The sequence below is a fragment of the Eretmochelys imbricata genome, chromosome 9 (genome assembly GCF_965152235.1).
Source record: "Eretmochelys imbricata isolate rEreImb1 chromosome 9, rEreImb1.hap1, whole genome shotgun sequence".
NCBI lineage: Eukaryota > Metazoa > Chordata > Testudines > Cheloniidae > Eretmochelys > Eretmochelys imbricata.
In genome coordinates this window covers 7593774-7880317 of record NC_135580.1, presented here as the reverse complement: position 1 = coordinate 7880317, position 286544 = coordinate 7593774, and the positions used below count along the sequence as shown (strand labels likewise).

Genomic DNA, 286544 nt, shown 5'->3' with positions numbered 1-286544 from the left:
ACCAGCTCCCTGCACCTCCAAATACACACAGAGCTCCATCCAGCTCCAGCTTCCCTACAGTCCCCTTCTATAACCCCAGGGCTCCAGGACAGCCTCCCCCAAGACACACACATACCCACCCCCCTCAGCCCTGGCTTCCATACAGCCCCCTCCCTTACACCCATCAGCTGCCCCACAGAGGGCTCCAGGACAGCCCCCACTCCTGAACACACATACTTCCCTCCAGTCCCGTCTTCCTGACACCCACCAGCTGCCCCCACTCCTAACAGAGCTCCAGGACAGCCTGAACACACACATACCATTCATCTAACCTGCTCTCAGGCTCCCCTGTAGGCTCCAACCCCTCTCTCCACCCCAGAGCTCTCTCCCCCACCCCAGCTTCCCTCCAACCCCAGCCCCTGCCAAGGGACACCTAATTGCGACTCCAGGTTCTCCTACAAACAAAGCCCCACATGTGTGCACGGACCCTGGGGTCTCCCAAGCTGTCCTTTGACCCCCCTCACCCCCTTTCTTTCTCACCCCCACCCCTTTACGATCTCAACCCCTCGCAATCATGTGCCCCCCCCCCAGTTCTAACACTCCCCATCTCAGACTCCCTCTGCGTCTCTGACACCTCCCTTCTTTGCTTCCCCACACTCCTTGCGATCTCCTTGGATTTCCCCATTAGTGCCCCTGAGGGCTGCAGGGAAAACAGTCCCCTCCCAGCAGTAGATTCCTCATCAAACACGTGCAAGTTGGTGGCTGGTTAGGAAAGCTTCTTCCTACCTGAGACCCGGAAACTCCTTTCACCTATGTGACTAATGTTATCCCTTTGAGAAACGGTCTCATTGACGAGCAAAGTTGTACGGGAGCTGCTGGGAGCGTTAGCCAGTTCTACTGGAGAGGGATTCTGTTGCACTGTCTAGTACCCGCACATGAGGGTGCTGTAGGCAAAACAGTGAAGCCAGGAGAAAGCGTCCTACTGCCAAGGGCTCAGCACAGACGAGACTCTGAAAAATCACCCACCATCAGGGCTAGAATCCCATGTGTCGGGAGGATAAGCTGTTCCCCTTGGAGGGAACAGGCCAGTTTCCTTGGGTTCCCAGACATCCAGGGTGGAATCCCCACTTGATCATTTCCAGGCAACACTGACAAGTCTTGTGACTGTTGCCGATGGGCCTGGGTCACTCAGGCAGTGCTGCTGGCAGGGAGCTGCACTCGCTTGGCTGGGAATCTATTAGCCTGACATTAAGTTTAGCCCCGCACCCCCTGCCAAAAACAAACAAACAAAAAGCCTTCAAGAATAGCTCCTGAGGGTACGAAGCCTACAGCAGCATAGCTCTGGCGGTGCACCTGTGCCGATGTAGTATAGATGTCTACTACGTTGACGGAAGGGGGTTTTCGGTCCATCCACCTCTCTGAGAGTCAGGAACTAGGCTGACAAAAGAATTCTTCCGTCGACCTAGCTATGGCTCCAATTTTTCACAGCCCGGCGTGAGGGAGATCAATCTAATATTTAACTGGAGCCCTAAGCACAGAGCAGGAAAAGTTGGCAAATAAGCAGCAGCTATAGGAGGCAGGAAGAGGGGAATGGGTGGTTTTTCCACTTCAGCCCTGGGGAAATTGCCACATGCCTTGGTCTGGAGTTCTTTCTGTAGACAATGGCCCTTCACGCAGAATAGTGACTGGCAGAGGAATGGTCCAACTCCACAGGGATCTTGGCAACAGTCCCAGCCGTGCAATGGTCTAGTTTAATGTGCCCCTTCTCATCGGAGAGTGTCATCAAGGCATGAGGGATCCACTGTAACTGCCCTCCTAATGCAGTGTTAACGCCTCAAAGATATTCAAGGATGTAGCATAACTCTCTCTTCTTGTGTTGTAATGCTCTTGGACATGTGGAGGTCTGCTGTAACAGCTCCCCTCTCAGTGTGTTTGTATCCCCCTATGGTGCAACTTCAGCTCCTGCCTGTCCAGCAGGCGATGCCCTGGGACCATACAGGGAGCTAATGTTAAAGATTTTCCTGGGTGCCCACAGGTGGGGGTGGCTGGCACTGGGAGGGTCATCCTTCTGCACTCCCAACTCCTGGCAGACTCTTTTCTGCTAGTAAGGCTGCAGCACAACACGAGGGAGTTTTCAAAGTATTCTCTAGTGGCAGGCTCCTCAATGATAAGGTAGGTGCTGACAGGCCATGTAAGGTTGAATGGAGAAATTAGGCTGTACGCACTCTGTAGTTGTAATGTTGCTCCAGCTCCATAGTTCAAATCCTGCAGCTCATATCATTAAGACTCATTACCGCAGCTGCTTTTTAAAAATGGGATAAGTGATTAAATACTCCCAGATGATAAACACTGACTTAATTGCTTGCAAAAGTCTTGTTATGTGTGATTCACTCAATGCATGGGAGTAAAGACCCCAGAGCCAAGGAAATTAGGAGTAAGGGACTAGGCTAAGCAAGCCAGTTCCAAAAGGAATCCTTTCTGAACAGACTGTAGGCTTAAATCTACACGAACTGCGGGTCCAGGGGTGCTGAGAGCCATTGAACCAAACTGAAACCCTGGATATGATGGAAACCCCTTCAAGTCAGGTGTGGCACCTAGTTCCAGCACCTATGCTGAACCGGCACAGCTGCACCACTGTAGTGCATCATAAGAACATCAGAGCAGCCACACTGGGTCAGACCAAAGGTCCGTCTAGGCCAGTATCCTGCCTGCCGACAGCGACCAGTGCCAGGTGCCCCAGAAGGAAAGAACAGAGCATGTAATCATTGAGTGATCCATCCCATCGCCCATTCCCAGCTTCTGGCAAAGAGGCTAGGGACACCATCCCTGCCCATCCTGGCTAATAGCCATTGATGGACCGATCCTCCATGAATTTATCTAGTTTTTTTTTTAACTCTGTTACGCTCTTGGCCTTCACAACATCCTCTAGCAAGGAGTTCCATAGGTTGACTGTGCGTTGTGTGAAAAAATACTTCCTTTTGTTTGTTTTAAACCTGGTGCCTATTAATTTAATTGGGTGGCCCCTAGTTCTTGTGTTAATCATAGAATATCAGGGTTGTTTATAAGGAGTAAATAACACTTCCTTATTTACTTTCCCCACACCAGTCATGGTTTTATAGACCTCAATCATATCCCCCCTTAGTCGTCTCTTTTCCAAGCTGAAAAGTCCCAGTCTTATTAATTTCTCCTCATACGACAGCCGTTCCATACTCCTAATAATTTTTGTTGCCCTTTTCTGAACCTTTTCCAAGTCCAATATATCTTTTTTGAGATGGGGCGACCACATCTGCATGCATTATTCAAGATGTGGGCATACCATGGATTTATATAGAGGAAATATATTTTCTGTCTTATTATCTATCCCTTTCTTAATGATTCCCAACATTCTGTTCACTTTTTTGACTGCAGCTGCATATTGAGTGGATATTTTCAGAGAACTATCCACAATGACTCCAAGATCTCTTTCTAGAGTGGTAACAGCTAATTTAAACCTCATCATTTTATATGTATAGTTGGGATTATGTTTTCCAATGTGCACTACTTTGCATTTATCAACATTTAATTTCATCTGCCATTTTGTTCCCCACTCAGTTCTGAGAGATCCTTTTGTAGCTTTTCAGTCTCCGACTAACTATCTATCTTGAGTAGCTTTGTGTCATCTGTAAGTTTTGCCACCTCACTGTTTATCCCTTTTTTGAGATCATTTATGATCCTATGTTGAATAGGACTGGGCCCAGTACAGACCCCTGGGGGACACCACTATTTACCGCTCTCCATTCTGAAAACTGACCATTTATTCCTACCCTTTGTTTCATATCTTTTACCCAGTTACCAATCCACGAGAGAACCTTCCCTCTTATCCCATGACGGCTTACTTTGCTTAAAAGCGTTTGGTGACGGACCTTGTCAAAGACCTTCTGAAAATCTAAGTACACTATATCCACTGGATCCCCCTTGTCCCACATGCTTGTTGACCCCCTCAAAGAATTCTAGTAGACTCGTGAGGCATGATTTCCCTTTACAAAAACCATGCTGATTCTTCTCCAACAAATTATGTTCATCTATGTATCTGACAATTTTGTTCTTTACTATAGTTTCAACCAGTTTTCCCAGTACTGAAGTCAGGCTTACTGGCCTGTAATTGATAACCTCTGGAGCCCTTTTTAAAAAATGGCATCACATTAGCTATCCTCCAGTCATTTGGTACAGAAGCTGATTTAAATGATAGGTTACAGACAACAGTTAGTAGTCCTGAAGATGCTACCACGCTGATGGGAGAGCTTCTCCTGTTGGCATAGTTAATCCACCTCCACGAGAGGCGGTAGCTAAGTCAATGGGAGAAGCCGGGATCTTGACATAGCACTGTCTACACCAGGGCTTAGGTCAGTATAATTGTGTCGCTCACAGGTGTGGATTTTTCACCCCCTCTGAGTGATGTAAGTTTATACTGTAGACCTGGTCTAAAATTTTGTAGCAGCTAGCGAGCACCACTGCTTCCCATGGTGTAAACACCTCCATAGTCTGGCTACAGGTATTTTTAGCACATCATGAAAACCTGTTCAGACCAGTCTGTGATGACATAGTGGTAAAAATGGTTGGTCTTGAAGTCTTTAAATCAAGACTGGATGCATCTCTGAAGATATACCCTTGTTCACACAGAAGTTACAGGCTTGCTTCAGGAACCAGTAGGTGAAATTCTCTGACCTGTTTTATGCAGGATGTCAGGTTAGATTATCATAATGGCCCCTCCTGGCCTTAAAAATACATGAATCTACCACTTCCATCACTCCTAAAAATGGGTAGCTAATTTTACAGCACAGTCAAGACCTCTAAGAAAATTTTTTGCATTCCACCTGACTAACTTCTGATACTAGACCAGAGAAAGCATTAAACCTCGTCCGCTCTTCAGCATTGTAATTAACTCTCTTTCATAAAATATATAATTATCTGCCCTTTAGAAGTAAGAGTGTCTGTACTGCACTATGGCTGTCCCTTGGAGGAGGAGATCAAGTATGTTATTTTGAGAAGCCTCCTTTTTGTAAAGCACAGACCTGGAGACAGGAGTACAAAAAAAATCCACTCAGAAGAGCCCTGAAGGATTAGGATAAAGTCTGGCAACATAGGAACATTCTACCTAAATCTCTATTGTATGTGCCTATAACCCCTGGGTGAGAGAGAGGCTCACAACAGTAAGAAATGGGCCACTTTAGCACAGAGAATTCAGGCTGTGAAATGCAGAACACAGAAAGCAGAATTGTTTGTTCCTTGGCACAAAGAATCCAGATCCTCTGCTCAAAACAAGTTAGTTATGCAATTACAAGCAAAACCCATTTGTTTTAAACCATCTTTATACTATTAAAAAAATACTCAAGACATCCAGGGAAATTTTAAGCTGCCTGGATCTTGCAGCTGGCTTGCAAACACACTTGAAAAAGGGCTTTGTTGCCACCCTCTGCCCCTCAAAATCACATAATATCAGGAGGGCGTAGTGTTATATACACTTTGTAACTCTCAGCATTGGTTCATTGAGATTTAAGATGCATCTTTGTAACTTAATTCTGAATAAAAGGGAGCCTCTCCCGGCTAGTAGTGCAGGAGTTCTAATCAGGTAAACTGTTCTCCAGCTCCTATCTTAGATGGTGGTATTGCTGGACATGGTTGAACAATTATCCCAATTCCATATTGGGCTGATTTCACATCTGCATATTATAGGCATACTTGGATCCTGTTGAGAAATAAAGCTATTACATAAGTCTCTTCATTAGACTACGTATGAGCCCTGCTCAGGCTTGTGCCTTGATCAGAGACATCTGTTCAAAGTCAAACAGAGGAGAGAGGTCATTGTTTACACCAGGATGTTTTTAATCACTCCCTGAATTAAATATTGGCAGATATAGAAAGTTCATATATCAGCTATTTTCCCCAACATTTACAAGACTGGGTTCCGTGATGCCAGAAGCCGAGGGCCTTCATGCACAGTCCTGGCAACTGACCCTGTGAGTTCTCAAGTTTGCCCCCTTCCCAACATCCATCTTTAAGAGGCAGCATTTTCTGACCCGCCCTCCCGCACAGATCAATGTCCCCTCATTTAGAATATGTGGCATCATCCAAAAAAACCTTGAGTGGGCAGCTTCAATGTATTCCCCTCACAGAATTTATTCCAGATCCCTCCTAAAAGGACAGTGGCATGGTCAGCATGCTTAACATATGACCTACCTATTAAGGGTCAGCTGATCTGCTCCATTCTTGGGGGAGAACAGGGGCGGGAAGTGGCACAATGACATTTACAAGAATGCTGCTCCCGACGGCTCTATTACCTGCATGGAGAAGGATGCAGTAGAGGGATGGATGGAAAGGACACATTCACTCCTGCTGCATACCCATGCATTACCCTGCAGTTGCTGACCCATAGATTTTTCCCCCAAAGGAGAAAAGCAAAGCTAGCTTTTAAAAAATAAATAAATAAATAAAACACCTGGTTTGAGCTAGTGTGTCTGTCGCTAGCATGGGAAGCGGGATGAGAGAACATCTGGTGTCACAGCTTGCATGCTCAGAACCATGCAAATCCCTGAACCAGGGGCCTTAACAAGAGTCAGGCATCTTGTTCCCTTTTACAAGTTAAAATAAAACCTCACCCAAAGAGCCAGCAACTAGGGTGACAGAGAAGGTAGGTCATATCTGGGGCATAATCCTCTATACAGTACTTTATTCACTAAGTGTGTTTCTGTTATTAGCTAGCCCTCCGTGAGGTAGGAGAGTGAGTATTAGCCCCACTTTACAGAAAGGGAAAGACGCAGAAAGGTTACATGGTTTTGCTATGATCACAGTGCAAGTCCATGTCAGACCCAAGATTTTAACTAGCCAGGTGTGCCTGATGGTAAGAGGTTCTCCCTCCTCGAAAGACAGCACAAGTGCCTCTTTTCATTCCAGGCTGCCAAATGCCTTGGGCTTCCTCTGACAACTGTGCCTTCCCCTGCCAAAGGAGTTCCTGAGGCCCAACCCTGTGCTTAGATCACTAAGCCATGTCTGTCCACCTGCCCTGCCAGTGTCCCTTCAGAAGGGGCTCTCCACAAGTGAGTGGGAATGAATTGTCCATTGGCCTCTTTACAGCTCCAGGAACGTCAGTAACTCCCAATAACCAGGCCATATGACCACATTTACACAAACCAGAAATGGTTCAAACCCCAAGAGTTAGATTTACATGGAATTCGTACGTATTTGCCTGTCACCTCTACATTAGGAGTGAGTGGCTCCCTCCCAACGGATAGCTTATAATACATCACAGACAGGCCACAGAAGGATCTTGGACATTAGTGTCCTGCTTTTCCCTTGTGGGTCTCATGCTGTGCTGTGACTATCCCACGTAAGATGCCATTTCCGGGGCTGGGAATACACAACAATTAACGCTGGGATTGTCAGTCACTTGGATTTCAGGTCCCACACCTACGCCCCCTGCACTGACATTGCTCTTGCTCTGCCCCCCTTGCCAGGCAAAGCCTGGCCAGTAAGAGATCCCTCCCTCCTCCTTTAAGGGCGGCAGGAGTGCCTCTTCTCATGGCAGGGGGCCAGGTCAGTCTTGGTCGCCCTCGGACGACTCTTCTTCCGCCTCCTTCAGCCACTGGATGAACTTTTGAAGCTGCAGGGACAATGAAATGTAGTGAGGAAAAATAAACCCCTGAAAACACCTACTTTAATGAGACAACTGCAGTTTCTTGGCATTTGACCACCTCCACATTAGATTGGGGGGCCGAGGAACAAGGAAAACAGACATAAAAATGGACACTTAAATCCAGGTGGTGTGGGCAGTACAGACTCTTTGGAACCCCCAAAGGAGGCCTCATGGCCAAGGTACCCCCAAAACCCTAATAAAAAGAGGCAAAGTCTGCTTGGAAGAAGGGAAGTTTGGACCCAGAGTTGTTCCATCAAGGGCTCATGAGAAGGAGGCATGACAGCTCCACCTAATTTTCAAGCCCGTAAGAGGGGCAGTGCAAGGAAAGCTGCTGCTAGGAGAAACCTACTCCCTGACGGGCTGCTGAGGGTATGTACTTTGCTCATTTTGCCGTCTGAACCCTGTTTAAATAAGCAGCTCCAGGCACGGACAGGTTTTTGTAAAGGGAGTTGACTTCATGTGGGCTCTAAACTAAGCAGATCTGGTCTTTTCCTCAAAGAGGGTTTTCCTTCTGTACTGTTTGTGGGAAAGGCTTTGGAACTGGGCTTGGCCACATCCAGGTACAGAGTTCCTACTGATGGAGAGGAGCTTTATGCTTGTTGCAGCACAAGCCAGTTATAGAAGAGCTATTCTGATATCAAGCTGCTCAGCAGAGCCAGTGCTCAGCGAACCACGCAAATGGATGAGGAGAGAGAGCCAGGTACAGCAGCTTCAAAGGAAACATGTAAGGAGTGATAGTTCATTTCCGTGAAGCCCATTTCAAGTAGTTGCCTAGCTTAGAGAGGCTTCTTCATTACTCAGAGCATAGGGTGCTCCCAGCAGGTTCTCGAACACCTGTCAGTAAACATCTCCCTCTCCCACTACCTCATCCTTCACCCCAACCAGAACACTCTGGTTATCGCAGAAGAACATGGCAGAAAGCCAGGCTGAGCTGCCGTAAGCCAATGCATTGTGTGTTTCATTACCTGCCCTGCTGAGAACCCAGCTTTACCAGAACCACCCCTGCCCCAAGGCTGACTGCAGCTGCTAGTGAATCCCTCCAGGACTCGAACTTACCTGCTGGTTTTTACGAAGCTGCCTGCCCTTATCAGATGCATCCCGCTGAGAAAACCAGAAGAGAATCATCTCCTCTGCCAGGATTTCCAGCTGGTAAAAGGTCATCAGCACCTGGACCAATCAGAAAACCATAAATGGGGCAACAGAACAGGCAGTTCTTCTGGGACTGGTTCACTTAATAGCCAAAGGCTGTGTATGACAATCTGGGACGCCCACCGCAAGCCTCAGTGGGCGAGAACAGGGTGTATATCATTGCGCTTTTATTGTCCCCAATACCAACACTTTCCCTGCTGACACTGACGTGAGGTAGCTCTGATGCACCCAAGGTCCAAATCACAGCTCCCCTCACGGCTTTCAACTCCAAGGATGCAGGGAGGGGTATTTAGGAATTGAAAGCAACGAAGGACCCCAAGGGGGCTCCACAAAGTCATCTTCCGCTCCTTGGTAAAGTACACTAACAACAAGCACCGAAAGGGATCTTTCAGGAACCCCTTGTGTCCGCAGATCCAGATGCACATAATTCTGGCAGCTGCAGTAGGGAAGAGCACTAACTCTGGTTGTCCTAACCAGCCAGTCCTAACTCTGGTCGTCACATCTGCAACTCAACCCCACATGGCCTTTGCTAAACAGTGCCTTATAGTGGGCGTCAAATGCAATTGAACATTTGTAGAATCAAGCTCTTGCTGGACACCATGATGAGAGGAGGATGCTAATGCACTCTCGCTTGGGGGGACCTCATCACCCCTCTGTGCGCGGCCTGATGAGACACTTTGCAGTCAGTCTCCTCACAGCAGAGGACTGATAAAAGCTGGGCTACATGTGCCAGGTCCAGTAATGAAGTGTCATTTCAACTCCTGGCCACCAGGGAAAGCCAGGCTAGAACAATGGATACATGCCAAACAATCTCTGTCATTCAAGGACACGTTGGCTTACTGAGCTGAAGGCTTTTGGCATCAGTCCAGGCTAAGTGCTCATGCCATGAGGCAGAGGCACTGGTACCATGAGATAAGATTCCTCCTTATTGGGGAACCAAGGTGTAGGCGGGTTTTCAGGACAGCTCTCTTCTTGAAGTGACGGGTGTAATGCTGTGCAGGCACTTGCAGAGGAACTATTCACGGAAAGATTTCTAATTGGGGAGTTTAGCTGCAATTTTAGATGGCAGAAATAATCCATTAACACAGAGGGAGCGCGTGTGTGTGTGAGACGTGGGTTTAACACTTTCCAAGACTGACACCTACAATGGAAAAGCAGATCAGCCACACGCCACCTTCATTTTGTTCATTGATTTCCACCCAGTTCGGCCTGAATAGGAAATCCCACCCTCTTTCCAGCCTTGCCTATCTCCCATCTTTAAGTGTGACAAAAGCCATTTTATACCTCCTCGCTTTTGGGTCCAAGGTGGTGGGTTTGGGTGCCTTCAGAGTGTGAAACTGGCTTCTCATAGATTCATAGATTCATAGATATTTAGGTCAGAAGGGACCATTATGATCATCTAGTCTGACCTCCTGCACAACGCAGGCCACAGAATTTCACCCACCACTCCTACAAAAAAAACCTCACACCTATATCTGTGCTATTGAAGTCCTCAAATTGTAGTTTAAAGACCTCAAGGAGCAGAGAATCCTCCAGCAAGTGACCCGTGCCCCATGCTACAGAGGAAGGCGAAAAACCTCCAGGGCCTCTTCCAATCTGCCCTGGAGGAAAATTCCTTCCCGACCCCAAATATGGCGATCAGCTAAACCCTGAGCATATGGGCAAGATTCATCAGCCAGATACTACAGAAAATTCTTTCCCAGGTAACTTGGATCTTACCCCATCTAAAACCCATCACAGGCCATTGGGCCTATTTACCATGAATATTTAATTACCAAAACCATGTTATCCCATCATACCATCTCCTCCATAAACTTATCGAGTTTAATCTTAAAGCAAGATAGATCTTTTGCCCCCACTACTTCCCTCGGAAGGCTATTCCAAAACTTCACTCCTCTGATGGTTAGAAACCTTCGTCTAATTTCTAATCTAAATTTCCTAGTGGCCAGTTTATATCCATTTGTTCTTGTGTCCACATTGGTACTGAGTTTAAATAATTCCTCTCCCTCTCTGGTATTTATCCCTCTGATATATTTATAGAGAGCAATCATATCTCCCCTCAGCCTTCTTTTAGTTAGGCTAAACAAGCCAAGCTCCCTGAGTCTCCTTTCATAAGACAAGTTTTCCATTCCTCGGATCATCCTAGTAGCCCTTCTCTGTACCTGTTCCAGTTTGAATTCATCCTTCTTAAACATGGGAGACCAGAACTGCACACAGTACTCCAGGTGAGGTCTCACCAGTGCCTTATATAACGGTACTAAAACCTCCTTATCCCTACTGGAAATACCTCTCCTGATGCATCCCAAGACGACATTAGCTTTTTTCACAGCCATATCACATTGGCAGCTCATAGTCATCCTATGATCAACAAATACTCCAAGGTCCTTTTCCTCCTCCGTTACTTCTAGTTGATGCGTCCCTAGCTTATAACTAAAATTCTTGTTATTAATCCCTAAATGCATGACCTTACACTTCTCACTATTAAATTTCATCCTATTCCTATTACTCCAGTTTACAAGGTCATCCAGATCCTCCTGTAGGGTATCCCTGTCCTTCTCTAAATTAGCAATACCTCCCAGCTTTGTATCATCTGCAAACTTTAGTAGCACACTCCCACTTTTTGTGCCCAGGTCAGTAATAAAAAGATTAAATAAGATTGGTCCCAAAACCGATCCCTGAGGAACTCCACTGGTAACCTCCCTCCAACTTGACAGTTCACCTTTCAGTAGGACCCGTTGTAGTCTCCCCTTTAACCAATTCCCTATCCACCTTTCAATATTTCTATTGATGCCCATCTTATCCAATTTAACTAATAATTCCCCATGTGGCACTGTATCAAACGCCTTACTAAAATCTAAGTAAATTAGATCCACTGCGTTTCCTTTATCTAAAAAATCTGTTACTTTCTCAAAGAAGGAGATCAGGTTGGTTTGGCACGATCTACCTTTTGTAAAACCATGTTGTATTTTGTCCCATTTACCATTGACTTCAATGTCCTTAACTACCTTCTCCTTCAAAATTTTTTCCAAGACCTTGCATACTACAGATGTCAAACTAACAGGCCTATAATTACTTGGATCACTTTTTTTCCCTTTCTTAAAAATAGGAACTATGTTAGCAATCCTCCAATCATACGGTACAACCCCTGAGTTTACAGATTCATTAAAGATTCTCCTCCACTACAGCACCATGGAAGGGGTCCCTCTGGGTTAGATACTGCTAGATAGCAGCTCCAGATTTCATGTCAACCAGTATTCCTCCATAGCAGGGCTCAGAGGCCTGGACAGATGCAGAGGAGAGATTTTAATCATGTTCATAGATGTTCTTTCACCCACCCTTCCCAACAGACACACTAGCTTTCCTTTCCTGATAGATGACAAGCTGATGGCACCAACAAACCACAATTCACCACTGAGCTAGTGGAAGAAGTCCTTGCTGCTGTGAGGAACTTACTTTGGCTATGGATGTGTGGAGGCCATCATGTTCCAGGAAGAACTCCTCAATGGCAGATAAGGCGTCCAAGTGATCTGATGCCCGCTTTATGTAGTTCTTAAACACCGGGGACCAATTCTTCAACAGCTGCAGGAGGAATTAGGGTAAAGAACAAATGCTCTTGGATTATGAGACCTTTAAAAACAGATAATGTGCATGTTCAATGCAGTTCCTCAGTGGGAACAGACTGGTCTGGGGAAGCAAAGCACTGTAGAAAGCCACTCGCTCATCATTCAGACCACCTAATTACATACACAACACCTTCCCCAAGAGCTGAGTGATGTTAAGAGGGCAGCTGGGGTTATAGCACAGGACTACGAGGTGACAAGGCCACTTGTGTTTCTGTGTTTTCCTGTCTGTAGCATGAAGATGACGTGTAACTATCTTGCTGAAGTGCTTTAGGAGCTATGGATAGAGTGCTAGGTATCACAAATGAGTTCATGGGAGCAGGGAACTCAAAGGATGTCACTTCACAGCAGACAATGGCGAACAGAGGTACATCACTGAGACTGGGACATGATCACTCCGCAGAGCAGCTAGAGAAGGTCTAACTGAAAAGGAGTAACTCTTAAAAACAGAGCAAAGACTTAAGTTATGTCTACACTAGAGACCTTACAGCAGCGCCGCTGTACGGTCTCCTGGGTAGCTGCTCTGTGCTGACAGGAGAGAGCTCCCTCGTCGGCATCATTCAATCAATGAGCGGCAGTGCTGTGTCAGCAGGAGACCCAGCCCTGTCCACACTGACACATCTGTCGGTGTAACTTATGTCGGTCAGGGTGGTGTTTTTTCACACTCTTGAGTGACAAAAGTTTTACCAATGAAAGTGCTACTGTAGACATAGCCTTAGTAACTGTACCCTGCACTGTCCGTCCCCTTTAGCTGAGCCCAGACAGACACAGCAAAATGGTCTGCCTCCAGAACAAATGCACCATAAGAGATGTTCCCAAAAGCTCAGTCTCCATTTGCTTGTGTTTGTCTGGAAGCTTCGTAGGACACTGCAGCAGCTACTAGAATCTGTTACAGGTAAAGGGGAGGAGAGATGAGAAGCAGGAAGCTGTCACATTACTGGCTGATCCCCCCCCAAGGTTTATTTTTCATTAAACCTTTCGCGTAGTGATTTTGTGCTGCATTTCTAGCTGAGAAACGGGAAAGTGGATGCTGCCTAATGGGGGTCTGGGCTTGGGGAGGAAAACTCAAGGGCAATGCAGGAGGTGCGCATCCTGATCCCAAACCACAAGATCTTTTACAGCAGGGGTTCTCAAGCTTTTTCCTTCCGAGGCCCCCCACAACATGCTATAAAAACTCCAGGGCTCAGTGGCAGGCAGGGGAGCTCCAGACTTCCGCCACCAGGCGGGTGGAGTGGGCCCTTGGGGCTTCAGTCCCATAGTTGTGCCACAGCTTCGGGCTCCAACCCCCCAGCTCTGGCTTCAGCCCCAAAGGGGGAGCTGGGGCTCTCCGTGGCTCCACTCCCAGTTTCAGCTGCACGGGGGTGCCAGGGCGCAGGCTTCTGCTGCGGGGCCCTGCAGCCCCCAGAAACCAGCTCACAGACCCCTCGTTGAGAACCAATGATTTATAGCACTAGAATAAGAGAACAACTGAACATGAAGTTGCCTGATTGATAGTGTGATGAGCCAGGGTGTGCAGCTCCCATTAACATGCTGTGGGAAGCAGGATGTTTATGTCAGTGAAAAGAAAAGGAGGACTTGGGGCACCTTAGAGAGACTAACCAATTTATTTGAGCATAAGCTTTCGTGAGCTACAGCTCACTTCATCGGATGCATACGGTGGAAAGTGTAGAAGATCTTTTTATACACACAAAGCATGAAAAAAATACCTCCCCCCACCCCACTCTCCTGCTGGTAATAGCTTATCTAAAGTGATCACTCTCCTTACAATGTGTATGTGCCAGCAAGGCCCCTCTGCCATGTACATTGGCCAAACTGGACAGTCTCTACGTAAAAGAATAAATGGACACAAATCAGATGTCAAGAATTATAACATTCATGAACCAGTCAGACAACACTTCAATCTCTCTGGTCACGCGATTACAGACATGAAAGTTGCGATATTACAACAAAAAAACTTCAAATCCAGACTCCAGCGAGCGACTGTTGAATTGGAATTCATTTGCAAATTGGATACAACTAACTTAGGCTTGAATAGAGACTGGGAGTGGCTAAGTCATTATGCAAGGTAACCTATTTCCCCTTGTTTTTTCCTACCCACCCCCTCAGACGTTCTTGTTAAACCCTGGATTTGTGCTTGATTATCATACACATTGTAAGGAGAGTGATCACTTTAGATAAGCTATTACCAACAGGAGAGCGGGTTTGGTGGGGGGGAGGGAGAGAAAACCTGGATTTGTGCTGGAAATGGCCCAACTTGATTATCATACACATTGTAAGGAGAGTGATCACTTTAGATAAGCTATTACCAGCAGGAGAGTGGGGTGGGGGGAGGTATTTTTTTCATGCTTTGTGTGTATAAAAAGATCTTCTACACTTTCCACAGTATGCCTCCGATGAAGTGAGCTGTAGCTCACGAAAGCTCATGCTCAAATAAATGGGTTAGTCTCTAAGGTGCCACAAGTCCTCCTGTTCTTTTTGCGACTACAGACTAACACGGCTGCTCCTCTGAAATAAGTCAGTGAGTTCAGTTTCTTTTTACAAGGGTTAATTTAAAAAGAGAGAAACCAATGGCTAAGTTCCCCTGCATGCCCATGATGCTACACGCACACTTTTACCATGCTCCAGGGATAGCAGCTCCCTCAGAGAATGAATGGGTCCTGCCCACTGAGTGGAGATGACACAGCAGCAATAGGGATTTCTCAGGAGCTTTGGGCAAAGACCTCCCACAGCCATATTCCTGGCTAATCAATACTCACTTCTCCCATCAACTCCTGGGAGGAAGCACCTTTGCCAGCTGGAAAGCTCAGACCTCTTCACTGTCACTGTGACACTGGCAGACCAGGTGCCAGTTCATGCCAAGGCCCTTTAGGCCTCACTGAACACTGACAAATGCAGAGCAGGAAATCAGTCTGGCTCACCTGTGTGTAGGATTGTTAAGACAGGTATTGGACTTATTTCAATGCGTAGAGCGTTTAGACTTTATGAAATGCTTGTATGTTGCCACATACATTAATCTCACTTATAATCTCTATATCCCATGCTACAAGGTAATACTTAAGTGTTTGTTTTATAACTGTAAAATGTTTGTTCTGAAACTACATAACTTACCAAACAGGAAAAAAAACTTCACCTAATGCAAAATGCTGGATTCCTACAGAAGGCGTTGTCTCCTGCCTATCAGGAAGGACTACTGAATTCAAATGGGCCATTGTGGAACAAAGACTTTCCCCCACAGCCCTGAAGAGGGTAAGTGCCCAATCCCTCATCCCATCACAGCCTGAATGCTGGGGGAAGGGAATAAAAATACCTGTTGAGCCAAATGTATTATTCCTTTGCTGCTTGAACTTTGAGGGGCAAGGATTTCTAAGCATATGCAAGGAATCCCCAGCTGTTTTGCCTGGATTAGCCCTAAAGCAGTGGTTCTCAACCAGGGGTCCAGAGCAGGTTTCAAGGGGTCTGCCAAGCATGGCCTGCATTAGACTTGCTAGAGCCCAGGGCAGAAAGCCGAAGCCCCATCACACAGGACTGCGGCCTGGGCACCGAGCCCCACCACCCAGGACTGAAGCCCAAGCCAGAGTAACTTAGTTTTGCGGTGCTCCCTTTGGCGTGGGGCCCTAGGCAACTGCCCTGCTTGCTACCCCCTGACACTGGCCATGGCTTTTACATACAGAAAACCAGTTGCCGTGGTATAGCCGAGCCATGGAGTTTTTATAGCATGGTTTGGCAGCGGGGGGGAGGGGGGGAGACGGGACGTGGGACGACGACTCAAAAAGAGAAAGGTTGAGAACCCCTGCCCTAAAGGATACAGAGAGTCTGCTTACTATAGAAGTTGCTGTTACCTTTTGAAAACCGACTAACTCGTGTGTGGATGATTACTTGCTTTAACTTTGTAAATAAGAGTCATTTATTTTTCCTAGTTAATAAACCTTTAGTTAGTTTATTACAGGATTGGCTACAAGTCTTTGGTCAGAGATCTAAAAATGCAAATTGACCTGTGGTAGTGACTGGTCCTTTAGGATTGGGAGTAACCTGAATATTTTGTAATTTTTGGTGTAAAGTGACCATCCATCACAGAGTCCATCTTGCCTGGGTGGCAAGATAGAGTGGAATGCCCAAGGTGACTGTCTGAGACTCCATGTTAAGGCCGTATAGTGCCTGAGGAGTTTACACTTGTTACTTGGTTGGTGAAATAGAAGTATTTTGAACTCACAACCAGTTTGGGGTTTGTGCCCTGCTTCTTAGCAGTCTGCCCTGAGCTTTGTATTCTCACTCCTGAGCCCCTCCAGGCAGCATGACAGCCACACAGGGGACCCTGGGCAAGTTTCCAAGCCTGCAAAGGCTGTGAATACAGAGCACCCAGAGCAATTCCCAAGGCATAAGGCAACACTGAATGGCTCCGGAGTGCCACATTCCATCTCCTCTGCTGGTGGCAAAGTTTACTACAAAAAGAAAAGGAGTACTTGTGGCACCTCAATTTATTTGAGCATAAGCTTTCGTGAGCTACAGCTCACTTCATCGGATGCATCTGATCAAGTGAGCTGTAGCTCACGAAAGCTTATGCTCAAATAAATTGGTTAGTTTCTAAGGTGCCACAAGTACTCCTTTTCTTTTTGCAAATACAGACTAACACGGCTGTTACTCTGAAACCAAAGTTTACTACGACGGAACATGTTCGGGTCTTTGTGACTTCAAGCATCCAGCAGGGGGGAGGAGAGGAGATAGCGTGGGAAATACAAGTAGGATGATTTGTATATTATATCAATGATGATTGGCTCACAGGACAATATCTGTAATAGTGCACAAGGGTAGAGTGGTCCTGATGTTGCAGCTTCACAACTTAAGGCGCTACTGTACTACAAACAATCGTCATCGTGGTTTTCTGATCATTTTCCCTCATTGCAAAGCTAATGGAAAAACCATGGGCTCAGCCCCATCCTCGTCCACCAGCTCCTCTGACAGGATGCTGCCGTGACGCTTCCATGTCTCTCACTTGCTGGACCAGCAGCTCACTGCAGGATCCAGCAAGGAGCGGCGCTGTATCTTATTCAAACTAGGATCCCAAACAGCAGCAGACTTCAGGCATCCAACTCTCCAGTTGTGTTGCTTTCCACATACAAGGAGAGTCTAGCATCTGCTCCAGTGTGCGCCCCAGTACTCCTCTTTCGTTAGGGTACCTTCTGGCCACGAGGAATGGTACATTTTCAATTAAACCTTATAAGGAGAACTGAATTAGTATGAACTGAATTGTTCAACTGCTGCACATTTCCAACAGAAGGCATCTCCCAAAACTGAACTAAGTCACATGTCTGGATCCATCTGGGGAAATGTCTTTTCCCCCACCCTCCCCACCCCACACAATCACACTGCTCCACAGAAAACATAGGAGCTGCCCATTGTTGCTGCCCATATCCCACAAGAGGCAGAACAATCCAAATCAACCCTTTGCAACTAGGAGCCAGACTTGCTTCTTCTAAAACATGCATCATTGCAAGCACTAAAGGGTCACTCAGTCCAACACACACACGCATGAGAGGCCACAGCAGAAAAAGCGGGAACCTGTCCACCTCCTCCAAACTGAGACCAGAGGTCCTGGGACAAGCTCTCACTGAGGGTCAGCAGGTAACATGGCAGCCCCTTTTACACAGCCACATACACCCAGGGCCTTTCTAGGGGTGAAGCAGTGCCCTGCATCTTACTCAGAGGCAGCTAGGTCCTGCCTCTGTCTCTGCAGTGGACACTGGAAAAGTTACCAGTATTAGATCTGTACTGCAGGCAAGTAGTACTCCTGGTGACTGACCAATAGGACTGTGCCTCTTTTGGATCTATTCTCTAAGGAAGGGATATTATTTCCAGTCCTCACGCACAGGAGACAGAAAGCAGCATATGCTACTTAAACAAAAAAGTCTCTTCCAAGCCAGACACCCAGCTGAGCTTTGTCAAGTGGAGTTAACATTGTTGATAATTTTACTGCTTTAGGAGAATCAAGGGAGGCTCATGAGCCAGCAAGTTCCTTGAATTCCCGACAGGCCAGTCCCTAGGCTCAATGATCCTACAGCCAGCAGGTGGCTGGAGGACCCAGACCCACTCCTATGCACCAGGAGAGAAGTCCCAAGAAAGAACAGATAAGAAGTAGTCTTAATTTTCCATTCCCCTATCTTTTAGCTGCTGCTGAAGCCTCCTGCTCTCTGGCTTTCTTGACTCTCATGTCCCTCCAGCCTCATCAAAATGTACTTTCTCAGGCTCTTTATTTCTTTGTCTTCACTTTCAAGACTGTACCATTCTGAACCGACCTGTATCTTGCCTGCTGGCACAAACTGAAGCCCTGTGCGCTATTGAGTCCTTCTCCCACAAGTGCCTGCCCCACTTACTGCCATGCTGTTGTGTACACTGGGAATGTTCTCCCTGCTTCCGCAGGCCATGCAGCCTCCCAGCTCCTTCAGATCCCACTTCCGAACCCCACACTCCAATGCCACTTTACTAGAAGGGTGTGTCCAGTGCAAAAACCAAGAGACTGCCAAGTGCATAACTCTCCATCCCATCCCCAGCCCTCTTCTAAGGTTCATGTTCAAGTATGGTGCTCAGCACAAAGGGGAACATCCATCTGTTGTTCCTGTAATAGTGCCTGAGATTAGTCTGATTTAACTCAGGGGCAGGGACCAGGGCTCCTCTCTCTAAAACACCATGTCACAGTCAATAACAGAAAATATATGCAAACTGAAAGGAGTGGGGAGGTATACTCACAGGTATCAGCATTACACAGTAGTGTTGGGGGTCTAACTCTGTGCCCAGCTGCTGCAATGGGAACTCCATGACCACCTTACTGAGCACCTGCATCACCTCCTTCAGGCCAATGTTATAAGCATATCTGTAAGGGAAAGGGGAGGGGTTGTCAGACTGACACACCTTCTACAACCATAAATCTGTGCAATCTGGCATCCTGCCTCCAGCCATGGCAAACCACTGAAGTCTTTTCTTCTATTGCAGGACAGGAACTTCTAAGAATTCAATTCAATTTTAACTTCCCAGCCCTGGGCCCAAGTCTTTTTTTTAAAAAAACAACATGTTTAGCGTACACATGCAGTCAGAAACACACCTGCATTGCCATGAGTCTCATGAAAGATCACATTCCTGAAGACCAAGTTTCAGAATGTAACATGCTGCCTGGACAGGGACAGCACACTCACATTTACTGGTATGATGCAGGAATATGATGGGGAAAACAAGAGAAACAGACTTGTACTTGAGAAGTGGTAGGTAGAACACACCCAGTTAGACCCTGCGCTCCAACCCTCACCAATTTGATAGCTTTCAATGTGAGATAAGCATTACTTTCATCACCCCTACACAGACCCGGGAGACAAACCAGGTCCACTGCCATCTGTGCTCAGGAAAAAGTCAATTGGTTTGTCTGTGTCTCTAGTTTATAGTCTGCTCCCAGTAGAGAGAAGACTTTAATGAGGCCCAGCGGGTTTGTTCTGCCTAATTATTCTCAGTGACAGCAGACAGTGGAAGGTGAATTCTAAAGCATGGACAAGCTGAGGTTACCTAAGCATGTTAGCAGTGGAGATGCTAACAAGAGCAGACCAGAATATCACGAAGGCTAAAACCCACGAGCTGTTGTGTAAATAAGGTGGAAATGCCACACCACACACAGATTCTTGGCTCTGGACTTGCTGGTTGAATGTTGCAACGTATGGAAAGCAGCAACACCCTGGGTAAACTAACGTGTGGCTTAGCTCTAAAAGGACTGGTGTTTTCCCATTCCCTTCATAGGCACCCAATGGATATTCAGTCCCTAGACCAAGAGCTCATGGAACAACAGCTAATGCTAGCTGGGAAGGTTATGGAGCGAGAGCACTCTCTTCATCGCCTCATGTCACTATCTTCAGTTATCACTATCTCTTAAGCCCGACTGCTGAAGAAACTAACTGGATACTGATCGCCACATGGGCTAGTCACATGGTTCCCTTTCAAACCTCTTAGCATCATGCTCATTAGACAAAAGACACTTCAGAGTCAGGCACTGCAGCCCCAGGTGGAGCACTTACTTGAGAGAGTTGATTTCCAAGACCAGATTATCACAGGAGATGTTCTCCTCTTCACCCCTCTGCAAGGTACCCAGAACCTCATTCTGGAAAACTGTCACCAATGAAAGAATAGGGCATTAGATAGGAGAGGGAGAAGTCCAGCACACAGCACCTCTCACTTCAGAGAAACCAGCCCCATGACAGGAGCAGGGACAAGCCTACTAAACAGCTCCTCATTTCCCCTCCATAACCCAACACATGCCCACAGTTATTCCACCTGTAAGTAACTGCAGAGTACGAGTAAAAGTAAAGACCTGCCAGATCCCTCCAATTTCATCCTTAGGCACCAGTACAGGACTGTCTCCTACTGCACCATGTGTTCTCCAGGGTTGTATGCAGACCTGTTTTAAACGATTCAGGCAACAGGGCTTCTACAACTCCCTTGACAGGCTATTCCATGACCTAAGGGCTCATCTACGTGGAAAGTTATACTGGTGTAAGCTAGGGGGACTTTAAACTCATATGGCAAGACTGGCATAACTCCCTAAGTGGATGCACTTAAACTGAAAAATAGCCACTCATACCAGAACAACAAACTCTTTCCAAGTCACATAGGCTAAACTGAAAGAGCACTCATACCAAACTGAGAGTGCCACATGGGGCATAATTCCAGTGTAACTACACTGTCTTAACTATACCAGTAAAACTTTCCCATGTTGACAAGTACTAACACATCTTGTGGCTTCTTGGATGTGCAGCAGGGGGAGAATTACCACAATAAGCTGCTATGGAAAGGGAACAGTCTCTGACAAAGACAGCCTCAAACAACCTTTGGTCAGGAAGAGCGAAAGTCCTTCTCAACCTTCCCACCTGGGCCCCTGTGCATGTACTAACCAGCCAACGGCACGGAAGAGAATATCAAATAACTATAACAGGAACAAGAGAAATGCTGGCCAGGAAGATTGGGGGCCTCTCTGAAGAGGGAGGCGTAAGATGGAGCAAGGCAGGAACTTTCAGTACACACAGTTACAACAGCATAGGGCTCACCCCACTACCCACAAGGTCAGGGCCCTTCCCTGCCCCTCACAGAATTCCCTCTAGGCCCAGGCCTCTCACCTTTCACGTCATCCAGCTGAGGAGAAACAGTCCGACTGTCTGGCTGCTCAGAGCCCAGGCTCAGGTCACTCTCTGTCTCACTCTCTTCCTCTAGATTCAAGGTGGGGCCTGATAAACACAGGAAAATGTAACCTTTTAAGTGGCAACCCCGAAAGCAGAGGAGCTGCAGTAATTCCCCAACTGACAAAGCTGGAATCCAGGCAGGTTTGAACAAGCTATCCTTGTATGGGATTTGCTACTTACAGATCCAGACATCCACAACCATTGAGTGGGTCCTGCTACTAACTTGACTGGGCTTTGCTAGATCCCTAGAATCAGGCAGCACAGGTCAGTGATTAAAGCAAAAGCATTCCTCCCAGCCAAACTGCTCACTCGTTGCAAGGCAAGCAATGCCAGCAGCATGGGACTCTCACTTGAGCTGGAACCTTGCAGAAAAACAGATGCAGCCTCTGAGCTGAGCAGTTCTGGTGGAAAATGATGATAACATACATGCCCCCCCATCCCGAGGGGTGACAGCAGCAGCTTGGTGCCTGGAATGTAATGGGCTCCCTTCACCATTTAGACACAGGTTTGAAGTTTGTTATTGTGAGACAAAAGGCTGGAGCAGAAGAGGCAAGATCCGCGACCATCAAAGAGCAAAGAGGAGCGTTTGGTCAACGCAGTGCATCCATATACACCGTACTCTACATGGAGCTCAATGGGAGACTTCATGCCACCCAGTCCCACACCTATAACTGAGACGCCACGGACTTCGCTGTTTGGCAGCGATGGAATTTGCCACAAGATCCATCCCTGTTGTGGAATTGTGCTCCAGAATCTCAGCTGCCCTCCCTTTTTTTTTTTCCTCTCTTCAATAAAATGTATCCAGCCTTTATGGCAGGGAAGGAAGTTTTCCAAACATGTCCTTAGCAGAACTGGGGGAGTGACATCTGCCTGCGTCTGGAGGCAGTCTGAAACAAGGGCTCCAAGAGGGATGGGATTTCCCCATTCAGCTGGAATGTCAGATTTCTAACCCAAGGTTGTTCCCCCCACTCCCTCTTCTCCAGGGTTTTGTCTAATCTGAGTTTTGACATCTCAATAATGGACTTCACACCACTTTATTTGGGGAGACTTCCTCAGCCTGGTTCAACACATCACCTTCGATGACCTTAGATACTAATTATTATTGGTATTACTACAGCATCTTGGATCCCCTGTGATGGACCAGGACCCGCCTGTGCTAGGTGCCGCACCAACACAGAACAAAAAGATGATCCCTGCCCGTTATTAATGTCCCACTCAGCAACTCGCTGAAATCGTGTACATGCGTTTCCACTCCCAGCAGTCTACATCAAACCTTTCCTCACCCCAAAGACTCTGTCTCTGCTCTTCCTCATCCGCTTCATTCTCATCATCTGCTTTCCAGAGGTAACCTCTGCCCTCTGACCCCACCTCTGCTTTATTATAACCTGAAAGAAGAAGATGGCGTTTAGAAGGAAGGAAGCAAGCACACTGGGACAGCCAACCAACCTGAAATGGATTGGCCTCTAGTGGGGGACTGAGGGTAGGGTCAGAATGACCTGCACCAAGCTGCGTCCCAAATACTTAACCCACGGGGGGAGGGCTGGGTCTCCCATCCATGAATACAGGGTGCTGCTCTCATTAACCTAGCCCAGTAGAAGATGACCATACTGTTCTTTCATCTCGCCCTACAGCAGCATGGCCTGGCTGGCTCGACACACTGACTCTCACACTGAATCCTACACAAGTGGGGACTGACAGAACCAATATCCCATGGGGGAGGAGGATTAAGATCCAGGTACTCCCTGGGGTGCAGTGGAAGAGAATTGAGGGCCAGATGTCTTGGCATCTGTCCTGAATTGAGTAACTGTTCAAGCTGTAGCCTGTCATCTATAGACAGCTCCTACCCCAAGACAAGCGTCCACAGATCTTTATGATGAAACAGGAGGTTGGATGCTAGAGAGGGCAGGTAGTCACCTGTTATTTGACTTGACTATTAGCTTGGTATACTGGATATCCCTCTTTCCCCACTAAAGGGGCACAGATGCCAAGTTTAACATAAGACTTTTGCTACCAGCTTTGCATTTCAGCAAATTGGGACCACAGGCTGGTCCCAGAGGATGAAGCCCCACAAAAGACAGGACCCAAGTGCTCAACAAAAGCTCATGCACCTTTCAGCTTCACTTTGTTCTCCTCCTTGTTCACTCCAGAATCATCACTGAACTCATCGTCGTCCTCCTCCTCCTCATCTGGTGAGTGCAGCGAGATCACTGTGCCGGCAGGGAGGCTGATTTTAGGACCCACCACCACCTAAAAATAAAGGACGTACACATTTCTATAAGGAACAGAAGCACAGCTCCCTCCACTGCCACCTCTCATTCCCCTCCTGTCCCCCCCCCCCCTGCCCCCAGGAGCCGAGGGATGCCTCAAAGAGTCTCTCCTGGAACTGCTTAACATTGAAACATATTTGGAAATATTAGCGGTGCCTGGGCATGTAGCCTGCTAAATAAAACAAACTCCTTGCAGAAGGGACAAGGTGAGGGCAGTAGCCTATGCCCCAACCAGAAAAAAAGGCCTGGAGCACCCCTCAATCTAGCTGCTGGCCAGGTCCTCTCAGTTTCATACATTCAATGAGCAAGTCTAATAGCTCTCCAAGGGCATGTGGAGAACCTTGCAACTCACCTGGGAAGTCAGGACGCAGTGAGGATTTAATTTGACCTTCTCCTTCACTTCAGCCTCATCGCAGACAATAGACTGCCAGATCTCCACGCTGTCTGCTATGTGGACACCATTCCAGAGGAATGCTCCATCCAGGATAACTTCATCCCCTATTAAACGCCACCACAAAGATGCTGAGCAGGGCAGATCACAGCTCTCACCCCGGGCTAGCACTTTCCCAATGCTGAATGCACCAGAGAGTATCCAACCCATTAGCTTCAGAACTAGAGGGTACCCTTGTGGCTCAGTGAAGGTTAGACGTCATGGCAGAGCCAGCCTCAGATTTCAGCAGCCACTCCTTAGGCTAAGCCAGGGAAAATAAACTGAGTTAAGGTTTCTGTAGAGATTCAGCAAATGCTGCAGTAGCAACAGGCCTCCCACCTACAGTAATTCAGCAAACCGGGGAAAAATGAGACCAGCGGAGCTGTATTCAAGGCCATGAAGCTGGGACACTAGGAGGTTCATGGGGATGAGCATGGGATACAGAGATTTTCATCTCTAGAATACTGGTCTGAGACAAGCCCAGTAAGTTATTGTCTTAACATACGTACACGACCCCTCTTTCTTTTTCCTGCGTGCCAAGTGCCCTCCCTCTCACTTAGCTTGCACTCCTCACTATACTCCCTGCTGTGGCATTAGCTCCCACCACACAGGCCTGGACCTCTTTAAAAATTAAACACTCAAAAACTGTACAATATATACTAGCTTAACTATTTGTAACTCCCCTCCTTCCACTTTGGTTTCCCTAATAATCCCATTTCACCCACTGCCTCCACTCCTCTCCTCCCACAAAAAGTACCTTCGATCAGAACTGAATTCACTATAATTCCAAACAACATCAGGCTTCTCCTCCCCACACCTCCCATTTATGGCACTCACCTATTTTGCAGTTTTGACCGACGACACTGTTGGTAATGGAGCAGTTGCTGCCAATGACCGTCCCCTGCCCAATGAGGACGTTCTCGTCCAGCACGCTGCCGTGGCCCAGGCTCACCTCTGCCCCTCGGTAGATGTTGTGCTTGGAATGGGTATAGCTCTGTGTCTCATCATCAGTGAAGTTCATCTCTGGAGTCATAGGATAAACCCAGCGCCGGATGATATCGGAACACACAGCCTCGTACATCAGCAGGTTGGACACACGGGCACCATACTCCTCTGCTGTCACATGCATATGGATCTGGTTCCCCAGGACCTGGGAAACAGACAGAAGTGTGTCAAGGGATTCTTTGCAGAGGAAGGCAAAGAAGGGTTAGCAGGGTTCTATGCCATGTTAAATGTCACCCACACACTTTCCCTCCACAACCCACCCCTCTTCTTTGCACTCTTGCTTCCATAAAGACGCCTCTGCTACCATATTCACTAACCAGCCTTTTCAGACACGAAGGGCATTGCTTCCATGACACACTCAGACCCCAGTGACCTAAATCACATCCCAAGTACTCCCAAACTCCAGCCTCCCAAATGCATTACAAGCCACAGTCACTATCACCCCAGTGGCTTTAGGAAGGCATCTCATTTGCACAAGCCTGCTCATTTGTTTCCAAAGACACCCACTACAGAACCAATATGATTAGCCAGGACTGGTATACAAGGAGATGCTTCAGGTCGGGGTGAGGGACATTGGCAGAGCTATATGGGAGGTGGTGGAATGGGAAAACAAGGGTGGTCTTCAAGTCAAGACCCAGGGGCATCAGCAGAGATCCGTGGAGACAGCTAGCACACATCTGCTGACATGACGCCTATCTCTAGCCAGGACTTTCAGATCCCCTATAATTGCTGAAATTCAACCAAACAGTAAGTCTGGAAAGAAGAAAGGTCAAGAGCAATAAAGTTATTTTTTGTTATCGTTATTTGTATTATGGCAGTGTCCAAAGGCCCCAAACAGGATCACAGCCCCACTGTGATGGGTGGTGCCAAACTCAGGAGACAGTCCTTGCTCTGAAGAGCATAATGTAAAACATGGCACCATGTTGGTGAAGCAGTAAAGGCTGTGTCAGTTTCTAATTTAACAAGACCAAGCCTTCATATTTCCTTCCGCATACAAGCTAAACCAGGAGCTGAGAGCAGGTGCTGTTGTGAATCGCAGGAGATCTAGTTCCTAGTTTAACAGAGAACTGTTCCCAGCTCCCCAAGAACTTCCAGTGCCTATCACAACTTAGAACATGTTACAGCCCAGCACGCACAACTAGCTGCACTGACATGGAAACACCTCATCCCAGACAGCACACAAAAAGGTCCCAGCCACCCACTGAAAAGATAAGGGATAAGCCAAAGGCCCCTCTCGGGTCAGACAGAAGTGGGTCTCCCGCAATACCCCTCCTTACCTCCTCATTCACCAGCAGGCCACGCACAAAGTCATCCCGAGTCTGATAATCAAAGTTATCTGTGAACAACTCAGCCACCTGGAGACAATGTGAGGGCAAAACTCAGAGGACATTGCCAGGACAGCCCAGTTATTAACCCCGACCAGCCACTCCCAGGGAGCTCAGGAAAGTACAACACAAGAAGACACTGCTCTTGTCCTTCTCCTACTGGCATGAGAAAGGCTCAATCTCTTCCATGGGTGGTGCTGGGGCTTCCCATATACCCTTCCATAGTGAACATTAGTAGAGTCTGGCTTTCAGAAGGGGTGGGATATTAATTCCAGCTGGTTGGCCCAGTCTAACTTTGTAATTTTGCTTAGCATGAAAGACTGAAGATCAGTTCTCCTCCTGACAGTGGAAGAACAGTTACTGAATCTAGGACATAGCAGGGAACACCCTGAACATTATTACCAACAAGGTACCAGCCAGCAAGAACTGACACTTCACTTGGTCCCCTGCCCCCAGAGATGCCATCTCTGCTATTGCAGCCTGTAACAAGCTCAGCAAGATCAGTTACTTTTCACCTTGTTTAATCTTGGACTAGTTCCTCCATTCATCTCAGACATGGACACACACAGAGGCGCTTCCTTTTGGACCTGTTTCCTCAGCAACAGACATCAGACGCTGAGAGTGCTGGAGCAGCCCAAGAAAGTATCATACTTCCTGTGTCCATGACATGCTCCATGCATGCAAAGTAGCAAAGAATGGGACCGGGGCTCTGGAATCCACTCTATGCCGTAACAATGCAGTGTGCTTCTACCATGTGAGCAGCACTAAACCAGCTACTCAGAACACTTCAGCCCTCCAGAACTACAGCAACTCACCTGTGGGGAGCAGATGCTGATATGGCAGTCCAGCAAGTCATGGCGCACCTCAACCGTCTCAATATTGCTCTGGAACAAGCTCTGGAAAGAGAAGAGAACACAGTACAGCTTGAGTGCTTCTCATGTGGGAGTCAATCCAGAACACCTCTGCACCAGCTGAGGACAACATACTAAGAATGCACTTCAATTGGTTGGAAATCTGGAGAACACTCCACAAGTCACGGCCAGCCACACACACTGCATGTACCATGGGAAAGCGAAAGCGCTTCAGCTCCTGGGTTCTTTGGTAGTGCAGGACACGGTTCGTAGTGCTGTCCATAGCAAGGATGATGTCATCCTCCTGGCACCTAGCACGGTGACCTGGTGAGGACTCTTTGAAAATCATCGTCATCACAGACACGTTCTTGTCCAGCTTACGGCGCATCCTAAACAGGAAAGGAAGAGTTTAAACAATGCCTCTGAAAAAGTGACACCAACGAGCTTGAACAAGCCAGGCCGGTGCGCCTTCTCCCCAGTCACCCACCTGTGCTCCTCCAGAGCTGTGGAAACATTGATGTTGGACACCACATCTCCAGAGACGAGGAGGAAGTCAGAGCGGACTAGGGACTTGGCATCGACGTCCCTTAGCACATCACCAAGAGAGCGGTACAGGTCTGAGGTCACAATGCGCACCTTGTTGGGAGAGGTGCAGCGGCACCATTTGGACTTACTGGAGGGGAAGAAAACAGGCCAGAAGGAATGAAAAGGACGATCTTCTACCTTAGGCTAGAATATGGTGCTCCAGTGTGAGGGGTTGTCTGTCCACACATATAAGAAGCAACCATGTTATGATGGCTGGCCCACTGTCACATTTAACCATAGTTATTTCTGTAGCACAGACAAAAGAGGGTAATGCTCTGAGACGATAGCTTAGAGGACAATGACTTTCTTGTGGGCAAGATCTTGTGTAGAGATTCGTAAAAGAAGGGGAAAGACACAAAGCATTTATGCAAAATCAAAGAGAAGAATTTTAACCTGTAGGCAACAGCTGAAACAGGGAAGAGATGAAGCTGTATACTCCTCTTTAGCACACAAGCCTACAGATTATGGAAGCTAAGAACATTGTGTAGCAGAGAGTTGACCCCAGCCTGCTAAGTGCACTTAAAAGTGTTACAGAGCAAGGCCATGACTCCTCAGTGAAAGCCAGTAGTTTAAGGACCATCAGGTATACAGTGTTATTAAATATCTAACCAGGAAAGTTCTGCCTTTAAATACGAAAAAAGAAGACAGTCAAGACCTTCATGTATGCAGTCCTCAAAGAGATATAGCCCACTTATACTGCTACCCACATCCTGCTCTCCAATGGAAGAAATGTTCTCTCTTCACGTGTTATTTACCCTGCTGTATTCTCAGCTATTAGCAACAGCTGGTGAATAAGGACATGCAGCAAGTATGCTCCCAGGACCAGCAGAAGCTGCTAAAGAGACATTGCTCAAATTATCTCCTCGAGACAATAATGGGAGTAGCATCCAGCTTTCATTAGCCAAAGGGGTCACTGTGATATAAGACCTTGGAAAACATTCCTTTACAGTGAGCCTCAAAGGAAGATGAGGTGTTCCTTACTGTAAATGCTCCTTTATCTCAGCAGACTTCCAGCAGCAGAAGACAAAGGTTTCTTCCACTCCAGTTGCAGTTAGGAACTCCAGGGTGTAGTCAATCATGGCCACGTTTGCCAGAGGAAGGAGAACCTAGGGAAACAGGACAGAGTTAGCTGAACCAACACTGTACACCAAACAAGGTCAGCGACAAGCCAGCTGCAGGAAAGACGACTCAGCCGTGTTGGAGTAATACGGTCACGACTCCTTGTCTCATGCTCTAACCATTAGAAAAAAAAATGCCAGACATGAGAGATGAAGCCACAGGAACAATGGTCTTCAGAACAAAATTTAAAAAAACAAATTTTTTTTTTTTTTAAAAAACCACAGAACACTTATGCAGGTAATGTCAATACATTCCATCAACTGGAGAGTCAAGTGTTTTCTTGAAGGTAATTTACAATTGAAGGATCACTTATCAATTGTTTTGTATCCATCATTTTCAAAAATCATCTTTTTCTGACAGTGAGATTAAAATGAAAGAGGATAACTGTTCAACCCCAACTGAGGTATTGCTGTCTCCTATAGCACCAGAGCCTTAAGATTTGGGCAATTAAAGTACTCTCTTCTTTCATTTGCTGATGATTTCATGGGAAACATTGGTGCTGCTCTGGGCAGTGGCTTAGTCTCTTCCCCATTTACCACAAAGGCATTTGTCCCTCCCGTGAGAAAGGCAGCTGCAGTTCCTATATCATCACTAGCAAATGCAAAGCAAACAACCATAATGCTCTCTAGTCCTCAGTGTTATAACTGTTGTAGTTTGGATTTCTGGTTTATTTTTCCTCATTGTGGGGGTGAAAAAAACCCAAAACGTTCCCACAGAAATAGCTGGTATGTATACACTATGTAGAGTCAAAATCTTTTCATACACTCCCCCTATTTATGACTTACTATAATTCCCCAGGGTCTAGACTGCAAGAGGGCTACAGGAACATTTTATTGGCAATGTAGTTCCCTCAAATGAAGCACTATCTTTCATTCACACCCAGGAGAGGCAGCACAAGATAAGAAAACAAACAGCTGCTGTTATTGCATTTGAAAATATTCCCTCCAAATTGTGCACTTCGAACATGTTGTATGTATTAGCTATTACTGTCACCCTTGTCTTCTCCCTCTCCACATTGTGTTCTACCAACCTGTCATGTCTTGTCTGTAGTTAAGACTGTAAGAGCTTTGGGGCAGGGAATATTTTGTTTTAAATTTGTACAGTACTCAGCACAATGGGAATTGTGCTATAACTGAGGCCTCAGCATGCTACTGTAATACAAATAAGACTATTCAAAATAGTTTCAGAGCTGAGTTTGTCATTCTTCACCTTTCAACAGTTCAGAAATTAATGCAGTGAAATCCTTCACCCCCATCACTCTCCTTTCTCTTTCAGAGTTGAAAGGTGTGCTTTTTGATCTGGAAAAAGGGGGCACAACATGACATCAGTCACATTAACCACTGGACTCCCGTTAGATTGCCTCATTTGAAAGCCTCCTCCATTCATCATAAACTGATCTTACAAGATATTATACATCAGTGTGTGCTCTACAGGTCTCTTTCCTCTCAAGCAGTTTCTTGCTGTATTTGGGTACTTTGCTTCTTAATATACTAAAATCCCTAAGTAAGGATTTAAAAAGAAATTCACAGATTCACCAAATATAAAGCAAGATAAATTTAATCCAGTCACTCCTGTATTGAGCCCAATGACTTGTGTATGGCTAAAGCATGTCTTCTAAAAAGGGATCCAGTCTTGATTTTAAGACATCAAGAGATGGAGAAGCCACCAGCTCCCTTGGCAGTTTGTTCAAATAGTTTATCACCCTCACTGTTAATGTGTGCCTTATTTCTCATTTTTATTTCTCTAGCTTCAACTTCCAGACATTGGTTCTTGTTCTGCTTCTCTCCTCTAGATGAAAGAGCCCTGTGAATGTGCTTATATGCTGTAATCAAGACACCTCTCAGTCTTCTTTTTGATAAACTAAACTTCAATCAACTAAAATTGTCTCCCATAGGTTCCAAAGGGACTCTAACAAATATTTTCTTGTTGGAAGATGTCATGGCAGCTTTCACCTCCAAGACCTGTCACTCCACCAGGAAGATCAAATGGGAGATGGTAATAGCATGCTTTGCATAGCAGGGCCTCTCCAGAACTCTGTATGAGCCTGGACACTTTCAGCACATGATGCAACATCTCTTTATTTAGCTATTTTATTAACTCACAGTGGCAATTAGTCCTTCGCTGGTAAACTACCAATTTCTTGTTCTTCTAGCAAAGCCAGGGAGATTGCTATCAGAGATGCAGAATGAGTGTTCCGGAAACATATTCTATTGAACTAAGGTACGTAAGGCCTAATCTACAATGGCAGCGCTTTAATGTGGCTTGTGTGGCCGCAGCGCTGGGAGAAAGTGTTCTAAAAAACCCACCCTCATGAGGGGCATAGCTACCAGAGCTAGGAGCGCAGCTCCAGGTGCTGGTCCACTGTCTACACTGGCGCTGTACAGCGCTGAAACTTGCTGCGCTGGGGGGGGGAGGGGTGTTCACCCCCCAAGCAAGAAAGTTGCAGCGCTGTAAATTGCCAGCATAGAGAAGGCCTAAGAAACAACCAGATTGGAGAATAGTGGGCGCTTTATACTTGCATATAACAAATCAGTATCTCCCCCCCATCACATGCTGTTCCCAGAGAATACCACAAACAGGTATCTCTCAAATTGTTGTCAAAGACCTTTAGGAATACTCCCTATCCTTCCCCCTGGGTATATCAGTACAATTACCCCCCATTTTACAGACAGGGCAGTTGAGGCTTGGATTGCAGAAGGCTTGGGTTGGCCCAGGTTCCACAACAAAGCAAGGAAAGCGCCAGGAACAGAACCCACGAGTCCTGCCCTCTGATCCCCTGCAGTTCCCTGGGGCTCTCCGGGGCGGGGGGGGGGTCGCCTTCCTCTGCAGCTTTTGGGGGGTTCGGGAGGATTTTTCCCACAGGATCAAGCTGGCTGAGGCAGCAGAGTTGGAAGAGAAATCAGAGCTGAAATGTGGGCTAGATCCCGGGAGGGTATGGGGAATCCTGCCTTCCCTCTGGTCTTAGGAGGGGCAGCAGCCGATTTGCCCTTCCACTGCGGCGGGACAGGGGAGGGCCGGTCTCTCCAGCTGGGGGGAGGTCCCAGTCGGTCTCCCGGGCGGGGCGGGGGAAGGGTCCCGGATTCTCCGGCGGGAGGTAGGTCTGGAGTCTCCGGCTGCGGCGGGAAGGGGTCCCGGCCGGCCCCGGTCTCTCCGGCTGCGGCGGGAAGGGGTCCCGGCCGGTCTCTCTCACCCGGGGCCGGTCCTTAGAGACGGGGAAGAAGCGGCGATTGAAGCTGTCCGCGACCAGCACGGCCTGCAGCGGGGGTGGCGGCTCCTCCTGCGGGTCCGGCCCCCGGGCCCCTCCAGACCCGGCTCCCCGTCTCCCAGAGCCCCGGGCCGCCATCATCCGTCTCCTCAGGCACGCACGCGGCCCCCTCAGCCGCGTCCGCTTCCGGGCTGCTCTGGGTTCGGATTCCGGAAAGAGACGGCGCCTCGGCGAGGACACACCGCCCCGCGCAGAATGCGAAGGGGAACTCCTAACACGCATGCGCGTGTTCTGGCTGGGTGCCCCTCAGGCAGGCTGCGCACGTGCACTAGGGGCACCACGTGGGCAGGCCTCCTGGGCCCTGGAGGTGTGCGGGCAGCGCCTGGAGTGAGTGGGCGCTGCTGTTCGCATGGCTGCTCCTCCTGGCTGTGTGGAAGCCTCCAGCCCAGCCCAGCTGGGGCTGCCTTGGCCATGGCCGTGCTGGCTGCTTGCAGGGCATGTCCCCCAGGGCAAGGCCAGGCTGCCTTGGTGCAGCCTCCAGCTCAGCAGGTCCCTGCCAAAGGGGTGTTGTGATTTTCCTCAGTTTCCTCTCAGGGCCTCTCTTGGGAACCTCTCTATTTAACCACAGTGGTCCCAACTCTGGTGATTTTGTCGTGAGTCTCCTGATCACTGTTGTTTTCCTTAGAGCTCCAGCTCTCAGAGTTTAGTGGGTCTGTGTGGATTTCAGCCTTCATTCTTCAAGACAAAGTAAGTTTCTAGCCCTGGTGGCTGTGGAGGAAGCTTCAAAATGTGACGCCAGTGCACGTTAAAAAGCAAAAGGCAAATAAAAAGAATGCTACAGCCATTACTCTTGCATAACTTCCTGATTTGAGAGCCAATCTCATGCTTTTTGGTGAGCCTGACTCATGACTTTTGAACATAAGGAGTTAGCAGTACTGTGACCACCATATAGGAGGAAGTTGCGCTGTATGTGCTGGGCTATGAAATGCAAACCGTATTGTCGGTGTGTGATGGAAAAGGGAGCACCCCAAAATAAAGGTGTGTGTTTATACACACGCACGTGGACACAGATACACGTGTACATACTGGTGTACAGTCAGTGCTACCTCAAGGCTCATTCATAAAACTGAAGGCTTGTGTATGCCGTGGAGGGCTTTGTTCTGGATTTCTTTCAAATGGTCTATCTATGTTTATGTTGGAGAAGGCAGGTCAAAGAAGTGCACCTTGCACTTGGAGCAGAAGATGGTGAGATTTGTGATGGTCCTTAGTTCCTCGGGGAGTTCATTCCACTGTCTTGGCCAGCCCCAAGAAAGTTCTGTACCCTGCACAGACAGGCTTTACCCTTGTGGTAGAAAGGTTCATTGTGCCAGAAGAATGAGGTTGTGGGAGCCAGGAGCATGGATACTGCCTCAAATACTGTGTTCATTGCTAATCACTCTATCTCAGAAATGATATTGCAGAATAAAGGGGGAGTCAGAGACCTTTGGCAAGAAGGTTAGGGACTGGAACAACTCATAATGAAGAGTGACTGAGAAGACTGGGCGTGTTTACCTTAGACAGGAGACTTGATACAAAAGGGGGCAAGATATGTAAAATAATCCTAAATGGTTTAGAGAGGGTAGATCAGGAACTTACACCCACCTTGACTCATAAAACAAGAACTAAGTGACATTCAATGGAATGAAGTGGTGGAAAATTCAAAACTGATAAAAGAAAATACTTTTAAAGATAATGGGCGACAAGGAATGGATCACTTGATGACTACCTGTTCTGTTCATTCCCTCTGGGGCACCTGGCATTGGCCACTGTCGGAAGACAGGATACTGGGCTAGATGGACTGTTGGTCTGACCCAGTATTGCCATTCTTATGTTCTCATAATCATCCTATGGAACTCGCTGCCACCAAATATAATTGTGGCCAAGAGTTTAGCAGGATTAAAACAGGGACTGGACACATAGCTAAAAGAGAAATCCAGGTTAAAACAGCAAACTCTAAACAAACAAGAGTTTGAGAAGGGGCATAAACCGTCCTGCTTCGGGACATGAGCTAGCCTCTGACTTGGGGATCTGGAGGAAATTTCTCCTGGGGACAGGTTATCCCATGCCATCAGCAGGGTTTCTTATACCTTCCTCTGAAGCACCTGCTACAGACCACTGTCACTGACCACTAGATGGACCATCATTCTGATCTAGTCTGGCAATTCCTGCATTGCTATGTGGAGGCCTCGCATTGTTTCCCAGTGATTCTGACTGATCACAAGGGGCAATGATGGGTACTGAAGGAAGTTGTGATCTCCTTTGTCAAACTGCTGTGTCTGGGACATGGGCCTGGGGGATCCTCAAGCTCCACCAGAGACATGAAAGTCTTAATCCCACTACTCCTCATTCTGCTCTTTACCATCCCGTCACCTGAGAAAACTGAGGGGACCATGGAATCTCTCCATGGAGCAGCAGGTCTGGGATAAGGAGCAGCCACAGCAGGTGGCAAAGGGGTCTCCTAAGCGCTCTCATATATGTACACCGGTGCTGGTGTGACCTAGTGAAGAACCCACACTCATCCTGTGCTCGTCACCAGAGCTGGTTTGGCAGCCAGTCTGATGCGAGCCCCAGGTAGGAAGTGGTCCTAACCTCGAAAGGAGACAGGGAGATGCCCAGCAAGTGGGCTCTGACAGCTGGGAAATCCTTTGCTTTGTTGGATGCCATTGTCTCTTTGGTCACTCTGGATATCCTACAGCCTTCCAGGCCTTTATCAGGCAGGAGGTGTTGGCAAAGACCAGTGTGAGGACTCCTGGGTCCTGTGCCAGCAGGTGGTTCAGGGCCTTGGGGGATATCACTGGGTCAGAACATTGCTGGGCATGTTCTCAATGGAATTAGCAGCATACTTGTACAGCTATGAAGCAAGTAGCAGCATTCAGTCAGGTTTTGCTTTGCTGGTGAGAGAAGCTTCATACAACAACAAGGTGCTGGAGCGTATGAGTAGCACATCAGGCTCAGAGCTCTGGTGCCAGTAGCCCACGGCTGCTGATGGCCTTACCTCACCTGCATTAGCTGAAACTTCTGTGGGTTCAGATCAATAGCGTCTCGCAGGCATTGGGAGTGAGGGCTTTGTGATGAAACCAAAGTGCTGAAGCACCCACTCTTGAAGAATAGAGACCCAAAGTATACACTTCAGCCACCACTATGGAACAGCCATTTCTGGGGTGAAACACAACAGCTGTTTAATAGCTCACAGTAACACTACACAACAGTTTAGGGCAAGAAGTAAAGAAGAGTATTATATCAAATTGCATTTGCAGGAGGATGTAGGGAAGCAGAATACAATAATCAGAGTTGGAATTTGGCTGTGACCCTGTAGTTAACATCACAACTGTTATGAAAGTGTTATGGGAACTTTTGACGGCTACGGATGGGCCAGAGAATTGGGTTTATTTCCTATCTGCCAAACTGCATGGCATCATGGTGTCCCCAGGCACCATTCTGGAGGGAGCTAGTGAGTCCTCCCTTCTGAGTCCTCAGCAGTACTTCCTGCAGCACTGGGTGTTCCTTGGATTTTCAGTGCTGGTTAAAATTTACAACTAGAGCAATAATTAGAAAGATCATTTATTTGTTGCCATCCATCTTTGTTAACGCTGCCAGGTTTGCAGCCCAATGCTCCACTGTACATGCTTGGGAAGTTGCTTGATCTCTTAGGGTCTGTCTGCACTGTAATTGAAAACCTATGGCCGGCCCATGCCAGAAGACTCTGGTTTGCAGGACTTGGGCGAAGGGGCTGTTTAATTGTGGTGTAGCTATTTGGGCTTGGGCTGTAGCCCAAGCTTTGGGATCCTCCCACCTTGCAGGGTCCTAGAGCCCGGGCTCCAGCCTGAGCCCGAATGTTGACACGGCAGTTAAACAACCCCTTAGCAGGAGCCCTGTGAGCCCAAGTCAGCTGTTGTGGGCCAGCTGTAAGTTTTTAATTGCAGCGTAGACATTCTCTTCATGCTTCAAGTAAGGATGCTGGCAGGTAGAAATAAAGCAGCGAGGAAAGATGTAGCTGAGAAATGAAGTGCTCTGGAGAAATAAATCACCACCCCTCCTACTAAAAATAGAAGGGAGGCAACACAACATCAGCATATGAGCATCGGCGTGGAGTGAGGCTGCCTCAGCAAACAAACTGCGGATGGAACAAAGGGTCCAGGCTAATGTTAGTGCCAAGGTTACAGCCTTGGGGAGTGATCTAGAAAGGAAAAGGCAGATTTATTGTGACAGCCTTAGGGCAAGGACATTGTCTTCCTTTTTGTGTGTACACCACCCAGTATACAGACAGCTGAAGAAATCTGGTCTATCCCAGCTTCCATCGATATGAGGATTGGGCCCATACAGATTCACATCCAAATTATGGCCCAATTTATGTATTTATCTATTTATCTGTCTATCCTAGAACCCCAGCCATGGGCTAGTGCACCATGGTGTTAGGCGCTGCACAAACCTGGAACAGAGAGTCTCTACCTGCCCCAAAGATAATTCCATCCTATTTTCCTCAAATGCAGCCAACACCTGAGTCTCCAGGTTGGCACCCTGGAAAACTGGCAGGGGCAGGAACAAGCCACTTCTGAACTAGGGGAAGTTACAAGTAAAAATTTCCACTTGGGGCAATTAGCTGTAACGCCAAAATGGCTTGACAAATCCTCCTCAGACTTGGCCAACCTGTTTTCCTGAGGCGCCAGAGTAAATTTGTAGGCCAAGCATATTTTCCCAAACAAAATGGTAAGGGGGGGAGGGGACAGTATTGAGAGAGCTTTTTAATGGAAGCTGGCTGCAGCCTTAACTATGGAGCTCCCAAAAGCTCTTCAGAATAGCAAAGGGTTAAACTGCTGTCATGGTACAAAGTGTCAGCTGCCAGCCAGTTCTGCCCCATGTATCCACTGAGTCACTTCTGCTCTTGGGTTGCCGCCCAGTGGAGGGATAACCTCTGTTCCCGCTCCTTTGTGCTGCTATGGTGGAGTACAGTGGCCATGAAAGCTTCTGGGAGAGAATCCCCTAGCACAGGGATCTTGGTGGACAGCTGTAGGCTGTCCCATGCAGGCTCCTTCCCACTCCCTGGCTAAGGGGGTGCGCCACAGACAGGCTGGGGTGTGTTAGAGTGAGAGGGGATGGGGCTGAAGTCCATGCTGCTGTGGGGATTCTGGGGAGCTCTAGGTTGTGGAGCTGCCCATAGGTAGCCCTCGGGAGGCTGGTGTAACTTAGAGCTGCTCCCTGGAACTATCTGAGTCATACCACGGGCTATTTCGGTCCCCAGCCATCCTAGACTCCACCTTTGCACCCCACCCCTGGACTGCAGTTGTGTGTGCTGTGCTTCACCCCAGGGTTTCACTTCATTTGGCCCCACAAACTCCCGAGAGCCACACAAAGGTGGGCTGGGGTCTATCCACCTTAGGCATCAGCTACAGAACTGGCAGCTTCATGCGAAGTCTAGGATCGTGGTGGCTGGGGCTGAGGAGCATGAATCTAGCTGGATTGTCAGGTCCCAGGCTGAACCTGCCATCCTGTGCCTTAGAGAAGTGCCACTCTCCTGCCTGGAAATGGAGGAGTAACATACCTTTGGGAATAATTGCCACTGCAGAGGGGTCAGGGACCAGTGTGAAATGGACTCCCCCAAGCAGGACTAGCAAGGCACGACGTTCCCTGACCAGGAATTCTGTTCTGCTCGTCGCGAGCCAGCAGAGTTTAGCTGTGCGACTTCCAATGAGGTCGGTGGGGATCACATAGTTTAAAACCCTGCTGGGCACTTGGAAATAGGGTCAAACTTTTTGAAAGCCCCTGGGTTCCATGTTTGCCATTGGAGGGCCAGGGCTAGGTGGTTGGGGGTTTCTGGGATAGCTGCTAGGCATGGGTGTAGTTTGTGGGAGCATGGGGGGCATTGCCCCCCAAATTACAAGCCTCGGGCAGGCACGGAATTTGCCCCCCACGCACAGCCCCATTGGCCTGGCTGGAGGTGCCCCAAACATAGAAGTCAAACTACAGCTATGGTGCTAGGGGGATCTGTACCAGGCTGTCCACAGGGTGCTGAGTAGATCCAGAAGAGCAGCATGTCCAGCATGATCTCAGTCCATTCAGTCTCGGCCTTCGCTTGCTGCTCTGGATGATTCCCGGTGGCTCACAGACCTCGCAGAGCCCCCTCACGTGCATCTCCACAGGGCTGGTTCCTGCACCTCCGGCACAGCTGTCTGCTTTGTGCTGTCTCTTACCCCCATGTTTCCTGCACAAGAAATGGGATGAGGCAGTCACCTGTAGCTCTCCAGATCAGGAACCAGCTGAACTGCCAGCATACACCACTGCAGAGGCATGGTGACTCCTGGGACAAAGCTATCCCCTCCATCCTCTGCTTAGAAATGGAGTGTTATAATTAACAAGCTTTCCCCAGATCTGCATGGAACAATCTCTCCTCCACCAAGGCCTCTCCCCTTCCTTCCTCACCCCTCCCCTTCCTGGGCTGCTCGCTCTCCTCACCCCTGTTGTCTCCACACGCTGGGTGGCTGAACTCCTGTCCTGTCAGGTCTGTGTTCCTTTATGAGCTCTGCAGGGAAAGGACCTTGGGTTGGATTCTCTGGTCTGCTAAGTCCACTCCCATAAGCAGCCCAATATGGGTTTAAAGTGGACAGAGATGGCCTGTGGCGACTTTGTGCAGGGGAACTCTGCCAGCATAGCCACTTCCTGGACCAGACGCCCCCCAGAACCTCTGGCATAGAGGTGCAAAGCATGTTGGGGAATTCCAGGTGGGTGGCAAGGGTGCGGTGAAGCAGAAATCTGCTATGCCCAATCCTCTACTGGCATAAGGTCCCTGATTCTTCACCTGCTTAGCTGACAGTGTAATCACTCAGTTCTCTATTCACTTAGGCCTTGCTCCACTCAGAGTAGCTTCCTGGCAGGTCTAACTTCCTGATCCCCACCTGTCTTGGTCCCAGTGGAAGTTGCAGGCTGCTTTCTGATAACCCCTGTCTCCATTGTACCAGAGCAGAGCTCGGGCAGCAGGGCGGATCATTTGCCCTGTAAATCACCACGTGCACTTACCGTGGTCTGGCTGGCATGGAAAGAGGCACACAGAGAAGAGGTGACTTGCCCAGGGTCACACAGCCAGTCAATAGCAGAGCCAGGACTAGAACCTAAGACACTTGACTCCTAGCCCAGCGTCCTCGCTAACTAGCCCATACTGCCTAGCCACAAAGAACCCTGAAATCCCCCCACCCCAACTTTACCTTGTCCAGAAGGCCAACCTGGAGGCAAAGGAAAAGCTCACAGGTTTGGAGTCCCCCTCTCCCCATTCTCTATTAATCCAGCTGTTCTTCATCTTCATCCTCTCCCTTCCTTGCTGCCCTCCCTTTTGCACCCTGGCAATCCTGGGCTAATGGTTTGCCAGCTCCTGCCAACCCCAGTGTCCTGGCTTTGATATTGCAGGTGTCAGCTGCCCTGATCTGCCTCCCTCTAGTGCAGGGAAAGTGAGAGTGCTGCAGGAGAAAATCACACATCCTGCTTGGAGCCGGATCTTCTTTTGAGTCTGGTTGACAGGCAGGAAGAGGTACCCTGCAAATCTGCCCCAGGCTCCAGCCAGGATCTGCCTGCAGACAATGGTCTCCACACCAGTGAAAGCAGCTTGGTGTAGTGGAAAGGGTGATTTCACTCTTACTCCCTATAGACTTTATTTCACAGCTCTGCTGATTCTTCACCTGCTTAACTGAGTTTATTGCTGAAGCATCATTTACTGAGGCCATGTCTCCACTCAGAATGCCCTGCATCAGCAATCAACGTAGCTGCTTCTGCGTGCTGACCCACACGGGCAAGTGTGGGCAAGGACAAGCCAAAGTTTGCACTAATTCAGCTGCTGGGGTTTACCCTGACTACACAAGCATGGGGAAAATTCCACCACAAGGTATCTCGGCAGCTCTCACATCCCTCTTCCATTGACCCACTTGCTGATCCTCTCCACTACTCGGCTCACATGAATTCAGCTACCCATCAACTTGCCTCTCTGCTCCTGACCTATGTCTCCAGACCTGCATCTCAACACAGAGCTAGCTGCCCCTGCAGCTTTCCCAGGAAAAGGGAACCCAGAACGGTGTGAAGGGCCGCCTGCCCCAGAGTCCTCTCATGCTTGTGTCTGGCCTTCACAGCCTATGCACTTGGCTCTGCACTAAACCTTGGCAAACCAGGCTTCAGCCTGAGAGCCGATTTGTTTGCTTTGTTAGAACAATGCTGAATTAGCTGAAAGCCTCTGTCTGTCTCTGACCCCTGAGAATTAGAGATCCTGGATGTGTCTCCCAGTCCAATGAAATGGAGGGGGAAAGAAGGAGGCAATGTCCCACTATAACACCAGCTCAGCCCCCTGTTTCTTAACTGGATAGGCTCCGGGAGCATGGGCGGCGGGTATTATAGGCCAGGGCGGGCTAAGCCTCCCCTGACCCGGGCTGTGGTCCCACCCATGTTGCATTCCGAGGCCCCAACCTCTCTCTCTGGTTGAAGCCAGCGTCACTGGGGTGGAGGGAGTTGGGCCAGCAGCACAGCCCGGCTCTGGAGCTGGCCTGGCACTCGGTGGGGTGGGGTTGGCTGGGACTCCTCCAGCCACGGGGGGTTGTTTGGGGCTCATGTCTGGGATAGATTGTGCCAGCGGGGATTCTCAGAGTGGGCAAAAGGCCTCACTGGTGTGCTTGGAAGAGCGCTCTCTAAGCAGGTGTGAAGAAAGCACTGGGGAAGTTTGGATTTCAGGAATACACAATGGCCAAGGAGAGGGGATCTTGAGGTCTGGGCCAGGGGGAGAGGAGACATCATTAGGAGAGCCTGAAAAGACACAAGAGTCTGAGCTTCCAGAGGTTGGAGCAGCGGAAGATGGTGCTGGCACCCACAGTCGCTACATCCTGAGAGAGGACAGGGGTGTCCAATGCTAGATACGCTGCATGTGTTCAGCTGCCACAGGTCTGCAGAGGATTAGAGCAGTGGTTCTCAAACTTTTGTACTGGTGACCCTTTTCACATAGCAAGTCTCAGTGTGACCCCCCCCCCCCTTATCCATTAAAAACACTTTTAAATATATTTAACACCATTAGAAATGCTGGATGCAAAGCGGGGCTTGGGGTGGAGGCTGACAGCTCGCGACCCCTCATGTAATAACCTTGCGACCCCCTGTGGGGTCATGACCCCAGTTTGAGAACCCCGGGGTTAGAGAAACAGGAAGGGCAAGTCTGGGCTGTCTTTCCCATTCAGCATCATCAGAGCCAGCCAAGCGGGGAGCCAGAGGAGTTGTCTGAAGACAGGCTTGTCTGGGACAATGACAGAATTGTTCCCTAGAGTCTGGGAACCAGCGGCAGCTCTCTCCCAGGAGAGCCCGAGGGAGCCAGGCTGTGCCCCTGTAGCAGACCCCGCTCGGTGCAGCTGCTCTCCGGCCCTAGCGCCCCTTGTAATCAGCTGGGACCTGGGGACTTGCCTCTTACTGCCTTTTGTCAACCCCTGGCTATCCCCATGGCACATCTTTATCTCACCGGACCGCAGCACTCACCCTTTGCCTGCCAGCCGCTTGTTGGGGCTATTGCTCTGCCTCTGCTGGCCTGTCTCAAAGGCAGGGCTGTTTCACTTCCCCTGTGGGAGGAAGCAGCCCTAGTAGTTTTCTTGTCTGGGGGAGCAGAGGATCCTCCCTGGCTCTGCCTGCCCTTTAGCCCAAGGAGCGAGGCCCCAGATCTCTGAGCGGTCAGTGATGGGGAGGACAAGAGCAATACTTCCCCATTTACTCTGTTCTAGCAGCTGCTGGCACCTGATTTGTCAGTTCAGGATGCAGGCAGCACTGCGCCCTGTCCTTCCTGCTTTTGTCACCTGCGTAGCAGACACCAGGTGGCAGGGCTTGGTCAAGCCAAAGCTGTCTGGGCATTTCTGAGCCCTGCAAAGTCCTGGATGCTGCCTCCGCTGCAGGGCACCTTGTTCAAAGGAGAGGGTGACTTGGCACCAATATCAACCCCCCCCCCCACCTCCAGTAATCCCCAGCATTGTGCTTACAGGGCTCAGAGATCTCATTCCAAGGGGCCCAGAACTTAACTGCAGAAGAAGGCCTGAAATCATGATTTTTCAGTAGCCAGGTTGAGCAGATGTTGTTTATTGTCTTGGGACCCACTGAGCTGTGCCCATTATTCGCCTGTGTAACCACTGACCCAGTCACCGTTACCGTTGGCCTCTCCGCCACACCCCGTCTATTATTCATCACACTCATTCATGCCTCATTTCAAAAGAGATTGTTGCCCCATGGGGCAGGGACTGTGTGTTCCTGTGGGTTTGTGCAGCACCCAGCACACGGGGAGCCTTGTCCTGTCCAGGGCCTCTAGGTGCTATGGTAATACAAGTACAATAAATAATAATAGCAGTAAACTTTGATCCTTCGGGCTTGCAAATAGCCATGGCTGGAAACCTTCCGAGCCTGTGTCTCCCTGCAGCAGGTATCGACACCCGCACCTGTGCACCGTGGGTGTAATGACACCCCCATCCACAGGAGAGAGTGGGGAATTCTGAGTCGGTGGCATCTGACACCTACTTTGCACAGGTGTCAGTGATAACATGAGGTGCAAGGAAGGGCAGAATCTGGCCCACAGACACCAATAAGCATATTAGGTGACATCCAGAATAGAACTCAGGGCCTGCAGCTGTAAAAATGCAGGCAGCTCCAGTAGCCTGCTTAGTAAAGAGAACGGCATCCCACACAGGCAGGGGCTAAATCTCCTCCATCCTGTAGGCAGGCAGAAGTGGTGCACACACAGAGAGGCCCAGCTAAGAGGATGGTCTAATTTTGTCACCCATGAAACAGGCTGTAGGGGTAGAACAGCCTGTGGCTGCAGTGACATAAAGATCACTTGACAGGCAACAGCCCGGATGGAGAACTGGATTCAAACTACTTTTTGCTGCTTCCCTAGCTCAGGTGCGGATGCCTAGCCTGTGCAATGCTGAGTTGGTCCTTTGTCTACATGAGGAAGCCTGAGGTGCTGAGGCCCATACTGCCTGCTGGGGGAGGGGCAGATTTCTCTGAACAGGGCCTGCAGAGATTTGGGACCCCAAGACACTTTTTGTAGAATAAGACTAGATGTCTTGAACCCTCCCATCCAAGACTTCTCCAAGCATGAATGAATTGGGCTTCCCAACCTCCTTGCACAGCAAATCAGCATCACTAGCTTTACTTTGCAGATGGGGAAACTGAGTCTTAGAGAGGAGCTGTGACTTGTTCATGATCAGAAAACAAGCCAGAGGCAGAGCCAGGAACTGAACTAATCTCCTGGCTCCCGGTCCTGTGCTTTAACCACACAAGATTAGCCTTGTCGTGCCTTTATGGCCTTGGTTTTAATGTCCTCCCTGTCCCCAGTCCATAGGGCTATGGGTCCTGGCTACTCCCTGTGCAGTGCCATGCGGCTGGGTATAGCTGTCCTAGTAACCCTTGGGGAGGAGGGGATGCAGAAAGACACACTCAAATGGTTTGATTTTTTTAACACTATAAACACTGCAGGGGCTATTGCTTATTTTAATCTGTCTGGATGCTTCTAGGATTCTCCCCCCTTGCTAAGGATGGGTAGCAGGCCTCATCTTCGCTGCTCCCAGTGCAGTGTCTCCTAGCATGTTATAAGTGAGTTGAGAGGGAGCTGGCGATGAGAACCGGTAACCAGAGAACTTTGCTACTAGCTGACCTGGCTAATCCCAGATTACACAGGGGGCTTTTTGTGTTAGTGGCTGAAAAATGCCCAGAGGGCTTTTTTCCCAGCGGTAGAGCATGTGACAGGACTGCACAGCTCAGCAACATACAGATCCTACAGACCTATGTTTTCCCCATTGAGCTGTTCCTGTAGACTTAACAAATGGTCTCAAGGGCTTGGCCTAATTGGTAATTTCTCTTTGGGGTCTCTGTTCACTGGAGAGTTAGCTGGGGCTCTTATCCAGGTGTTATTCCTATGTCCCCTCCTGTCCACACACAAGATTCTGTCAGGTGAATAGGGTGGTACCTTCACTCTGAGCTAGCTGGTGTGGCTAGGGGGTGGATTAGAGCAGGGGGTCTGCTTGCATGCTGATAATGCACGCACGTTGCAGCAAGTACACAAGCTAAGCACCTGAATGCTCTCGTCCTCTCATGCCTTGTGCCCAGATGTGCCTCCCCTACAAGGCACTGGACGCCCGCCCTTCCCCAGCTCCTCACTAGGTACACGTCACTGGGAAAGCACCATGAAGCAGCTCAGCTCACCGCAGAGTTAAGGACAATGGGTTGTGCCCTCGGAAATCCTAGCGACACACACTAGCGAGTGCAGCGACAGTCAGGGCCCAGTAGCTCAGGTGTAGCTTTGCAAGGGCAGCCACTCACACCTGGCCAACCCTGGTCCCACCCTGGGCTATCACTGCAGTGACTCTATAACCTTATTCTCCCCCCCCCCCCCCCGCATCAGCTCCTTGTGAGAGCAGAGAGCTGGGGGACTAAAGAGCTCCCCTATCTCTGACTCAGACAAGACTTTGGTCTGGTGTGGAGCTGAGCACAGGTGCTGACAATTGGCCCTGCTTCAGCACCCAGCCACACATGCTTTAAAAGGGCAGTGCACAGAGCCCCTTAGGGCTTAAGGAGTCTATAGATAGGGGCTGCTGTTACAAACCTTTACAGACCATTCTACTTGTTCTCTGGAGCCCAGCAGTTCAGAGGCCTGTAGTGGGGAAGGCAGATGCTTCCCTTTGGCAGCCAAACAAAGTAAGTTTTCTATTGACAGTCCTGTGATTCATTGCCACTCCCTTAAGCAGCTACCTTGTAACTTGTTCAAGTAGCAGGACAGCCCTGGCCATGCAGCCATATGTGGGGAGAGTTGCATCCCTTAAAGGTCTTGCTGTGACCCCAGAGACCCAAGTGTACTTGGGTTGTACCTGTAGTTACAGAACCAGACATACCGTTGCTTCTTTGTTTCTCCCGCCCAGCTACGTGGGGCACTGTTTCCCCCAGGATTATCTTGCTGCCCTTCTGCTTTTTGTCCTGTTTCTCTTCTCCCCTTCCTCCCCCCCCCGCCATCTTAAATTCAAACTGAAGCTATGCCCTGGCCTGAGAGAGACCAGCTGGGACTTAATTGGGTTCTTCCATCTCTTGTTCTCCTGGTTTTGTGAGTCACAGGATGTATTCACCTTATTCTATAGCACCTTGGCTACCTGGCATTCTGGTCCGTTAGTCTGTGCTAGTCTTACAAGAGGCCCCCATCTGGATTGGGGCTCCATTGTGGTAGGTGCTGTATGAACACATAGCAAGGTCTGGTCCCAGCCCCAAAGAGCTTTAAATGTAACTAGATGGAAAAAGGATGGCATCATTCCCACTGAAGGACCTTCTAATGAGAGACTAAAGATGCTTCAACTGTTAAATTTATCCCAGAGATAGACTTGATCAGTCAACAAGTACCTAGGTGTGGAGAAGATTTCTGATCACAGACTGCTCTTTAACCTAGCAAAAAAAGGCATTCTGAGGTACAGTGGCTGGAAGCTGAGGCTAGGCAAAGGCTAGCACTAAGGTATGCATTTTTAACAGTGAGGGTAATTCAAGGTTGGAGCCACTTGCCTAGGGAGGTGTTGGATTCTCCAGCATTTGCAGTCCTTAAATCAAGACTGGCTCTTTCTGAAAGCTCAGCCAGAAGCTATGGGCTGGATGGAGGAGTTACTGATGAAACTGTCTGGCCTGTGTTATGCAGGAGGTCAAACTAGATGATAGTAAAAGTTCTGTAAAATCTCTGAATCTCTTTCCATCCCCCATGCCTCAGAGGTGGCATGCTAAGCCAGCCCTTTTGCTGGGGCTGGACACTGGGAGTGGGCTTGAGCTCTGGGCCATCCTAAGGGTTTGGGGGGGTTGGAAAAGGGAAGAGTTCCTGGCTCTAGTTCAAGAGTGGGGCAGAGCATCTTTTGCTCATGGTGGAATGGCCATGCCTGCTGTCCATCTTACCTCAGCAGCTTTGTCCTTGTTCTCTGTCTTTAGCCACTCCCATTCCAGCTGGGTTCCAGGATAATGGTACCTGCTGGTCTCCCAGGACCACTTCTCCTGTAAAATATTTTGCTTCATGTAAAATCAATGTTGCTAATGCAGACCTGGTTTCTGCCTGTCCCTGCCCTGAGCGGAGCTACTGTAATGCTGCTGTGGGTTAGCAATGGAGGTAGCGCTCTGGGAGCTGCTACTGTGGTGAACAAAGAAACCCACCTGCTCTCTCTGGAGGTACCTTCCAGTTGTCCAGAAGCTTCCTCTAGGGGGGTCCAACAGCGCCATGCTGAAACATCATCCCTGTGTCACGGGGGGGGACAGTGAGTTGCCCAAGGTCACGTAATCTTGGCCAAGTTGGGAATAGAACCCAGATCTCCTGAGTCGTAGCTCTGTGCGCTAGCCACTAGACCATGCAGTAGCAGGATTAGATATGTGTGCTGCCTGCCAGTTTGGGGGTAGGGGGAGACTGTTCCGTGTGCCATGCTGGGACTATTCCATTCCAAGTCCTTGTGGCCCACCATCTGACCTACTCCCCTTCTCAGAGAGTGGATGGACAGGTCCTCCAGCTGCTACATCTATTTTCCAATTTATTGCATCCTGTAGCCGTGGTTCTATGTATATTTTAAGGTCACGGTTTCTGACCATCTCTGCTTTTTTGCTGCACAGGGAGGATGAGCCAATCCAGACACCCCACCCCCCAGAGCCACATTGCTGCTTGAACCATCACAGCTGTTAACTTCACTGCTGTCCAGTGTGCTTGCATGGAGAGGGGGTGACCCGTGGCTGGCTGCAGCACAGAGGAATGCGGCTGTCAAGTGGTTAACCAATTGCAATGGGGGGCACATTAATTTCTGCTCTACTGTGAGGAGGAACCCTGTTTATTAAATGGAATGTCACCAGGCCAGAGCGGAAATGTCCTTGTCCAGTCTCAAAGAGGGTGTGCTGGTGAGTAACAAACACATGCTGACTTGCAAGTGTCCTCTGAATCCCAGATGAGTGGCTTGTCTAAAGCCTTCTGGCTGCTCTGGGTAACTGCACGGGCCAGAGCTTTTAACACTATCCTGATCAAACACAAAGCAACTGCCTAGCTGCAGAAACCTCTGCTGAGATGAGTCTTGTCTGAGTGATTACACCAGTGGTTTTCAGTCAGGGGTACGCCTAGGTCTTCCAGGGGGTACGTCAGCTCATCTAAATATTTGGGTAGTTTTACAACAGGCTCCATAAAAAGCACTAGCAAAGTCAGAACAAACTAAAGTTTCATACAGACTATGACTTGTTTATATTGCTCTGTATACTCTACACTGAAATGTAAGTACAATATTTATATTCCAACTGTTTTATAATTATATGGTAAAAATTAGAAAGTAAGCAGTTTTTTTCAGTAATAGCATGCTGTGACACTTGTATTTTTATGTCTGATTTTGTAAGTAAGTAGTTTTTGAAGTGAGGTGAAACTTGGGATACGCAAGACCAATCAGACTCCTGAAAGGGGCACCGGTAGCCTGGATAGGTTGAGAGCTGCTGACTTACACAGCTGCTGGCTGAAGCAGTGAATTCCAGACTGTGCAGCGATTCAAACACCCCTCCAATAGCCCTGGATGTTGCAGAACAAATCCACATTCACCCAATCTGAGCTCAGGGTTACACCTCCCAAGCAGCCATTATTGGGGGCGGGGGAGTGAAGGCGCAAAGTGCGGGGAGCCCTAGCTGGCACATGTGATCTTTCTGTGTAACCGTCTATGACTTCATGTATTTCCTCTTAGCTGATGCCACCGACTGACTCTCCTGACAATGTTTGTGATCCTCCTATACAACCCCATCAGGTTCTCCTCCCAGTTACTGGGATTGCTCCATGGCGCGCTGCTGTTACGCTGCATGCTATGATGGGGCTCCTAAGTCTGGCTGTCATGCCAAGCAGGACTACCTGGAAGAACCTGCTCCTGCAGCTGAGTTACCAGACTGGGAAAATGGAAGCCCCTGGATCCCTAGATGATACAAGAGCACAGTTAAGCTGCTGGGCCTGCCTGGCTAGCTGTCCTAACTTTCCTCCTCCAGGGCAGAGGCATCTCTTTCAGGGCTGGCTCTAGGATTTTGAGGCGTCTCTGCAAGCACCCACCCCATTCCATTCTGTGATGTTTGTAGGGAGGCAGTGGTGCAAGGAGAACCCAGACGTGCTCGGGACTCCAGTGAGTGGGTCAGCACAAGAGACCGGCAGAAGGGGCTCTCTGGTTTTGCTGCTGTCCCTGTGAACTGGCAGCCTTGGTAAATTATGAGTAGAGCCCCACTAAATTCACGGTCCATTTTGGCCAATTTCACGGTCATAGGATTTTAAAAATTGTAAATTTCATGGTTTCAGCATTTAAATCTGGAATTTCATGGTGTTGTCGTCATAGGGGCTCTGTCCCAAAAAGGAGTTGGGGGGTGCAAGGTTATTGTGGTGAGGGTTGCGGTACCGCTACTCTTACTTCAAAGCAGCTGCTGGCAGAGCTCTGCCTTCAGAGCTGGGCATCCAGCCAACAGCTGCTGCTCTCTGGCTGTCCATCTCTGAAGGCAGTGCAGAAGTAAGGGTGGCAATACCGGGACACACACCACTCCTGCCTAATATAACTGTGCTATCCCCCATTTTGGGTCAGGACCCCTAATTTGAGAAATGCTGGTCTCCCCTGTGGAATCTGTGTAGTATAGGGTAAAAGCACACACAAGACCAGATTTCACGCGGGAGACCAGATTTCATGGTCCGTGACGCATTCTTTATGGCTGTGAATTTGGTAGGGCCCTAATTATGAGAATCAGGCTTGTGCTATTTGAGCCTATGCATTAAATAAAAGAATCTGCAAAAGATCCTGTAGCATCTTGGTCTGACCCAGCCAGTAGCTTCTGAATTAGTGTGGAATTTATTTAAAGGGTGCTGGTCTATTTTACACTAATGTGTGTTCTCCTTACCCCCAGAACACGTACAGGACTGGTAACAGCAACGCAAACTCCCCTTCCTTCCTCTGCCCTGCCAACGTGGTCCAGCTCTGACTTGCATCTCTAGGGGGATGAATTCAGTATCCAAGGTCATTCAGTTCTTGGCTTCTGTCTTGAAATATCCAGCCAACGTGTCAGTTCATGCCGTTTGGGATGATGGGACATATTTCCACTGCCCAATGAATGGAGACCCACCAAACTGATCTAATGTAGGCTGCCAACAGATGGTCACTGCCAGTGGCACCTGAATTAATTTTGAACAAGGAGCCTGGAGCTGAAAGGCTCTGTATCCTCCAATCACCCAGCAGGTACCAGGACATCTCTGGCTCCTCCTGGGCTTCCCCAGGTACAAAATGCCTGCATCAGCATCTGTCCATATTTGACTGGAGTCTGGCACTTTCCCTTGCAGCCCTGGGGCCTGAGTCACTAAAGATATTGACTCAAATGGCTTTGTATGTGAAGTCTGACTGGCTGCACGGCTACCAGTATCGGCGCCTTGTCTGACGTGGATCAGACACTGATGATGCATTCCTGAGCTCCTGTTTCTCTTGTGGAGCTGAGGTTTCCCAAGGGATCCAGAAAGCTGATTTCGTCCCGCTCCGATCCTCTCAAAGCCGAGATCGCTTTCCAAAACCCAGGCCGGGGTCCCTTCTTTGGAGCCTGAGCCCAGGAGTCTGGTATTTCCCCTTCGTGCCTGGGGTCCTGTATGACAGCCCTTAGTTACAAGGTGAGCAGGTGGGGTGAGGGGTGTGACATCCATCCAGGGGTGTGACAGCCATCAGTTTCTGTAAGATGCCCTCAGGAGTCTGACAAAGGTATTAACTAAACAAGCCCCTGATGGATCCCTCCTAGTGCTGAGAGCGCTGTCTGATCAGAGCAGCAGAGTCTCTCTCAGTGGCTCACCACCCAGCCTCATAAACAGAAGCAAAAGGCCCCCTGAGCCTGGGAACCTCCGCTCGATCTGTGGGAAAGGGGCAGGCTGGGGCTGTGCTCAGAGGAATCTGGAGGCACGTTGGAGTTGGTAGGCAGCACTGACCAGGCCAAGCACTAGCTACTGGGCAGTCTGCACCCCCGTGGAGGGTTCTAGCCAGGCTGTGGGCTGAGTGAGCAGGGAGAAGCCCCTGTGACCTACTGGCTGCAGCTCTGGATGACCCTGAGTGGGACAAGTCCTGGTACTCTCATAAGTCTTGAGAGGTTAATCCTTTGGGGCCTGTACCCCATCCTGCTGAATGCTGTCTTAACGGTGCTGCACATCAACTGCCGGGAGTGCTGGTTCGTGACAGGTGAGGCTTCCTTCTGTGCCTTTAGGGTATGTCTACATTGCAAGTAAAACCCCACTGCTGGCCTGTGCCAGCTGACTTGAGCTCCCAGGGCTCGGGCTAAGGGGCTGTTTAATGGCAGTGTAGATGCTCTGGCTGGAGCCTCCGCTTGAGGACTCTGTGTGGTGGGAGAGTCCCAGAGCTCAGGCTGCAGCCTGAGACTGAACATTTACACTGCAATTAAACAGACCCTTAGCCTGCATCAGCTGGCATGGACCAACTGCAGGCTTTTAATTGCAGTGTAGACATACCAGCTGAACCAGCCACTAAGGGTAACACCAGTGCTATCTAATAGGAGTTTTTGGGCTCTGCCACTCTACTCAGAACCCAGGTGCTGGTTAGGAGGAGGTCCAGAAAAACGTTCTCGTGGTCTCCAAAGTGAACCAGGCCAGCCAAGAAAGCATGCTGCACTTCAGATGTAGCCAGTGAAGAGTGCAAGGCAGGTGTAGGGCCGTCCTGGCTGTTCAGCCTGGGAAGGAGGCAGCAGCAGCTGCCTCCTGCATGACCTAGAAGTTTTTGCTGGTGGCTGCTGTAAAAACAGGCCTGAATTTCCAAGAGGGCTCAGCACCCACAATTGGGATTTGAGTTTCAAAAGAGCCTGTTTTTTTCTCTACCTAAAGAAGTGGCTGGATTTTTCCAAATACTCGGCATATTGGGTATAGGTGAGGTGCCGAGCTCTCTTGGAAAAACCTGGCCTTAAGTGTCACAGTGGGAGCTGCCAGGTGCTGAGCACTTGGCCATGAAGCTCAGGTAGGGCTTAATTTGTGCTGGGGCTGAGCCCCCGGGGGGCACCTCTAGGCTTGCCACATCAGTCATGGTTTGGTTAAATCTGTATTTTATTAGTGTTTTTCCATAACTTCTATCACAGCAATTCTCAAACTGGGGGTCAGGACCCCATTTTAACGGGGTCACCAGGGTTGGCATTAGACGTGCTGTGGCCCGGGGCAGAGGTCGAAGCCCGAGCTTCACTACCTGGGGCTGATGTCGAAGCCCGAGCCCCATTGCCCGGGGCAGAAGCCCCCTGGCGGTGGGGCTCAAGCTTCGACTTCCGCCCTAGGTGGTGGGGCACAGGTTACAAGACTGGGGGGGCTTTGGCTTTGCCCCACCCATCCACCTGGGGTGGCAGGGCATGGGTGGGCTCAGGCTTCGTTTCCTCCCTCTTGAGGTGGTGTAATGAACTTTGAGAACCCCTGGTCTATCACATTGATGGGGCCTGGTGAAGTGATTCTCCTGATTTGAGGAAAGCAGCTGTCAGTTACAAAATCACATGCTGACATGACCTAGCTAAGTAAACTAGCTGCTGTTTTGATTGTCCCTGTGCACCTCCAGAAGCATGAACACCCCTGGCTTGTCTAACCATGGACTCTTGTCTTCTGGCCCTGCTGGAACAAGAGTATGCTGGTACAGGCAGCTGGACTGATTGTAGGAGTCAATGGAAAGGAATAGTCTCTTGTACCATTGTCTCTGGCCAAGGATTCCAACTGCTCCTCAGTCTAGAGACTGGTTCTCAACTGATAGCAGCCAGGGCTTGTATTTAGCAATAGTGAGGGAGTTGCTTAGGCCTGAATTGTTTTTTGGGCCCTGGCTGGTTCCAGTGCAAATACAACCTGCCAGAATACAGAGCTGAAAACAAATCCAGGAACATGGCCTCTGGGGACCTGTCCCTTGACATGACCTTTGTCCTCACAATGTAAATTTGCCAAGTGAAAAAACATAGGCAGATCTGGGAGGAAGGGGGGAGGTGCGCCCTATGGTTTGAGTGCTAGATATAGGTCCCAAACCAAAACTTCTACTCCACATCCCAGAACCACGGGGAGTGGGGGGAAGGGAGGAGGTAGGGTTTGAATCAGAAGCATCCAATCCAATTTCAAGACCAGCATCTCTGTCCCTTTTTGCTTCAGCCTTGTTAGACTGTAATTCTGTTCATTTACTAACCAACAGCTAGAGGTGGCTAAGCCTTAACTCTTGTCCATTCTTTGCCTGTAAGAACGTGCAGACATCAAACTCTAGCTGTGGAACAGACTTCTAATTTAGCCGTCACTCTGGATCTGGCATGAGCAGTATTAAATACAGGGTCAGCTATTGTTAAGAGGCTGATCCACTGCTGTTGTTTAACATATGTTTTGTCCTTGAAGATATCAGGTTTCCTAAAGAGATCAAACAGTCCCACACTCAGTACAGATTAACTGCTCTGGGCTTGTTCCATATATTTAATTTTACTCTTGACTTTGCAATAGTTGACCTTCTGATTCCATTAAATCTGATCCCAGTCAAAAATAGTTTCAAACTCGTGGCTGCTGGATTTAACCAGTGCATTATCTCTTTCACAATAAGGAAAGGGCTCTTGAGGCAAGGTAAAGTTAGATGGAATGCTCTGTCATGTTCCTTACTGCCTGACCTAAACAATAGAACAGGGTGAGCTGTAATAGTGAGGTTCCCCTTTACATATTCACTTTAAACTGGAAATCTCACGAAACCAAAGCTTTCTAACACAGACCTGATTGATACAGTGAGAATAGCCTCTTGCAAGACTTCTGAGCTTGGCTAAAACCAAAGGCACAGAGAAATATCCCAGTAATATGAGGTAAGCAGAGTCTTGTGCATAATGTGATTGTGACTTACATTGCTGCAAAATTGTGGATTATTTTAAATTGCCACATAAACTTTGCTTCAGAAGCTTAACTTTCATTTAAGCAAAAGTAGTAATCCTTGGCCTTTATGGTTGGGAAGATACTAAACTAATGCTGTGATGTTTGCCTGAATCTGCAGCTCTGAAAAAGTGTGAGCTGCCCAGTTCATTCCAGTGGGGGTTAATTCTGAAACACAATGACAGTTTGAGTGCTAGCATGAACTATTTCACATGGCTGATCACTTTTGCAGAAACATCCAGCTAATGTATGTGTGTGTCAATTTTGCATGTAGGGGCAGATGTCAGGGGAGGTACGCAGTGAAGCAGCAAGTTGCGAGAGTGGGGAACAAGGAATTAAAACTTCCTCCAAGTTTTAGTTCCTCTGCTGCTGCTCGAAAGAGAGGGAAAGACGGGGTAGATCCCCTCCCCAGCTCCAAAAGCATCACATCCCTCTTGGACACCAAAACCAGCTTCCATATCTTCATGAGTGTCAAAAACCCCAACTGCTCCATGTCCAAACAGATCCTGCTTTCCCGCCTCCCTTCCCCACCTTACACAGCATAGCTACACTGATCTGCAGCATAAGGAACGTTGGGAGCAGCATAAAATAAACTGAATATTGGAATACACCAGTCTCACACACACACAGAGCCCTGATTGGTTTGGGGGGGGCAGTGTAGGAGAGAGAGCTTGGAGGAAGTAGTGATGCACTATTTGGGGTCCCTGGTGCATAATTTAGATCTCAGGTGTCCTCATAGGACCTAGGGCCTTGGAAATCCGTTGAATTAACCCACCTTCTATTTGTTTAGAGAGCTCTGGGTTGGTTTTCAGTTGCGAGCTGAGGTGCAGATTGCTTCGATCTGATCCCATCCCCTTGCCTCCACACGACACTTGGTTTAACAAGGGCTTGGGGCAAATCCCAGTTACCGTAGCCCACCAGCTTGCAAGGCGGCTAGCATAGTAGGTAATACTTCCCATCTAAGGGGTGCAAGTTGCAGGGACCATCAGGTCCCTCATGAAAAAGCTGAGCTCCTGAAAGATCTTAACCCTGGCATGAAACTGGAAACTAGCTTGCTGGGAAAATTCCACTGTTGGGTGGGTGGGTGTGTAACTGTTTTTCTGCCTGCCCCACTGGGACTTCGTATCTGTCCTGCACTTATCCCCTTAGTACTGGAGTGGCTTACATGAAAGTTGATTGTTGTCTCTGCTGGGGAGAGTGATGCATAATCCTCTTTTGTGTTTATATATTCTTACTGTGAGAAAGTTATGGGGAAGGGCAATCTCTTGCACTCTGTTCTGAAAGCAATGAGATCCATGGTCATTCTAATCTCTTACAGAAGATGTTCTGCATCTAATGGGGCCCTCTGCAGAGAGAGCTCAGATCCCAGTTTTGAGCTCCTGAGACGGCCAGTGTAGCAGAATCTGGCTTTGCAAGGATTTGAAATGGTTAATTTATTGTGAATAGCATAAAACACTTGTGAAGTGTGTTGGTAACTCTCATTTCCCATTGCAAATAGTCCATTAGTACAGTATGTGCCACAGTTTTTCTTAAATTGAAATTGTGACTGTCCCGTTTCCTACCATGACAAAACTGCCACCTTTGTAATGACTTCTTATCACAAGGTTATCCCTAGCTGTTAAACTCGCCGGCTTGTAGGAAAGCAGAAGTGACCTCTGTCACTTGACAATTCCAATCCAGCCTACACCGCACACACACATCCTTTCCAGTGCTGCACTTCAATTACAGGACCTGTTGATATCTGGGTAAATCAGACTGGTGTTCTGGCATTGGCAGATCTGACATGGGTGAGAGTTGAAAAGAACATAAAGTCCCTAGCGTGCTGTTACAACTTACTGAGTGGTGTTCCTGAAACAAGCTCGATAATAGCCAGGACTGGTTCTTGGGGGCTGAGAGATTGATCGGGCACCCCTCTATCAGTGAGCAGAATCTAACTAATAGCAGAAGCTCTGAGAAATCTTCTGTGGAATCAGAAGGGTCAGAAACTGAATGTATGTTCAGTTCTAATAAAAGATCAGCCACCATAAAGTGGATTTAAAAAACCAGGGAACAAGCTGATTGCAATCCCTTCAGCTCTCCCCAGGGCTTGTGCTTTTTATTGGAGCTGGTGTGAACTAGGGTGCCTCAGGCTAGACAGATGGTCATAGGACTCCTGGTTGACGCAAGGAAAAGGAAGTTAATTTCTCAATCCTGTTGTTTGTTTTGTGGCTGAACGCACCACTCGGTGAGAAAGCAAAAGCACAAACTGTTACCGGAATCGAACCTGGGGTCTCCAGAACTGTACACATGAGCCTCTGCAACTTGAACTGAATTCCCTACCTGGGAGCTGCTGTGGCAGAGTAATAGCCACTGTGGACTGTGCACACGGGGGCCGAGTAACTCACTGAACAATGAGTTGCAAAAGAACAAAACTAAGCAGAGTGCAGGTGGCATCTAGCTTTTAAAGTTGTCAAGCAAGATGCACTCTCATGCATCGTCCTACCTGAATGAAATACAGGGATTGAGCATCCTATTGGCTACTCTTGCAGGATGGGGAGAGGCTGAGACTGGTGGTAACTGTTAGACTAGGTATGCACTAGAAGTGCTTCATTATGCATCTCTACTATTCTGCAGCATCTCCCGCTATTCCAAAACTAGGTCTCTTGATAGACACTGTCAATCAGCCCAGACTTAGTTAAATTACATTGTTTCTCCTTTGTGGACAAACTTCCTTGGACTAGGAGCACAGCCTCCAACTCATGTCCACTTAGGGCCTTAAGCAGAATTTGTAGCTAGTTGTGCAGCAGAGAGAAATTATTGAACTAACCCACTGTCACATCTCCTCCTCTTTTTGTAGCTGATGTTGCCTGGTTTTGTCCAGGGTCTGGACAACATTAAAACTGCAGTCCAATTTTATTTTTGTGCAATTGTGCATGTTACTAGGCTTTCCACTGGTGGGCTGTGGTGTGCTTCTAAAGGGAGATACCATATTGGTGATCCAAACCACATTTGCAGTAATGCTTAAACTAGCATAGGAGTTTTAATTGGGAAGAACTCCTGAAGCACTCAGCAATGTCTGCTTGTTTCTACCCAAGAGACTGAAGTAAGTCTGGTAAGTTCAGGTAAGGTAACTAAGTAATTCTCTGCAACATGTGCTCTGAGTGCTTCAGTGGGTGGATGCAAGTGCTCAGATACAATAGTGATGGATGTGGTGTAAACAGCTGGATAAAGGCCATCACTTCCATACACTGAATGTGGATTTTCTGGGTAACTTGGTGACACTCCACTTATCAAATCCAAATGGCTTAGATCCGACAGTAACTTGGTTTGATTTAAGCTTCATCACCCTCCCTTCTGCGGCTCTGGCACACTTCTACTCCTGATTCTTTCTGCATCTTTGGAGGCCAGCTGTTCTGAGCTGACTTTGCTCCTTCTCTGCACAAAGTTCTCAGCTTTCGGCTTGCTTACAGGGTTGGTTTCTTGTTAGTGGGTCTCAAGACATTAAAATAGTGTTTACATTCAAGTGGCAAACAAACAGGTTGGTAATCAGAATGAGGTGATCGTTAAGGTTCCGTATCCTCTAATTGCCAGGGCTAGAAGCAGATACTTTATATACTCTGAATCCCAGCTCTGATGGTATCCCACTTGTCAGATGATAGCAAACATTTTCTAGAGTTGGTGATTCCTCAGACACAAGTCTCAAAAGCTGTCACTGGTCCCTTGGTTTTGCTATGTCACTTTTTAAAATTCCTGTTCTGGGACTGAATATAGAATCAGTGACATTTTTTAATTCCCTACGTAAAGTCTATCGTTGGTCATTATGAGGGAATGAACCTAGCACTAAAAGTATGAATTTCTGCCACTGGAGTTAAATAAAATAACTCCTCTAACTGGTACATGCATATCCTCTGGACAGGCCACTAGCAGAGACTCATAATGCAGACCTACCAGTGGGTTATGTCTACACCAGTATTTTTCTTCAAATTTCCTATCATTGCACCAGCATGGGGCGTCTATAGTTGTAGGAATGCAAGTGTGAATAGGCTGCTGGTGGTTCAACCACTGTTGCCTTGACCTGAGCTGAGCAAAGATAGGTGATTCTGGTTAAAATGTCAGCACCTGTTCTTCTAGTTTTCCTACTATTCCTCCCACCAGTGGAGCCGCCCCTGTGCTAGTGGAAAGGTGGCGGACGTAAAGGAAAATGCCAGATAGTCACAGCCAAGCGCGCTCTACTTCTGCTTCATTTATTGGGATGACCTCCTCTCCTCCACTTGTCTTGTCACCATCTCATTTTCAATGGTTTTGGTGTTTTTGCTGAATGTTCAGTCTTTCTGCATGTCTCCAACCAGATGCCACAGAATTGTTGAGCGCTCTTATTTCTTCAACTTAAAAAAAATAAAATTTAATTCTTTTCCTGTTTCTTCCACAATTCAGGCTCCAAAGACTCACTTGAAAGCTACTCTGTGCCCTTCTGGGGTCAGGAAGGCTGAGAATTACATGCTGGATCCCACTGGTAACAAGACTGCAGCATGCAGGTTTGTTTAAAAAAGCACAATGCAAGCATTTCGGGATCAAGGGCTACTTCCCCATTTTTGTGCTGGAGGACGAAGTACACTTGTTCCTGGCCTTCTTAGAATTACGACCTTGGAATGAGACTCAAGGCAAACTCCTCATTGGGAAGCCTGTGTAAGGCCCACACTTGGTACAGGATGCCCAGAACTCACAGCTGTGTTAAAATATTTGGCAGGTATTTTATTCTGGTCAAGATGACTCATGTCAACACACTATAAAATAAATTATTTATATTTAATTTAAACCATGCTGGGTTCTTGGATTATTTCTCACCATCAGGGGACTAGAGTAGATGACCTCTCGAAGTCCCTTCCAGTTGATTCCTCACACCCTGTACTACTTTGGTTGTGCTGTTTAATTGCAGCTGTGTGTATTTTTATACCAGAACTTGTGTGTTGTTAATAGGAGTCCAGTTTTATAATTCCATTCAAAAGCGTTTTAGGTTCCCTTTATCCTTCTGGCTCCTGTCCAAATATCTGCCCTTGTTTATAAAACATGGAGTGCACCCTGTCACTTGGTATGAAATAATCCCCAAACACAATAAAATTCCAACCAAACCAGTTTGAAATTGCACAGCTGAGTTCTCAGTGGAATATTTTAAGGGAAGACACATGATTACCCAACATATTAGCCCTGTGCTTTCATGGCTGCCCTGCTGTGGTCATTGCTATTCTTCTGCCTTTGGTCAGTAATTGGCTTGTGGTTCTGCTGTTCCAATATATTAGTGTGTCCTCCATGGAGATGATTCTCAATTTTGCCAGAAATAGTACAGGCTCAGAGTGATGTCAGTGTGCTCATGAATGCTCCTGGGGTTATGTATAGGATGACCCTGAAACATCTGTCAGTGGTGCCATTATTAGATAGAGGCTTGGAAGGATTGACTGATAAAGATCTAATGTTGGTAAATGTCAACTTCATAGGCACAACCAGTGAAAAAATATTGCTATTGATAGACTGAAATGTACGAAAAGGCAAAGAGGAATGGCAATTGAGAACTTAGTCTGATTTAAGGATATTTTTTTTTTGACATGTGACGTTGACTATATGTATTTAACCTTTTCCATTTCAACATCTTCATTAGATTCTGGTCTCTCACATATTCTCACACAACTGAACATTTAAACAGAGACCCATTTATTAAGCATTTTATCTAAAGAATTTATTAAGTAAGGTTGGCAGAATTCAATATTTTTTATCTGTGCTCTTATATCCTGGACCCAAAACAAACATTTAGGGTCCAGTTTACTTGTTGGTTCCCACATGCCAGTTTTACAGTGAGTCTGTTTCAGCATCCTGAAAAACACCAGCTTTGATGTAGAAAGTTTACTGACAGGAGAACAATTGCTATACAGATGGGCACCTGTTTTATATAAATTGCTTACCTGCGACATCAGCCAAGATTAACTTCTGAAAGTAACATAGAATTGCTGGGCTGGGGTAAGGCTTTTTAAAAACAGAGGAGAAACTAGAGTCCCCTTGTTTTTTAAGGGTCTTTGCTAGTGAAAAGCTGCCATCTGTTTCTTAGTGGATGAAGTGTGTTTAGGGATACAGCTGTATTCTTATCTCTCAATCTGTTAATATCCATGAAGGATGTGAGGGGAGAGAAGGGGGTCTAGTTGTTAGTCAGGATGTGGGAGCCCGAAGGTCTGGCTGTGGTAACTCTACCTGTCCCTTATTCATAGGGTCTGTTTCTGCTGCATGTGGCTATGTATTTTGCTATCCTAGGTTGCACTCAGCCCTGGCTGAAGGATACTCCCAATGAACACGATGAGAATGCAGATCCTCCTAATGCTTTGTCTCGATGGCCTGCAGCAGGGTCTTTCCCCATGAGACACAACCTCCAGTGGAATCTGTCTTTCAATTTATGGGGGGGTGGTGGTGATGGTTTTTTTTTGTGGGTCTCTCTAAGCTGCCCCCCTGCAGCCAGGCCTAATGCAATGTAAATGACCTGGCCTGGGTGAAAGAACAAGGGCCGTAGAAGCCAGGGGCCTCGCTCCAGCTGTGCCTGCCGGCAGAGAGACACATTCCCCCCCCGCTATGGGCCTGGCCCTAGTCCCGTTCGGTAGGGGCGCGCGCCGCCCCGCGGCGAAGGGGGGGGCGGCTCCCGTTTGCAGAGCGTCCTGCCCCCACCCTTGCATGCTGCCTGCCCCCACCCCCGGTCCCGCAGCGGGGTCGGACCCTCCCCCAGGTTCACCCCTCCCCCTTCAGCTCGTGGGGGGGCCCCAGGGCCGCGGAGAACGTTCCAGGCCCGGCGGGCGCTGCGGCACCGGCCGGGAGAGTGTGGGAGCCGGCCGGCGCGGGGGCTGCCGGGAATTGTCGTTCCTGCCCCCGAGGCTCGGCTCCGCAGCCTTACTTGGGGGGACTACGCTTCCCGTCGTTCCCCGCGCGAGACTCGGCACCGCGCCGGCGCAGTGGGGCCGCCGGCGCCGCTATAAGGTTGTGGTTTGGCTGCGGGGGCCGCTGAGTGGCGAAGCCGCAGCAGCGGGGCAGAAGCCGGGCGAGGTAACGGCCCGCGGCGGCGGGGGGCGCGCGCGCGCGCGCTTTCCCCTCACACCCTCTCCCCCGACCGTGCGCCGGGGACTGGTGCGGCCGGGCCGCCCGGAGGGCGGGAGGGGGAGGCCGGTGCCCCGGGCACCCAGGCGGCGACCGGGCTGGGAGGGGGCATTACCCCTGTACCGGGGGGGAGACCCCCCCCGGGATCCATGGGACGGGCCGCGGGGGCGCGCGCGCCACCTCCCCCCCCGGTCCCATGTGGGGGCGGGATTGGGGTGCAGAGGCAGTCAGGGCCGCGGACCCCTCCCTTGTTTATGTGGCGGGCAGGTGCAGCGGCGCGGGGGGGGCTACACCCGCCCTGTGTTAGGGAGCGGGGGGGGGGTGCACGGCGGCTTTGGGGCGCGGGGGGGGGCGGACAGGTGGCCGCTCCTGTCTGCAGATCTGCAGGCGGGGTTGCCGGTGCCTGTGGGTTCGTGGCGCTGGCCCCGTAGCCCTTGGGTGCCGGGTGCGGCTGGCCCCGCAGCGGGGGCTGCGGCGGAGGTGGTGGGGCCTCCCGCGAGGTACACGACCCCCCTGGAGGCCAGCGGAGGCCCGGCGGCAGCGCGATGAAGAACCGCTCTCGCCCGGCGCAGACAAATAAACCCCAAGGCAGGCAAGGGTGGGGGCAAGGCGGCCCATGTGTGTTCAGTGGATTCCTGCTCCAGTGGCTGGATCTCTCTGGAGGGGCATAGTGGGAAACCGTCTGGTTCTCTGTGAGTAAATAGGTTGCGTGGTGGCCGGGGAGGGGTCCCGGGATATTAGAGAGGCAAGGTGGGTGAGGTGATACCTTGTACTGGACCCGTTTCTGTCTGTCTCTCACCATCAAAAATTGGTCCAATGAAAGATCTTACTTCACCCACCTTGTAAGTCAATAGGGCCAGTTGTAAATATGAGGCAAAGGGCATGTTACAGAAATAGCCTGGATGATGATCTTTATGCAATTAATATGAGAGGCTTCTGGTCCATTGCACCAGACCAGACCTGCTGCTACATTTTTCTGGCTGCAGTATGATTTAAGCTGACCTTTTCACAGTGACTTGTTTTTTTAAATCAACTATGGAGATATAAAATGTAATGCCGTGGGACAAAGTGACTTTAAGGCCAGCAGGTTTATGGATAAATTTGCTGTTCTAACCTGAAAGACTTAACAGTCTGAAAAGAACAGCAACCCAAAGCGTTTCTTTATAAATAAATGTACAGGCAGGCATGTAATCTAATGCAAATACATTTTAATGCTTGTACAAATTTGTAATGAAGATGAATAGTACTTGTGTGGGAGAAAAAATTATCTTTTTAAGAATAGGCTTTTTTCATAGTGTCTGTGGGCGCTGTAGAGAAGACTGACAATATCTTGTGCTAGATTTGCAGAGATGCATGCTGTATGTCCTATGGGTGTTAAAACTAGCATACTATTTTGAAATGCTAATATGTAAAATTACACAATCAAGAAAATAGAGCTCTAGGTGTTTGATATTAAAACATTTTTGAAAAAAATTATAATTTGCTAGAATCAAATGACTGATCTCTAGCAATTAAGATTACATAAGGATACAAATACTTGAAAATTATAAGTAGGCTAGATATTATAGTGGCGCTTCCGCACTGAGTCACTTTAGTCTCATGGTTACTTATGGATACCCTTTAACTAGCTTAGCAAGGGGTTCATGTGCTCTTGAATCAGTTCTCCACAAGGCACTGTGGAGTAGTTTGGTCACATGTTATAATAGGATTTCAAAATTGCTGCCCAAGACCTTTGGTTAAAAAGCTTCCTATTAATCATATAGGGTTGTTTAGGGCGTAGGACATATGTTTTAAAGTGGGATTTTAATTCTCTTTAGATTTTTCTGAGGTGAAAATACAACTGTAAACCCTGGCGTTTACGGAAGGAGAAGATGAAAGACATCGACCTAGGAAAAGAGTATGTTATACCCAGTCCTGGGTATAGAAATGTGAGGGAGAGAGCCGGCTCGGAGCAGTTCCAAGAGCAGGAAGGGTTGAAATTCCAGCAAGCTAAATATAAGGTCAGTTTCTCTTTTCCACTCTCCATGTCTCTGTGTGGCTGCTTAATAAATTACATATAGCAACCCCTATTTTGCCATGCCAGCTTTGTTACCTTGAAGGTCAATGATGGACATTCTGCGTCTTGCATAGGAGAGGTCATTTGAAGGAATGCTGTACATATATTAACCTCTAGTGCAAAATTGCACTAGTGAGGGAGACTAGTGCTTAACAGATGCTCAAAACTGAAATACATTTTCTCAAGAAGTACTAAATAAACTAAACTTAATTATGCCAAATATTCTTACAGACAACATTTTCTGATGCACATTTATCAGGCCATCTGTATAATTGTGGTGATATAAAGCCAAGAGAAATCTGTAAGCACAAGTCAGGTTTAACCATTGGAATGATGCTTCTGAACACAGAGGCAACAGAAATGGCATGAAAACATAAAGAGCTCTTGCTAATCAAGCCCCAGTCAGAGCTAGCAGCTTAAAGATATTCTTAATCATGCACTGCGTTTGTTCTGGATTATTTTCCTGAAGCAGATGTTTAACTTGCCTTAGTAGGAATTGTTTGTACTTAGAGGGATGAATTCGAATCTTTATTATATCCCATATACCACTACATATCTCTAGTTCTTTACTATTTAGTGCTGATTGTGTTTCCTGTGCTGTACACTGAAGTAGTTAACTGTCCCTGCCAGTTAAGAACCAAACTCTGGCATTGGCACTGCCATTCAGCTGCTGTGCTAGTGTTCTCCAATGTTATCTGGACTGGTGAGTTTGTGATGGGTTAATAAGAATGGAGTTATGCAGATGTATAGCTAGCGGTAACCTTAACAGGAACATAAACACTGCAAGACAAATTGGTGTGCAGAAAAACCCAACTACTCAATAAATCTTGACCATCATGATCCACTTTTGTGAAAGGTGTAGCTCAGAACCAGTTATTTATGCCAATTGAAGTTAGATTAGGGATGTTTACTATAACTACTGACGCTTTTGAAATCTATTGGGGCATATCTTTTTCTCAAGAATTTTTGTATCTAAGTGCTAAGGAAGTAAATACTAGTTTAAACAGCAAATAAAGTAAGTGATTAATACTGCAAATGTGTCTTGCTTAGGTTTGGATTCTCTATTATTTGTATATGCACACAATATGAAACTCTAGTAAACATGCTAATTTGTCAGGATTCATAGTAAACACCTTAGAAAGATCAGCTGTCTGAAATCCCCAGTATGAAAAATAGTTACCAGTTACTTTTTTTTTCACGAGAAGTCTATGAATGTTTTAAAGCAAGTATTGAGAATGTTGTTGTAAAGGCTAATATTAAATGTCAGGTAATCTGAACTTGTGTTTTTACATGTAAAGTACCAATAAAGTAAGATAAATGGCAATAAAGTTGTGTTTTGGCAGTTGGTTGTAACCCTGGCCAAAGCATTGCAGTACTAGAGGCTGAATTGTTATAGAATGGTCTGTTCTGCAGTGGGGCAGAATGCCGAGTGTACTTGCATTCTCTGCAGTTCTCTTAGTTTCTGCACAGTCTCTGTGACTCAGCATAATATTGATAACAGACATTGTTCAGGGCAAGTCAGAACATCTGACTTCTGCTTTAATGCGGGCAACGGTACTGAAGCAGGGCCCCTCTGAAGTCATGGTGCAGCGTCTGAGCAGCATTGATTACATTATTATGATTGGCTTACAACCCAATATACATTATCCAGTAGCATCTCTTCACTGTTGAATTGGTGGTGACAACAGTGTTACCATTGGTGGGGAGCCTTGTTTCTTTTCTAGCCAATGGGTTTTAGTCCAGCTGAAGCCATATTAGGATGGTTCTTCTGATTGGCCTGCATCCTAAGAACATGCTCCTGCATAGGGTAATTCCTGCAGTGAGCCTATTAAAGCTGCTGGGAATGAGCTGCTGTTTACCTCCTTGTAAACTGCAGTTAGTACAGTACCCCTTGTACTGATTGGGGTGTTGTGCTTCAAATTATTCTCTTGGAACAACTGAGAAGAAATAAACTTCATGGTCATTTGCTTTGAAATTCACTTTTGAGCTACGTTCAGGATAGTCTTTGGAGATGCACCTCTACACCTGGCCCCACTGAGGAGTTCCCTGCTGTGGATGGTCAGGAAAGGCCATGCACCCTCTGAGTGTTTGGAACTTGAGGGGTGCCTGCTGTGTGGAACACTCTCTACTTTTGTCAGCCACAAGTGCGGAATTCTGAGTGGAAGGCTGAGAACAAAGGTGGGATGAATCGTCCAGGGCTCCAGGCTGGACAGGGAGCAGTAGGGCTGGGTTTATGTATTTATATATGTTTAAAAACACAAAAAACCCCACGGTCGAAGGGTTAACCGAGAAGGACAAAACAGGAAGCTATGGTAAAAAATCAGAAAACAGGTAAGTCTCAAAGAAGGGACAATAAGATTTAGAAAGTTCTGGTGTAGAACAACAGTGTAAAAAACAAAAAAAACCCCACAAAAAACCCCTCAAGTCAGTTCTTGTTTAAAAAAAAAAAAAATCTGCTGGTTGCTTATCTATCATTGTTACTCTTTTTTAGCGTGTGAGAGCGTGCGTGTGTGCATGCAGATTGCCTAGCACAGTGGAGCCTGGGCAGTAGTGCCCAGAAGACCCAATCGGATAGTACAAATAAATAACGTGAGGGTCCTGGCAGAGGGCGCTCAAACAATTTTGGTCAGTATTTATTAAATGTAGAACAAACAACCTGTACAGAACACTTTGACTTTTTTTTTTTTAAACTAAGCAATTTATTTTACTAAACTGCTAAATGTTGCTAATGCTAGCTGGATTGCTCAATATTTGTAGTTTTGTTGTTCCTAATTACAACACAGCTGAAAACGTGAGTTGTGTGAAACTAGAGTTTCTGTTCAACAAAGTTGCCGCTACAAAGAGCTGAAATGAAAATGCTGAAATGTGGACATTCAGAGCTGTACTGCATTGAAACCGAGCCTCAAATGTACCACAGTACACTTGTTGTGAAGTGTGATGCCAGAGAAGTGTTTGCACAGCTTTTTTTTATTCTGAGAGGAAGATGGGGTGTTAATTTCCTCTTGTCCATGCATAGGAGCATGAAGGCATGTGCCTCCTCTCGTCCTGGGGAGCGGGGGGTGTCCTCTTCAGTGGCTCTCATAAGTAGTGGGAGCTGCAAAGTAAGTGGAGTGCTGAGTAATGACACTTGGCCTCCTTTTGTAAAGTGCTCTGAGATCTATGGATGGAAAAATGCTATGTAAGAAGTAGGTGGTGGTATGTATGTATGTACGTATGTATGTATGTATTTTTTTATTAGTCACCAGGTTCTCATGCTTCCAGGCAGGGCTGCAGCTGCATCAGACCAGACTTGCCTCTGAGTGTGTCTTCCAAGTTCTGGTTTCTGCATTTCTCTGTGTGCTAAAAACTGCTTTTAAGAAGCAGTAGTTGTGCACATCCTACTTAGTAAATTGAGATCAGCAAAATGTTCACTTGTCTCCTAAATTAGATCTTTCATGGGTAAAAGGATGGCGTATGAGCCATTGCATAGCCAAGACCCCAGAGGCTACTGGTGGATGTCATGTCAATCCTGGGTCGCTCTCCAATCCTGAGCATGTGAAGATTCTGTGTTGTTTTGTCCTAGGGAGTTCCCACTCATATGCTACTTATTCCATCCGCTCCCAGGGCGTGGCATTGTGGCCTCGAGTCTTCTGTCAAAAGAAGGCTGAAAGGGCTATTCCTAAATCTCTAGGGATGGCTGATACGGGGTAGGTATAGTATTTGCTGAGTGAGTCGCTCCTTTCATGAAAGCTAAGGGTATCATGCTCACAGCACTATCAGATCTTGGCTGTGTGGACAAAAAGAGATGGTATTTATCTCAGGCAGGATTCCTGAAATATTAACTCTCAGTGCCCTGTCATACAGGTAAGAATAATCCCCAAGGAAACCTGATGCTACCTGATAGAGGCATTGTCATAGAAACTTGGACCTGTGAAAAGTGTTTTGGGAAGCTAAAAATTAAAAGCAGTATAATTCCAGTGAAAATCTTATTGACCCAAGATGGACATAATAGCAATAACAAATAAAAATTATACATGTGCTTTTGCCACACTGGATTTTTAAAAGCCATGTTGTAGAAGAGACCTTAATATTCTATTTTGTAAGATGCATTAAACACTTAACTTTGCTCCTGTATAAGGAGATGCTGTGCTAATTAGCACCGTTGTGTTTTATAGTGTTTAATTTCCTGATGAAAGATGCTGCTCTCTGGTGCTAACAAATCTAAAGGTAGTTGCAGGGTTCCACAAACAATCATTTTACTGATGCTAAAAAGCCAGTGTGTTTTACCAGATTAAATATATACTGCATGTTTCAAAACATCCCATTAATATCTCACTAGAATTTTAATACATGCGTTAATATCCTTTGTTCTCAAACTTCTTAACCATGTACTTTAAAGAAGTATATCAGAAAGATTGCATTGCTTATATTTCCTTACCTGGGACCCTATTGGAAGTTGTGTCCATGAAGTCCACTGCAGAAAGAGAGACATTACAAGGAATGGAAAGAATTTGACATTCCAGAAAAGCTTTAAGGGCTATGGTAGGAAGTAATTTATCAGAAAGGCCTAAAAACCAAAAGCATTTTGAAACAGTGATATGTAATACACCAGACCCTCGCTAGAACGCGCGTCTATATAGTGCAAATTCGCATATAACGCAGTTGCAGCCATGGATCCCAAATTTAATTACTTCAATTGCAATTCATTTTAATGTGGTCCCTACTATAATGCGGTTAACGCGGTACCACGCATGGATCCCAAATCCCGCGTTCTAGCTAGGGTCTGGTGTACTCCTGGAAATTCCTGAATTTGAGGTGTCAGTTTTTAACTTGAAGCAGTAATTAGGGGGTGTGTGTGTGTAAGTAATATAGGTTAAAACACCGTAATTTATCTCCACCCTGCCCCAACACACTCTGCTCAGGCTTAGGGTACACAGCAGCTGGGAGTGTGCTTCCCAGTGTGGGTAGACAGACACTAGCTCCACTTCAGTTAGTGTGTTAAAAATAGCGTGACCAGACATCCTGATATTAGGGACTTTGTCTTAAATGGGCAACCTGTTTATCCCCCTGTCCCATTCCGATTGGTCACCCTAGTTAAAAATAGCAGCGTGGTAGTGGCTCAGGCCACTGGTATATACCCAGAGGGTGGGTTGGGTTTGTGTTCTGGTGGCTAGCTTGAGCCACTGCTGCCATAGTCATTCGGCTGCCTGTAGTATGCTAACTCGAGAAGAGCTAATGTGTGTCTGTCTACCTGTGCTTGGAGGCATGCTCCCAGCTGCCACACAGACATACCCTTAGGGTCTTTGCCACGGGACCTGGATGTGACCGCCTCTCAAACGTGGTGCAAACACTGGTGATTGGTGCTGCACCCACATTGATTTCTTTCTGATCACAGTGACTCATCAATTGAATCAGATAAAATCCATGTTGCCAAGTTGGAGTTGCAGTCTTTCCCATTCTCCCCATTCCTACTCAGGATTACTTCCTGAATGCTCTATTGGGTGAAGACCGTTCGCCTAGGTAGGCGTGTTTGCAGGCCTTGCAGGGATAGCACTGAACATCCATAAGGCTTAAAGGTCTCAAGAGGGCTGGGATTCAGCACCACATTTTTAGGTCCTGAAACAGACAAAGGTCCTGCCTACACTAGGAAAACTCCTAAAATTTCTCACTGTTGTTGGCACCCATTCACCTCCACCATTGGGCTGGTCTATAGTACTGGGAGCCTGAGTGTAGACTGGCTGATCAGCAATCCACACAATTGCTATTGGACATTAGTAAGACTCCTATTACATATGCTAGGAGCTCTACAAATGAATCTCGCTGAGATTCAGGTGCTGGGGGGAAAAATGACCAAAATCTGTGGAAAATACTGATACACACGTTTTCCAGATAATCTTTTAAATAGTCAAGCGCTCTATAAAACAGTCTCTGTTCCCATGTAGTCAGTGGACTTAAATGGGCTTTAGAATTTGTTCTGAGCTGGCATTTTTTTATATCTGAAGACCTTTCTATGTGTCTTTAGTTGTAGGTGATGTTTGAAGCTAATCCTGGTGGATTAGCTGTAGAAATAGGGTGAAGCACCATTGGCGCCATTTATCAAGATGACATACTTGGCACAAAGTTCTGAATTTGTTTGCTTAATTGCTGCCCAAGTGAGCAGATCCATCAACATTTGGCTGTGTTGGAGGCGATATACAGGGGCAAAGTAAACATGGCTGTGTTTACATGTATGCTTTTTGAAAACTTGATGATAGCAGTCTGTTCTGCTACTTTTACAACTGTGCTCACCAGCTTGAGGCATTTGTTTGCACATGTAAAATCTCTTATCACATTGGAAGGTATCTTTGTGCATTAATTTGATCCATTTAGCAAGTTCAGATAGAAACTGTTCTAGGATTTGGTAGTTTTACCTTCTCTTCATCTGCTACAACTTAAGTAAAGTAGAAGTCGAATTCTGGTCACTGTCTCATAGTTCAGTTTACTACGGCTAATGTGACCCTTCTGCCCGTCAGAGTTGGCAGCAACAAGGGCCGGGTTCAATATCTAGGGGATCCATTCCAATAACACAATGCAAAACCGGCTCGAGCCCCCACCCAGGGACCTGGGACAAATATATACCACCCCCGCTGGGTGCCTCCAAGAGGCAATACTTCCCCTCTCGCAAGCACAGAGTCTGAGTGTGGCAAAAAGCCTTTTAATAACAGAGAGAAACAATGTGGCATTATGTTGGGGAAACGCCACCAACAGAATTCATAACACAACCCATGAGCAATTTCCCCCCCCCCCCCCAGCAAATTGGGTTGTGTCCTTTCGCTTTGGTTCTTGAGTGCAGCAACCCAAAATCACCCAAAGTCCCATGACGCAAAGGTCTCTGTCCCTGGTCAGGGCAGCCGTAGAGTTCGAAAGTTTATCTGCAGAGCTTTACCTCCCAACCTGGGTGGAAGAGAAGTAAGGGGCACCTTACATGATCTGAAGCTGACTGCCCCGCAGCTCCATAGGGCTCCGCTCCGCCAGCAAACTGCTCCATGTCCCACAAGCAGCTCCCGCCGTCCTATGAACTGCTCTGCCAGCCTGTCCACAAGGCACTCCAGCCATCCCGCAAACTGCTCCACAATATATCTTCAGGCTCCCCCACTACTTAACACAATGCTCAGTGATTTCAGCTCTTAGTCAGTTCAGCTCTTTGGTGAATTCAGCTTGTAGTAGGGGAGCCTCAGTGCTGGCACCATTAGCCCAAAGTGAGCTTAGCAGCCTGTAACTAGACTCCTAATTTAATCAAAATTAGCTCTGATAATCCACAGTGGAGAGAGGAGGAAGTGCAATTAGCATGTAAGGCCCTCACCAAGAGGCCCATACCACCAAGCATTAATACTTGTCCCCAGTTTCTCAATTCACAGTTTTGGAACCCATGACTCTTGCCTAGCGAGTGCTACTTAGTTGATGGTGAGTCCCTCCATCATAACAAAAGGCCAAGTACAGTTCCAAGCACAGTTCCCATAATCAGGGTAATAGCAATTTATTCTTCCTGCCCCAATAACAGAGACACTGGGGATCCCACAGCAGCCAAAGTGACCATTTGGGCAGCTATGGCCTCATTCTAGGCGGGGTGGGTGTGCCTATGCAAATGAGATCGGCCCCTGAAGTTCTTTTCCACAACTTGCCACACCTCACCACCGGATGACAGGGTGGAGCTCATCCTGACTCTGCTTACACTAACATAGAAGAAAAACTGCATACAAGGTACACAATTCCCAAAACCTGCCACCAGAAATCTTAGACGTCACATCCCATACTGTAATAATTAAATTTCTGGGTGTTGGAAATTAATGATTGCATTTTTTTCATTCTGCACTTGGAGATTCCGGGACTGCAAGGAACCATTCATTTTATCTAATCATGCAGTAGGATACTGGGGGATCTAAAGGTATGTCTACACTGCAGTTAAACACCCAAGGCTGGCCAATGTCAGCTGGCTCAGGCTGTGGGGCTGTAAAATTGCCGCATTGACCTTTTGGGCTTGGACTAGAGGGTCGCAGCTTCCCAGGGCTCGGGCTCCAGACTGAGCCCCAATATCTACACAGCAGTTTTACAGCCCAAGACCTGCAAGCCCCAGTCAGCTGACAGTAGTCAGCTGCAGGCGTTTAATTGCAGTGTATACATACCCTAAGAGCTTATCAGAGTGTTGTTAATTTTCGTCCATGAGTGGAAAAACACTCATTCTTAAAAACCCATCTTTGCTTCTGCCAGGCAATTAGCCTACACCTCATGTATTGGAGGAGAAATTCCACTTTTGTGCTGTTTCTGCTCTGCTAATGCTGTGAGTAAATTGCTGCAGTAGAGGAGTGCTGGTCCAGCAATTCTTTCTGCTGGACTCCCATTGCTCCATTCCTCCATGTCCTGTAGACAGAGGTAGCAGCATACTGACAGGAGGGAGTGGATTGGCTCTGCCATGATGGTAGTTGCATATGTCCTCTTGCTATAGGAGGCAGAGGAGAAGAGCAGAGAAGGAACAGTTAGTCAGTGAAAGTGAGATACAGAGACAAGGCAAGAGGTAAGATGACAGACAATGGGAAGTATTTTGGGATGTATCCTACAGTGGGAGACCAAGGAGATGAACTCTAAAGGAATAACTTTGAGGGGATAGTGGTTCTAAAAATTCAGTTTTTGTCCACTCTTCTCAGTAGTTTGACTGCCCTGTAGTGGAGCTTCTGCACTACTGTCAGGAACTGGATTACAGTTCATTTATTAGAACTTCAGTTCTTACTAAAACAAACATACACAGGGAATCCTGTCACTGACAGTGTGTGTATGGGGAGGAGAGAAAGTGGTTTCTATGGTCAAGAGGAGGGAAATAAGAGATAATAATACCATCTTCAGAATTTTTTCTTCAGAATTTTTATTCTTAAAGCTGTGAGCGTTCCTCTCCCCTCTGATAGAACTATCCCACCAGCCTCTGAGCAGACACAGTAACCTAGGAGGACCTACAGTGTGGATCTCTGAGGCATAGGCAAGTGGGGAATGAGCGCAAGATTATTCAGTTTAGATGTTTGTATTGGCTCAACAAAAACAAGCAACAGACTAAGACACAATCCCCCCCACCCCATTCTGGATGCACTCTTGTCCACTCACCTGCCATATGATATATGGACACAACAGGCTTTGTAAATTCTGTTGAGCCTGATTCGGGACAAGGACCTTACTGTCTTCTGATCAAACAGATTGTTGAGCCTACAACCCATATTATCCAAATTATTATTAACCTCCTAAATCAGGCAACAGTTAGATTACTCCCAATCCCAAAGGATCAGCCACTTACCCCAGGTCAATGGATACTCTCCACCTTGTGCCAAAAACTGACAGCCAGTTTCTCTAATAAACTAACATAAAGGTTCATTAGTTAAGAAAACAAAATGAGTTAGTGAGAGGTTAAAGCAGGTAAAATACATTAACAGGTGAGTCCAAGGTTGTAAATCAAAAGTGATAGCAGAGATGTAGTGCTCTGCTAGTTTTCCCTAAGAGTCTCAGAGTTACCCAAAATAACCCTTTGGAGATCTCTGTCTTGCATCTGGAATGTTCTCTGAAAGTGTCCAAACAGCTCAGAGAGACAAGATCATTCCCTGGATTCATTCGTACAGCTGTTTTCCCTGGAAAGCAATCTGGCAAGTGTTTTCATCACAGCATGGGCTTTTCCTTTGACTAAACGCATACTGGGTCTGTGTGGATTTTGCACTGTCAAATCCAATGACCCATGCTTTGAAGTTAGCATGCATTTACAATTACAAAGTTCCAATCTCATGTGATGAGCAATCCAATTACAGAGATGTACACAATGTGTTTAGTTACAAACAGTCTTTCATTAGTTTTCATAAAGCTTACACATAAAGTAAATTTTTATCTTTACTCTAACATATACTTTTGATCTAGGTTTAATAAAGTATGGGATAGATGTAATGTGGTGATAAACAGATTATAGGCAAGTGAAGACAAGAACATTAACATTTCTTTGATATTCACATACAAGTGAATTGGCCTATGGATTTGATTTGAGCTGGCCTGTCGGTGTCACAAATAGGGCTGTCAGATTGCGTGGTGAAGCACTCCGTTTTGAAAATGCAGGTTGTTTTATGTACAAACTTAACTCTTCCTCTTTTCACATATGTATTTTTGCCACATTCTTTAGTTACACAATCACACATTACTACTAAATGCAATGCGTCATCCATTTTTTCCCTGCAACTTCAGCCCTTACACAACCGCTAAGGTTTTTGCTGGTTTGCAGCTAAATATTCACAAACAACACAGCATTCCTGAGCTGCATCTCTCAAGTTTAGCAAAATATCTAATCTGTATGTCCAGCTTGACTCCGTGCATCTAAAGGAGTGGTTTTTTACCCACGAAAGCTTATGCCCAAATAAATCTGTTAGTCTTTAAGGTGCCACTGGACTCCTTGTTGTTTTTGTGGATACAGACTAACACGGCTACCCTCTGATACTATGTCCAGGTTGGTGACTTCCTTTTCTCCTGGAGGCTAATAACTTAGTCAAATCAAACCACTTTCCTACAGAATAGGCAGGAGTACTGCTGCTCAGTGAGAGATGTTACCATACCAAATCGAAATGTTCAACCCACAGCGATTTTGACAATATGGGGGAGGGATAGGTCAGTGATTTGAGCATTGGCTTGCTAAACCCAGGGTTGTGAGTTCAATCCTTGAGGGGGCCATTTAGGGATCTGGGGCAAAAATTGGAGATTGGCCCTGCTTTAAGCAGGGGGTTGAACTAGATGACCTCCTGAGATCCCTTCCAGCCCTGCCATTTTATGATACAAAAGAGTTGCTAGCATTCTTGTATAACAGGATAAACTTTCTTACTCTCTGTGCCAAAGAATGGCTGAACTGATTTTGCTCAAACTTGCGAGGGTAGTGAATCTAGTCAGATACGCCATGAAATTTCAGCCTGGAAACTGAGCTGGCCTGTCGGTGTCACAAATAGGGCTGTCAGATTGCGTGGTGAAGCACTCCATTAATGCAGGTTGTTCTATGTACAAACTTAACTTAACTCTTAACTCTTCTTCTTCTTGATGGAAAATGGGTTACAATGGAAACTGTTATGAAGTCTTAACTATAATTGCTGCTCTCGTACTATGATATGCCCAAGTGGTTAAGTTTAAATATTAAAACTTGATCCATGCAAATTGTTGGAGACCTAGAATGGAAATATAAATGTTTGGTTTCAGAGCTAAGATGTAGCTTCAAATGTTGTTTTGAGGGGTGGTTCCATAAAATATAATGCTTCCCACCAGTAATCTGTAATTGGGAATGGAGCTGGTCTACATCTTCCTCTCTTCCCCATCTATTTTTTTAAGACCTGGAATTTTAAAAATATATTCATCTGTGAGGCCTGTGTATTTTCTTTGTATCCGTGTTACATAAATTAGTGATATAGTGAATGTTATGGATAAGTCTGGTGTCAAAATGTTTATTAAAAAAAATCGACCTGTCTCTGATTATGTATGTAGTGGCCAGGGCCTAGGTATATATTTATACTTTTGGTTTAAAGACCCCGTAGAAAGCAGTTAATATTTAAAGGCCATTTCTAAACACACTCAACTCACAAAAAAACTGGTCAAACATATTACAGCTTTAACTTACTCCCTGATTCTTAGCTAGTATGATGTGAAAAATCATTTGTTTGTAGACTCCTGCAGTACCTATGTATAGAGTGGGTGTGTTAACCTAAACCTGCATTTACATGTCCGTAGTTTAACACCGGGTGTGTATGGTTTTGTAGTGTAAGCTTCCACTTAGCCAGGCTCAGAAAATGAGCAACCACATGTAGGAAGAGACTTTGTGTAGTGATGGTGATCCCCAAATCGCATGTACTGGCAGTGTGTGGGATTATAGAGGGTGATTGGATTTTCAGTAGCTGTGTTTCGGGGGAGCTTCTAGGCAAATCAGAGTTAATCAGTTCTAAAGTCACTCGCTTGGGTAGAAAAGTCACATTTGTCTCTGAATTGAGATGGGTGGTGGAGCAGGGAGGAGCTGTTTTTCATGTCTTCTGCAATGGAGCAGCTCATACTAGGAGGGACCCTGAAATTTTCATGCATTCTTCCATTACATGTCACTGGCAAAGAAGTGAAGTGAAAACCTGTTTCAGAGTAGCAGCAGTGTTAGTCTGTATTCGCAAAAAGAAAAGGAGTGCTTGTGGCACCTTAGAGACTAACAGGTTTATTTGAGCATAAGCTTTCGTGAGCTACAGCTCACTTCATCGGATGCACATCACGAAAGCTTATGCTCAAATAAATTTGAAAACTTGTGTAACCAAAGCTGCATCTGTCAGAGGAATTGCAGGTTATGTGACTGCTATGATGCCGAGGACAAACCAAATCAAGGAATGAAAGTCTGTCTCCTCCCCTTTCATACATACCATTAGGTGAATGAGGTGTTCCTGTGAACTACCAAAAACATGCAAACATTAAACTCACACCCACTGTGTCGCAGCACCTTGCTGTGAACATATTGTGGCTTGATGGGGGAGTATATGTGCTTGAGTGGCTAAATCGCATGGGGGAGGGAGGAAGAAGAGGGAGGAAACTGGAAACAAATTATTTTTAAAGTGCCTCCCCTTTCTCCCACTGAGGCACTTGGAAGTGGGCTATTCAGCAGGTTGATCTTTTTACAAATATATAATTAAATACAAAGTATGCAATGAGCCTGTTGAAACCATCCTGTTCTTATAGCTACAGCATATATATACTCAAAGAAAATTGGCAGGGAGGTGAGGACAGACTGATGCAGATGTAAGCTTGCACAGTCTGGACAAAGAAGGAAATCCAGGCAGGGGAAAAAGTGCAGCATTAATCTTAGAAAAATTTAATTGAAACACTTCTCTGCCCTCAGGCAAAACAAACTAATGTTGGTTTTAAACCGTAGCCAAGTAAGGCAGTGGGCAGTAGGAGCTTCTGTTAGTATCCTACACTTGAAGCACTGTTCGTCTCTGAGTTCTGCTAGTACACAGGGTACATTTAGAGTGCAGTCAGGGCTTATGAGTCTGATGTCGTACGGGCAGATGAACCATCTCATTCTGTTCCTTGCAGTATATGCTGCTCTGCCTGTGCACTTAATCCTGAGCCATAGTCTTGCTGCTCTGTTAGTCCTTGTTTGACCCCTTTTACGTGGACTCCTGGTGCAAGAGTGAGCACACAGATGTCTCTCCTTTTGTGTGAGAACTGATTCAGGGGAATGCTACTCATATCCATTCTCGTTTCTTGTTAAAAACGCTGCTTGATATACCCTTGGTTCTGAAAAAATAAGGGAATTGCATTCAGCAAAATATCTGCTTCTTCCTGTTACCCTGGAGCTGTCCTGGGGACAAATTAATTTAAGTAACTGACTATACCTGTAAACTATTCAGGTAAAAGCTCACACATTCCAATCTCTTAACTGCAGAAAAGATCCCAGAAAAATTCTGTACACAGACTAGTTCTCCATTTTGGCCAGGCAACTCCCCCAACTTCTTTCTAACTTTTTGGGTCGCATGTATATTTGGGTTTTTATATACATTTAAGCACATCAAACTTTCTTTTCAAGCAATTTATATATCGGGGTTCTGAAACTTAGGTGACCCACCAACTAAATTTTTTTTTGGGTGACCCGCCACTACATCTATGCACTGTCCACCCTGGCACTGCAACCCCAATCCAAGACTGGTGTGCAGGGAAGGCCCAGGATGGGCAGGGGGAGACGTTTTGGAGAGCAAGCCTTCCCTACACTCACTCTCCAGTGGTGGCTCATGTTCCAGCCCCTTCTGAGGGTTGTGACTTGGTGCCCGGCTGTCCCAAACCAGAGTGATACTGTGATTCCAAGCACTAGGTCAGGAATGGGGAGAAGATTCCTGGGCTGGGCTTCCCCAGCCCATAGGGGGAATGGGCCAATGGGGCTATCTTGGGGAACCACATGGGGCAGGAGCTCTCTCAAATCTAGAGGTGAAGAAGAGATCAGGCTGGGTTTCCCAAACCCACCACCTGGACCCAGTAGTTCATCACGCTCTGAATCCCTCACCCCCTTTCTGGGAAAACAGCCTTCTCCTGCTGCCAACTTAATGTAATTAGTCCTGTAGTTCACGTGGTAGTAGTCTGTGCTGCAGTGTTGAAGGTTCAGGTTTCCAAACTTGGTGTTTAATTTTGAGGGGTGCTGTTTTATTACAGTTGCGTGTAGTATAATTAAAAAACAAAGCATCCCCCTTGCTGGGAAACTACATAAGTTATCTTAAATATATTTTTGGCTGCAGAGTCAAATACCTGAAAGTTGGGAAATGCTAGTAGAAAGGGTGTCTGTGCAATCTTAATTTGTCTCCCTTGTGCATATAGATTATGATACTTTCCTTAATTATTTGAGAACATATTATCACAGGTCCCACCTTACTCAAGTCACAGGATGGATGTGCAAAGGGCAACTATAAACCTGTCGTTTCCTAATCTTTGAGTGCTTGACTTTGCAATCTAGATGTGCTTTTATTGTATTTGTATTTTAATATTAAATAACCCCCAATGCTGCATTAGCAAGATAGTGAATTAGAAAAAGTGTGGTAGGAATTGCCCCATTTATTGGCATGCATGCGTGTAGAGAGTGTTTGTTGGGGCTCGTCCCTCTCCGGGGCAGCAGGGAACCACACCACCTCCCTTAGTCCCTGCACTGGCCCCTGGGGAATCAGTCATGCCACAGGAGTCCTGGCTCAAGCCAGCCGACAGGGGATGAGCAAACACAGGTAACAGCAGTTAACAGGCCCAAGCCCTAGGTCAGGGCAGTAAAGAGTCACAGCTCAGGCCCTTGGGCAGGGACTGAGAAAACACAGGTAGCAGTTAACAGGGCCAGGCTGTAATGAGCTCCAGGCTCAGGCCCCCAGGCAGGGGCTGAGCAGCGCGCATGCACGCAATGAGTCTATGGGCTTGGCTACGCTTCCAGATGTAGAGCGCCAGGAGTTAAACCAGTCTTCGGAGACTGTAGCAGGGAAAACGCTGCTGTGTGTTTACACTGTCAGCTGCAAGTGCACTGACGTGGCCACATTAGCAGCTCTTGCAACACCACAAAGAGCAGTGCATTGTGGTAGCTATCCCAGTGTGCAAGTGGCTGCAGTGTACTTTTCAAATGGGGGTGTGTGTGGAGTATGAAGGAGAGTGTGTTGTGTGTATGTGCGGGGAGAGACTGTTTTGGGGGGCAGAGTGTGTGTCAGCATGCTGTCTTGTAAGTTTAGACATTAGCAGACCCGCCTCTCTCTCTCACACACTCGCAAAAGCAGCATTTTCACACTAATGGTTGCTTTGTCCCAGAGCAGATAAGCATGCCGGTTGTCAGAAATGGAGCTTTGAAAGGGAATATCCGCATGCCTGCAGCCAAGTTCAAAACAATGACAAGAATGGCCAGCTGACTTCAGGGGATTATGGGACGTTTCTAGAGGCCAGTCACAGCGCAGTAATGCAACACGTTGTCCACACTGATACCCGGGTGTTTCAGCCAGGGTGCAGCAAGCTTTATGCTTCTCGTAGAGGAGGATTACCAGGAGCGCTCCAGGTGCAGAGTCCATGCGCTCTAGGTGCCTTGCCAATGTGGACACCTCAGGAGTTAGGGCACCCGGGCTGATTTAATGCACTCTAACTTACAAGTGTAGCTAAGCTCTAAGGCTCAGACCCTCAAGCAGGGGCTGAGCAAACACAGGTAAAGAGCACACCCAGGCTTCAGGCTCTAAGCTGCCTGGGAGAGGGGGAGACTGCCACCCAGTGCGTGGGTGGCTGGGGGAGATTCAGGCCCTCCACTCCACTGCGTCCCTAGCAGCAGCCAAAGGCCCGCTGCTGCGTCTGGGAATCCTAGCTGCAACACACTGACGTGGGTTCTGGCAGTGTTGCAGCTAGACTCAGGTCGGCTGCCTCTGGGCTACTTCCCAACTTCCCCTCTGGAGATATCTGGGTCAAGGTGGTGTCCTCAGGGAGGTCGATCACCATTGGATCCTCGGGGTAACTGGAGAGGGGCAAGCTCAGCGACTCTTCCGGGTAGCTGGTGAGGGGTAGGCTTGGCAACTCTCCTGCACACTGGTCCGCGTCAAGGATCAGCTGGTCAGGCCAGTCTCCAGATCTGCCACTGGTTGCTGGAGTGTCCGCAGTGGGAGCTGGGCCAGAGACGTTTGTTCCTCTTGAGTGAGTGCTGGGGTTGGGCTCTTATACTTCCTATCTGGCATCTGACCCTCTCGGGAGTGAGCTTGGAGTGCTCTGGTTCCACCCACTCTGGTGTCCGGCGGAACTCGTCCCTCTCCGGGGCGTTGGGAACCACACTGCCTCCCTACAATGCTTACAACTTGGATGTCATTGAATCCAGTGGATATGAGTTGAAGCCTGTTATTTTATGTGTTTTCTGATGTACATGCTAGTTTACTTACCAAGTGAAATAAAAGAAACCTATGCAACAAGGCGAGATCCGCACACTGTCAGTGCTGGACAAATGATAATATAAACTGAGAGCTCAGAAGCCTTGGACATCTGAATTTGATATTAACTAAAAACACTGCTAAGTCTGTTGCTGTGCATTGATGATATAATCAATGTGTGTGTGTTGTAGAAGTCTCATTTCACTGTGGCCTTGTCTACACTGGCAGAGTGAAGCTGTTGTGTGTTCACACTGTCAGCTGCCTGCGCAATAGCATGTTCACACTTGTAGTGGCATTCAGAGTAGTGCAATCTAGGCAGTTATCCCACTGAGCATCTCTTCCTCTTCTGCCGCTAAGAGTTGTGGGAAGGTGGAGGGGGTCGCGGGGCATCCTGGGTCCTGCCCAGTGCCCAATGATGCATTGCTTCGCATCCCAGCAATCTCTGTGCTACCGTCTGCATTTGGCACCATCTTTCAACGTTTGTGTACTGCACGCTCTGCATCTTCGGTCTGCAGGAATGGATCCTGCACTGTTGACCAGTATGCTGCTCGCTCTGACTAACATTTTGTGAGTGGCAGTGGAGTTATTCCTTAAACTACAAAGGCAAGAGGTGTCCGACATTGGTCTCACCACGCATAGTAGCAACAACATGAGATTGCTTGTGGCATTCACGGAGGTGCTGAGCCCAGTGGAATGCTGCTTTTGGGCTCAGGAAAGAAGCACTGGGTGGTGGGATCACATCGTCATGCACGTCTGGGATGATGAGCAGTGGCTCCAGAACTTTCAGATGAGGAAAACCACGTTCATGGGACTGTGAGCTTGCCCCAGCCCTTTGGCTCAAGGACACGAGAATCAGAGCTGCCTTGCTAATGGAGAAGTGTGTGGCAATTGTACTGTGGAAGCTGGCTACTCCGAACTACTACCAATCGGTCACTAACCAGTTCAGAGTGGGAAAGTTGACTGTTGCAGAGCCATTAATCTAATGCTGCTCCAAAAAATCATGACTCTGGGCAACGTGCATTACACTGTGGATGGTTTTGCACAAATGGGTTTCCCTATCTGCGGAGGAGTGATAGATGGCACGCATATTCCAATTCTGGCACCAGACCACCTAGCCACAGAGTACATTAATTGGAAGGGGTATTTCTCTATGGTTCTCCAGGCACTTGTGGATCACAGTGGGCATTTCACAGACATTAACACAGGCTGGTCCAGAAAAGTGCATGACTCTCACATCTTTCGGGACACTGGCCTGTCCAGGAAGCTGCAAGCAGGGACTTTCTTCCCAGACCAGAAGATCACCATAGGGGAAGTCGAAATGCCCATTGTGATTCTGGGAGACCCTGCCTACCTCTTAATGCCGTGGCTTATGAAACCATACATGGGGCACCTTGACAGCAGCAAGGAGCTGTTCAACAACAGACTGAGCAACTGCAGAATGACTGTTGAGGGTGCTTTTGGCTGTTTAAAGGCCCGCTGACGCTGCCTATATGGGAAGCTGGACCTGGCCGATGACAATATTCCTATGCTTATGTGTTGTACGCTCTATAATACTTCTGAAGGAAAGGGTGAAAGCTTCACTCAGGGCTGGACTGCTGAGGCTCAGCACCTGGAGGCTGAATTTGAACAGCCAGAGACCAGGGCTATTAGAGGGGCACAGTACAGGGCCATAAGGATCAGGGATGCCTTGAGGCAGCAATTTGAAGCTGAAATCCACTAATATTTGTTGCTGTGCTCAGGAGTGCAGTGCTTATAATGCTAGGAGGTGATTGTGATTGGTGCAGATGATGCATTATGAAGGTTTAAGAAAATTGCCTTTTGCTTTGCAGGGCTCTGTTTGCTTTCAATTAATGGAATAAAAATTGCTTTCAAACCAAAATAATGCTTTTATTAAAAAATAACAGGAGGAGGAGAGAGACGAAAAAAACACATCAGCACTGTGGGGGATGGGGGAAGGGAGGAGTTGGAGTCCCGGGACAGTTAAAGATCTGTGTATGTCCAGGTATCGTATCCAGCCTTGTCCTTTGGAATACAGCGCAGCAGGTACTGTACTTCAGCAGGGCCAAACTGCAGAGGGATGGGTCTTGAGTGCAGTGGGTACTGGGAGTCTGCAGGGCTGGACTGTGATGGGGCAGGAGTAGAATGCATCAGGTACTGACCAGAGCAAGGTTGTTAAGGGTGTGTTGGCTGTGTCTGGGGGGCGTATGGGAAAGAGTTTTGTGATAGCAGCTGCAGGGGAGGGAGCTTCTCGGTTTGTAGTGTTAGGAACGCCTGGAGCGTGTCTGCTTGGCGCTCCATAACTTTTAAGAGCCACTCTGTGGCTTCGTTTTGGCGCTGTGTTCTCGTTTTGGTCCCTCTTCTCGCTGTCCCGCCACTCCTTTAATTCTTGTTTTTTGGCCACGCAGTGCATCATGACATCACGCAAAAAGTCCTCTTCAGTTCTTCGTGGCCGCTTTCTAATTCTGCGCAGCCGTTCAGCCGGCGATAACAAAGCAGGAGGCTGGGCTCCCAAGGTCATATCTGTGAAGCCAAAATGCAACATTTTACAGAAGCAGTATTTGCAACACACAGACCACTGATTCTATTCACATACGTGTCACTAATTGGCTGACTTCAGACAAGCACACACGGGCCACAAGACCCCCAAAATGCTGAGTAACTGCAGGGGCAGGGGAAATGAATGTTCCAGAACCGTACTGTACACTGGCACATGGCTCCTCTGCCTCTGGGATGGTGTTGCCACCGAGTATTGCGTCCAACTCTTCGTAGAACCGGCAGCTTGTGGGCACAGCACCGGAGCGGCGGGTTGCCTCCTGCGTCTTGTGGTAGGCGTTCCGTAGCTCCTTCACTGTGACCCTGCACTGCATTGTGTCCCGATCATGGCCCCTTTGTCATGCATCGTTAAATCTGTCCGTAAGTATCATCATTTCTATGGCTGGAGTGCAGCTGAGACTGCACAGCCTCCTCTCCCCAAATGCTGATGAGGTCCAGCAGCTCAGCATTGCTCCAAGCGGGGGATCGCCTGGTGCGTGAAGCAGGCATGGCCGCCTGGAAAGATACGCTGAAACCACTGCATGCATCACCGAGCAAACAGGAAGGGGACTTTCAATTTTCCAAAGGAATTTAAGGGGTGGGGCTGACGGTTGGTCACCTGAGGGCAGGGCAGTAGAGTTCAAACCGATGACCAGAGAGGTGAGAACAGGCATTGTGGGACACCTCCCAGAGGCCAGTCGCAGCGCTGTAATCGACCAGGGTGTCTACACTGGCACTGCGGCGCTGTACCCCAGCGGAGAAATCTCTACACCTCTCATCGGGCTGTTGGTTTCTTTGTTAGTTTTGTTTGTTTTAACAGTGCTGCAACTGGGCAGTTTCTGCACACTAAGTGGCGTGGCAGTGTGTACATCTCCGGAGTCGCACCATAGAAAGCTGCTTTCCTGTGCAGAAACTTGCCTGTGTAGATAAGACCTAAGGCTTTATCTACATTTCACCTGCTATAGGGGCACAGCCGCAACACTGAAGCTCTTCAGTGTAGCCACTGAGTACGGTGACTGGAGGGGTTCTCCCGTTGCTGCAGTTAATCCGCTTCCCTGAGAGGTGGCGGCTAGGTCAGTGCAAGAAGTCTTCTGTCAACCTAGTGCGGTCTACACCAGGGACTAGGTCGGCTTAACTATATCGTCCAGTCCACACCCCCTGAGCAGTGTAGCTGGATCATCTTAACATTTTAGTGTGGGTTTGGCTTAAAACTGCATGCTTTTAATGGCTTTTTTTAATATGACACAGAGAGCTGCAGACCTCATTATTATACAGCAGTGTGGTGCACTGCCTTCTGGTGACTTAAATCTGGCATTTACAGCAACTCATCAAGCTTCTGTCTGCTGTGCCAACACCATGAGATGCATTCTCCTCTTGCTGCCCAGGGGTTTACACACACCTTTCCCCTTGTGTATTGAGAAGAATATAGACTCCTTTCAAAACCAGTTTCCTATTCATGTACCATTCAGTCACTTCTAGGCATGTGAGAGAAATTCTGTTGAATGGCAGCTCAGGATAACCAAATTATTTACATAGGGTGTGCTTTAAAAAGAAATCTTTGGATTGTCTAAAAGTTGAGAGACTGGGGTGGGTGGGGCGAGTTAATTTGGACCAATTTCTCTTGGTGAAAGAGACAAGCTATTCAGCTTACATAGGCTCTTCTTCAGGTCTGGGAAAGTGTCACAGCTAACTACAACGTGGACCAGAGTGTTAACTCCTTCTGTTTAACACATGTTGCAAGAAGCCGTTGGAGGCAGTTATGACACGGGCAGCCACAGGACAAAGGAGGGTTAGTGAGTTAGATTGTTGTAATGGGCCGTATATACAGTGTCTTTACTGAGTCTGTGATTTTTAGTGTCTAGCTAAGTTCTGAATTTAAGCTCCCAGACTCCTCTTTTGAAGGTGGTGTGCAGGTTTCCTTTGATAGAAAAACTGAGAGATCAAATAGGCAGTGATTGTTTTGCGAAAAGTGTTTACCCATGATTGATATGGTGTGTTTCGTCATTTGTGATTTATCTGTGTGAGTTCATTCGGAAGCATGAGCTTTATCTGCCAAATACAGCTTCTTTGGTTTTATTTAGATTGGTTATTAATATTTGCTCGTTACAAGACTATCCAGCTTCCAGGTGTATATTGCAACTGTGGCCAGTACATTCTAAACTCTCCTCTCCTTGCCAGACCTGCTATTGGGGCAGTATACGGTGCATTCTCTGCAGCACTGGCTTTACCTTGGGGCTAGTCTACACTGGGAATGCTCCACCTCCACGAGAGGCATAGCTACCAGCCCGCTCCCAGCGCTGGTGCACTGTTTACACTGGCGCTTTACAGCGCTGAAACTTGCTGCGCTTGGGGGTGTTTTTTCACCACCTGAGTGAGAATGTTGCAGCGCTGTAAATTGCCAGTGTAGATAAGCCCTTGGAGACAGCAGCTAACTCTACAGTGAGAAGTGCTGGTCCCGAGAATTTGATCAGTGTTGAGGTGCTCAGACAGCTGTGTCTGTGTCTTGGCAAACAGAGGCAGCAGGGCATCATTGGCTAGGGATTGCACTGCTGGATCCAGTTGGGGAAACTGTGCCAAGATGGTTTCTATTGGGATCTAGGAGCTGCCAACTCAAGTCAAATCTTCTTCAGTGTTCCATGAGATGTTTGCTCCTGTAGAAAAGCTTCTGTGCCCAGTGCATTACACCGGCTAGGCTTGTGTCCTCTTCATGTCACGTGGGCCACAGAGAGGGGCCCAACTGTCAGGTCTGTGCTGATAAACTTGAGGAAAATAACTGGAGGATGCAGCGGTAAGGTGGGTCCAACAGACCTACTTGCTTGGCTGTCACTTTTTAAGTGAATGGTAAATGTTGATTTGGGTAGGCTTAGTAGGAAGGCATTGCCCATAAGAAGTGAGTCAGTTACATTATATTAAATAAAATCTTAATTCAGTCTTCAGTTTGTACATATGCCTGAGTCAACACACATTTGTTTAGATTTAGATGGTAAGCTCTTTGGTGGTGGGACCGTGTATTTTTGGTTTTCTGCAGGGTGCCTGGCCTACTTTGGGGTGCTATTTAAATAAATGAAGGGTGAATTTATGCCCCTCTGAATTTGTCCTTGTCTCTTGTACACATTGGGGTATATGGAGGCCTAATAATACCATAATGCTTTGCATGTTAATGGACTGTGAGCCTGAATCCCAGACAAATATCAATACTTCTAACACAGTCATATAACCAGAGAGAAAGGGAATCAAATACTTGGTATTGATGGCCTTTTAGGACCTTTAACCCAGAGGGCATCATGCTTCAGGAGACTACTAGCTAGCTACAGCTGATATTTTCAGAGAAGTAGAATAATCTCACCATTGATAGGGCAGTTAACGGGGAAATGTGCATGTTGTATCCGTGTGAAAAGTGGCAAAGATTTTAAAGTCAGGATGCTGTACAAAGCATACTGGTCTCTCTAAGACCTAGAATATTCAGTATCACTTTTTTCATGTAAACGGGCCTAATCCTGCTCCCATTTAAGTTATTGGGGTCAGTACTGAGCACTGGGCTTGTGTACACTTTGGTACTATGTCGCCTGGTACCCTTGCTATGTCTGGCCCCTCAATAAAGGAAGTTTCATGAGACTCTCTGACATGTTGTATGTCCAGAGTGCTACTTTCTCCTCCCTTCTTTGGAACTCAATTCCATCTTTTCAGACAGCTGTGAAAATATCTCTTGGTCAAGATGAGGGTAGCGTATTTGCTTCCTCGGGAGGTGCCATGAAGCAATGGGAAAGAGATTTTCTGCTCTCAGGAAGCTCCTCTATGAACAAGTGTAATTGCCTTTTATTGGATATCCCTGTTCTGTATTATGAGAAAGTAAATGGCAACGGTTGTGAATATCAATGGAAATACTTTTTCACACAATGCATATTTAACTTGTTGAACTATTGTAGGGTATTTTTGAAGCTTAGAGCTTAATAGGATTCTGAAAATGATTATACCTTCCTATGGATACAGATATCTTGAATTACACTAAATAGGATACAGGTTAATAAGGTATGTTAGCCTTCATGTTTCAGAACATAAGCCAATAACCAACTGCCTAAACTTTGGAATAGTCCTCTCCATTGGGCATGGTGTTACCTAATTGTCCATCATGAGCATTCTACATCTTTCTCTGAGCATTTGGTACTGAGCCAGAGACCAGTCACAGGGCAGGATGGACCATTGTTCTGATCTAGTCTGGCAAGTCTATGTACTTAATCCTCTGTAACCCAAAACATATGGATACCATGCTACTATTTGAGCTCCACCATTCTAGAAATCCAGAGAGCTAAAGTGGATCTAGACTATATGGGACCCCCGCGTTGATTTGCTGCCCCCAAGCTATCAATTTGTCCCCAGAGATCTTTAGTTACAGTGATTGCTCTACATTATCACAGTGATCGACAGCAGTAACAGGTATGAAGTTGCTGGAGACAGAAATGATTGATTTTAAGACTATCGTGGGACTCTTGAATTTCTGACTCCATTGTCTTGTTTGTAAAAGCAGGTGGAATGTCAAGATGCCTTGGAAACAGCAGCACGGGCAGAAGGCCTTGCGCTGGACATCTCCGTGCATTCCCAGCTGAGAATGTTGGATGAGCAGCATCACAAGGGCAAATATCACCATGGCTTGAACTTGCTAAAACCCATACGGACTACTTCCAAGTAAGACTTTGTGCTAAAAAAGAACTGATCTGGCAACCTCAGCCTTCTTGAAAATAGACTGTCAGAGTGTGATTGCAGCTCTTAAATTTGTTGGTTGATGCTGAAATGTCATCTTTGAAAATGTATTTAGCAAGTATTTATTTGTGTAGACCATGCAGAATTCTCAGATGATGATTGTATTTGGAGGGGATTTTGTTTTTCTTAAAGGTTACTGCAATAGTTTCTCTTTTTTATTTCATTGTAATTTCTCCCTCGTCTTTTAGACACCAGCACCCAGTAGACAATGCTGGACTTTTCTCCTGCATGACCTTTTCATGGCTCACTCCTCTGGCCCGCACAGCGTACAAGAAAGGGGAGCTGTTTATGGACGATGTGTGGCCTTTGTCAAAGCATGAGTCTTCAGATGTTAACTGTAGAAGGTAGGGATATGCTGGTCCATATTATTTCCCTTGTACTCTAGCCCTTTGCAGCCTGGTATATACTGTAGTCTGGTATTTTTGAAGATATTTGCATGTGCTAATATTGAAAAAGCAGCTCTTAAATCCTTTCTATCAGAGGAGGGGATCTTAAACTTATTTATCCTTGGGCCAGTTCCTTCTGAGATACACTGGTGTCTCAACCTCACTGACTTCAGTGGGGTTGCACTGCTGTAACTGAGCAGGTTTTATCCCCATGGGTGTTTCATAACTGCTTTTCCGCTTTTGCTCCTTATCAGAACTATTTTTATGTTTTTAAACAAGTTCTGGGTCTCTCAGCCCAGATTCTGAACATGCAATGCTGAGTTAATGACCAGATAACAATGATAGTAACTGAATATGGTCTGATTACAGGCCAGATCCTGCAGTCAGGCTAAACTGTTGTGGTCAGTGAGATATTTGCTCAGGGCTATAAGATTTAGCCCCAGGGTTTTATTGCAGGATAGAACAGAAAAGGGGAGGAGGTGGTGAGATTCGTGTTCCTAATAGGACTCTGGATAAAGTAAAAAGCATTCTAACTTTTTCAGTTCTGCTCAGTGTAGAAGCCTCTTTGCACAGAAATTCAGGATAGAACTATTTCCCCTGGCTGTGTAGAAGATGCTATCCATGTTATGAAGCTTGATGGTTTGTGTTGCTCACAGTCGTGTGTCTAATGAGACGTTTATCAGAGAATAACCTTTGAGATATAGCATCTGTTGTCCAGTAGAAAGATTTGTAACTCCTGGTTTGTGCTTCTTTTAGGTTAGAGAGACTATGGCAGGAAGAACTGAAAGAAACAGGACCTGAGGATGCTTCTCTCCGGAGGGTTGTATGGATCTTCTGCCGCACCAGGCTCATAATTTCCATAGTGTGTCTGATGATCACGCAGCTTGCAGGCTTCAGTGGACCAGTAAGTAATATCCATCCTTTTTTTAACAACCATAGAGGGCTCCATCCCATGGCCAGCTCTAACATGTTAAGGTTTCATTGCAGGGTCACTGACACAGTATGATTAGTTAGAAATATTGGTCCTTACAGTTTGCTGAGAGAAGATGATGTTTCCAGAACGACACAGCAATGCAAGATAGCTTTCATACGGCTGGTGGATCATTTACTGATGGGGCCAGGTTTCTGGAGAGGTAGTGGGTTTAGGTGTCCTGAAAGAAAAACACACTTGGCTTTTCTCTCTGGTTTTGAGTGTAGCTTAAAGTTCCTCCTTAACCGGTGTGATCATATTGCACTAAATTCTTGCCTAAAGTTTTTTGCTTTTAGATAGGTAATTATTTTGGAAGTAAAATTCAAACTGGCAAGACATCACTTTGTAGAGCATTCGCATTAATAGTGCAGTCTGCAAGAAATGAAACTGAGTGGTGGTGTTAGATCATTATTTAAAAACCAAAGGAAATGGGGCTCAGGAGAAGTCTGCAAACGTGGGTATCGATGCTACAAGGATTGATCAGGCGGGTTACGTTTAGAAGCATTAGAATATGGAATTGCCATTAGGAACTGCTGCTGCTTGCACTAGTTAGTAATGAAGATTCAAAGTATGGGCCTTGACATTCACACCATTTTCTTGTCACCTGTTTGTTGCACATGTTGTGCAGATTTACAGTTGCGATCTTGACTAAATTTATTCTCTACAAATTTCCCTTGAGGAGTAGGAGCAGTATTACTGCTTGTAGTACATGTTTCAGTGTGCTGTTAAGATGGAGGTTCATTACTTGGGTAAGTACAACGGGGGTGTGTTGTTAGGTTTAAAAGTCTTCTAAAAATGTTTTTCTTGCTTTTTGAACCTTTTAAAAGTTTGCCTTGTTTCTTGTAATAGGAATAACAATAATTGTTCTCTTGGTATTGTTTCACAGTAATAACTAATGATAATAGCTTGTGGTAATTATGAAACACTTGGACAACCTGTTGAGTGCACTGTTGATTATCAAAATGTTGAAGTATTAAGGTTTTAACAGAACCAGGTTCCCCCAAGAAGAGCTTCTGTCATTGTTTCACTACAGGGCCCAATAGCTGCTCTTATCTTTAGCAGAGAACTTACAGCAGGGTTGTCCCTAATTTCTTTAGAATAATTGTATCTATTTGTCAGAGCCAAACTGCTGAGTGGGAAGAAACTTCAATAGGTTGGGTTTTTAGGTTCCAATTCATGCTCAGTTTGGATGCTTTAAAGTTATCCTTCAAACATTTGCCTATATCTAGTCAAGATTGGACTGCTCTCTGAATAAGGAAAGTGCCCTTTTGGGTTCCATCACTTGGAATGAAAGATGAGTCTTTACCACCCTCCCCATAGTGATACACCTATGCTGTCTCCTCTGAAGTATCAGTGCTTTCTTGTACTGATGCACCTTTTCAGTCACATTGAAATGAGAAGGGAGATCTGGAAAAGCACTTAGCTTGTCCACATGTATTGGTGAAAATTACCAAAATGGAGTTAAACACTTTCCCAAACTTGAAAATTCTGAATTGAACTTCCATGACATTGGAATGCTAGTGGAAATGGCGTAGTGGTGGTCTCACTAATAAGCATTGTGATGGTTATAACTGAGGGGGTGCTTATTGGATTTCATATTTGGGCTTTTTGGTATCCTTCAGGAGTCTTGCACATCTGGCACAATTTCTAACCTTGTAGCCTGTTCAGAGACTGCTTATTTTCCTGTGTCAGAATACCTTCTAATAACCATCAGAATGCACGAGTGCAGGTGAGATACTTCTCATCTCCAGTTGATACAGTTGCTGCCATTTAACCAGCTGCTAAACCTTTTATGTTCAGATGGAGGGGAGGGGCAAAGAATATTTCTAATTTACTAAACAAAATCAGTTTAACTCCAGGCCTGAACAATTTGTATGTTTGCTCAGAACTAGCCTTCCTGTTTGGGAGATGGGGAAACTTGCTATCTTAGTGGAGTACAGCTTGACCGTTCAGACAGTTATTGGAGGGGGGAGTGGTAAGCTGTTTGAGGTAAGTTTCCCACTCTTCTAGTTCCGCTCCAGTCGCAGCTTGCTTTGTGCTGTCAGATACTGGATGTGGGTGGGGAATCTTTCTCTGTAGTGGAACCAATGACAGAAGCTGTTCTTTAGAATTTTCAGGATGGCTGTATTCTGCGATCAGAATGAGACAGTCAAGCTGGTCAGAATCCAACGCCAAGAGTAAAGGTAAGGTAATGTTTATTCAATGGGAATGCTTAAGACAGCCGAGCAGCTAATACCAATTACTATGGTAACAATCGCAGGAGTCCCTTTCCCCACTTAGTTTAAATTAAAATTTTTAAAGCTTTAACTCCAATTTTGTAAAGAACTTTGCTGGATTTTTTTTGTTCATTAAACTTCTTCAAATGGAATGTTTTGAAATGTAAATGCTAAATATTGTGACTTCTTTTTCCTCTTTCAAATTCTTTAATCTGCTGTTTCCTCTTTTTTTTTTTCCGTTTGAAATGTTTTTTTTTGTTTTTGTTTGGTATAATGTAAGCATTGTCTTTTATCTCACCACGGGAGATGCTGATTCTATAGAACAGTGCTGAAAAATTGCACTTAAAAGGTTTTGGGAGGAAAGAGACCCCAGGAAACATCTGCTATCTTTACACACCTTCCCTTGGAGACTTTCAGCAGTGCTGTGGGGTGCGAGAAAATGCTTGCTGTGCTGCGATCATGCTGAGTTACAGCTCGTGAGGAAAAGGGGGGCTTTTGACTCCCACTACTCAGTGACTCAGTTGTGTATGTTGGATTGAAAACAGGAAAAGAAGCCAATCTTCTCATTAGTAACTGCAAACCAACTGTATACAGTTGTGGCCAAAACAGTTGATGTAAAGCTAAATGTAAGTGAGGAAAAAGCTGGAATACAGTAGTTCTGTGAATGTGAGCTTCTCACATTTGATCAGGGACTAGTGTGTAAATTTCTCGATGGGCCATTCCAGAACCTGATGGACATCTGGCTTTAATTCACACTTCGAAAGTGAATAAGCAAAACTATATACAGCATGTTTCCTTGGTTCTGGGATACAGAATCAGCCACTTCAGGACAAACGCATTCAGCCTCCATTTTTATCTGTTGTTCGGTGCTGGGCTATAGCTGCTGTTACCTTTGCTGAAGTAGTGCCTTTTTGTTTTTCCTCCCTGCTCACGCTATGCAGAACTCTTATTTGCAAAACCTGTTTTAGCCAAGAGGACTTCAACAGACTGTGAAAGGCTTTCCAAATCATTTCTTTGATCTCACATTTTTGGCATTTTGTTGTGTTGTGGGCAAAGGTAATTCTCAGCTCTGTATTAAAGTACCAACGTCTAACCGTATAAACACCAGCGTCTTTAAGCATCTTTGTCGAAAAGCCTTCTTTAGGGAACCTCCATTTGTTAGCTGTGAGGCCTTACTGTAGCATACCTCTTAAACCAAATTTAAGAATCCGTGCACCCTCAGGAGCCTGCCTGACTAGCACTGCAAGTTTCACTTCTTCTCGGACTTTGTGAACATATATCGGTTCTGTTTTTGTATCTTTAATTTTGTGTGTGTAGTTTTAACTTAGTTCGCGTCAGAGGCTAGACTGTTTGTTAGATTCTAGCCTTTTATAATTCTCTTGTATGTTCAGATTGTATGTTTATGCGATGCTCTTCCTGTTGTACAGTGTTTGTGAGATGTTACCCATTTTAACATGGCACTTGATTGTTTTTAAATAAAAGACTGTTATTTCTCAGTTGATAGTATTTAATGCTGCTGATGAATGTGATTTACATGATGATATACTATGCTGTTGGCTAACACACAACTGGAGGTGGGAATCGGTGGTTCTTGGGGCTGTCCTGTCTTTCGGCAGGTGATGTTTGAAATGTGATTCCTGAGGTAAAATATTTTTGTTTTTGGAGGGGGGAGGTGGGTGGTGGGGCAAAGCATTTTTTTTTTTTTTAATAGTCTGGTATCACTTACCTGTGTTTTCTGCATGTTCTTTTATTTACTATTAAACTGCTGATGTTTATTTTCAGGAATGTTTTGCAAATGCCCTTCTCACTCTTCCCCAGTACAACTGTAGGTACATTGTTCCTTTTTATCAAATAAGCACGTTTGACGCAAACAAAAAAGGTCTTAATGTCACATAAAGGAATGTCTCTTAATATGTTCAAATGTATAAATACAGACTATTTTTAAAAACTTTTTTGTATGATAAAGCATTGCTTTCAACTAACTGACAGATTTATGTTAAGTTAGAAGACCTAAAGAATAAGAAGTTTTTATTGCAAGGAATAAGATTCCAAATTTAAATTCCCCATACCTGCTAAATTTGACTCTCTGCTCTCAGCAGGGCTTTGTGTAACAGTACTGTGTGTTTTGACCATTTTTATTTCTAGAAAGAAGATTCCATGTAATACAAATCGCTCATTGACAAACAAAGCAGCCCACTCATTTCTAACTTAACATAAGTTGTTGCATGGTGCCTCTGGTACATTGGGGTGTTCATGCGAGTTTGCATTTCTTCCTGTAGGCTTTCGTTGTGAAACACCTTTTGGAATACACGCAGCAAAGTGAGTCCAACCTGCAGTACAGCTTGTTGTTAGTTTTTGGCATCCTAATGACGGAAATAGTGCGCTCTTGGTCTCTGGCCCTAACCTGGGCTTTAAATTACCGCACTGGGGTCAGACTGAGGGGAGCTATCCTGACAATGGCGTTCAAGAAAATTCTCAAGCTGAAGAATATCAAGGACAAGTCTCTGGGGGAGGTGAGCTACAGTACCCTGTTGGAAATTACCGTACAAAAAAGGATACTTGTTGATTACCTCCTTCTGAGGATAACACTTATGTTGTTTGTATTTTTCAGCTCATAAACGTATGTTCCAGTGATGGGCAGAGAATGTTTGAGGCTGCAGCAGTTGGCAGTTTGTTGGCTGGGGGCCCAATTGTTGCCATTCTAGGCATGGTTTATAATGTAATTATTCTAGGCCCAACAGGCTTCTTGGGATCTGCTGTCTTTATCCTCTTCTACCCGGCGATGGTGAGTAAGCGGCATTCAAACTCTTATACAAAATAGTTTGGAAATATTCTTGAAATGTGCTTCACACCTCACTCCAAGAATATCCGTGTCTGTGTACTGAACAGAAGGTGTTGATAGATACTGGGCTAAGTCCCTTTAGTGTCCTGCATGTAATTTAAAAGACATTGAAAAGTAAAAGTTCAGAGGCAAGAAATTCAGATAATAAAGGGAATTAGAAATAATAATAGAAGTGACTGATGGAAATAAATTTTGGTGAGATGGAAAATTGGCAACTAAATCATGGAGTGATACACTTCCAGGCTGGATTATTGTAATTCACTGGATTTGGTACTGAAGGTGAAAAATGCAGGGCGTCCAGCTTGTTCAGAACATGGTGACTTACCTCAGCAGCAGGCTGGGAAGCCAAGAGCACACCACTTCTGTGCTCCACATCCTCTGTTGGCTTCCAGATCACTTCTGATTGATCTTCAAGCCTATGGTTCTGATCTTTAAATACATGAACCGATCAAGACCCAGTTACATCAGAGACAGTCTCTCCATCCATGAACCACGAATGCAGTTCCATTCCTCTGTGACAAGAGAGCTGACATAATTAGGACAAAGTGTGCTGCACCTGGAGAAAGAAGTGTTATTGGCCAAGGCGGGCGGCTGGGGAAAGAGCCACCAGGAAAATAGACAGAGCCAAAATCTGTTTGCCTGTAGACCACACTGCAAGACTGCTGTAATTTTTCCCATTATAATAAAAATGTATTTTTTTGAAAAAGTTACTCATGAGTGAAGAGCAGAATCCTGCGAGATCTCCTATGGTCTAATTTATCTGCTCAATAGTAAGGGAATAGTGATGAGTACAACAGGTAAATAATTGGATTGTGACGGAAGGGGTGGAATTTAATAGCCTTGACCAACTATTTTCACTATTCACCTCTCTCCTCCTTACTGCTTTCTGTATCTGAGAGGGATTAAAAAAGGAGTAAGGATGCTTAAGATGGGCAAACAGTTGAAAACTGTTTAGTGAGGTGGGTTTTCTTCTGGGTTTTAGGAAAGAGAAGGGGTAAATGTCACTGACTGTTGACAGAGTGAGAAATGTCTATGAGGACATGGCTACCATCTTGTCTTAGACCTGATTAGTAAAGGTGCAAATATATTGTTTTACCACCCTTATACAGTAGTGTTGCTCTAAGATTTGGTATACTAAAGAAATTGCTCGGCATGTGCAAGGCCCATCTCTTTCTTGGGCCTTAGGGGGGGAATGAGTTGCAGGATATGGGATGTGGATATGTTGGGTACCTTGTATTCTTCTGGTGTGAGGGTTCGTTTTATTTGAGGCTAGTCTGTATTTTTACTTGAGGGATTTTAAAGAAATCTAGTTTGGTTAAATATTAGTAAAAGCACTGAGAGCCTTTTGGAAATCTGAATAAAACTAACCCAGTTGAGAATAGAACTAGAGAAAGAGCCCAGTGTTCAGTTCATTTATGCTTGCTAAATGAAGTGTGATGCTCTGAAGGGGCATTTCCAGCTCATCACTTTGGCCAGGGAGGGTATCCGGTTGTCCTGTCGTTGATGTCCCTTTATCAGACTACTTGCTTTCTTCTATAGTTAGTGGAATTGGATGCATTTGCCATTTCTGAGTTGCTGCTAAGATATATGGTGCCTCTTCTTGTTTCAGATGTTTGTATCACGGCTCACAGCTTATTTCAGAAGAAAATGTGTGTCAGCGACCGATGAGCGTGTGCAGAAGATGAATGAAGTTCTTAACTACATTAAATTCATTAAAATGTATGCCTGGGTCAAAGCATTCTCTCAGAATGTTCAAAGTGAGTACAGACACTCTGTAAACGCATCTCCCTTTGAAAAACACGCCACCCAGCCACATCCTGCTGGATCCTCCTAGTTCACTTCGGTAGATGCTCTTGCATGTGTGGTGTGCTAGATCATCCATCCCTCGGACGTCCTGCTATTCTTCTTTACAATGGGCTGGCATGGCAATCTCTGTTCCAAAGTCTCACCTTTTAGCACAATGCTTCCCTCTAACTTTTGGGCTTAAAGACCTTTATTAACATTGGAGTGGCTTCTACTATGAGTACTAATCTTGACTGACCTAGTACAAATTGGTCAGTTTTTAAATGTAATAAGAGTGATCAGGATGCCAGCCTCAGTGAGTTACACGTACGCTTATTTTTCTACCCTCCTGTAAAGGTAGCTCTTTCTAGAACATGAGAAATGCTAAAGCAGAAGAGGGTAATTCTCTTACTCCTAGTGTTCCCAATGCATTAGTTGTGCCTGCTGCATTTGTATCTGTCTGAATTGCACCTCAGATGTGGTGGTGGTTTTTGTATTTCTAGAAATCCGAGAGGAAGAACGTAAAATCTTAGAGCGTGCAGGTTACTTCCAGAGCATCACTGTGGGAGTGGCTCCAATTGTTGTGGTTATTGCCAGTGTCGTGACGTTCTCTGTCCATATGATCCTTGGCTATGATCTCACAGCAGCTCAGGTAATTGACTGGCTCATCACAGAATGTTGCTTTATAATATCACTCCTGCAGTAGCCTTTCTTGGTTAAACTGTTGTAATCTTAAGTGGGTGCAGTTCAAAATACTCCAGATCTGTGAGAGTCTTCTTTATTTTGTGGCTTGGCTCACAGAAGTGAGTATTTGATGGCACAAAGTAGAGGCAGGAGTTACGCAATCTTCCTGTGCACAGGTTGGCCAATGCTATTAAGTCCTGGCCTCCCAAGAGCAGGGGCTCAGGGCCAAATTTTCATCTGGGAAGAAGACCCAGTATCCTCGTTTGTGGGCATGATCTGCACCTGTGTTCTCTTGGCAGAAACAGGCTTCTGCAAAAAAGAGACTGGGACAGTAGAGGTTTTTGCTGAAGTTGTGCAGCTGGATGTAGGAGACCAGTTTATCTTCCCTTGTGACCTAAGGTAGAATTTGAACCCAGGTCTCTAGAAGTGAGAGGCTAAAGCCATAACCTGCAGCACCCTGTAGGTCTTCTGTTTGTGTCATTTCCAATGGAACTACAAACACTTGGGCTATATCTCCCCGTTTAGTTTATTCTAAAACTCTGTGATGGGGAGGACCCTGCCTTTTCCTGTATCAGGTTAGAGTATGTTATATTTAAATGGCTCGTCTGGAATTGCAGACCTTTCCTTCTCAAGTGGAATGGTCTTGAGTTGCTGCTGTTGATGGAACTTAATCCTTGGTGGTTTGGAATTGTTAATGGATACTGCCGCCAAAAGCTTTTTGTTTTGTTTGTCTGTCCTGTGTTTAGGCTTTCACAGTGGTCACAGTCTTCAATTCCATGACGTTTGCTCTGAAAGTAACCCCTTTCTCCGTGAAGTCTCTATCTGAGGCATCTGTGTCTGTTGACAGATACAAGGTGAGTGGTCTTTTGGCCATATAATTTTATCCTTACGTGTGGAGCATCTCTTACAATACATGAATGCAGTTGACTATGCTAAGGAATCATTTTAATGCCAAGGATATTTTGGAGCAGGCTGGAGGTTGTTCTTTGGTTATATGTGCAGCTCTTACTCCCTGCAGAAAGGGTATAAAACCTCATACTCGGGGCTTAAGCCAATCGCAAACTATTAGGGGTTAAGATGACACCTTCCTGAGGAGCAGGCTGTCTCACATCTGATGACTGCAGGATTTCTTGCACCTTCCTGTGAAGCACCGGTGCTAGACGCTATTGGAGACAGGATGCTGGACTAGGTGGGGACCACACATCTTATCTAGTACAGCAGTTCCTATACTGTCTTTTAAGAGCAGTCTCATAGAGGAGAATTCACTGTAGCTAGAACTCAATGGTATATTTCCTCAGTGAAAAACCCAGCATGTGTTACATTTGTACTTCTGCAGACTAACTTTCCAAGAACTGGGAATACATTTTTTTTATTTGTAACCAAAAAAGGTTTGTGGTATTGGAATTCTGTTCCATTAAAAGAAAAGGAGGACTTGTGGCACCTTAGAGACTAACCAGTTTATTTGAGCATAAGCTTTCGTGAGCTAGAGCTCACTTCATGGATGCATCCTTATCCTCAAATAAATTTGTTAGTCTCTAAGGTGCCACAAGTACTCCTTTACTTTTTGCAAATACAGACTAACATGGATGCTACTCTGAAACCTGTTCCATTAAAGCATCTGAAGAGTAATCTGTGTCCAAGGTGTAAGTCTTTAGTGAGCATATGAGTCTTTGTCACTATGATCATTTTTGAATTTTAATTTCTTGATTTTTAAATTATTTAAGGTCCTTTTGATCACTTCTTTCTCTGCTCCTTGACCACCAGAGATTGGGCCCAAGCTAGAATATCTGGACCTGTATACCTGAAGTTCAGGTGTCCTGATCTGGAATGCTGATTTTGATCCATCTGTACATTAACATAAATTTAGATGGCAGAGAAATGGGAGGATTCCTAACCTATGTGTATATAATAGACCTTCTCTAATATCCAGTATTAATCAGGCCAATGGTCTGTCCTATCAGCTATCCTGTCACCAACAATAGCCAGTATAGCAAGTGCTTCAGAGAAAAGTGCAAGAAAGTCCATAATGGAGAATAAAGGAATGTTTCATCCTAACCTCTGGCAGTTATTGGTGGCCCTATCGCCCTCCTGTCCCATGATATATGTAGCCCAAAATTGCACTGTTTTTTCAGCCATATGGTACCACCAATACATGTCCAATTTGCTTAGGTGGTTGTTCTAAACCTATGTTAGTGGAGGTTTGCAGCTGCAGAGCAGAAAATGTAATGGATGCTAGAAATGTGTGTGGAGGGGAACAGAACAGGAGAGAGCAGTGACTTTCAATTTCCTCACATACGAAGTACATGTAGTTGTCAGTGACAAAGCCTCAGACTCTCTACTCTTGCTTTAACTCTAACTGCCAGAAAGAAAATGCCTAACCCAAGGTGGTTGTTGCTTAGATAGATGTATATTCATTTGGCATGAAGAATTTTGGGAATAAAATGTAACATTGCAGTCTGTCTAAACTAAATCTAAGGCAGTAAACTTGCAGTTCAGATCACAGAAACACTCTTCTCTCACCTCTCAATCCCTGAGAGCACACTTGTGTTCGTGCTCTCCCAGTGCAAACTCCCTGGACAAGCCAGTGATCTGTTTTATCTCTTAGATAGTTCTAGGCTTTTAACATCTCACTGATGTTTCCAAACATGACTGTGTATCCTGAAGTCTGCATTCAGGTAATGTCAGTTAGATGGACTTCATGTAATCAATGGCATGAAAGAAGCCTGTGCCTAAGTACAATCAGACAGCGCAGTCTACAGTGGAATACCTGGGAAATCCAAAGGCTCATGAGGCACCTTCTTCATTTGATCCTAATTTTGAATCGCCCTAAAATCAGATTTCTTTTAAATTCAAAAACACTGAAGGCAGTGTCTTTGTGACGAGGGGAAGGTGTGAGGTAATATCCCTCAAGTTCTTTGAGGCTCCTACTGTCACCTGTGCAGAGGGTAATGGGCTGGCTGTGGTGGTCGGTAATACTACAAATAGAAACGTAGCTGACTGCTTGGCTCTCTCCTGTGTCTGACGCTTTCTTGCAGGTGCATGATTTAGAGGGATGATTCACGAGTACTAGAGTGATTCTTGTTGGCAGTTTAAAATGCTCCTAGTTGAAAAGTGCCTGTTAGTTCAAAATGCAGGTTGTCTAATTGAAAGCTGTTTTATCATGTGGATTTGGTAACTGAACTGTAGGAAAACCTCTACAGAATCTGTAACTGTGGTCTTCAGGAGAGATGGATGTGGTGGAAAACTATACAGTGGACTTACTGTGTTAGTTGTTACTGCTGCACACTCCCAAGACTTCACAAATGAGCTACCTTTGTCTCAGGTGGCTTTTTCCAGCAGAAATTATACCTCTTCTGCACGTGGGTGCAACAAGCCATCCCATCCCTTCTAGTTATGGGAAAAGTCTGTAAGGAGTTGTTGTGCTAGGCATGTGAGCACCTTTCCTTCGTTCTCATGCCCTCTGCTATTATGCCTTATATTTGGAAATATAAGGCAAGCAACTGCAAACATCTTTAAAAGCGCTAACCTCCCCTCCCACTCAACCCTACAGCATACATATCCGTGTCCAAAATATAATAATTCTGTGAAAGTCTTTCAGTATCTAAGAGCTTCCACCTCATTCAGGAATGCTCAGGCCCCTTAGCAGGCCTGGAGTTAATTTACACTAATAAGCTACCTTTTGCTCTTCAGCTTCCTCCTACTGTACAGCCTGATGTGTTTTGCTGCATGAGTGTGCCATAGGCTTGTCCCCCAGTCTTGACCAGGTGTCTCATCTTTACACCTCTCTCACAACTTCTATCAGAGTTTGTTTCTAATGGAAGAGGTTCATATGATAAAGAAAAAACCAGCCAGTCCTCACATCGCGATAGAGGTGAAAAATGCTACCTTGGCTTGGGAGTTCTCCCACGCCAGTGTCCAGAGCTCACCAAAGGTGACCCCTAAAATGAAAAGAGACAAGAAGGTCACCAAGGGCAAGAAGGAGAAAATGAAGCTACAGCATGAGGGACCGCAAGCGGTGCTGGCTGAGCAGAAGGGCCATCTTCTAGTGGACAGTGATGACCATCCAAGCCCTGAGGAAGAAAACAAAAACATCCATCTAGTTAACTTTCGGCTTCAGAGGACTCTCTACAATATCGACCTGGAGATTGAAAAGGTGAGGAGAAAAAACTATAGCATATCCCAAGAACCCTCCTGACCTGGCATTCCTGTGGAAAGGGCTGTCTTAATTCGTATTAAATGGAGCAGATCACTGCTGCCATCTCTCTCTAATATGCATGTGCAGCCCATGACAACTGTAAATACCAGTATGTAATGTCCCATCTTGATCCAAGCAGCTGTGCCACTTTTATCCACCTGGATCATTGCAAACTGGTACCATTAGTTGCAGAACTCTGGGCTCTATCACCCCTGCCATGGGCTCAGTGAAGGTTTTGTTTGTTTTCAGTATGGTATCTATCATGAGCAAGCTATTAAGTATGCAGAGATCTTAACATTGCAGCAAGGGTTTTCAGCACAGAACTTATTTCTGCAGCTGTTTGTAACTTTGCAGATATTCAGTTAAACTGAGGACCTTGTGCAGGTGCATTTGGAATGATCGACATTGCTGTGGTTTAGCATAGCAGAGGTGTTTCACTGAAGAATGTTTAGTCCTCAGTACTTCTTTAGAAGGATCCAGAGGGACTTATAGATGCTACAAGCACCTGGAGTTTAGGTGGATAAAAATACGATAAAATGTTGAACAAAAACATCAAGCTTAATCCAGAGCATATTTAATAAAAATGTTTTTGTACATCCGACTACCAAGTTACTTGTTGGAAAAACTCAGAAAATCTTTTGTATAGTCAGATGGTGGTGTATTTTAAACCCTGTGACTTAAACAATGTGACCACATAGTCATAGGAGTTTTCAGGAACCTTGAAAGAAGACTAAATTCGTGTTTGATAGTATAAAGCTACATTGTTGTAAAAGCAGGAAAAACTTATGTACAAGAACCCAGCAGTGTTCTTATCCAGTACCAGCAGCTGACAACTTTTTTTTTAACAGATGCTTAATTTTTTTGGTTCTTTCGTAATCAGAGTAATTCTGATAAATTCATTGGGCATTTAATGTGGTGTCAGTAGGACTTTCTCTGTTAAGTACCATTCAACACTATTGTTAAACTGTTGACTAGGACTCATAGACTACTAGAAGCTTAGAGATTGTGATTAGAGATGGAAAAGACTTCTCGGATCCCATCCCTTCTGTCTAATTGGGAGCCAAGGCAAGATTGCTCCCTATTGCCTATTTCCAAATGTGTTGTCCAGTCTGTTGGTAAAAGTTCCAAGTGATATGCTTCTAGCTCTTCCCAGAGAGGCTGTTCCTAAACCAGATCCATCTCACAATCAGGAAGGTATCTATCTGATAGCTGTTCGGTGCAATACGTAAGGATATAATCAGGAATAATGGAAATGAGAGAGATTTAGGCTATCTTCACTCTTTAGTGTTAAACCCTTAACATGTCTTGGGCTGTTACCTTTCCTCTCCTCCCCCTTAGCTGTCTCCTAGACAAATTGTGCAAAGTTAATCTTTCCTCATAAGTCAGTCCCTTTCCTCCTTTGGTCATTTTGGGACTGATCCAAAGCCAATTGAAGTTAATGGAAAGACTCCCTTTGGTTCAGGTAGCTCTTCAGTGCTCTGTCCAGTCAGGCAATATCTTTCTGGTATTGTAGTGCCCAGAGCTGAATTCAGCATTTAAAGTTTGGTTGCATCAGAGCTGTATGGAAAGGAATTGGTCACCTGTCTTTACACAGAGGAAAGCTTAGTGGCTCAGCGGGTTAGTGAATCTGCCTTTCACCTATCCTGTTCACTCTCAGTTTTGGTTGCTGATGGAAAGCATTCACCAATTGTTTTCTTAGGCTAGACTTGGTCAATGTCTCATTCTTTCTCCCATTTGATATACCCCATTTCCATTAGCTTTAGTGTTAAATCCCCTTTCTCTGTTTGAGATACTGCAGATAGTCTAGGGGGATTGATTAATGTGTTACCATAACTTACATTTTTTTCTGTTTTAGGGAAAACTTGTTGGGATTTGTGGCAGTGTGGGGAGTGGAAAAACTTCACTTATTTCAGCCATTTTAGGACAGGTGAGAATTTATATTTTTATGGTTTCTCCCTTTTTCTCTTCTCTGCCAGCAGCTGCATTTGTTTAATTGGTCTCACTCCATATGATGATTAATCTGACCTATAATTTAGATCATACACTGATCAAATAGATCACATTTAGGTTACAAACAGTCTTAAAATTGCTATAATCCATTAGATGAATGCTTTCTGGACTGTGGAACAGATTTTCATAAGGGCTCTGTATCCAGCAGCTTCTTCTGCTTTCCTTGGGAATTGTTCGTGTTGAGCAGTTCTGAAGATCTAGCTACTTCATTTAGGTGCCTATCTAGGGCTTGAGCTCTTGTGACAATCTGTCCATGTATGCCCAGTATTTGAAATTCAAGCTTTTGAGAATTCAGAATAAACACACGGTATTTGTGTGGGACCTTCAAAAAGACAAACACATACACACACTGGATCTTTGAGTTACATTGTATGCTGGTTCTGCTTCCTATGGAGATTTCCAGTGGGGTCTGTCTTGTTTTATATAGGGGGATTACACACAAACCCTTGAAATAGCATAATTTCAAGACCTTCTGTCTTGTCTTCTAGATGACCCTGCTGGAGGGTAGCATTGCAGTGAATGGAAATTTTGCCTATGTAGCCCAGCAGGCCTGGATTCTCAATGCTACGCTTAGAGACAACATCCTTTTTGGAAAGGAGTTTGATGAAGAAAGGTTTGTCAAATAGAAACTTTCATGAGCCTGAAAGCTTAGGGATTCTTGGGCCAGCATCAGGAAAGCTGATGCCAGATAGACTTACCCCTCCCTGCCTAAGTCACCTGCACCAGAAGGGAAGTTCCATCTGGCAGATGGTAGTTGGTGTTTCTGCACCCATCCTCTCTAGGATGGCAGCTTTAACTCTCCTGAGAACACTGAGGTCTGATGGTAGCTGCTGCTGTGGTGAGGCACTGGCTTGGTGCACTTTGTGGCTTCCTTCGCCATGCCCTCCTCCTATCCAGTGCAACATCTGTTCCTGCTGCACGGGTCTCTTATGTGACCCTCCCGACATACAAATTTTCCACCCCAGGGATCTCTACCAGAGTCTGCGCTGGCATAGCCTCTCAAGTGAATTTGGCTTCTCTTCACTGTGCTTCTCGTAGTGGTTCTGAAATTGGTCCCAAAGTTCTATCTGCAGTTTACTGATGAGGCAGATCAGTAGTTAATTGCTCAAAGCGAGAAGATTGTCTGGTGTTTGTGTGGGAATAAAAATAATGCTCCATTAGCAGGGTACCCTCATAAGTGCTAGTGCTCACTGCTTGTCTTATCCATATTCTTTAGGTACAACACTGTGCTGAATGGCTGCTGTCTGAGACCTGACCTAGCCATCCTACCTAATGGGGACCTGACGGAGGTAAAAATCCTGGCTGTGATAACACAGAGAGTAGGATGGGTGGATTGAAGTGTTAGCCTGACGTGCTGTGGTGGGGTAGGGAGGGCATCAGTCTGGTGTGCTTATAAACTGATGGGAAAAATCCTCTTCATGTAGATTCTGGACTGTATGGAGACTGATTACTCCAGGCTTTTTAACTCTGTAATGTGGGAATTTTTCATTGCACTGGGAATTAGTTTCCTTAGAGAGACCTTTTAAAACTTAGATTAAAAATAATTAATAAAAATCATAGTATCTGCTGGCTGTTTAATAGGAATGTTTCCAGCATGTTAGCATTAGGGGTATTCACTATAAGTTTCCTTTTACAATAAATAAGTCGCCTAAATTTTAATGTGGCCTATTCTAATTCTCGCTGTTACTCCATTAACTGTATTAGTTACACCAGGGATCTCAGGCTTTGTGTTAAGTGTTGCAGAAAGAAACTCAATAACTTTGCGTATATTATACAGATTGGTGAACGAGGGGCTAACCTGAGTGGAGGCCAACGTCAGAGGATCAGTCTTGCCCGAGCCCTGTACAGTGACAAGAGTATTTACATCCTTGATGATCCTCTTAGTGCCTTAGATGCACATGTAGGAAACCATATTTTTAACAGTGCAATAAGGAAGCATCTGAAGTCAAAAACTGTCCTGTTCATCACCCATCAGCTTCAGGTACAGTATCCCTTACGCTTCCTTGCTTGGATCTTTTCTAAGTGTTCAGATAGAATGCTTTTTGGTTAGTCACTTTTGCCTCTTACTGTAGATTCCCATGCTCTGGTCTGTTACAACATGGCACCCTCAGGCTGTGTAGTTTAAGGGCTTGCCTACACTGGCACTTTACAGCGGTGCAACTTTCTTGCTCAGGGGTGTGAAAAAACACCTGCCTGAGCACAGCAAATTTCAGTGCTGTAAAGTGCCGGTGTAGACAGTACAGCCCTGGGAGCTGCTCCCCTCGTGGAGGTGGTTTTTTCCTCCCAGTGCTGTGCCGTGACTACACAAGCCACGTTAAAACGCTGCCAGTGAAGACGTGCCCTAAGTTTTATTCATTTGTGTGTTGTACACAGAGCATTGGCAGTGATGTAAATAGCCTATGCCAGGGCTGTCTGGTAGGTGGCTAACAGGAGCTGGGAATGCTTGGCTGAAGATGGGTCTGGTAGAGGGATGACCCAGTCAAAAGCAGTTTTTCTACTAACCTGAATACTGAAGTGCATAAAGCCTGTTTATCATTTTAGAATATGTGGGATTTGAAGTCGGTGAATCCAGCCTAGTGTTGTAAATAAATGTACTCTGAGACTGGGGTCTTGTCACCTGTTCTGCTGATAAAACTCATTGTAACTGGTATGTCTTAATTTTTAGTGTTCAAAGCCGCCTGAATGCATCTCCCCAACATTCTGCAGAAAGTCATTGTTAAATCACGCAAGCTGTGTTTTATATGTACTGTAGAATTAATCACAGTGCTCTAATCAGTACAGGGTTCTTAACCAATCAGGTGTGCGCGGAGGAGTACTGACTTTCATGTCCAGAAGGCTATTTTACTGAGAAAATTCAAGTGTTTTTTTTCTGACAATCTGAGATAATGAAGCCATGTTCTCACTCTCATTGTCTCCAGTATCTTGTTGACTGTGATGAAGTAATCGTTATGAAAGAGGGCTGTATCACAGAAAGAGGAAGCCATGAGGGACTGATGAACTTAAATGGCGACTATGCTGTGATTTTTAATAGCCTGCAGCTGGGAGAGGCACCACATATTGAGGTACTCCACTCCATTTTTTAAAATATTCTGACCAATGCCTGTACTTAGAATTCAGATGAACCACGTTCTTAGTCACTTGAAAGAAGTTTGGAAAATGACTTGCTATGATGATTTGGCAGTTTGAATCTGCTGCAGGCTGTTTTCTATTGGAGTGCCCCTCTCATGCAGTACTGCCCCTGAACTAGTTGATCTAATATGGAGGAAAGGTATTGGTTTATGCTGTCGTGCTCACAGGAGGATACATATCCCCTTCTTCAATGAGCATCTCATTTTTAGATGGTATCTTCCCAAGTTAGCTCAGCTCAGTCCAGCTCTTGGTTTTATATTTCTTCCTGGCTTCTTACCCATTTTTCTAACGTGAGATGACTGAGACACAACAGAAGTAACATTACTTGTCCAAAAGTCCTACTCAGCAAAATGCTGGAATTTAACTCCAGACGAGTCGTCATCTTCTGATTGAAACAGGCCAAAAAAAATTTTTTACTGGGGCCTGCTGAGGAGAAATTGCCATAAATGCAACTGGGATTTGTGTGCTGCACTTCAGTCAGCTGGCCACCCTTTAATGCAATTACCGAAATGGCTTCAAGCAGGAACCATTCAGTGGGAGATTGAGTTTGTCTCCACAGTGTTAAAAGTTTCAGCCATTTCACTTTCTCATCCTCTCCCCACAGTATTTTCCTCAACAGCCATGCCTGGGAGGTAGCAGTGTTCTTGCTTTTTATTGGAGAGAGTTTTCAGAATTTTGTTCTGAATGTTTAACAGAAATCAGTGCCCTTATCTTAATTGAATTAGATTAGGAAAATAACCTGGTGTGTTTATCAAGAGACAAGAGGCCGGTCATTCATGGATTGAATACATGCCTCTTACAGACATCAGACCCAAGACATGCTGGTGAGATGGAATTGTGATGTGGCTGGAGATGGGTTTAGTGGTAGGAGGTGCTTGATTGGATTTTCTTCTTGGTAGTGCTGATGGAAGAGGCAGAGGAATGAATATAATCAGTTACCTCGCATGGTCTTTCTCAGTGCTGTGACGAGTGTGGTGCTGTCATTTTTAAATTAAAGCAATCCTGGTTAATATGAGATTCTCCAACCTGCTTACTTGGCTGGCCTCCATTACCTCTCCATAAGCACGAGCGCATGGAATGGGCAGTGGATTTGTAGTCCGTATGGAATTGGAAGAAAGGGCTCAATGGAGATAGATATTCTCTCTGGTTTGACAAGTGTGAATGATCTCTTTTTAGCATAAAGCCTGGGAAGATGGTCCTGAAGACGTATAAGGGTTTCAGTGGGGTTAGCCTGAAAATTGAAATATACATTCTGTTCACAGATTGTAACTTCCTTATTTGGGAGAATGACCCAGGTTTAGAACAGTAACTCTGTGTGTGCTTCTCAGAGGTTGTGCGTTCAGTGTCTGGGGATGTAAGGCTCTCACTTTGCTCTGTAATGACTGCTTAGGCTGTCTTGGGAGCAACACTGTATCTGGAAGAGACTATCAGCTCCTATGTACCTTCTTGGAAGGGAGCTTGGGGAGGTTTCTGAGAAAGATGTCTTGAATAGACTGTAGACTCTCTTTGAAAGAGGGATTGTATCCTCCCATGTGCATGGGCAGCACCTAGCACAGTGGGACTCTCATCCTGATTGGGGGGCCTTTGGACATTACCACAGTACAAACAGATAATAGCACAGGACAATAGGAGGGGAGAACTTACTCTGTCTGTGGTTGTCAGTCAGTCTTAGTGAAATCATGTATAGTGGACAAGCATTCTTTCCAGTGAGTGTCCTGTCTGGGTATATACACTAAGCTACTGGAACTCAATATCTGTCTGAAAAAATAGATGACTCTCGTACTGTAGTTCTCAACCTGTGGCCCAGTCAGGACACAGCTGTGGCCCATGTGACATCCTCAGGGCCATATAGGTAATATATGTACTGTGTGGATGCACCCTACTTAACCCAGAGAGAGCTGCAGACACAGCCCACAGTGGTAAATAGGTTAAGAACAAGTGCTTTAGTATGTTTCAGTGTAGCTTGTTTTCTACAGATAAATGTAAAGAAGAGCACAAGCAGTTCGTTAAAAAAAAACCAGGATAAAAGCGCCAAAGCCGGGTCTGTGAAGAAGGAGAAAGTAGTGAAGAAGGAGGAAGGTAACCGTGGAATCAGATTTCTGACTTTTTTTATCATAGCATACATTGGTGACCCTGAAATGTTCACTTTTTGAAGCTCAAAAGTTCTGAAAGCTGCCCTACATCTTGGTCACTTGTCTTGCTGATAGCACATCATACACGTGTATTGGACGACCAGTGACCATCCATTAGAAATATGAGATGGTCTGTTCAGCACTATTCCAGTTTAAATAAGTTGGCACAGTCAGCTGTAATCAGCAAGTGACATGTTGCTGGCTTTAGCTATCAGCATCCCTACCTCCCACACTTCTCTTCCCTGCTGTTGCAAGAGGGGCATTTGTGTTTACCTACTGGCATGCTTAATTCTGGGGAGGAAGCAGCATCTGGGCATAAAGAATGGAAAGCTCTGATCTTCCCCATCAGCGTCTTTTTTGTTAACAATAAACTGGTGAGGATCAAAAGATGCTGATTTTGGCACCAGTCTCATGTTGTTTGAGCCCTCACATACTTTCCGGGCTGTTCATGACTCTGCCATTGAAATGTCTTCTGTGGCTTTCTTCTATTGCTTGAATCTTTGAGTTCTGTGTGCAAAGTAACAACTAGGCTCTCAGAACTACTCTGTACAGCAGTGGTCCCCAAACTTTTTCTGTTGTGCCCCTCTTACCCATAATGGAATCTGTCCATGCCCCTCCAGAAGCTGGGGCCGGGAGCTGAGGCTGAGTCCATGGCCGGAAGCGGAGCTGTGGCTGGGGGGGCAGGGCTGGAGCAGAGTCGCAGCTGGGGGCAGAGTGGAACATTCCTTTGCACCCCCTAGGAGGGCACACCCCAGAGTTTGGGGACCACTGCTGTACAGTGAGTGTTCCTCCTATGGGTCTATGGTGATACAATCCCTTATATGTGAAGTAAACAACTTTTTAAAGTCTTAAGAAGCAACTCTTCTCCCCTCACCCTTTTTTTGTCCCATTGTATTTCGTAGGCCAGTTGATGCAGTTGGAAGAGAAGGGCAAAGGCTCTGTCCCCTGGTCTGTTTATGGCACCTATATCCAGGCAGCTGGAGGCCCCGTTGCATTCCTGATCATCATGGCACTCTTTGTGCTGAATGTGGGCAGCATGGCGTTCAGCAACTGGTGGCTGAGTTACTGGATCAAGCAAGGCAGCGGGGTAAGAGAAATCGGAACTTCTAACTCTCTCTAATAGGCGGGGGGGATTACCTTCCTAGGATTGCTTGGGGTAGTCTAGGACAAATCTAACTCTACTTCATAAAGGAAGATAGTTAGGAGGGCTCTTCGGGAGATGATCTCATCTGAAAGAAGCTAGCCCCCGAGCCTGACAGAAATCTACGGGGGGGAAAAGAAAATAGTCAGCAGCTCATGCAGTCTGGTGTTGGCCCCTTCTTCCTCGGCTCTGTCAGCGTAAGGAATGGGAGCAGAGCAGTGCAGTGGGGGGGTGGCTACTTTACAGTATTCAAGCAACAAGTGCGATAGCTAATTTTGTCCATCACTTTGCTGTCACTGTGACCTGGACATCTGGTGGGATAACACTTTTATATTGTCAAAGGAGATGACTGTTAAGTAAAATGAGTATTGGGAATAGTTTGGGAGATGGGGATGACAACCTAGGATGGTGCAGCATTTTCTCCATTGGCGGGGCTTAGGTTGAGAGTGGATACATTTAAAGATCTGAAGGTCATTTATGACAAGAGAAGAACCTTATTAAGTGAAATAACCTGGTGTGTGTGCGTGTGTGTGTGTTAGCAAAAAGCCTGGTTGGTGAAACTTGACTGGCATTTAAAGAGGTGGTGGAGAGGCAGCTTGTGTGAATTATATAAAATTCATCCCTGGTATACTGGTAATCCTCAGTGGAGTTCCAGCCTGGATGTCCAAACCAGTGGGAATAAATGACCAGTTGTTCTAAACTAGCTGCAAGAAAAAAAAAACCCTGCACTTTTCTTTTTTTAATAAGAAGCAACTGAGGGAAGGTAAAGTATGTATTCACATGACCAGGCGCAGTGGAGCACAACGAGCGAGGGTTGTTAAAGTAAACAATGGGGTGCTTAACTACGATGGAGGACAGGAAAATGAGAGGATCAGAAATAAACAGAAAAAAGCCTATGTCACTCAATCAATAAATAAATAATATTAACAATAAACAAATGCAAACTTCTGGGGGGGAAAATGACTGGCTAAATAATACTAATAGCTAATTACGTTAAATTGGACAATTTACTGCATTCTATTTTAAAATTAGCCATTTGCACATACCAAAAAGACCCCGAAACAACAACAACATGCACACTCCCTACTGTTTAAAACAAAATAAACAACCGACCAAAACTGAAGTACACCTTTATTCCCTAGCCGATAGAGCCCATATTTCCATTCCATCAGACCAAAAGCCAATCAAATGCATACACTCTGAAAATTCAAAACATAGGTAAAGCTGTTTTGTTGGCAGAGGGGATCACTCTTCATGTTACTGTTGTTCACCTCCATGAACCAAAGTCTTTGTTCAAGTAACAAAAGCAGTTTGGCTTTTAGCTAAATGAACTGGCAATTAACACAAAAAAAAGCACAAAATAAATAAAGCACTGCCAAATGGAGGTTGGGGGAGGGGGAGACGGGACAACTGTGTGTGCGTATGTGAGAGGGTGTGTGTTGCATGCTGTCCCTTTAGCCTGAGCACTTAAGAGCCTGAGTGCTTGTTCAGTATAGCAACAGCTGCAGCTCCCACTCCTGAGCCAGAGCCACCAGCACAGATAGGCTCCCAGTCCCCCCTCTCCAGCTCAGCAGAGACCCCCTTGGGCATGGCCACCTTGGGCATGGCAGTGGGTGAGCTCCCCAAGCACCCCACCAGTCATGGATCAGGTTCCCAAAGAAGGGGCGACTGTCACAGTGGGAGCTGCATGCCCAGTTCTGGGGAGGGGTGGCTCAGGCAAATTTTGGGGTGCCTATGACCCCCACAGGCTCCCCCCACCCTCCCTGCAGCACTGCCCCTTATACAGTGACAGGAATGCTTTGCTACTAAGGGACAATAACTTTGTATTTGAGGAGAGTATTAACAGCCCGCTCCTGATGCATGTGTCTGTGTAGTAATGACTAAAAATAGGAGCCTGAAATTATTGAGCAAGTATCTGGCAAAGATGAAGGTCAGTAAAACATCAAGTACCATATGTGAACAAGACTAGATTAGGGCTCATATAGTCAAATCGTTAACCATTATTTTTAGGGCGACTTTGATACTGCAGAAGTACCCGGGAGCTGGAAAACAGCAACTGTTGTCCCAATGTGATTAGTTTGCAAAATGAAATGTGGGTCTAAAGTAAAATTCATGGTGGTTGGGGGTTTATATGTGTAACAGGACTGTTCAGCATTATAACAGTTAATACAAACAAGGAGTTTTGGAGGAATAAAAACCTCATGCTTCAGGGTTTAAGAAAGTCCCTTAACTACTAGGGATTAGGGTGAGTCCTTCAAGGGGTGAGTGTGGGGCATAGATTATTTCACATTTCCCTACTGTAGGGTTCTTGCTCCTTTTTGGGAAGAATCTGTTTGCTGTTCAGTGTTGAAGACAGGATACTGGACTATATGAACTAAGTATCTCTGGACTTTTCAGAAAGTTCCTAGACAAAATTTCAAATGAAACCTTAAATACCCCAAATACAGCTAGAGAGATTATTTCAGGAGACTAAAGAACTAATGCAAAAGAGGGTTGGAGTTAGTGTGTGTATTTCATGGACGTTTGAAGAGTGGTTTTTATTTTAATCAGTATGCTCTAGTATCGTATTAATGACTGAAATAAGGCTAGAACGTGTAAAGTTGTTTCATTTACTGACGATAATAAAATGGGGGGATGGAGCTACAAATTGAAATGCCATGTGCCTGAACATACACTGGTCCACTTGGGTGGAAATAACACCCAAGAAACCTATCGTTAAATGCCACGGAACTAGTTAAGAGTAGAGAGAGAGATCTGGGTATATTGATAGACCTAATTTATAGATTAAATACTCAGTCCAGAGTGCAGCTGCAGTAAAGATTAAAGGGACATTGGCTTAAATCAAAAGGGGTGGATCATCTTGTGTTCATACAGTGCCTTGCATAAAGGAGCACTGATCCTGACTGGGGCACAGCTGGAATGGGTTTGTAGGTGGGTACATAGGCAGACGGTGGCTATGTAACTGAGTCAGTTAAAAAGATCTTCGCTTTCTACTCGAGCTTCCCTTTTAGGGTGGGTGTGAGAGGATTTGGATTTCTCTGCTACTCCAGATTGGCCAGGTTCTTTTTTCCATGGAAATTTTTTTTTAAAAAAAGAAGCCTATTTAAAAAAAAAAAAAAGAAAGTTTTAAAATACTTAAGAAAGAGAGAGTCATCAAATTGCCCCAGCCACAGTGAGCCTCTGGCCTGCTCTTGTCTTCTACAACCATGTAACTGGGATCTTGGATTTCACACAGAACACCACCGTGATGTTGGGAAATGAAACTGTTGTGAGCAACAGTATGAAAGATAACCCTCACATGCGCTACTATGCCGGCATCTATGCGCTCTCTATGGGAGTCATGTTGATTCTGAAAGCTGTTCGTGGGGTTGTCTTTGTCAAGGTACGCACCAAGGCCAATTGTGTTTCCCTCCCTCTCTTTCTGCATGGCTGGGGCCTCTGGCATTCTGATTCTCTCCTCTTGGTATTATTGTGAGGAGGCTGCCTTCAGCTCCCAAGAAAGACTTCCTGAATTTGGGCCAGCCCAAGCATGAGTTGGGTTGACTGCAACCTTCCATCACCTGGGGCTACTACCTTCTTCACTGTTAAAACCTCTTTTGGATTATTATCTTCCTTCCAACGCATAGCAGCACAGACTCTGTAGCTGCCTTCAAGACTGCAAGAGCAGAGATTTGCTTTTGGGTCGTGGCTGATGCGAGGTTCGGCCCCTTGGTCACAGTAAGCCAGTTCAGTTGTTTGGCGGTGGGCGTGATGTGAATGACAGCATAGCCAGACATCCCTACACAACCCCAGTAACCTTTGCTGTGTTACCAGGGAACACTTAGAGCTTCCTCCAGGCTCCATGATGAGCTCTTCCGACGAATTCTTCGCAGCCCCATGAAGTTCTTTGACACTACACCCACTGGGCGGATTCTCAACAGATTCTCCAAAGATATGGATGAAGGTGTGTCCCTCTCTGTCCTCTGTAACACATCACAGTCTGCATTCAGACCTTCCAATTGTGCATGCCAGTCACTGGCTGCAGAGATGAAGATAACCTGAAAGTGTGTCTGTAGACATTAGAAGCCTTTGGTGCACGTGGCATATTTGAAATAGACAAATCAGTAAATTGGGCCATGCTAGGGTTAGGCTATAGGCTGTCTCCTGTGAATGGAAAAGCCCCAAATCAGACCAACCCAAAAAGAAATATACCAAACCAATTTCATATCTAAATCCAATGCATATGGACGCCCACCAGTCAGTGCTGGGGTACTGCTAGTAACTAGCCCACAGGATTACTAGGATAAAATTGATTTTATTGCATGTTTTTTTGGGTAATATTCATTTCTCTGTGCACTAGAAGCTCTTAAATTGTTTTGGAAGGAAGGAGGCTGGCAGGCTTTGAAGGCTCAGCCATGCCCTGTGTAGTAAGGTTGGTCCTGGGGACTCCAGTCCAGTCCTGATGCTCGTGGTTGCTACCAGACCTGCCACTTTATTGTTCCCATCCAAACCACCTTGATGCCTTTTTTTATGGCAAGTTAAGAGCAAAGAGTTTAATGGCCAATGCTGCAGCAGTGACCTTACCGGTGGGGTGGGAACGGGAGGAGCAATTACAAAGATCACTAGCATTGTAGAAGACAAAAACACTCATTAAAGAGCAAGGCTTTATACCTAAATTAGTCTTGGAAACCAGTATCCTGGACTTTGTAGAAGCTGGACTGAATTGCTTTATTTAGGTTATTTGGCTCCCTGTTTCCAAGACCTCCCTCTTTCTCTCCCATCTTTTCCAGTTGATGTCCGTTTGCCATTTCAAGCTGAAATGTTCATTCAGAATGTCATCCTGGTGTTCTTCTGTGCCGGGGTGATCGCTGGGGTCTTCCCATGGTTTATGGTGGCAGTGGTGCCCCTCACCGTCCTCTTCACAATCCTGCATGTTGTATCTAGGTAAGCTCACCAGTCGCTTTAATGGGTCAGAGCCTCTCTATCTTAAATTAATTGGGCAATGTATTCTTCAGGCTGGTGTAGTGCAGTATGGATGGTTGTGTGCGTCCATCAGAGTTGCTCCTTCCTCTTTTCCAGAGTCTTTATTCGTGAGCTGAAGCGCCAGGACAACATCACGCAGTCTCCGTTTCTGTCTCATATTACGTCTAGTATACAGGGTCTCTCCACAATCCACGCCTACAACAAAAGGCAGGAATTCCTGCACAGGTCAGTACAGCACTCAGCCTGGAGTTCGTTAGCATGGGATAGGACTTGCATGAACCACTGTTTCAGGACCTGAAAAACTGGCAGCTGATCTTGTGAGCCCTTCAAAACCATCTTCCATTAATTGCATTTCCTTGGCTGCGCAGAGCTGGAACTACAAATCCGATGCTAATGTCTGTTTTAATCATCTAGTCTCATTAGATCCTATCAATGTGCTGTAATATCTCTTGAAATAGTACTTGTATGCTCAGTGTTCTGTGGCACGGTAGCTTGTAGCTATTGGGTTTCTCCTGGAAGATGCTGCTCGGTTTATGTGGGGAAAGGAGTTGCTATAATGTTAGTGAATGCTGAGGCATCCCTTGTGATTTGCTGTTGTTTATGTTGGCTTGTTCTTGGCTTGAGAACCACAAAGATCAGCAGATCCCTTATGTGATTTAGGGGCCAGAGGATAAAAGGTGTGTATTTGCGAATCCCCTACCCCTAGGCCTGGTTTGGAGTGTGTTCTGCATGACAGGCAACAACCAGGATTAGTCCATCCAGATGAGTTCTGATATTAGTCTCGTGCAGCAGTATTAGAAGTGTCATAGTTAAATACAAAGCTTCAAAGTGGTGCAACTGCCCCTCTAGAAATCTCTCCCTTACCTGCTTCCAGGTACCAAGAGCTGCTGGATGACAATCAAGCACCATTTTACTTGTTCAGCTGTGCAATGCGCTGGCTGGCCATACGACTAGATGTTATCAGCATCGCCCTCATCACAACCACCGGCCTGATGATTGTCTTAATGCATGGCCAGATTCCTCCTGCATACTCTGGGCTCGCCATCTCTTATGCTGTGCAGGTGAGGTGCTGTCCACATCTGTCTTCTAGAATCTGTCTGAATCTCTAACCATGGTGCATCTTGGTGTAGGTAACAATAATGTCTTACTGAAAAGTTTTTGCTTAATGCAGTGTTGTGGGAGAGGGCAGAGAGACTGATGCTTCTGTTGATAATGGAGCAATAGTGATCAAGGATTAGGGCCTTTCCAAGTGATTAGGGACAGGCTGGGAGGGGAGTCATGCTTGAGATTGTTGCTGTTGGTGGCTGAATTTCTCTCTTTTAATGTTAGAGTGGAAGCTGTTTTGGGCACTTGATAGAATATTTGCACATTTTTCTTTCCTGGATATTTCTAGAGAAGTAACACGCACGTTAGCCAATCTGATGGCTTGATGAGGTGTGTTACTGTGATCTTTAGCAAAAAGAAAAGGAGTACTTGTGGCACCTTAGAGACTAACCAATTTATTTGAGCATGAGCTTTCGTGAGCTACAGCTCACTTCATCGGATGCATGCCGTGGAAACTGCAGCAGACTTTAGTTTATGCTAGTAGTGCTTAGAATACATAGAGGTTAGTTCCATTGTTGGGCTTTTTATGCCCCCTTCTTGTAATAAGGTGAAACTACAAAATGAAGAGCTTAATATTATGCAATGTTGTAGCCATGTTAGTGCCAGGATATTAGAGAGATAAGGTAGGTGAGGTAATAAAGAACTACTGATGGGGACTGTAAGCCTTCTAAAATTAACGATTAAGCTACCACAAGTGAGATTATTTTGCATCAAGGCATCCAAGTTCTGTGGGGTATTGATTATGAAAAGCTCTTACACATGTTAAGAATGAACAAATCCAGTAGAATTCTGCGAAATGAATGGTTCAGTTCCTGTCTCTTCCCCCTCCCAGTTAACAGGGTTATTCCAGTTCACAGTCAGACTGGCCTCAGAAACAGAGGCTCGCTTCACCTCAGTGGAGAGGATTGATCACTACATCAAGGTAAGGCATCAGTTCACCTTCTCACTCTCTTGTGCAATTCTTTGTTGCTGTTCATGCTCTTGACATGAGCGGAAGGAGAGCTGGCCTCTATCTGCATTGGAACCTGCTTTAGAATAGGAAATAAGGCACTGCTCCTGCAAACATGCATGTGCTTAAAATTGACTTCACTGGGGCTAGTGGTGCACTTAGTTAAACACATGCTTAGTGTTTTCAGGACTGGGGCCTAAGAATTCATTTGCTTGGTGAATAAATTTACAGGACTTCTGCCCGGTTGCAGTGAAGCGTAATTACACTCTGAATGTTTGCAAGGAGTCCTGCAGCAAGAAGGAAGGAAATGTGGGGGTGAGAAGGGCTCACTGTAGGAAATCCATCCAATATTTTAGGGCAGCTGCATAATACCCACTCTCTGGCATGTTTGCGTCACTTCAGGGTCTGAAAGGTTTACTTTATTAGTGGCTCTTTTAAGACTTGACTCTACTTGCTCGGCGTTTAAAGTCACTGTGTCCCCATTGAGTCACTCTTGTTTTCCACACAGCTGTCTGCTGTAAAATATATTTTGAAAATTGTGGAATCCTTTCCAGAATTGAAGTTGGCAGCTGAGAACCTTAAGACGGCTGAGAGGGGGAGATGGACGGGGATGAGTCAGGACAGCCACTAAACAACATGCTGTCCTTGTACAGATGTGCAACTTGCCATGCTAAATGTATAGCAAGTTACTGTTGCTTAAGGTAGCAGTAAATCCTGCTCCACACCTTTTCCTACACTACAGTGGGCTCTCTGTGTTGGTACTGTGGGAAGAGAGGGGTCCCGGAGAAGCTTGTACAGTGGGTCTGATATGTTGGTTTGCAGACTAGCCTCTTTTTCAGGTCCACAGACACAGGAGTTGCAGAGTGCGGCTCCCCTTGTGCCGTTTGAGGAGTTGGTCAGCAATCTCAAACAATCGCCATAGACGTGTATCCCTCTGGAAACTCCAGGCCTTTAAGCAGTCCATATGTGGGATAGTTTATCCTGTTCTATTCTAGAGACTGCATGTGCAGGGGAAAGAAACATTAGTTTAATTTTGTAGCTACATAAAGAAACAAAAAGAAACTAGCAATCTTGTGCAGCCATCCGAGGTGACGCTTTCTACCTGCAGAAGCTGAGGGAACCATCCCAGGTATTTCTGTACCTTCCCCCTGTGAATGGCCAAGTGTAGCTCTCACTGAGCGGTGCTGTGTTTGTCATGGCCATGTCTTCAGGGACAAAACCCAGGCCTTTCATAGGGTTTTGTAAAGTCATTGTCTGTGTCACCCTGGACGGCTTGCTACTGAGCAAGACAACTCTATGATTTCCTACCCTGTTGGCTGTCTGAATGGTCATTGTATTATGAACTTGTTTAAAACTGTTTTGATTGCAATATAAAGCATATTTGACTTTTGTTGTCATTTCCCATCACAGTTTTTGCTGTGTTCCAGCCGTGGCTTTCTGTATCTTTGACCATAGCAAACAAAGAGCCTCAGTTCTCCATCTTGGGGATGGCATGGGTATCTGTGTGCTAGAAAATAAGCTAAAAGAAAAAGAGTACTTGTGGCACCTTAGAGACTAACCAATTTATTTGAGCATAAGCTTTCGTGAGCTACAGCTCACTTCATCAGATGCAAACTGTGGAAACTGCAGAAGACGTTATATACACAGAGACCATGAAACAATACCTCCTCCCACCCCACTCTCCTGCTGGTAATAGCTTATTTAAAGTGATCACTCTCCTTACAATGTGTATGATAATCAAGTTGGGCCATTTCCAGCACAAATCCAGGTTTTCTCACCCCCCCCCCCCCACAAGCTCACTCTCCTGCTGGTAATAGCCCATCCAAAGTGACCACTCTCTTTACAACTACAGTACCCACCTGCGGAAGTGAAGAAACAGATTGATAGAGCCAGAAGAGTTCCCAGAAGTCACCTACTACAGGACAGGCCTAACAAAGAAAATAACAGAACACCACTAGCCGTCACCTTCAGCCCCCAACTAAAACCCCTCCAACGCGTTATTAAGGATCTACAACCTATCCTGAAGGATGACCCAACACTCACAAATCTTGGGAGACAGGCCAGTCCTTGCCTACAGACAGCCCCCCAACCTGAAGCAAATACTCACCAACAACCACATACCACACAACAGAACCACTAACCCAGGAACCTATCCTTGCAACAAAGCCCGTTGCCAACTGTGCCCACATATCTATTCAGGGGACACCATCACAGGGCCTAATAACATCAGCCACACTATCAGAGGCTTGTTCACCTGCACATCCACCAATGTGATATATGTCATCATGTGCCAGCAGTGCCCCTCTGCCATGTACATTGGTCAAACTGGATAGTCTCTACGTAAAAGAATAAATGGACGCAAATCAGATGGCAAGAATTATAACATTCATAAACCAGTCGGAGAACACTTCAAATCCAGACTCCAGCAAGAAACTGCTGAATTGGAATTCATTTGCAAATTGGATACTATTAATTTAGGCTTAAATAGAGACTGGGAGTGGCTAAGTCATTATGCAAGGTAGCCTATTTCCCCTTGTTTTTTCCTACCCCCTCCCCCCGCCCAGACTTTCTGGTTAAACTTGGATTTATGCTGGAAATGGCCCACCTTGATTATCATACACATTGTAAGGAGAGTGGTCAGTTTGGATGAGCTATTACCAGCAGGAGAGTGGGGTGGGAGGAGGTATTGTTTCATGGTCTCTGTGTATATAATGTCTTCTGCAGTTTCCACAGTATGCATCCAATGAAGTGAGCTGTAGCTCACGAAAGCTTATGCTCAAATAAATTGGTTAGTCTCTAAGGTGCCACAAGTACTCCTTTTCTTTTTGCGAATACAGACTAACACGGCTGTTACTCTGAAACCTGTCGGAAGACAGGATACTGGACTAGATGGACCTTTGGCCTGACCGAGTGTCGCCATTCTTATGTTCTAACCAGGAATTGAACTCAGGTCTCTTGACTCCTAATCTGGTGCCTTTGCCACTAGGCAACATTGCCTTCCTCAAATGCTCATTAAGGTGGCGTTTAAAGCAGCATGTGGGGCTGACCCTGTAGTGGGGAAATGCAGAGCACCATTCAAGGGACCTGGGATCAGTTTTGGGGGCACAGCTTCCCTCCCCAGCTTAGCAGTGAGAAAAGAAGGGGAAAAATCTACAATATAAAGAAACCAACTCCTGTAAAGAACTGCAGTAAACGATTTGCCATGTTGATGCATTTTGCTGACTGGAAACTAGACTTTTTGGTCTTGTTTTTGTTTTTAAAGACCCTTTCTCTGGAGGCTCCAGCTCGAATTAAGAATAAAGCTCCCCCTCTGGACTGGCCCCAAGAAGGCGAAGTTGTCTTTGAAAACGCAGAGATGCGGTACCGAGAGAATCTCCCACTGGTGCTTAAGAAAGTGTCCTTTACCATTAAACCCAAGGAAAAGATTGGCATCGTGGGGCGGACGGGGTCAGGTGAGAAGGAGCTTTGGGTGGAATTAAATAACTTTGCTGGCAGGCTTGACGATATAACTGGTTAGCTCTTATTGATGTGAAAGCCTCTGCACCACTGTGAAGATGCTTCCTTCAGGATCTGAGCTGAAGGCATTTGAATGGGATGCAAGATGTCCAGCTGGACAAGAACGGTTTACTTACCTTATGTAACTGGTTCTTCAGAATTGTTCGTGCAGATCCCACTCAAGGTGTGCCATGTGCCTTCTGTGTGGATCCCACTTGCACACCTTGAGTGGGATCCACACGGACGAAGACTTGAACAAAAAATAATCCCTCTTGAAGAGGGAAAACCCAGCTACGCTCTGGCCAACACAGTACTAATTAACCCCTCTTCTGTCATCTACGGCTGTTGCCCAGCATCGAGTAGCAACTATGTTTGTCTACTCAGCCAACATATAGCTATCCAACTCTTCCTTTCAATGGCCAAATTCTTCCCCTAAAATCTGCTTGTTGTGGTTTTGCTGGGAGTTGTTTGCATAGATGTGGCAGCCACATTTGGCCCTAAATCTTCTTAAGAGGCCTGTAATGTGAAAGATGCTGTTCGTTTAAAACGGCAGTTGAGTAGGAAGATATCAAATGAATAGCTAAGTTTCAGTATTCTTGTTTCTAAATGAGGAATTGGTGTTTAGGATTTTAAAGATGATGAAGCCCAGCCTGGATTAGACCCACCCAGAACTGTTTGGAGGCCACTTTGTATCAATATTTTGAAACACTTCTATTCTTTTAAACTGTCTCTGTCCCTACAGTACCAGCTATACGGAGCTGTTGCTCCCAAAAACCACTGGCTGACTTTTTTTTTTTTTTTTTTTCTTCCCCCCGTCCATCCATGCAGGGAAGTCCTCACTTGGAATGGCACTCTTTCGTCTCGTTGAACTGTCTGGAGGCTGCATTAAAATCGATGGAGTGAAAATCAATGACATTGGTTTAGCAGATCTCCGCAGCAAACTCTCAATAATCCCTCAGGAGCCTGTGTTATTCAGTGGAACTGTGAGGTTAGTAAAACCATAGACAATGGAGATCGAAAAGTGCCATTAGATTGACATGAACCTTGAAAGATTATTTCTGTGGTGTATTGTTCAGTCTAATTTTAAATGTCCCAAGCAGTGGATCTCCCCCCAGGGCACTAACTAGAGTGACTCAATAGTGTAGCATCCAGCAGTTCATCTTGGCTGATTCTTTTGTGGCATACACATCCCTTCTCCTATGTTCATTTTCTCATTACATTTTGCACCATGTGTGGATAGCAGGAAAGTGAAACTGACTAAAATCCTGATCCTAGGAAACAGCAGAAGCTTCAGAAATCTGGGTGCCACGGAATTGCCATTTGCTGTTGTGTGTGGTACCTGGTGCGATATGCTGGTTTGGGAGCAGAAGCTGGGCCTTCTGGCACTGGCCTGCTCCTGCCATCGGTGTGTGTAGTGCAAGAGCCTAGGAGTGGTGGTCTAGTTAGAACGCTTCCAACCTTTCATTTTAGTATAACCGTTCTAACAGGCTTTTAAAACTATAACAAGCTTGTGACACAGAAGCAAGTGAAATCTGAGTTCAAGCTGGGTATTGGTCGAGACTCTGAGTTGGGCATGATCATTGCTTTGTGTTGTCTTACAGGTAGCCTCCCACTTTAAATCTCCCTTAGATTCTTGCTTTTTTGTGGGTTTTTTCCACCTTTTTGGTTTTTTTGGCCATTTTAACCATGGTGTGCCAGGAGTGCCTGACTTCTGTGGTGTGAATTCTGTTGCTGCATTGGGTGGATACGAGCTGTCCATGCTGAGGGGTTAGAACTCCACAGTTTTGCCATTCAGTGTTGAACTGGTGAGAGATTCTTGTTATATTTTCTCCCTCCTCTTCTAGATCAAACCTGGATCCTTTCAACCAGTACAGTGAGGAGCAAATCTGGGATGCCTTGGAAAGGACTCACATGAAGGAGTGTGTAAGTATGATGCACAGTGGGAGGAGAGGAGAAAGGGTATGGTTATGTTAGAGAGAGAGAGAGACAAAGATCTTACCTGCGTATCCCACTAGTAGCCACTGCTGCTTTAAAGACTTGCAGGTAAAGTTCAGTCTGTCCTTGCAGTCTCTTCTGCTTATGGGAAAGGCTTGTGTCACTTTTCTGGTGATGTGGTGAGGGTGTGTACACATATAGTGAACTCTAAATCTGCTGTGTGTGCTTGTTATCTGCCGCAAGTCTCATTGCCACTTCACCTTCAGCTCTTTCCTTTTCCCACAGTGGATCGGTCACATGGCATTAGGCTGCCTATTTGGCTCTAGCATGTAGGAACTTGCACAGCACAGGGCTAGGTTCACGGTTTGCTCTTGATGGGGGAGGATGTCAGGAGACAGGGTATTCATACTGATGTGACTTCTGAATACGCTGTAGGCTTTTATGAATGAGACTTGTTCACTTATTTTAAGCTAATGTCACTGCAAGGTTACCTCTTGAAATCATTTGGGTATTCTAGTCTAGCCCTACATGTCCAGAATTCTAGTGTAAATTCACAGTAGCATTATCAAATACATGAGGCATTTCAGACAGACTGACTAGATGTTCAAGCTATCAGACCTGCTTAGTTTAAACAGGTTCTAGTTCTGTAGGTTCTTTAGTACGACCTGTTTCTTCGGGAAGATGGAGGGAGTGGGAAGCACTTGGACGCCAGGGTGAGGGGCACGGGATGGATGGAACTTTTCTTAGCCCCGTGGTGGGATTGAATTTCCAGAGAAGCAGCAGTGCGACTTGTCCTGTTCACGTGGTGGTGGTGGTGCAACATCTCAGTACAGTGGCTTCAATCTTCCCCCTGCTTTCCCTGCAGGTTGCTCAGCTGCCCATGAAACTGGAATCGGAAGTGATGGAAAATGGGGAAAACTTCTCTGTGGGGGAGAGACAGTTACTGTGCATAGCCAGAGCCTTGCTGCGTCGCTGTAAGGTGAGTGTCTGCGGGAGGGGAAATAGCTGGAGAGGTCACAGTCACTGCAGCATGAGAAGACGGCTCTGTGGGCCAAATTCAAGTTCTAATTCCATTGATGTCAAGGGAGTTACACCAACAAGTAATGTGACCCACAGAGTATATGGGGTCAGGAGAGTGGGGAAGGCGTTCCTTAGGCAAATATTAGTTCTTCAGGACACCCTACGATTCATAGGTCTCGCAAATACTGTATCCAGAGATTTGTTGTTTAACAGCTAGAGTCTTAGGCTGTGCTTGTGGCTTTGCCCTGTTGCATGACAGCACTAGGTGCCGTCTCCCGCCCCCCGCCTTTGCTAGTGCTCGCCAAGATTGTTGCAGAGCTGATATTTTACATTGCTCCATTCATCCTGACAGTATCGAAGTATTTTCTTTTGGTGTAAGGATCACTTCCTCTTCCACTTAAATGTAACCCCTAGAAGTGGAACATGGGACCTGTGCTGCCAAAATTATCAAGGTTTTTGTTCCTTTAGGAGGGGAAACTGAATAATAATTTCAGTGAAGAAAGGATTTTAGGTAGCTCAGAACGGATGGACCCAAGTGGAACTTGACCAGGACTCAGGGTTAAACTGCCTTTTTCTTTTTAAAAAGTGGCTCTCATTGAGTTTTCACATCCTCAGTTTTTATATCTCATCAAAAAATGGTACCTCCATCAGCACAGTGCCTCCCCACCCCCCCCTTCCCACCTTCACCCCATCACTCAGACCATCAGATTCATTGCAAGCTTGGAAGGACCTGTGGTCTCATCTAAGATCCCCACACGTCTCTCTGCAGTACCCTGGGTTTCTCTTGTATCACATGAAATACCAGCGAGGCCCACCTAGCTTAGCCAATGAGATTTGATGAGCTGCCATTCCAGTAGTGTGGTTGTCTGGATCTGGAGAGAAAGAGGGTGTCCTTGTTTAACAGCGATCCCCTCCAGGTTACTAAGGAGCAATATGGACTAACTCTAGATGGGAGTGGCAACATGGAAACTTGAGAGAGGGGGGTATTCTCAGAAGTCTGTAGAGGGGAATAGTGTCTCTGAATTGTAGTTCTGTGTATGAAAACTTCAAAGCAGAGACTAAAGAGAACAATAAATACTATGTGAGTTGCAGTGTTCAAGCTATTGTCACCTATCTATGGTAATGCGGGCATGGTCTTGAGCTAAGCAAGGGCTGGATGGTGGGAATCTCTTCCTTTCTCAGGCTAGCTGTATGATATAAGCTAGTGAGAGCTGCTACAAGGTAGACACCAGCATTAATGTTGTTAAAGGAGCCAGCAGTCCACAGCACAGTGCTTTTAGTCCTAGACAGCTGATTGATGATACAGACTTCCTAGCCTCCATTCATCTCCTCCTCTCTCCAAAAGCCTTCTCCTGAGAGTGCTGAAGGTGCTTGTTCCATCAGGAATAGTTCACTGGTTAAAGCTCAAATCTGAGATTCAGGTGCGGAATATAAAACTGAATGAGGTTGCTGTCTGAGCCCTACGCGACGGCCCCATGTTATAGGGCCATGGGACAGGCGCTCGTAAAACGCTCCCAGCAAACAAGGCCCAGGGAGTGACTGCGTCCAAGGCAGTTGCACAAGATGCCCTTCTCAAGTGCAAGAGGCATTATTAGGATTATCAGTCACCCTTGTTGTCATGGCAGTCAGCAGAATTGTCTTCAGACCACGCTGTGTGCCTGTGTACTTGGGGGAAGTGGGTTAGCTAGAATGTAACAGCCTGCATTATGTGCCGTTTGCAGGTTTTGATACTAGATGAAGCAACAGCTGCGATGGACACGGAGACAGATGTACTGATTCAGGAGACTGTTCGGGAGGCATTTGCAGATTGCACTATGCTAACAATTGCTCACCGCCTGCACACTGTGCTGGGCTCTGATCGGATCATGGTGCTAACACAAGGGCAGGTAATTAGTAGCACTTTGCCTTTGTGGCTGGCATTCTTGTAGATTGCTTTGGCTCTAGGTATAGCCTGCTTGCTGGTGCTGCTTACATAGCCAGGCTGAGCTTGTCTCTCCATAGCATGGAAAGCCATGGTACTTGTGGCTGTATGTTCTTTCACCCCTGTGACGGTAGTTCTCTGTGTTGGAATAAGGGACCGCTCCATCATGATGAGATCAAAGGGGATGAATGTTCCTTCTCCCGCTTTTCCTTAAAAAACACCAAACCCATCTAGAAGCAGGTATGTAGGAGCAAGCTCATCACTTGGAAACTCCACAGACAGATTAATTCTAACCGGTATAAGAGCCGCCTGCATCTCGGTAGGGTTCAGTGCCATTTGCCCTGGCGCTGTTGTGCAGCCCTATGGTAATAATTGGTTGTGAGAGACATGCTTCAGATTTTCATATAGGGGCTCTATACAGTAAACTCCAAATGTGAAGAATATGGTGTGGTCCCAGAAGTCAGAGAAGGAAAGACCTGTTGGGTCCCACCAAGTCTGTCTGTCTCTGAGCCAGTGCAGGGTTGCTCACTATTGTACATTCCTAATGTTTTGTCCAGTCTCATTTGAAATGTTCCCAGAGACGGGACATATGCACCCCCGGCCACCAAGAGAGTATTCCACAGCTGGATCAGTCTCATCTTAGGAAACTTTTTTTTCTTCCTAAAGTTTAGCCTACATTTTCTTAATTTTTCCCCATTCCTCCAAGTTACACCCCTGTCTAAGTAATTCCTATCCCTGCTTGACGTTTACACCCTTCAAATAGGCATAGACTGTTACCATGCCACCTATCATTGTCCTGCTGCTGGGCGTCAGAGTTTGCTCTTGCACTCTGGGCTGGTAGGGAGCTGGGAGAACTAATTCTCATTAAAACTCTAGCTGGCACGTGGAGCAGGAGCCATGTCTAGGTTTTTAAGACTAATTTGGTGAAGGCACCAAGAGGCATCTGTGCCCTCTGAATAATTATGCGCTCTTATTGTTGCCTTCATCCATTACTGGGTGCTCTTCATTCCTCTCTCTTTATCCTGTGCCACTCATTTATGTCAGAACAATGCTCTTTGGGGAGGGACTCTGTCTTCCTGTGGGGTTGGATGCTTGGAAAAAAATAATAATGGAAACTCTTGACGGTGGTAAGAAAATGAAAGGGGGAAGGTAAAAGAGGTTTCAGTCCTAACAGAATACAATCTAAAATCTTAAAGCAGATGCCATTAGTAGGCTAAAGCCAGATCTGCAAAGGGAGGCCTGGATAATGAACCAGGAGGCTGTCAGCTGTTGAAGTCTTTCTAGCATGTGGGCATCCATGGAATGATTTGAAAAAAGATGCTAAGCAAATAAGGGGTGCTCCAAACTTGGCATTATGCAGTCTGTCTGTGTGGCCTCAGGAGATGATGTGGGCAGGGAGTCAGATTGGGACCTGGAATATAGCTGCCCTGGGCATAGTCCCTTGCATTGAGTCCCCTGGTGCATCACTATGATGTTAGCATACCCTCTGTTGTGGCAACCTGTTTTATGCTGAATTTCATTAATGAAAACTCCCCACCTTGTTTGTTTTAGGTAGTGGAATTCGACACTCCGCCTGCCCTTCTGTCCAATGAGAACTCGCGCTTCTATGCCATGTTTGCTGCTGCAGACAACAAGGTTGCGGTCAAGGGCTAAAATTCAGGATACAGTCACTTTAATTTGGAGGTTTCCAATCCCTGCCTGTGGCAGGCTGCTCCTCATTGTCAAAGCAGATTATTGCCTTTTCATCTTTTTAATTTTTAGCACAATGTGTCAAACCGGAGACTTTTTAAAACCCTGTAAGATTTCTTCCTGTTTTTATTGTATTTATTCCATATTCATATTACTAAATTTTTTTGTTACTAAATGCACTCTACAAGTGGCTCAGGGAGCCATAGTTATAAATGTATCAGAGGCCTATAATGAAGCTTTATACATGTAGCTATATCTATACATAATTCTGTACATAGCCTATATTTACAGTGGAAATGTAAGCTGTTTATTTTATATTAAAATGAGCACTGTATTAATAACAGTGCATATTCTTTTCTATAATTTTTGTACAGGTTACGGTACTAGAGAGCTGGCTTTATCAGACTGTATCAGACACCATTTAGTCTCTTACAGCTGGTCTTTTCATAGTGCCGGATTTTCTGCGTGTCTGAATGGAAGTGAAGCTTTGCAGTAGTGTCCTTCAATGTCCCATCGTTGTCGTCCTGCACAAGGGGGAAGGGCTCTGTGGTGTAACTCTATTGCATCGTAACTATTGTTAAAGCTGTTTGGAGCATCACTAATGTTCATGGTGGCAGCTGCTTCCAATGATGCTTTCCCAGGGTAGCTTTTTTTGATTTCCTGAGTGGTTCAGGGAGAAGACCACTTCTGGGTCACAGGAAAGTTCCACGATCACTGTGTCCTGGTGCAGTGATGGGAATGCAGCAGCTCTTCCTCGTGCAGTGTCCTGGGGCAATTCCCTAATGTATCAATGGAGTTTGGGTTTTGTTTCTATTAAAATAACCAAACTCCTGCTTTGCTGATCTAACTGGTGACTAGAATCTAAATGTTTATAGAACAACCTATAGTAAAACAATTGCTCTCTGAAGTTCAAATCCAAACCCTGGGTTGCTGGCACTAAAGTCTTTTCTTTCCTGAGCTGCTCCAGCTGAATCATTTATCCTGAAGCTGCTAATGCTCCTTACAGGTTGAGGTTGGTTCTTATAGGCATACATAACACTCACCCTTCGAGCTGTTCACTTACACTAAGCTTATAATACATCAGCATTTCTCGTTTTGGTCTTGCACACATATTACCTTAACACTTAACACCCCAAAGTCTTCTGCAACTTTGAACAGGTTCCTGCTGATCAGGGTGTGACACTGGAAGGAAGTTATTTTCTTACTGTAAAGAGACCTACCTCAGGTTGCTGAGTCCTGTGTGGTACGTTACCATGATTACTGTACACCATCCCTGTTCTGTGGGCCCCGGGGCCCAGGTGGGTGCGGTCACTCCAGTTATAGCCGTGACTTATTGAATGCTCAGCATTGCATGTCTTTGTCAACTTGGACATTTTGTAGCCTTAGCATGTTTGCAAAATGTTTCGTCGAGGCAAAAATCTGAAAAAGTGAATAAAACTATTTTGGGTTTTGTAAACTCTTGTTGTGTGAAGCAGTTTCTTTGAGGCACACAAATCGCTGGCTGAGCAGCAAGGCCGTTGCGGCCGTTGGCAGAGCTCCACTGCTGAATAGTTCTCACAGTCGGTGCCGTTTTCGTGATGCATCAATCTGGAGCTGACTTTCCCTTTAAGACAGATCAGTTTCTTTAAGAGTACAGCAGATTATTTCCACGTTGCCCGGTACAGGATGCTACAAGTTTAAGTGCTGAGCAGGACAGGGAGCATAGGGGACCCCAGTCTTGCATTAATGAGATTCTGCCCTGTAGTAGGAGGGAGGCCTGAGAGGGGAGTGTAGAGCTTACTTAACCCCCCTATTAGCGTAGACTGGATCATGTTTATGCCCATGTCTCCTTAAACACCCATCCTCTACCCACACCAACTCTTGTATTTCTGGTCATGTCACATACAGATTTGCAAGATCTAGGCCTGGATATAATAGCAAAGAACCTGGTGCTCACAGCCCAGCCATCACTGCCACAGGGAAACCACAAAAGTAGAAAAGCTTTCTGGGTGTTGGAATGCAGATGAGTAGCACAGAAAGCATTGTTCGCTTCATGTTTCTTTGTATTTAATGATCTACTTCGACCACAAGTCGCAGATTCGTTAATGAAGAGTGGGTTGGAGCCTTTCACCCAAATCCATATTTTGGACAGTTCTTGAAAATCTGCTGTTTTGTCCCACCCTCAGCCGCAATGCAATTGCCAAGTTCAGGTCACATCAATGAGCTAACACCAGGGCTCCTGCCTTCGGTTCCTAAGCAGAAAGAAAAATATGGAGATCCAGGGAGAACTTGGCCAGAAGGTGCAGCTGGGCCCACCACAGGGCTGTGGAGGTTTCTCCAAGCTGCTGTCACCAACCCTGCTGCCCCTTGCTGAATAGATGTCTTCAACAAAAGGGGGAGTGGAATTTGGAGTCAGCATGGGTCAGAGTCAGGTTTCCTGTACACCATCCCTAGACAGGTAGGCCTCAGGCTTTGAGGGATTTACTTACGTTTGGATCCAGCAAACCTCCCTCTTTCACCTACTTCTTTCCCCCACCACTGCCTGCAAAAAAGAAGTTTCATAGAGACAGAAAGAAGTTAGTGTATAATGTGGGAGAAGCTTGTTACTTGGTTCAAAGTGGTTCCTGCCCCTTTCCCATCCTGTGGCAGTAGCATCCATGTTTCCTTGTAATTAGAAAGCAAGTTATGGGGGACATGAAGGCTTCAGAATTGGGGTCTGGGACATTCGTTATGCATAAGGTGCTGTTGGTGCTAACCGAAGCTGACTGTCCATCCCGTCTCCACTCTGCAACATTGCTGCAGGGGATAAGTGACTAGAAAGAAGTGTAACTTCCCCCCATCCCCTCTGCCCCACACACATACATACATCAAAGGTGACAAGTTCCCATCATAGCCACAGCACAGAGGGTGATCAGATTTTGAAAATTAAACAGAGCCTGTTTTCTTAATCCAGGGCGGTCTGCAGGCTAGAGCAAGTGATGGACACTTATCACTGTGATTGGGAGGAGAGGGTAGCTACATTTCTATCTGCGCTGCAAGCACCCTGGCAAAACTCTGTCCCTTACTTAACTTCAAGGAAGCCATGGGGGTGGAGGGGCTAGGAAGAGAGCAGTGGAGATCAGCAATTTTATTGTACCCTGGCAAGACAAAGGCTCTGAATTTGCAACTGGATGGCTTGGGGCGATGAGATCAAAGGTTCCAGGGGGGCCTGTAACAATTCCAAGTGGGCAGTGGCTGGATGTCCGAGAAGCTGCACACAGGTGCACCCTTTATGGAGTTCAGTGAGTGCTGCTCGAGGCACCATTCTTGAGAAGGCTCCATCTCCTCCTCCTGCTGCTGCAGAACCTAGGGCCAGGCCCTATGCATCCCCTACCAGAGAAAGTACCCAAGGTCGAGCACTGCATCGGCTCCCAGTATTCTGCCCTGGCGCTACCATGCCAGCCTCCCACCTCCTTGCCAATGCTGCTGCGACCATAGGGTTTGAACTGGAGCGCTGTCATACTACACACACAAACAGACCAGAAGGAGCGCTGGTAGGGACAAGTGGAACTGGGCCTGGTAGTGGTGGCAGTTTGGAGTAGGATGGGGTGGGGTGTTTGAACTGGGACAGTTGGAACTAGGCAGGTGTGAACAGCTAGTCAGGAAGTAGCAGTTTAAATGGACCTGTGGATCTGCATTAGTTTGGAGTGACAGGTCACGGGAGAGTGATGGCTTGTCTACACTTGGAAGGCTACAGCTGTGCTGCTGTTGTCTACCTACACCAATGAGAGGGGTTCTCCCAGCGGCATAGGAAATCCACCACCCCAAGAGGCGGTAGCTAGGTCTACAGAAGAATTCTTCCATCAGCCTAGCATGTCCACAGCAGGGGTTAGGTGGGTATAGATACATTGCTCAGGGCTGTGGATTTTTCACCCTCCTGAGTGACACAGCTGGGCCGACTTAACTTTTTAGTGCAGACCAGGCCTAAGAGTTTGAATTTGCCGTGTGGAGTGAACTTGAGAGAGGGAGCTGAGCCATGGGGGGTTGGGGCACCTGGGAGGGAGAATGAGAAATGGCTGGTAAGAAAGGGTCTTTTGGAAGGGAATTTGAAAAGGGGACGATGGCTGGGAGCAACAGATGGGATTTTAGGGCTGATATAGGGCAGCTGGGACCATGACAGTTGGGGTTTGGTTGTGGGGAGTGATGGTCTGACTGGCAGTTGTTGCAGAGGACATTTGAATGGGGTTTTGGGGAGGTGCCAGTTGGGAACGGGGATGTTTGAATGTGGGCAATTGGGAAGGGCAGTTTGAACTGGGGACTGGGAGAGCTGGGACGGGGCGCAGCGTGTTTGTCTGTGCAATAGTTAACAGACCGCAGGGCAGAGCGGGTGTGAAGAAGGACAGAATCAGAGAGGCCTTGTCGTCATCCTCAGGGGACCGTGGGCAGGGGCCAGGGTAGCATTGCTGTCACTTGGGTTTGTGTCCTGCTGATCCCAGCAGCGTAAATTCCTCTCTGGGAGACAGTAGGCTCTGGGCAGATTAAGGGGTCTGGGCAGCCCTCCTGGAGGAGGGAGGGATATCTGTGTAGCTGGTGGAGGCAATGTCTGTGCTGGCTCCTGTAGGAGGGGGTGTCTGTGTCACGGGGGGACACTGGGTCAGGGCTGTTCCCTGCAGGGAGGGAGCATCTGTGTGGCAGGTGGACATCAGATCACGGCAGTCCCCCTGGAGGAGGGGGGCGTCTGTGTCACGGGTGGACACTGGGTCCAGGATGCCCATCTAGAGGAGGGGGACAATTGTGTTGTGGATGGACACTGGCTCAGGGCCATTCCCTGCAGGAGGGGGTGTCTGTGTCACGGGTGGGGGACATCAGTGTGGCGGATGGACACAGGGTCCGGGCCGTTCCCAGGTGGAGTGGGGCATCTGTGCTATGGGTGGATGCCGGGCGTGGGCTGTGCCCCTGGAGGAGGGGGGTCTGGGTGGCAGGTGGACGGCGGGCTGCCCCTGAGGGAGACGGTGTCTGTGCCATGGGGGTGGACGCCGGGCGTGGGCTGTGCCCCTGGAGGAGGGGGGTCTCGGTGGCAGGTGGACGGCGGGCTGCCCCTGAGGGAGACGGTGTCTGTGCCATGGGGGTGGATGCCGGGCGTGGGCTGTGCCCCTGGAGGAGGGGGGTCTGGGTGGCAGGTGGACGGCGGGCTGCCCCTGAGGGAGACGGTGTCTGTGCCATGGGGGTGGATGCCGGGCGTGGGCTGTGCCCCTGGAGGAGGGGGGTCTGGGTGGCAGGTGGACGGCGGGCTGCCCCTGAGGGAGGCGGTGTCTGTGCCATGGGGGTGGACGCCGGGTGTGGGCTGTGCCCCTGGAGGAGGGGGGTCTGGGTGGCAGGTGGACGGCGGGCTGCCCCTGAGGGAGGCGGTGTCTGTGCCATGGGGGTGGACGCCGGGCGTGGGCTGTGCCCCTGGAGGAGGGGGGGTCTGGGTGGCAGGTGGACGGCGGGCTGCCCCTGAGGGAGATGGTGTCTGTGCCATGGGGGTGGACGCCGGGCGTGGGCTCTGCCCCTGGAGGAGGGGGGTCTGGGTGGCAGGTGGACGGCGGGCTGCCCCTGAGGGAGGCGGTGTCTGTGCCATGGGGGTGGATGCCGGGCGTGGGCTGTGCCCCTGGAGGAGGGGGGTCTGGGTGGCAGGTGGACGCCGGGCGTGGGCCGCCCCCAGTAGCCCAGCAGCAGACTCCAACCCTCCCAGCCATGCCAGGGGTTGGTGGTGCCCCCTGCAGCGGGGTCCTTGCGGAGCCAAGCATCGGCCTAGCGCCTCCCGCGGGGCTCCAGCAGGGGGCGTAGCCGCGCTACGATCCCCTGGCTCCCGGCACGGTCCCTTCCCGGGCGCCCCCTGGCGGCCGCGCCCCGCCGATCGCTCGCGCCCTCCGGCGCCCCCTGGCGGCCGCGGCCGGGATGTCCGTCCCCGGCGCCCCCTGGCGGCCGCCGTCCCGCCCCTTCTCCGTGCTGCCGGCCGGGTCCGGCGCTCCCGCGGGCCGGTGCCGAGCGGGGCCTGCGCGGCTCTCCTCCCCCCGGTGCCCTCGGCCGCGGGGCCGCCCGCCCATGGATTTCACATAGCGGCCGCCGCCGCCGCCTCCGCCTCCGCCGCTCCATGGCGGCTCCGGCTCCGGCTCCGCCCGGCCTGTGCTGCTGCCGCAAGGGGCCCCCGCCCGGGCCCGAGGCGCCGCCGGCCCCGCCGCCGCCGCCCCCGCCCGAGCCCCCGCCGGACGTGGCCTCGGCCTCGAGCTCGCAGCTCTTCCGCCTCCGCCACCTGCACCTGGGGCTGGAGCTGCGGCCCGCGGCCCGCGCGCTGGCGGGCTGCCTGGTGCTGGAGCTCTGCGGCCTGCGGGCCCGGCCCCGGGCCCTGGTGCTGGACACGCACCCGGCCCTGCGCGTCCTCTCGGCCGGCTACCGCCGCGCCCCGGCCGGGGAGGGGCCCTGCGCCTTCGCCTTCCCCGCGGGCCCCCCGCCGCCCGACCCGCTCCCGCCCTGCGGCCCCGCCTGTGCCCTCACCCCGCTCCTGCCCGACCCCTCCTCGGGCTCCTCGCCCTCCCTGTCCGCCCCTTCCACCGCCTCCACCCCCCTCTCCGCGCCTGCCACCCCCGGGCCGGCCCCTGGCCCCGGGGCCCGGGCCCAGCCCGCTGACCTCCCGCCCAGCCCCCTGCCGTGCCCCTCGCCTGACTTGCCCCCTGCCCCCGACCCGCCGCCCCCGCCCTTCCCCAGCTTCCCCGACCCCTCCGCCGCCCCCTGCCCTCTGGTCTTCAGGGTAGACCCCTTCACCGACTACGGCTCCTCCCTCACCATCTCCCTGCCCGCTGCCCTGCAGCCTCACCAGCCCTTCCAGATCATCATCCGCTACACCACCGCCGACGGCCCGGCCGTAAGTAGCCTTTCCGAGCCCCTGCCAGCTTCGCTCGACTGTTTGTTCCCCCGTCGAGGGGGTGTCTGGGTACCCGGACAGGCAGCAAAAATACCAGCGGCCAGGTGGGAGCCTGGTGGGAGGTCGAGTCTGTGCCCTCTGCTATCTTCCCAGACGTACAGAGACCTAGGCCGCGATTTCTCTCTCCTTTTGCCAGGGTAGAGCAGAAGGTGTGGCTTGAAATAGTCTTCACTGCCAGGCTGTGCTTTGGGGTTTTGTGGGCTTTCTCCTGGGCTTTTGTCTGGGCCCAGCCAAAAGGACTGTGCCCGTCATTTCGAAGCATTTGTTTTTGTGGATGGTAGCGGTAGGTGGTTTGATTACATGGGAGTGGCAGTGGATCTGGTTTCCCATATTGGCAGTTCACCGTCTTGTTATCCATATATCGTCCTCCGAGTGGGTAGCTCTTCAGACACCTACGAAGACACAGTGCTCGTCTGAGGCACTTACAGTCTAGGTTAGATGAGCCACAGCTTGACCCGGGGAGAGATGACAGCAGACAAAGTGGAGTTGTAGGAACGAGGGGGTGACTACCGTATGTAATATCATGAGGTTACTTATTTTCATATTATTATTTTTTCGTTTTTGACCTATAATTCACTATCTGTTAAGTTGGTGTGTGCGTGTGGGCTGGCATTAGAGAAAATCAGAATTTCACTGCTACGTTATCCTGCCATTTTTTCTGATTACCAGATGGTCTGTGTGTAAACAGCAGCTTTCCCCTTCCTACTCAGCTTGCTCCTTCTGATTCAGTGTTTGACATCTCTCTTCGCTCAACAGGGGCATACCTCAGGACGTGACACTGAATAAACAAGTTTCAGAGCCTTCTTCTGAAGCACCAACCTGTGATGGGTGCCAAGGCTTTTTACAACACGTGCACTAACTGAGCCACTTGCTCTTTCTATGGCTCTCAAAAGTTGATACCCCTGTTCATTGCCACTATGGGCATAAGCAGCTGAGTTACGCCTTTAAACTGAACATAATTGTTGGCAAGTGGTGTACGCTCAGACAGGTCTACACTAGAAGTGCTTTGCCCACATAGCCGTATTGGTATCTGTACTGCCAAAGCACTCCTTGCTTGTTGTGGGTATATCTTATTTTAAGCCCCAGCTGCAGTTTTGCAAGTATAACTGCGTCTGCACTAAGGGCTTTTGCTGGCACATGTGTTTGGTCACAAATCACACCTCATAGCACCCTTGTCTATGCCAGCTATGTCTGTAATGTGGACCCGGCCTCGGTTCCTTTCCTTTTCTGCCTCATTGAGAATGCTTCTGAGCAGGTTGGGTATCTGCTAGTAAGCCAGAATACAGTGGACTTTTGCCAGATATTTGCAAAAATTAGGCTTTATGTAGCCAGTTACATTTTGGTAAATGATCACAGGGAGCTGGAATTGTTATGCTTGCATTTAATACACAATTCAGGCATGAATAACAGTGTACCAGTATTTTGGGAAGACATTCTATTGGATGTGTATGGCTGTGGCAGTGTTTAATTGGATTATAACACAGTATGCTCAACAGGCCCGCCTAGTGGTGGCCCCTGACTGGCTAATCTGCGTGGGACTTTTTCCTGCAGTAAAGAGAGATCTTTACAAATTTTGCTGCTCATTTTGATTCCCACAGTTCTCTGTAACCACTTGGACCCTGAGCTTTCAGTCAATACCCAACTGATATTGAAATTCCAAGGGATGATGGAAACAAACATATCTAAGCAACCACTGGACTTCATTAAATTAAGTTAAATTCAGCGCTCTCTAGCTGAAAAGTACAATATCCATTTTCTTTGTATTTGGCTGTAATACGAAGGTACTATGCTCACTTGGCCTGCCTACGTTCCTTTGCAAAATGTAATAAGGTCTCAAGAGGCTTTTGGGAGACTCGCAAAACTTTTATAGTCTAATGCGATGGACGCGCTCATTTTATCTGATGTGACTTACCCTTACCTATCTCAGCTTGTTTGTTTAGTATCATGTGCTGCATCTAGTGTAATTGTTTTAATTGCTGAACATGATTCAAACAGAAAACCTAAGGGGGGAAAAAACCAGAAAAAATCAGTTTGTGGCAAAATAATCTAGTAGACAACAAAGAGTAGGTGTCACACGCTTGTGAAAAGAACAGATTTCCAGGTAGAAGTGATTTACCAGATTTCTCTCTCTCTCTCTATTTTAGGTACTTATTGGGTCCCCATTCATTTCTATAGTACTTGTGCACCTCACAACCTGCACTGAGGTAGAGCAGTGCTATTATCCCTTTTGGACAGAAGGGGAATGGAGGCACAGAGAGACTAGGTGACTTGCTCAAGTTCACGCAGGAAGCCTATGTCAGAGCTGGGTATTGAACCTGGGTCTCAGATTAGCACACTGACCACTGGACCTTCCTCTCTGTATTCCTCTTTCTGTAGTGCTTCACATGCAGTTTCTGTAATCTTGACTTTAGAGTCTTTAGCTGGGGTGCTCTACAGACTTTTCTCATTAAGTCCCCAGCTACCGGGTCAGGAATGATGATCATCCTGGAAATGTCCCATGAAGAGCCATCTCTCTGCCTGATTTAGAGCATGCCAGAAAATAAACAGCCATGTTGCCACTTGAGAAAGTGGTTAAAATTCAGAACACAAAGAAATTATTTTCTAGTGGCTGTGATCGCTGTCTCTGTCAAGCCCAGATTGTCTGGTAGGCTTGTATCAGATTACCACTGCTCACCATGTCATGAAATTGGCAGTCCCTAAGATAAGGGTTCCCATGAGATTTGCCATGTTGATACGATCAGATCAGTTTCATTGTCCTGCCACTGATGTTGCTTGATGCCTGATGGTATGGAAGAAAAACCTCCAGAATGCACTTGGCCAATTGCACATTTGCTGCATGTGGTAGCAGGCGGTGAGAATGGGGATTCTCTCATGACAATGACAGGCAATAGGGCATAAAATTACCTAATCACAAAGCATTTCTAAAGCACTGTGAACACTGGTATCTAGGTCTTATTATAGATTATAAAACTGCAAAACCCCTCGGTGGTCTAAAATTATCCAGCCACTTAAAAATTTGACTCAGCCGTGGCAGTGAATTGTATATGCTATTTGCTACTTAAAATGATGATTCCTTTTGGTCTAAATGTGTTGACATTTCAGGTGCAGTTCTGTCCTGAGAAGTGGCAGTAAAAATTGGCCCCACAACTCCAGATCAAATTTGCTCAGCTTACAAGTAAGAAAAGAGTATCTCTGGCTGTCACCCCAGGAACTCTACAACAGTATATATATTCTGTCTTGGTTGTTCTTGTAGAGCTCCTCACGGTAGCTTCGAAGTACTGAAAAGGTAAATTAGATCTACGTGCTGGTTCTGGGAGCTGATTCCACAGTCTAGTCATCTGGACTGAGAATGTTTTATCTTGCTGCTGGATTTTGCCAGCTGCCTTATGCCACAGGCAGAATTGTCTTGGGTCATGGATGGTCTCAGACGTAGTTGCATCCTGAGCCAAGACTGTTGGCATTAGAAGTGCACTGAGACCTTGGGTGATGTTCTCTTATTGTCTCATCCTGCTTATGTGGGCTGCCTTGTTCTGCATGAGCTTCTGCTTTTACACTTGGATACAATGTATTGCAATAATCTAGTCTGGAGATGACAAATGCATAGATGCTGTGTCCAGACCCTCATCTGGATTCTCCAGTCCCATCATCATTGGTTTGGCCTTTCCTGGATTGAGTCCTATTGAGATCCAGGAAGTACTGCTAAAGGACCTTCTCCCAGCCTAAGGGGAGGATCCACAGGTCCGGGATTCCAAATAATTGTGGGAGACAACTAAGGAGATAACAGGAACAGGAGAGAAGTTAAAGGGTTAAACGAAGGGAACCTGACAGGCACACCGAGCAGAGAACCCCAGAGAGTGCTCACTGCTCCTTAAAGGTGTCAAGGGAGCCAGAGGATGCCGCTCAGAGGAACTCTGCCCGGATGTGTGAACGGGCTGAGGAACGGAAATAGGTCCCACAGTCGCAAGAAACCCCGTCGGCCAACCTCCTCTCCCTGGTTTTGTAGATGGCCGTTTTGGCCAGGGCTAGGAGGAGGTTGACAAGGAGGTCCCATGACTTTGTGGGGCCATGGATAGGGAGTGCGTAGATGAACAGGTGCGGGGAAAAGTGCAACCAAAACCGTAATAATATATCCAAGAGGAGCTGGAATAGGGGCTGCAACCTGGTGCACTCCAGATATACATGCGCCAGGGTCACCCTCACGCCGCAAAAGGGGCGGGTGTCTGGGAGGGGAGTGAACTGTGCCAAGTACACACCCGTGCTCACGGCTCCATGAAGGAGCTGCCAGCTGATGCCCCCAGCGGGCCTCGGGATCAGGGTGGAATATAGGCTGGCTCACGGGGGTTCCTCACTCTCCAGAGGTGGCAGGATGTCCCGCCACCTCGTGTCAGGGCGGGACGTGAGGGTGAGGACGTGAAGGGTGTGGAACATGAGCATGTACAGATGTTTCTTTGGCGTGGTCTGGAACCGAACTGGCTGCAACTTGTGTAGCCGACTCACGGTAAAAGGGCGGGGGCCCGATGAAAAGGTCCGGAGGGCCTGGGGTGGAGGGTGGGTGGGGTGTGCCCTCTCACAGGACCTGGTCGAGGAAAACCCAAGCAGTGGGCAGCAAAGCGGCCCTCATTTCCTGAAGTATGCGCCGGGGAGTATGAGGCCTGGAGAGCCCCATGCGCTGAGCGAGTGTCAGGGGATCCAGCCAGTCTCCCTGGTCATAGTCCAGGAGGTCTCTGACTCTGGTGTGTGAGGCAGCTATTCTTTCTCCTCGGGCTTTTCTCTTGCAGCCTTTTTGCTCTCTTTCTGATTGCATTGACTGATTCTGTTGAAATAGAGTTATACAAAGCCTGTTGTCCTAAGGATATTGTTGGCAGCAGGGAGTGGTCTCGCTTTTGCTTCACAATCTCAAAGCCACATTGTGTTTTCTGACTTGCACATTGTCATAAATACTCTGCAAGCCAAATTATGCCTTCAGTTAACATCTGCTCCTCAGCCCCATCATGTCTGAGCATATGCTGTCACTTACACTTTTTCCGTCTTATTGGCACCAGAGCAATTGAGTGGTGGGAATGTGGTGCCATTGTTTATTATTGTTTTTAGTGTAGCTCTACACTATGAGTACAGGTGAGGCTGTGTTCAGAGTGATTTGTTTTCACTCTTTATAATTGTCAATACATTAGTAAACTCCTCACAAACTCTCTTCTCTTTGCAGGCTAAATAACTGTAGATTTTGAGACTTCTCTCTCATAGAAGTCCTACCTAGACTTAAAACTATCTTCATTGCCCTTCCCTGGATCTTTTCAGTCTTTGCAAGATCTTTCTAAGATGATTTTTTGCGGGGCAGGGACTGTTTCCTCTGAGGCCCCTAGTACATTTGTGGGTGGGGTTATTAAATAATGTTTCAATCCAGCATAGAGGTATCAGCAGTAAGGTAGCATGAGAGGCTAGAAATATCTGATTGAAACATGGAATATTCTATGATTCTATGGAATTGTGTTGCATTTATTTATTTGGCTTTAGCTGTCTGTGTTCAGCTGTCCATTATTCCTCATGCGGATCTGGCAGGAGCCAATATAGTTTTATGGTGGATGGCTCTTAGGGGACAGCTGGGAGATTAAATCTGCCTTTCACAGAGCATTCCAGTTCCTTTCTGGGGCTGTGTTCTGTTAGGGAACTATGATCTGTATGCCACCTTCACGCTCCAGGAGCAAGCGTGTGTTAAGCTCAGCACTACCCTAGTGGTGTGTGGACTGCATACAGTAGTGAAGTGTGTTGAAGTGAGGGGAATTCAGCCCCAACCTTTCAGGACTAGAGATGTTCTGCAAAAAAAATTTTCTTTGTGCCATTCTGGGGAAAGCAAATTCTACTTCACCTCTCCAGCTGTGACATGTCTCTGACTTGTCATTTACTATGTTGTCATCCACTGTTGTTTTCTTTCCATGACAATGGGACAAGCCAAGGTTTGCATTTCAGGTTATAAAACTTGTTAGTATTTCCTCCTCCCTGTGATACAGCACACAAGTCAACCTGTGTTCAGACAGCTGACCTCTGTACCATTTCAGTTTCCTAGTTCTTCCTACATCCCTGAGTGACACTTCACTCCCTGGTCCCCAGGTGTGGCTCTCTTTTACCCAAGTCCTCTGTATTTCAGATGGGCAGTTCAATTGCTTCCTATAGATCTGAGATTCGTGTTTCAGATGGAGCAGCCCATTCCTCACCACGGTCTGAATGCCGACCCTGCCGAGAAACTGGCACACTGGTGGTTTTTCGGTGGCTTGACCACTAATAAATACAGTATCAGCTGTAGGTTTCAAAGCTGCAGAAAGCTCAGCTATCTGCCTTTGGGGCGCACGACCAATAAATATAAACTCTTATTTGGTTCAGTAAACTATGAAGCTTTGTGCTGCTTGCTTGAGATGCAGTTCCGTACCCCACTTCTCTTCCGTCCATGTGGAGAGAGAGAGCCAGACTGTGGGAAACCCCCTTTCTTTCAGTGGAGGGTACGGTGACCAGGCCGCAAGTGTGAAAAATCGGGCTGGGGGTGGAGGGTAGTAGGAGCCTATATAAGAAAAAGACCCAAAAATTGGGACTCTCCCTATAAAATCGGGACATCTGGTCACTCCAGTGAAGGGAATTGGGCAAAGCAGCCATCCCCCTGTTTCTCTAAGGTAGGGGTGGCTGGGTATTTCACACACCTGGAAATGTCTCTCGGGGAAGCCACGACTGGGTGGTAAGGGAAGGAGCATGTGTGAAGTGGCTATGGGGAAGAGTGAGGTTTTTTCCAATCTCAGGGGCAGGCGGCAACACAAGCCGGGACATGGCTGTTTGTGGGGTTAGTTGAGCCACCCCTCAGTAACACCGTGCAGCATAGGGGGATGTGATGGTGGGGTAGACGGGATATTCTTCTGAACAGGATTGGAATGGTCTGTTGTTGTAGGATATGTGTTGATTGTAAGATGATGTTGGTTTATGTAACCGTATGAGATATTGCAAGTTTATACTTTTTTATTGTTAACTATGTTGCAGCTAATATGTTGTGCTGAGTAATGTTGTAGTGTGTTCATGTTACAGAATATTGGAGATGGATCCTTGAAAAGGAAATAGGATTTTATAATTTATTAATTGGTTGGTTTTACCTTTGCGTATATTTGTGCAAATCTAAAGTTGAGAGAGGGCTACAAGTTGGAAGGGGGTATTTAATGAATGATGAAGAGTTATGTGGCAGTGAAGAATGGACTAGATCCTTTCACAATTTTTATTTTTTTAAAGAAAATGTAATATGAATTCTTGGGCATTAAGTGGAGGCCACTGAAACACGCATCCAGCTATAGTTCTTTTTTAAGTGTATTTTTTATTTGGGACTTTCCTTGGTGGTGGTGTGTTTGTGTTTTTTTTACTGAGCTGTTAGTATAAATCATGTTGGTGTGTACGGCCTATAGGAGGGGAGCTCCGCTTCAACAGAGCTTATGAGGTGCACCAGAGTCAGGCATCTTTTTTGCAGACCTTAGAAGTCCATCAGAGGCATGTGTGTTTCCCCTGGTTCGGGGATGTGGATAATGGAGACGGGGAGGATTTCATCTGTGTTGTAAGTTCTTTCTTTTAGAACATTTAGAAAATGCTAAGAATTTAAACCAATTTAAAAAAATATATAAAAGGTCCTGCTTGCTCCCCCTAATTCCCTGTACTCCCCTCTATACCTTCCCCAGCCTGTGCCTCCCAGGCTACGTTAGCTCAGGTTCTATCCAGCACCTGTAGCAGCATAGCCTGGAATTAGTAGGAATTAGCCTGTTTACAGTGGCCCAAAGAGACAGGACTATCCCTTTATATTCTGGTTGGAACTGAGTTTCCCGATGTGACTCAGTAGTAATAATCCTGAGGCTAATGTGAAGCAACAGAAGAGCTTCTCTCTTTCCATGCGGTTCTTAGCCTGCCTGCATGCAATGGGGGTATTCCAGGTGAGACAGAAGAAACCGGTGCTGATTGCTTTGCTGGATACTAAAGATCCTGTTGCCCATTCTGTTTAAAACAAAAAGAAAGGGCATTGCGTCCGTGCCATTGGCCAAAATTTTCTACTCTTTGAATGTGATGTGTATGTTGTGTACCCCTCTGTTTGGCTGCTGCCCATGTTTCCCCGGAGATGGCTGCATTTCAATGGTGCTGGTTTTGCGGACCAGTGGTCATAGAATCATAGAAATGTAGGATTGGAAGGGACCTTGAAAGAGTGTCTAGTCCATCCCTCTGTGCAGGACCAAGTATACCTAGACCATCGCTGACAAGTGTTTGTTCAAGCTGCTCTTAAAAACCTGTATTGACAGGGATTCCACAACCTCCCTTGGTAACCTATTCCAGTGTTTAACTGTCCTTCTAGTTAGAAAGTTTTTTCTAATATCTAGTCTAAATTTCTCTTGCTGCAGATTAAGCCCATTACTACTTGTCCTACGTTCAGTGGATGTGAAGAAGAATTGACCACCTTTCTCTTTATGACAGCCCTTAACAGATTTGAAAACTATTAACAGGTCCTTTTCCATTGTCTTTTCTCCAGATTAAACATGCCCAGATTTTTTAACCTTTCCTCTTAGGTCAGATTTTCTAAATCTTTTAAAATGTTGGTTGCTCTCCTCTGGTCTCTCTCCCATTTGTGTATATTTTTCTTTAAGTGCAGTGCCCAAAACTGGACACAGTATTCCAACTGAGGCCTCACCAGTGCCGAGTAGAGTGGAGCAGTTGCTTCCCATGTCATATATGTGATATTCCTGTTAATACATCCCAGAATATTAGGTTTTTTTGCAACTGCATCACATTGTTGACTTGTATTCAGTTTGTGATCCACTGTGAAGCCTTCTCTACACTAAAGGGAAAAGTCGATCAAAGCTACGCAATTTGAGTTACATGAATAGCGTAACTCAAATCGACATAGCTTAGATCTAATTACTGTGCGGTCCACACCACGCAATGTCGACGGGAGACGCTTACCTGTCAACTCCCCTTACTCATCTCGATCAGGTGGAGTACAGGAGTCAATGGGAGAGCGATCGGCAGTCAATTTAGCAGGTCTAGACCTGCTAAATCGACTGCCGATGCATCAGCCACTGCAGCATTGATCCTCTCCGGTAAGTGTAGACCAACCCTAACCATCAGATCCTTTTCTGAAGTACTGCTGCCTAGCCAGTTATTCTCCGTTTGTGGTTGTGCATTTGCTTTTTCCTACCTAAGTGTAGTACTGCACTTGTCTTTGTTGAATTTCATCGTGTTGATTTCAGATTTTCAGTTCTTCAGTCTACGAAGGTCATTTTGAATTCTAATACTGTCCTTCAAAGCACTTGCAATCCTTCCCAACTTGGTGTCATCCACAAATTTTATAAGCGTACCCGCCACACCATTATCCTAATCATTGATGAAAATATTCAATAGTACCAGACTTAGGACAGACCCCTGCTGCATCACACTAGATATATCCCCCAATTTGACAGCAAACTATTGATAACTATTCTTTGAGTATGTTTTTTCAACCAGTTATGCACAATTTGTTCTTGACAAATCCATATTGGCTATTACTTATCACCCTGTAATTATATTTACACTGTTTTAACCTGCTTTTGGAGGCTTGCACTACTGACCCCATATGTTCTTATTTTTTAACATCGGTACTACATTTTACTCAAGGAGAGAGTTTTTTTCAGGTTTGGCAGGTGATTACTCCACAAGAAAATCCATATTTCCGGTTATTGCAGGGCTTGAGCTGAGTGGGGTTATGGTTTGCTGTGCACTGCGCTACGTAGCCAGATAGTGAAAGAAAATTACTCTGTTTGGATAGCCATGGCAAATGTATGGCGGCTGAAATTATTGGAAGTGGAAATATGCATTACTCCAGGAGTATGAATGGAGAATCACTAACTCCCTTTGATTCTTTCAGCATACCTGTTAATTTCAGCTCCTCTGCCCCCTGTATCAATTTTGTTGCTTTTTCTCACCTCTGCTCCATCTGACATTCCAACAGATCTGGTGGCTGGACCCAGAGCTAACGTGTGGCAAAGCCAAGCCGTTTGTCTTCACCCAGGGTCATTCAGTGTGTAATCGGTCCTTCTTTCCCTGCTTTGACACACCAGCAGTGAAATGCACCTATTCAGCTACAGTCAAGGTGGGTAACTCCAGTGGCTATCTTGGGTAGGAACAACACAGTGCTACAGTGACAGCTAATGAGAGAGAAGAAATGGTGATCTGGTAGCAGACATGAGACTTTGGGTCCTCCCTGAATGGAACCAGCATAGCCATTTTGAAGCAACTCCCAGGCCTTGCATTCCAATAGCCAGGGTCCTCTGGGACCATTTGTTCTGCAGTGCATATTATGAAAGAGGAATTAGATTGGGTGGTAACTTCCAGCAATGGTTTTTGAGGGGTAACCCTCCCCAGTGATGACTAGGCAGTGCACAGTTCTGAAAAAGCTGTACCAGGTAATGTGATCTCTTGTGTGGATGGAGCCCCTTGGTATGTGAGCGCTCCTGGAACACCAATTGCCACATGTACATTCTGTAATAGGGTTAGTCGTGGTCACTTCAGACAGCTTATCCAGATTAAAAACAAAAACAAAGATCTGACCTTACTCTGTCTCTTTCTCTCTATATAAAATGTTTTCCCATCGATTAAATTACATCCTTCCAGGAAAAGTAAGACCTGCGAGTCTGGCCCCTTGGCCCCAATCATCTCAGCCTGTTGAGCCAGCTTAAGTAGATGTGTGTTGATGTTTCAGGCCCCTGCGGGTATCCAGGTGTTGATGAGTGCCACCCAAAGTACCTACTTGGAGCAGGAGGGCATATACCAGTTTTATATGGAATATCCAGTTCCTGCCTACCTCGTGGCTCTGGTGGCAGGGGACCTTGTATCTGCAGACATTGGCCGCAGGTGAGATTGGCAGCGAGCTGCTTCTACTTTATTCCTTGTGTCCATATAAAGCTGTGTTGGGGGGTAGGGCAATAGTGTGGGTAAGGGTTAATGCTGCATATCGTGCTACCATCTGGGAGTGAGAGCTGTGACCCTTCAGAGAGCAGGAGGTCTATTTGGGTATAAGAAACTCCACAGAATTGGATTGTGTGAGCTCTTCGGACGGTCTTTTTGTCCTGGGTTTGTACAGTGCCTACACACTGGGGTCCTGTCCAAGACTGGGGCTCCTAGGCACTGTGATCATATAATAACACATTATTGCTGTTATTTATTTGTATTAGGGCTGTCGATTAATTGCCGTTAACTCACGCGATTAACTCAAAACAATTAAATCCTAATTAAAAAAATTAATCACAATTAATCACAGTTTTAATCTCCCTGTTAAGCAATAGAATACCAATTGAAATGTATTAAATATTTTGGATGTTTTTATACATTTTCAAATGTATTGATTCAGTTACAACACAGAATATATAAAGTGTACAGTGCTCACTTTATATTATTTTTTATTACAAATATTTGCACTCTAAAAATGGTAAAAGAAATAGCATTTTACAGTTCACCTCATACAAGTACTGAAGTGCAATCTCTTTATTATGAAAGTGCAAGTTACAAATGTAGATTTTTTTGTTACATTGTTTTGTTTTTGAGTGCAATTATGTAACATTTTAGAGCCTTCAAGTCCACTCAGTCCTACTTCTTGTTCAGCCAATTGCGAAGACAGACAAGTTTGTTCACATTTATGAGACATAATGCTGCCCGCTTCTTATTTACGATGTCACCTGAAAGTGAGAACAGGCGTTCGCATGGCAATTTTTCTAGCTGACATTGCAAGATATTTACATGCCAGATATGCTAAACATTCGTATGCACCTTCATGCTTTGGCTACCATTCCAGAGGACATGCTTCCATGCTGATGATGCTCATTTAAAAAAATAATGTGTTAATTAAATTTATGACTGAACTCCTTGGGGGAGAATTGTATGTCTCCTGCTCTGTTTTACCTGCATTCTGCCATATATTTCCTGTTACAGCAGTCTCAGGTGATGACCCAGCACATGTTGTTTGTTTTAAGAACACTTTCACTGCAGATCTGACAAAACGCAAAGAAAGTACCAATGTGAGATTTCTAAAGATAGTTACAGCACTTGACCCAAGGTTTAAGAATCTGAAGTGCTTTCCAAAATCTGAGAGGGATGAGGTGTGGAGCTTGCATTCAGATTTATTGCTCGGGCATGTAGGAATGAAATCAGGAGGGCCAAATCGCACCTGGAGCTGCAGCTAGCGAGAGATGTCAAGAGTAACAAGAAGGGTTTCTTCAGGTATGTTGGCAACAAGAAGAAAGCCAAGGAAAGTGTGGGCCCCTTACTGAATGAGGGAGGCAACCTAGTGACAGAGGATGTGGAAAAAGCTAATGTACTCAATGCTTTTTTTGCCTCTGTTTTCACTAACAAGGTCAGCTCCCAGACTGCTACGCTGGGCATCACAAAATGGGGAAGAGATGGCCAGCCCTCTGTGGAGATAGAGGTGGTTAGGGACTATTTAGAAAAGCTGGACGTGCACAAGTCCATGGGGCCGGACGAGTTGCATCCGAGAGTGCTGAAGGAATTGGCGGCTGTGATTGCAGAGCCATTGGCCATTATCTTTGAAAACTCGTGGCGAACCGGGGAAGTCCCGGATGACTGGAAAAAGGCTAATGTAGTGCCAATCTTTAAAAAAGGGAAGAAGGAGGATCCTGGGAACTACAGGCCAGTCAGCCTCACCTCAGTCCCTGGAAAAATCATGGAGCAGGTCCTCAAAGAATCAATCTTGAAGTACTTGCATGAGAGGAAAGTGATCAGGAACAGCCAGCATGGATTCACCAAGGGAAGGTCATGCCTGACTAATCTAATCGCCTTTTATCATGAGATTACTGGTTCTGTGGATGAAGGGAAAGCAGTGGATGTATTGTTTCTTGACTTTAGCAAAGCTTTTGACACAGTCTCCCACAGTATTCTTGTCAGCAAGTTAAGGAAGTATGGGCTGGATGAATGCACTATAGGGTGGGTAGAAAGCTGGCTAGATTGTCGGGCTCAACGGGTAGTGATCAATGGCTCCATGTCTAGTTGGCAGCCGGTGTCAAGTGGAGTGCCCCAGGGGTCGGTCCTGGGGCCGGTTTTGTTCAATATCTTCATAAATGATCTGGAGGATGGTGTGGATTGCACTCTCAGCAAATTTGCGGACGATACTAAACTGGGAGGAGTGGTAGATACGCTGGAGGGGAGGGATAGGATACAGAAGGACCTAGACAAATTGGAGGATTGGGCCAAAAGAAATCTGATGAGGTTCAATAAGGATAAGTGCAGGGTCCTGCACTTAGGACGGAAGAATCCAATGCATCGCTACAGACTAGGGACCGAATGGCTAGGCAGCAGTTCTGCGGAAAAGGACCTAGGGGTGACAGTGGACGAGAAGCTGGATATGAGTCAGCAGTGTGCCCTTGTTGCCAAGAAGGCCAATGGCATTTTGGGATGTATACGTAGGGGCATAGCGAGCAGATCGAGGGACGTGATCGTCCCCCTCTATTCGACATTGGTGAGGCCTCATCTGGAGTACTGTGTCCAGTTTTGGGCCCCACACTACAAGAAGGATGTGGATAAATTGGAGAGAGTCCAGCGAAGGGCAACAAAAATGATTAGGGGTCTAGAACACATGACTTATGAGGAGAGGCTGAGGGAGCTGGGATTGTTTAGCCTGCAGAAGAGAAGAATGAGGGGGGATTTGATAGCTGCTTTCAACTACCTGAAAGGGGGTTCCAAAGGGGATGGCTCTAGACTGTTCTCAATGGTAGCAGATGACAGAACGAGGAGTAATGGCCTCAAGTTGCAGTGGGGGAGGTTTAGATTGGATATTAGGAAAAACTTTTTCACTAAGAGGGTGGTGAAACACTGGAATGTGTTGCCTAGGGAGGTGGTGGTATCTCCTTCCTTGGAAGTTTTTAAGGTCAGGCTTGACAAAGCCCTGGCTGGGATGATTTAACTGGGAATTGGTCCTGCTTCGAGCAGGGGGTTGGACTAGATGACCTTCAGGGGTCCCTTCCAACCCTGATATTCTATGATTCTATAAGTCTTAAAAGAGCAACACTCTGCTGTGGAAGCTACAGAACCCAAACCACCAAAAAAGAAAATCAACCTTCTGCTGGTGGCATCTGACTCAGATGAAGAAAATGAGCATGCGTCGGTCCGCACTACTTTGGATCGTTATTGAGCAGAACCCGTCATCAGCATGGATCCATGTCCTCTGGAATGGTGGTTGAAGCATGAAGGGACATATGAATCTTCAGGGCATTTGGCACGTAAATATTTTGTGATGCTGGCTACAACAGTGCCATGTGAACACCTGTTCTCACTTTCATGTGACATTGTAAACAAGAAGCGGGCAGAATTATCTCCTGCAAATGTGAACAAACTTGTTTGTCTTCGCGATTGGCTGAACTGGGGACTGAGTGGACTTGTAGGCTCTAAAGTTTTACATTGTTTTGTTTTTGAATGCAGGTTGTTTTTTTTAACATAATTCTACATTTGTAAATTCAACTTTCATGATAAAGAGAGAGCACTCCAGTACTTGTAATGCGGGAACTGAAAAATACATTTTCTTTTGTTTTTTACAGTACAAATATTTGTAATCAAAAATAAATATAAAGTGAGCACTGTACACTTTGTATTCTGTAATTGAAATCAATATATTTGAAAATGTAGAAAACATCCAAAAATATTTAAATAAATGGTATTCTATTACTGTTTAACAGCGTGATTAATTTTTTTAATTGTGTGACAGCCCTAATTTGTATGTGTTTATTACTTGCCGTCATCTAAGCTTCCGTGTTCCTTGTGATGGGTACATCTACTTGAGTCTTAATAAATTGTAAGATCTTTGGGGCAGCGACCATCTTTCCCTGTGAGTCCATGCAGTGCTTAGCACAGAAGGGCCCTGATCCTGACCTGAGACCTCTCTATTCACTACTGGAATACAGATATGAAATAAAAGTGTGGTGGAAAGATAAGGTTTTATTCTTTTGGAGAGGGAATTAATTCTGTTTGAATTATTGGCTCCAATTTTCTGCTTTGTTGCAGGAGTAGGGTGTGGGCAGAACCTTGTCTGTTGCCAACAGCCATCAGCAAGCTGTCTGGCATGGTGGAGAGTTGGCTGAGTGCTGCAGAGAGCCTTTATGGCCCCTACATATGGGGAAGGTGAGTTCAGTAGAATTCTTCTGGATACTCATGACAGGAATATAGTAAAGCAATGTAGAAAATGGATGTACATGATGGAGTTCTATCTGGCAGGCCTGATAAGCATCTCAGGAGTGTATGGTGTGGAGTTAATAATTGACTGCAGAGTCTCGGTTCAGCCGTGGACCTGCTTTTGATGGAGGTCAATGCAGAGGATCAAACACACAAACTTGTTTTTCAGTTTAGTTTTTCAAAAGAAAATTACAAGAAAATCTATAAACACAGCATACATATAAAATAAAGTCTTTAATAACACACGTTATTTATTCAGTACACTTATAGAACATGTATTGAGCAGTATATAAGTTCTGCACAATAAAATACTACAAGACATTAAAATAAAAAGTGAAGCTCAGCTGGCTAGAATTGACCTTCAGCAAAAGCTTAAAGGATGTGGCACAAGAGCAAAGTTCAGTACCTTCCAGGAAGCTGCAGACAATCTGAACGAACTGGGCTTAACCAGTTCTAAATGATATGCTGACCTCTCAGTGGTTTATTTTTTTTCTTTTGTGAGCAATCAATATAATTCTTTATACCATTTTTCCCAGGAGACTTTGGAATTTTCAGCCGAGTTGAGAAATTATTTTTCTAATGTTTGCTAAGTCCCACTTGACTTCATGTGTCATCCTGCAGTATTTAAACCGTTTGTATATTTTGCTACATTATCTTCCTCTGGATTTGTGTAGCCTGTGTAACAACGTGAAGGCAGATGATAAAAGTTCCTTCTGTATTTGCCGACATTCATTTTTGTTAAAGTGGAAAATGTCTGTACTTCAACTTTCACCGCATTCCACTTGTGAGGGGGAGTGGTTCATGCTATGGTTAGATGATCAATCTCTGAAATTCAGAATATCGCAAAAAGGAAGAATATGGAGGAAGGAAACTTCATTTATTCAAAACAAGAACAGCAATCCCCCAATCTCCCTCTTTCATTTTTGCTTTGGAGAATCCATTTGTCTCTCATCGTTTGGTATTTGTACTCATGATCATCGGGGTGGGCAGTGTTGAGGACCGGAGCTTTCTGGACACTGGGTCTTTCCTGTGGAGTGGTGAAGTCCTTCAGAGGTGCCATGGCACTTTGTGATGCAGTTTTCCTTCCTCTACGGACTAAGCCAGAACTCTCTCCCTGTTTCCTTCATTTCAACCCTTTCTTTTTACTTTTGTTTTATGTCCTTGGGACAAGGTGGGCTTGAACCTCACCTAGCCAAGTGTAAGAGTCAATACTGTGCTTGGAGCCCAATCTTGCAAGGTGTGAAGAGCCTTCCGTGAGATACTAAATGCGCTCATCTCCTACTGAAGTGGGAGTTGATGGTGCTCAGCACTTTGCAGGGTGGGTCCTGTACCCCCTATAACTGATTGTTGGAGTTCAGTCTGACTTTGGTTCGAAGCCTTGGTACTATCAGTCTATCAGTTTTCAGGGAATTGCTTTTGTTCTTGGAGTAAGCTATATGCACAGGGCTTTTGTATTTCTTTGTTAAGAATAGGCAGGAGGAAAGCTTTCCTACCCACCAAAGCTGATTGCAGTGCTCTCTGATCATGGGCCAGTGCTGATCACTTGGTGGGGGAGATTGGCGGGTTGCTGCAGTCTGACCTGGAATGCATTGACTAGAGGGCTCAAGTAATGAGTTAGGAGGTGAAATGGGGAAAACCCATTAGCCCTCAAGTAAGCTTTCCTTCAACAAAACTTCCGTGTAAGCTTGGATAAATTAAAGTAATTTGGCTCCTCTGGCTTCTCTCTTTCTGTCTCCCTCCGTTCCAGGTATGATATTGTTTTTCTTCCTCCATCCTTCCCCATTGTTGCTATGGAGAACCCATGCCTGACCTTCATAATCTCTTCCATTCTGGAGAGTGATGATTTCCTCATCATCGACGTCATTCATGAGATTGCCCACAGCTGGTTTGGCAATGCAGTCACCAATGCCACGTGGGAGGAGATGTGGCTGAGCGAGGGGCTGGCCACATATGCACAGCGCCGGATCACCACCGAGACCTATGGTATAGATGTTGCGATTTTTTTTGTTTGACATGTGTGATTAATGCTGTACTTCTCCCAGCTCATGGGAAGAGGGTTAAGGAATATTTGAGCTTTGAGTAAAATAAGAGGAAGGAGGCGTGCAAAGATTTGACTTTTAACCACTTGGAGCTGAGAATTGGGATTTTGAAGTCCTAATATAAAATATTAGTGTTGGGAGCTCAATAGTGTCATAAAACAACTAGAACATTGCTGTTAATGCTTCTGGTTCTTTTTCTTACTGTTCGTGAGCATACCCCACAGTGGATTAGATGAGTGTAGCACCCTTAATTCTGAATCTCTTTGGTTTGATTTGCTTTGGGCCAGGGTGGATTTGATTTAAATCATTATTTAAATCACTAGTCTGGAAGACTCGATTTAATCATGGTTTTCTACATAAAAGTGCATTCTTGTTGGTTGTTATAACCTTAATATATATTCTTCACAACTCTGAGATAGATGTGGGTTTCATTTTTAGAAGGTACACACTTTACACTTTTAAACAGTGATTTATTTTGAAAACTTTTCAGATTAGTTTTACAGATATATCAGAAAATGAATGATTGTTTGGTTATTTCATTTACCAAAGGTAATTGAAGCAGATAGTTATGAAGTCATTGGGAGGTGAACTATCTCCAAATCAACAGGTTAATCATTAATATTTGGAGGATTTTCTTGTCATGCTGTATTAGGAGGAGAACATCACCAGACAGACATTTAAATTGTTTTATTTAACTAGAACAACAACGTTAAGTATTCTGGATTTTTTTCCTTCAACAGCAAACATATAATATTTTAACAAAACAAGCCTATGTCCCTCGCTTCTCACATTTATCTCCAGACTTCTTCTCCTTGTCCAGATCTATTATGCCCCCAACAATCTTCTGTTCATTGAACTTTTTGAAACTTTGCACTTTTAGAGAGAGTTAAGGGATTGACTTTGTGTACACAAATTTGCAGAGGGACAATAGAGTTGAGGTCTGTTATTTCTCACCTCTGTATATTATTTATTTATTTTAAAACATTTTTGCTGTTAACAAACATGTTACCTCTGGAGACACAAATCCACAGTTTGAGAACTGCAAAACTAAGCATCTCTGATGGTATCTTCTAGACTGAGCACTGGGTCCCATTGGGTAGATAGAAAGATTAACCTAAATAATCTATACAGAAGCCTGTGGAACCCCCATAAGATTGGGTCCCTAATCCATGAACTATTGGAACTCATTTAGAAAACGTTTCTTAAACATTACACAAATATATTGTCTTATACTATAGAATTGGAATTTATAATCCCCATTCCATGGTGAGATATCTTTGAGCTATAATGTATCTTAATTAAGACTATCTTGAGATTGGATTTTTGAGGGGAAAAACCTATTTAAATAAAAAAAAATCCAATTTTTTTTTTTTTAAATCATTGATTTTTTTATCCACCCTGCTTTGGGCTGATGTCACACTGGATACCATAAAACTGGTGTTCCTATTTGTGCTTCAGCCAAAGATCTCAAAGAGATTTACATGCAGTAGAAGGAATTGTTGTATCGGATCAGGCCAGCGGTCTCTCTGTAAACTCTGCCTGACCGTGGCTAGTGACAGATGCTTCAGAGGAAAGTAAAAAAACTTGTAATTACTTATGGGATAACCTGCCCATGGTGAAGTTTCTTCCTAATTGTCCTCAGTCAGTGGCTGGCTAATGCCCTGAAGTATGAGGGTTTATATCCCGTAAGTTAGCCTATCAAATCTAACTCAGGTTGGTCTCACTGTCCAAAAAAAATCAATATTTTTTTTTTATCCCGCTAAGCCCTTGGCCTTAGTGCTACCTTGTGACAGTGAATTTCACAGGTCAATTATGTGTTGTGTGTTTAAAAATAGTGTTTCATTTAATCATTTCTTAATTTGTCGTCTTTCAATTAGAGATGTAAAATGTTAACTGGTTAACCGGTAAGCATTAGTCTTACTGGTTAATCTGCCTTAACCGTTAACCCCAGCGCTGGCCGGCCCGCCGGCCCTGCACCAGCCCCAGCTGCACTGGCCGGCAGGATTGGCCCTAGCCACTTAATCGGTTAACCATTTAAATGAAATATTTTTAATTGTTTAAATGGTTGACTTTTAAAACGGTATTTACATCCCTATCTTCAATTTGACCGACTTTCCCTTGCCTACCCTTTAGGAGAGAGGGTAAGCAGGAGTGCCCAATTTACCTTCTCTTCTGGTCATTATTCTGTGTACGAGTATCCTATCCCCTCGTATGTTTCCTCTCTAAACTAAACAGTCCCTTTTTATTCAGTCTTTCCTAGCAGCCTTGCCATGCCTATAATCAATTTTGATGTCCCTTCCTGGTCTCCTATATCTTGACCTTTTTTTTTTTTTTTTTTTTTTTGTGGTAGGTCTACCAGAATAGAGCTCTAGGAGAAGGGATGCCAGCAGTTTACAAAAAGGCATTCATTATAATATTTGTCAGTGTCCTTTGGATTCCATTGTAACCTTTTGTTCCCTTGTTGGACTGCCATTATGCATTGAACAGACCACAGTAATGCTGAGGTTCTTTTCTGAGTGGTCACAGTTACATTGGTGAAAGACAATCTGTCTGAATAGTTCAAATTATTCGTTTCCAATACCCATCTCTATCTCTGAGGGGTAGAGGAAGACTCTTGCTGGTTTCAGTCTCTTCTCCTCTCCTTCCTTTAGAACTTGCTGCTGCAAAAAGCAGTTGTTTAGGGCGTTCAGAAACTGCTCTCCTATATGTTGTCCTGATGTGACAATTGATCATTTTATATGTGATTAATATATAAAGTCACCTGTTATTGCTGTTTCATTAGACTTAGTTGCCTCTTTGAACTCCCTCCTCACTGTTTCCCGAACATCCTTTTCCTGACCAGGAGGCCAGTAGTATAAACCTATTTGTAGTCTTGTGATTTAGGATTTGTATCTATAGTCTAGAGCAGTGTTTTTCAAACTTTTTTTCTGGTGACCCAGTTGAAGAAAATTGTTGATGCTCGTGACCCAACGGAGCTGGAATGAGGGGTTTGGGGTGTAGGAGGGGCTCAGGGCTGGGGTAGAGGGTTGGGGTGCAGGAGTGAGGGCTGTGGGGTGCAGCCGGGAATGAGGGGTTCAGGGTGTGAGAGGTGGCTCAGGGCTGGGGCAAGGGGTTGGGGTGCTGGAGGGGGTCAGGGATTTCGGCTGGGGGTGCAGGCTCTGGGGTGGGGCCAGGGATAAGGAGTTTGGGGTGCAGGAGGGGGTTCCAGGTTTGGGGGGGGCTCAGGGCTGGGGCAGGGGATTGGGGTGTGAGGTTGGGCACAGGCTTACCTGCGGCGGCTCCCGGACCATGCTGCACCCTGGAAGCAGCCAGTAGCAGGTCTAGCTCCTACGAGGAGGCGCACAAGTGGCTCCACGCGGCTCTCGCCCACAGGCACATCCCCCCGCAGCGGTGCTGACCAGAGCTACCGTGACCCAGTGCCTTACATTCCGCGACCCAGTACTGGGTCACGACCTGCAGTTTGAAAACCACTGCTCTAGTGTATGGTCCTCTCCACTCAAAAACTGAACCTCATTAGATTATGTGGAATCTTTTAGGTGTATAGTACAATGTCACCTGACTTCTCGTAGAATCATAGAATATCAGGGTTGGAAGGGACCTCAGGAGGTCATCTAGTCCAACCCCCTGCTCAAAGTAGGACCAATCCCCAATTAAATCATCCCAGCCAGGGCTTTGTCAAGCCTGACCTTAAAAACGTCTAAGGAAGGAGATTCTACCACCTCCCTAGGTAACGCATTCCAGTGTTTCACCACCCTCCTAGTAATATTTTTCCTAATATCCAACCTAAACCTCCCCCACTGCAACTTGAGACCATTACTCCTTGTCCTGTCCTCTTCTACCACTGAGAATAGACTAGAACCATCCTCTCTGGAACCACCTCTCAGGTAGTTGAAAGCAGCTGTCAAATCCCCTCTCATTCTTCTCTTCTGCAGACTAAACAATCCCAGTTCCCTCAGCCTCTCCTCGTAAGTCATGTGTTCCAGACCCCTAATCATTTTTGTTGCCCTTCGCTGGACTCTCTCCAATTTATCCACATCCTTCTTGTAGTGTGGGGCCCAAAACTGGACACAGTACTCCAGATGAGGCCTCACCAATGTCGCATAGAGGGGGACGATCACGTCCCTCGATCTGCTCGCTATGCCCCTACTTATACATCCCAAAATGCCATTGGCCTTCTTGGCAACAAGGGCACACTGCTGGCTCATATCCAGCTTCTCGTCCACTGTCACTCCTAGGTCCTTTTCCGCAGAACTGCTGCCTAGCCATTCGGTCCCTAGTCTGTAGCTGTGCATTGGGTTCTTCCGTCCTAAGTGCAGGACCCTGCAGTTATCCTTATTGAACCTCATCAGATTTCTTTTGGCCCAATCCTCCAATTTGTCTAGGTCCCTCTGTATCCTATCCCTGCCCTCCAGCATATCAACCACTCCTCCCAGTTTAGTATGATCCGGAAATTTGCTGAGAGTGCAATCCACACCATCCTCCAGATCATTTATGAAGATATTGAACAAAACCGACCCCTGGGGCACTCCACTTGACACCGGCTGCCAACTTGACATGGAGCCATTGATCACTACCCGTTGAGCCCGACAATCTAGCCAACTTTCTACACACCTTATAGTGCATTCATCCAGCCCGTACTTCTTTAACTTGCTGACAAGAATACTGTGGGAGACTGTGTCAAAAGCTTTGCTAAAGTCAAGAAACAATACATCCACTGCTTTCCCTTCATCCACAGAACCAGTAATCTCATCATAGAAGGCGATTAGATTAGTCAGGCATGACCTTCCCTTGGTGAATCCATGCTGACTGTTCCTGATCACTTTCCTCTCATGTAAGTGCTTCAGGATTGATTCCTTGAGGACCTGCTCCATGATTTTTCCAGGGACTGAGGTGAGGCTGACTGGCCTGTAGTTCCCAGGATCCTCCTCCTTCCCCTTTTTAAAGATTGGCACTACATTAGCCTTTTTCCAGTCATCTGGGACTTCCCCCGTTCGCCACGAGTTTTCAAAGATAATGGCCAATGGCTCTGCAGTCACAGCCGCCAATTCCTTTAGCTCTCTCGGATGCAACTCGTCCAGCCCCATGGATTTGTGCACGTCCAGCTTTTCTAAATAGTCCCTAACCACCTCTTTCTCCACAGAGGGCTGGCCATCTACTCCCCATGTTGTGATGCCCAGCGCAGCAGTCTGGGAGCTGTCCTTGTTAGTGAAGACAGAGGCAAAAAAAGCATTGAGCACATTAGTTTTTTCCACATCCTCTGTCACTAAGTTGCCTCCCTCATTCAGTAAGGGGCCCACACTTTCCTTGGCTTTCTTTTTGTTGCCAACATACCTGAAGAAACCCTTCTTGTTACTCTTGACATCTCTTGCTAGCTGCAGCTCCAGGTGCGATTTGGCCCTCCTGATTTCATTCCTACATGCCCGAGCAATATTTTTATACTCTTCCCTGGTCATATGTCCAACCTTCCACTTCTTGTGAGCTTCTTTTTTATGTTTAAGATCCGCTAGGATTTCACCGTTAAGCCAAGCTGGTCGCCTGCCATATTTACTATTCTTTCGACTCATCGGGATGGTTTGTCCCTGTAACCTCAACAGGGATTCCTTGAAATACAGCCAGCTCTCCTGGACTCCTTTCCCCTTCATGTTAGTCCCTCAGGGGATCCTACCCATCCATTCCCTTAGGGAGTCGAAGTCTGCTTTCCTGAAGTCCAGGGTCTGTATCCTGCTGCTTACCTTTCTTCCCTGTATCAGGATCCTGAACTCAACCAACTCATGGTCACTGGACTTCCTGTCCACTTTTGCTTCCTCCACTAATTCTTCCCTGTTTGTGAGCAGCAGGTCAAGAAAAGCTCCCCCCAGTTGGCTCCTCTAGCACTTGCACCAGGAAATTGTCCCCTGTGATCTAATCCATCTTTTCTGTATGGTTTATAGTCAGGTATTACATTATTCCCTGACTTTGTCATTTCACCATGGTCTCATGTCCAGATCTCTTTCACCACAGGCATTCTAGTTCATTTAACTTGATCTTCTAGCTTCTCCCATTGCTAGACTCTTACAGATCTTATTTTATTGCTGTATGGCTCTTTATTAAACTCCTCTGTCTGACACCCTATTTCTTTTCCAGACAGTACCTGTCATCTTAGTCCTCTTCCAGTTCAAATTATTCTTTCCAATACATGTTACTCTTCCCATCTCTATCTCTGTGGGGTAGAGGAAGATCCTTGCTGGTTTGTCTCGTTCCTCTCTCCTTTGGAACTAGCAGTTGCAGTTATTTATGTACTGTCTTTTTACTAGATAGATACCTTTGTATTACTGACATCCCTAGGTCTTTGCCCAATTGGAGTGCTCCTCTACACCAATTGGGTCTTCCCCGGCTCCGAGTTGAAAAAATGGGCCCCAAATCTTATAAATTTTCTGTGCTAGCAGTTGGTTCCACTTTGATTAATGTAGAGCCCCCCCATCCCTCCTGTACTGGTTCTTCCTCCACTCCCACCCCCCCAAGTTCCCCAGGACTGGTTACATTTAATTCCTGTCCTCCTTCTTTACATAGCCCTTTCCAGACACTGAAAAACTGTGACGTTGCCCCTGTGTAGCTGACTCTGCAAGTGAAATTGGAAACCTTTCAGAGAAAGCTCCTGTAGAGGGCATGGACTTAAGTCATTTTCTTAATCAAAAGTTAGCTTTTAGGTCCTCTCTCCAACACCTCCCTATGTCTGTGAAGGTATAGGTGAGATCACTTCACTCACCAAAAAATTTCAGCCGGCTGTAGGGTGAAAGCAGCAGTGCCTTAACAGCACAGAGCAATTCTGCACAGAAATTAGGGACAGGAAATGTAGAATAATTTACCTAATTTCAGCTACAGGGGAGACAGAAGGAGATATAACTTGAATCAGAATTTGGCTAGGAGACTGTAGGTAAAGCCCTTACTGCTTCAAAAAGAGCCTAGCCACACTTTGTCGGAACGTCTCTCTAGATTTCCTCTGTGAGATGCATATCCTTCAGCAGTGTCCCAAACAGGCTGAGGTACTGATGAAGTACTGAACCATAAGAAAAGAGCCCACTACTCTATTTCCAATATCACTTCCTGTATCACCTGGGTGTTCCTTGAAAGTTCCCCATTCAAAGATTGCCCAGGTACCACTCTGCTTGGCTTGTAAAATCTGTTCAGATAAGAGACTGCGGTGGGAAATCTAGTGTAGTTTTTCGTGTTGTTTAATTCCCTAAGTTCCTTTTGTTTCAGACTGATATGTAGCCAGAATTCAGAAATACAAAGTTTCAAGTTCAGACTTCCATTGCAAATATTTTTCACTAATTGCAAGGGTTTTCTATGGTTGGTTTCCCTGTAAAGTACTTTCATGTGATTTTTCTCCTGTTGTGATATTTGTCTTTCACTTTCCAGTAGTCTGTATCTTTTACATGTATCAGTGAGGCAGTTATCTGCCTGCAACTGGATAGTGTGTATAATCTCTCTCTCTCGGGGCAGGTGCTGCCTTCACATGCCTGGAGACCGCATTCCGTCTTGATGCCCTCCACAGACAGATGAAGCTCCTTGGGGAGGACAACCCTGTTAGCAAGCTTCAGGTTAAGTTGGAGCCAGGTACGGCTGGTTCTGGAACTGCTGGGAGTTGGTGTTGCGAGAAACAGCCCAAATATTTAAATGCCTAAATATGTACTCAGGAGTCTAAGTGTAGACACCCAGTTTTTTAAAATCTTGGCCTATATTTTCAGTCTGTTTAATTTGAAGAACAATTTAAATATAAATGAAGGAACTTGCCTTTGGTGAGCAGCCAGTGCCCTGACATTTTTCATTCCAGCCCTGTCCTAAAAATAACCCTTTCTAAAAAAATACTTTTTTAAAAATTATTTATTTTAACCTTTTCTAAACTCAGATGTTTGAATGGATTTTTTTTTCCAGTTTCCAAAATAAGTATCATTGGGCAAAGACCAAATGTAGAAAATTTCTGCCCTGAAAGCTGAATACTTTTGAGAATTTGAACATGTCAAAATAAGTGGTTAAAATGCAAACAATTTGTTTTGCATCCTCTGTGAAAGTCTGCTCTGTTAGATGCCCTGGTGTGCACATGTATAATAATTTTATATTTGTATATAGTAATGTGCACACACAGGGATATAGGCACACATTAAAATGCATGGTTTGCTTTCTTGTTGATACAGCTCTGCAGTATTAGAGGCTGATCTGTTGTTACTCCCTCAGCTAAATTTATTTCTACACCCTGATATGTGCTTTTTTTTCTGGTGCTGGTTTTTTGTCTTTGTACTTCGTTTGTTTATTTTTTGACTGTGTAAAGGGGACACAGAGCACCAGACCGTGAAGTAGTCTTACAGTCTAGGTGCTACATAGAACAAATAAAATGCACATAAGAATTTAGTGCAGGTTGAAAAATACTGAAGGTGCCAAGTGTTGGCATCTCAAGAGTCACTGACAAGGAAATTAGCAGCACTGTGTGTATGCTGAGAGGTTCTGAAGGTTTGCATTGAAGAATATGGAACTGAGAAAAAGATCGGTCTCCAAAAAGAGGCCTTAGAGACTGGTCTGGAATTTGAAATGGCTGAAATCATAGGGATTTTATGCTTAGTTTCGATGATGTCCCAGGCTATATAGTACCCTACAATGCTGTTGTTTATCTTTTCCTTTCAGGTGTGAATCCGAGTAATCTGATGAACCTGTTCACCTACGAGAAAGGCTACTGCTTTGTTTACTACCTGTCCCAGCTTTGCGGAGACTCCAAACACTTCGACTCCTTCCTCAGAGTTAGTGTGAATACATACCTCGTCCTGCACACATTTCTGCCTGTGTTTCTAACTGCTGTTGTGTCAGGTTTTGTCACTGCAGCTAAGGCCATGTCTGTACTAGCGAGCTTATCGATGCAGTCGGGCCACGGTGCGATTGCTCGTGTAGCCGCTCTGTGCTGACGGGAGAGAGCTCTCCTGTCAACCTAATAAAACTACCTTCTCACTACCACTTGTGTGCTGTGCACGTTAAGGTCACTCAGGGAGATGTGTTTTTCATATCCCTGGGCAACGTACCTTTTGCCACCATGAGTGGTAGTGTAGACATGGCCTATGTGAGGAGAGGCTAGGAGGCATTTAGGTCTGAGACAGCAGAAGAATAATCGTGCCATCACTCTAATTCTGACAAGACACCACAAGAGAGAAGTGTCTCCTGGGTTACCTCCTAACTGAACGGGGACAGGCTCCTGTCCATCTCCAGCTGCAGGCTGAAAGGGTGTCCTGTGATTGCCAATGACTTAATTAATAGTGCTCTGACAATCAGATATCTTTGTAACTCGTTGTTTAGGGCTTCAAATCCATGGAAAACCCTGCATGGAATCGTTTAGGTATCACTGGGATTACCTTCAGTTTGCTACTGAGAGTCCCTAGTTTGTTGTGGTTTTCGCATGTGTGACTAGCAAACCCAACGATCAGGACTTCCTGGACAGAGCACTTTTTATTATAGATGGGGAAGCCTTGGTATCCTGTGGCACTGTGGCATATGCTGTATAAATTGAGGTCTTTTACTGCATTGTGTTTTTAAAAACTGACAACAAAACTCATTTGCTCTTTTCTTGACTTTTCTCTCCTTTACTTGCACATTGGTGTCACCTCACTATGCTCTCTTTCTCTCAGTATCTTCTGACTCATCTTCTTTCTCTCCTTAATACATCAAGCATGTACAGAGACGTCTGTACGTCTCCTGTAATCCATACCCGGTTGGTGAATACCTTGGTGGTCAGTTGTGTTCTAATTTTCACAAGTGTGAATGTGTTGAAACCTTCCCCTCCTTCCACTGATACTTCAGTGTGGCAGGGCTCTTGCTTAGCACAGTTTGTACTGACCTTGGAACCTTTCTGTGACTGCACCATTTTTCTGCATACAATGGTCCGCTTCCCTTACCTAGCTTCTCGTACAGATCTCCCCTCCTCTTTGCTTTCCTTTCGTACCAGAACTCCTTTCCAATAGCTGTTCTCACTCTCCCATCTCTGTATTTTCACATCAGGCTCCTTGATTCTTCCACGAACTCTCAGTGTCTTCCTAACCATAATTCACTCTTTCACTCTGTTTCAGGCGTACATTGAGAAATACAAGTTCACCAGCGTTGTAGCCCAAGATCTTTTGGATTCCTTCCTGAATTTTTTTCCAGAACTGAAAGAGCAAAGTGTTGACAACAAAGCAGGTGGGAAAGAGAGAGTTTCTTTGTTTAAGCAAAGACTTTTGAAAGGAACAACCTAGGCTGGGATTAGAGGGTGTATAGGGAAATGCTGGATCTGAAGAAAATGAAACTTCCTTACTGATTCATCTTTGGCATTCAAACCATTAGAAACGTGATTCATGCCATTGTCACTCTGCTTGTAATGTCAGTCATCAAAGCTAGAGAAAGAGGATAGAAAAGAAATGTTTTCTATAATTAAAATAAAAGTGGAATTTAGATAATTTCTCTCACTATGAAGCTGCAGCCTGTATACTTCCCTGAAGTTCATGTATAAATGCCTTTCTGTATCCTGCCATTGATTCTACAAATGGGTTTGCAGGGCTCTGTGCATTATAGGAGGTTATTTTCATCTTTCCTTTGATAGTGGGGATAAATCTGAAATCACTTACATTCCCACTAGTGGGGCAGTCACCTGTCCCCCTTTCTACAGAGCTGAAGCTCTCCCCCAGTTCTTACCTGCGTTTTAATCTCTACTTGAGTCTTTGTCAGAACTGAGGTCTTAAAATTGCCGAGAAAGTGACGTGCATGAAGGGGAGTCTGAGAGAAAGTTGGATTCAAGTTGCCTCATCTTTCTTTCTGTCTATCTCAACATTATCATCTTGGGTATTTTGAGTTACCATCGCCATAGTGACTAAGCACTAGATAGCATCAGGGTTAGAATTAGACAGAGAAGTGTTACAGTTGGAAGGGAGCCAACAACAACCTAACCCGATAAATGCTATATAGTGCAGAGAAAATAGCTAAGACTGGTAGGGTCACTATTAGGATCTTGCTCCCTGCTGTATTACTACCATTAGAAGTTGATCCAATTGCTATTGTTAGAACTTTTTTTAACTATGCTTGAAGCAGTCCTGGGCCTTGAGACAGTCAAGTCAGCTGCAGAGACTCCTGCTTGACCCTTTCGGTGCTCCTCATTCCAGGACTGGAGTTTGAACGTTGGCTCAATGCTACAGGACCTCCATTAGCTGAGCCAGACTTATCTCAGGGATCCAGTCTGATCAGACCAGTGGAGACACTCTTCAAACTCTGGACCACTGAGCCTCTTGATGCCGTTGCTGCTGCTAGCAGTGTTGACATCACTAACTGGAGACCGTTCCAAACTGTGCTTTTTTTGGACAGATTGCTGGATGGGTCACCGTTGCCTCCTGGTGAGTACTGCAGCAAAGCAGTGGGCAAGTGTTTCTGGTACAAACAGTGAAGGAAATAATGTTATCGCTTACTTTGCTCGCTTAACACATAGCCCCTCACCCCCGGTTAATGTTTTTCATCCGCTTTTTTGTAATTTCTTTCAAACTTGGCAAAATATCTCCTAGTAACAAACTCTCTCTTTGTGTATATGTTCTCTTTAGAGGTGATAAAAAAGCTTTCAGAATGTTACTCCTCTCAGCTGGATGCCATGAATGCAGAGATCCGTATCCGCTGGTTGCAGATCGTAGTCCGAAACGACTATTACCCAGATTTTTACAAAGTCCGACTCTTCTTGGAATACCAGGTACTAACTGCTGGATTAAACAGCACTGCACCTCTCAGTGCATGAGACATGTGCATGAGACATGCGACGTGAAAGAGACCTTGGAACTTCTGCTTCCTGGCCAAGTATAGATCAGGTGTGTTGCGAAGGGGCTGAGCTTGGTTCACCTGCTAGTGGGTGGGGATGGCTGCAAGTAAGGGAACACAACATTGCCCTGGCCATATTTCTGTTCAACGCCTTCCTTCTGTGATGAAGGATTGGCTAGGACATAATCTGACTTCCCTAAGCATAGTCTGTACTATTCTAGTCTGGCTCCCCACCCCTAGCCTAGCTCTGCCCACCTCAGTCTTGTCCTTCTTTTCCAGGCCTGTGCTCTCTAGAGCAGAGACTGCAACCCATGCCAATCTGTGATAGTTTTGTTGTCCAATGGATAAATGTCCATAGACTAAGTTGAGGCCTATCAGACTCCATTCATTCATTACTTGATTGAGCAGAAGTGTAAAGCTGATGCGTTTCATCACCGTGTCTTTTCCCCTTGGCCTGCTGTTTGAGCTATTTTTTGTGCACGAGTAGTGGAATTAACGATTCTTAGACAGACATTCAAAGAAAAGCCTGTTGTCTTACTGATACCGATCTGGCTTCAGGTTGACCTGATCTAAAGTAATTTGCTAAAAGTCTTACCAAAGAGAGAGTTTGAAGAAATATAGTAACTGCCTCTGATCTTGGAGGACAGGTCATGGAGAACTGTCCGGTGTATTCTTTGCATAGTTGAGTCTCTTAACCTTTATATGTATTATGTGTTATCCAGTTTTATTTTTCTTGTAGATGTCTCGAATGTACACAATTCCACTTTATGAGGACCTCTGTACTGGCACCCTGAAGTCCTTTGCCTTAGAAGTTTTCTACCAGACCCAGAACCAGCTGCACCCGAACTTGCGGAAAACCATTCAGCAGATTTTGACGCAGGGCTTGAATCCTCTTCCCACCACAGACACTACAGCGGTTGCCACAGACACACCACCTCTGGTGCTTGAGGACAAACCCTCAGAGGCCGCTAGCAGTGCCATTTCACTCAGGGATGTTAACGTGTCTGCTTAGGTCACCATCTCATGCCAGGCACAACGCTTCAAGAGCAGGGACAGGAACAGAAGAAAAATAAAATGCATTGCCTCCTTTTCCTCAGCCCTGTAGCTGCCGTCTTCTGTAACTGGATGTTTTTAAAATCCCCAGACACAAAGCAAATGTGCCTTCAAGTGCCCAACACAGTGACGCTGCCAAGTTTCAGGGATCTCTTTCCGATGCAAGCGGGAACTACTGTGGGATGGATATTTTGATTCATTGCATCATGGACAGGGACTTCATGGAGTTGTTTCCCCTCTGCAAGTGGATAGTTCTCTTTTTGGGGGCTCTTATGGATGGGTTTGTTGAGTAATCTGAGGTGACACACAGTACTTGCTCTGTGTGTGTGTGTGTGTGTGTCGGGGTGTGTGTGTGTGTGTGTGTCAGGGTGTGTGTGTGTGTGTCGCCAGGAGGATCAAGAAGCAGGATGATTGGGATTTGGGTCAGAGCTCTGTAAAGAAAGGACTTTTTAGAATTTGAAGTGGTGGCGAATATGGTTTCTGCTTGTGCTCCTTCCTGAGGCACAAACGTGGGACTTGGAAGGTGGAGAACTAATGCTTATATAATTGAGAATCTAGTTTAAAACAGCACCTGGGTTTCTTCCAGATGGATACATATGGAGAGCATAGAAATCTCATGGAGGATTTAAAATCCTCCCCATTAACTCAACTCTGCCTTCTCTGTTCCCTTTGCACTGATTAGGAATGACGAGCAAACAGATTGGGATTTTCAAAGGGGCCTAATGGAGTTCAGTGCACAAATGCCATTGAATTGCAATGGAAGTTGGAAACCTAAATCCCTTAAACTCCTTTGACAAGCCCAGCGTCAACCCTCGCTAATTTCCTGGCATGTAGAGCATCTGCATCCTTCAAATGGCCTGTGTTCTTCCTACTTACTTGCCTTTGGGAATAATAAATGGGACCTTTTATTTAATTTAAAAAAATCATCTGCGTGCACTGGACCTGCAAGACAACCATGGAGATGGTGACCATGCTAAAAATCTATTGTATATTCCCCCCCCGATCTGAATAACCGTCTGTTAGAGGGATGAGGGAAGCAACCTTTCTCTGGATGCAAAACGCTGGAGCCTAAACCCCACTTTACTCAAGTCTGTTCCCCGACTCCTAATGGCCGTGCAGTGCCAAGGCATATACCCAGAGTGCTTCCCCAGGTTCGCAAGCCAGGCACACCTGACTGTTACTAGCAAAAAAAAAAAAAGAGAGAGAGAATCTCCACTGTCCATTCCCTGTGGGCAAAGTGGTGTTCTAGTTGCTCATCAGAAATAAACACATGGGGCATCCTTTGGGAATCGCTAGTGCAGCCCTAATAAATGACACAACACAGGCAATACAGTGGGGATTCTAAAGAACTTTTTCTATTCTAAAATGTGGGCAGTCTCTCAGTGCCTCTCTGTGGGTGCCCTGCGGCTCTCTTGGAACTGATGTAGCATTGTAGCAAGTAAACTAGCTTGAGTAAACAGTGAAAGCTTTGGAGTACTCTCAGCTAAAGGAGAACTGAGCTGGAAGCTGCCTTTTTCGGACGAGAGGGTGTTTTTAAAATACGTCTGCCTATGTTTTCTAAGAGGGGCTGTTACTAAGTGCCTGTTAGACATGCCCACTCTAGTGACTTCCCCCGTGTTTTCCATGTAACATCATTTGTTCTGACAGACGTTTTAGCACTGCTGTGAAGATGTACATAGCACTGGCAAGAAAGGAAACTTGGGGGATATTACTCCAAATGAAATCAGTTTACACCCATGTACTGATGGGGATTTAGGTGCTGTTATTGACCTATTTTTCTGGCCTTAAATGAAGTTGGATTTCACATTCACCTTAGCCTGGGCCAAACTGGGATAAAGCAATAATGAACTCAGGCCTGCATAGTACTACAGTCCTTTCCAAAATGTACCATCAGCATTTGGGAGCTTGACATCTCCAGGCTGTGTTCTTTGCTCTTTTAATGGGGTTAACCTTTTTTTGTTCAGTGGGGTTTTCCATACAATTCTTTTTCCTTTCGTTCATTGTTACCGTGTTACGCTGATTTATGCAAATTGACCTTGCCGCTTCCTTTATTGCCATTGTTGGCGCTGAGTATCCTGGACACCACTGCCGACAGTGACAGCCTGGCTAAAACCAGTGACCACTAGCCTCATTTGCAGCACCAGGCCTCGGTTTTGCAGCATTTTATTTTGCGGGAGAATGTATATGACCCTGGTGGAAATTTTTTAATTTACATTGATGCCTTATGATTAAATATCAAATTAAACTAAGCTTTGTGACTTGTCTAACTTTTCTGCTGTCTGCCTTACCGTGTTCCTGCCAGATATCAGCGAGCTTTGTACTGTTAACTTGAGAGGAAGCAATACAAAGGATCTTGGCTGGAAAGAGGAGTGGGGAATAGGGTGCGTGAGAGAAAGATGCACAATTGTGTGGGAAGTGCAGAAGTAATTTGTGGGAAATAGACTAAACAAGAATTTTTCGAATCTTAATGTAGGGTGACTATTTTTGTTCTTTGCGCCCATCCGAATGCTGTGCATTTTTTAAGGAAAATTGGTGGAATGTTATAAACAGATGGGAGAACAAGCAGGGTGTGTTGTCTTTGTTTTGTTATTTGCTGAAAAGATGTACCATGTGCCTGGATTTTAGAAGCTATGGCAGACAGTCTGGCAAAAACATGGCATGAGCCTCCAAGAGAGGGAAACGTCCACAGTCTAAGGTAAATGTTATCTATTATATTACAGTATATTGAAATTGTTGCCTAATCTATTTATTGTATATTAATAATTTAATAATCCCCAATTGACAAATTAATACTCTGAGGTTTGACAGGTTTGAATTCCTAGGCCAGGCCCAGAATTAATTAGAATTACAGTTAAATTGGAAACCCCGAAATGCATGGTTGCAACAGTCACACTTAAGCAAAAATGTTCTAAGCTTTCATTTGTTTTATTAACAGGGTTAGTAAACACACACAAGATCTGATCCAAACAAGAGTGTAACAGTAATGCAATATTAATTTTATGTCCAGCGTCATGTCCTAGGCATGCTCACACAATCCTTGTGTAGACCTAGGAGTAGGGAGACTAGTGGTGGTCTGTGAGGGTCCTTTCCTCTCTCTGGCATGCCAAACTATTCCGATGGTTAAGGTCTCGATGGTCTAGGCCATGGTTAGCCCTGTTATAGGGTCTGGTGGCTGCCTTGAATATTCATAAAAATGTTTGGCCTCCTTTGCCCATAACTAACTTTCTCACACTAATAATATTGCAGTGTCCTTGTTCTATAGGTTAGTATATTTATTAGCTCAAACTTATTAGCATAGACATCAGTTAGTTACTATTAGCAACATCTGCTGATGTTCCTATCCTGAAATACCCAAACTTGCATCATCTGACTTCTTGTGGTTACCTGTGAGCATTTTATTTGGAATTTCAGCAGAATTGCGTATTGCAAAATTATATCCTATGTCATCTTGTGACTTTGAGTCACTGTTGGTCAACTTACTTATGCTTAAAACCTAAATGCTAAATGCTTAAGTTAATGTCTTAGAGGTATGGACCTTGCATAACTGCTTTATACCTATATCCTACGTAAAAGCTAACTTTAAACCTGTAGTTTAACCCATTGGCTACAAAATCCAGTCGATATAAGTGCATAGATGGGAAGGATACACTCCTCAAAACCAATAGATCTTTTTCCTGAATAAAGAATGCAAGATTTGGGTTGGTGTTTCCACCCTGATCTCTGTGAAATCTTATGAAGAGATTATTTTCATGAGAATTGTCCTCTGTCTCAATTGTTCGAAAGCTCACGGTGAAATTTTTGGTAAAAATATTGTATATTCCATTATCCAGGGGCTCAGGATCCCTCTATGAACTCGGGGTGCATTTCTGTTTATTGCAAAGGGATAAAAAAAAATGAAAATACGTTTGTGGCAGGTCAGCTTTCCTTTTGCTGATACAAAGTAAGAAAATCCTTCAGGCCGCCTCCTGCTCTGACATTTTAAATCCTTTATAAATCTAGTGATACTTGTTTTACATGTCTCTCTCCATGTATTTTAAGGCCAGAAGAAACCATTATGATCATCTAGTCTGACTTCCTGCATAACACAGGTCATAGAAGAAATCACGGGATGAGGTTCATTAAGCCCATAACTTCTGTTTGAACTATAGTGCATCTTTTAAATGATGGAGTGAATGTCTTTCTAAAGTCTTTAAATCAGGAGAATCCATTTTGTTCCTAGATAAGTTGTTCCAACTGTTAATTACCTTCGTTGCTAAAAAAAGAAATTGTGCCTGATTTCTAGACTGAATTTGTCTAGCTTTAGCTTCCAGCCCCTTGATTCACACTCTGCCTTTTTCTGCCAAATGAAAGAGCCATCTACTGCCAGAAATCTCTTCCCCATGCAGGTATTTGTAGATTGTGATCAAGTCACCTCTTAACCTTCTCATGAATAAACTAAATAGATTGAGCATCTTAAGTTGCTCACTGTATGGCATGTTTTCCAGATCGCAAAACGTTCTTGTAGTTCTTTTGTGGACCCTTCCCCAGTTTTTCAACATCCTTTTAGAAGTGTGGGCACCAGAACTAGATGCATATTCCAGTAACAGTCTCAAGAGTGCTAGTTGATTGTATATTCTGAACCATCTCCAAAAGCTGTTTTATTAGTTCTTACTCAGATTAAATACGTCCTGTTGTTTGAGTTGTCAGCACAGTAACTGGGCACCTGAATACACTTTCCAACTTGCTAGAGTAAAGGCTGATACACCTGATAGGGTGCCTGCAGTTACTGCTTCATTCTTCCAATCTCGAGTCTCCTGCGGGACACTGCCAGCTCCCAGCAGGTCTCTCTCTTCCTAACCAAGCTTCTTGTTGGGCTTGGATCTGAGGCCCTGGTGATCTGATGGCTATCACCTATATCTGGCCACAGACCCATCACGAGGGGGGGAGCGAATTAGTCAGAGGTGGGAGTTAAGATTGAACTCCCTTAAAGGGCCATCCCACCTGGTGAGACCTTGGCTCTGAAGTTACCGACTTCTGATCACCCAATAATGTTGCCTTGGCATTTTGTTAAACACTGAATCAGAATAAGGTTAAAGGGTATGAGTGGAATCTACAAGCACCGGGAAGGTACCTGGCACTATTGTCTCTTGTCCCACGGTAAGGGTCACTCTGCAGGGGTTCATAGTTTATATGGTTTAATAAAGGTGAGGTATGGATGGGTTGGCAACTTTATTTCTGGATTTCTTGCTTTTGTGATTCTTTACAGTTGATGGGGAAGGAAATGTATTGATCATTATAAATAAGGAGATCCATGCTTTTTTATTTTTTTTGTCATCACAGCTTGTCGATCTCCATTTAATGATAAATAAAGGTACCTCAAATGTGATCTGTGCCATTGTCTTTGGAAATTGCTTTGACCAATGGTTTCTAGCCCTGCTGGAAGAGTCTACAGAAGTGGTGGAAGGCTCTGGGTACAGGATTCTGTACTAGGTTTATTCTCCTCAAGGGTAAAGTCTCCCTTGTTGTTCTACAGTTTCAAATATCCAGACAATTTCCTTAACAACCCAGCTTTCTTTCCTGTTTGTGGTACGTGATTCCCCTGGTCACACAAGGTTTTCATGAATTGTGATTTTAGTGTTTGCATCAAGGTGTGTCGAGCAGCTGCTGTGGTAGAATCCCAAGGTTTGCCAAAGAGGAGTTTACATTTTAATTCAAGCCTTTGTCTTTGAAGAACAGCTTCCTCGTTGAGGTCCTGGTGCTTTCAAATAATACGACTGAACTACCCTTCAGTTTAAAGTTCATTACAGCTGCATCCTACATGATGTACATAGTGGTATTCTTTTGTTATAACTTGTTCATTACATTGCATGTGAATGTACATTTGACAATATTAGGTGCACTCCACATCTGAGCTCCAGCATCTTCTTGCTTTGTCTTATGTCACTGCTTGAACTAGTGAGACTCATGTTCGGTTGGTCTGCGCTTCCATCATGAGACACTCAGACTCTTTTCTGAAGTATTGGGGGTTAGCCTTGGTACCATTTGTGATTGAGGTGATCTTGCATTCAGGCCCTGGAGGGTTATTCATCAGCTTTTCAATTATCTGAAAGCAGAGCTTCCAAAGTGGTGCACAGCATGGCCGTGGTGTGGAATACTCTAACCCTGCACTGGAGTGCTATGGGAGATAGCCCAGCTGGTAGAAGCCTGTGAGTATCAATTTGCCATTCAGGAATTAGTGTGAGTAGTGAGGGAATGTCATACCAAATAAACCTTTTTGGGGACGGCAATGTTAGTTTACGCTTTTACCCAGTAAAAGTCTGTTATGCAGCTGCCTACTTGGTGCCAGTTCCTATTGCAATAAGATACCACTGTAATTCTGCCAATAATAGCTTTTAAACTTCTTTGGATTTTTTGAAGCTGTACAATGCCTTCACATTCCTCATGGAAATCAGCCCAGGGCAACATGAGAGGATTTCCTGTAACTGGGAGGCGATGGAGCAGTTTGTGAGGGAACAGATCAGCTGCCACTTGGAGAGCGATGACCCAGAGGAGCCGCTCAATGTCATGGACTGCTGAATGAAATAGCTCATCTCACTCTGGTAAATGGGAGAGCTTTCACCCTAGAGACTGCCAGGACTGGAACAGCTGGTGACATTGACAGGGCTGGCTGTGCTGGATCTGCCAGCTGTAACGTTTCTGGGGAGAAAATTAAGGGCAAGATTGAGTGTGCTGCGGGAAGGTTTAAAATGAAGAGGGATAATTTGAGCCCAATAATATTTTGCCAGTTAAATGGTGACCATTGGGTTTCATGCTCCATGGGGTCAGCTGATTATCTTGAAAGATATTCTTCCAACTCTCTCGGGAATTTTTTGTGCTGCCTTATCATAGAATATCAGGGTCGGAAGGGACCTCAGGAGGTCATCTAGTCCAACCCCCTGCTCAAAGCAGGACCAATCCCCAACTAAATCATCCCAGCCAGGGCTTTGTCAAGCCTGACCTTAAAAACCTCTGCGGAAGGAGATTCCACCACCTCCTTAGGTAACGCATTCCAGTGTTTCACCACCCTCCTAGTGAAGAAGTTTTTCCTAATATCCAACCTAAACCTCCCCCACTGCAACTTGAGACCATTACTCCTTGTCCTGTCCTCTTCTACCACTGAGAATAGTCTAGAACCATCCCAAGCAATTATGAAACATCGGATATTGGAAACTGCCAGAGGCAAGGTACTGGGCTTTCACCCACGAAAGCTTATGTTCCACTACGTCTGTTTGTCTATAAGGTGTCACAGGACTCTTTGCCGCTTTTACAGATCCAGACTAACACAGCTACCCCCTTGAATTTAAAATGTATTTCTCATCAGAGCTGAAGGCTGGGCCATTTAACGTTTGGCAGTTAGGTTAGTGCAAAAGTGGCGGTTAGCATGGGATTTCCCTGATTGTTTTAACCTATAATTCTCCCTGCCAACATCACACCAACAGGGGTCCATGGGGATGTCCAGTTTCATGGTTACCTGATTCCTAAAGTAAGTAGTGGGTAGAGTTTTTGGCTTTTTAAAAATCTTCATTCTTGTTTCAAGACAGTGTGAGAGCAGCTAGAAAAAAATCTGAAATGTGCTGTTGGTGAAGTCTGTAATGGTTGTACCTCCCAAGGAGTGAGTGGTGGTGTAGCATAGCATCAGAGGAAAATTAAGGTAGAAACAGCTGTAGGGAAAGCGCTCCCCAGCTGCACTGCACTGAGTTACAACCGTCTCCAAGTAGACTGGGGAGTCTGAAGGCAGCAGGCGTGAACACTGATAGCTTTATTAAATAAACCCTGTGCGTGGAGAGTGCACGCACGTGAGTGCACGTAGTTATTTCTTTACGGATGCACGGATCGTTCAGCTTTGTGTTTTTTCTCGGATGATGTGTTTTTCAGGGGAGCCTGGGGCCAGCATGAACCTTGTCGTCTTTGCCTCACTGATTCGGAGATTCCACTTCCAACTTCCCAAGCTGAGCCTGAAATACCAGCTGGGGGTGATCCTCTCTAGAACCTTACAGTCTCATTGCAACTGAAGGATGAGCCAGATTTTAGAACTGAATCATTTTCAAGATTTATTAGCATATGTTTCCAGATTTATTAGCATATGTTAAGTGTCTTTACTAGGACTTCGAAGGACTTTGTGTGACTAAGGACAGAGACATCTGGCAACACAAGCTCATTAATCCAAAGGGTACCTGCAATTCACTGGTGGCAGTTAGCCAAATCAGTGGTCAGATTTGAGGGCGTCTCTCATCCCACCCTGTGCGCTGGTCGATGAACCGCTCAGAGACTCTTGTATTGGTCAAACACCTTGTGTAGCTTATTTGCAATGTGGATATCCACCTCCTTCATGCTATATACAGCTCTGCTCCAACCGTCTTAGGGAGCCTGCAGCTCCCACAACAAACAGGGAAGGGCAATCTCTCTCCTCTCCCTGCTGCCTGTCCCTCGCCACACTTCCTTCTTGTGCCTATTTCTAGCCTCAGCCTAATTGCTTAATTCCAGCTCTCCTCCATCCACAAATTCGGCCTAGCGCTGTTTTAACCAGCTCCATTCTGCATTGTTTGATTGGACATGCCAGGACCAGGGTGCTGGTTCAGCCGTTCTTGCCTAACACTCTGTCACAGTCCTTAACCTCAAATATTTATTTCTCGTACTCAAGTATCTCTTCCAAGTCAACTACTGCTGCCCGGGATCTTTCCTACTTCTTCTCAGTTACCACTTTACTTCATATCTGCTTCAGAAATAGAAAAAAGCCCCCAAACCTGCTCATGCAAGCACGTTCACTCCTGAGACAGGACCTCTTGGGGCCTCTGTATTCAAGATTACATTTTCTGGATTATTTGTTGGCCTGAAGGCTCTTGCTTCTTGCAGGGGAAAAGAAACTCACTTTGGAACTGTGCTGTCCTTCCTCTGCTGGAGCCAATCAATATATTGCAATGGAGCATTCTTGCCTACCCAGTCCCTACAGTTCATGTACTGGCCAGAAGGGGAGGCCCTTGTCTTTTCAAGTGCACATATTACTTGGTTAAAAAGGGAGCAGTTGCTACTGGAATGCATCCAGTCAAGTGAAAGTCTGGGATGTTTGCCTAGATTATACTGGAGTACATAGACACATGCTTCAAGATGACTGGCAGTAACTGGTCCACCAAGCTGATCACAGGGTGGAACTTAGAATTTCCATTTATGCTGGTTTATGCTGGCTGACGATCCCAGTCCTGTATATTTTAGTGAGTTCCTGGTCCTGATAGGAAATGGCTGAAGTTTACTGTGTTGAAATGGAGTAGGGAAGGGCACTCACATAGAGTAGTAGGCCTGCAGTGTGCAGCCTGGCCCCCACCTCCATTGCACTCGGGGTGCCCTTTTCTTCTGCTTTCCCATTGCTTGTTCCTGAGAATGGTAATACTTGGCTCTACACCTTCAAAGCACTTTGTGAACATAAACTCATTCTCCCCGCAACCCTTTGGGGGACAGACAATGAAAGTGCAGTTAGACCTACAGCAAGGCATTGGCTTGAAAAGAGGTTCCATTAACCAGGCACAATCAGGTGGAGCAGGAAGGACGCCAGGAGCTGATGATGGAGGGGCCTCCATTTTCCTGCTTCCACGGGAAACTGGAATTAGCCTGGCTGGAAGCAGAATGAGGGTTGCATTGTTCCTGCTGAGGGATGTGAGTATGCTTCTTTCTTATTGTTTGCCAGCTTTCCTGACTGATGTGAAGAGGAGGGTGTGACAGGTCCCCTCCCCCCCCACCCGGGTACAGACAGGAACTGGAGTACCACTGAGCCCTCTGTCTCACCAGCCTGGGCTCCCTCTCACACTGTGCTGCTGTGACAAGCTGCAGACTGCTCCCAGTCCTGCACTCGCACAAACCTTTACACAGGCAGGGATACACCCAGCTGCAGTTTCACAAAGGCTTCTCCCCAGCTCCACAGCTTAGGACCTCAGAGCTCTACCGTCTTGCCTTGGTCAAAAGCTTGCCCAGTATAAATTTATTACCCAGTCCACCTCTCCCTGAATCTGGGGAGGAATATGCAAAAGCCTTTGACTGAGCTGAGATTTTTCTCCAAGCACTTCGCTTAACCCACACTATTCTTAGGTAAATATAAAATAGATTTATTAATTACAGAAAGAGAGTTTTTAAGTGATTTATAAGTAATCGCGTACAGAGCAAAGTAGATTACCATAAGAAATAAAACGAAATTGCAATCTAAGTTCTCTAAATCAGATAGGATTTTAATCTAGCAGTGTCTCACCCTGTTAGATAGTATAAACAGTCCACCAAGCTTTCATACACAGGCAGGCTTCCTTCTTTCTCACCTGGGGCCCCAATTCCCCAGTTCAGACTTTTGTTCCTAAGGTGTTTCCAAGTGCTCTGTTGTAGGGGAAGTGAGACCAAGTCATGAGGTCACTTCCCCCTTTTATATCTTCTTCCAACTTGCTGGAAATATCTTTTGCTGTGACATGAGTCAAACAGTTTCCCTTGGGTATGCGCGATCTCTGAGAGGTTTCCATTCTTCACAGTTCCTGGGCTGACCCTTGTGAGTGTTTGTATTCGCCTCAATGAGCCATCAACATTGTTTGGCCTTTTTATTGTCAACCTGAAAGGCTGCTTGTGGGTGTTCCCAATCTCATAACGTGTTTCAGTGGCACAAACACAGCAAAACTTCGTACACAATGAGAGCACAGACAACAGGATATTAATGGTCAGCTGATTAAGACTTCTAAAATGATACCGCACAAGGCAGAGTTTGTTCAAAACATATCACAATTATATCACCAATATGGGGCGTGGTGTGTCACAGAGGGACCGACTCTGAAACTGCACAGATGGGTCACAGAACGAGGCAATAGCGGTTCTCCAGAGAGGAGGAAGTTACAGCTGAGGTGACAGGCCTGGGGTAGAGTTAGATTTGAGAGTCGTCCATGTATCATGAAGTTGCTTGGGAAATTAGTTTAGCAGGAGGAAAAAGGAGGGGTCAGAGGCTGGATCCTGATGAATGCCAGAAGAGAGGACGAACAGAAGTCACTGAAGGGGAGACGCTGAAGGAGTGGCTGGTGGGAAAGGAAAGGATCTAGATAGTGTCAGAAGCAGAGAGAGGGGAAAGGTGTGAGGGAGAAGGGGCAGGTCAACAGTGATAAAGAGGAGAAAGGGAAGAGATGGTGCATTGAGAAGAGTCCCTGAGATTTGGCCAGGAAGAGGTTGCTAATGACTTCAGCGTGGGCATTTTTGGTTGTTGAGGATGGGAGGCATTTTGGAGGGGATTGAAGGGAGCAGGCAGAAGCAGGTGAAATAGACAGGTTGGAAGGGAAGGTATGAGAAGGGCCTGAGCCCTGTCTATACTAGTGTTTACACCATTGCTGCCAACAGGAGAGCTGCCCAGTTGCTGGCAGTTGATTGGATGCAGGCACTAATGCTTTTAGTATTGACAAGGCGCTCACAGCTCCACTAACATTTCCGAGATGGTGTTGAACATACTTTGGTCCTGTCCACATTTGCAGTTAAATTGTTCCCAACACTGGTTCACGGCACATGTTACCTGCAATGGTAAGTTTCCTAGTGTAGATGTAGGACTATGGAACACGGGGCTATCTTGGCATAGGTGGTATTTCTGTAGAGTGATATTCCTACCCAGAAGCATGTTTCAGTTGTTAAATTGAGTGTTTTGTAAGGGGACAGTTAAAATGAGAGGCGTAGTTCTGAACTAGTCTTCTGGGAGAAGACCAGCAACACCACTCTGAGAAGTATGAGAATGGGTGAGGGCAGGAAACTGACCCAGGGAAAAACTAAGCGAGGGGTGTGGGTAGATGGCTGGCCTCCTCAGTGTGACAGTGGGGAAACTGTTGGAGAGTTAGAGATGCACAATGCAAAGGTGCTCTAGGGGAATTCAGGGGTTGATCGAATTCAGTACCAAAGAGCCCTGTGTACACAAGGAGAAATGACTCTGGCTGTTTAACTGTTATTGCAATAAAATTCTTTTCATCTTCTCCAGCGTCTCTTGCATTTGGGATCTTCTCCCACTCCCCCACCTACGCCTTCTAATGTTCCGATATCCCATCGTCCCCGTGTCGCCACTGCAAGAGAGGCCAGTGGAAACAAGATGGAGAAGGAAAACAAATGAGATGAGACATGCATTAACTGATAAAGTTACCGTAACATACCACTAGCATCATTTCCATTGGGTTCATGGATTTTAAGGCAGAAGGGACCTTTAGATCGTTAGTCTGACCTCCAACTCAAAAAGAAAGTCAGTCACTTGGCTAAGTTAATGTCTGTAAAGCATTTTAAAGTAAAACAAATATGAGTGCTGGTTTTCAGTATCAATAAAGTGAAGAGCACACTAGAGGCGCCCAGAATGAGCCTCTTTACACTATCCCGGGTGTTTTGTTTCTGGTGAGTTTATTAAATTGAGTTTATTGACTGGCTCTGTATTTATCAAACTGGGAGGGATAGCTCAGTGGTTTGAGCATTGACCTGCTAAACCCAGGGTTGTGAGTTCAATCCTTGAGGGGGCCATTTGAGATCTGGGGCAAAAATTGGGGATTGGTCCTGCTTTGAGCAGGGGGTTGGACTAGATGACCTCCTGAGGTCCCTTTGAACCCTGATATTCTATGATCAGGCTAAACCTGTATGAATCAAACATTAGTATCCAAAATAATTTGACAGGTCTGCTGTGTTTTTGCAGGCGAATGTAGACTTCTAATACTTTGAAAAAATCCACCTTTCGTTACTTTTCAATCTTTTTGGAGACAGCAAGTCCATGTGGGACAACTGGAGTAACTGCTTTCACCCTAAAGGTGTAAACCTGAACAAACAGGATTGTACTTAAAACACAAAGAAGGGGAGAGTGAGAAGGGAGAAGTCTTGCTGAGTCACTTGGCGTGTAAGATAGGAAAAGATACAGTGGGGTCTGTTTTCTAGACTAAATCCAATTTTGAAATTCATACAGAAAGCTGGTAGAGCACTAATTACTGCATCTAACCACACATCATCTGCTACTCCTGGGGGAATTCTATGCCAAAAAATTAAAAATTCTGCAAAATTCTGCATATTTTATTTGTCAAAATAATGCAATATACTCACACCAGTTTCACTTATTTTGGTAATTTATTTAAACTACCATACAGAAAAAAAAAATCACAATAACTGATCAGTATTTCCTAAACACATGAAAGTTAAGTTACAAATACTTGGTAACCAAAATACTTTGCATTTCAGTTATAATCCTGGATTTTCATTTAAATTACATTACAGAACACCAAAATAAAAGTAAAGTAGAATGTTGCTTTAAATTGCTCAGACTTTCACACATGAAAGTCATACAGTTTTGCTAATCATTGTCCTGCATTTTTTTTAAATGGGTAAGTAAAATAGATCCTGAATTATAATCTAACCCCAATGTGCCTCTCTGGCACAGGAAAAAAACATGAAAGTGGCACATAGCTCAGCACTTTTTGAAACCTGTGCTCCTTTGAAGTGTCTCAGGTTGGGCCACCCAAAGACTGAAGCGCCCAAAATTACTACTCTGTCCCTGTCCCTGAAATCTAATAATTGTGGCATGCCAAGTGAAGGTAGCAAAAAGCAGGGAGGGAAAAGGGCAAGGAAGGATGAAATTAGAACAAGAAGATCACCTAGATATTCAGTTTAGGACTGTGTGTGTCTGGATGGTATGGTTGAGCTGTGTGTTTTTGTTCTTTTTGTAATTATTAATACTGACTATTGCCTCACTGCTTGCCAGTAATGCATAAGAGGTGAGCCTAAAAAAGGATTTGAATGAAGAGCGAATATTAATTTAGGAGCCTGTCAGTCATGTCATCATAAAGAATGCAAGAGGATTAATAGGAGGGAACATGAAGGAGTGGAAAGGGGAAATAAATAAGAGAGACCCAGATAGGACCAAGGAGCCTTTGAGAAGAATGAGGATGCAGAAGAGTTCATGACACAGATATTTCAGTCTCCACAAGTGCAGTAGATTTTCAGAGAGACCCAAATAAAGAGAAGGACAAAAAGGCAAGGAGATGATGTGGATAAGTTTCATAGCTCTGGCTGCGTGTTTCCTGCTTGTGCCGTATCTGAAGCTGCGTTGGGCAGCTTAGACGGCTTGCCCCTGGTCCGACCCCCAGCCCTCATCGTAGGGAACACGTGGCAGCTGGGCTTCAGATTTCAGCATGAGACTCTTATTGAGGTATTTATTTGTATATAATCATTTAACAGAGCTCTTTTTCCAGTCAATTAATAGGATTTAATGACCAGCCTCATCTAGTCTCCTGACTTACTTAGTTGTTGGGTCCTAGAGAAACCCACTTCTTGTATTTCCAAAAACCTGTATGGGGCTTATCAAAAGCGTCTACTAAGTAACAGAATTCAGAGTAGCAGCCATGTTATTCTGTGTCCGCAAAAAGAAAAGGAGTACGTAGCTCACGAAAGCTTATACTCCGATCTAAGTTTGTTAGTCTCGAAGGTGCCACAAGTCCTCCTTTTCTTTTTAAGTAACAGAAGTTTTGGGCCGGGGAGGGGAAGCACAGCACGAGGGTGGGAGACACTCTGGGCTGCGGTCAGCCTGTGGTTTCTCCAACCGAGTGGCATGCACTGGGCTGTGGCCAGCTCGGGGCTCTTCCAGCCAAGGGCGGGGAGTGCTCAGGCTTTCAGCCAGCCCAGGGCTCCTGTGGCGGGGAGAGGGAGAACTTGTGCCTCTGGTTGTGGGGGCAGCGTGTCTTGGGGCTCTGGCTGTGGGGAGGGTGTGGCAGAAGGGGTGGAGCCAGGGACTAGCCTCCCCAAAGGGGGGATTCTCCTGCCGTCCAATTAGGTTAAGATAGGTTTTCTGTTTTATACAGATGTGAACACCTAATTCTCTTGCCAATTTTCTCTCTCCAGCTGGCAAAGATTTATGGAAACATCTACACTTTGTGGCTGGGACAGACCCCCATGGTGATACTGAATGGATTCCAAGCTGTCAAAGATGGTCTTATCTCCCATTCAGAAGAGTTGGTCAGCCTGGGACCCCCAACTTAAAAAGTCTTACTGGTGAAAAGGGTTATTTCTTTCTTTGCACCAAAATAATGTAAGAATGTTAAAGTGACACTTGAAAGTTCTTTCCCAGTATTTCTTCCCCATGTTGTGTCGTGGGCTTATACGTGGCAGGGCTCGGGGATTCCTGGAGAATTGGTTTATTTGTTTGTTTAATCAATGTTTTTCTCCCGCCACCTATTCCTACACCTGCTAGAGCCCTCTCCCCGCCAAGCGCTTACAGAAATAACTGTTAGATTTTGCCAAGGAACTTTCTTGTCCCTCTCTAACCAGTTATCACAGTATCCTCCCATGTTTGGGAAAGATTATAGAGAAGGATGTGGGGAGATGTTGCGAGCGGTACTTTTGTCCTGAGGTCTTTAACCCCAGTTAGTTTGGTTTCAGACCAGTGTATAGTGTGCTGGGAATGTTGTTTGAGGGAGGATAATAGGCTGTCCAATGTTAATTCTTTTAGAGCTAGCAGCTGCTTTTGATACCAGTGACTGTGAGGTGTTGAAATGCCTTGGGAGACACCGGTCTAATGCAGAATGCACTTCTACCCATGGCTGTACTGTTATATTCTATGACTATCAATGCACTTTTATCTATAGGTGCTGACATAATTTGTCATTTATTGTAGTTATTTCCTTCCACCTGTAAACATCACCACCGTTTTTCAAGATGGGATTCTTGAACCAAGGCCACTAACCATATTCAGACACCTACATAAATGGTCTGATTTTCAAAGGTGTTGAGTGCCTGTATGAAGTCACCGAAGCTACTGCCACTCTGCTGCTTCAACAATCAGGTGTCTCATTTATGTGCCTACTGTGGATTTATGGGCTAGGAGTAAAATTTTCAAAATCACGTAAAGTCCCCTTTTCTAAAGCGACTTAGTGTCTGTGGATACTGAAAACCCCCCCAACAACCCAAACCCCAACAAAAACCAACCTGGCAGCAGCAAGTCAGAGCCTGGGTCAATTGACGCAGGCTCATGTTTCAGGACTAAAACGAGCAGTACCGATGTTTCCACTTACAATGGTGTTAAATATATTTAAAAGTGTTTTTAATTTATGGGGAGGGGTTGTCGCGCTCAGAGTAGCTGGTCCCTGCACTGGTTGGTGTTCTGGGCTCGCACGTAGGCTCCCCTTTGAGCAATGGGGCCATCGCCTTCTTCGAGCGTTTGCAGTGCCGGCCGAGCCGCTCGACAGCAGCTTCATCAGCCGAACGAAGGGCCCGAAGGTAGGGTGACCCGATGTCCTGGTTTTATAGGGACAGTCCCGCTAGGTGGGGATTTTTCTCATAGTGGCACTGATTGCCCCCTACCCTACCCTGGTTTTTCACATTTGCCGGCTGGCCACCCTCCCTGAAGGCCACGGTGAAGGCTGGGTAGTTGGCGCTCCGCAGCAGCGCCCGCCCTGGACCCATGGAGGCTGCATTGACAAGCCGGTCCTCGGGCGGCCCCTGCACGTAGAGGTCGCCTGCCTGTATTGCTTGGCCAATCTGGAATCTGTCCCGCAGGGTCCAAAGGTGACAGGCCCCTGGGCTGACTCTCCCCAAAACTCCCCAAGGCCCAGGCTGTAGGACCCCCCCTCCCCCACTCCCTCTTCCCCCACACAAGGGCTCCCTGCAGGTGGAGCTGGACACGTTTCACAAGAGGCAGCTGCAGAGGGCCTGGACCTCAGCTCTCCCCCCCCCCCCGCGCCCCGTACCGCACGTGACGGAAGGGGGTGGAGCGAGCGCGCCCGCTGGCAATGCATGCTGGGGGCTGTAGTCTTTCTGCCCCGCAGCGCATGCTGGGATCGGTAGTCAGCCGGCTCCCTCTTGGGGTGCTAGGATCAGGAGTCACCCGCCTAGAGGGTTATAATTGGTCGTACGCTGTCACGTGCTCCGATCCTGGCTCCTGGTTGGCTGGTGGTCCAGTCGGCTGTCTCCGGCCCGGGGAGAGCGGGCGGAATGGAGTCCAGGTAACGGGTCGGCAGCGGGTGGGTCCCGGGATGGCAGCTGAGAGCCCGGGGCGGGAATCCTGAAGGGAGGGGATGTGAATGGTTTGCGGGGGAAGGGGTCCCGGGGGCAGGTGTCCGGGAGCGGGGGGGGGGGGTCCCGGGGGCAGGTGTCCGGGAGTGTGGGAGGGTCAGGGGGGCAGGTGCCTGGGAGTGGCTGTGGGGGTCGCGGGGGCAGGTGTCCGGGAGCGGCTGTGGGCGGGGGGAGGGGTCGCGGGGGCAGGTGTCCGGGAGCGGCTGTGGGGGGGGAGGGGTCGCGGGGGCAGGTGTCTGGGAGCGGCTGTGGGGTCGCGGGGGCAGGTGTCCGGGAGCGGCTGTGGGGGGGAGGGGTCGCGGGGGAAGGTGCCTGGGAGCGGCTGTGGGGGGGGAAGGGTCAGGGGGGCAGGTGCCTGGGAGCGGCTGTGGGGGGGGAGGGGACAGGGGGACAGGTGTCCGGGAGCGGCTGTGGGGGGGGGAGGAGTCGCGGGGACAGGTGTCCGGGAGCGGCTGTGGGGGGGGGAGGAGTCGCGGGGACAGGTGTCCGGGAGCGGCTGTGGGGGGGGGAGGAGTCGCGGGGACAGGTGTCCGGGAGCGGCTGTGGGGGGGGAGGAGTCGCGGGGACAGGTGTCCGGGAGCGGCTGTGGGGGGGGGGGAGGAGTCGCGGGGACAGGTGTCCGGGAGCGGCTGTGGGGGGGGAGGGGTCGCGGGGGCAGGTGTCTGGGAGCGGCTGTGGGGGGGGAGGGGTCGCGGGGGCAGGTGTCTGGGAGCGGCTGTGGGGGGGGAGGGGTCGCGGGGGCAGGTGTCTGGGAGCGGCTGTGGGGGGGGAGGGGTCGCGGGGGCAGGTGTCCGGGAGCGGCTGTGGGGGGGAGGGGTCGCGGGGGAAGGTGCCTGGGAGCGGCTGTGGGGGGGGAAGGGTCAGGGGGGCAGGTGCCTGGGAGCGGCTGTGGGGGGGGAGGGGACAGGGGGACAGGTGTCCGGGAGCGGCTGTGGGGGGGGGAGGAGTCGCGGGGACAGGTGTCCGGGAGCGGCTGTGGGGGGGGGGAGGAGTCGCGGGGACAGGTGTCCGGGAGCGGCTGTGGGGGGGGGGAGGAGTCGCGGGGACAGGTGTCCGGGAGCGGCTGTGGGGGGGGGGAGGAGTCGCGGGGACAGGTGTCCGGGAGCGGCTGTGGGGGGGGAGGGGTCGCGGGGGCAGGTGTCCGGGAGCGGCTGTGGAGGGGGAGGGGTCGCGGGGGCAGGTGTCCGGGAGCGGCTGTGCAGGGGGAGGGGTCTCGGGGGGAAGGTGTCTGGGAGCGGCTGTGGGGAGGGAGGGGTCGCGGGGGCAGGTGTCCGGGAGCGGATGCGGGGGGGGAGTGGCTGTGTGGAAGAGGGAGGGATTTGGGGAGGGGTCTAGGCAAGTACTGGGGGGGTGAAGAATCTGGGTGGGAGGGACAGAGGGAGGGTTCTGAGAGGGCGGGGGGAGGGGGGAAAGGATCTGGGAGGGCAGTTGTGAGGGACACTGAGTAAGAAAAAACTAGGCCGGCAGGTCTCTGGGGAATGTGTGTGGATGGACTGGTCTGAGGGGGGATTGTGAAGGTTGGGGCTGGGTTTGTTGGGGAAGGGTCTTGGAAGTTTTAGGAGAAAAACTCTGGGGAGGCGTCTGGCCAGGGATGTGTAGAGAGGAGGATTAACAGGGCATGACTGAGAGGGGAGTGCGTATTGCTCCAAATACTTTGTGAGATCATATCCTGAGCAGTAGCAGGTGTCTACTCACATTGAGGTTTACTTCGATTTCATACTTCTCTCTGTCTGGCCTGTCATTTAATGGTGAGATTACTTATAAGAGAAGAAGGTGTCAGGCTGCACTGGGATAACTTACTCCTGGGGGAATTTTGCGCCACTGTGCGTGCGCAGAATTCATGTAGTCTCCCCCCAGATTTCTTTGCTTCCCTGCAGAAAAATGACTTTCTGATAGGGAAGCAAAGGGAAGCTCCAAGAGCACACCACTCCCCAGCTGCACAGGTACATGGTTTCAGGCACCCGGGGCAGCCAGTGGAGAGGTAAATCACCGCAGGGCTGGGGACACCCCAACCAGTGGCTCCTACCCTGAGTTGGGATCAGCTGCTAGTCCCAGCTGTGCTGGAGGCAGGAGAGAGTGGAATTTCCTCTTCCCCTGCAAGGAGTGGCTGGGGCTGTGTCAGACCCACCCCCAGAAAGCTCAGCATCCTCCCCTGCTTCCAGCCTCCATCGTTCCTCAGCTGCTGGAGGAGAGGTCACTGTATGGGGAGCTGCTCCCCCATCCTCCCAACCCCAGACACCCATACCCGGGACCTCCCATACTCAGACACCCCTGCCAAGTCTCACCCCGTACACACAGAACCTCCATACCTGAACCACACCCCACTGAACCTCAACCCCTGCACTCAGATCCCCCTGCACTCGGATCCGCTGCCTCTGGACCCCCACCACTCCACCCAGACCAACCCCACTGAGCTCCCTGCACTCAAACCCCCACCTTGATGAGCCCGCATGCCACTGACTCCCAACTAGCTGCACCCAGACCAAGCCCCACTCCCCCAGCACTCAGATCCCCCTGCTGAGACCCCCATATCCAGACCCCTCCACTAAGGCCCAACCATTTTCACCTGGAAGCCCTTGCAGAGTCCCATTGCCCCTACACCCCACCCCATGAGCCTCTGTGCATCCAGATCCCCCCACACCTAGATCACCCACTGAGCCTCTCCACACTTCAGTCCAGCCTTGTTGGGCCTGCCTGCCCCACACCTGGGCACCTGGCACAGAGGGGAAGGGCCCCAGGGTGTTTCTGGGGTAGGCCCAGGCCTTGTGCTCTGTCAGGGTCAGGTGCAGCCTCACCACTGAGTCCATGTCCCGAGGGTGGGGAGGCTGTAGGGTGATCTCCCACCTTTATACAGCCACTGGCCTGTGCTCCTCACTGCCATGCTGGAGCTTCTGCATTTATTTATTGACAAATACATTTTGCAGAATTTTAAAATATTGTGCACAGAATTTTTAATTTTTTGGCGCAGAATGCCCTCAGGAGTAATAACTACTCAGATAGTTTGATGTGTTCTTTTTTTGCAGTATTGGATTCTTCAGGGCCAACAACTGATTTTGAATACAATTTCAGCTAATATGGTTCAAGCGATTAAGTGGAAACGGTTAGTGACTTTTCGCTTATGAGTTTATCAGCCTCACTCACCCACTCCCAAAGTTATGATTCCTGGTTCATTTTAATTTATATTTATAGATTTCAGTTAGAGACGTAAAGTCTTGGAGTGGCCGACAGAGCTTCAGTTGTGTTGAAAATGCTGGGAGACAGAGTGCAGTCAGCTACAAAAGAAAATCTTTACAAAGACCCCACATTTCCAGCAAGCGACACCTCCCTCTTTTTTAACTGTTCCACCCCACTCTCACAATTCAGAGGGGAGATTTCCTGGCTGAGACCTCAGGTGAGTTTTGAGATGGGATAGCTTAATGGTTTAGCAAAATTTGGCTTTCCATTAACAAGGGGATGACTTAGTGTTCAGTTACTGTTTCTAGTTCTTTGTATGGTTCTGAAATACAAAAATGACAAAAGTAGTGTGCTATGGTTGCTGGGCTAACTGTATCTTTGGCCACTTTGATTGAGAGCCTTTAGTACTCTGTGTATCAAATGTGTTTACCCAGCAAGTCTGACTAAGTTTGACACCTGTGATTCTTCCCTTTAGGAATCTGTCACTAGTGGTCAATGTGATAACTTGATGGCCTTCTAAACAAACAAAGTATTGTTTAATTTCCCCTTTTTTCTTCCTCTACACTTTATCCCTAGATAATCTGATTTGCAAACACAAATTCAACTCCATCTCTATGCTAAAGACTCACAGGTATACCTCTGTACTCCAGATCCCTGCCCTTCTGTCCAGACTAAGATCTTGGCCTATCTCTCTGAAGTCTCCTTGTGGATGTCTAGCCATCAGTTCAAACTCAACATGGCTAAAACAGAGCTCTTAGTCTTCCCCCCCATCCCATCCTTTCTCAGTCAGTGTGGACATCACCACCATCCTGCCTGTCACTCAGGACCATAACTTGGGTATCATCTTCAGGTTAGGCCTCTCTGTAGGTCTTCACGTCAAGGCTATGTCTAAATCTTGCCCAATCTTTCTGTACAACATCTCAAACATACGGTCTTTCCTGTCCATCCACACAGCTGAACTCTCATGCAGGCTTTCATCAGCTCACATCTTGATTACAGCAACATCCTTTTCTATGTCCTTGACAAATGCTATCTTGCCCCTCCCGTATCCATTCAGAACACTGCTGCAAAGATTATTCTTCTTGTTTGTCACTTTGACGATGTCACCCTTCTCTTTGAATCCCTCCACTAGCTTCCCCTTCTCTGTCTCATCAAACATAAGTTACTTGTCTTCAGTTTCGAAGGCCTTCATGCCCTATCACCACCCTATCCCCCCACAATAATCTGTTATTCAGTATTGAAAAGTTGATGCCAATCTCCATAGCCCATTTGTTAAATTTTCAAACTAGCACCTTTATGCTTTCTCCTGTTCTTGCCCCCATGCTTGGAAGGAGCACACCATAAATACTGCAAAGCTATCTAATTACTTTTCTTTGCTGACAAAAACCTGACAAGCTGCTGGTGTGCTGAGACCACTACCTGTTGTGTCTCATTGTTTCCTTGTATTCCCTTGTCTTCTATATTCATCTGTTGTTTCTTGTATATTTAGATTGTAAGCTCTTTGCAGCAGGGACTATCTTTTTGATCTTTGCTTGTACAGCATCTAGCACAATGGGATCCTGATCCATGACGGGGGCTCCTAGACCATATGGTAAAACAAATAACTAATAAGCATATTTCCCAGAGTAAAGTGTGGGGCTCAGCTAGCCAAGGAGAAAAGTAGCAAAGCAGCAGCTCAGGGCTAATTCATTCAGTTTTCTGCCCGCTGTAAAGTTTACAAGAAAAAGTGTTTTGCGGTTTAGATCAATAGCTTGCTTAGCAATGGCAAACTGAGTTTTGCGTGGCCAGACAAGGGTGGGGTTTTTTTGTTCTGGGATGTTGAATTCTCTCATAGCTTGTATCTCATGCTGCCCTGCTAATGTACCTCAACCTTGCTTGTGAGTTGTGACCTGCACAACTACTAGGGAGTGGGTTATTTCTCTCTCTGTTCATTCACTTCTTGTCTCTTTGCTGAGATTATCAATAGTAATGTATTATTGATGATGGAATCTATCTACCAAGATCTGGACTGAGATCCACCAGTCTTATTTCACATAGGTCACCTACTGAATAGTCATACTGTAACAACTCTCAATTAGTGGTAACCTGTACTGTATTCAAACAAGAACGAAAGGTCCCTTATTGTGTTAATTGTCTTGTGAGCCATCCGATCCCACAAAACATAGCTTGTTTGGCTTAGACTGTCATACAGGATTTAACCTTAACGTTTGCTTTGTTTTAGGAAATTTGTTCTGCTCCTCAATTGTTTTCAGACAATCCACAGGAGGTGCAAGTGAAGCAAGGGATTTTGGGAGATTGTTGGTTCCTGTGTGCCTGTGTTGCTTTGCAGAAGAGTAAATACCTGCTAACTAAGGTATAGAACAGCTTCTTGTAATGTTTCATGTCCTAGCAGATTTTCCTGTATGCTCCATTAATATTTTTTTCCCCTAGTCTTTTACAACTCAGTGAAACTTCTAAGATGTACTCTGATGCTCTGTCTTTACTCTTTGATGTTATGACATATTATTTCGATCTATGCTATGATGTAGAATAGCTGGAATTGACCATGTTTTAAGTGGTGGTTTCCTCAAAAGAAAGTCCCTGTTTGTCTTGATTTTGCTAATATTGTCTTGTCTTCTTCCAGGTAATCCCTCCAGGTCAGCCCAGCTGGACAGATGAGACGTACACAGGCTGTTTCACTTGTCAAGTCTGGCAGTTTGGACATTGGGTGGAGGTAACCATTGATGATCGCCTGCCTTGCCTTGGGGGTAAACTCTGCTTCTCCCAGTGTCAGACAGAAGATGTGTTTTGGCTTCCCTTACTGGAAAAGGTCTATGCCAAGTAAGTGAACTTCATTGGAGGAGGAGATTTAAATTGCAGTAATGACTAGCACATATTCTACATAGTGCTTTGTTTGATTGGATTTCATGCCATGTGGGCTTCCAGAGCCCTCTCTAGGACTTGAGCTCTTTATATCTGAAACCTGTATATAGACTGATAATTTCCAGAGTTTTTCCTATATTGGATTCTGTAGAGGTCCAATGTTTATCCTGGATCACCCAGATACATTTCTGCCTTCACACAGGGTGAGATTTTCTTACTGAAAGGAATTATTTTTTTCACAAGAGTTTTATAATGACCCAGCAGCTGCTAGACTGCAGTGATGCTCAGCTAGCTACTAGCTGCAGATCACCTAGCTTTGTAGTTACCGCAAATAATAACACAACGTCCCTGACCCCACAAAATGAAACAGCTGGGAGAAAAAACTAGTTTGACTGTGTTTAGCAAACAAAGAATATATTAAGGGGAGGTATGTTAGAAATGTTATTTTTTAAACATTACTAGCTATATTGTGCTTCATGAAGGGTGATGAAAGTTTAAAGATAAGATGCAAATGACAAGCAGTGAGCAGTTTCTGTACAGGAAAGGATTGTATCAAGCTTTCCATAAGGCAGTGTGATATCTTATTTTTCTTTCCCTTTTCCCATCTAGTTGGAGTCAGGTAGCCTATCAGTGTTTCCAGGTTTGCTGGTCCAACGCTCACTCCATATCTACTTCATCCTCCTGTACACCGTCTATTGGCTGTTTTCTCGGCCATCCTCTTGTTCTCAGCCTGTGAACTCTAGTCCCAAATGTCTCCTGTTAGGGAGCTTATTCCTTCACCCACTTACTTCCCTGGTCCTTCTCGCGTGAACAGAGAGCAACAATACCCATAGTTCAAAGTTGCAAACAATTTCATGTTTATTGGAGTGAACTTCCAGCAAGCATGATTTCAGTTTCCTTCCTTAGTGTCCTCCTTCCCAGCTCTGACACCACAGAGCCTTACACCTGTGTCCCTGTTCCCATTCCTGCCCTTAGCCAAACATGATTCCAATTTCCCTATCCCCATTCCCTGTTCCCATTTCCGCCCCAAACACTCACTCACTTCCTGATTGACTGCAGACTATATAGTAAAACTTGAGTTCTGCTTAGCTATACCTTAACCGATCATTTTCCTGAAATTTAACTAACTAATCCTAACATATTGTAACATGATTATGTAACCAATTATATCCCACCACCTTAATTAGTTTACACCCAGCAAAATTAATTATACAGCAGACAGAAACAATCACAGAACCAGACAGAGATTATACAGACAAACAATAGCAAAGTGGGAACTATAATGACAAAACAATACAGACGTGAGGATTTCACATCCCATCTATTGATAAGTGAGTTCTTGCCAGACAGGATGCTATCAAACTAAGTTTCCTTTTACATTTTCTAGGCACTTCCCTTTCTCTGGAGGTGATAAGCACTATCAGGACAAGATTGTATTCCGAACAGCCCAATAGCACCTTATTTCAATGTGACTAGTTTGGACTCCCTTATCCATCCTTCAAACATGCCCATACCGTCTTAGCTTCCTCTCCTGCAGCTTCTGTCTGATACCACAGACCTTAGTCTCACTCCTGATGTCATCATTCCACGTGTGTTCCAGCAATGTCAGCTCTTTCACTGCCCTCAAACATCTCATTTCAATGGCTTCAGGTCTTCTCAAATGCTTCTCTTCGGTCACCCATTTCTCTGATCTGTAGAGAAGAGCTGATCTTACCAAAGTTTTGTATAGTTGTCTCTTAAGTAGTCATAAATCACACCACCTATCTTTGCCAGTTTTGTCTCGCGCGCAGTTCACTGTTGACTACTTTGTTTGCTGCTAACCAGCCACTAAAGTACTTGAATGCAGAAACCTGATTTAGTTGCTGGCCCTCAATGTTAATATTCATCTATTTTGGTCCCGGGTGAATTACCCACATGACTTCAGTCTTTTCTTTAGTCATTTTGGGGCCATAATTTGTTAGTTTCCTGTTCCAGGTATCAATTGCCTGGACCAAATCTTCTGCACTATCGGCCATGGGTGCAATATGGTCTCCATACATCAACTTTGGACCACCACCTATTTGGATTTTCTTACTTATGAAGTCCATCACAGTTATGAATACTAATAGTTTAAGCACTGATCCCTGGTGGAGCCCAACCTTCACCTCAAAACACTCTGTTACACCGAAGTGTGTCCACTTGTCATGAAACTGTCATACAAACCTGTCACCATCTGGACAAGGTCCTCTGGTACGTCACAGAATCGCAGCAGAGGCACCAGCTGTCACCTAGATACTTTGCTGAATACGTGAGGTGTCTGATGGCCTAAATATTTCATCGCTGCAGTGGCACCTTTTATGTCATACTAACATCAGGCTCCCAATGGGGACATATGTGTGATTAAAATAAAGCCAAAATGATGTTCATTTAAGTTTGAAATATGTGCCACTGTTTCTTTTTTGTTTTTATAGGGTGCATGGGTCTTATGAGCAGTTGTGGGCAGGGCAGGTGGCAGATGCTTTAGTTGACTTGACTGGAGGTCTAGCTGAGAGATGGATCCTAAAAGACCCTGGAAGAAGCATGGAAAGAGAGAGGACTGGTAAAGTTTTGGAGAAGATGGTATTTAGGAGACTGATGAACCTGAAGGAACAATGTGTGATAAGTTGCTCAGTCCTCAGCTCCAGGCAAGGTAATATGAGTATTCCAGAGATTCTTAAATATGGCAGGTGTGTCTTTTTCTTCCCATAAAAGGGAAAAAGTAAGGGAAAGTAGTGCTTCAGCACCACTGGTCTATGGATACTCAAAGCTAACTAGCATGTTTCTAGGGATTCTGGTGATCAGCATTTCTCTTCACTCTTCTAATCATAGATGTATAAACCAGGCAGTTATTTGTCTCTGCGTACAGGGTGGGTTGCATGTTCATCCGTTGTGTTCACAGGCAGAGCAGTTGACTTGTAGCAACTTTCTTCAGTACAAAGTGAATCTTTTTCACAGGGGATAGCGAGTTTACTTCCTCTTGCCTTGAAAAAGAATGCTGGGTAGTTTTCTACCTCCTAACGATGGTTATCTTTCCTGTACAGGTGCCAGTGAACTGGGAGAATTTCATGCCTTTATTGTCTCAGATATGCTTCATCTCTCCAGAGTCTCGGGCAACGAAATCATCTTGCTACGGATACAAAACCCATGGGGGAGGCGGTGTTGGAAAGGACGCTGGAGGGAAGGGTAAGTGGCTTGTTTTCATTTAGAATACTCTCTTTTTAAGGTACTACCATAAAGATGAAGATATTTACTGTGTGTGAGCACAAAATGTGTGTGTATATTACAGAGTAGTATTCCTAATAGGCTACAACAGAGGAGAGTTGCAGAGTACGGTAGCCTTATTTCTTAGAACCTTTTTATGAGTTCAGCATACAACATTATGGTTCTTGTGGTCTTGATTTTTTGGGGTTTTGGGTCTGGCAATCCTGATTTCCAAATACATGATACATTGATAGGAAATATGTTTTTTGGGGGTGGGGATTTAATTGGGTTACAGATTGTTGTAATAAGCCATAAATGCAGTGTCAATTCAGTCTGTGATTTTTGATATCTAGAAAATGTATGAATTTAAGCTCCAGGCTCATCTTTTGAAGGGATTGTGCAGGTTTCCTTTGAGGATGAGGACGGAGAGGTCAGATATAGAGTGATCGCTTTGTGAAAAGTGTTCACCCACAGGTGATATGGGGCTTGTCGTCTTTTATCATATTTCTGTATGAGTTCTTCTGAGAGCATAGTGGTGGTCTTATCTCACCTACGTCAGTGGTTTTCAACCTTTTAAAATTTGCGGAGCCCTACACGTATTTTGAGTGGAGTTGTAAACTCCTTTGGAAAGTCAACCTATGGTCTGTGGACCCCTCCCATAGACCTCTTAGAAGACTGAAAACTGACTGAACAGAATTCAACCATACATGTTGAACATGCTCAGCATGGCATTTGACACAGCATGAGAAAGGGTGCTAGACAGTGGACTTATATGGTAATGAGAACACTTCCAGGTTTTGATCTGTAGGTGGGGATATTTACATACTTTTGATTGATCAGAAAAACAAAATGCCTTTTCTGGATCTGAAATTTTATTTTCATAAAAAGAAAAGGAGTACTTGTGGCACCTTAGAGACTAACAAATTTATTTGAGCATAGCTCACGAAAGCTTATGCTCAAATAAATTTGTTAGTCTCTAAGGTGCCACAAGTCCTCCTTTTCTTTTTGCGAATACAGACTAACACGGCTGCTACTCTGAAACCTTTATTTTCATAGTCACCTTTTGTAGACCCCTTAGACATAGTCTGCAGACCATAGGTTGAAAACCACTGACCTAAATCGTTGTTACCTGTAATCCACTTAACTCCCTGCCCCCAGATTCTTTTTCTTTTTTTTGTGACAGGAAAGGTATGTTATCGGGCCACTTCACTTGAGTGGTCCCTTGAAATATGTATGAACTATTTATGCTAAACAATCTGTTCCATCTCGTTCTACCTTGTATTTAAAGATGGTAGTCTGAGTACATTTCCCAGACCTGAAGAAGAGCTCTATGTAAGCTCAAAAGTTTCTCTCCCCGCAACAGAAGTTGGTCCAGTAGAAGATATTTCCTCACCCACCTTGTCTCTAATATCCTGGGACCAACACAGCTACAGCAACATTGCATAGAGAAAAAGACAGGCTAATTTAAAAATTAGTGTTGTGCTGGACACCGCATAAAACATAAAGGAAGACACACACTCCTTGCCTCAAAGAACTTAAAGCTGTAGTACCCTGTTCTGTGAAGCGCAGAATATTTTTCAGTCTTAGTAAAATTAATGGGAGTTGAAGGTGCCCAGCAACTAGTAGGACCCTAAATAATTAGTTGTGGCTCACATCTTCAACTTGTAGTAACTTTGAAGCCAACATGCTAAAAAGGTCTTGCCCTACTGCTCTATGGAAATGGTGTGTCGCTGGTGTAAGGGGCTCAGTAAGTGGCACCAGAAAAACTTTCCAAAACAGCCATATTTAATTTTATTTGTTTAACTACTTTCTTGTGTTTGGAGTCGTGTTTTTCACTTCCTCTTTCCATCATGCACAAATTCTAACACCTGCTTTTTTTTTTTTTTTAAACGATAAACAAAGGTACAAATACTTTGCACATTGTTCAGTATTCATTGCAAATAAATTATTTGTTTTACCTGGGAGTATGTTCCATAATCCCTTACTCTCTGGTGTAGCTGGTTTCTAGGTCTTCCTGCAAGGAGATTGCCTATCTATAATTTCTGTTTCCAGTCCCAATTGATTAATAACTAGAGGAAATGTTGTATGGATGAACACAATAGTAAAATGAAAAAATACCTTTGTTTCCCTCACGAAGCAATTTTTGTAGAAGATTTTTGTAGAACTCTATTGGGAGTGTGAGCAAAGAGCCTAGACATTGACTTTTGTGCGTTTATTTGCAGTGGTCAAGGGTGGAGCCAATTGGATCCAATAGTTGCTTCAGAATTGCTTTCCCAGATCCAGGAAGGAGAATTCTGGGTTGAGGAGGAGGAGTTTTTCAAGGAGTTTGATGAGATTACCATTGGGTTTCCAGTCACTGAAGAGGGACAGCTTCAGAGCCTCTATACAGGTACAATGTGACAAAGGGACTATTGGTAACAAGTCAGATTAGTTTAATGGGGAAGTCTGATTTGAATTAAAAAGGGCCAAAATTAGACTTGTTTAGCACTAGATCAGGGGTGGGCAAACTTTTTGGCCCTAGGGCCACATCGGGTACAGAACTTGTATGGATGGCAGGGTAGGGAAGGCTGGGGGAGGCTATGCCTCCCCAAACAGTGAGGTATGGCCTGGCCTCTGCCCCCATTCCAGCCCCCGAGAACTCCCACCCTCATCCAACCCCCCCGCTCCCCACCCCTGACTGCCCCCTGGGACTCCTGCATCCTATCCAAACACCCTTGCTCTCTGCCCCCTGACCACCCTCCCCCCCCCAGATGCCTGTACCCTATCCAATCCCCACTGCTCCCCACCGCCTGACCACCCCCAGGACCCCCGCCCCTATCCAACCCTCCCTGCTCTCCCTGCCCCACGTTACCTGTGGAGTGGGGGAAAGGGGGGCTCAGTCCTTTTCCCTGTGTGTTTCCCCTGCTTGTTTGGCTGCTCTCCCTGGCAGTCGGGCAGGGCTCGCTCCCTGTCTGGGCTTGGCTGCTGGGGACAGGGGCCAAGCATGCTGGAGGTGGAGGGGGGCCCTGGCTTGCTCTGCCCCTGTCCCCAGCAGCGGGCCCAGGCCCCTTGATCCCTGCAACCCTCCCTGCTCCTCGCCTCCCCCCCCTGAACTCCCCCTGACCGTGCCGCCCTGGAGCACCAGGTCTGGCGGCGCCATAGCCGGGCTGCCCGGCCGGAGCTGCAGCCACGCTGCCCAGGTAAGTGTGACTGCAAGAGAGGGAGCCAGGGGAGTAGAAGGGGAGGGGTCAAGGGCTAGCCTCCATCCCGCTCACCACGCTGCGGGGGAGTTAGGCTTGCAGAGGAGCCGTCCCGTCCTGACCCCACTCCCTGGCAGGAGCTCGGGGGCCACAGGGAAGGGTCCTGCGGGCCGGATGTGGCCCGCAGGCCGTAGTTTGCCCCCCTCTACACTAGACCTTTGTGGTTTCCAAAACGTTTTCCAAATTTTATTGAGTATGCCCTGAATGCGTACTCTGGGAGAGCTTGGAGAACAGAACTGGTGTCTACTGGGTAATTAAATTAAACTTCTTATTAACTTTTCTCTTTCTCTACATTTCTCTGATTTACTGGAAAAATCCTCTTCCTTATTTGCCAATAATTTTAAGAGTTGTAAGTGAAAATGCTTATGCAAAGCTTAGGGACTCATGTACTTTGAGGCTGTGGAGATTGCTGCAGAGCTAACCTGCCTGCTGTAGAATTATGCTCTGAAATCTCATCATTTAAAAAAATGTTTCTAGCCCTTATAGTTACAGTGCATACCCCATGCACTATTCCATGCAGCCCAGACATCAGGAGGTTTGGGAGTGATAGCTGGAGTCCAGCTTGCAGACAGCGAAGGGGTAAAACAGAAGTGTAAGCTGTCAAGCTAGGTTGTTTGGAGAACAGTGCAGTAGCTGAGGCCTGGGGAGATAAGTTGCTCATGCCATCTACAAACTCTCACCTTCCCTGGCACCCATGGGGAGAATCTGGTTCTGAATTGGGTCATCTGAACAGCACCAGAGGAACAGAAACCTGGGGAATGGAGCCAGATATACTTAATCCTGCCTCAGTGTAGGAGGCTGGACTTGATGACTCCTTAAGGTCTCTTCTGCCCTTCATTTCTATGATTCTGTGCTTATTCCAGAGAAAGACCAGTAGGAGGCATTTTGGCCTTGATTTGGCAAAACATGTAAACATATTTGTAAGTAAATTCCTATTCACCAAAGTATTAAATCGTGCTTAAATGTGAAGTAGGTGCTTTGTGGATTACAGATTGTTTGCTACATTAAGTAGTGTAGCAAGTTCTCCTCCTCCTGCTCCTCCACACCCCCAGAGGTGTAGGTGTCGCAGTTACTCCTTCATCCCACCTCAAGATGATCTATGGAGAATTGGAATTCTGACCTACGCTTGCTGTAAAGTTCTTATCAGCCCACGTTTGCAGATGAGATGATCTCTATGTAGGTTATTTTATGGTCCTCGTTTGCTGCAGTATCAGACACAAAATATTTAAAAGCAGAAATACCAGTATTTTACTCTCTTCCTTCCCAACCTGTAGGCCCAGGATTGGCAACCTTTGGCATGCGGCCCATCAGGGAAAGCCGCTGGTGGGCCAGGACGGTTTGTTCACCTGCAGCATTCGCAGGTTCGGCCTGTCGCAGCTCCCACTGGCTGCAGTTCACTGTTCTAGGCCAAATGGGGGCTGTTGGAAGCGGTGTGGGCCAAGGGATGTGCTGGCCGCCACTTCCCGCCGCCCCCATTGGCCTAGAATGGCGAACCGCAGCCAGTGGGAGTTGCGATTGGCCAAACCTGCGGATGCTGCAAGTGAACAAACTGTCCCAGCCCACCAGTGGCTTTCCCTGATGGGCCATATGCCAGAGGTTGCCAATCCCTGCTGTAGGCCTTTCCTGTGTCTGTTGCTGCTGGGAGGAAAGAATGAGATTTCACAGGATTTTTTAAGCCTTTTTTTTTTTTTTTTTTCCCCAGACTAAAGAATTGTTTGCTATGTTTGCCTCCTTGGTGTGGGAGTTAGTCGTTTCCTGAAGAAAGTTTTACTGGGGAGCCCTGTAATGTTCTCTTCCAACTGGGAGACAAATTTGAGGTTTCAGACTTGTAGAAATAGTCTGCATATGATCTTTAAGGATAAAGTTCTTCAGCTTCCCACTCTGACTTGGATTTTATGCCTCTTGAGATATCTTGGCCGTGAACATTAGCTCACAGAAAGTGGCCCTGCCACAGGACTGCTTTCAGTCTGGAGACTCTTGAGCCACAAAAATGAATTGTTTCCAATTGCTGATGTGTGGTACCTGTTTTTTTTCCTTAGAGAAAGTGCTGAGTCATACTCAGAATCTCTGTGGATCCTGGGTGAAAGGCCAGTCTGCAGGTGGTTGCCGTAACAACAACAGCTTCCCTATGAACCCCAAGTTCTGGCTGAGGATATGTGAGCAGAGTGAGGTGTGCATTGCTCTTCTGCAGAAACCCAGGAAGTACTGTGCTGATTGGGCTGGAAGAACTCAGAATCTGACCCACTTAGCAGAGAAAGGTCCATTTCTGACTGAAGGCATTCAAGGGCAGAATTACCAGGCTGTGGGACTGCATGTCTGGAAGGTAATTGGGGGTAACTTTTCAAACTTCTAGTTGGGCCAAGAAGAAAAGTTTCCAGAAAAACAGGAGCATCTGACATAGTCATTCATTTGTTACTGCAATGCCATGAGTCCATTGTTCATGGAAGTCAGGGGTGTAAAAGACCTTTTAGATGAGCCTTCCCATCTCACAGAGTCATTGAAGGATCGTTGCCTATAGTACATATACCAGGGCTTTATTCAGTTTATTTCTAAACATTCTAAGCAATGAAGCTTCCACTACTTCTCTTTGGAGACTGTTCACGCAGTCAGTTACATTGCAGTATTAGAAAGATTTGCCTGATAATTTTTCCCTTTCTTGATGTTAACTCCTTTCTCTTAGTTCAACCCCCTTGTACTATCCTAAGAAGTTCCTCTCTCGCTTTGGTGTCTACACCCTTCACATGTTTGTATACTGTTATGTCCCTCCCTTAATTATCACCTCTTATATATGTATTAATCTTTTAAAATCTCTGTTAATCTTTTTTCATAAGTCAGTCCTTTCACCACCCTACTTGTTTTAGTTGCTTTTCTCTGGGTTCTTTCTAGTTTGTTAAACTCTGTCTAATAATGTGTGTACCCAGAATACAACACAATGTGCATAGGAAAAAAACTAATTTCAGAAATGCCTAGTGCAACTGAAAATAATTCTACTCATTTGTAGCTACAATTTTGTGCAACTCTATTTTTGCGTACTCAAGCTATCATCGAGGTGTTCAAAAACTTCAGAAATGTGTGTTTATGCTTGCAGTTGCACAGTGATCAGTGCCCCTGGGTTCATTAGTATAATTTCACCTCCAAGTTTAATTTGCACCATGAAAATATCTTCTAACAACTTTTTTCTTCTTAATTACTTTCGTAAACAAGAACATAATTAGTAGTGGATGAAGGCTTATTTTACTGATGCTCAGGCAAAACGCTTTAACTCAAAATATGAATGGTATTTTTCTCCTAATCTCCTTTAATTCCCCACAGATCTCTGTTACACTTGTTGTACCTAAAATGTTGTGAAAGAATTAAAATGTTTGCCCTTCGCTGAAAACGTTTAATTTCAGCTGAAATGTGGTAGACAGATTTTCAGTCTGGGCCTGGTTTGCTCCAGCCTGTTCCTTTTTTTTGTTTTGAAGAGAGCAAATTAAAACAAATTGTTTTCACTTTTTTTGATAACAGTTGCTCACTTTTACAAAATGTGCTCAGAGTCTGGTAGGTGCTGAGCTTTAACCTGCCCTGAGACTACATGAGATTTCCAAAAAAGTGATTGTTTGAAAAAATAGCTATTGTACATGAGCAAGGTTCAGCACCACTGAACTTTGCATGAAAAATGAGAGCTTCCCATGGTTTATAGTCTGACCATGTTGGCTTCTGGGTAAATCTAATCTGAATGAAAACACAACAGTGTATCAGAATTTTGGGCAAAATTCTGCCCTGAGGCATGCTGGTTCGGTTCTGCATGGGGCTGGTTTGTAACTGATGCCCCCAAGAGCAATTCTAGCTGGGACAGAATTCTTCCTGGGAACGCCCAGGATAAATATGCCAGAGGAATGTTCTGTGACCTTTTGAGATGGTATAATGTGCTATATGTGTGGTCTGCTCCATTGGCTGATGCATAGATGGTGGACCATTTCCCTATACTCATCTCACCCTTTCTTGCCCACTTACTGGCATTAACTTCCGCAGGGAAGCTATGTGGGAGAAGGGACTACAGTCCCCAGTGAAATTCTGTCCAGAACTGCTCCAGAGCACAAGAAGGGGGAAGCAGCTTTCATTTTCCCACCCTGAATTGCTCACCCTCATGAGTGTGATCCTGAATCTGACCCTTTGAGACAGGTTTGGAAATAATACCTGCATGGTCTGCCAGATGGCAAAGCACACACTTGTGGTACTATGGATTTGGGGTTTGTTGACTGAATATTTGACCCCATTTAACTTTGCTATAATCTTGTCAGCTTTCCTACAATGCTATGCTACATTATGTGTCTATTTTAGGTGGAGAAGAGGCGCTTTAACCTACCAAAGACCCTCTCTGCTCCTCCGGTTGTAGGTACCATTTGTCATTCTTATGACAGAGAAGTACATCTGCGCTGTGACCTTGCCCCTGGTTATTACCTTATTGTCCCTAGCACCTTTCTGAAGAATGCAGAGAGCGACTTCCTGCTTCGTGTATTCTCAACAGGAAGAATCTGCCTCAGGTATGTTCAAAAAGGAAGAGAAGTAGCAAATCCCACAAAAACCCTGTTGACAGTTTATGTAAAGCCTTATGCCCTTTACGAGGGCTTGCTGTGACCTGAACTATGGTTAGGAGAGGTACATGTAAAGAAGGTGCTAAATCTTTTGAGTTCAGGTAATTACTGTGGCTGTATAATGGGCACCTCTTCTGGCTCTTTGAATGGGGTCTCGGAGATGCTTGAAGTCCTCCCTGTAGTACAGGGGTGGGTAACCTCGAGCCCACTGCTTCATTTCGTCTGGCCTGCGGCAAGTCTCCGTGCCATGGGCCGAAAGCCCCGAGCCTTGGCGCCCCCCGCCCCCACTGGGCTGAAGCCATGAGCGCCGGATCGCCGGCATGTCCTTTTGGCCCCTAGGTGGAGGGGCAATCAGGGCAGCTCTGCATGCTGTCCCTGCCCCCAATGCTGGCTCCGCAGCTCCCGTTGGCCAGGAACTGTGGCCAACGGGCGCTGGTTGCGTGCACTGCACTGAGCCGCCTGGCCCCTCTGCCTAGGGGCCGGATATGCCAGCTGCTTCCGGGAGCAGTGCAGAGCCCGGGTAGGCAGGGAGCCAGCCTTGGCCCTGCTGCACCACCAACCAGGAGCCTCCTGAAGTAAGCGCTCCCCCGACTGGAGCCCACACTCCAAACCCGCTCCTACACACCAACCTTCTGCCCCAGGTCAGGCCCTGCTCCCGCACCCTAACTCCCTCCCGGAGCCCATGTCCTAAACCCCTGCCGCAGCCCTGAGCCCGCTCCTGCACTTCAAACCCCTTTGCCCCTCCCGGAGCCCCCTCTTGCACCCCAAACCCTTCAGCCCTCCAGCCAGAGCCCTCACCCCCTCCCACAACCCAACTCCCTCATTTCTGGCCCCATCCCAAAGCCTAGGGGAAGCCATGAGCCTCGTGCCACCCCCCACCTCCCACGGGGCTAGAGCCGCGACCACTTGCTTGAGCCTCTGCTCCCACCCCAGAGCTGTGTGTGGCCCCTGACTGATTTTTTCTGTGGATCAGTGGTCCCTGATAGAAAAAAGATTCCCCACCCCTGCTATAGTACCTCAAGGGACCTGGGGGGGTGGCCACCTAAATCTTTTTTTGATCCAAGAGAGCCCCAGTGTCTGGAAGAAGTGCACACTGTTCAGAGGTGAACTGGTGTAGTTCTTTGCGGTGTGTACATTGTGGAGAATATACTTCATACAAGGTATGGTGTGTTTTATACAAGAATGTTACTGCTGCACAATTACTGCAGGCATCAGTACATTTTGGATGTTGCACAGGTCTGTGGTGTGCTCACTTCATCCAGGGTAGATGTTTCCTGGAGCTTTGTGGGTGGTGGGGAAGGCCTCAGAGAGCTACATTGTTTTCATATTTCTTTCTTTTCCTCCTTGCCTTATTTGCGGGGGTGGGGGACTCTAGGGAAATTAAATGCAAAAATGTAAATTCATGGAACATTAAGGTTAAGAAACCAAATGCATCAATGTTAGGAAATTCAAAAGATAAATTTAATCAATAAACTAATGCAGCATGTTGTATTTAAGACATAGCAATAGAAAATACATATTTTAATGTGTTTATACTTTAAATTTACATTGTGCAATGTGGCCAGATTCAAGGTGCTGTAGAGATCTTAATTTTTACTTTATTTATTCTCTCTGTTCCACAAATGTTCAGGTTTTGCATTTAATTATACTTATATGTGGCAATGATTGGCATTGAATTAATAGTTAATGGGAATGCTTGACTGGTAAGAGTTTGCATTTCTTGACACTTATTTCATTACTAGTATTTGTCCATATTTTGACAGCTGAGCACTAAGGATGGTGAATTGCAGTCATAGAAACCTTTCACCTTTTGTACACTACTTTCCCTTTCTTTCTTACATTTGATAGTGAGATAAAACCACCACCCACTGATGCTGCCCTCTGTGAAGAGCTCCCACCAGGTGAATGGGAGACAGTGCAGCTACAGGGATGCTGGAAAAACGGCCAAAGTGCTGGAGGTAGCAGGAACTTCCACTCCTTCCATACCAATCCCTGCTTTCCCCTCTCCGTCCCTGCAGGAACAGAAGAGCGCAGCATGAAAGTCACCCTCCGCCAGCACTGTCAAGATAGCAAGTGTCGTCCAATAGGGTTTCATATCTTCCAGGTATGATTTATCCCAGTCAGTCAGATTAGTTGATTCTTGTAAATGAAACAAATCCATCACTTATTCAGGTGCCTCTTACCTTGGAGAATGGAAATGCACCCTATAAATGATTATATTTGGGCCAATACAAGTAGACATTTGAGCTGTATTAGTTCACAGGTACAGTAGGTATAACAATGCATGAGTGGATAGCACAGCAACCAAATTTCTGGTTCCACTGAACCCTTGTCATATTCCGGTTTAGAAGTCATGCAGCAGCCAGTACTAATAGATTTTTCTGAATGTTTGAAGGGTTTTATTTAACACTAAGACTGTAGCCAGGTAACTCTATGTTAAATGATACGCTGTTTTTTAAAATGCGTGGATTTTTTTTTTCATTTTTACACAGATGCAAATGGTTGGGCATGCTTGGTGACTAAGACCCAAGCTTGGTAACTGGGCTTGACTCTCTCCTGCCCTTCTCCCCTAACAATTTTTTTTCCCCCCTGACAACTGATAAATGACCCTGAGCGAACCGTGATCACTCTATGAAATAGGGCATGTATTTGGAGGGGTGGGTTATTTGTGGACCACACTGATTTGTTTTAAAGGTGTGAGATCTGAAATTATTTTAATCTCTTCAGGTGCCTAACGACAGTTGGAAACCACAGAGTTGTTCTTTTCTGCACTTGGAGCCACTGGTTAGCTGTGTACCTCATTGCTACTCACAGGAAGTGAGCCAACTGTGCAGACTCTCTGCAGGGAATTATGTAATTGTACCTTCAACGTACTTGCCTAATACTGAAGGCAATTTCACAGTGGTCATAACAACCAAAATAGACAGGTAAAAATATATAGGTATCTGTTTGGGTTTAGACTGTTTCTAAATTCACATGTAACAGAGCATAGGACAACACTACACAATAATTTATGATAGTAATGTTTCCATATTTATTATAACATCTTTGTACCACTACCACAGGGTAACTGGGATGACTGGCCCTTTAAGGGAAGTAGGGCTGGCTCCATCTGTGCCATAATTACCAGCCCGCAATCTGAGGGGGTGATACTAATGGGATCAGATGTTAACCTGATGAACAATTGGGCCTCAGAAAGAGGAACTACAGGAAGCAGGTTAGGCCTGTGGGAGGCTCTGATCGAAGATCTGCAGGAAGTAGGGAGGTTAGGTCTTGAGAGAGACAGGTAGAGTTCCCTGGGAGATGAGACAATAGGAAACTAATTATGCTTTGCACTGAAGTAATTTTTTCTTTCCTTTTCAAATAGGAAACGCATTCAGAGCCAGGAGACCCTTGGACAAATATTGCAAGAAGTAGGTGGCATTTAAATTTCAGTGGCACTGAGATTGAGATACACTGGAAGTCAGAGGCAAACACATAAGCATTAGCTAATGATTTGTACCAGGGACTGGGAGACAAGAATTTGAAAGTTCTAATTCCACTCCGTGCTAACTGTTTGTTCTTGGGCACATCAGTGAACCTCTCTTTTCGTTTTTCCAGTCTGCAAAGTAGCAATTATACTCTTTGTCTTCTCTCATGCTGCCTCAGACACAGGGAATCCCCTCTCTGAAATGATCTATAAAGCCATACTGACTCCTTCAAATCCATCCTCAGTACCCACTCTGCTGTAAAGCCTGTGAGAAGCTGGTGGACTAATAGCTGTGATGGGCTTATGGCAATAATTGACACTTATATTTGCATTTTAAAAGTTATTAATATTCATAGAATCATAGAATATCAGGGTTGGAAGGGACCTCAGGAGGTCATCTAGTCCAACCCCCTGCTCAAAGCAGGACCAATCCCCAACTAAATCATCCCAGCCAGGGCTTTGTCAAGCCTGACCTTAAAAACCTCTAAGGAAGGAGATTCCACCACCTCCCTAGGTAACGCATTCCAGTGTTTCACTAACCTCCTAGTGAAAAAGTTTTTCCTAATATCCAACCTAAACCTCCCCCACTGCAACTTGAGACCATTACTCCTTGTCCTGTCATCTGGTGCCACTGAGAACAGTCTAGATCCATCCTCTTTGGAACCCCCTTTCAGGTAGTTGAAAGCAGCTATCAAATCCCCCCTCATTCTTCTCTTCTGCAGACTAATTAATCTCAGTCCCCTCAGCCTCTCCTCATAAATCGTGTGCTCCAGACCCCTAATCATTTTTGGTGGCCTTCTCTGGACTCTTTCCAATTTTTCCACATCCTTCTTGTAGTGTGGGGCCCAAAACTGGACACTCCAGATGAGGCCTCACCAATGTTGAATAGAGGGGAACTATCACGTCCCTCAGTCTGCTGACAATGCCCCTACGTATACATCCCAAAATGCCATTGGCCTTGGCAACAAGGGCACACTGACAGGTTTCAGAGTAACAGCCGTGTTAGTCTGTATTCGCAAAAAGAAAAGGAGTACTTGTGGCACCTTAGAGACTAACCAATTTATTTGAGCATAAGCTTTCGTGAGCTACAGCTCACTTCATCGGATGCATACTGTGGAAAGAGTGGTCACTTTGGATAAGCTATTACCAGCAGGAGAGTGAGTTTGTGTGTGTGTGGTTTTTGGGGAAAAAAAGGGGGGGGGGTGAGAGAACCTGGATTTGTGCTGGAAATGGCCCACCTTGATTATCATACACATTGTAAGGAGAGTGATCACTTTAGATAAGCTATTACCAACAGGAGAGTGGGATGGGAGGAGGTATTGTTTCATGGTCTCTGTGTATATAATGTCTCCTGCAGTTTCCACGGTATGCATCCAATGAAGTGAGCTGTAGCTCACGAAAGCTTATGCTCAAATAAATTGGTTAGTCTCTAAGGTGCCACAAGTACTCCTTTTCTTTAAGGGCACACTGACTCATATCCAGCTTATCGTCCACTGTAACCCCTAGGTCCTTTTCTGCAGAACTGCTGCCGAGCCATTTGGTCCCTAGTCTGTAGCGGTGCATGGGGTTCTTCCGTCCTAAATGCAGGACTCTGCACTTGTCCTTGTTGAACCTCATCAGATTTATTTTAGCCCAATCCTCTAATTTGTCTAGGTCCCTCTGTATCCTATCCCTACCCTCCAGCGTATCTACCTCTCCTCCCAGTTTAGTGTCATCTGCAAACTTGCTGAGGGTGCAATCCACATCATCCTCCAGATCATTTATGAAGATATTGAACAAAACCGGCCCGAGGACCGACTCTTGGGGCACTCCACTTGATACCAGCTGCCAACTAGACACGGAGCCATTGATCACTACCCGTTGAGCCCGACAATCTAGCCAACTTTCTGTCCACCTTATAGTCCATTCATCCAGCCCATACTTCTTTAACTTGCTGGCAAGAATACTGTGGGAGACCGTGTCAAAAGCTTTGCTAAAGTCAAGTAACAACACGTTCACCGCTTTCCCCTCATTCACAGAGCCAGTTATCTCATCATAGAAGGCAATTAGATTAGTGAAGTATGACTTGCCCTTGGTGAATCCATGCTGACTGTTCCTGATCACTTTCCTCTAAGTGCTTCAGAATTGATTCCTTGAGGACCTGCTCCATGATTTTTCCAGGGACTGAGGTGAGGCTGACTGGCCTGTAGTTCCCAGGATCCTCCTCCTTCCCTTTTTTAAAGATGGGCACTACATTAGCCTTTTTCCAGTCGTCCGGGACTTCCCCGGATCGCCATGAGTTTTCAAAGATAATGGCCAATGGCTCTGCAATCACATCCGCCAACTCCTTTAGCACTCTCGGATGCAACACATCCGGCCCCATGGACTTGTGCTCATCCAGCTTTTCTAAATAGTCCCGAACCACTTCTTTCTCCACAGAGGGCTGGTCACCTCCTCCCCATGCTGTGCTGCCCAGTGCAGCAGTCTGGGAGCTGACCTTGTTCGTGAAGACAGAGGCAAAAAAAGCATTGAGTACATTAGCTTTTTCCACATCCTCTGTCACTAGGTTGCCTCCCTCATTCAGCAAGGGGTCCACACTTTCCTTGACTTTCTTCTTGTTGCTAACATACCTGAAGAAACCCTTCTTGCTACTCTTAACATCTCTTGCTAGCTGCAACTCCAGGTGTGATCTGGTCTTCCTGATTTCGCTCCTGCATCCACGAGCAATATTTTTGTACTCTTCCCTGGTCATTTGTCCAATCTTCCACTTCTTGTAAGCTTCTTTTTTGTGTTCAAGATCAGCAAGGATTTCACTGTTAAGCCAAGCTGGTCGCCTGCCATATTTACTATTCTTTCTACACATCGGGATGATTTGTCCCTGTAACGTCAATAAAGATTCTTTAAAATACAGCCAGCTCTCCTGGACTCCTTTCCCCCTCATGTTATTCTCCCAGGGGATCCTGCCCATCAGTTCCCTGAGGGAGTCAAAGTCTGCTTTTCTGAAGTCCAGGGTCTGTATTCTGCTGCTCTCCTTTCTTCTCTGTGTCAGGATCCTGAACTCAACCATCTCATGGTCACTGCCTCCCAGGTTCCCATCCACTTTAGCTTCCCCTACTAATTCTTCCCGGTTTGTGAGCAGCAGGTCAAGAAGAGCTCTGCCCTTAGTTGGTTCCTCCAGCACTTGCAACCAGGAAATTGTCCCCTACCCTTTCCATTGTCCATTGGATTGTCTGTGCACCCCTGTATTGCTCTCTTTCCATTTTCCATTGGATTGTCTGTGCACCCCTGTATTGCTCTCCCAGCAGATATCAGGGTGATTGAAATCTCCCATAAGAACCAGGGCAATGCGATCTAGTAACTTCCGTGAGTTGCCGGAAGAAAGCCTCATCCACTTCATCCCCCTGGTCCGGTGGTCTATAGTAGACTCCCAACACGACATCACCCTTGTTGCTCACACTTCTAAACTTAATCCAGAGACGCTCAGGTTTTTCTGCAGTTTCATACTTGAGCTCTGAGCAGTCATACTGCTCCCTTACATACAGTGCAACTCCCCCACCTTTTCTGCCCTGCCTGTCCTTCCTGAACAGTTTATATCCATCCATGACAGTACTCCAGTCATGTGAGTTATCCCACCAAGGCTCTGTTATTCCAATCACATCATAATTCCTTGACTGTGCCAGGACTTCCAGTTCTCCCTGCTTGTTTCCCAGGCTTCTTGCATTTGTGTATAGGCACTTGAGATAACTTTCTGATCATCCCTCTTTCTCAGTATGAGGCAGGAGCGCTGCCCTCTCACGCGCTTCTGCTTCCTCCCGGTATCTCACTTACCTGAGGGCTTTGGTCTCCTTCCCCTGGTGAACCTAGTTTAAAGCCTCCTCACTAGGTTATCCAGCCTGCTTGTGAAGATGCTGTTCCCTCTCTTAGTTAGGTGGAGCCCGTCTCTGCCTAGCACTCCTCCTTCTTGGAACACCATCCCATGGTCAAAGAATCCAAAGCCTTCTCTCCGACACCACCTGCGTAGCCATTCGTTGACTTCCACGATTCGACGATCTCTACCCAGGCCTTTTTCTTCCACGGGGAGGATGGACGAGAAGACCACTTGCACCTCAAACTCTTTTATCCTTCTTCCCAGAGCCAGGTAGTCCGCAGTGATCTGCTCAAGGTCATTCTTGGCAGTATCATTGGTGCCCACGTGGAGAAGCATGAAGGGGTAGCGATCCGAGGGCTTGATGAGTCTCGGCAGTCTCTCCGTCACATCGTGAATCCTAGCTATATTAATAATGTGTATGTATATATGTGTGTGTGTGTGTGTGTATATATATATATATAATATTTTTAGCTGTATTCTCCTTTTGTGTCTCCATCACTCTTATCATTTTATTTATATATTCAGTCCTTTTCCTCACCCAATGGGCTCTGATCTGTATTGGGGTCTTTAGGCACTACTGCAATATTTAGAAATTAATACTAATCATATGGGAAAAAAAGAGTGGGGAAAACCTGGAGATGATTGCCCTGTATGCCTTAGTAGGTCTACGTTTGTGTTTGCTTGTACACACAATATGCTATTATGATAATTCACATTGGGCTGTGAGCTGTTTTGGTCAAGTTAATGCAACATGTTTATCATTTCACTGATTATTTTTTTTCTCCACTACACATGCGCACAATGTGGTTGCAGGATTGGGCATGAGTTCTGAGTTCCTGACACTTAAGATATTTTTATTTTAGGGGGGAAAAGATCCAAAAATATTATTTTTTGCGACTGTGTTAAAATAAAATCTTACTTGCATTTTAAATCAGAGGGTGTTCTTCATAACACTGTTTACTTATTAGGCAAGACAAATACCAACCTGATAAAATCTCCCAGAGGTAAAAAGGCCAATTACACACAGAATAAACAAGCAAATAAAAAAACAACCACATCACCACACCAGGTATCAGTTGGCTTACTAATTTTCCTGCTCTAGGTTATGTTGACCAGTGATTATACTTTGTCCTCAAAACCACACAACAAACTAAGTCTGGACTTTTATTTCACAGAAATTGGAGATGGAAACATATATGTACATTTCTAATGGTGGCCTTGCTTTAGAATCTAGGAGCTGTAACACCTAATTAATAATAGCATTATTTCCATTCCTTGTTCATTATTCATTTCTTTCTTAGATGTGGTTCTTGCCTGTCTCTAGGGCAAACGTTGATAGGCCCCTCCCTCAGTAACAACAGCCTATCTAGTGAGATTATTTTTACATTGTTCCCTAAGGGTAGTCAGACTTGGGCCTACCCTGCTGTCCAGTGGTAGGGTAAAGTGCCAGTGGCACTCCCCTGAGAATACCCTGCTTCAAACCTCCTGAGAATTTCAGTTTGGAGATGACAGCCACAATCTCCTCATTGATTGCAGCTAAGATACAGAAAGAGAGAATCTCTGAGTTTTTAAGAAATCCTAGCTAGGTGAAGGTTATAAAGACTATAACCTAGAAGCAGTTCAGGTTTTTGAAGGGGAACCGGTGGAGAGCATGGACCACTTTGGTGATGTGGTTTTGTTAGTCTGCCTTACATAGAAGTGGGCTGCTGTGTATTAAAACAACTAAAGCTTCTATGTGCCCTTCCTGGTCTATGCCAGGTGCAGTACACTGCAGTAGTTTAGCCTGAAGGAGATGGAAACATGGCTGACTGCGCTGGGTCTATATCTCAAAGAAAAAGGTGCAGTCTCCCTGTTAATCAAATAGTAAAGCACTTTTGATTACAGCTGCTGTTTGGTTGAGTAGGAGTGGTGAAGAGTCCACTTAGAACCATGAGACTATGCAGTGCTTTCCCCTTTCCTCCCAGCCCCACTACTTGCTTTTCATTCAGGTAGTTGTGTGTCTCGGGCACTGGGACAAGTGGATAATGGCACTGAGAGAGAGATGTAGAGCGGGTGCGAATGGTATACTGTATTGTATATTCCTAGGGTTCTGTCCAGTCTAGTTCCAAATTACTGAAGTTATGGGATTTGCATCACTTCCTTGAGACTATTTAAGTGTATCAATTAACAGGAAGAGAATGTGTAACAATACATGGCCTTAATTCCTGAATTTTCCTTTTCTCTGTCTAGCTAAGGCATATCTGCCAATCTTTTTCACCCTGAGACTGTTAACATGTTACAAAACTACAGGTTTTAACCTATGAAATAGCTTCAATTCAGCCTCTTTTTTGCAGGTCTCCTTTACAGCTGTGATGAAAAGGTAATTTGGAATTCTCGCGTCAACATCATAACAGTAGAGAGACTGGAAAAGCCTGACCTGTGGCTATTTTCAATTTGAAATGAATTAACCAGAAAATACCCTGGTCCCAGTGGTTTTCCATTCAGACTGACTTCCAGCCTGGTGACGTCCTCTCTGAAAAGATACCTCCTTGATCATATGCATCCTGATGAGCATTCTTCCCCTCCATATGTTTTACTACCAGCAACATACAAATGAACTTCATGCTATACCTCAGTTCTTCAAAAATATGGACAAAGGATATGTGCACGTGTTTTAACTCAAGCTGTAGTTTTAAAATTAAAACAGGAAAAAAAATGTGACCTATGTGTACATAGTGAAAGAATGTTTGGTGAAGAGTACCCAAGTTTACAGAACAACCTCAGGAGACCAGCAGAGGAAAGGAGGAGTGTAGGGGAAAGAAACTGGAGTCCCTTTTCCAGGAAGGAAAGACTAGGATCCAACAAAGTACACTGGAACAGGTATAGACCAGATCTAGATCTACCACTGCCAGTCTTATTACTGAGCACTTTATCATGGGCCCTGCTACTATGAATATTTGTCATGAAACTGTAACTTTGGAAAAGATAAGTGTAGGCGAGTTTGTCTTGCACCATGTGAACACCTGGAAGGGAAGGAAGAAATAACTTATGCAAAACTGTTGGTTTGAAACTCCATATAAGACAGTATTTTTGTTACTAGTAACCAGAATGTTGTTTTCTTAATTCCTGTTAAAATATTTCTTACTCAAGTGTGGGTTTTTTAGATATTGTATTTTCTTTAATAAATGTAAGGTGATGTTAAAGAGTTTAAAAGGTCTTCTGTTAATATCATTGATAGTTTCAATCTCTTTGTGTTTCTTTAAGCTTTATTTGTTGTGTTGTGGCAAGCTTTGCAATTTTTTGCAGTCCCCAGGTTTCCGTTAAGTGGGAGTTGAAAAGCAGACCTAGAGGGCCCAGTTCTCCTCTGACATTGACTTTACAGCAGCTTCACATGCACAATGATACTTTCAGTGTCAAAACTCACTCCAGAATCTTTTACGGTTTTCCCTATTGAACTTCAGAAACTGAAGAAAACTAGGCTGCGCGCAGCTGATTTGGAAACGGAACCTTTTCAGAAGTGGAATCAACAGAGCGCGATACGTTTGGTTGAGATTAGTGGGATGGTGATGCAATAAATGGTAGTACCAAGTGCACCAAACCCTTAATTTTCATAGAATAGTGTTATATCTAAGGGTGATCCTAAGAAATGGTGGTAATTTGATCTAATTTCTTCAGTTCTCAACTGCTCAGTGCCCTCACTTTAAGTAACCAGTAGTAGAATGTTGTTCCACTAACTTCTCAAAAGAGGATGGAGTTGTAAGGGGAAACAAGGGATTCTTAAGGAAAAAAAGAGTTGGTTCCTGGAGATGCCGTGATTGATATAACAAAACAGATGCATAAGCAACTTGTCAAGAGACAGTAGCTTTAATGAGGAAACCAGGAGAAGAAGGCGAACAAAAAGAATCTGTAACACTATAGTGACACGTCACATTGCCAAATCCAAAGGGACATTCAAAAGAATGGTGGTTGTGAGAGGAAATGAGGCCCTAAAACTGCAGACATGTGCATGCTTAACTTTACTACTGTGAATAGTCCTCCCAGAGAGAGTAAAGGAAGGGGGACCCAAAGTACATTGATAGCCTTTGGATAAAAACATGTGAAATGAACTTTGAAGGAGAGAAGAGAGGTTTTGTGAACACAGAAGAGTGAATGGTACACACTGAAGTTCAGTTAAAATAATGCATCTTTATTATATCTGGACAATTGTGCAGCTGTGGTGGGACTACAGCTAGTTCATCAGTATCTCTACTGTGTAGAAATAGTTTAGATAATTCTTTCCAATAGGTGTTACCTTGCACTTTTGTACACTGAAGATCGCTTGATCTTTGGCAAATGCATTTATTTTTTAAAAGTTAAAATTTAATAAGTCTGTGTTCCTAAATAAAACTATCTCCATCCACTGTCACAATACTGAATTATCAAATAAGACTAATAAGATAAAGTACAAGATGAATATTAAAATCCCTGACAGAATCACCTCCATTTATGGTTCATTGCAGACTAGCGTGGAACCACATGGAGCTTATATGGATGTGGCTGCAATATAGCCCCTAAAATATAGTTTAGATTGACTTCCTTCACTCCCTCTGGAAGCTGGAATGTGAACACCCGCAGCAGGTTTACAAAGAAGATGAAGAGCTCAGTTCTTGCCATCTGTTCCCCCAAACACACCCGATGCCCTACGGAAGGAACAAGAGAAGGGCATTACTCCTACAAATGATTGCACAGAGTGAGTCAGAGAAAAGTGAATTTCCAAACAAAATTCTGCTGAGTCTCTTGGACGCTAAGGTGAGAAGTTGCCTCAGAGGGACATAATCTGTATAATTTTCTTTACCTGAGATGCTAGATATATATCTGGCTTTGGGTATGTCTATGCTTCGAGCCGGGGATGTAATTCACAGGCAGGTCATGGAGACATGCCCATGCTAGATCACTAGAAATAAAGCATGGCTGCCACGGTGGGACCAGCGGGAAGGGCTAGCTGCCCCATGTATGTAGCTAGCATCTCACATGCTTACATACTTGGAGCAAGCAGATTTAGATGCCAGTGAAATACCTGCTGAGAAAGGTATGAATGCTTCATTGTTTACAAAGTTGCCATCTGAATCGAGAAAGTGACTCGGGTTGAACTTCCATGGGGTCTCCCAGTGTTCAGAATCGTATACAGCAGAGTGTAAGTTTGGCAATACAATTGTGCCCTGAAAAAGAAGCAAAACTTAATTGTCTTCTATTTGTGAATTAGTCTTTGTTAGCTAAGCATTAAAAACAGGAGCAGGTTCTCAGCTTGTGTAAATCAGTGTGGCTTCATTGACATCAACAAGTCTATGCCCTTTTACAGCAGCTGTGTGGCTCAGACTGTCTAGCCTCATTTCTCTGCTTATCAGCGTGGTTCACCAGGGTCACATCTGATAGTACTGTACTCAAATGTTCTGTTACAAATTGTCCTCTTTTTCCTTTTATCACATTCTCTCCTTCTCCTCTATTACTGACACAGAGGTTTCTCATCTGCCCTCTAATCCATCTGTCCCAGCAACCCGATCCTACTCTACTTCCCTTCACCCCATTCACCCTCTTCCTTGCTCTTTCTTAACCACTCACTCCTCTCAATAAATGCATGCTTTTCTCTTCCCTATCATGAAAAAAATCTAACCTTGACCCCACTTACTTCCCTGTCCCTTTCCCCTCCACCACCACACATAGAATATGTCTTCTGTAACTACTGCTTTGAGTTCCTCTCCATCCAGTTCTACATCTGAGATAGCTTTTCTAACATTTCTTCATGGATGTCCAGCTGGAACCTTCAATTCAACATGGTCAAAACTGAGTTTTGGCCTTCTTCTTTCTCCATTTACTCCATCACTGTGGATAACACCACCACCCTCCCAGTTGTTGCAAGACCATAATTTGGATGTTCTCATCAACTTGGCCTTCTCTCCAAACTCACAAATCTAGACTGCAGCCAAATCTTGCTGCTGCCACCAATATAATATTTCAAAGATTTGGCCTTGTCTGTGTCCAGACTGTCATCTAATCTTATCGTTTTATGCCATGAGCCTTATAATCTCTTCTTCTCTGGCCTTGATGCCAGCTACATTGTCCCTCTCAAGTGTATTCAAAATTCTGCTACTAAGATTGCATTCATGGCTTGTCACTCTAACCACATTAACCGTCTCTTTCCATTTCTTTGCTGGGTCCGTCTATCACACCACATCAGACACTAGCTCCTTGTCTTTGCATTTCTGGCCCTTCACCAGTGAGCCCCATGCTATCGGTAAGATCTACTGGCACATTGAATAGTTGGCTCCTGCCTTTGCTTGGTATTGACGGCAGCCCTAATCATCATCTCCCTCAAACGCCTCCAGGCTTTCTCCCGTGATCCTCTCATATGTGTGGGGAAAATGCCCAATCAAATTGATAAAGCACACCACCATCTCTCTTCCCCGACCCTTAAAACCTTCTTGATGCCATAATGCCTACAGGCCTAGACTACTTCTGCAAAGCTGTGGTCATTTTTCAACTCCCTACCTACTTCCACCCTATTTGCCTGTTCTGTCCTGTCTCATGTATAGACGGAAAGTGTTTGGGGGCAGGGACTGTCGTCTTGGCTATTTTTTCTGAAGTTCTTACCACAGTGGGGCCCTGATCCTTGATTAGGATAGCGAGGCATGAGTGTAACATGAATACTTAGGCCTGGTCTACGCTACACAGTTAGGTGGATGGAAGGCACTTTACATTGACCTAATTATGTCAGTGTACACACCACAGCTTTGTCCCACTGATGTAAGTGCCCTGCTACACCGACATAATAACTCCACCTCCACGAGAGGCATAGGACTTACGTTGGTGTAGTTATGACAACACAGTGTCTGTGTAGCCACAGCAGCTGTTGGCTGACTTATCAATTTTACAGCTCCATGCTGGAGCAGTGAAATTGACAAGAAAGCTGGGTAGCTGGAGCCTGGCTGGGCTGTTGCAAGGCGGCTTCCCACTCAGGGAGCCGAGAAGCCTGGGCAGCTGCCCCCTGCACCCAGCTGTGAGCAGGGAGGCATGAACCCTGGGTGGCTGGCCTCCACTCGCAGGTGGGAGTGGGGAACCAAGAGCCTGGGGGTGGGGAGGAGCAGCTGGGCTCCCAGTGGGGAGCTGCAGGGAGCTGAGAGCCCTGGCTCTTAGCCTCCCTACACTGCCCCTCTTCAGTCAATGGAAGTGCTTCTAGTGAGGACGCATGCCACCAACAGGAGGGTAGTGTGGACATCAGCCACAGCAGTAATTACAACTGTAAATCTGTAGTGTAGACTGTAGGCCGGGGTGAGCAAACTTTTTGGCCCTAGGGCCACATCGGGTACAAAAATTGTATAGAGGGCCAGGTAGGGAAGGCTGGGGGAGGCTATGCATGGCCTGGCCACTGCTCCCTGGGACTCCTGCATCTTATCCAAACACCCCTGCTCTCTGCCCCCTGATCATCCCCCCAGGACGCCCGTCCCCTGTCCAATCCTCCCTGCTCCCCACCCCGTGACTGACCCCCTGAAGCCCCCCTGCCCCCTATCCAACCCTCCCTGCTCTCCTGCCCCACCTTATCTGTGGGGTGGGGGAAAGGGGGGCTCAGTCCTTTCCCTGTGCGTTTCCCCTGCTTGTTTGGCTGCTCTCTCTGGCAGTCGGGCAGGGCTCGCTCCCTGTTTGGGCTTGGCTGCTGGGGACAGGGGCCAAGCATGCTGGAGGTGGAGGGGGGCCCTGGCTTGCTCTGCCACTGTCCCTGGCAGCAGGGCCCAGACCCCTTGACCGCCCTCCTGCAACTCCCCCTGCTCCTCGCCCCCCTCCGCCCCCAGTAACTCCCCCTGGCCACGCTATAGCCGTGCCGCCCGGCTGGAGCTGCAGCCATGCTGCCCAGGAGCTGGGGGAACTGTGACTGTGAGGGAGGGAAGGGGGAGGGACCAGGGGCTAGCCTCTGGCCCGCTCACCACGCTGCGGGGGAATTGGGCTGGCTCCTCTGCAAGCCTGTCCTGACCCCGTTCCCTGGCAGGAGCTCAGGGGCCAGAGGGAAGGGTCCTGAGGGCTGGATATGGCCTGTGGGCCGTAGTTTGCCCCCCTCTGCTGTAGGCTGTAACAGTGTCTGTAAGTCAACCTAACATAAGTTGATGTATGTCTCTAGTGTAGACGTGCCTTTAGTAATAATGATGCAAAAGAAGCAGGGGTCATTAACATGGGGAATACCGTTGTACCTTTTCAACGGGAAACCCCAGCACTGTTGTATCCTTCACGCACTGCCGAGGGGCCCCGACAGCAGTAATGTTGCTGCAGCGCAAGATCTCATGAATCACAGCGTTTGTGTAAGGCAGTTTCTTCCGGTCCTCATAGTGGATTAGTTGGGAAGGTTCCAGAACCGTGTCTAGTTCCTTCTGGACTCTCTCTGCAAAGAAATACTCGGTTTTACTGATAACCGGTGAATATTTTTCGTCCCTTTTTCTGGTTTTCTTTTTAATACGCCCATCTCTTTACAAAGCTGTGTTAACTTGCTGTGTGTCCCTTGACTGGACCTACACAATCCAGGGTTTTGTAAAATAAGAATACGTTGCCTTGAGATGATTTGGAGTGTGGTTTGATCCCTGCATTGGTTTGAAGTTGATCTTTAGAGAGGGGGAGCGTTTCCCCAGAGCTCATGGTAATTTCTCAAATGGTACTTCTCTTTCAAATTAATCTTTACAGAAGTGCCTGCATATTCCCGTTTAGATGAAACAAGGGACATTGACATATTCCCATTATATTCACCATATCTTTTGACAGGAAAGTTATAAATACATGTCAGATTAGGTAAATTTTTAAGTGCTGTTCACTGTTTCTACTTTGGCAATGAGAAAGTATTCGTGAGAGAAAATATGCTTGTTTTACTTGTGAAATTGCCCCTTTAGCCTGCTATCTTCCCTCGCCATTGTCTTAGTATGAAGGGGGAGACCAATAGCCTGCTGGTGTTGCATTTCATGCAGCTGGTGGGGTGACAGCATATTTCTATTTCCTTTCATGATATTTCATAGATTAAATTCTCCTTTCTGAGCTGTTAGATATTAACAGCTAAGCACTGATGTTCATTGCTGGCAGGTCACTTTATCTTACAGCACCCTGTTAATCTGAGCTAATATTTGTTTAGTAATTATTGGCAAACTTTAATGTGTGTCCCTTTGATGCGCATTCACTCACCTTGGATATCTGGGTATTGCAGCATATAGAGGAGTGCCCAGCACAAGGTGATAGTTGTGGTTTCTGTCCCTCCCAGCAAAAGATCAGCCACAGTCTGAACCATGTTATCTTCATTAAAGGTGGAGGTGGGGTCATCTTTGGTCTGAAGGTGACATTCACAAGATTTGAAAGCAGAAGGTTCTACAGGAGTACGGTTGACTGTGTGGTAATTAACAAATTTTTCACAGGTTGGCAGGCCCTTCTAAAGGGACGTATCTCTCAGCCCATCTGTGACACAGCTAATTTTCCTCCCCTGGCGGAGAGAAGGAAGCAAGTCATGTGACAGGCAGGTGTGTGACTAAATCGAACCTCTGGGGAGGTAGAAAAACAGAGGCTGGTGGATGGCCAAATGGATGGGGGCGACAGAGTGAAGCTGCAGGGAGCATGTTTGCCTCCTGTAGTGATTCCTGGGAGGGGATTTGGGGCTGGGTAGAAAGACCCATCTGGACGATTTTGTTTTCCTTTTGGGGAGAGACCAAGAAGGGGGCCAGGCCTGGCGTCTGCTCCAGTGGCTTAGAGAACAGAGGAAGAGACAGTACCTCAGCAAAAAGGGGCTCTGCCCAGCTTAAGGCTGAGTGGGAAAGCTTTTGTGTTTGTTTTGGAACTTCGTTAAAATCAGCCCAAAGAGGTGCTGCTGCTGCTGGACTTGGGAAAGCCTCTTTTGAGTGTGAGGAACCAAGAGCGGAAACTGAGGCTGGGTATTGCAGCAGCACCATCCTTAGCCACAAGGGGGCGCAGGGGAGGCAGCTGACACGGTTAGTGTTGCTTGATGAAAACGTCTCGTGAAATGTCCAACAAATGGCGGGGAGGAAACAAAAATGCTTCTGAAGTCCCAAATTACAGGAAGATTTGAAATATTAATCTATAAAATTATTTAGCAATCCTTCAACTAAGTCTCTCTGCAGTGGACAGTGAGGCTAAGGAGAAGCTCGTGTTATACAGAGTACAGGCACTTACTTTTGCTATCTGAGCCAGGTAGAAGTCAATGAGATCCTGTGGATCATCTTCTTTCCATCTCTCCTCATGACTTCGGACTTCGTTCTTAACTAAATTATGCATAAAATTGGTGTACACAAACACTTCCTGGTGAGGTCCTGGGAGATGATGCATAAACCATGGGAAAGCATCATACATCTATGGGTAAAACATAGGGGAGATGATGTGAGTTCTCTGATATAAGCAAGTGAACCTGAGGAAGTTTAAAGTGTCATGAAAACTTAAATAAAAGTATGAAGGGACTGGAGGGTTTACATTTCTAGTAGGAATATGAAACCTTTTAACCTCTGCTTTAAGTCAGTTCTGATCTGGACTAAACTGATCTGTTCTACATGCATTTTTGTACTGTGCTTATTCATGGTAGTATCTGAGTGCTCTCCAGTGTTCATTAAACAACTTGTCTGCACACCTATCATGGAGTTTGTTCGCTCATTCTCTCCCCAGAGCATGTGCATTGGAGAGTCTTGTTTCAGAAGGGTGTTTTTAATATAAATATACTTGTTGCTCTGTGTTTAGGTAAGAGAAGGCAAGGTTAAAGAAATGCACCTTGCATTAGGTGTGGAAAGTAGTTAGGTCTGTCATGGTCCTTAGTGCCTGGGGGAATTCAATCCACAGTCTTGGATCACCCCCAGATGTTGAGCGTTCCTTTGTGCCAGAGGGGCACAGTTGCTGACCACGGTCTTTTTCCTGGAGCTTTGGACTGTTTTTAAGTTATGTCTACTCTGCAATAAAACACCCGTGGCTCATCGCTATCAGCTAATTCGGGCTTGTGGGGCTCAGGCTTCTGGGCTGTAAAATTGCAGTGCAGCTATTGGGGTCGAGGTGGAGCCTGGGCTCTGGGTCTCTCCCCCATTGCAGGGTCTTAGAGTCTGGGCTCCAGACCAAACATCTCCACTGCAATATTATAGCCCCGCAGTCTGAGCCCCACAAGCCTGACTCAGCTGACGGGGCAGCTTCGGCCGTTTTATTGCAGTGTAGACAGACCCACAGACACCATGAGCCCAGGCCATGGAGCATGTTGACCAGAAGCTGGAGAGAGGTGACATCTGCTCAGTGACGTGTGTGGTCATGGAGCCGGTGGTAGTACCCCAAGTCTAGTTACTAGGGAGCAGGCGCAGCACCTATGCTATTGTCACCCTGTTTAACTTCCTCGCTAAAGAGACTGAAGACTGAGTGGGTATGGAGGCTGAATTCCTAGATGTGTTCCCTCCAAAACAGAGATGAGATGCACCGTTAGGAAGTCATTTGTGGGAAGCTTTCTTTTGCATTGCTTATGCTGTGCCTCTTCTGTGGCTAGAGGATTTTGGTCTCTAGGGCTGTAAGCAGAGCAACTTCTGCAGAGTTCACTTACATTTATGTTTTAATTTCTGAAGCACCCCTACTTGAAGGCCTCCGGGTACCCAAAAATACTATCAGTGAATACTAGAATGCCAGAAAGGCAACATAGCCCAATAAACAGATAAACTTCAGATACGTTTAAAATAGGGCTGTCAAGCGATTAAAAAAATTAATCGTGATTAATTGTGTGATTAATCACAGTGTTAAACCATAATATAATACCATTTATTTTAATATTTTGGATGTTTTCTACATTTTCAAAGATATTGATTTCAGTTACAACACAGAATACAAAGTGTACAGTGCTCACTTTATATTTATTTTTGATTACAAGTATTTGCACTGTAAAAAAAAAAATAGTATTTTTCAATTCACCTAATACAAGTACTGTAGGGAAATCTCTTTATCATGGAAGTTGAACTTGCAAATGTAGAATTATGTACAAAAAACTTGCATTCAAAAACAAAACAATGCAAAATTTTAGAGCCTGCAAATCCACTCAGTCCTACTTCTCATTCAGCCAATTGCTCAGACAAACAAGTTTGTTCACATTTGCTGGAGATAATGCTGCCCGCTTCTTGTTTATAATGTCACCAGAAAGTGAGAACAGGCATTCGCATGGCACTGTTGTAGCCAGCATCACAAGATATTTACGTGCCAGATGCACTAAAGATTCATATATCCCTTCATGCTTCAACCACCATTCCAGGGGACATGTGTTCATGCTGATGACGGGTTCTGCTCTGTACCAATCCAAGGCAGTGTGGACCAACACATGTTCATTTTCATTATCTGAGTTAGATGCCACTAGCAGAAGGTTGATTTTCTTTTTTGGTGGTTCGGGTTCTGTAGTTTCCACATAGGAGTGTTGCTGTTTTAAGACTTCTGAAAGCATGCTCCAAACCTTTTGCCTCTCGGATTTTGGAAGACACTTCAGATTCTTAAACCTTGAGTCGAGTGCTGTAGCGATCTTTAGAAATCTCACATTGGTACCTTCTTTGCATTTTCTGAAATCTGCAGTGAAAGTGTTCTTAAAATGAGCAACATGTGCTGGGTCATCATCCGAGACTGCTATATCACGAAATGTATGGCAGAATGTGGGTAAAACAGAGTAGGGGCCATACAATTCTCCCCCAAGGAGTTCAGTCACAAATTTAATTAACACATTATTTTTTTAACGAGCGTCATCGGCATGGAAGCCTGTCCTCTGGAATGGTGGTCGAAGCAAGAAGGGGAATATGAATGTTTAGCATATCTGGCATGTTAATACCTTGCAATGCCAGCTACAAAAGTGCCATGTGAACACCTTTTCTCACTTTCTGGTGACATTGTAAATAAGAAGCGGGCAGCATGATCTCCTGTAAATGTAACAAACTTGTTTGTCTTTGGCGATTGGCTGAACAAGAAATAGGACTGAGTGGACTTGTAGGCTCTGAAGTTTTACGTTGTTTTGTTTTTGAGTGAAGTTATGTAACAAAAAAATCTACATTTGTAAGCTGCACTTTCATGATAGAGAGATTGCACTCCAGTACTTGTATTTTTCAATTCACTTCATACTATTTCTTTTGTTTATTATTTTTACAGTGCAAATATTTGTAATAAAAAATAATATACACCTTGATTTCAATTACAACCCAGATACAATATATATGAAAATGTAGAAAAACATTCAAAATATTTAATAAATTTCAATTGGTATTCTATTGTTTAACAATGCGATTAAAACTGCGATTAATTGCGATTAATTTTTTTAATCGCGATTAATTTTTTTGAGTTAATCGCGTGAGTTAACTGCGATTAATCGACAGCCCTAGTTTAAAAATATGGTTTAGTCATGATGAAATTCTATGGCCTCTGTATCATACAAGAGGTCAGACAAGATAATTTGATGGCCCCTTCTGGCCTTAAAAGGAGAAGAAAAAGCATCATCCATACAGAATATACGTGCAGATTAGTTTAAACATAAATTCTGAGAGAGAATGCAGTATAGAACATACATTTAGGATTTGTAGATCAGATCTTGAGCAAGACTGATCAGAAATCTGCTCAAAATGACAGGGCTTCAAAGTTTTGGATTTTATTAACTGTACTTTTATGTCTCAGTTTCCAAGTACAAAATCAGCATTCCAAGAGTGTTAGGTTTAGTACTAGCATTTAGAAATCTGGTTCAAGACGCACACGTTTATGTAAACGTTTCTTGGTTTTGAAACACATTAAATGATTTGGAAATCTGCTGCCAAAAGAAGTAATGATTTGTACTAATAACTCAAGTCTTGGGCCACATGATTTACTGATGGTGTCCTATAAATAAGACATGAGATCTATGAAGTGTGTATTTACTGCTTCATAAGCAAAAATCCTGCATAATACTTTTTGGAAATTACATCCTGTGGTAGATGTCCATCTCTCTGTACTATGTATGTACAGTAACCATTCAGTAACCATTAACCCTTTGGTTTTCCTGGTGAAGCATAGATAAACTTTACAGTGACAAGAACCGGAATAACTGTATGCTCACCCTGCCCCAGATAGTGGCCTGGAAGAAGATCACAAAATAGATGGCTTTGATGAGCCGGTTGAAGGAATCATCCTCACTGGAGAAGCGATGGCCAAAAACCACAGTGCAGATCACATTTGCGACAGCATAGACGATGTGGGTATGGGGGTCGAAGGATTTCCCTGAAAATACGGCAGGTGTTACTTAGAACCACTGAATGGACTGTGGTGAGGAGTGTTAAGGAGGACCATGAAGGAATCTGCACAATAGTACTAGCAGTTGTACAATGTAAAGGAGATTGAATTACTTTTAGATAAGTGAGACATTTTACAAAGGAGTGAATTCTATTTAATGTAAACTAAACAGAGGAACTAGAACCTGGAGAGGACTTCCTTTTTCTAAAAGAACTGAAGATATTTGTGAAGAGATGCTTGGAATTTATTTATGTTAGTCCTTGTCCTTTACAATGGAACGATGCTACTGAATATAATACGTTTGGAGGAAACAACCCTTGCATCTATGTTTCCCTGTTTGGTCTGTGGCCTGTTTTGTGTGGAATTACTGCATTTTTTTCTCCCCTCTGTGCTGTGCACTGAAATAAGAGCATAGGTCCTCAAGCTTCTAGGCAGGAGTTTTAATTTTTCCTTTCTACTGACAAAGTTTTAGTTTCTTCCAAACTTTGAAATGACATCAAGTTTGGAATGTCTTTTCTCCCGTGAAAAATTCCAGGACTGTTTACAGGCACTAACTGTGCAACATCAGCATTACAAGGCCTTTTAACATAAAGTGTGTTTTCATGTATCACTCTTAACATGTTCAAGGGTTTTTTCAAAAGATTAGGCACCTTGTACATTTTTACAGTTCTATATAATATATTAGTTAAAAAAATAACCATTAGCAGTAACATCAAATCTATTGCAAGTGTCCATTTACAATTATTCTTGTCATGCCACACCTTTGGCTTAATACCATTGGGGTTTGGGCCTTTTAGGGTTACCCTGTGGCTTCCCTTTGCAAAATCAAGTTTTCTTTTTCCTTCTTGTCCTGAAGGATCAAACCCTGATTTCTCTTGCTTAACAGAATTCACTGGCTGGTTGGGTGTGATATCTGTGCTAACAGCTATTAGCAAGTCTTTCTTCTCCCTGTCAGCAGGTAATTTGCATCAACACAGGCAGGAACCTGTTTACCGGTTTTCAGATCGTTGACTCTACCAATTTCAAGGCTGGACTCTGTCTTACAGAGGCCTGGTCTACACTACGAGTTGAGGTCGAATTTAGCAGCGTTATCTCGATTTAACCCTGCACCCGTCCACATGACAGCCATTTTTTTTTTTACTTAAAGGACTCTTAAAATCTATTTCTTTACTCCACCCCCAACAAGGGGATTAGCGCTGAAATCAGCCTTGCCGGCTCGAATTTGGGGTACTGTGGATGCAATTCGACAGTATTGGCCTCTAGAAGCTATCCCAGAGTGCTCAGTTGTGACCGCTCTGGACAGTGCTCTCAACTCAGATGCACTGGCCAGGTAGACAGGAAAAGGCCCGCGAACTTTTGAATCTCATTTCCTGTTTGGCCAGCGTGGCGAGCTCACCTGCACAGGTCACCATGCAGAGCTCATCATCACAGGAGACCATGCAGTCCCAGAATCACCGAAGAGCTCCAACATGGACCGAACGGAAGGTACGGGATCTGATCGCTGTATGGTGAGACGAATCCGTGCTGGCAGAACTCCATTCGAAAAGACAAAATGCCAAAATATTTGAAAAAATCTCCAATGGCATGAAGGACAGAGGCTATCCCCGATAATGTCAAGGCAAACCTGGTGGCTGAACTTTGTGACTTTGTCCTCACCCATAACTATTTCACATTTGGGGACAATGTATATCTTCAAATCAGCGGCACTGCTATGGGTACCCGCATGGTCCCACAGTATGTCAACATTTTTATGGCTGACTTAGAACAACGCTTCCTCAGCTCTCATCCCCTAACGCCCCTACTCTACTTGCGCTATATTGATGACTTCATCATCATCTGGACCCATGGAGAAGAAGCCCTTGAGGAATTCCACCATGATTTCAACAATTTCCTTCCCAACATCAACCTCAGCCTGGACCAATCCACACAACAGATCCACTTCCTGGACACTACGGTGCTAATCAGCAAGGGTCACATAAACACCACCCTATACCGGAAACCTACTGACCGCTATTCCTACCTGCATGCCTCCAGCTTTCACCGAGACCACACCACACGATCCATCGTCTACAGCCAAGCTTTACGATACAACCACATTTGCTCCAACCCCTCAGACAGAGACAAACATCTGCAAGATCTCTATCAAGCATTCTTACAACTACAATACCCACCTGCTGAAGTGAAGAAACAAATTGACAGAGCCAGAAGAGTACCCAGGAGTCACCTACTACGGGACAGGCCCAACAAAGATAATAACACAACGCCACTAGCCATCACCTTCAGCCCCCAACTAAAACCTCTCCAATGCATCATCAAGGATCTACAACCTATCCTGAAGGACAACCCAACACTCTCACAGATCTTGGGAGACAGGCCAGTCCCTGCCTACAGACAGCCCCCCAATCTGAAGCAAATACTCACCAGCAAGCACACACCACACAACAGAACCACTAACCCAGGAACCTATCCTTGCAACAAAGCCCGTTGCCAACTGTGTCCACATATCTATTCAGGGAACACCATCACAGGGCCTAATAACATCAGCCACACTATCAGAGGCTCGTTCACCTGCACATCTATCAATGTGATATATGCCATCATGTGCCAGCAATGCCCCTCTGCCATGTACATTGGTCAAACTGGATAGTCTCTACGTAAAAGAATAAATGGACACAAATCAGATGTCAAGAATTATAACATTCATAAACCAGTCGGAGAACACTTCAATCTCTCTGGTCACTCGATTTCAGACCTAAAGGTCGCAATATTAGAACAAAAAGACTTCAAAAACAGACTCCAATGAGACACTGCTGAATTGGAATTAATTTGCAAACTGGATACAATTAACTTAGGCTTGAATAGAGACTGGGAGTGGATGTGTCATTACACAAAGTAAAACTATTTCCCAGTGTTTATTTCCCCCACCCCCCACTGCTCCTCGGACATTTCTGTTAACTGCTGGAAATGGCCCACCCTGATTATCACTACAAAAGGTTTTCTCCCCCCTGCTCTCCTGCTGGTAATAGCTCATCTTAAGCGATCACTCTCCTTACAGTGTGTATGATAACACCCATTTTTTCATGTTCGGTGTGTATATAAATCTCCTCACTGTATTTTCCACTGAATGCATCCGATGAAGTGAGCTGTAGCTCACGAAAGCTTATGCTCAAATAAATTGGGTAGTTTCTAAGGTGCCACTAGTACTCCTTTTCTTTTTGCGAATACAGATTAACACGGCTGCTACTCTGAAACCTTTACAGACAAAGAAGAGCTGGAGAAACCTTCCGCTTTAACAGACACACAGCTTGGGATCTCATTCCCCTTGTCCCAGCACACACAGCTGTTCACAGACAACTGCTTGGAGGCTGGGGTAGCTCCCTCCATAGGCAAGCCATTACCCCTGACAGACACAGGCACATTTCCTTCACTGTCCCAATTCTCCACACAGATAAGGTACAGGGACACTCATCTTCCACCATCCTTGCCTTTCCAAACTGCTGACTGGATAAAGCCATCAGCTCACAAGTCTGTCTAGGCTCATCCAAACGTTCTTTGTCTTCCTCTCCCATCAAAAATCTACCTTTTTCTTCCTCAGCTAGGGCTTTAACCTGACCATCCACTTTAATCTGCTCCTGTGAAACATTTTCTTGACCAATGAGTTTTTTCTGTGCTTGATCTAATTCCAGATTCACTTCTGAGACCTTAGACAGACATTCAGAAACTGCATTCGTGGACAAACAGCTTTTTTCCACGGATAAACAGCTATTTCCCACCAGGTTAGAATCCCCCTCTCCCTGGCCATAGCAAAACTGGTTAAACACAGAAAACTGCTCAGAGTAATATATAGTATACCAATATTGTCATAAACTGGACTTCCAAGAGGATACAATTTTAGCTGTTCTTCTATTGCTTTTTTGACTTGGAGCTGAGGTCTGGCCATCTCCTGTTGCATCTGGTGAGTCTCCTGTTGCATCTGGCGAACCCTCTCGTCAGCAGCCGGCAGCTCAATACACTCCCTACGAGCCCTTTCCTCTCTTATAGTAGCTTCTCTTTCCAATTCAGCATTCTTTTGCTTTTCCAGCAGTGGAATGTCTGCTAGTTTCTGTTCATGCTCGAGGTGCAGTTTACTTGCTGCCTTTTGCATTCTAATTGCTTCTGCAGCTTCTGTAGTATCAGGTAAGGGCTGTGCTCCTGCCTTCTGATCACTGGCCATTAACAGCTCTCTCAGTTCTTGATTTGTAGCTTTCTTTTTAAAGCTTAAAGAAAAGGAGTACTTGTGGCACCTTAGAGACTAACCAATTTATTTGAGCATGAGCTTTCGTGAGCTACAGCTCACTTCATTGGATGCATATCGTGGAAACTGCAGCAGACTTTATATACACACAGAGAATATGAAACAATACCTCCTCCCACCCCACTGTCCTGCTGGTAATAGCTTATCTAAAGTGATCATCAAGTTGGGCCATTTCCAGCACAAATCCAGGTTTTCTCACCCTCCACCCCCCCACACAAATTCACTCTCCTGCTGGTGATAGCCCATCCAAAGTGACAACTCTCTACACAATGTGCATGATAATCAAGTTGGGCCATTTCCTGCACAAATCCAGGTTCTCTCACCCCCCTCCCAAAAACCACACACACAAACTCACTCTCCTGCTGGTAATAGCTCATCCAAACTGACCACTCTCCAAGTTTAAATCCAAGTTAAACCAGAACATCTGGGGGGAGGGGGGGGGAGGAAAAAACAAGGGGAAATAGGCTACCTTGCATAATGACTTAGCCACTCCCAGTCTCTATTTAAGCCTAAATTAATAGTATCCAATTTGCAAATAAATTCCAATTCAGCAGTTTCTCGCTGGAGTCTGGATTTGAAGTTTTTTTGTTTTAAGATAGCGACCTTCATGTCTGTGATTGCGTGACCAGAGAGATTGAAGTGTTCTCCGACTGGTTTATGAATGTTATAATTCTTGACATCTGATTTGTGTCCATTTATTCTTTTACGTAGAGACTGTCCAGTTTGACCAATGTAAATGGCAGAGGGGCATTGCTGGCACATGATGGCATAAATCACATTGGTGGATGTGCAGGTGAACGAGCCTCTGATAGTGTGGCTGATGTTATTAGGCCCTGTGATGGTGTCCCCTGAATAGATATGTGGGCACAGTTGGCAACGGGCTTTGTTGCAAGGATAGGTTCCTGGGTTAGTGGTTCTGTTGTGTGGTATGTGGTTGTTGGTGAGTATTTGCTTCAGGTTGGGGGGCTGTCTGTAGGCAAGGACTGGCCTGTCTCCCAAGATTTGTGAGAGTGTTGGGTCATCCTTCAGGATAGGTTGTAGATCCTTAATAATGCGTTGGAGGGGTTTTAGTTGGGGGCTGAAGGTGACGGCTAGTGGCGTTCTGTTATTTTCTTTGTTAGGCCTGTCCTGTAGTAGGTAACTTCTGGGAACTCTTCTGGCTCTATCAATCTGTTTCTTTACTTCCGCAGGTGGGTATTGTTATTGTAAGAAAGCTTGACAGAGATCTTGTAGGTGTTTGTCTCTGTCTGAGGGGTTGGAGCAAATGCGGTTGTATCGCAGAGCTTGGCTGTAGACGATGGATCGTGTGGTGTGGTCTCGGTGAAAGCTGGAGGCATGCAGGTAGGAATAGCGGTCAGTAGGTTTCCGGTATAGGGTGGTGTTTATGTGACCATTGTTTATTAGCACTGTAGTGTCCAGGAAGTGGATCTCTTGTGTGGACTGGACCAGGCTGAGGCTGATGGTGGGATGGAAATTGTTGAAATCATGGTGGAATTCCTCAAGGGCTTCTTTTCCATGGGTCCAGATGATGAAGATGACATCAATATAGCGCAAGTAGAGTAGGGGCTTTAGGGGACGAGAGCTGAGGAAGCGTTGTTCTAAATCAGCCATAAAAATGTTGGCATACTGTGGGGCCATGCGGGTACCTATAGCAGTGCCGCTGATCTGAAGGTATACATTGTCCCCAAATGTGAAATAGTTATGGGTAAGGACAAAGTCACAAAGTTCAGCCACCAGGTTAGCCGTGACATTATCGGGGATAGTGTTCTTGACGGCTTGTAGTCCATCTTTGTGTGGAATGTTGGTGTAGAGGGCTTCTACATCCATAGTGGCCAGGATGGTGTTATCAGGAAGATCACCGATGGATTGAAGTTTCCTCAGGAAGTCAGTGGTGTCTCGAAGGTAGCTGGGAGTGCTGGTAGCGTAGGGCCTGAGGAGGGAGTCTACATAGCCAGACAATCCTGCTGTCAGGGTGCCAATGCCTGAGATGATGGGGTGCCCAGGATTTCCAGGTTTATGGATCTTGGGTAGTAGATAGAATATCCCAGGTCGGGGTTCCAGGGGTGTGTCTGTGCGGATTTGATCTTGTGCTTTTTCAGGAAGTTTCTTGAGCAAATGCTGTAGTTGCTTTTGGTAACTCTCAGTGGGATCATAGGGTAATGGCTTGTAGAAACTCGTGTTGGAGAGCTGCCAAGCAGCCTCTTGTTCATATTCCGACCTATTCATGATGACAACAGCACCTCCTTTGTCAGCCTTTTTGATTATGATGTCAGAGTTGTTTCTGAGGCTGTGGATGGCATTGCGTTCCGCATGGCTGAGGTTATGGGGCAAGTGATGCTGCTTTTCCACAATTTCAGCCCGTGCACGTCGGCGGAAGCACTCTATGTAGAAGGCCAGTCTGCTGTTTCGACCTTCAGGAGGAGTCCACCTAGAATCCCTTTTTCTGTAGTGTTGGTAGGGAGACCTCTGTGGATTAGTATGTTGTTCAGAGGTATTTTGGAAATATTCCTTGAGTCGGAGACGTCGAAAATAGGATTCTAGGTCACCACAGAACTGTATCATGTTCGTGGGGGTGGAGGGGCAGAAGGAGAGGCCCCGAGATAGAACAGCTGCTTCTGCTGAGCTGAGAGTATAGTTGGATAGGTTAACAATATTGCTAGGTGGGTTGAGGGAACCATTGCTGTGGCCCCTTGTAGCATCTAGTAGTTTAGAAAGTTTAGTGTCCTTTTTCTTTTGTAGAGAAGCAAAGTGTGCGTTGTAAATGGCTTGTCTAGCTTTAGTAAAATCCAGCCACGAGGAAGTTTGTGTGGAAGGTTGGTTTTTTATGAGAGTATCCATTTTTGAGAGCTCATTCTTAATCTTTCCCTGTTTGCTGTAGAGGATGTTGATCAGGTGATTCCGCAGTTTCTTTGAGAGCGTGTGGCACAAGCTGTCAGCATAGTCTGTGTGGTATGTAGATTGTAATGGATTTTTTACCTTCAGTCCTTTTGGTACGATGTCCATCTGTTTGCATTTGGAAAGGAAGATGATGTCTGTCTGTATCTGTACAAGTTTTTTCATGCAGTTGATAGATTTCCACTCCATACGGCTAAATGCAGTGCCTTGCACAATGACAGGTTTCAGAGTAACAGCCGTGTTAGTCTGTATTCACAAAAAGAAAAGGAGGACTTGTGGCACCTTAGAGACTAAACAATTTATTTGAGCATGAGCTTTCGTGAGCTACAGCTCACTTCATCGGATGCATACCGTGGAAACTGCAGCAGACTTTATATACACACAGAGAATATGAAACAATACCTCCTCCCACCCCACTGTCCTGCTGGTAATAGCTTATCTAAAGTGATCATCAAGTTGGGCCATTTCCAGCACAAATCCAGGTTTTCTCACCCTCCACCCCCCCACACAAATTCACTCTCCTGCTGGTGATAGCCCATCCAAAGTGACAACTCTCTACACAATGTGCATGATAATCAAGTTGGGCCATTTCCTGCACAAATCCAGGTTATTGATTGGCCCAACTTGATGATCACTTTAGATAAGCTATTACCAGCAGGACAGTGGGGTGGGAGGAGGTATTGTTTCATATTCTCTGTGTGTATATAAAGTCTGCTGCAGTTTCCACGGTATGCATCCGATGAAGTGAGCTGTAGCTCACAAAAGCTCATGCTCAAATAAATTGGTTAGTCTCTAAGGTGCCACAAGTACTCCTTTTCTTTTTGCGAATACAGACTAACACGGCTGTTACTCTGAAACCTTTTTAAAGCTTATCCCCTTTTCTGAACACAAAACTTCCAGGGCTTTTTTGTCAAGGCCCTCATATGCTCTTTGCTCACCCATTGCAACTGCTCCTTAACCAACCAGACTCTCAGTACCAAAATTCAAATTTGGATAGCATGGGGTTTTGATCCAAAGCTTAATTGCCTTGGTTCTGTGGATCCTAGCACAACTATGCTACTGTAACAATCCTGCCTTTGGTGGGACACTTCTGAGAGTATCAATTCAGGACAAATTGCTTAGAGCAGAGCAGGGCAGTTAGAGCCCAAGGCTGGGGTTTCTTTGCACACCAAACCAGCCAAACAGAGAAGACTTCGGTTTTACCCCACTGGCTAACCATAAGTCACACAAGCAATTCCGTTAGACACTCCAGTTTCCCAGTATCACCACTGGTGCCATTCGTTATGGGACGAATGATTATGAAAACGAATGCCCCAGTAAAAGAAAAAATGGTTCTCCCAATCCCAAAGGACCAAGCCCCAGACCCAGATCAATGTACAAATCAGATCTTATCCACAAATCACGCTGTTGCTAATCCTTCAGAATCTAAAATCTAAAGGTTTATTCATAAAAAGAAAGAAATATAGATGAGAGCTAGAATTGGTTAAATGGAATCAATGACATACAGTAATGGCAAAGTTCTTGGTTCACGCTTGTAGCAGTGAAAGAATAAACTGCAGGTTTAAATCAAGTCTCTGGAGAACATCCCCAGCTGGGATGGGTCATTCAGTCCTTTGTTCAGAGCTTCAGTTTGCAGGAAGGTTCCTCCAGAAGTAAGAAGCAGGATTGAAGACAAGATGCAGCAGCCTTTTATAGTCTCTTGCCATGTGGTCTCTGCGTTCTTTGTCCCAAAGACAAGCTATCCAGCACATGGCATAGAAAAACCTTAGAGTTCTGTCCATAGGCAGGTCCCTGCACACCTTGCTGAGTCACAAGGCATGTCTGCCTTCTCTCAGTGGGTCAGCTGTAGAGCTGATGGTCCTTAATGGGCCATCCAGCAGGCTAGGCAGTGCTGATACGAAATTGTCTGGGGTGTCCCCCAGAAGCATAGCACAAGTTCGCAATACAGACAGTATAGAGCCAATACTTATAACTTTAAATATAAAATGATACCTGCATACAGACAGCATAATCATAACCAGCAAATCATAACCTTGTCTTAGACACCTTATTTGACCCCCTTTATACAAGATTTGGTGCCACTACAGTACCTTGGTTGTAACAATGATCTATATGGTCCCCGTTCATATTAATAATGTCACACAAGTATTCACATTTCCTAAGCTATCATTAAAAGGTAAGGTATATTATTCATTTCAAATATATCTGGCTTCAGTCTAAATTGATATCACATACTACAAAACTGCATTACAATAATATTGTTTAGGTGGCAAAGAAAAGTGCTCAAAAGTTAGCAAATGCTAGATTAAAAATTGTCTGGGCAATGTTAATTTTGCTGTCTTGTGCATCCAGAGTGAATAAAAGTCCTCTGGGCCTGTGTGTATGAATGAATGAACAGGTAATAAAAGGTTATAATGAATTTTCACAAGAGGGAAAAATTCAGGTTCCAGCAGCAATCTTCATTCTGGCATTTCGTCTCTTTCAAGTGCTTGACTTTGCAACCAAAATGACTATGATTCTAACGTGGTTTTCTTTGTGTAATTCCCGGGGGAGCGGTTCCAAAGGGAAAAGGCAAGCTATATTTTGTGCACGAATAACAGCTCCACCCGCTCCTCCCATACATCATCAGGGTTTGTACCCTGAACCTGCAGCATTGCAACAGAGACTGCTGCCTCTGGAGTGACAGGACTGTTTAAAAAACAACAAGGAGTCCGGTGCCACCTTAAAGACTAATGGATTTATTTGAGCATAAGCTTTCATGGGTAAAGCACCACTTCTTCAGATCAAGAAGTGGTGTTTTACCCACGAAAGCTTATGCCCAAATAAAGCTGTTAGTCTTTAAGGTGCCACCGGACTCCTTGTTGTTTTTGTGGATACAGACTAACACGGCCACGCCCTGATCCTTAGGACTCTTTAGGCATTCCCCATACAGCATGGGGTGCTATTGCTTTGGTGGGGTAGACCTCATTTTTTTGAATATTTATATATTCAAAATATATATTTTGAATTCATAAATATATTCAATTCATAAATATACATTTATGTTATGAATATATATTTATGTTCAGTTATTATTCTCTTGGCATTCTGCCACAATGTTACTGAACAACACAAGCGAGGGAAGATGGTGATTTTCAGTGGCTTATATTTCATCCAGGCCTGCATGAAATTTCATGGGAAAAGGGAAAGACATGTTTCTAGCCTGAGGGCCCATTCCCAGCTGAATTTCAAAGGTCTCCTGCAAGCAATGGAAAGTAAAGCCTCACACAAAAAGGTCACAAGAATTTTGTGTAATGGAAAGTGTTAGGTGACTCTAAAGATAGGGATTGTTCCAGCTCCCTGTGTTTTCAATAGGACAGTGATATGAATGAGAAATAAAAATTGGTTTTGGTGTATTTATTTTTAAAACCCGTTAAATATCTATCTGTACACTCAAACCTGAGCACTCCTCCTAAAGTGCTTCGTTCACTTAGGCAATTAAGAACAGGTGGACTTGTGGCACCTTCAAGACTAACAAATTTATTTGAGCATAAGCTTTCGTGAGCTACAGCTCAATTGAGAAACCCATAACAGTCCCCACCAGCAGGAGCATCTCTGTGTCATTCAAGAACAGAAGTGCTGTTAGACTTGTTATCACTCCCACAGCCTGTCTTATATATAGGGAACAGCTCTAAATTACAATCTTTCAAAGAATTTACCTTTCTGACTTGCAAAGACCTCCACCAGGTGTCTGGTCTCCTCTTGTATTCGGTGCTCCAGGCTTTTCTTACCCAGTTCCAGGCGCCTTAGAAACGTCATACCAAAGCGTCTCTGCTGCTTCCAGGTGTGACCGCTTGTCAGGAAAATACCTGAGGACAATAGAAACACCATTATGCTCTTGCTAGGAAGGAAACCCTTTTATAGCGGAAGGCAAGTTTAAATTAAGATGCCTTTTTCTAGTAAGAGGAAACAATGACGTGCTTTACAGATTTTGAGCTGTGATCTGTTACTTGGGTTTCTATCACCATTAGTATAACTATATATCTTGTTATAGTCACATCCCTGGAAACTCCATGGGGGCAGCTTTTGGAGAGGATAGAATAACTCATCTATTGGTGTGTCAGATGTGCTTATAGGCAAACCTTTGAATACATGTCTGTTGTGGGGGTTTTGTGTATGGAGACATTGTCTCTTTAAAATTAAGCCATATTAAGGCCAACTTGGTGGGCAAATTTTTCTCCAAATCCTATGGAAAGAAGAGAAGCATAGCCAGTGGTGTGTTATGTAAGTTGTACAGGATTTGCCTTTTTTGGTCTGTTTTTCTTTTTTAATATTGCAGTTTTGCGTGGAGCCCTGCTATCCAACTGCATAAGTACCATGTGGCAAGACAGTATCTGGGAAGAATTCTCTGCCTTAGAATGCCACCTTTATACTTCAATATTATTCCTTGCAAAAGAGTAATATCTTTTACCTTTTTCTCCCATCAGATCCCTATAGAAGGGGGTGAGAGGCCGTCCAGAAATCTCTTCTGAATGGGAGATAAGGCCATCTTTTACTGCTTTGTATCCATTCAATACAATCACAGGTGTCTGCCCCATCCACACTGTGTAAATGTTGCCATAGATGTTGGTTAACTGGAGAGTTGATAACCATAAGTCAGAAAAATTGAAAGCAACCGGCAGATCTGTTAAAAGGCTTCTTTCGGATGTTTTCTATAACTCTGACTAAACCCATTTGCCTCTGTCTGAATTGGATTAGAGTTTACAACAGAATTTAGCTGCCTAATGTAACACACTTTGGGTATGGAATGCCAGTCCTACTCCATTTTATGCAACATGGACACTGAGCGTTAGAACATCACTCAACAGGAGGGAAAAGGCGACAAAAGGAGAACCAGAGAACTTCCTCTAAAATATTACATCAGCTCAAAGTTAAAGTGAATAAACAGACACTTGTTATTTTTTCTTTTTTTTTTGTATTTGTTTTTTCCTTTTTGTTTTCATTTATTGCGAATTATTGTATGTGTTTGCTTTTCTCAATGTCAATGTAGGAAGATAACTATTTTTGCACTCTACGTTTCTTTTCTTACTACTTCCCTGTGATTTTTCTTATCTTCCTTCTCATTGCCTTTTCTCAGGTCAGACTTATATTTTCTCCTGAAACGGAGTCTGAAGTGAATTTCTTACTATTGTAATTATTTAAACTGTTTCGCAAGAGAATGGCACTTCAGGAAAACAGGAGTACAGTTTTTCCTACTCCATCTTAAAACCAATTGTCTGGGTTATTGCAAAACTTTGTTTTAGGGCGTACAGTTGGCCATGCTATGGAGATCAAAGTTCTCACAGTCTGGAGACATTTCACTGATATCAATGTTGTGACAGACCCAGGCCAGTTGGGTACAGCAGAGTAGCAGAAGGCAGATATACTGGCCACTGGATTAACAGTTTTCTGTTCCCTGACTAACCAGAGCAGGGGCTAGGCTCCTGGCTAATGAGAACACCTGACTCTAATTAACCTGCAAAGAGTCAGGTGAGGCCATTAAGCTAATGTGACCACCTGACTCTAATTAAGGCCCCTTTGGTACTACAAAAGGGCTCACTCCAGTCAGGCGGAGGAAAGCTGGGGAGAGGAGGTGTGCCTGAAGGGCTGGTTCATGAAGACATGCTCAAGTCATTGGTAAGGGAGCCCTAAGGTAAAGGTGAAGAAGGGAGAAGCAGGAGAGCTGTGGGGAAGTGGCCCAGGGAAATCTAGCAACTCTGGCAGTGAAAGGCTGGCTGCCAACAGCTGCTATCATTGGGGTTCCTGGGCCGGAACATGGAGTAAAGGGTGGGCCTGGGTTCCCCCCAACCCACCACAACAGAAACACCTCCTGGGAGGGGAAGACAGGCCCCTGTCAGGACAGGAGGCTGAACTGTTTTGGCATGAGGCCGTAGGAGCAACAGAGACTGTGGGAGTTCTCTCACCGACCTCCTTGCTGGCTTATGATGAAAAGGGGTCAGTAGACTGCATCCCTGGCCCTAGAGAGAGAAGGGCTACATGGAGGGTTGCAGTGAGCCTCTGAAGCTAGCATAAACCGCCTGGAAGTGTGGGACCCACGGGGACAAGGTCGGAGCTCTGCCACAACTGGTGTGAGAAGTGGGATACTGATTGTTCACAGTGTGGCGGAACAAAGAGGGTTTGTTTGTTTTTTAAAAAGTGCACTAGGGTTTATGGTTTGGGGTTTTTGTTTGTACCACGATGGAGGAGGTGGTGAGAGCGCTGGTGCAAGCCATGGCGGCCCAGCAGGAGGCCACCCGGGCTCAGGCGATGGCGCAACAGGAGTCCATGAGGCTACAGTAGGAAACCAACCACTTATTGATGAGCCAGGCGACCCAAGGTCGAGCCCTCCTGTGTGAGGTAATGGACCAGCTGACGATCCTCACCACCCAGGCCCGGCAGTCCGATGGGACCTGAACTCTGAGGACCACCGGTTGTCTGCCAAAGATGACAGCAGAGGATGACGTAGAGGCATATCTCCTCTCATTTGGAAGGTCTGCTCAGTGTGAGGCATGGCCCCAGGAGCAGTGGGCCAGCATTCTCACCCCTTTTTTGTGTAGAGAGGCTCAGAAGGCCTACTTTGATCTGCCCATCAAGGACGCTGCTGACTATTCCCGGCTGAGGGCAGAGATCCTAGGATGATCAGGGGTGACGGCAGTGGTACGGGCCCAGAGGTTCCAGGAGTGGAAATACAGGGAGAATAAACCTCCGAGGTCCCAACTATTTGATCTCATACATCTCGTTCAGAAGTGGCTACGGCCCAAGGCATGCAGCCCGGAGGAGATTTTGGAGCATTGATAATGGACCATTACATGTGGGGACTGCTGCCAGATCTCCGCAAATGGGTATGCCAGAATGATCCGTCCACCTACGATGAAATGATCACTTTGATGGAAAGATGGATGACAGCCAGGGAATTGACCCAACTCCCCAAGGAAGGCCCCTCCTGAAGCAAACACTTGACCCTGACCCTGGAGGGTCGGGTGGCCAAATCCCCAGGGAGTCCTAGGTGGAAGAAGAGGGGGACCGAAAACCAGCCAGGAACCCAGAAGGAAGGAAAAGGCCTGAGTGGGGGGAACCCTGGGACTAAACCCCCTAACCCATGTGACGGGGGAGTGACTAGAAGTAATTATAAGTGTTACGGGTGCAGGGAGTTGGGGCACATAGCGGTCCAACACCCCAATGTCGTAGAGCCCATGCAGTGGAACCTGGGGGACGGGACAGACCCGTACAGCCTACTCAATATTGTAGGGGTTGCAGTCACCCCACCTAAATATACAAGGCCAGTAAAGTTGAATGGGGTAGAAACCATGGCACTCGTAGACTCGGGGAGTGCTATCACCCTAATTTCAGGTAAGTTAGTGAAGTGCAGCCAGTTAATGCAGGCTAAGCGTATGGGGGTAACCTGTGTCCATGGGACTGTTAGTTACTACCCCATCATACCAGTGAAAATTGAAATTCAGGGAAATGTCACGGCATGAAAGCAGGAGTAGTCCCAAACCTCCTATAATCCATGCTCATAGGTAGAGATTTCCCCTCGTTTGGAAACTTGCTCCTACTGGAGGGACTGGAGGAAGGGGAGTTCCCTGAACTTCAGGAGGCGAATGTCACCTCCCATTTTTCGTGGAAATGTCCCAGGAGCTATCCCCTGTCCCGGGGAAAGGCAGGAAGACCAAGAGAGAAAGGAGGGTGGCCAAGCCCTTGCGTACCCGAATCCGGATACAAGGACCAAGGGCTGCCTGTGTAGGCAGATGTACACGGACAACCCCCCAAGACAGAGGAGGGGTCAGAGACCGCTTCCAGCCCCAACCTCACGGAGCCAGCCGAGAGGGCAGAGACAGATCCCTCAGAGTTTGGGCTGATAAGTCCCGGGAGAGAGACTTTTGGACGGGACCAGGTGGAAGACCCAAGAGAACGCCAGGAAGGAGGTGGCTGAGATAGGTGGGGTACCTATTAGAGGGGAAAGACCTGGGGGCCAGGGCCTTATTTTGTGATCAAGAGGAATCTCCTATACCGGGTCGTGCAAATGCAGGAGCAAGAAGTACACCAGCTCCTAGTACCCCGGAAACACCAGAAGGCAATATTAAGCCTCACTCACAGTCACCTTTTTGGAGGGCACCTGGGAGTGGAGAAAACCCAGGTGCGATTCTCACGCAGGTTCTTCTGGGTGGGGGTACATAAAGACGTCTGGCGGTACTGTGCCTCTTGCCCCGAATGTCAACTGCACAGCCCTCGTCCACATCTAAGAGCTCCTCTGGTACCCCTGCCGATCATCGAAGTTCTGTTCAAGCGGATCGCCATGGGGCTGCTAGAGAAAACGACCTGAGGCCACCAGTATGGCTTATCATCCTAGACTATGCAACCAGATACCCAGAAGCTTACAAAACACAGCTTCCAAGAGCATTACCAAAGAATTAGTGGCAATCTTTGCCTGAGTAGGGCTACCAAAAGAAATCCTCACAGGCCTGGGAACACCATTCATGTCTAAGTTGATGAAGGACCTGTGTTCCCTGCTCCATGTCCAGACACTGCAGACCTCAGTTTACCATCCACAAACCGATGGTCTGGTGGAAAGATTTAGCCAGACCCTCAAGGCCGTGATAAGAAAGGTGGTAAGCAAGGATAGGAAAGATTGGGACAGCCTACTACTGTACCTCATGATCGCCATCCGTGAGGCCCCCCAAGCTTCCACCGGATTCTCTCCCTTTGAGCTGTTGATGGACGCAACCCCCGAGACATCCTGGACCTAGCCAAGGAAATTTGGGAGGAGGAACCCAGTGAGGGAAAGAACGTAATAGATCATGTGCTATGGATGAGGGACCGGATAGCCTGGGTCATGCCCATAGTGAGGGAGCACCTAGAGAAGGCCCAAGAGGCCCAGAGATCCTACTACAACCGTCAAGCCAAGGTTTGTCAGTTTCAACCCGGTGACCCGTGTAATAGTACTGGTACCCACGGCAGAAAGTAAGCTGTTGGCCCAGTGGTAAGGGCCCTACAAAATAGTCGAACCCATAGGGGAAGTAAATTACAAGGTGCGACAACCAGGACATCAAAAACTAGAGCAGATATACCAGGTCAACCTTCTGAAACCCTGGCATGCACGAAAGGCATGCACAGTGGTTCGGGAAGAGTTGTACCCAGGGAACAAAAATCCTGAGCAGGTGAGGGTGTCTTCTGATCTAATGACAGCCCAGAAGAAAGAGGTAACTGAGACGATCGCCCAATATCAAGACGTATTCTCGACAAAGCCGGGTCACACAACCGGGACATATCACCATGTCATCACGAACCCTGGGGCTAGAGTAACTATGAGGCCCTACCGGGTGCCAGCAGCCAAAAGGGAGGAAATAAAAGCAGAAGTCAGGAAAACGCTGGAGGTGGGGATCATTGAAGAATCCCACAGTCAGTGATCCAGACCAATAGTGTTGGTGCCCAAACCTGATGGCACCACGAGGTTCTGCAACGACTTCCGTCGACTAAACAAGATATCCCAGTTTGATGCCCACCCTATACTCTGCATCGACAAACTAGTGGACCGTCTGGGGAATGCCCAGTACTTGACAAGCCTGGACTTGACAAAGGGGTACTGGCAGATTCCCCTAGTCGAAGATGCAAAGGAAAAGACGGCGTTTTTGACACCAGAGGGTCTCTTCCAATATACAGGCCTCCCTTTTGGACTATATGGGGCCCCAGCTACCTTTCAGCGCCTCATGGACAAGTTGTTATGCCCCCATGCCAGTTATGCTGCGGCCTACTTGGATGACATGGTGATTCATACCCCAGATTGGGAAACCCACTTGAAGGCGGGGGCGGTCCTTGATACCTTCAGGCGAGCTGGCCTTACGGCGAACCCTGTTAAGTGTGCCGTAGGGTTCATGGAGGCCAAATATCTTGGCTATGTGGTAGGGAAAAGGTCTGGTAAAACCCCAACTGAATAAGTTAGAGGCCATCCAAAATTGGCCACGGCCAAGTCGTAAGAAGCAGGTCCGAGCATTCCTAGGGGTGGTGGGGTATTACCGGCTTTTCATCCCCCATTTTGCCACAAGGGCAAATCCCCTAACTGACTTAGTGAAGGCCCATTGTCCTGATCCAGTCAGATGGTCCGGTGCAGCAGAGAGGGCATTTGCGGACCTACAGACTGCCCTCTGCAGTAACCCCATATTGATAGCCCCGGATTTCACCAACGAATTCATCCTACAGAAAGATGCATCTGAAGTGGGGCTAGGGGCCATCCTGTCGCAGATGGTTGGGGAAGAGGACCACCCAATTCTGTACCTCATAGGAAACTCCTTCCGAGGGAACAAAAATACGCAGTGAGAAAGAGAGAGTGCCTCACCGTAAAATGGGCCATGGAAACATTATTACCTGTTGCGGTGCAGATTTATCCTTGTGACCGACCATGCCCCCCTTCAATGGGTGCAACGGAACAAGGAAAAGAACACGAGGGTAACCAGGTGGTTCTTATCCCTCCAACCTTTCCAGTTCCACATATAGTGCAGAACAGGGAGTCGCCATGGCAACGCCGATGGCTTATCATGCGCACACTGTCTGGCGTCCCAAGCTGCCCAACCCATTGGTGTTGAGCACGGGGGAGGGATATGTGATAGACCCAGGCCAGTTGGGTACAGCAGAGTAGCAGAAGGCAGATATACTGGCCACTGGATTAACAGTTTTCTGTTCCCTGACTGACCAGAGCAGGGGCTAGGCTCCTGGCTAATGAGAACACCTGACTCTAATTAATCTGCAAAGAGTCAGGTGAGGCCATTAAGCTAATGTGACCACCTGACTCTAATTAAGGCCCCTCTGGTACTACAAAAGGGCTCACTCCAGTCAGGCGGAGGAAAGCTGGGGAGAGGAGGTGTGCCTGAAGGGCTGGTTCATGAAGACATGCTCAAGTCATTGGTAAGGGAGCCCTAAGGTAAAGGTGAAGAAGGGAGAAGCAGGAGAGCTGTGGGGAAGTGGCCCAGGGAAATCTAGCAACTCTGGCAGTGAAAGGTTGGCTGCCAAGAGCTGCTACCATTAGGGTCCCTGGGCCGGGACCCAGAGTAGAGGGCGGGCCCGTGTTCCCCCCAACCCACCACAACAGAAACACCTCCTGGGAGGGGAAGACAGGCCCCTGTCAGGACAGGAGTCTGAACTGTTTTGGTATAAGGCCATAGGAGCAACAGAGACTGTGGGAGTTCTCTCACCAACCTCCGTGCTGGCTTATGATGAAAAAGGCTCAGTAGATTGCATCCCTGGCCCTAGAGAGAGAAGGAAGACATAGAGGCTCACTGCAACCCTCTGAAGCTAGCATAAACCGCCTGGAAGCGTGGGACCCACGGGGACAAGGTCGGAGCTCTGCCACAGTGTCAATATATCATAGTGCCTCGTGCAAGAAAAGTCCTGCCATGGATGCCTTATAGAATGAGATACCCACAATATATAGAGAGCAGAGAGTGAGTCCAAACCGTCAGTAGAATATAATGAGTTGCTTTTTAGAAGAAGGCTGAGTCTTCTGTATCTATTACCTAGTGCCACTCGCAGTCTGGAAGAAATACCAGAGAAGCGACGAGCTGTTCAGCCTCTGGCAAAACAGGATATCTGAATGGTCTCGGAACTGCTTTGGAAACAATAGGGCCTGATCCAAAATCCAGTGAAGGCAATGGAAAGACTCCCATTGATATCAATGGGTTTTGGTTCAGGGTCTCAGTACTATTCACACACTGGACGTGTGATGATAAAGTCTGTACATTATAAATATGCCTATTTGGACATTCTTAGAGAGAGAACAGCAAAAGCAAAGAAGAAAAATAGCAATTGAAAGTGATTATTCTTTTTTCCTAGTAGTGCAGTTCCCCACGTCGCGTGTGTTTGGGTAATAATTAAGTCAGGTTGGGGAATACCCTATAATTGATTAGGTAACTCCTGTGCAATGCCAATTTTAAATCCACCTGAATCATTCTAAGCTTCTCTATTTCAGCCAAGTACAGAATTCTGCTAAAATAAATACCTTAACAAGATTTTCTCGGTGAAGTTTAAAGTCCAGCAGCCATAAGTTGCCAATAATGGGTAGGGGAGTTGGTCCAGGAGGAAAACGTCTACGTGTCCATTGCAACTTCAGAAACTGTGCAATCAGGAGACACACAATCAGAGCCACTGCAACCTCAGTTATCCCCAACATCTCACCGTGCTGTGTTATCAATTTCCTTTCTGCTGAGGGTACTGTCTCTCTGAAAATTGTCCTGAAGCTGTATACACTGAGCTCAGTTTCTGTTAGGTTCTAGCTCTTTACTAAGCGCATTTGCCCTTTCTAGTCATCTCTTGCTCTCTCTATTGTTTCCTCTCTTTGATACACTCTACACTTGCCAAACTAATGCGTTTTTAGTAAACTTTGAAATAGGTGATCCATTTCAGTTAGCCAAACCACTCCCACCCTGTTCTGTGATCTCCCAGTGTGACCTCTCTCTCTTTTCAGTGAGAAACTCTCCTATTAGGATGGATACTGGGGCTACATGCTATTGGCTCTGAAATTGTGATCCATCGGCATCTGGACTCTCATATAATGGTGACAGGTTTCAGAGTAGCAGCCGTGTTAGTCTGTATTCACAAAAAGAAAAGGAGTACTAGTGGCACCTTAGAGACTAACCAATTAGTCTAATTGGTTAGTCTCTAAGGTGCCACTAGTACTCCACTTCTTTTTATATAATGGTGACTTTTCTCTTTGTTCCCAGCAGCTAAAATGCATTAAAAACAGCTAAGAATGTTATCTTTATCATATTATTTTTCTATGAAGTGATTGCTATAATTGCAAATGGGAGTGAAGGCATCCACAAGATACTGTATAAGGTTAATTAATACCTTGTTTAGCAAAGCAATCACACCAAAACAAGATAATATGACTGAATATATAAGGAAAATAGTTTGAAGACAGAAAATAGTTTGAAGATAAAATATATGATATTAAGCTGAAACCACTATGAAGGGGGCCTCTGAATAGTAAGGGTATAAAATGATTCTCTTCACTGGAGCGTTTTGTTACTGGGCATGCCAGAACAGTGCAAATGGGCAAGACTGCAAGAAAGAATCTGCTCACTGTACAGAAAGCCTGGAGTTGGAGAAATGCACAGTTCAACTATTTAAAAAACAAAAATAACCAAAACACCTCTTTAGGGCCTTGCATTCTTGGGGCAAAATCCTGGGCCCATTGAAGTCAATGGCAGAACTTCCATTGTCTTCCCTGGATTTCAACCTTAGCATCCTTCCAGACCCATTCTTGGTGGAGAAGCAAGACTGGTATTCTCTTGGCTGAAGGCAAACCACTTGTAAACCTGATGGATCAATCTCTGAGCACTATAGGACCTAGAGTGCTTGCTAGCTTAGAAGGGCAGAAGCAAATGAATGCACCTGGGCCGTGAGCTGGTGTGAAGAAGGAACTACGTTTGTTTGAAAATTGTTTGGTAAGAGATGTGGTCATAGGATAAAATGTTAAGCGAAATCGTATGATGGGATATGAAGCAGGATGAAGACCAAAAAGAACATGGTGCTGAGTGCACATAGACACAGAGGCTTGGACTCCTGGATGGATGTTCCACCCAGTCTGCCTGTTTGAGATTTGGAGGGTTTGAATTTGAAGGATTGTTGGCTGCTGTGGGGAGAGGGAGCAGGATCCTAGATGGGGTCGGAGAGCTAGACTGCGGTCATGAGGGGAAGCAGGGCTGGGGCCGTATAAGAACAGGCTGTCCCTATTGGAGTAACAAGTTGGAAGATTTCTGAACACTTGTTAGGTTTACGTTATGTTTAGTCTGACTGACGAAACACTAGGCGTTTATTTAAACCGAGCAGAAGTTGGCGGTATAGTCCGTCGGTAGGTTTTTAAGAGCTCTGCAGGGCCCTCGAAATAAAATTAGGAGAAGTAGCCAGGATCACTCAATTCACAGGCAAGCACCCTGAGATGATTGGGATAAAAAGGCTGCACTGGCAACCCAAAATAAGATGTGTGTCCAGGAAGAGTCAGGTCATGGCAGCTGGCTAGGATGATCAAATTTGCTAACAGACTTGGCATGGACCACTTTAGGCCACTCTCAGGCATGCAGCGCTTCCTAGAATTATTTATTTGTTTGGGATGTGTACATTTCTTTAGAACTGGACCTCAAGTACAGTCTTTTCACTCAATTTTTGTTACCTTTGCTATAAAATGGCTGCCTTTCCTTCCCTACTGATCCCTGCGGAAGATCAAACCTTCCAACTTGTATAGCTTCTGGGTGAGCTCTTTTTTATGTATTGTTTTTGACACCTTTGAAAGTAAATAATAATTGTTTCTTCAGTATCTGAGGAATGAATCTGACTGTGTAGAATTCAGCCCAACTAAGCTCTTGTGAACTGCCTGTTAATCATAGAATCATAGAATATCAGGGTTGGAAGGGACCCCTGAAGGTCATCTAGTCCAACCCCCTGCTCGAAGCAGGACCAATTCCCAGTTAAATCATCCCAGCCAGGGCTTTGTCAAGCCTGACCTTAAAAACTTCCAAGGAAGGAGATTCCACCACCTCCCTAGGCAACGCATTCCAGTGTTTCACCACCCTCTTAGTGAAAAAGTTTTTCCTAATATCCAATCTAAACCTCCCCCACTGCAACTTGAGACCATTACTCCTCGTTCTGTCATCTGCTACCATTGAGAACAGTCTAGAGCCATCCTCTTTGGAACCCCCTTTCAGGTAGTTGAAAGCAGCTATCAAATCCCCCCTCATTCTTCTCTTCTGCAGGCTAAACAATCCCAGCTCCCTCAGCCTCTCCTCATAAGTTAATAAGCAAATGTCGTTATATCTCATTTCAGCAGTTGCTTCAGTGTGCCAGCTGCCGTTTCCAGACTCATATCTCTTCGGCAGAATCAAGGTTACCGAATCACTCTGAGCACATTGTGTACCTGCTATTGGATCCAACGTTTTAGTGCCAATAATTCATTAAGTACAGAATGAACTCCAGGGAATTCATTTAAATGCCCAACAAGAGCCTGAGTTACAGGTGTGATTATGACTTTCAGCTGTGGGTTTTTGTTTCGTTGTGTTCAGTTTCCCCGTGGATTAAGAGAAATTAGAGTGCCAGATATGTAGCAGGTTGCATCCTTCAGTCTTGCTTTAAGTCCCATTATCTCTATCTGGGGAAAATCTGATTTACTTCATTTCAAGCCAGTGGCGAAATTTTTTTCACCCCTCTGACATGAATGACGCTACTGCAGTTAGTAACCTGACTAATTATTACCCAAACACACGCGACATGGGGAACTGCACTACTGGGGAAAAAAGAATAATCACTTTCAATTGCTATTTTTCTTCTTTGCTTTTGCTGTTCTCTCTCTAAGAATTTATAATGTACAGACTTTATTATCACAAGTCCAGTGTGTGAATAGCACTGAACCAAAACCCATTGATATCAATGGGAGTCTTTCCATTGCCTTCGCTGGATTTTAGATCAGGCCCTATTGTTTCCAAAACAGTTCCGTGACTATTTAGATATCCTGTTTTGCCAGAGGCTGAACAGCTCGTCGCTTCTCTGGTATTTCTTCCAGACTGCGAGTGGCACTAGGTAATAGATATAAGATAAAATAGATAAAAGACTCAGCCTTCTTCTAAAAAGCACTCATTATGTTCTACTGGCCGTTTGGACTCACCCACAATATATAGAGAGCAGAGAGTATCTCCTTCTATAAGGCATCCGTGGCAGGACTTTTCTTGCAGGAGGCACTATGATATATTGACACTGATATCAGTGAAATGTTTCCAGGCTGTGAGAACTTTGATCTCCATAGCATGGCCAACTGTACACCCTAAAACAAAGTTTTGCAATAACCCAGACAATTGGTTTTAAGATGGAGTAGGAAAAACTGTACTCCTGTTTTCCTGAAGTGCCATTCTCTTGCGAAACAGTTTAAATAATTACAATAGTAAGAAATTCACTTCAGACTCTGTTTCAGGAGAAAATATAAGTCTGACCTGAGAAAAGGCAATGAGAAGGAAGATAAGAAAAGTCACAGGGAAGTAGTAAGAAAAGAAACGTAGAGTGCAAAAATAGTTATCTTCCTACATTGACACTGAGAGAAGCAAACACATACAATAATTCGCAATAAATGAAAACAAAAAGGAAAAAACAAATACAAAAAAAAAAGAAAAAATAACAAGTGTCTGTTTATTCACTTTAACTTTGAGCTGATGTAATATTTTAGAGGAAGTTCTCTGGTTCTCCTTTTGTCGCCTTTTCCCTCCTGTTGAGTGATGTTCTAACGCTCAGTGTCCATGTTGCATAAAATGGAGTAGGACTGGCATTCCATACCCAAAGTGTGTTACGTTAGGCAGCTAAATTCTGTTGTAAACTCTAATCCAATTCAGTCAGAGGCAAATGGGTTTAGTCAGAGTTATAGAAAACATCCGAAAGAAGCCTTTTAATAGATCTGCCGGTTGCTTTCAATTTTTCTGACTTATGGTTATCAACTCTCCAGTTAACCAACATCTATGGCAACATTTACACAGTGTGAATGGGACAGACATGAACATGGCAAAGGGGCATTGCTGGCACATGATGGCATATATCACATTGGTAGATGTGCAGGTGAACGAGCCCCTGATGGTGTGGCTGATGTGATTCCAGGAAGTTTTTGGAAAGCGTAGGGGACAATTTCCTGGCGCAAGTGCTAGAGGAGCCAACTAGGGGGGGGGCGCTTTTCTTGACCTGCTGCTCACAAACCGGGTAGAATTAGTGGGGGAAGCAAAAGTGGATGGAAATCTGGGAGGCAGTGACCATGAGTTTGTTGAGTTCAGGATCCTGACGCAGGGAAGAAAGGTAAGCAGCAGGATACGGACCCTGGACTTCAGGAAAGCAGACTTTGACTCCCTCAGGGAACGGATGGCCAGGATCCCCTGGGGGACTAACTTGAAGGGGAAAGGAGTCCAGGAGAGCTGGCTGTATTTCAAGGAATCCCTGTTGAGGTTACAGGGACAAACCATCCCAATGAGTCAAAAGAATAGTAAATATGGCAGGCGACCAGCTTGGCTTAATGGTGAAATCCTAGCAGATCTTAAACATAAAAAAGAAGCTTACAAGAAGTGGAAGGTTGGACATATGACCAGGGAAGAGTATAAAAATATTGCTCGGGCATGTAGGAATGAAATCAGGAGGGCCAAATCGCACCTGGAGCTGCAGCTAGCGAGAGATGTCAAGAGTAACAAGAAGGGTTTTTTCAGGTATGTTGGCAACAAGAAGAAAGCCAAGGAAAGTGTGGGCCCCTTACTGAATGAGGGAGGCAACCTAGTGACAGAGGATGTGGAAAAAGCTAATGTACTCAATGCTTTTTTTGCCTCTGTTTTCACTAACAAGGTCAGCTCCCAGACTGCTGCGCTGGGCATCACAAAATGGGGAAGAGATGGCCAACCCTCTGTGGAGATAGAGGTGGTTAGGGACTATTTAGAAAAGCTGGACGTGCACAAGTCCATGGGGCCGGACGAGTTGCATCCGAGAGTGCTGAAGGAATTGGCGGCTGTGATTGCAGAGCCATTGGCCATTATCTTTGAAAACTCGTGGCGAACCGGTGAAGTCCCGGATGACTGGAAAAAGGCTAATGTAGTGCCAATCTTTAAAAAAGGGAAGAAGGAGGATCCTGGGAACTACAGGCCAGTCAGCCTCACCTCAGTCCCTGGAAAAATCATGGAGCAGGTCCTCAAAGAATCAATCCTGATGCACTTGCATGAGAGGAAAGTGATCAGGAACAGCCAGCATGGATTCACCAAGGGAAGGTCATGCCTGACTAATCTAATCGCCTTTTATGATGAGATTACTGGTTCTGTGGATGAAGGGAAAGCAGTGGATGTATTGTTTCTTGACTTTAGCAAAGCTTTTGACACAGTCTCCCACAGTATTCTTGTCAGCAAGTTAAGGAAGTATGGGATGGATGAATGCACTATAAGGTGGGTAGAAAGCTGGCTAGATTGTCGGGCTCAACGGGTAGTGATCAATGGCTCCATGTCTAGTTGGCAGCCGGTATCAAGTGGAGTGCCCCAAGGGTCGGTCCTGGGGCCGGTTTTGTTCAATATCTTCATAAATGATCTGGAGGATGGTGTGGATTGCACTCTCAGCAAATTTGCGGACGATACTAAACTGGGAGGAGTGGTAGATACGCTGGAGGGGAGGGATAGGATACAGAAGGACCTAGACAAATTGGAGGATTGGGCCAAAAGAAATCTGATGAGGTTCAATAAGGATAAGTGCAGGGTCCTGCACTTAGGACGGAAGAATCCAATGCACCGCTACAGACTAGGGACCGAATGGCTAGGCAGCAGTTCTGCGGAAAAGGACCTAGGGGTGACAGTGGACGAGAAGCTGGATATGAGTCAGCAGTGTGCCCTTGTTGCCAAGAAGGCCAATGGCATTTTGGGATGTATACGTAGGGGCATAGCGAGCAGATCGAGGGACGTGATCGTTCCCCTCTATTCGACATTGGTGAGGCCTCATCTGGAGTACTGTGTCCAGTTTTGGGCCCCACACTACAAGAAGGATGTGGATAAATTGGAGAGAGTCCAGCGAAGGGCAACAAAAATGATTAGGGGTCTAGAACACATGACTTATGAGGAGAGGCTGAGGGAGCTGGAATTGTTTAGCCTGCAGAAGAGAATGAGAGGGGATTTGATAGCTGCTTTCAACTACCTGAAAGGGGGTTCCAAAGAGGATGGCTCTAGACTGTTCTCAATGGTAGCAGATGACAGAACGAGGAGTAATGGTCTCAAGTTGCAGTGGGGGAGGTTTAGATTGGATATTAGGAAAAACTTTTTCACTAAGAGGGTGGTGAAACACTGGAATGCGTTACCTAGGGAGGTGGTAGAATCTCCTTCCTTAGAGGTTTTTAAGGTCAGGCTTGACAAAGCCCTGGCTGGGATGATTTAACTGGGAATTGGTCCTGCTTCGAGCAGGCGGTTGGACTAGATGACCTTCAGGGGTGCCTTCCAACCCTGATATTCTATGATTCTATGATTATGTTCTTTGATGGTGTCACTTATTGATACACTGTGTGATCTAAAAAAAAACGAGGAGTGCTTGTGGCACCTTAGAGACTAACACAGATATGGGTTATTACTCACATCATCCATCCAGAGGGATGACTTCTCTGCTGCTCAGAGAAGTTAAGTGACTTAAGATCACACAGGTTTCAGAGGGGTAGCCGTGTTAATCTGTATCAGCAAAAACAATGAGGAGCCCTTGTGACACCTTAGAGACTAACACATTTATTTGGGCATAAGCTTTCGTGGGCTAAAACCCACTTCATCAGATGCATGGAGTGGAAAATACTGGAAGGAGGTATAAATACACAGCATATGAAAAGATGGGAGTTGCCTTACTCTTGTCAACCGTTGAGAATAGCCCACTTCCACCTTAATTGAATTGGCTCATTAGCATTGACCCCCAACTTGGTAAGGCAACTCCCATCTTTTCATATGCTGTGTATTTTCCACTCTATGCATCTGATGAAGTGGGTTTAGCTCATGAAAGCTTATGCCCAAATATATGTGTTAGTCTCTAAGGTGTCACAAGGGCTCCTCATTGTTTTTGCTGATACAGATTAACACGGCTACCCCTCTGAAACCTGTGTGATCTTAAGTCACTTAACTTCTCTGAGCAGCAGAGAAGTCATCCCTCTGGATGGATGATGTGAGTAATAGCCCATATCTGTGGTGGAGAGAGGAAAATCTATCAGCTAGCTCTGTTCTCTGGGTTTGACATGTGAGCCTTGTATCCATTTAGATTGTAAGCTTCACAGGGCACAGGGATGATGCCTACTTGTGCCTTCATGTACAACAGCTGAGAATGCTGTTGGGGCTTAATGATGTCTTACTCACTGTTATGAATCACTTGAGGATGTACAGAGGGAAAATATTAAGTGCCAAGAATTATTAATTGAATCAATTTCGTAATGTTGTGAACAGGGTTTTACAGGCTTTGCTCAAAAACAGTATTAAACGATTCTGGACCCGGCCGTTAACAATCCATGTTCTATGTCTGTTGTATGTTTTACTGCCTAATACAGAAACCTCCTCCTTTGCAGATAAATACCACACTCAGAGGTTAACGTCATGAAGCCTTGGTGGCCATGTCTTACAGTGTAACTTCTTTCACAGCTCTTCCCTGAAGTAGCTTCTGTTTCCTAAGCTACATTTTCGCCAGTGACGGCACATCAGCTGTGTCTGCAGATGGATCTGCTCCTGCTTCTGAGAGCGTGTTTGTGATGAGACCCCACGCGGTCTGAATGATGTTCTGATGTTCTCTACATTCCTTTGGTCTTCAGGAGTTTTCATAGCACTGTTTTTACTGCTGTGTTTTCTCATATTTGTATTTTTACAGCAAACTTGTACTAGTGAACATTTTTAATGACAAAATATCATCTTGCTAGTTTAAAGTGAATGGTCAGATGGCCCTTCTGAATCAATGCATACCTACTGCCTGTGTGTATCAGACCCATATCAGATTATTTTTTGTTTCTGTTAGCCATGCAGAGCCAAATGAAAGAAAGCAAGAGAGAGATGGATTCTATGTCTGTTGGTGCGTCATAAACAGAATTCTTTGCCAAGTTCCCAGGTGTTACACCTATGCAAATGCACTAAAGACCATGGGAGTTGCAGAGGTGTCAATGAAGGCATAATCTGTAGATTTTAAGGTTGCACAAGTGAAACTGAGGGATCCTGTTGGCCTGGAAAATCTTTTGTTGATGATGATGATGAGAAGGAAAAAACAGTGTGACTTTCAGATCTCAGGCTGAGTTCTCAGAGCTATAAATTTGAAGACAGCTGCTTATTTGAAGCCAACATTTCAAACCCTCCCCTTCCCTCCTTACCCAAGAACCAGGTGTCCCTGAAGTTTCACATGCCCATTGTTGCCAACGCTTCTGGTGATGCTGCAAGTTTTGCAGTTTCAGGCTAGTTATGGAAGGAGCTCTCGCAATCTCTCTCGAGAGCACGGTCAGCTCAGGAATGTCACCTGAACTGCCTGTGTTTCCCCCTTCTGTTGATAGAGGCAGCTGTGCTGCAGGCTCCCTGGTGTGCTTTGAGAGGGGCAGAGCCCCCCTGAGCAGCTGTCATGGAGCCACATCCCCTCCCTCCCAGCTCAGCATCAGAGGCCTTATCTCCACCTGAAGTGGAGCACCCAAAAGGATGCCGCTACTCGAAGGCGGCGGCAATGTTACTCACCCTGTGCAGTAACTGTAGTTCTTTGAGTTGTGTCCCGCAATGGGTGCTCCCCTACCCGCCCTCCTTACCCTCTGCTTCGGTTGTTCCTAGGGATGACTGAGTAGAGAAGGAACCGAGGGCAGTTTGCCCACAGACCCCTCTGTAGCCTCGGTGTCTGCCATGAGAAGGCATAGGGCGCCTGTGTGGGCTGAATGGGCACTGCTAGCCAGAATTCTCTGCTCAAGGGCTTGAGAGGCGCATGAGCACCTGGAGTGAAGCACCCCTAGGGACGCACATAATGCAGAACTACAGTTATTGCACGGGGTGAGAAACGTTGCCTTTTGGAACTCTTGGTACTGGCAGTACCATTGCTGAGAGTAGAGAATAAGGGATGAGAGAAATATAGAGGGGCAGGAGTCCAGGTGGGGACATGGTGATGGGGGAAGTGGACTGTGGGTTAGGGACTGGGTATCATGGAGCTGTGCTACCTGGTCTTGAAATAGAGGCTCTAGGGCAGGAAGGGGCGAAGGGAACCGGAGTCATGGCAGGTGAGGTGCTGTGCGAGGATGGAAAGTCAGGTAACCGCTATTATCTCCATGTTAAACTGTAAATACTGAACATTTTCTAGCTGATAACCTTGTCAGATGTGCTCAGGACCCACCATGGGAACCAGATGTTCAGAAGAGCATGGCTTCCATTTAGGCACCTAAACAACTGGCTGGCGGTTCCGAAGAGCTCGGCATGGTGGGTGCTCTTTTAAAAATCTGGCTCTGATTCCGGCTGTCAGGCAGTTGAAAAATCTTGCCCCTGGGTCTTTTCAAAAGTTGGCTCTGCGTGCTCAATATGGACAAAACTTCCTCTGCCCAGCTCTATTCCTGGGCATCATCCACCACCCCACAAACTTCTGAAACTGCAAGCAGAATGTCCCATTTTGATGGGCTTCGTAAAGTCTGATGGAGCAGGGCTCCCTCTTCTGCAGACCTTATCTACCACCCCAATTTAATGTATGGAACAGCCAACAGATGAATACATTTGGTTTTTTACCTTTGATTATTATTGTAAGGCTGAGGACCAGGACCCCATTTTGGTAGGTCCTGTACAAACACCCAACAAAAAGACGGGCCCCCACCCCCAAAGCTTTTACACTTAGAACAGGGTGAAACTTTTTGGATGAATAGTTTATTCACCGAAAAATGTCATTTCAGATCAACCAGAACTATTTGCAAATTTGTGTCGAATTTGCTGAACAGTTTGAGCTGAACCGAAAAAGTTAATGGCAGCAACGTCATGTTAGTTGAATGATGGTTTCTTTTTTTTACGTGTTTAGTTTGGTGAGCATCCCCAAAAGGGAAGGGATAGGGGACACTGAAGGGAAAGGGAGTGATGCTGAGGTGAAGAGACTGAGGAAGGGGGAGGGTTGGAACAAACCACCAATCAGCACAGGAGCAAGTCAAGGCAAAACTGAAAAAAGTTCTCCAGAGGACCATTGGTCTCTGCTTTGGCTGTTTCTGACCCTCTCAGATGGAGTCTCCAGCTGGCTTCTCTTTGCAGCTTTCTAACAAGCCCAGGTAGGGGGTGAGGCGGGGAGAGAATACAACACCTGGGTCTTGATGCCCCCAGATGAGGGGTGTCTCTGCACAGTTCTGGGTCCAAGGGGTGCTGGGGCAAGGGGTGGCTCCAGCTCGGCCTCATTTCCCCCCCAGTACCTGACGTTGGTTATTACAGTAGCATTTACTTGCATGAATCATGATTCAGGGCTCCTTTGTATTAGGCTCTGTGTACCTGTATTGAAAAAGTTACAGTGTAAACTCTAGAGAAAACCGGTAGAGACAAACAAAGAGATGAGGAGTAGAGGAGAATGTAAAAGTCAAACAATCATATTAGACACAGGAAGCAGCAGTCACTGCTTCTCGCTGGCTTTCTGGTTGATTTCTGCCTCTACCCCATGCAGACACACAGCTCCAACCAATGAATTCCCCAATCCAGCATTTGCAGTCAGTCCCCAGGTAAACCCTTTGGCTCACGTGGGTAAGCCTCTGCCCAGGCCTCGCATGTGGCCAGTGCTTTTGGCGGAAGACTCCACTGCTTCAGCCATGATAATTGCGCCTGTCTTTAGCCTGAATGAAAGGCGCTCAGCACACCTATCAACTTCAACCGGATCTGTGGTTGATGGCAGCCACTAACCCCTTTCAGTATAATTCTGTCATGAACCAGATCAGAATCCCCTTTCCCACTATATGTATTAGATACAGAGCTGTACTGACGGCGATCGTGGTGATCAGCTTCTATCCTCCTTATTAGTGCTTCTTCCTCTTCTGGTGGGCTGGTGCCAGGAAAGACTCAAGTTCCATGGCAAATTCCACAGGCCCTCAAAGGCATGTCTATCTGGTGCGTTAGCCTGCAGCAAACTGGGGTGTAAGTCTACAGTGGCGTAGCCTGCCACACGCTGACTGACCATGCAGACCCTGCTACTGAGCACTAAAAGTTCTCTAAAAGCGTCTGACATGCGCCTGTGTTTTGGGTGGAGGCTCCTGTTGTTTCAGCGATAAAGGAGATTAACTGTTTCACACTTTTATCCCAATGAGGGGTAGCTGTTACGCCCACCAGTTTCCATGAGGTTTAACACAACATCATAACAATAAAACACACTCTAGAAGGTGAATGTCCTATGCTCTAAGAACAGGGAGGGAAGGAGATTTGAGAGATACACAGAGCTTCCTATAATTAAGTGGACTAATTAATGCATTAAATCCTTAATAAAGCAAGATAAAGAGGATTCAGCCTGTATATCTGCAACAGACAGTGGGGGAGGTTTAGATTGGATATTAGGAAAAACTTTTTCACTATGAGGGTGGTGAAACACTGGAATGCGTTACCTAGGGAGGTGGTAGAATCTCCTTCCTTAGAGGTTTTTAAGGTCAGGCTTGACAAAGCCCTGGCTGGGATGATTTAACTGGGAATTGGTCCTGCTTCGAGCAGGGGGTTGGACTAGATGACCTTCTGGGGTCCCTTCCAACCCTGATATTCTATGATTCTATGACTTTTCAGAGAGTAGCTCTATAAAGCAGCAGTAAAATGCTGACAATATGCAAGACTCTCATAGGGCTGGTTGTGCTTCTTCTGATTGTGCAGTTTCTGAAGTTGCAATGGGCACGTAGACGCCTTCCTCCAGGACCAACCCCATTCCCCATTCTTGGAAGCTTGTGGCAGCTGAACTTTAAAGCTGATCGTGACATCCTCAATAAGGTATGTATTTCCAGATAACTAACTAATAGACTAATAAGCTGACAGGGAAAATTAGTGACATTTATTGGTAGTATAAAGTGTTTTTTTTTTTATGCTAAAGAGTTTATTTCTTAAGAATTGGAGATATGAAAGTCAACTTGGATCATTCTGTCATTTTTTAAACAGAGATTGTGTCAAATGAACATGAAACCTTGATGTGCATAAGAATTAAACAACACTGAGGACAGTATTTCTGCCTCATGAAGAGGAAGAAGGAATAAATTTTCATATTGTAGAAATTTTCAGATACATTGGATTTGACCCTTAAAGAACTGGCTTTTTTTTTTTAGACATCCCACTAAATAAATGTTTAGAAGGTTGTATGAGGTGTACTGAAAAATCAAATCTAGTCATCTCCCACCTGTTGTTCCATAATTTAAACTGGGATGGTGTATAAACTGCACAGAAGAGGGAGTCCTGCTCCATCAGTTTTTATGAAGTCTATCAAAGTGGCACCTGTCCTGCAGACTTCAGAAAGTCTGTGGGGAGGAAGTTACACCTAGGTAAGATGTTAGGTGGTGGATGATGCAGGGGAATAGAGCTGGGAGGGGGAAAGGTTTTGTCCACACTGAGCATATGGGGCCAGATTTTCATGATATCACAGGGAAAGATTTTATAAAACGCTCAACACACACAACTGGGATCAGATTTTCAAGAGAGCAGCCAATGTGATGAGCTCTCTAGAAATCCAGCCACTAAATCTGGCTCCGACTGTGGGTGTGAGACTTTGTCATCTCCCCACAACCCCTTTGTGTGTCCTTTTCCTTCCTCACCTTATTTCTTCTTCTCTTTCCTATCCCACTTCCTTTTTGCCTCCTATCTAATAGGAATCTGGCCCAGCTGGCCAAGACTGTATGTTTGGCAATACGATTGTGAGCCTCTGCTCAAAGGAGCAGTTAGAAGCAATGCCCTAAACAGCCTGATGCTAGTACAAATTTGCCAGGTCTTGGAGTGGCTGATCACTCTGTGTGCCATGCCTGTGTTTTTTCAGCAATGAGGTTGCAAGGAAGAGTCAACCCCAGAGAAAGAAGCTGCATTTTCGATCTTTGCTGTTCTTTTCTCTCCCCTCGTCTATGCATTTGTCTAGTTTTGTCTGCTAGGAAATGGGATTCGACTTTAACAACAGCTCCAGCTCATCTCAACTAACTTCTCTTTTCCCCAGAAAGATAATGATTGCCATCTTTAATACTGACTAAGAGGTGGTTAAATAGAGGGGTGGTCTCCTTCTAAAAACTTTCTTCAGCTTTAGGGATAGGGAACAAGGGACACTCTTAAAATGAAAGCCTTACTTAATGCTGTCAAGGTTCCTTCCCCACTCTGAACTCTTGGGTACAGATGTGGGGACCCGCATGAAAGACCTCCTAAGCTTATTTCTACCAGCTTAGGTTAAAAACTTTCCCAAGGCACAAACTTAGCATACTGTTCGAGGACAAAGCAGCCACCATCAAGTGATTTAGACAAAGAACAGGGAAAGGACCACTTGGAGTTCCTATTTCCACAAAATATCCTCCCAAGCCATTACAACCCCTTTCCTGGGGAGGCTTGAGAATAAACAAGATGAGCACAAACCCCTTGGATTTTTAAGACCCCAAAAAACCCAGTCAGATTCTTAAAAATCAGAACTTTATTAAAAGAACAAAAAAAGATAAGAGAACAACTCTGTAAGATCAAAATGGAAGATAATCTTACAGGCAGTCAGATTCAAAACATAGAGAATCCCTCTAGGCAAAACCTTAAGTTACAAAAAGACACAAAAACAGGAATACACATTTCCTCCAGCACAGCGAATTTACAAGCCAAAACAAAGAAAACCTAATGCATTTTCTAGCTAGATTACTTACTAACTTTACAGGAGTTGAAGGGCTTGCATCCTTGATCTGTTCCCGGCAAAGGTATCAGACAGACAGACAAAAGCCTTTTTCCCCCCCTCCAGATTTGAAAGTATCTTGTCCACTCATTGCTCATTTTGGGTCAGGTGCCAGCGAGGTTACCTTAGCTTCTTAACCCTTTACAGGTGAAAGGATTTTCCCTCTGGCCAGGAGGGATTTTATTGCACTGTGTACAGAAAGGTGGTTACTGTCCCCTTTATATTTATGACAAATGCTTTGCCTTTCAAATGCTTTAACGTTTTCCTTCTTTTTCTCTATCTTTAATAGGATTGTTAATGGTGTTTGCCACGGTACTAAGAAGGCTAAGGTTTCTGTATGCCTAACCCCAAACCTTGCTTAAAACTCTTTAATGTTGGACAGTGACAGGGTCATGTTCACACATTTGACTCTTGGGGTCTATTTATATAATCTAAATGAATACAATTGTGCTGTGCAAGCAGGAAAAAAAAGACAGTCCCTGCCTCAGTACTGAACCCCAGAATCACCCTTCTCAGAAAACAGAGCAGGCTCATCATGACTAGGGCCCTACCAAATTCACAGTCCATTTTGGTCAATTTCACGGTCATAGGATTTTAAAAATTGTAAATGTCCTTATTTCAGATATTTAAATCTGAAATTTCACAGTGTTGTGATAGTAGGGGTCCCGAACCTAAAAGAAATTGTGGGGGGGGGGTCGCAAAGTTATTGGGAGGGGTTTAGTGGTACTGCTAGCCTTACTTCTGCACGGCTGCTGGTGGCGGGGCTGCCTTCAGAGCTGGGCAGATAGAGAGCAGCGGCTGCTGGCCGGGAGCCCAGCTCTGAAGGCAGAGCCGCGGCCAGCAGCAGCGCAGAAGTAAGGGTGGCCTGGTATGGTATTGCCACCCTTTCTTCTGATCTGCTGCCTGCAGAGCTGGGAGCTCAGTCAGCAGCCGCCACTCTCCGGCCACCCGGCTCTGAAGGCAGTGAAGAAGTAAGGGTGGCAATACCGCGACCCCCCTACAATAACCTTGCAACCCCCTTTTGAATCAGGACCCCAATTTGAGAAACCTTGGTCTCCCCCATGAAATCTGTATAGTATGGGGTAAAAGCACATAAAAGACCAGATTTCACAGGGGAGACCAGATTTCACGGTCCATGACGTGTTTTTCAAGGCCATGAATTTGGTGGGGCCTAATCTTGACTGTTTGGCATGATGTTTTTTCACCTGTGCTGTTATGGCACTGGTGCAACCCACAGATGGCAGAAGTTCATGGCAACATCTTCACTTTGTGGCTGGGACACACCCCTGCGATTGTGCTGCATGGGTTCCAAGCAGTGAAGGCTAGTCTGACCACCCACTCTGAAGAGTTTTCTGGACGGCTGGAGACCCCTGTCTTCAAACAACTGGCAAATAGAAAGAGTAAATATTTCCCCTCCTCTGTCTTCTCTTGCACCCTACACTGTGTTCCTCCTTCTCCTCCTCATTCTTCCTCTTCCCTTTCCACTCCTCCGCATACATTCAGTCTCCCTCCGGCTCCTTCACGTTCACCTCCCTCTGTCTCTTTCCAGCACATACGCATTTCCCTGAACTCCCTCCAGTCTCTTCCAAGTCCCAATCCTACCTCACACAGTCCCTCAGCTCCTCACCGTTTCCTGTTCAGTTCCTTAGCTGCCCTGCCTTTGCTTTATGCTTGTGTTCCCTTATGGCAGCACTGGAAATAAAGGGGGATAGCTATCATTTTTACTCGGGGCAAACAGAGGCTATAGGGAAATTGTTGCCATCAGGAATTCATTCCTAAGTGACGTAATGGGCCGCCGTTGTGAATAGGGGCAAAATTCATAAGATGGATGCCCTAAAGCCTCAGTCCTATCTCCCAACTCTGAGCTTTTCTATGTAGCTCTTTTGAGACGAAATCTTCATGTTAGTAATAAAATACATGCTGGCAACACAACTGTAGTTAAAAACCACTTTAGCAGTGACGTCTCAAAGTACCCCACCAGGTGACGGGCCTCCTCTTGGATTCGGTGCTCCAGGCCTTTCTTGCCTAGTCCCAGGTTCCGCAGGGTCATCAGCCCAAAGCGTCTCTGCTGCTTCCAGTTGTGACCACTTGAGAACATAATACCTGAGGCCACTGGGAATCAGTTACCTGTCACGCTAATATTTATGAAAAGCAAAACTATGTACACATCCCTACAATATACTTTCTATCAAGAGGAATAAATCCAGAACCATAGGACTTAGTTCTTTTATCTGAGATCTTGCTGTGACATAGAAACAACATGGATTGGAACCACCCGACAAAAGTCTCCTGTTAAAAAAGGGATTGTTTTTTATTGTAAACGGGAGATTTAAAAGCTGAGGATAAATAGATGTTATTCACCAGCAGTAATTCTTGTTCTCTGACTGAGTTGCCTCCATACAAACCCAATTTAGGAATGGTTACAAAGTCACTGACTCTTTTGGGGCACTAGTTGGCAGTTAAAGGGTGCACACCATTCCCTTGAGCTCTACATATCAAGTGTATACAGAGCCCACTCTCTTCCAGCTCTCAGTTCTTCACTACCCCCAAATGCCCTATTTGCAGCTTGGCTCTGAAGCAGAGGGAAGGAGGGAGGGTCTGTGTGAAGGACACACATCCAGAGAATGTAAGTTACTACGGGCAGGTAACCCTGTTTTCTCCTTCATGACACTGTCTTCGCAGAGCTTCCCAGCAGGCATTTATCCAGCTGTGACCTCCTTGGGAAGGAGGGTTGAGGAGCCCCAAGAGTCGAATAGCTGTCCTCCCAAAACCAGCCTCTGCTCCTGATGCAGTGTCAAGAGAATAGTGGTTAGTAAGAGTGTGAAGCAAGCTCCACCCAGCAGCCCTATAGATTTCATATAAAGCCTCAGTGCAGCTACGAGCTTCTTGTGGCTGTCCCCTCCTGAGTTGACTGGGCCCTGAGACATTCAGACACAGGCACATCCCCTAGTTCAGGGCATGAAGGGGTGTAAATCCTTATCCACATAGACAGCCTTTAAGCCAAGGTCACTTGACTTTGAGAGATTTTTCTCCAGAGGCCACAAATATTCTCTTGGACTTTCTCAACAGCTTAATTAGAGGACAGACAAGGTAGGTGAGGGAATATCTTTTACTGGACCGACTTCTGCTGGTGGACAGTACAAGCTCTTCCTCGGGTCTCATTCTAAGACAGGCTTTCCCACTATTTCCATAAGATGGACCACATCCTAATAAAGAGATTGTAAATGTTGGGAGACACAATCACAAATCCACCCCTGTGGGAATTAGAACAGCTGCTTACCTGGACAAACAACCTTAGCAGAGTGCTTTTAGCTTTTTATAATGCACTTTGGAAATGAGGAGAACTGGCACCATGTGACCAGCCAGGTTTCTGCTGGCCACCAGGAAGTCCTTAGCAGTCCACCAGTGAGGTCTTGGAGTTGCAGATACTGTTAACCAAACTTATGGGAGGTCCTTTGAGCCCATTGAGTCTTGCACTCTGTACAGCCTTTTGCTGAAGTTTTTCTTCTTAATGACCAGAACCTCAGTGGAGATAATTTTGGCACTGCAGTCCCTGATGGCCCACCCACCTGATAACATATTCCACAAAGACCCGGGGGTTCCAAGACCTCATCCCAAATTTCTGTTCAACATTGTATCCGAGTGTCATTTCAGACTATACCTCTGCCTGTACTTTCCACTAACCCCATTAGTTAATACTTCAACCAAAAGTTCCCTAACTGCAGCTTGTGTGTAAGGAAATCTTACTGAGTTTAAGGGGTGCAATTACATCCCAGCAGCTGGCAATTAGGGGTGGTGGGACTAAGTTCCACCTTTGACGTTCCAGTCATTAGCCACAAAAATCCCCATTCACTATTGCCCTGCACCTTGTGCAGTCACTTAGACCAATGCAGAGTGTAAAACATCATCACTCTGATTTGACAGCATTTTGCACCCACTTTGCACAGGTGTAAATGGTGACACAAGATGCCACACAACTGTGAAGCAGACCCTATGTTGTATCTACAGGATGACTTGTGTAATGCAGTGTGCAGCACCCCCTACTGTGGATATCACGTGGGGCTGGGACTTCTCCAGTGCACCCAAGGGACTCCTGGTGGGGCCATGAGCTACTTCATCCTCACCTGGAGTCTCTGGAGCACATGGGCTGGAGGCACCAGACAGAGCAAGGTCAGTGTGGTGACATCAGGTCTCTGAATGGCTATTTCTGATTAGCTCCTCAGAGAAAAAGAGTGGAGCCCCTTCTGTTTCTCAAGAACCAGTAAGGGGAAAGAGAGGAAGTTGGAATTAGCAGCTTACATGTTTTTATTTTGGGACAGTCTTGTGATCTTGTGATCCGCATTCTTCTGTATCAGTGTTAATTATTTATCGGCAGCTCTGACACTCATCACCAATGTATCAGAGTACCTAGATAACAGTAATGAATTAAGTCTCACGTATCCCTTACCTCTCTAAAGCTAAGGAAACTTTGAAACAGGGAAGTTAAGTGACTTGTCTAAGGCCCCACAACCACATAGCTTGAGAAAGAGCTTAAGCCCAGAGCAACTCAGTTCTAATGTAAAACAAATGGCAGTGGTTGTACTGACCAGAGGAAAAAGCTTGGCTACAAGGTGGGGGAATAGGAGAAGACAATCAATATAGGTTTTGTTTACAATTTCTCTTTTTATACAGGTTTCAGAGTAGCAGCCGTGTTAGTCTGTATTCGCAAAAAGAAAAGGAAGACTTGTGGCATCTTAGAGACTAACCAATTTATTGGAGCATAAGCTTTCGTGAGCTACAGCTCACTTCATCGGATGCATAAAAGTGGAAAATGCAGTGAGGATATTTTTATACACACAGACCATGAAAAAATGGGTGTTTATCACTTCAAAAGGTTTTCTCTCCCCCCACCCCACTCTCCTGCTGGTAATAGCTTATCTAAAGTGATCACTCTCCTTACAATGTGTATCTATCACTTTAGATAAGCTATTACCAGCAGGAGAGTGGGGTGGGGGGAGGGAAAACCTTTTGAAGTGATAAACACCCATTTTTTCATGGTCTGTGTGTATAAAAAGAAAAGGAGTACTTGTGGCACCTTAGAGACTAACCAATTTATTTGAGCATAAGCTTTCGTGAGCTACAGCTCACTTCATTGGATGCATACTGTGGAAAGTGTAGAAGATCTTTTTATACACACAAAGCATGAAAAAATACCTCCCCCCACCGCACTCTCTTGCTGGTAATAGCTTATCTAAAGTGATCACTCTCCTTACAATGTGTATGATAATCAAGGTGGGCCATTTCCAGCACAAATCCAGGCTCCCTCCTCAGGCCCTACGCTACCAGCACTCTCAGCTACCTTCGAGACACCACTGACTTCCTGAGGAAACTACAATCCATCGGTGATCTTCCTGATAACATCATCCTGGCCACTATGGATGTAGAAGCCTTCTACACCAACATTCCACACAAAGATGGACTACAAGCCGTCAAGAACACTATCCCCGATAATGTCACGGCTAACCTGGTGGCTGAACTTTGTGACTTTGTCCTTACCCATAACTATTTTACATTTGGGGACAATGTATACCTTCAAATCAGTGGCACTGCCATGGGTACCTGCATGGCCCCACAGTATGCCAACATTTTTATGGCTGACTTAGAACAACGCTTCCTCAGCTCTCGTCCCCTAACGCCCCTACTCTGCTTGCGCTATATTGATGACATCTTCATCATCTGGACCCATGGAAAAGAAGCCCTTGAGGAATTCCACCATGATTTCAACAATTTCCATCCCACCATCAACCTCAGCCTGGTCCAGTCCACACAAGAGATCCACTTCCTGGACACTACAGTGCTAATAAATGATGATCACATAAACACCATCCTATACCGGAAACCTACTGACCGCTATTCCTACCTACATGCCTCCAGCTTTCACCCTGACCACACCACACGATCCATTGTCTACAGCCAAGCTCTGCGATACAACCGCATTTGTTCCAACCCCTCAGACAGAGACAAACACCTACAAGATCTCTATCAAGCATTCTTACAACTACAATACCCACCTGCGGAAGTGAAGAAACAGATTGATAGAGCCAGAAGAGTTCCCAGAAGTCACCTACTACAGGACAGGCCTAACAAAGAACATAACAGAACGCCACTAGCCGTCACCTTCAGCCCCCAACTAAAACCCCTCCAACGCATTATTAAGGATCTACAACCTATCCTGAAGGATGACCCAACACTCTCACAAATCTTGGGAGACAGGCCAGTCCTTGCCTACAGACAGCCCCCCAACCTGAAGCAAATACTCACCAACAACCACATACCACACAACAGAACCACTAACCCAGGAACCTATCCTTGCAACAAAGCCCGTTGCCAACTGTGCCCACATATCTATTCAGGGGACACCATCACAGGGCCTAATAACATCAGCCACACTATCAGAGGCTCGTTCACCTGCACATCCACCAATCTGATATATGCCATCATGTGCCAGCAATGCCCCTCTGCCATGTACATTGTTGAAACTGGACAGTCTCTACGTAAAAGAATAAATGGACACAAATCAGAAGTCAAGAATTATAACATTCATAAACCAGTCGGAGAACACTTCAATCTCTCTGGTCACGCGATTACAGACATGAAAGTTGCGATATTACAGCAAAAAAACTTCAAATCCAGACTACAGCGAGAGACTGTTGAATTGGAATTCATTTGCAAATTGGATACAATTAACTTAGGCTTGAATAGAGACTGGGAGTGGCTAAGTCATTATGCAAGGTAACCTATTTCCCCTTGTTTTTTCCTCCCCCTCCCCCCTCAGACGTTCTTGTTAAACCCTGGATTTGTGCTGGAAATGGCCCACCTTGATTACCTTACACATTGTAAGGAGAGTGATCACTTTAGATAAACTATTACCAGCAGGAGAGTGGGGTGGGGGAAGGTATTTTTTCATGCTTTGTGTGTATAAAAAGATCTTCTACACTTTCTACAGTAGGCCTCCGATGAAGTGAGCTGTAGCTCACGAACGCTTATGCTCAAATAAATTGGTTAGTCTCTAAGGTGCCACAAGTCCTCCTGTTCTTTTTATATACTTACAAGTCAGTGAGTTAGATACCGAGTGTGCAGGAACTGTAGAGCAAATGGAGCAGCAATTACACACTCAGCAAAAGGTCTCTCTCAACATAGAACACTAGAACCTATTTCAGTGAGAGGGGAATGTTGATCCAATCGTGCCATTGGCTCGTGGATTGTACTTGTAAATAGTCTTATTTATCGTTATTCTATTGTTCTGGAGTAAGCTGGGGGAGGGTCAAAGGAAAAGGGGGTGGATCTTTAGATAGTATCAGGGGGTAGCCGTGTTAGTCTGTATCCACAAAAACAACAAGGAGTCCGGTGGCACCTTAAAGGCTAACAGATTTATTTGGGCATAAGCTTTCGTGGGTAAAAAACCCACTTCTTCAGATGCATGGAGTGAAAATTACAGATGCAGACGTATTTATACTGACACATGAAGAGAAGGGAGTTGCCTCACAAGTGGAGAACCAGTGCTGACAGGGCCAATTTGATCAGGGTGGATGTAGTCCACTCTAGTGCCGGGTTTACAGTGGCTCCATGCTCAGAAGGGGCCCCGGCCTGCTCCCCTTGCACAGTGCCCAGAGACCCCGCTGGCTCCCCCCGCCCACCTCTTTGTCCTCTCGACCTGCTCACCAGCTAGCCGAGGGCTCCTCTCAGCCCCCTGGCCGGACCCCAGTGCGCCTCTGGCTCCGGGCAGTCTCTGCTTCCCACCACCTGTCTCCCCGGAGCTGAGCCACCTGGGACTGGTGCAGAAGCCTGCCGGTCTCGGCCATGTGTGGGGGGAGAAACAGTGTGAGGGGCTTGGCTGGGCCCCTCCAGGCAAGTGTGTCTTGAGGGAGCCCGGCCGGGCAGGCCCTGGCCTGGCTGATCTCACCACTCCTGAGGGGCCGGAGCGATTCCTGGCCCTGGGACCGGCCCTGGCTGCACTGCCAGCTCAGTCCGGCAGACAGTCGCCTCCCAGCAGGGCTGGTGAGTGTGGCTGGGAGGCAGGGGGTGGGGGAATGGGTCTGGTGGGGTGCTGGGCTGTGAAGGGGCGGGGAGGATCTGTGTATGTTGGGGCACTAGGGAGTGGGGATTCTGTGGGGGGTGCTGGGCAGTTGTGGTGGGGCTGTGGGCAGGGGTGGTGTTGTGCAGGATGCTGCGCATTTGTGGGTGGGTCTGGAGGGGCGCTGGGCACAGTGGGTCCTGGGGGGCTCTGGCCAGAGGGAGTCAGGGGGTGTTGGGTGGGGGGGCTGTGTGGCTTGGTATGGGCCTGTCCCCGAGGGGAAGGGGTATGCTGGCAGCACAGGGCCGGGCAGTCCACTGTGTGCCTGGCAACTGCTGATTTGTAAATAGTGCCTTTGCATTGGGTGGAGCGGGGCTTCCCCTGCCATGCCATGCCATGCCCCATTGCCTCTGGCTGGCCCCTCGCTCTGGGGACTGACTTCCCTGCGCCATGCTCCATTGGCTCCATGGGGGCCCAAAAATATGTTTGGCGCGGGGCCCACAAAAGGTTAATCTGGCCCTGGTCCACTCCCAATAATAGATGAGGAGTTGTCAATTCCAGGAGAGGCAAAGCTGCTTTTGTAGTGAGCCAGCCATTCCCAGTCCCTATTCAAGCCCAAATTAATGGTGTTAAATTTGCAAATAAATTTTAGTTCTGCAGTTTCTCTTTGAAGTCTGGTTTCAGTGGTAGCCGTGTTAGTCTGTATCATCAAAAAAACCAAGGAGTCCTTGTGGCACCTTAGAGACTAACAAATTTTTTGGGGCATAAGCTTTCGTGGGCTAGAACCTACTTCATCAGATGTATGAAGTAAAAGATACAGGAGCAGGTATAAATACATGAAAGGATGGGGGTTGCTTTACCAAGTGTTAGGTCAGTCTAAGGAGATAAATCAATTAACAGCAGGATACCAAGGGAGGAGAAATCTCTTTTGAAGTGGTAAGAGAGTGGCCCATCACAGACAGTTGACAAGAAGGTGTGAGTAACAGTAAGGAGAAATTAGTATTGGGGAAATTAAGTTTAGGTTTGTAATGACCCAACCACTCTCAGTCTTTATTCAGGCCTAATCTGATGATATCTAGTTTGCAAATTAATTGCAGTTCTGCAGCTTCACTTTGGAGTCTGTTTTTGAAGGTTTTTTCTGTTGAAGAATTGCTGTTCTGAGGTCTGTTATAGAATGTCCAGGGAGATTGAAGTGTTTTCCTACTGGTTTTTGTATGTTACCGTTCCTGATGTCAGATTTGTGTCCATTTATTCTTTTGTGTAGAGACTGTCTGGTTTGGCCAATGTACATGGCAGAGGGGCATTGCAGCACATGATGGCATATATCACATTAGTAGATGTTATATATGCCATCATGTGCCAGCAATGCCCCTCTGCCATGTACATTGGCCAAACTGGACAGTCCCTACATAAAAGAATAAATAGACAAAACTTGGACATCGGGAATGGTAACATACAAAAGCCAATAGGAGAACACTTCAATCTTCCTGAACATTCTATAACAGATTTAAAAGTAGCCATCCTGCAACAAAAAAACTTCAGAAACAGACTTCAAAGATCTACAACCTATCCTGAAGGACGACTCCTCACTCTCACAGACCTTGGGAGACAGGCCAGTCCTCGCTTACAGACAGCCCCCCAACCTGAAGCAAATACTCACCAGCAACTACACACCACACAACAGAAACACGAACCCAGGAACCAATCCCTGCTACAAACCCCGTTGCCAACTGTGTCCACATATCTATTCAAGGGACAGCATCATAGGACCTAACCACATCAGCCACACCATCCAGGGCTCGTTCACCTGCACATCTACCAATGTGATATATGCCATTATGTGCCAGCAATGCCCCTCTGCCATGTACATTGGCCAAACCAGACAGTCTCTATGCTAAAGAATAAATGGACGCAAATCAGACATCAATAATTGTAACATTCGAAAACCAGGAGGAGAGCACTTCAATCTCCCTGGACATTCTATAACAGATTTAAAAGTAGCCATACTGGAACAAAAAAACTTCAGAAACAGACTTCAAAGAGAAACTGCAGAACTAAAATTCATTTTCAAATTTAACACCATTAATCTGGGCTTGACAAGGGACTGGGAATGGCTGGCTCACTACAAAAGCAGCTTTGCCTCTCCTGGAATTGACACCTCCTCGTCAATTATTGGGAGTGGGCCACATCTACCCTGATGAAATTGGCCCTGTCAACACTGGTTCTCCACTTGTAAGGTAACTCCCTTCTCTTCATGTCAGTATAAATATGCCTGCATCTGTAATTTTCACTCCATGGATCTGAAGAAGTCGGTTTTTTACCCACAAAAGCTTATGCCCAAATAAATCTGTTAGTCTTTAAGGTGCCACCAGACTCCTTGTTGGTCTTTAGATAGGTTATTCCTGGCTGCTTCAATGGTTCACTTACATGGGTTTATTTTTCTTTACCCCTGTGTTTTGTATGACATATTGTGATGCCTTTTTAAAAATATAAGTTCCTTTAGAATTTGTATACTGGAATCTTTTTGTGAGCACAAGGTTCTGGGGAGAGTCAGTTTAACAATTTGCCCTTTTCTGAGCAAGCTGCTTTCTGGCTGACTGGCTGTTTTATTTCTTTATATTTACTTTTCTTGTTGAATTTTGGTCTGTCTTCCAACAGTGTAATTGACATAGGTGGTCTCTGGGATCATCTGCAATTTTTACCTACCTCACTAGATAGAGAAGGAGTAACAGGATGTATGAGTACTCATCATTCTTTCTGCTGATACAGACTAACACGGCTACCACTCTGAAAGGAAGTATTAATAATACCCATCACTCTGTTTGCAGGGAAATCTCTGGATCCTTCTGTCCCCATTTTCCATGCTGTCTCAAATGTGATTTGTGCTGTAGTTTCTGGACATCGCTTCTTAGAGGATGAAACCTTCCACCAACTGACTGAAGCCTTCGACTGTATAATGGCTTTTGGGAACAGTTTCCATTTTTTTGTGAGCAAATAATCTCTTTTCTTTTGAAATGAGAAATGCAGATGAAAGGTTTGACTGTGAACATGATCATTTAAAGAACTCACCAGTGCCTGGAACTACTAAAGTTTGTAATAGAGCACCCTGAGTCTGGGGTGGTTCAAGGATGCGTCTGATGCTGTTTGTTAAAATTTCACAGTATAGGTCAGATACTTACGATGCTGAACTGTCATGTGCTGGGAACATTGCTATTATTAAGATGTAATGCAGTAAAGTCTGTGTTTAATAATGTGATTTGATATTTTATGTTTAGATATTATGTGTTAATAATGTTTTCCTTTAAAGTCAGAAGCATGGGTTTGTGATGGCATGGTGGTATGAAAGTACAGCATGTCTTAGGATGACAAATAATAGGTTGAGTGGGCAGATCCTGTAATGATCCGTCTGCTGGTTTCTCCTCCTGGTGGATTGTATTAGGATTAAGAGTTATGCAATGGAAACAGGACTCCCATGCCACAAGACTTTGACAAAGCCCTGGCTGGGATGATTTAGTTGGGGATTGGTCCTGCTTTGAGCAGGGGGTTGGACTAGATGACCTCCTGAGGTCCCTTCCAACCCTGATATTCTATGATTCTAAAACAATCCATGTCAGGATTCTTGGGAGGATGTGTTTACAGTGTGGCTTCCACATGAGCAAGTGAGCCAATGAGTTTTGACTTAGTTGCATGACTAAAGCTGGTAGGATGATTCTCTTAACTAGAGGATACTATATAATCCATGCAGGGAGAGAGAAGGGGAATAAAAAGGAATGGATGGCACTGTGTCTAAAGTGTTTGATCAGTCAGTGAGATATAACTTGGTAGTGGAGAATGTGAAATAGTTTGGGCAAACTTACAAAGAATGGACAGACAGTGAGGAATCTATGTGGTTGTATTGTCTATTTCTAGATGATAAAGTGGCCCTGTACTTTGTGTAGACAGTAGACATTACATGTTTGGCTATATTTGCTACACAACAGAAGTCTAAGTAAAGTCCAGTGTGAATACAGTATTCTGTGATTTTAAGTACAGGTTGAACCTCTCTAGTCCGGCACCTCGGGATCTGACCTGTGCTGAACCAGATAATTTGCTGAACCATGGGAGGTCAATATTGTAGCGAGCGGGTCTCTTTTTATTTTTATCTTGTCAAGGCGAGTAAATGGAACAACGCTTGCAACGCTGCCTAGCCAAGGTTTACCAGCTCTCTTCATAACAAAGTGTTAGTGTTACACAATGTTACTGTGTTGGCACAAGGAAATAAGTAGATAAAGCATAAAAAACATAAAATCATGCCAGACCATGGATGTTGCCAGACCAGAGAGTGCTGAACTAGAGAGGTTCAACCTGTATTGTTAAAATTGGTTCAGGAATTTTTCATTTTCACTCTAGCAGATGTGCTAGGGAGATGCCAACCTGGATCTACTTACTTATAAGGGAGGAATTGATTGAAAACCTGAGAATACGGAAGTTTGGTACCTGAGATCTTGAGCGACTTGAATTCAGGTTGCTAAGGAACAGGGCAACAGATGAACCCTGCATATATTTCACAAGCTGTCACCTCCCATTCTATTCTCTGTGCCTCAAGTTTGAAGTATCTATAATATAACATAAATATTTTACATCTGGTTCTGAAAGTTTTGTATAAATATGTAGGGACACAAAAGATCCTTAAACATATCAAGTGTATTCTGAATCTTATTGGCCAGATTTTGCTGTGCCTTTCACCCTGTGCAACCCCATTGAAGTCAGGGCAGAATTTGGCCCTAGATATCACTTTTTTTAATAAGCTGCTGAGACGGATTAAAAAAAAGTCCATGATTCTGCTATAGAAGGCTGGGTCTTGCTCTCCCAGTGTCTTAATGTGATTGTTTTAGCATTGTCATGGCAGTTATAATCTAGGTAGCGTTTGAGCTGGAATTAGGCTAATTCTGAGGTATCATTTTGTAAACACAGGGATAGAAATCATGCAGCATGTGGACTCTCAGTCCCAAAATATAAACATCATGTTCCCAATGTTATTTTTCTATATGATGCTGAAATGTCCTCATGGGAGTAATAAATTCACTGATTCCACTACCAAAATGTCTACTCTGAGATCTACTGAGACCTTTCTAATGTCAAGTAACTCTCAGCTCCTTCCGTTTATCTCTTCCACAGCTGTTTGAAATTTTCCCCTGGCTCATGCGTCATCTCCCAGGACCTCAACAGAAGGCGAGGTCTTGCTGTGAGTTTGTGCGTCCTTTCATAAGGAAGGAGATCCGAAGCCACAAGGAGAGAGGCATACCGGATGAACCACAGGATTTCATTGACTTCTATCTGGCTCAGATAGCCAAAGCGAGTATGTTACTACAGCTCCTCTGAAGCACCATTAAACCTCCTACAGATACCTGTGCGAACAGAATTCTTTAAAGAGATGCTGTGGCTTTAAACAGAAAATATTCCTTGGGGGTTTTTGGATTTAAAGGCGAACTTTAAGGATTATTTGAAAAACTGCTAATCAAGCTAACTAAAGCTGTACAGTGCTACAGGCTGGAACTCTTACATGAGAAACCACTGAGGTCAAAAGTTAAGCAGGATTCACAAAGGGATTAGAGGAGAACATCCACAGTTACATTAGCCTAGATAAAATAAATGGTGTTTTTAAGGACTATAAAACCTCATTCTTCAGGACATAAGACAAGCAGTGAGTGACAGGGGGTCAAGTAAAAACTTCCTCTATGGACAATTTATCAAGGCTTTTCCACTGGAGTTTCTTATGCTGTCTCTTGACAAATCTGGTGGTGGCCACTTTTGGAGACAGGATGTTGGATTGGATGGATTTGAGTCTAAGCCAGTAATTCATTCCTGTGTTCTCTGGTCATGACGCCCAAGAGTAAAACTGCTACTTTATTTCTTTTTTCTTTTATAAACAGTTACAGTCTGTCATATTTACAAGCTCCAACCCAGTAAGACTCCCTTAGGCAGCTTTACAGATTTAACTCTCTATAGTTCACTACAGCTCTGAATGAGTTTTTAATGAGTTTACATATTTTGTTTGCATAAATTATAGTAGATATATGCTTCAAGGGGTGAGGTGAGACTGCTGATTTGTTATACATATTGCCTAAAAAATGTATTTTTGAATTATTACAAAGACAAAAATATTTTACATTAGTTATAAAGAAAAGTCCTCGGGGGTTTAAATAAGTGCATTTTAATATGTATTTGAATCTAAAATATTTTCCAATGGTATAAAATTATATTGAATGTAAAATTAACATCTAAAAACATGAGTCCACATGAAAAACATTTTAATATTAAAAGATCATGCCCCATTACTCTTCCTTATTTAACTACATTTATGACTCGTGTTTTCTTCCATGACAAACAGGCAGCTTAAAAATAACAACACTTAGCACTTACATCGTGAAGTATATCTTCAAAGCAGCCTACAAAGACTCGCTAATACATCTCCAAGCATTCCTGCAAGTCAGCTAAATACGAACTTTTTTATTTTATAGACAGGGAAACCGAGGCTGGGAGCTAAACTGAATTGATCAGGGTTGGTCAGTCAGCTTGTTTAATCTTCGGTGCTTCTGGGGCACTGATCACTGTAGCATCTAAGAATTAAATGCATTAATTATCAGTCACATAGCATTGTGCTCAACAGAGTTCCCGAATGATTCTACTGCTCATCTCCTCCATCAGCTTTCTTTCCTGTTTAGTGCATGTGAGCATTAGAAACTCCTTGTCTTTGTTTATTGTGAGAAGATTTTTTAAATGATTTTTAATGTAAAACAGGTGTGTTTTGGCATCATGTTCTGAAGGTATTTGGGTTTGGGCTCAGTCTTATTTCCCCCTTATTAGTAAGAGTCCCTGAGTAAACTTATTTTATCTCTTTCTGTCATAACCTTAGTCCTGGGCACTGTTAGCAGCAGCATCGTTGGGAATGTAGCTGTTAGTGTAGGTCATAAATAGAGAGATGGGAGACCCTTGTCAGGTTAATATAGTTTATGAGCCTCCAAAGAGTGGAGATTTGAACTGATAGTACTCAAAGGAGAAAGAGGAGTTCTACTTACCTGTAATTTTCAAGTAGATTATTGGTAAAGATCCACACAGACAACAGCCTGCTTCCTTTACACAGCCCCGATTCATCCTCAAAGCACCATCTATCATGTGCACTGAATGAGGCAATGGTTGTATGGAAAAAATTGTATCATAATGCATTTGCACAAAGGGGCTGAATTCAGATTGCATAGACAATCTTAATTCTGGAATTTTCCAACTTTTCGGTTAGAACTTTGCAATTTGACTTTGCAACCTTAAAAATGTTCTTGTAATGTAACTGTGTGTGTGTGTGTGTGTGTGTGTGTGTGAGAGAGAGAGAGAGAGAGAGATTAAGAACAATAAAGACAGTCCCTGCCTTAAAGATCTTACAATCTTGGCTAATGACAATATGCAACATATAGATGAAACAAACAAGTGGGCAGGAGTTCGACAGAAGGAAGGTGAGAGAAAAACATGAGGGGTGTGTTTTGGCTGGACTAGCTCTGTGCATAATGTTAAAAGTGAGGCAGGTGGTGAGCTACAATAGGCGGTGAGTTTAACAGACAGAATAGTAAGTGGATTTACAAATTTGACAGTTTTGGAAGAACAAGTAACATGACAATGTGAATAATACTGGAACAAATTCTCCATATTTATTCAATAAAATATTTGCAAATCTCTTTGTATTATTCTATCAGCTTGATTGTGTAATTCTTTTAGAGGTGTGTTTGTTGTGTAATATTATACAGTGCACATTCCAGTGATGTAGTCAGGTTAATTGTTACATAGTCCTACCTTATGTGCTCTAACATCATCTTTCTGATTGACATCTGCAGGCTAAAGATGACCCCACCTCTACATATGATGAAGACAACATGGAACAGTGTATTTTTGACCTCTTTCTGGCAGGTACAGAGACCACAATCAGCACCATGCGCTGGGCACTTCTCTATATGGTGGCTTATCCCAACATCCAAGGTGAGTCAGGGACACACACAAACCATGCAGGAGATTGATGCAGAAAACCCACCATTTCTGCACATTTTAAGAAGAATAGTGCAAGTACTAAAGCTGCTTGTTTGGAGCTGTGGAATTAGATACGTTGCAGCCAGAGATGCAGATATGATTTCAGGATAGTCATTCTTTGGAAACATATTTCATTTTTTATTGATTGTTGTCTGAGTGCTCAGTCCTGTACAGACACTGAGGAAGACACGGTCTTTGCTTCAGCGCTCTCTCAGTCTAAATCCAACACAGACCTAACGTTGGGAGCCCGTAGCTGACGGTGCTCCAAATAGAATGGGAGTTGGCCTCTGCAATGAAGTTAGAATAAACCGTCCTGTACAGTGGTCTCTCAGAAAAGTATAACTGGCATGACCATGTTCTCCTTTGCTGGATAGCAGAAATAATCCTAAGTATCAGGGGGTGGCCATGTTAGTCTGCATCCACAAAAACAACAAGGAGTCTGGTGGCACCTTAAAGACTAACAGATTTATTTGACCGTTAGCTTTCGTGGGTAAAAAACCCACTTCTTCAGATGCATGGAGTGAAAATTACAGATGCAGGCATATTTATACTGACACATGAAGAGAAGGGAGTTACCTCACAAGTGGAGAACCAGTGCTGACAGGGCCAATTCGATCAGGGTGGATGTGGATCCACTCCCAACAATAGATGAGGAGGTGTCAATTCCAGGAGGGGCAAAGCTGCTTTTTGTAGTGAGCCAGCCACTCCAGTCCCTATTCAAGCCCAAATTAATTATGTTAAATTTGCAAATTAATTGTAGCTCTGCAGTTTCTCTTTGAAGTCTGTTTTTGAAGTTTTTTTGTTGCAGGATGGCTACTTTTAAATCTGTTACTGAATGTTCAGGGAGATTGATGTGTTCTCCTACTGGCTTTTGTATGTTACCATTCCTAATGTCCGATTTGTGTCCATTTATTCTTTTACATAGGGACTGTCCGGTTTGGCCAATGTACATGGCAGAGGGGCATTGCTGGCACATGATGGCATATATCACATTTGTAGATGTGCAGGTGAATGAGCCTCTGATGGTGCGACTGATGTGGTTGGGTCCTCTGATGGTGTTGCTATCGTAGATATGGGGACAGAGTAGGCAACGGGGTTTGTTACAGGGATTGGTTCCTGGGTTCGTGTTTCTATGGTGTGGTGTGTAGTTGCTGGTGAGTATTTGCTTCAGGTTTGGGGGTTGTCTGTAAGCGAGGACTGGCCTGTCTCCCAAGGTCTGTGAGAGTGAGGGGTCATCCTTCAGGATAGGTTATAGATCTTTGATGATGCGCTGGAGAGGTTTTAGTTGGGGGCTGAAGGCGACGGCTAGTGCCGTTCTGTTATTTTCCTTGTCGGGCCTGTCTTGTAGTAGGTGACTTCTGGGTACCCGTCTTGCTCTGTCAATCTGTTTCCTCGCTTCTCCAGGTGGGTACTGTAGTTCTAAGAATGCTTGAAAAAGATCTTGTAGGTATTTTTCTCTGTCTGAGGGACTGGAGCAAATTTAGTTTTATCTTAGGGCTTGGCTGTAGACAATGGATTGTGTGATGTGTCCTGGGTGGAAGCTGGAGGCATGTAGGTAAGTATAGCGGTCAGTAGGTTTCCGGTACAGGGTGGTGTTTATGTGACCATCACTTATTTGTACTGTAGTGTCCAGGAAGTGGATCTCTTGTGTGGACTGGTCCAGGCTGAGGTTGATGGTGGGGTGGAAATTGTTGAAATCCAGGTGGAATTCTTCAAGGGCCTCCTTCCTGTGGGTCCATATAATGAAGATGTCATCAATGTAGCACAAGTAGAGGAGGGGCACTAGGGGACGAGAGCTGAGGAAGCGTTGTTCTAAGTCAGCTGTAAAAATGTTGGCATACTGTGGGGCCATACGGGTACGCACAGCGGTATTCTCTTTCATAATAATATTAATAGCAACATGTGAGATGATTATACAAGAGAAGTGGGAATCATAGAATCATAGAAGATTAGGGTTCGATGAGACCTCAGGAAGTCACCTAGTCCAACCTCCTGCTCAAAGCAGGACCAACCCCCAACTAAATCATCCCAAACAGGGCTTTGTCAAGCCAGGCCTTAAAACCTCTAAGGATGGAGATTCCACCACCTCCCTAGGTAACCCATGCCAGTGATTCACCACCCTCCTAGTGAAATAGTGTTTCCTGATAGCCAACCTAGACCTCCCCCACTGCAACTTGAGACCATTGCTCCTTGTTCTGTCATCTGCTACTACTGAGAACAGCCGAGCTCCATCCTCTTTGGAACCCCCCTTCAGGTAGTTGAAGGCTGCTATCAAATCCCCCCTCGCTCTTCTTTTCTGCAAACTAAATAAGCCCAGTTCCCTCAGCCTCTCCTCATAAGTCATGTGCCCCAGCCCCCTAATCATTTTCATTGCCCTCCACTGGATAAAGAAGGTAAAAGGAAGACTGGAAGACCAAGGAGGTGGGGTATAGTTGCATAGTATAGAATTGTGATTGGTTAGATATGGGGTTAACAGGCCACGTGTTGGCATTATAGTGCAGGCAGGTAGTACCTATTACAATTAAGATTGCAAAAGAGGTTATACACTGGAGTAACTTTTGCTTTCTGAATGCAGTGCCTCCCCAGATTTACATTGACCTTCCCTCTTCCCCTCAGCATCCGAGATCTAAAGCGTGTGCCAGGCTTCAGAGAGGAATTGAGTTGAGTGAGAGGAAGGTTTTTGTACCCTTGGTTCTGGAATGCTGGAGCGGAGGGGCATGCATGCACTTCCAGTTTTAATTGAACTTCAGAAATTAATCTTAGATTAATTATTACTTAACTGCTTTTCTAAACCTTTAACATTTGTAAGCTGAATAAAATCTTGTGGGGTATGTGACAACCAGCGAAGGGTTCATTAGCGCTCCGTAGTTGCTAGGTAATGTTATCTTGCTCTTGGAGTATATTCCTGCCTTCAGAGTTTTGTGATGATGCAGTGCTTTTCTTGTGGTCTAAATGTGTTGTCACTCTGTCTCCTATGAGAGCAAAATAGATTCCTTGATTGTGTCACTGAATTAATTTCTTAATTAGCAGTTAATGTTTTATTTATGGTTCACTCTCAGAGCCTAACTATAAATACAACAACTTGCAAGACTAATTTTATAAAAGATCCCCAAATCAGCTGTCTCATTGGGAATGGGCAGATGGTAAGATTTCACTGTCTTCTAGTATTTGTTTAAACGAATTATCTGAAGATGCAACCCAGAAGTATGTGAAAAGTCAAATTATACTTTAGTCATTTGTCCTGGAATTTGAAAATATTCTTATTCTTTATTTACTTTTATGTTTTCAAATAATTAAAATTCTTTTAATTATTTACTTTATTGTATTCTTATCACTATAATAGCCAAAAGGGAAATGAAAGTGCCCATAAACAGAATATATGCTCTTTCCCCCTCTCTAAAGCCGAATGCTTTTCCTCAGAGAAAGTCCAGAAGGAGATGGACACTTTACTGGGTCCCTCTCAATTAATCTGCTATGAGGATCGAAAGAAACTGCCCTACACCAACGCCGTGATTCATGAGATCCAACGTTATTGTAGCATTGTTTTAATTGCAATCCCCAGAGAAAGTGGGAAGGATACAACACTGCAGGGGTTTCTCATTCCAAAGGTACAGAGACATTGTTCACTTCGATACGCTCGTCTTCTGTGTAATATCTGTGAAAGAGGTGCAGATTTATAACCCCCTTCTCCCACTGAAGGGGTATAGTGCATTAGGAAGCCAAGTCAACTCATGATTCCAAATATATTGCTGTCTCTCTCATGTTCTTTTTTAAAGTTTCTTCCTGAGGCCAGATTCAGGTAAGCATCCATATTAAGGACACATGCTTAAGCTCTGTTTAAGTCAGTGGGACTTTAAGACTCTGTTTTAGTGAAGCACATAGTTAAATGATCTCCAGAAGAAGGATGGACTTTAAAGCTTTTCTGAATTGGCCCTCTAGCAAATTTGCTTCTCTAGCAAATGCTGAAACAGCCCAACTGTTGCCAGTGTCTTTCAAGCGTGAATATTAGAAGTAAAAGGTGGGCTCCATGTCACTGGTGTCATCAATATTATTCCTTTTTGGCAACGTGGCCGTTGCCGGTAGCAAGCTTGAAATAAACAGTTTAATGTCCAGTATCCTCTGAATTACTCCTGGTACACAGGCTTGTCACTGTGTGACGAGAACTGGTCAAAACGTGGAAAAACCATTTCACAACAATATTTGAAATTTCAACTTTGTTTCCATTTTGCAGGGTTCCAAACGGAACCCTTGTTTTTGTTTTTTTGAAAAAAAATTCAAAATACTTTTCTAACCATTTTGAATTTTCAACTTTGCAAAAGTTATAGACTGTCAAAAGGAAAAATGAAACTCTACAATTCTGGTCCCGGATAACTTTTTAAAATGTGGAGTAGCTTTGAAAAGTTACAGGGTGGCAAGGGGAAAAATTGACAAAAACAAGACATCATCGCTTCTATTGCATTCAGTGGCAGAAAGGAGAAAAGGGGGGAAGAGAGAGAAAGGATAAGAAAACAAACACCTGCAATTTCAAAATTTTTGGTTTTGATGAAATATTGAAACATTTTGAGAAACTGAAAGCTCCAAATGAAAGTTTCTGGTTTTGAAAAAAGGCCATTTAAATCCAAAACATGTGACACACACATTCTACATGTGACCTTCTGCACATTGCAATAAATTTGAACTGAAATTTGTCCATGTCCCTCTCCTTATTGACTTATCTCATGGAGAAAGACTCAGGCCTTGTCTACATTGTGTGTTAGCCCACACCAGTGGAGAATAAATTCTACTCGATGTGAGAGTGTGGTGCAATAAGTGGCTCATGTGGACCCGGCTGGCACACACTAAAAGTTCCCTCATGCACATTAACATCTTCCAGTTTCAAACAGTTCTATGCTCATGTAAACGAGGGAACTTTTAGTGTGTGCCAGCGGGTCTACACAGGCCAGTTAGCACATGACAGGTTGGTGCAGACAAGAAATTACAGCCCACAAACTCACCGCGTAGACCAGACCTCAGAGAACTGAACCAACTGTTTCTTCCTTGGAGGGCACCATCATTCTGCCAAATTTAGACTCTGTCCTCTTTGATCCTGAGAAATGGGAGTCTCCTCGACAGTTCAACCCAAGTCGTTTCTTGGATAAGGAAGGAAATTTTGTGAACAGAGAAGGTTTTTTACCATTCTCAATAGGTAAATGCACTGACGGATAAACACTTCTTCTTTGAGTAATATCCCTCTGGGTGCTCCACTCTAGGTGCGCTGTGCCCCATGCACCATTGATTGGAGATATTTCATAGCAGTGGCCGTTTGGCGCATGCATATGTATTACTCAGGCTTGCTCCGTGCCATTGTTCTGCAGCATTGCGTGGGCGAGCCACCCTCCATTCCTTCTCAAGAGATGGAGCCTTTGCAATTGTCTGTGTTGAGTTTTACCTCAAGTGTGTCCTCTTAGCTCTTTTAGTAGTTTATTAGTAGTACTTAGTAGTGAGTAAGTAGTAGTAGTTTAAAAAAACTTTACACACACCCACCCACACACACCCACCCACACCATTTTGTATTATTCAGTCCCAAGAGAAAATTACAAGTTCAGCAAAAATACCTTCGCTTTCAGGTGAGAATGAACAATGTTGCATCTGAAAAGTGCATGTAAGTTAGAAGGTAGCCGGGGGAGAAATAAATCATGACCATGTGTACAGAGGGAGTATTTCTTCTGAAAGTTCTGAAAGTGCCTGGAAATATATAGCAGAATAAGATTGAGAATGCTAATCTTCATAATTGAGGGGCAGCACCCTTGGTGTGTGTGTGTGTGTATATATAATATATAACAGTAGCCTGTGCTGTTGACCTTTCCAGCTTCGTACTGGATATCAACATCCCCTTGAGTAGAGTAATCTCTTCCAATTCAAGCCGCAGAGTCCCCCACTTGTTCCCCAAAATGATCAGCATTGCACAGATAAATCTGTCGAGATCAGTAGACAGCCACCTTTTCACAGTGTCTTTGCTTGTGATTACAGCCACATAAACACCTATGATAGGTGCCAAGTTCTTGCTGGTGAGTGGGGGGGAGGTGCAGTGATATCCGGGAGTCAGTTTGCTTTCGGTTGAGAATGAACAATCTTGCTTCTGAAAAGTACCTGCAAGTTGGAAGATGGCAAGTGGAGACAGAAATCCTTGAGTACTTAACTGTCCTTCCCCTTCTCTTCTTCAGGGCCCCGGGTGTGTTTTGGGGAGCAGCTGGCAAGGAGTAAGCTCTTCATCATCTTCACCAACCTGCTGAGGGCATTCAAGTTCACCCTCCCAAAGGGAGTGAAGGAAATAAGCACAAAGCTTGTTTTGGGGAGCACAGTGCAGCCCCAGCCATATAAGCTCCGTGCTGTTCCTCGTTAGGCTGCAGTGCATCACAGATCGGGAGAAGAATCATTCATCAAGATTGCTTGACCCCATAACTCTCCTCCTTGCATCTCTTATTCTTTTTCTGGTGTCAGCATCACACGTTATCGCAAGCTGTTAGATCCTGGGCAATGCAGCTGAACAGTGCAGCTGTTTCATCATTGTCTTGTGCTCAAAAAGTCTTTGTAAATTTCTTCCAGATGTGCTACAAATTAAAAAATTACAGCAAAGAAATTTAGTGTCTGACTTTACTTCTCACTGACCTGAAAACTGACTAGTGGGAGGAAGAATTTTAAGAGGTAGATGCCGTCATTTATTATAATATTGAAGTGACAGGGTTTTAATCTAATAAATCCTGTAATTCATGTATGTGAACTGTGAATTGAGGTGTTGAGTCTGTAAAGATCTGTGTACTTGTAACCCTTCTGCCCGTCAGAGTTGGCAGCAACAAGGGCCGGGTTCAGTATCTAGCGGTTCCGTTTCAATAACACAGTGCAAAACCGGCTCGAGCCCCCACCCAGTGACCCGGGACAATTACATACCACCCTCCTGGGCGCCTCTAAGAGGCAATACTTCCCCTCTCGCAAGCACAGAGTCTGAGTGTAGCAAAAGCCTTTTAATAAAGGAGGGAAACAATGCGGCATTATGTTGGGGAAACACCACAAACAAGATTCATAACACCAACCATGAGCAAAAGACTCGCCCCCAGGTAAGTTTGGCAGTGTCCTTTTCCCCTCAGGGTCTTAAGTCCAGCAATCCAATAGTCATCCCCCCAGTTTCTGTCGTTGGTCAGTGCAGCCCCCGCACAGAGTTCAGAAGTTCATCTGCAGAGTTTACGTCCCAGCCTGGGTGGAAGTGGAGGGAGGTACGGGGGGCATCTTACATGCTCCGCTGCTCGGGTCGACAGCCAAATGCCAGGCCTCTCCATGGGTTCTGCTGCAGTCTTCCCCACCAGCTGCGCCTCTCCGTCAGCTGCCCCGCTATCCGCTCCACTCCGCTCTCTGCGCCTCTCCACCAGCCACCCAGCTGTCCGCACCGCTCTCTGCTTGCTGTCCTGCTGTCTGCTCCTCTCCGCCAGCCGTCCAGCTATCTGCTCCGCTCTCCGCGCTAGCCGTCTGCTCACCAACTTGTCTTCAGCCCCCCCACTTAACACAGCTCTTCTTCAAGGGACCTGGGCCCTGCTGCCGGGAACAGGGGCAGAGCAAGCCAGGGCCCCCCTCCACTTCCAGCATGCTTGGCCCCTGTCCCCAGCAGCCAAGCCCAGACAGGGAGCGAGCCCTGCCCGACTGCCAGGGAGACCAGCCAAACGAGCAGGGGAAACACACAGGGAAAGGACTGAGCCCCCCCTTTTCCCCACTCCACAGGTAACATGGGGTGGGGAGAACAGGGAGGGTTGGATAGGGGGTGGAGGAGCCCCAGGGGGTCGGTCAGGGGGTGGGGAGCAGGGGTGTTTGGATAGGATGCAGGAGTCCCGGGGGCAGTCGGGGTGGGGAGCGGGGGGTGGGGGTTGGATGGGGGTGGGAGTTCCGGGGGGATGGAATGGGGGCGGGGGCCAGGCCGTGCCTTGCTGTTTTGGGAGGCATAGCCTCCCCCAGCCTCCCCTACCTGCCCCTCCATATAATTTCTGTACCCGATGTGGCCCTAGGGCCAAAAAGTTTGCCCACCCCTAGTTTAGGCACAGACAAGGTGGTTTAAAAAGCAGTGAAATGCTGACAATAAGTCAGGTTCTCATCTCCTTGATTGTCTCTCTTTTGATTGTGAAGTTTCTGAAGTTGCGACAGGCACAGGAAGACGACTTCCTCCTGGACCAATTCCCCGCCCAGTCGTTGGAAACTGCGCGCAGATGAATTTTCAGTTTCATCGTGATCGTCTCATGAAGGTATTCATTCTTAGACACTGGTTGGTTGATGGTCTAATGGGCTAATTAAGTGACATCTATTGGTAGCAGGAAGTAGATTTACATGCTCTGGAAAGTTGTGGTCAAAGTATTGCAAATGTGAAAATCAACCTGATAGCTAAACTCTGTCGCCTTTTAATGTGGGATGTGTCAAATTCATGAGAACGCTGATGTTTATAAAAATTAAACAAGTGGGGCCAGTATTTCTGACTAGTGAAGAAGGAAAAGGAATACATTTTTAAAGAGGGACTTTCAAAAATATGAAACTTTCAGACACATTGGTTTTTAACCCTTTAGAGCACGGACATTTTTCTAGCCTGCTCACCAAAGGATTAGCACTATGTGTTGTACGTCTGTCTGTATTACTGAAAAGGTTAGAAATTAACAGATCTCTTCAGTTCTCACTCATTTTTTTCAGGGCTTGCTGTTTCTCAGTCCGTCCTTGCCCCTTTCTGCTCAATCCTGCAGTGAATTCATAGTGCTCAGTAGGTGATCTCAGCAACTGGGGCAATGTACGGATTCCTATCATCTCACTGCAGGATCAGGCAGAAGGAGGAGGCACATTGTGAGGGATAATGATCTTATTGAAGTACCGATATCCAAAATTATTGTAAAGCGAGAAATAGAAAATGCCTGGCTGAGTCAGCTGCGTCTAGTTAATGTGGGGATGGGTGCCTTAGAAATGTTATTCCCAACTGATAGCTTCTTGCATAATATTTTCTTCTCCAAAAGTGAATGTGGGTCCATGCTCCATTTGCAAGACTGGTTGGAATCCCTCTGGTAAATCTTTGATCCGGACTCATGAACCAGGAGCAGAGCAGTGAATATCTGCCCCTGTATGGGACACTGCTAGCTTCTAGTGCCTCCAACCATCGGTTCTTTTCTAACCTTTGATGATGTCAGGAATCAGTGAATACCATTGACATGCTACTGGGGTGCCGGTGGGTCCCAGAAGGTGGATTCCATCATCGTCAAAGATTAGAAAGGAGAGAACGGTGACTTACCTGTACAGTGATTGTGTCCATATACGTTCCACTGCAGGTGTCTGTGTGCACAGTGCTCTTGAGTTGGAAACTTTTGTGAGGGGAGTGCATAAAAGGGGTGCCCACCACCTCTCTCTCAGTTCCTTCTCACTGCCCATGGCGAGAGTTGTAGGACCCTGTAGCATTTGCATCAGTTAGCCAGTATTTTATAGTTTTACTGGGTATAGTTAGTAGTATTTAGTACTTAGTTATAGTTTACCAGTTTCCTGGAGGATTTTGGTATGAAAAAATCCCCAGGTTTTGAGCAGTGTGCCACAGGCAGGGCTGTTATCCCTGTCATGGGGAGGCAGAAGAGCTCCTTGATTTGTGATGGTGAGGGCCAGGTGAGGGATAAATGCTCTATTTGTACCACATGAGGAAGAGAACTCAAAATCAACCAGGAGTCCCCTCCAGTTGTTTCACAAGTCTGGCGACAAGCTTCACACTTTTAACCTTCACCGCCAGCCTCGCCAAAGTGCTCTGGGCTTTCTGACGTTTACGAGAGCACAGAGTCTCTGGCTTCTCTGTGATGATGATGGAATCCTGCTGCCTTGAGTCAGCTGCACACCATGGCAGCACAAAGATGTTCACGGAATCCTGCAAGCCCTGATGGCTCAGGCACGGTCTGGCCCGATTCTATTAGAAAGGGATGGTTTATTTAAGGCACTAGGGATTATCAGAGTTCCAGTGTGCCAGCCTATTACTTGCTGGTGAACATAATTTTCACTAGGTAACATGGTCCTTAGTATGTGGCTCTGTTAGGAGAATAAGAGTTACAGATTGTATTCTAATTCATTCCAAGGGTGAAAGAAATTATTACAGGTTATTGGAAGTAGGCCCCTTGGATAAGAAATGGGATTTTATACTCTCCTAGTCATTTATTACTTTGATCCTCGCGTATAGTTTTTGCAACTGTTTAGGGCCAAAGTGAAGTTTGGGTGGCTGGTGGAAGGTCAGGTGGGCTCGGAACGAACGATGAAAGATTGTGTCACTATGGGAAACAGGCTGAATTGCTTCACTGCTCATTGTGAGAAGTCTAACATTTTGGGGGGAGGAGGGAGGGTAAAAGGTGTAAAGATGTTGTCAAAGAAGTGACATTTGGCCAGGATTTTGGCCCTGCTCCACTCCCGTTACACTCCTTTAGCGGAGCAAACAGGATGGAAAATGGGCTTAAGCAATCACTGGGGATTCTCCTTGCATAGAAAATTCCCTGGGCATCATGAATGTGACAGAACAGAGAGAGCAGTCTTGTGGGAGGAGAAAGGGTGGCCAGAGTACATTGGGGTCCAGTGATCCTGGGCTAGCAGAATGGCCCCTAATGATAAAATTCGCTGGCTGGAATAAATTAGAGCATCTCTGATGCTGTGGAGACTGAGAAGGATCACCACAAAATCATTCCTAACAGTGAATATAATGAGTAGACACATCCCTGTTCTTGGGGACAACTCAGGAAACAACAACAAATCTGATAGTGAGGTGAAATGTTCCTGCTGGTATCCTGATCCCATAGATGAGAGGGGAATATCACCCCCCATTACAGACCCCCTGAGAGATCGTCATCAGTGAGAAAAGGAAACTCATCACCTATTGGGTTGGTGGGGTTTTTTCCTCACCTCCCCACCTGTGCTTTTCTGGCATTGATCCAGTCTACAGCTGGCAAAAATTCATGAGAACATCTTCACCTTGTGGTTTGGAGGGATCCCTGTGATCACACTAAATGGATTCCAAGCAGTGAAAGGCGGCTTGACCATCCACCCTGAAGATGTTTCTGGGAGGGCAATGACTCCTTTCTTCAAAGCTCTGTCAAATGGAGAGGCTGAGATTTGTTTTCCATAGAAATTAAATGGAAATGTTGAATATCTGCTTGAGGTGGCCATTCCTCTATTTTGTAGCCATTGTCTCTGGCACAGTAATGGCAGATCTTAACTGTTCAGTGCTACCGTAAGTGAGCAGCCAGATTGATAGGGGAAAAAGGGGGAAAACAGCCATTTAAAGAGAACAAAAGAATAAAAATGCCAGAGAAATAAAACTGACTGATAAGAAACTTGTTTGAAGCATTCGCTGGGCCAGATTCAGAGGTGACACATAGGCAGCAGAGCCTGATGTCTCTAATAAGTGATGGGACCGCAGATGCTGGAACCTGTCTGCATCCTAGATGCACTCCCTCCTGCTCCAGCCTGAATAGACTTTCAAGGTGAAAACCTGCCCATTGGTGAGGAGAGGGCGGGAGCTCAGAGGCAAAGCTTTGAGAGGGGATGAAAGAGTTCGGGGCAGGGGGGCGGGGAAATGAGAAGACAAAATTGTTCCCTCTGCCTCTGCCCTCCCCCTATCATGAAACCCTGGGACACATTATAGTAAAGGGCTTGGTAAGAGAAAAGAGTATCTCTGTGACTCCTTTCCCCTCCAGTCCCTGGCCTCTTTTGTCTCTCTTTCCCCACCAGTCTGGCTGTGACCTTTTTATCTGCCCTTAGTATTGTCCCTCCGGTCACCATTCCCTCTACTTACGCACATTTTCACACCACACAGCTATCATCTATCTCCCCCTCCAACCTGGTCCCTGCCAGCCTAGGAAGCCACCCCCCGCCCCCAGCATCTTAACTCCCTCCAATCCAAACCAGTCCCATTCAGAATCTCTCTTGCACTCAACACCCGTAGGCTTTGCGCTCCCACGTCTCCCCTTTCCCCCACTGGGAAACACCCCCTTAGCTCTTGAAAGCTCTACCCCTCTCTTCTTTTGTAACCCTAAGCTCAGAGCGCCTCCCTCCCTCTCTTCTCTGTAGGCTTTGAATCCATCCTTCTCTTCCACTGAAGACTCTGAAGACCCCATACACACTGGAACTTCCCAGACTCAGCATTCGCCGCCTGGCCCCCTGCCCCCTTGGGGGTACCAGACAGGGGAGTAGCTCCCCTAGCACTCCATGGCTGGATTTGGGGGGGGGGGGTGAGAGAGCTGGACTGGGATGGGCTATCCCCTGGCCAACCCCAGAGCTCAGCACTTGGACCCAGTGGTCCAGCCCCTGATTTGGGATAACAGTCTTCTGCTACTGCAAGCTTAATGTAGTTAGTCCTGTAATTCAAGTGGTAGCCATGTGTGCGGCAATGCTGAAGGTTCAGGGTTCAAACCCTGCATGCCTGGAGGGTTATTACAGATGAACATAGTAAAATTTTGTTTTTTACACTTTTCCCTTTAAAAAAAAATCACTTAGGAGGAAAGTACATGAAAAAACTTACATTAAAAGAATGTTGTTTAGGTTGCAAAGTCAAGCACGCAAAAGTTAGGATTTATTGTTCTCTGTGCTATCTAATTTGGCCTCCTTGTGCGTATGCAGTGGGATAGCCTTTAATAACATGATGACACATTATTTTTTCCACAGGACCCTTCCTCATTCAGGGCAACTGTCAATCCGGCCTTTCCTAACTTGCTCGCTTGACTCTGCCACTGAAATAATTCCTAGACTGACAGACTCATAGATTTTAAGGACAAAATGGACCATTTGATCATGTAGTATGACCTCCTCTATATCACAGGCCATCAAATTTCACCCAGTTACTCCTGCATTGAGCCCAATAACTTGTGTTTGACTGAAGCATTAACATAATTGACATATTAATGTCATAATGTCATACATAATTAACATAATTAATTGATTAATTAACATAATTGAAGGCCACTTATCGTTAGTAACTGGAGTTCCTTGAGATGCGTTGTTTACATGTGTTCCATGACCCACCTTGCTTTTTACGGCTACTGTCGAAGCCAATAGCCTGGATTTGATAGTGGCACAGAAGCTGAGGGTTCGTTGGTCACTCTGCTCCTTTATACCCTTGAGTTGGAGGGGCTCGAGGTCATCAAAGAAGCACGCTTCTGGGTAAAGTGTTTGGCTCTCGAGCACACGGGGCAAGTGCACACCGGAAGTGGAACGCATATAGAGTATGTCTACACAGAGGTATAAAAACCCATGGCTGATCTGGATCAGCTAACGGGCACACAGGGCTTAGGCTCTGGAGCTGAAAAATTGCTGTGTAGATGTTTCTGCAAGAGTAAAGGGTCCCAGAGCTTGGGTTCCAGCCCGAATGCATATGGCTACACAACGATTTTTAGCCCTGGACTCTTGAGTGCTGTGAGCCCGAGTCAGCTGACCTGGGCCAGCCGCAGGTGTGCTGTGGATCTTTTATCCCCGGCTGGATATACCCATAAACGATACATCTTGAAGAACTCCACTTACTAAAGGTAAGTAGTTTTCCTTTTAGTCAGTTCAAGTGAGTTCAGTGCAGTTCCCAATCTAACTCATTAATAGTGAAGGGCTTAGAGGAAATTCACAGGGTGTTACACAACTCAACTAGATAATCAGCTGTGGTGATCTCCCTTTATACAGCACACATGCAGGAGGCAGTTCAATGACATTCAAATGAATACAGCGGAGTTTGTATCCAGTTGCGGTAATGAAATGTTGGATAAATACTGTGCAAAACATTGTTGTCAAGGTTTAATTTTGGAATGTAAATGCCTCTGTATTGACTTGAACTTCACTGAGCTGGAGTTCAATTAAGTTTATAAAAGTTTGACCAAGTTCACACTGTAACACACAGGGTTTACCAGATTCACTAACAAGAAGCTCTCAGCTGTGCTCTTCCTTACCCTATCCTCAGCTCAGTGGCTTCCCCTGCAGAAGTCTTAGTTTGAAATTCCAAAAAGCAGCTCAATAGCAACCCTCCAGAGGATACAGAATGGATGAAGAATCCAATGCACCGCTACAGACTAGGGACCGAATGGCTAGGCAGCAGTTCTGCGGAAAAGGACCTAGGGGTGACAGTGGACGAGAAGCTGGATATGAGTCAGCAGTGTGCCCTTGTTGCCAAGAAGGCCAATGGCATTTTGGGATGTATAAGTAGGGGCATAGCGAGCAGATCGAGGGACGTGATCGTTCCCCTCTATTCGACACTGGTGAGGCCTCATCTGGAGTACTGTGTCCAGTCCTGTAATTCAAGTGGTAGCCATGTGTGCGGCAATGCTGAAGGTTCAGGGTTCAAACCCTGCATGCCTGGAGGGTTATTACAGATGAACATAGTAAAATTTTGTTTTTTACACTTTTCCCTTTAAAAAAAAATCACTTAGGAGGAAAGTACATGAAAAAACTTACATTAAAAGAATGTTGTTTAGGTTGCAAAGTCAAGCACGCAAAAGTTAGGATTTATTGTTCTCTGTGCTATCTAATTTGGCCTCCTTGTGCGTATGCAGTGGGATAGCCTTTAATAACATGATGACACATTATTTTTTCCACAGGACCCTTCCTCATTCAGGGCAACTGTCAATCCGGCCTTTCCTAACTTGCTCGCTTGACTCTGCCACTGAAATAATTCCTAGACTGACAGACTCATAGATTTTAAGGACAAAATGGACCATTTGATCATGTAGTATGACCTCCTCTATATCACAGGCCATCAAATTTCACCCAGTTACTCCTGCATTGAGCCCAATAACTTGTGTTTGACTGAAGCATTAACATAATTGACATATTAATGTCATAATGTCATACATAATTAACATAATTAATTGATTAATTAACATAATTGAAGGCCACTTATCGTTAGTAACTGGAGTTCCTTGAGATGCGTTGTTTACATGTGTTCCATGACCCACCTTGCTTTTTACGGCTATTGTCGAAGCCAATAGCCTGGATTTGATAGTGGCACAGAAGCTGAGGGTTCGTTGGTCACTCTGCTCCTTTATACCCTTGAGTTGGAGGGGCTCGAGGTCATCAAAGAAGCACGCTTCTGGGTAAAGTGTTTGGCTCTCGAGCACACGGGGCAAGTGCACACCGGAAGTGGAACGCATATAGAGTATGTCTACACAGAGGTATAAAAACCCATGGCTGATCTGGATCAGCTAACGGGCACACAGGGCTTAGGCTCTGGAGCTGAAAAATTGCTGTGTAGATGTTTCTGCAAGAGTAAAGGGTCCCAGAGCTTGGGTTCCAGCCCGAATGCATATGGCTACACAACGATTTTTAGCCCTGGACTCTTGAGTGCTGTGAGCCCGAGTCAGCTGACCTGGGCCAGCCGCAGGTGTGCTGTGGATCTTTTATCCCCGGCTGGATATACCCATAAACGATACATCTTGAAGAACTCCACTTACTAAAGGTAAGTAGTTTTCCTTTTAGTCAGTTCAAGTGAGTTCAGTGCAGTTCCCAATCTAACTCATTAATAGTGAAGGGCTTAGAGGAAATTCACAGGGTGTTACACAACTCAACTAGATAATCAGCTGTGGTGATCTCCCTTTATACAGCACACATGCAGGAGGCAGTTCAATGACATTCAAATGAATACAGCGGAGTTTGTATCCAGTTGCGGTAATGAAATGTTGGATAAATACTGTGCAAAACATTGTTGTCAAGGTTTAATTTTGGAATGTAAACGCCTCTGTATTGACTTGAACTTCACTGAGCTGGAGTTCAATTAAGTTTATAAAAGTTTGACCAAGTTCACACTGTAACACACAGGGTTTACCAGATTCACTAACAAGAAGCTCTCAGCTGTGCTCTTCCTTACCCTATCCTCAGCTCAGTGGCTTCCCCTGCAGAAGTCTTAGTTTGAAATTCCAAAAAGCAGCTCAATAGCAACCCTCCAGAGGATACAGAATGGATGAAGAATCCAATGCACCGCTACAGACTAGGGACCGAATGGCTAGGCAGCAGTTCTGCGGAAAAGGACCTAGGGGTGACAGTGGACGAGAAGCTGGATATGAGTCAGCAGTGTGCCCTTGTTGCCAAGAAGGCCAATGGCATTTTGGGATGTATAAGTAGGGGCATAGCGAGCAGATCGAGGGACGTGATCGTTCCCCTCTATTCGACACTGGTGAGGCCTCATCTGGAGTACTGTGTCCAGTTTTGGGCCCCACACTACAAGAAGGATGTGGATAAATTGGAGAGAGTTCAGCGAAGGGCAACAAAAATGATTAGGGGTCTAGAACACATGACTTATGAGGAGAGGCTGAGGGAGCTGGGATTGTTTAGCCTGCAGAAGAGAAGAATGAGGGGGGATTTGATAGCTGCTTTCAACTACCTGAAAGGGGGTTCCAAAGAGGATGGCTCTAGACTGTTCTCAATGGTAGCAGATGACAGAACGAGGAGTAATGGTCTCAAGTTGCAGTGGGGGAGGTTTAGATTGGATATTAGGAAAGACTTTTTCACTAGGAGGGTGGTGAAACACTGGAATGCGTTACCTAGGGAGGTGGTAGAATTTCCTTCCTTAGAGGTTTTTAAGGTCAGGCTTGACAAAGCCCTGGCTGGGATGATTTAACTGGGAATTGGTCCTGCTTCGAGCAGGCGGTTGGACTAGATGACCTTCAGGGGTTCCTTCCAACCCTGATATTCTATGATTCTATGATTCAAATGTGAAGATAAAGGAAAAGCTAGAGAAGCAAAGTCCCTGGGTTGATAAATCCAGCTCAGAGGTCCTGGTAAGCTACGGAACTAGAGTTTTAAAATGATAAAACATTTTCCTCATTTTTGAGGTGTTGGTCTATGGCTCAGCTTCACCAGGATACACCAGCTGCTTTGGACCACTTTTGTGATGCAAAGAAGCCATAGCTCCATTTGAATGTCTGGTTAACGTGGGTTTACAGCTCCTGGCATCCCTGGAGCAGCTGGAGCATACTAGTGAATTTTCTTTACCCAAATTGAAGTTGTTCTATGCAAACGATAAAAACTCAGATTTTAATTTAATTCTTTCCCAGATCCTAGGGCCTCCAGGGGAATACAATAAAAATCATACAAACACGCAGTGGCCAAGAACTTGTGTTTTGCAGAGCCTAAAGGAATTCCATTTTTTTTAAACTAAATTGAGAACCAACGATTCTGCTTCGAGTCATAGATTCATAGCTATTTAGGTCAGAAGGGACCATTATGATCATCTAGTCTGACCTCCTGCACAACGCAGGCCACAGAATTTCACCCACCACTCCTGCAAAAAACCTCACACCTATATCTGTGCTATTGAAGTCCTCAAATCGTAGTTTAAAGACTTCAAGGAGCAGAGAATCCTCCAGCAAGTGACCCATGCCCCATGCTACAGAGGAAGGTGAAAAACCTCCAGGGCCTCTTCCAATCTGCCCTGGAGGAAAATTCCTTCCCGACCCCAAATATGGCGATCAGCTAAACCCTGAGCATATGGGCAAGATTCATCAGCCAGATACTACAGAGTCGTGTCCCTGTGGCTGCTCCGGAATAGGCTGGATCAGAGATTCTTGTCAGCAGTTTACGCAGAGCCACACTTGCATCCCAGACACCTTGTGCCATGGGGTGAGGGCATGTAGGGAAGGGGAGACCCGTCACTGCTCCAATTGCTGCTTGAGATGGAGCATCGAGATGTCTGTAAGCTGAGCCATGCAGTTTGCTACACCTCGCTTTCTTTATACCTTTTTAGTTTGAGTTATTTCTTTTTCTTTTTTTTTTTAATTACCACAAGTTTGTGCTTTGAGGGGTTCCCTACTGTTTGGCCCTTTGTTGTTTTTTTTCCCCTCTGGGTCTCTTGCATGGCCTCGAGTGCAGGTTATGCCCAAGACTTGGGCCTTCAAACTCTGTCAGACCTGCCACAGGTCCTTTCCCCACAGTGACGGACATTCCAGCTGCCTTCATGGCTTGGGAGAAACCCACATTCCCTCTCAATTTAAAATTTTCTTTGGATTTAAAAAAAAGGGTTTTTAAGATCTGAGGGAGGACGGACTTAAACTCCTCTGTATAGAGCACCCTCTCAGACTCACCGAACATTCATTTAGTAGAGGATCACTAGGCAACACTTTAATACCAAACTTTATTCAAAAAGAAAAATGACTAGTTAAGCAAAGAGGCATGCAATTACCACTTCCACCACACTCCAATTATACAATACTTACACTCAAACAGGAACTCATGTATCAATGGCTGATCAGTCCACTGACCACAGAGTGCAGTACAACCTTATAATCCTGGAACATAACGGTCCCCTTTTGATATTAATTGGCGCTCTCGCCAATTTAACAAAATGGCTCCTTTGATAATCCATTATAACACTAATTAACAATAAACTGCCCCTTGCCATAATTTTATTCTGCTATCTCCTCATTGGCTCTTTCCATTACACATTATTTAAATTAACATCTCCACCATTGTCCTTCCTATGCTATCAATACAGATAGCATTTAATGAAACATTGAAATCACTCACTGAAAACCTTGCTTAAACAGTTACAACCAAAACATAACAGCAGCATAACCCTGGGTCATGTTCTTTCTAACTTCTATTTTCTGTCATACCAAAGCCTAATTTCTACTTAATATATTTGATAGGCTACAAGTGGTGGCAGGTCCGCTCCCCCATATACTCTTGTATTGGGGAACGAGGGTGTCTGGGGCGCAGGAGCGGACTCATGGACAGAGCTGACAAAATCTCAAATCAAGAGGGCATGGGCATGCAGATATCCTGACGTGGAGAACCCATAGGGGGACACGTCTTGAAGAACTCAGGTTACTGTACAAGGTAAATAACCTTTCCTTTCTGAGAGAGTTCTCAATTTGTGTGAAAACTTTCCCAAGGGCTTTCTCCCAGCCCTTCATCAAATTATATAATTAATGTTGAAACTGGTTTTTACCTTTACACAAAACATTTATACAGCAGAGGGCAGACCAGTCTCACTGTGAGCTTAGAGTTTATGGTCTGGTGGGTAAGGTTTGGCTAGCAGAAAGATTGGCTTACAGTACAAAGGTCTTATTAAATACACATGAAACTTGCAATTCACCACTCTGATGATAGGTATAAAAGCAGGGAATCACAGGGAGAAGGAGAGAGGTAGATAGAAGGGGATTAAAGCCTATTTAGGGAGAGCTGGAACCTCAAAAAAGACAGGGAGAGTTCAGACCTGACCACAGAGTGGACAGACAGATAGAGCAGCAGGGTGATGTTGGGGATAAGTGAGTTTTTAGTAACTCTGGTCATCTCTCTCTTTGTTGTGCAATTTCTGAAACTGAAGTGGGCATGTAGCAGGCTTCCTCCTGGACCAACTCCCCTCCCGCTCATCGGCACCATGTGGCAGATGGATTTCAAACGCCAGCATGAGACTCTCATTAAGGTATTGTGAGTGTGTGTCCAAATATAACCAAGTAAATGATAAAATTAGCAAAAGGCGGCACATAAGGCACTTCTGCGTGCTAAATAACAT

The 286544-nt window shown here is 45.8% G+C and overlaps 7 protein-coding genes across 17 annotated transcripts in view; 5 read left to right on the top strand and 2 right to left on the bottom strand.

Moving 5' to 3' along the window:
* Nucleotides 1-5820: 5820 nt before the first annotated feature.
* Nucleotides 5821-32626, bottom strand: EIF2B5 (eukaryotic translation initiation factor 2B subunit epsilon). Its single transcript, XM_077826568.1, has 16 exons — nt 32396-32626; nt 29068-29192; nt 27989-28174; nt 27713-27890; nt 27466-27546; nt 26603-26680; nt 25158-25470; nt 24243-24388; nt 23732-23870; nt 22907-23008; nt 21561-21668; nt 20466-20556; nt 19159-19282; nt 12251-12376; nt 8705-8815; nt 5821-7615 (listed from the first exon to the last, which is right to left on the bottom strand). The coding sequence occupies exons 1-16, from the start codon at nt 32549-32551 to the stop codon at nt 7550-7552; spliced, it is 2130 nt and encodes a 709-aa protein (XP_077682694.1). The 5' UTR covers nt 32552-32626; the 3' UTR covers nt 5821-7549.
* Nucleotides 32627-60269: 27643 nt separating this feature from the next.
* ABCC5 (ATP binding cassette subfamily C member 5) lies at nt 60270-126189 on the top strand. Of its 7 annotated transcripts, none has more exons than XM_077825657.1 (30): nt 60270-60380; nt 62249-62431; nt 85939-86096; nt 86360-86515; nt 87314-87461; nt 92023-92256; nt 92355-92528; nt 94195-94342; nt 94871-95019; nt 95798-95905; nt 98854-99204; nt 101102-101173; nt 101745-101869; nt 102473-102545; nt 103034-103237; nt 104175-104318; nt 106362-106464; nt 107420-107604; nt 110894-111040; nt 111472-111601; nt 112428-112581; nt 112717-112845; nt 113495-113681; nt 114557-114646; nt 117936-118125; nt 118997-119156; nt 120013-120091; nt 120969-121082; nt 122845-123009; nt 124596-126189. In XM_077825657.1, exons 2-30 carry the CDS (start codon nt 62303-62305, stop codon nt 124695-124697), a joined length of 4308 nt encoding a protein of 1435 aa, XP_077681783.1. In that variant the 5' UTR covers nt 60270-60380; nt 62249-62302; the 3' UTR covers nt 124698-126189. The 7 variants fall into 7 exon arrangements, with proteins under 7 accessions (XP_077681783.1, XP_077681782.1, XP_077681784.1 ...); XM_077825656.1 differs by having other exon boundaries at nt 85936-86096; XM_077825658.1 differs by lacking the exon at nt 110894-111040 and having other exon boundaries at nt 85936-86096.
* Nucleotides 126190-130695: 4506 nt separating this feature from the next.
* RNPEPL1 (arginyl aminopeptidase like 1) lies at nt 130696-163993 on the top strand. 2 transcript variants are annotated; one of them, XR_013347042.1, is made up of 11 exons: nt 130696-131595; nt 141644-141784; nt 142394-142545; nt 146698-146814; nt 148613-148848; nt 156387-156500; nt 157563-157675; nt 158990-159098; nt 160055-160282; nt 160484-160741; nt 161431-161568. XR_013347042.1 is itself a non-coding variant. In XM_077825663.1 (11 exons), exons 1-11 carry the CDS (start codon nt 130828-130830, stop codon nt 161701-161703), a joined length of 2394 nt encoding a protein of 797 aa, XP_077681789.1. In that variant the 5' UTR covers nt 130696-130827; the 3' UTR covers nt 161704-163993. The 2 variants fall into 2 exon arrangements, 1 of the variants encoding a protein (XP_077681789.1); XM_077825663.1 differs by having other exon boundaries at nt 160484-160626; nt 161431-163993.
* Nucleotides 163994-178676: 14683 nt separating this feature from the next.
* CAPN10 (calpain 10) lies at nt 178677-206357 on the top strand. 4 transcript variants are annotated; one of them, XM_077826554.1, is made up of 15 exons: nt 178677-178714; nt 181808-181884; nt 181974-182175; nt 184180-184311; nt 184582-184778; nt 187271-187488; nt 187880-188021; nt 190262-190428; nt 193318-193601; nt 195602-195804; nt 197704-197756; nt 197874-197959; nt 198583-198782; nt 199223-199268; nt 205505-206357. In XM_077826554.1, exons 3-15 carry the CDS (start codon nt 182032-182034, stop codon nt 205532-205534), a joined length of 1902 nt encoding a protein of 633 aa, XP_077682680.1. In that variant the 5' UTR covers nt 178677-178714; nt 181808-181884; nt 181974-182031; the 3' UTR covers nt 205535-206357. The 4 variants fall into 4 exon arrangements, with proteins under 4 accessions (XP_077682680.1, XP_077682678.1, XP_077682681.1 ...); XM_077826552.1 differs by having other exon boundaries at nt 197704-197959; XM_077826553.1 differs by lacking the exon at nt 178677-178714 and adding an exon at nt 180689-180765 and having other exon boundaries at nt 197704-197959.
* A 1293-nt stretch (nt 206358-207650) lies between these two features.
* LOC144270278 (cytochrome P450 2J2-like) lies at nt 207651-236770 on the bottom strand. Its single transcript, XM_077826641.1, has 9 exons — nt 236600-236770; nt 229043-229205; nt 228291-228440; nt 217231-217391; nt 213336-213512; nt 212340-212481; nt 211367-211554; nt 208207-208348; nt 207651-207829 (listed from the first exon to the last, which is right to left on the bottom strand). The coding sequence occupies exons 1-9, from the start codon at nt 236768-236770 to the stop codon at nt 207651-207653; spliced, it is 1473 nt and encodes a 490-aa protein (XP_077682767.1).
* Nucleotides 236771-246330: 9560 nt separating this feature from the next.
* LOC144270389 (cytochrome P450 2J2-like) lies at nt 246331-273538 on the top strand. Its single transcript, XM_077826850.1, has 9 exons — nt 246331-246367; nt 248893-249035; nt 252179-252341; nt 261823-261980; nt 264152-264328; nt 266857-266998; nt 270467-270654; nt 272090-272231; nt 273250-273538. Exons 1-9 carry the CDS (start codon nt 246331-246333, stop codon nt 273426-273428), a joined length of 1329 nt encoding a protein of 442 aa, XP_077682976.1. The 3' UTR covers nt 273429-273538.
* Nucleotides 273539-286283: 12745 nt separating this feature from the next.
* The window catches only part of LOC144270089 (cytochrome P450 2J6-like), a 21029-nt gene continuing 20768 nt past the window's right edge, over nt 286284-286544 (top strand). Inside the window, exon 1 of the mRNA XM_077826313.1 lies at nt 286284-286454. Within this exon, the coding sequence (XP_077682439.1) occupies nt 286284-286454 (171 nt within the window). The remainder of the gene's footprint in view (nt 286455-286544) is intronic.

Bases quoted from the DNA above. Each gene is read 5' to 3' on its own strand.
- LOC144270389 (XM_077826850.1), top strand. From the start codon at position 246,331: ATGGCAGGTGAGGTGCTGTGCGAGGATGGAAAGTCAG. The intron at 246,368-248,892 runs GTAACCGCTATT...AGACTCTCATAG, and splicing joins GTGCGAGGATGGAAAGTCAG to GGCTGGTTGTGCTTCTTCTG. The intron at 252,342-261,822 runs GTAAATATTTCC...CTCTGTTTGCAG, and splicing joins ACAACTGGCAAATAGAAAGA to GGAAATCTCTGGATCCTTCT.
- LOC144270278 (XM_077826641.1), bottom strand. From the start codon at position 236,770: ATGTTGGGGATAACTGAGGTTGCAGTGGCTCTGATTGTGTGTCTCCTG. The intron at 212,482-213,335 runs GTAAGTGCCTGT...TGTCACCTTCAG, and splicing joins ACCTGGCTCAGATAGCAAAA to ACCAAAGATGACCCCACCTC. The intron at 208,349-211,366 runs GTACAACGGTAT...CTTCTTTTTCAG, and splicing joins TGGGGTTTCCCGTTGAAAAG to GGCACAATTGTATTGCCAAA.
- RNPEPL1 (XM_077825663.1), top strand. From the start codon at position 130,828: ATGGCGGCTCCGGCTCCGGCTCCGCCCGGCCTGTGCTGCTGCCGCAAG. The intron at 141,785-142,393 runs GTGGGTAACTCC...TTGATGTTTCAG, and splicing joins CCTATTCAGCTACAGTCAAG to GCCCCTGCGGGTATCCAGGT. The intron at 142,546-146,697 runs GTGAGATTGGCA...GCTTTGTTGCAG, and splicing joins TCTGCAGACATTGGCCGCAG to GAGTAGGGTGTGGGCAGAAC.
- EIF2B5 (XM_077826568.1), bottom strand. From the start codon at position 32,551: ATGATGGCGGCCCGGGGCTCTGGGAGACGGGGAGCCGGGTCTGGAGGG. The intron at 25,471-26,602 runs GTAAGGAGGGGT...TCTGTTTCCCAG, and splicing joins GCCTGCTGGTGAATGAGGAG to GTCCTGGGGAACCAGATCCA. The intron at 24,389-25,157 runs GTGAGTGCCATA...GGCGTTTAATAG, and splicing joins CGGTCAAAACTGCAAAATAG to GGGATGAAGTTATCCTGGAT.
- ABCC5 (XM_077825656.1), top strand. From the start codon at position 62,303: ATGAAAGACATCGACCTAGGAAAAGAGTATGTTATACCCAGTCCTGGG. The intron at 62,432-85,935 runs GTCAGTTTCTCT...TGTTTGTAAAAG, and splicing joins TCCAGCAAGCTAAATATAAG to CAGGTGGAATGTCAAGATGC. The intron at 87,462-92,022 runs GTAAGTAATATC...TTCTTCCTGTAG, and splicing joins TTGCAGGCTTCAGTGGACCA to GCTTTCGTTGTGAAACACCT.
- CAPN10 (XM_077826552.1), top strand. From the start codon at position 182,032: ATGCTGGGAGACAGAGTGCAGTCAGCTACAAAAGAAAATCTTTACAAA. The intron at 195,805-197,703 runs GTATGTTCAAAA...TACATTTGATAG, and splicing joins ACAGGAAGAATCTGCCTCAG to TGAGATAAAACCACCACCCA. The intron at 198,783-199,222 runs GTAAAAATATAT...CTTTTCAAATAG, and splicing joins ATAACAACCAAAATAGACAG to GAAACGCATTCAGAGCCAGG.